The sequence below is a fragment of the Zophobas morio genome, unplaced genomic scaffold, assembly GCF_036711695.1.
Source record: "Zophobas morio isolate AGI-343-1 ecotype UQ-CSIRO unplaced genomic scaffold, CSIRO_AGI_Zmor_V1 ptg000021l, whole genome shotgun sequence".
NCBI classification, from domain to species: Eukaryota; Metazoa; Arthropoda; class Insecta; order Coleoptera; family Tenebrionidae; genus Zophobas; species Zophobas morio.
The window spans coordinates 14,176,777-14,465,134 of NW_026972126.1; the positions used below are offsets into that span (position 1 = coordinate 14,176,777).

Consider the following 288,358-nt stretch of genomic DNA (forward strand, 5'->3'; position numbering starts at 1 on the left):
ACACGGATTTTCCTTTTACCTTTTTTTTAATTGCTATTTCATTTAGTTCTTCCTATGATATAACACTGTAATTGAAGCAGACATCCAATACCGCCCATTGCATTACATAAACTGCATAGGGCCAATTAATGTGGTTGCAGAGCCGGCCCAGGGGCATCTAAACTTGTAGCTGTCATGCAGAAACTGCCTTTTTTTCAATAATTATTACTTCTGCTGGTTGTAATTTGAAATTATGGATACTCACCAAGCCTACCAGGCTCAAGTTTATTACCTCTTTATGAGGAAGAATCAGGCAGAAGCAATAACAACACATATTCAAGATTATATACTCTTACTGTATTTGAAAAAATAGAATTACAAAATTATCGTTAAATTTATCAACGTTTTTATGTAAACCTACAACTACGTCGTCTACAAAAACGCGAACAGGCTATACCATGGCAAAATTACAAATTTCCCTAACTTACAATAATATGGCTTCAAAAATACGGAAGTACATCCCTATGTTACACTATGTTACAAATGTACAAAACTCTCTTCCAGAAAATCGGAAACATCTATAATACAACTTCAATGCAACATTGAATTTACTGTACATACCGTCAATCGAAACAACAAACCCTCGTTTCAATTGAGCAAAAAAATAAAAAAGGCACTACACGTAACTCTCGCTCTCGGCATCCGTAACTAGCAGCAACTTGGCGGTGGCGTAGATCGGGGGCGGCGGCGGCGGCGGTCGGTACATGGGCGGCAAGTGCACCGGCGGCAGGTGGCGTAGGGGCGGCGGTCGCCGCGGTGGGATAGGCGGCCCGCACAGGCTTTCATTGGAGGCGCAAAAAGCCTCGTCTTCTTCTATCCAGGTGTTGTCCAGGGACCGGATCCTGGCGGCCTGCCGCGCCCAGTCGGAGCGGTGGAAGGAAGGGTTGTGGTAGTTCAGTCCGGGACTGTCGCGGTCGTCCTCGGAGAGGGTGAGCCCCGAGTCGCGACTGAGGGATTTCTGGTCCTTGCTCAACTCGACACTGTCTAACGAAAGACCCAGTGCTGGAAAAAAGTACCACATTATGTTGGGGGTCGCTCAAAGCTCAGTCGTAGGTTTTCGTTTTTAGTATTTAGAGGTACCTCATCTTTCAGAGACCTCTACAATACCTAAATCTTCTAAAATGACGGTCCTAGGCGTCCGAAATTTTAGTTGAACGTGGAATATCTACATTATGTGGAATATTATGATAAATTCACCGGATATTTCTCCTGAACAGCAACCAAATCCAAGCGTTCGAAATGGATAGAAAAAGAGTGAACAGGAAGGAGCCATTAAGTAGGCGTAATTTTGCCTTTTGTTATTCATATTATTCAGAAGAGGCGGTTCTGGTACGCTATTAATTACAAATCAGCCTCTGTTAATTAATCTATATCTTTTAAATCCATTTAAATATTTCCTACACTTTAACCGGTAAATGCGATATAATCAAGAATTTTGCAACACGTGACGCAAATTTTTTCCCAAACCTTGAATTGATATGCAAATAATTATACGATCCGAAAAAAAAAACTCCGCGTGTTTTTTATCAACGACAAGCAATTAAAAAAGGTGACTCACAGTGCAAGCTGTCAGACTCCTCGGCACCGCTATCGTTGGCAACCTCGCCCAACAGCGAAACGACTTGAGGTCCGAACAAAACCTGGCAATTGTTGATTAACATCTCAACCAGTGTGGGCAACGTCCGCAAGGGGGCGTTCTGGACGGACTCCCAAAGCAAACTCGGGCCAACGCACACACCTTAATTTAAAAAAATTAGTAAGAGGAAGTGACGATGTGAGAAACGACATACCCAAGTTGGCCGCCGACATCAGGTTGAATCTGGCACGTTTGGCGATATTGTACAGGACGCAGATCACGTTGGCTAAGAGTAAGTGGTTTTCGCGGGGTAGGAGATTGAGCAATCGTCGTAGATGGTCGGTGCGGCCGCTGCTGGCCACGTTCAACCATTCCTGAGCGTTGCCGGTCAGCAACGGTTCCGGAAGACTTCGCAGGAAGTCCTTGAGCAGAGCGGCGAGGAGCAGCGCCGGAGTGTTGGCGATTTCCTCGCAAACGGCCGCACCTTGAGTGTCTACCTTCTCGCGGAGCTCGCGAAGAGCCCGGGCTGAGGCACACCGTCGGAAGATACCCTGGGTGTGGGGGCCTCTCTGGAAGAGGGCTCGGAGGCACGCTGTAATGGCTGGGGGCAAGGCGTTGTTTGTACAAAGGCGAGATAAAGGCAGTCCGAAGAGCCGGCCGGTGGTCTTTCGGAACAGTTTCAACGGGGTTCTAAAAATACACATTAAGTACCTAATCATTAACTCACTTTGTGAAAAACTTACTTTCTGGGTGAGGGTTTGATGTTGGGTTTGAGCTCGAAGACTATGTCACTCGGTATCCGATTGTTGTTACAGTGTGTTAGATCGAAGCCTTCTTCGGCACACAGCGACTGCCTCAGCCTCGCTAACTGGATGGAATGAGGTCTTTCGCACCCGATTAAGGGACAAGGAGCGTTGTCTCTGTCTCTGGCATACAGGGTGTAGGCCCATTCTCCTATTCTGGATTCGTCCAAGGCTAGTCGAGCTACATCTCCAGAACTCATCTCAGGGCCGATACCCAGCGTTTTGGAACACTCGGTTCCACTTAAAGGGTCTCTGTACACGACTTTGATGTTGGTGGTGGGTGGTTCTAAGCGTAGTTGTGCTTCGAGGGCTTGCTGGAGTTCTCGCCACCAGGAGTCTCTGGCTGCTTGGGTGCAGAATGTCACTAGGTAGGTTCTGGCGGGGGAGGGCCAGCCGAGGAGGAACCCGGTTTCGGATTCAGGGCAAGGGGCTATCCACAGTTCGGATACTCGAACGCTTTCCTGGTGACAAAGAGTAGACGTTTATTTATTGTTTGTTATACAGCAATCAGTACGTTATTTTACGCGAAAATTCATGTTCGGGCGCAGGAAACCTTGTCGTGTGAAAGCAGAAATATACGCCGGACGTCCGAATACCCCAATAATGAAATACATTCTTTTAATATGCGACGTATAATTATTTTTTTTTAATTTATTCTTGACATAGATCACACTCCAGGCAAATTGAAGCGTGGGTTTGGTCACGTGGAAATTGTCGTGAGGTAACGGTTGTTTGAAGAAAACTTGTAAGGTAGTGTGTGGGCTGAAGCTTTCACTTTTTGGTTTTCATTTTTGTGTTTTTTATAAAATTGTTGTATTGAAAGTTATGCGAGAAAATTAGAAATTTAATTATTGCCGATTGATAATAATCAGGTAAAGTAAAACTTGTTAATGTTTAATGAATTACTGTTGTAATTTATAAGACAGGACGGGATATCAATATTTTTATCTAACATCAAACATGAAGCGATTATTTCGAACAGGAAATAACTTAGAAGAGGAAGAGCTTCAACACAAATCTTTGGAGCAAATTTTGATATTTAATAACGTGACGGTTCAATTTTTTGCTAAACAGTCAGATATGTGGAAAAGAACTAATGTGTAATAAATTATTTAAAAAGAAACAACTAAGTGGGAACATATTTCCTCATTTAAACAGAAACAAAAGTTGCATTAATTTTTATATATAAAAAACAAAAACAATTGGAGCCCCCGAGAAGGTTTCATCTAAAAAAAAAAAGACCCCCGAGAAGGTTTCATCTAAAAAAAAAAAGAGACCCCCGAGAAGGTTGCATCTTAAAAAAAAACACAGGTAGGACCTCCGAGAAGGTTTCAGTCTTAAAAAAAAACGGTTGCCCCCCCCCTCTGAAGGTTTCACATTCTTCCTTCTTAAAAAAAAAGAAAGTTGGGAGCCCCGAGAAGGTTTCAGATTCTTAAAAAAAAGGCACTTAACCGAGAAGGTTTCATTTTCTTAAAAAAAAGACTTGGGGCCCTTGAGAAGGTTTGGCATTCTCCAAAAAACATATTTAGGGCCCCCGAGAAGGTTTCATCTTAAAAAAAAACAGCCAGGACCTATGAGAAGGTTTCAGTCTTAAAAAAAACGGTTGCCCCTCTCTGAAGGTTTCCCATTCTTCCTTCTTAAAAAAAAAAATTGGGAGCCCCGAGGTTTTAGATTCTTAAAAAAAGACGCTTACCCAAGAAGGTTTCATTTTCTTAAAAAAAGACTTTTGGGGCCTTTGAGAAGGTTTGGCATTCTCCAAAAACACATATTTAGAGCCCCCGAGAAGGTTTCATCTTAAAAAAAACACAGTTGGGACCCAAGAGGTTTCATCTTAAAAAAAAAAACACAGTTGGGACCCTCGAGAAGGTTTCATCTTAAAAAAAACACAGGTAGGACCTCCGAGAAGGTTTCAGTCTTAAAAAAAAAACGGTTGCCCCCCCCCCCCCCTCTGAAGGTTTCACATTCTTCCTTCTTAAAAAAAAAAGAAAGTTGGGAGCCCCGAGGTTTCAGATTCTTAAAAAAAAAGGCACTTAACCGAGAAGGTTTCATTTTCTTAAAAAAAAGACTTGGGGCCCTTGAGAAGTTTTGGCATTCTCCAAAAAACATATTTAGGGCCCCCGAGAAGGTTTCGTCTTAAAAAAAAACAGCCAGGACCTATGAGAAGGTTTCAGTCTTAAAAACGGTTGCCCCTCTCTGAAGGTTTGCTATTCTTCCTTCTTAAAAAAAAAAAAAAATTGGGAGCCCCGAGAAGGTTTTAGATTCTTAAAAAAAGACGCTTACCCAAAAAGGTTTGTTTTTCTTAAAAAAAAGACTTTTGGGGCCTTTGAGAAGGTTTGGTATTCTCCAAAAACACATATTTAGAGCCCCCGAGAAGGTTTCATCTTAAAAAAAACACAGTTGGGACCCAAGAGAAGGTTTCATCTTAAAAAAAAAAAACAGCCAGGACCTCTGAGAAGGTTTCAGTCTTAAAAAAAAGACTTGGGGTCCTTGAGAAGGTTTGGTATTCTCCAAAAACACATATTTAGAGCCCCCGAGAAGGTTTCATCTTAAAAAACACACAGTTGGGACCCGAGAGAAGGTTTCATCTTAAAAAAAAAACAGCCAGGACCCCTGAGAAGGTTTCAGTCTTGAAACAAAAACGGTTGCCCCCCTCTGAAGGTTTCACATTCTTCCTTCTTAAAAAAAAGAAAGTTGTGAGCCCCGAGGTTTCAGATTCTTAAAAAAAGGCACTTAACCGAGAAGGTTTCATTTTCTAAAAAAAAAGACTTTTGGGGCCCTTGAGAAGGTTTGGCATTCTCCAAAAAAAACATATTTAGAGCCCCCGAGAACGTTTCATCTTAAAAAAAAAAACATCTAGGACCTCTAAGAAGGTTTCAGTCTTAAAACAAAAATGGTTGCCCCCCTCTGAAGGTTTCACATTCTTCCTTCTTAAAAAAAAGAAAGTTGGGAGCCCCGAGGTTTCAGATTCTTAAAAAAAGGCACTTAACCGAGAAGGTTTCATTTTCTAAAAAAAAGACTTTTGGGGCCCTTGAGAAGGTTTGGCATTCTCCAAAAAAAAAACATATTTAGACCCCCAGAGAAGGTTTCGTCTTAAAAAAAAACATCTAGGACCTCTAAGAAGGTTTCAGTCTTAAAAAAAACGGTTGCCCCCCCCTCTGAAGGTTTCACATTCTTCCTTCTTAAAAAAAAAAAGAAAGTTGGGAGTCCCGAGAAGGTCTCAGATTCTTAAAAAAGACACTTACCCAAGAAGGTTTCATCTTCTTAAAAAAAAAAAGACTTTTGGGGCCCTTGAGAAGGTTTGGGATTCTCCAAAAACACATATTTAGAGCCCCCGAGAAGGTTTTATCTTAAAAAACACACAGTTGGGACCCGAGAGAAGGTTTCAGTCTTAAAACAAAAACGGTTGCCCCCCTCTGAAGGTTTCACATTCTTCCTTCTTAAAAAAAAGAAAGTTGGGAGCCCCGAGAAGGTTTCAGATTCTTAAAAAAAGGCACTAAACCAAGAAGGTTTCATTTACTTAAAAAAAAGGCATTTGGGGCCCTTGAGAAGGTTTGGCATTCTCCAAAAAAACATATTTAGAGCCCCCAAGAAGGTTTTATATTAAAAAAAAAGCCCCCCGAGAAAGTCTCACATTCTCCAAAAAAGACATCTGGGATCCCCGAGAAGGTTTCAGTCTTAAAAAAAATGCGCCCCCCCCCAAAGGATTCATTCTTCTTTCTTAAAAAACAGTTAGAGCCACCCCCGAAGGTTTTATATAAAAAAAAAACAATTAGAGTCCCCCCCCGCCCAGAAAGTTTCATATTTAAAAAAAGGCACTTGCCCGAGAAGGTTTCATTTTATTAAAAAAAAAAAAGACAGTTGGGACTCCCGAGAAGATTTCAGTGTTAAAAAAAAAACAGTTGGGCCCCCAGAAGGTTTCAAATTCTCCAAAAGAAGACAGTTGGGGCCCCCGAGAAAGTAGCATATTTAAAAAAAAGACACTTAGAACCCCCGAGGAGGTTTCAGTCTTAACCCCCCCCCCTCCAAGGTTTCACATTTTTCCTTCTTAAAAGACAGTTAGAGTCCCCCCCAAGGATTTATATATAAAAAAAAAACATTAGAGCCTCCCCAGAAGATTTCAGTTAAAAAAAACGGTTGGGTCCCCCCCCAGAAGGTTTCACATTATCTCTTTTTAAAAAAAGACAGAGTACCCGAGGTTTCATTTTCTTAAAAAAAAAAAGACTTTAGGCCCCTCCAAGAAGGTTTAACATTCTTGAAAAAAAGACAGTTAGAGCCCCCGACAAGGTTTACCATTAAAAAGAAAACAATTGCAGCCCCGCGAGAAATTTTCACATTCTCAAAAAAAAAAAAACAGTTGGGACCCCCCGAGAAGCTTTCAGTCTTAAGCCCCCCCCCCAGAAGGTTTCACATTCTTCCTTCTTAAAAAAGATCGAGCCCCCGAGAAGGTTTCACATTCTCTAAAAGAATATAGTTGGGACCCCCGAGAAGATTTCAGTCTTAACACAACGGTTGCCCCCCCCCCCCCCCAGAAAGTTTCATACAGAGTCCCCGAGAAGGTTTCACATTCTCTAAAAGAAGATAGTTGGGGTCCCCGAGAAGGCTTCAGCCTTAAAAAAAACGCCTCCCCAAGGTTTCACATTCTTCCTTCTTAAAACAAAGACAGAGCACCCGAGAAGGTTCTATTAAAAAAAAGACTTTTGGGGCCTTCGAGAAGGTTTCATATTCTTACAAAAAAGACACTTGCCCGATAAGGTTTCTTCTTCTTTAAAAAAAGACAGTTGGGGCTTCCGAGAAGATTTCAGTGATAAAAAGAACGGTTGGACCCTCCAGAAGGTTAAAAAAAGACAGAGTATCCGAGAAGGTTTCATTTTCTTAAAAAAAAGGTACTTTTGGGGTCCTCGACGTTGTATATTAAAAAAAGAAAAAACGTTGGGACCCCCGAGAAAGTTTGACTCTTAAAACAATTTTTGGTTAAAAAATTTAACTCACTAGATTAGTAAAAATTTAGAATTTCAACATACTTTACAATTTCGAAAGTGTAGCCTTTAAGAGATTTATTAGAATATTTTATAAAATTCTTAGAGATTCTCAAAGCATATCAAAAATTTTCGACTTTTCCTTCAAAATTTTGTTCTAATTATTACTGTCGGGAGTTCACTGTTTCGTATCCACGTACTTGGAAGCTTTAGCAGACACCGTCCCAGCGCTAGCACAAACATTACCTGCAACGCATAGAGAAAGCGAATTTTTTATTAACAATTTTAGTGCCCATCCCGAATCACATACAAACGATTGAAATCTCTTCTACAATCCTCAGTACTTAAGTAATTTTACAAAGAGAGTCGCTTTCTCCACCACAATCTAAACAAACACTAATTCTCCCATCTATCAGCTGAAGGAAATTGGTGTTTATCATCTCATGTTCCACAGAATAAACTCATCAATGCTATTCTGTTGATAGGCAATAATTATTACACCACGTACAAAGCAAACAAATTATTTCCGACTACGTACTTTCACCGGAAATTACTTCATCTTATGTGTTTGTTACAAATTAGTCCCGCACGAATCAATATCTTTATGCGCGGATAAGGTCAGGAGCTTCACCTAAATTAAAAAGTAAAAAGTCTGTGATTACTCGCTTTCCAAATCGGTCAACACAACATGAAAGAAATTTAAATGTCGGAATTGAAGAGTTGGAGGCTGGTGGGCAACAGCTCGCTGCGCTCGCGTCAAAAACAGTATTGTCTTCACGCTCTGTATTTCCATATTTATAGACCCGCATTTAAGATTATTGCTTTGTACTAATACAATACACAGAAAACATCCGAAATGTTTATAGTGACTTGCGATACGTAATGCGGGTGCATTGACTACCTACATCAATGTATTTACAAAAAAAGGCAAAACGTTTACCTTGAGCTTAAAGCTGCTTGTGGACCGCGGTTTGGCGACCAGCAACAAATCCGAGAAGAGGAAAAGATGTCTTGGTTTGGCGTTCAGTGGCAGATGTGGCGGAGACATCGCACATGGCGCCTCCACCAAAAATATCCTGTTGCATGCCTCCCTGTGGCTGTCGATCTGGTTGAGATCGCCCAGCGACTTCTTCCGGAACGACTTCTTCTGCAAAAAAAGAAACAAAACGCTTACTTTCACTTGTCAAGTACCCACATGCGAGTGCGTCGGAAATTGCCGGTATAAATCTGTCCCAATGATACCTCGATCGTTTTATTGCACATACGTGCACCGCGTAGTACCGACGCTAACGATATTTAAATGAAAATATTGCGCTTGAAAAAGAACAACTTCCGTGTTAATCCCGCGACAAAAAAGCGACAAGCGCACAACCGTTAGTCCCCGACACGATCTCTGAAAGATTTCTGCATGTTTGTACATTGTATTGCAGCATTTATGCAGTTTTAACGGTCTGTTAATGTGCATTAAAGTACACGAGGTGCATCGAGCGATTTAAATAAACAACTCGGTCTCGATGCACTCGGAATGTTGTGCTTCTTAGTTAAATCCACCATTACGACATCGTAGATTTTATTATGCAAAGCGAAGACGCCGCTCTGTGCACATAATCGATGAAAAATGTCAACCCGGCCGTCGTTTGTTGCCGCCAATTGGGCAATCGATTCAAATCGACCAATTAATTTCGCTCGTTAAACCTCAAGGAAACGGAAAGTTAGACCATCTTGAGGAAAAAAACGTGAAAGGCATCGTAAAAATGGAAACGATGCCTACTGTTTCGTAACGACGTTTTTCTACGGCGAGTGCAAGCTGTCGCTGCGCTGGACGGAGCAGACCATAAATCGGCGATTTTTGCGCCTGGAGAGCTACTTACCACGTGGTACGTTGAATTGGGTTCTGGATCATGCAGACCAAGGTAGTCGTGCGGAAATAAGTCTTGTATGCGATCCAAATCGCGCCTGCGACCGTCCAAGGAGGGCTGCGAACCACCCAGCAAGCGCCCGTAGTCCGCCAAACGTTCGGCCTGCAACAACGAGAAACGGTCAAATTGCGCCCACAACCAGATGTTCTGGTCGAGAAAAAATAGACAAAACGCGCAAGATCAATATTGGTCCTTCGAGCCGGATATCTACGCGGTACTACTTTTATCATTGGCAGAAGCTAGTCCGATAGAGTTGTTCCGGCTGACGCACGCTGTCTTCGCCGGCGGTAAAGTGGGCGCATTAGATCAATGGGCTGTCACTCCGGGTTAGCAGTGCTCACGAACCTAAGACGAAATCGTGAAGATCTAAATAGATCTAAATACGCAAATGGTGTCTAATTGTCGGTTAACAGCTTCGTTCGGAGCTTTTCGCCAGTCCCATAATCACTATTAATTAGACTGTTGAAGTGAAAAATGGACCAGCGCGATTTTTTGCGGATGGTGAATGTAGCGGAGATCGGGTATCGGCGATTTATAACTGCAATTATGGTCAAAAGTTCCTTTTACCTTAATGAATAATAAAACTGGGGTGATGGCTAATGCGTTTCAGTCTATTAAGACGTAAGTGGGATCAAAATAATAAATTATGTTTTTACTGTTTAACACCTACTCGTCTCTTGTACGCGTACAACATATATGTGCAAGACCGTGTCAGATTGGCCATCAAAAATACATTAAAGTCAATATATTGCACCTATTATTTGAGATACACGGACTGGTTCTTATTTGTTTCAGATCGAGGCGGCTGCTTAAATTTTACGAGGTTTATGACTGACAGAAGGGGAAAAATAGTGTCGGGGACCAGGGTCACTCCGGATTTTTGCAATTTAAAGAGAACCTTGGCGAGACAATTGAATCATGGTTTTTATTTTAACTGATGCTCTTAATGTCACATTCCGAATCTGTTGGATGTAGTTATGACGTCACGTGCAGCTCTCACGCTACTTAAAGCTACACTAACTTCAAAATTAGCTGTATTTTTCGTCCTGAGATCTTTTCTTTAGGTTTTTTAATCAAAAATTCAAACTTGTGTTCATTTAAGTTCTATATTTTTCCAACTTAAAAACAATCTTGGAGGGACAACGAAATATTATGATTTCTTACTTTAATTGATGCCCCCCCATGTCTGTGTAGAACATAACTGTGATATAAAATCAACGTCTTGTAACTGATGAGTGGATTTTTTTTTAAATTGGTTCGAAGTGTCACATCCTGAATTTGTTGAATGTTGTTATGACGTCACACGCAATTCCCACTTCATTGTTCTAACTTGAAAACTAGCTCTGATTTTCGCGACCAAGGGATCTTTTTTTTTTAATCAAAACTTGAAACTTCGATGTGAAACCTTCTCGGGGGCCGTTTCTATCTTTTTTTTCTTTAATAATGTGAAGCTTCTCAGGGACGCCTACCGTTTTTTTTTTAATAATGTGAAAGAATCTCAGGAGACCTTTAGCTCTTTTTAATATGAAACCTTCTCGGAGACCCCTTCTGTATTTTTTCTAAAGAATGTAAAACCTTTTCGGGGTCGTCTTTTTAATATGAAACCTTCTGGGAGACCCCTTCTGTATTTTTTCTAAAGAATGTAAAACCTTTTCGGGGTCCCCTACTACCTTTTTTTATGTGAAACCTTCTCGGAGGCCCTTTCTGGTTTTTTTAATGTGAAACCTTCTCGGAGGCCCTTTCTGGTTTTTTTAATGTGAAACGATCTCAGGGGACCTTTCTGTTATTTTTTAATGTAAAACCTTCTCGAGACGCCCTACTGTCTATTTTTTGTGTGAAATCTTTTCGGTGGCCCCTTCTGTATTTTTTTTTTAATAACCTGAAGCTTCTTAGGGACCCCTACTGTCTTTTTTTAATAATGTGAAACAATCCCAGAAGCCCTTCTGCATTTTTTATAAAGAATGTAAAACCTTCTCGGGGTCCCCCGCCCTTTTTATGTGAACCCTTCTCGGAGCCCACTTCTGCCGTTTTTTTATAATGTGAAGCTTTTCAAGGAGTCCTATTATCTTTTTTAAATAATGTGAAAGGATTTCGGGAGTCCCTTATGTCCTTTTTAAAGTGAAACAATCTCAGAAGCACTTTCTGCCCTTTTTTAATATAAAACATTCTCGCAAAGCCCATCTTTATTTTTTCTAAAGAATGTAAAATCTTTTCGGGGTCCCCTACTGCATTTTTTTATGAGAAACCTTCTCGGGGCCCAATTTTGTACTTTTTTTTTATAATGTGAAGCTTCTCAGGGACTCCTATTTTCTTTTTTTAATTAATGTGAAGCGATCTTAGGCGTCTCTTATGTCTTTTTTAATGTGAAACGATCTCAGGAGCCCTTTCTGTCATTTTTTAATGTAAAACCTTCTCGGGGCCCCCTATTGTCTATTTTTTATGTGAAACCTTCTCAGAGGTCCTTTCTATCTTTTTTTTTTAATAATCTGAAGCTTCTTAGGGACTCCTACTGCCTTCCTTTAATAATGTGAAACAATCTTATAAGCCCTTTCTGTCCTTTTTTAAGATGAAACCTTCTCGGAAACCCCTTCTGTATTTTCTCTAAAGAATGTGAAACCTTTTCGGGGTCCCCTACTGCCTTTTTTTATGTGAACCCTTCTCGGAGCCCACTTCTGCCTTTTTTTTTATAACGTGAAGCTTCTCAAGGAGCCCTATTGTCCTTTTTAAATAATGTGAAACGATCTTAGGAGTCTCTTAGGTCTTTTTTAATGTAAAACGATCTCAGGAGCCCTTTATGTTCATTTTTTTTATGTAAAACCTTGTCGAGGTCTCCTACTGTGTTTTTTTTAAATAATGTTAAATAATCCCAGGAGCCCTTTCTGTCATTTTTTAATGTAAAATCTTCTCGGGGCCACCTATTGTCTATTTTTATGTGAAACCTTCTCGGGGGACCCTTCAATCTTTTTTTTTTAATAATCTGAAGCTTCTTAGGGACCCCTACTGTCTTTTTTTATTAAAGTGAAACCATCTCAGAAGCCCTTTCTGCCCCTTTTTAATATGAAACCTTCTCGAAACCTCTTCTGCATTTTTTCTAAAGAATATAAAACCTTTTCGGGGTCCCCTACTGTCGTTTTTTATGTGAAACTTTCTCGGAGCCCAATTTTGTCTTTTTTTAATTAATGTGAAACGATCTCAGGAGCCCTTTCTGTCATTTTTTAAGGTAAAACCTTCTCGGGGCCCCGGATTGTCTATTTTTTTTGTGAAACCTTTTCAGGGACCCTTTCTGTCTTTTTTTTTAATAATCTGAAGCTTCTTAGGGACCCTTACTGGCTTTTTTTTAATAATGTGAAACAATCCCAGAAACCCTTTCTACCCTTTTTAATAGAAACCTTCTCGGAGACCCCTTCTGCATTTTTTCCAAAGAATGTAAAACCTTTTCGGGGTCCGCTACTGCTTTTTATGTGAAACCTTTTCGGAGCCCAATTTTGTCTTTTTTTTATAATGTGAATCTTCTCAGGGACCCCTATTGTCTTTTTTTAATTAATGTGAAACGATCTTAGGAGTCATTTATGTCTTTTTTAATGTGAAACAATCCCAAGAGCTCTTTCTACCCTTTTTAATATGAAACCTTCTCGGGGACCCCTTCTGTATTTTTTATGTGAACCCTTCCCAAGGAGCCCTATTGTCTTTTTTAAATAATGAGAAAAATGATCTCAGGAGTCTCTTATGTCTTTTTTAATGTAAAACGATCTCAAGAGTCCTTTATGTTCATTTTTTTATGTAAAACCTTGTCGAGGTCCCCTACTGTGTATTTTTTTAAATAATGTTAAATAATCCCAGGAGCCCTTTCTGTCATTTTTTAATGTAAAATCTTCTCGGGGCCACCTATTGTCTATTTTCATTCACTGGGGCCCCAAATGTCTTACGGGACAAATGAAATATTATGAGTTTTTACTTTAATTTGATGTCCCATCTCTGTATAGAACACTGTGATATACAATCAACGTCTTTTAAATGATACGAGTGGAAATTTTTTGAAATTCTTCCAAAAATTCTTTGGTATCCAGAAGACCAAAGTTAGGGATTTTGATTCAGAAACTTGTATCAGTTACAACAAACACTTTCAGAAAGAGAGACATCATCATGTCAAAACTAGTCACAAAGATGTTGAATTGAAATCGTGAGGATCCACCGAAAACCCTACAGCGAAATTTTTCCCAACCGACTTGATTCTTTCACACGAGAAAGCACTCTTCGCTATCTTTTCATGTACCGCACTTCAATCTCCTCCCAACTGACAATAATTCCGCGAAATAAAACCCCTCATCGTGTAGACCCTGCCCCAGGTGAGAACTCGCTCTGATTTTTGCTTTCCTCGGATTGTTCGTGTGCACCGTCACGTGACTTTTCCACGTACTCCCCCCGGGCACGCCACTGTTTATGCAAAAATCCAGGAAACTGCAATTATAAATTTGCGCTCAGTTGGCAGTTGCTCCGCTTCCTTTCGGCTCGTTATTCATGGGAGACTAAGCAAAGAGAAAGAGCAAAACGAGGCAAAAGGAGGAAAAAGGAGTGAAACACGACAAATCATCGCCGCAATAAATAACTTTCATTGCAAGTTTTTATGAAGGCTTGCGTCGAGATCGCGCACACACGTCCAGTGATACGGTTATGGGTTTTTACTTTTTCTAAGTAGGTTGGGTGTAAGGCACCGGCTGAATGGAAAGGGGCGAGGCTGAGGTGAAAGCGAGACCTAAGGGCACGGCTGCATCGACAGACGTTTGGTCCTAAGGCCCCATCGTAAACTACACATGGACCGCGGTCACGATATGCTTTTATTTGTATGCAAATTATCGACTTTCATGTTGTGCATCTTCGTAATTAAGCGGCCGGTTGGAAGTTTCTCTTTCGATTTTTATCTAACACTGTTTGTGATTTATTTGGATAGTCTAGACGATTTCGATTACCATATGTGTCAATCGAGATGGGCCGATAAATCTTGAGGATCACGACTCGGAGATGAAGTGGGCAATTGGCAAATTGAGGAGCCGTCTTTCACTGGGTTGGACTTTCTTTGGGCTGGAAAGTTAAGTGCGCGTGGTGGCCGTGAAAATTCGAGGTTTTGGTGGGAAGCGGCGTTGCACAACGAGGAAAAGTGTGGATTAGTTTTTGACACAGATCCGGGCGTTTAGTAGTGGAAAATAACACTGTCAGAGGGAGATCCCCAAACTTGCCTTTAACTTTTTGGCATTAGAAATTGCCACATCATTTTGACAATGATATTTAGATTTTTTTTTTGTATTCTTCTCAAGCGCCGTAAATTATAACGTATAATTTTATAAGCAAACATAAGACACCTGATACTTTAGATATATCTATTTATAATGATATTCACATTTGAAACAGGTCTTTAATTATTTTATAATTACAATCCGTGTCCACGTTCTCTTGGATATTGACTTTTAATTGTGGTATTACATTACAATGAATATTTTTGAATTTTAACAAGCATTGCCAACGTTTGCGCTTTCTTTAAAAATGCTGTTAAAACTTTTATTTTGACATTTATAGTGTTAGAAATCATGGGAAACGCACTGGAACTAAAATTTTACACGACCTCCCATGCTAAAACAGACCATCGCATGACATAAATCATCTAGTTTTCGGAACCTGAGATGAGAGTAGCTAAATTGTGGCAATTCAGACAAATCTGACGAAAAAATTGATCTCCAGCTCAAATTTGAGTGAAAGCAAGGCAAAAATCGTTGATTTTCTAGCCTAACTTAGAGCATTTTTTCGGGATTTCATGCCCACTGACAAAAAATTGTCTTCTTTTGTGATTCTGAGGCAATTTGGGTAAACCTAGAATGCCCAAATCTACGGTTCGATATCTCCTTTACGTTTTCTAAGACGCCAGAAAAAACGTTATTATGAATATAATTTTGGATAAGTAGCTGTTACTATGATAATTTTTATTTTATTATTATTGTATATAGGCGGGCGTAACGTTACTGTACTCTCAAATGTTCGGGAATATGGCGTAAATCGTGTCTGATTTAATCAATAAAAAAATTGTGACCACTGCGTTTACCAGATCTCAGTGCTCTTAGCGGGTATAAAACGCGGTGATGCGATTTTTGCGAAAATTTTGATTCCTACGGTAAAAAATCAAGGTGATTTCCAATTTTTGGTTAGTTAGTGTTTTAGCATTTATTCGATATTCGTATAACATAAATATAAAATTCGACAACAATCGGTTCGGTAGTTTCGAAGATTAGCTGTCTAATACAAATCGACACAGACAGACGGACGAAAACAGTTTTTTCGGCATTTTTATTTCAACAAGGTAGTTGAAAAAGGATGAAAAATATTAGAATTAACATTATCTGACTCTCTAAGCAAATGCTCTTAGAAACTCAGAATGCTCACAATTCGCTGATAAACAGTGAAAAAAGAACTAGAGTTGTTTGGATAGAACTTTCCTTGCCTCTATCTACATATAATCGATAGAGGCAAGATATATATTGGTAGCGACCAAGATAAGACTGATTTTGGCAAATCACATACCCTCTAAGAAAAAAGGGGGTGGGTGGGCGGGGCCAGTACCTTCTAGGATAAAACTGATTTTGGCAAATGATATCCTCTAAGAAAAGAGATGGTGGGTGGGCGGGGCTAGTATCTGCTAAGATAAGACTGATATTGGCAAATGACCTACACTCTAATAAAATGAAGGGCGAGTGGACGGGGCTGGTACTTACTAAGATAAGATTAATTTTGCCAAATGACATACCCTGTAAGAAAATGGTAGCTATATAACAGAGGGTATATCATTTGGCAAAATCAATGTTATTTTGGCAAGTTTTGGCCCCACCCACCCACCCTCAATTTTCTTTCCAATATTACTCCGATAAATACATAGCTTTTAATGATATTCTCGGTTTATTATCATTAAATATAGGTCGGCATAGCGTAACAGCACTATATTCTCTAATTTTTAGGAAAATGTACGATTCAATTTTTTTTTGCAAAATCTGGATTCCCATGGTAAAAAATTAAGGTAGAGATATAACCCACAAGTATAGGAGTAAGTATGTTATTTTATAAAATTTTAAGACTATTACTAAAAAAAAAATTGAGGAGGCGTTGTAAAATTGTTGAGGGGGATGGTTAGCCAACTTTTGGTTAGTGTTTTAGCATTTATTCGGTGTTCCTATAACATAAATATAAAATTTGACGACAATCGGTCAGGTGGTTTCGAAGATCTATCTATTACAAATAGGCACAGACAGACAGACAGACAGACAGACAGACAGACAGTTGGAAACGACACGAGACCTATTTTTTCGTATTCTAGGGATCATGAAAAGTTGAGAAAACTTATTCTTAAGTCGAACTATGACATTTTTATGTCCAGAAGGTAACTAAAATCAACAAATGGACGTAAAATTATGGAACTAACATCGTGTGAGGTTATCATCTAGACCTAAATTAGAGCAAGCCGACTATAGTAACTGTCAGTCCACAATCGGCTGATTTTCGGAATTTTGAGGTCACTGAAGGATACTTAAGTGTATTTGGAAAACGTGTAGTGCTTAGAACTCGCGTCTAGAAAAACCTACAAGAAAATAGAGGGCGGGTGGGCGGGGTTAGTAGCTCTCAAGATAAGACTGATTTTGGCAAATAACATATACTCTAAGAAAAGAGAGGGTGGGTGGGTGGGGCTAGTACCTCTAAGATAAAACTGATTTTCGCAAATCACATCCTCTAAGAAACGAGAGGGTGGGTGGAGGTATTAGCTACCACGGTAAGACTGACTTTGGCAGATGACATGTACTCTAACAAAAAGGGAGGGTGGGTGGGCGGGGCTAGCGCCTTATAAGATAAAACTGATTTTCGCAAATCACATCCTCTAAGAAACGAGAGGGTGGGTGGGCGGGGCTAGTACCTGCTAAGATAAGACTGATTTTGGCAAATATTGGCCCCGCCCACCCACCCTTTATTTTCTTCGCGGGTATGCTTTTTGGAAATATTAACCTTATCTTAGCTTCAACGATTAAGCACGTAGCAATCTGCCTGATTTGAATGAATTTGTCTCTTTAAAACAGAGGAGGCCAATAATATTATTAATACGAACCTATTATAGAGTAAAACGTTTTTAATATTATTTCAGATAAGTAGTTGTTGACGATATTCTTGTTTTATTATCATTAAATATACATGGACGTAACATTACTGTATTCTCAAATTTTTAAGAGAATGGTGTGAATCATAATATAAAATGTAGTATTCAATTTTTTTTGCAAAAATCTAGATTCCTATGGTAGCAAATTAAGGTGGATATAGAACCCACACGTGTAAGAGTATGTTATTTTATAAAATTTAAATGACTACTACTAAAAAAATCGAGGAGACGTCATCAAATTTTTGGTGGGGATGATTAGCCAACTTTTGGTTAGTTTTTAGCATTTATTCGGGAGATAAATATAAAATTTGACAACAATCATATCGGTGGATTCGAAGATCTATCTAATACAAACAAACACAGGCAGACAGACAGACAGACAGATGGAAACGAAGGGAGACCTATTTTTTCGAATTATGACGTTTTTTTCGGCATTTCTATCTCCGGAAGGTAACTAAAGTCGGCAAATGGACGAAAAATTATGGAATTAACATTGTAAGAGGTTATATTGATCTAGACCTAAATTACAGCAAACCCACTATAGTACAGTAACTTCATTTGACATACACTTGTTAAAACTTTTATGACTTAAGCGCCTTAAGCCAAACCACCCTTATAAGTGAAACTGGCTATTGTATTACTTAACTCGGTTCACAGCTACATTATGCCAACAATGGACAGTAATAATCTTGCGGTTCGGGTCCACAAAGTTTACAGCAGCCAGTTTGACTTATAAGGGTGCTTTGGCTTAAGCCGCTTAAGTCATAAAGGTTTTAACAGGTGTATGTCAAATGAAGTTACAGTATAGTTTTGGAAATTTCAAAATAAAATCTTGTTGACAATAACGAGACGGGCAGTAGTACAATGGTAAGAAATATTTATGGCTCACACCAGTTTACCCGAATTAGTCGGAGAGCAGGTAGTTGTACTCATAAAATAATGCTCATTTACGTATGTGAGTAACAATGGGCCCTGTCCGGACCTGGATTAACCTATTTTCTAACATCTGGCGATTACCGGCACGCGACAACTGTAAGTTGTAAATATCTCTTACTCTTGTAAAGTAGCCCAAGAGCTATAAGGTTATATGGTCATTATAAAATTATCCCATTGTGTTAAAAGTTAAATTGTTTATTATAATAGAAAAGGTCTGAGGGTGGTAAATAACGTGTCCACTCCAGCTCGACCGGCTTTTGTTTCGTTCAGGGGCAACTTTCACTAAATATCTAAATCTAGGCAAGAAATGTTTAGAAGACGATTTATTGCCAGCCGGTAAGCTTAGTGCGAACCACACAAAAGGGGTATTTATTTGCGGTCAACTACTTTTATGATGGTCATATGACCTTATAACTCTTGGGCTACTTTACTACTGTCCGTTTCGTTATTGACAATAAAATTTTATAGGGTAGAATGAAATTTCCAAAACTGTAACTAAGTATCAGTCCACAATCGGCTCATTTTCGGGATTTTGAGGTCATAGAAGGATACTTAAGTGTATTTGGAAGACCTGTAGTGCTTAGAACTCGCGTCTAAAAAACACTTCGAAGAAAAAAATTATCTCCAGCTTTAAGTCCAGCGTTTTTGACAATTTAGTGCTTGAAAAATACTAAAACGTTAAACTGTTTAAAATTCTGACCGTTTACACCATTGAATATTGTCGTTGGTACATGGAAACGGATACAAATTGTTTTCTTTTCCGCCTCTGAGAAAATTAGGCAAACCAAGAATGCTTAAAACTTTGCAGTGAAACTCAAAAAAATCTACGAAAAAATTGGTTTCTAGTTCAAATTTGTAAATCGTGTCCTTTGAACCCAAAATCGTTACAAAACGTGTGATAATAATTATATTTTGCCTTTGTTTTCTTAATATTCGTAGCCATCTTTTCACAACAAGAAACTTAGAACATGGTTAAAATGGTACACTTTGGAAGGAAACATGGATTTTGCAATGAAGGAGCGGAGCCTAATTGCAAAATTGATATTTTCTTGTACAAATTTTCCATTTTAAACGTGTTTTAAGTTTCATGCTGTGAAAAGAAGTCTACACATATTAAAACAAAAAGGCAAAATGTAAGCCCGCCCGCCCGCCCACCCGCCCTATCTCATTTGTGATCAAATTTTTTTTATTCGCCGTGAACCAATGCAGAGCTTAACTGCAAAATACTTATTTACTTTATGGTAATTTCTTGTAGAGAAATAATAAGGATTTTGCAGTTAAATTTTTGGCTCTCAGCGATAAAAAAAAATCATCACAGTTGAGATAAAGCGGGTGGGCGGGGCTAATATTTTGCCTTTTTTGTTAATATACGTAACGTAGTCGCCTTTTCAGAACAAGAAACTTAAAATGTGTTTAAAATGGTAAATTCTTATAGACAAATTAAGTCGTCAGATCGAGGGGAGGGACTTAATATGTGGCTTTATTTTTTTCTTAATATACATAGTATTCTTTGAACAACACAATACTCAAAAATATGCTTTTAATTTCTCGTAGAAAAATAAGGATTTTGCAGTTAAGCTCCGTCCCCTTGGTTCACGACGAATAAAAAAAATCATCACAAACGAGATAGGGTGGGTGGGTGGGGTTACATTTTGCCTTTTTTTCTTAATATGTGTAGACTTATTTCGATAACAAGAAACTTAAAACATGTATAATTGGCACAAATTGTCTTCTTTTTAAATTTCGAGGTAATTTGGGTAATCTTCGGCGCTCAAAACTGGATTCTGCATACTTTGTTAACTCAATAAACCCAAAAAGGAAGCTGCAGTAGCTAGAACCTGGAAACTGATCAAAATCAGAGACCATACACAAATGGAAACGGAAGACCTATTTTTTCGTACTCTAGGGGTCATGAGCATCTTTTAGAGGTCGTATCACACTCTCTTTTCGCCTCTTTTTACCTCCATGCTTAAATCACTCTCAAAATCGACTTTAACCAAGAATGGTATAGGAAATGATATAAAAGACCATAGCAAGAAAAATTCACTTGATAAATTTCACATAACTGACGCCAAAAACAGCTCGTTTCGCTCGCTAAAGGTAGCATAATGCCACAGCAATTTTGACACCGATAATCGGCTTATATTTTTCTAATGGTGAAATCGCGCTCAATTAAACCAATTTCACGGTACTCAACCTAACAAACAGCGGAAGGTAACCGTCAATGGCAAATCCTATGAGCAGTGACGCAATTTCCTTCAGAAAACAAAAACTTGCACTGAGTGATCTTCACGGTAACTTACATTGTTGCTCCTCGCTCAATGCAAATTGCATCAATTACATCACACTCGCACCCAGGACCCGGTTTCTTCCTCACAATCCCCGACGTCGAAATTTAACATCGGCGTCCCGCAAGGTTCCGCTCCGCGCCCGATCTTATTCGCGCACCGCCCCCGGCCGTCGACGTACGGTATTCCGGCTACCTTTAATTAAATAATCGCGAGTGTCCGATGCGCCTTGTTAAATTAACAACAAACAAAACAGTTACGGCGATGTGAAAATACTGTTACCGATTTGTATTCGGCGATCGGTCCGCCCGAGCGACAACACAATAATAATTGTAACGTATTACCGCGCCCACAACGCGGCAATTAACATTAGCATAAATATATTGTGTTGTTCTGATTGTTGTGACAACAATGCGAGAGCCCCGCGTGATTAAAAGTCGCCATAAATGGCGAGTTATCATTTGTTTAATTAATTTCCTCTCCATTAAGAGCGTTTACTGTTAGATAACTGGATGGAAGAGGAAAGTCTTTTCGATTTCGAACATCCACGGGGAAAAAAGAGAAGCAATTATGGGAAGCAATAAGCAATTAAGCAGTCCGCATAGCAATTTCAAGTGAGAAATTTAATTAGAATTTCAAAGACAGCCACCCGAGGATCGCGTGACTTTAACAAGTACGGCGTTTGGGCTGTTTCCTGCGTCTTTGTTTTAGTGGTCGGACGCGGCGAGCCTCGGGGGGAGTCGCTAACCTCACAGCGAAAGTCTTTCTTCGTGTTTCTATCCATAAAGTAAGGTAAACGTAATAAACCCGTCGTAAAAGTTGCCCCGGCAGGGGCGGACTGCCTCCGAACTTGTAATCAAACGAGTGTGCGTTGAACTGGCCCCGATCCTGCGAAGGCTACAAGTCCCAATATTTAAATCCAGAGAGAAAAACATTTCCAAATTTTTGAGGTTAGGTCCCCGTCAATATAGTAAATAAAAAACGGCGGGGACGGCGAAGGGTCCGTGTTTATTATGCAAATGCCAACCTCGTCGGATGTTTATAAATGCGAGCCTGGCATTACAGACCTCTTCTGCATCGCTAATTAACATTTAAATGTACGAGAAGATGGATCGATAAAAAGAAAGAAAAAACATTATCTATTGTGTTAGAATATGATATGCGTAAGAATGGAATGCGTCGTGTTCCATGAATTGTAATAACGGTGAAGAGGAGAATATTAAAGTGAATATGACTAAAAATAGAAATATGGAAGATATAATAAAGTTGGTCAGGAACAGGTGAATTTTATGAGGCCATCTAACAGAAACGAGGAGGTCACGTTACCTGCACCTGACGAAAAGGTGAAGGTATTAGAACTTGGGAGTTATAACTACCTGAGTTTTAATGCTTATTAACGTCCACAATAATAATAAAGATTAAATGGAAAGCTGGAGCCAATGACTGCATTGTCCGAGACGAGACGAAAGTGGAGGATATTTAGTATGAGGAATGCGTTCGAATATAACACAAGGTGAATTTCTGTGAAACATAATCATTAGGAAAAACCGATTTCGATTTCACATTAATGGAAAGAAATGTCAATACGGTGTTCGTTATGAAATATGCACAACGTAGGCGCACCCGTTATGATTTGTAAGTGAAACAAAGCGCTTTACTCACTACTAATTACAAACTAATTCTGTAACAAGAAACGATTGATTTTCCGGTGTAAAATTTCTAATTTTAAGTCGTAATGGGCGTTTTCAAGAGTCCAATCATACAATAAAGTGGACAATTACTTCTATTCATAATTAACAACGGTCTGACGACAATTCGATCGACTAAAGTGAAAATGAGTTCTCGGCATGAATTTTTTTTGATTTGGTGAAATTTTCAATTTTTTAATATGGCATTAAATGAGAGATTGTCTTCTACTACTACGGAAATTAGGGAATTACGAAAATAAATCTAATCCGTTGTTAAGTAGAGACAATAGTTTGACAAACGATTTATGATGTTCATGATATTGTTAATTTATTTTTTGTAGGGTAATCAATTTTAGATTTTCGATACTTATGGTTTTAATTTGAAGTGTAGAAAAAACATAGTATGTAACACGTTTGTAAATTTCTCTAGAAATTCGTTTTTTAAACACTCGCTCCACTCGTGATTAACTAAACTCGTGACTAAATACGTGTTTATAAAACTTGATGCATAATATACTTTTTTTTTTCTACAAGGTCAAGATGAAACACTCTGTATAATATTAATAGCCCTACATGATAATGATAAATTACAATTTCTAATGTGATTAACCAATTTTTTTTTAGCTTTTTTAATGTACAATGCCATTTGTTTTTTACAAGAGTTCAGTTATTTTTTGTCATTTATATAATATTAATTTTTTGTGTCCACAATTTTAGTGCTTTTTATTCTTGAAAATACTGTGATCCTAGCCCATTTTTCTGTGCTTTTTTGAATATTTCTTCTTTATTTAATACTATTGAAGCGGTCAAAAACGTCTAAGAATTAAGGATAAAATTATTTCATCCCCCCCCCCCCCCATTAAAGTTTTCGAAATTTTCTTTAATCACCTCGTCGAGATTCAGACATTTCGCAGGATTTTAAAACCGAATTTTTCGAAAACTTTGGTCAAATACCATTAACACTCGAATCAGATTGTCGAGATAACTCTCTCTTAGAAATTTTTGACGATTTTTGGGCACCTTTTGAAAAATCTCAATTTTTCAATAGCCCCATATAAATTTTCTTATTGTTTTTCGGGTTTTGGAGATATTCAAACAATTTCATTTTCAAACACAATTTTTCCAAAATCGTGTTCGGGGATCATTGACACTCTTTTTCGAATCACCTATCTAACTCCCAGAATTTTTTGACGGTTTTTCAAAATTTCCAGATATGTAAACAATGCCATTTTCAAACCGATTTTTTCGAAAATTTTGGGCAAATACCACTCGAATCAGCTTGTCGAGATCATTGTATTAGAAATTTTTGAAGATTTTTTGGCAAATTTTGAAAAATCTCGATTGTTGAATACCATAAATATAAATAATTTAAAATAAACATTTTCTTATCATTTTTCGGGTTTTCGAGCTTACAGAAAATTTCATTTTCAAACCAAATTTTTCCAAAATCGTGTTCGGAAACGATTGACACCGTTTTTCGAATCATATATCCAACTCTCAGAAATTTATGACTGTTTTTTGAAATTGTGATATGTTAACAATGTCATTTTCAAATCGAATTTTTGGAAAATCTTGGTCAAATACCATTAACACTCCAATTAGCTCGAGATCATTGTCTCCGAAATTTTTCAGGATTTTTAGGCAACTTTTGAAAAATCTCAATTTTTCAATACCCCTTTATAAATTTTCGTAACGTTTTTCGGGCTTTCCAGCTAGTAAAAAAATTCATTTTCAAACCAAAATTTTCCAAAATAGTGTTCGCGGATCATTGAATTATTTTTCGAATGGCCTATCAAACTCCCAGAATTTTTTGACTGTTTTCGAAATTTCGAGATATGTAAACAATGTCATTTTAAAACCCAATTTTTTGAAAATCTGAATCAAATACCATTAACACTCAAATCAGCTGTCGAGACCATTATCTTGGAACTTTTTTTGGAATTCAAGGCAACTTTTGAAAAATTTCAATTTTTCTATACCCCCCTATAAATTTTCTTATCGTTTTTAGGGCTTTCGGGTTGTACAAAAATTTTATTTTCAAACCGAATTTTTCGAAAATCTTTGTCAAATACCTTTAACATTGGAATCAGCCTGTCGAGATCATATTTGAAAAATCTAACTTTTTCAATACCCCCATATAAATTTTCTTCTCGTTTTTCAAGCTTTCAAGTTATTTAAACAATTTTATTTTCAAACCGGATTTTTTCCGAATCGTGTTCGGGGACCATCGACACTGTTTTTCGAATCACATGTCTTACTCCAGAATTTTTTGACAGCTTTTCGAAATTTCCAGATATGTAAACATTAAACAACGTCATTTTCAAACCGAATTTTTCGAAAATTTTTGTCAAATACCTGCAACACTGGAATCAGCCTGTCGAGATCATTGTCTACGAAATTTTTGGGGTTTTTTAGTCAACTTTTGAAAAATCTAACTTTTTCCATACCCCCATATAAATTTTCTTGTCCTTTTTCAAGGTTTCAAGCTATTTAAACAATTTTATTTTCAAAACCGGATTTTTTCCGAATCGTGTTCGGGGACCATTGACACTGTTTTTCGAATCACATGTCTTACTCCAGAATTTTTTGACAGTTTTTCGAAATTTCCAGATATGTAAACATTAAACAACGTCATTTTCAAACCGAATTTTTCGAAAATTATGTCAAATACCTTCTACACTGGAATCAGCCTGTCGAGATAATTGTCTTAGAAATTTTTGAGGATTTTTAGTCAACTTTTGAAAAATCTAACTTTTTCAATACCCCCATATAAATTTTCTTATCGTTTTTCAAGCTTTCAAGCTATTTAAACAATTTTATTTTCAAACCGGATTTTTACAGAATCGTGTTCGGGGATCATTGACACTGTTTTTCGAATCACCCATATAACTCTCAGAATTTTTTCACTGTTTTTCGAAATTTCGAGATATGTAAACAACGTCATTTTCAAACCGAATTTTTCGAAAATTTTTGTCAAATACCTTCAAGACTGGAATCAGCTTGTGGAGATCATTGTCTCAGAAATTTTTGAAGATTTTTAGTCAACTTTTGTAAAATCTAACTTTTTCAATACCCCCATATAAATTTTCTTATCGTTTTTCAAGCTTTCAAGCTATTTAAACAATTTTATTTTCAAAATGGATTTTTACAGAATCGTGTTCGGGGATCATTGACAGTGTTTTTCGAATCGTTCACCTAACTCTCAGAATTTTTTGACAGTTTTTCGAAATTTCCAGACATGTAAACATTAAACAACGTCATTTTCAAACCGAATTTTTCGAAAATTTTTGTCAAATACCTGCAACACTGGAATCAGCCTGTCGAGATCATTGTCTTCGAAATTTTTGGGGTTTTTTTAGTCAACTTTTGAAAAATCTAAATTTTTCAATACCTCCATATAAATTTTCTTATCGTTTTTCACGTTTTCAAGCTATTAAAACAATTTTATGTTCAAACCCGATTTTTCCAGAATCGTGTTCGGGGATCATTGACACTGTTTTTCGAATCGCCTATCGAATTTCAAGAATTGTTTGACTGTTTTTCGAAATTTTGAAATATGTAAACAACGTAATTTTCAAATTGAATTTTTTGAAAATCTTGGAATGCCATGAACTCTCGAATCAGTTTTGCCTTAGAAATGTTTGAGGATTTTTGGACAATTTTTGATAAGATCTCAGTTTTCCAATACCCCCATATAAATTTTTGTATCGTTTTTCAAACCGATTTTTTCCAAAATTGTGTTCCTGGACTATTGACACTATTTTTTCGAATCACCTATCTCTCCCAGAATTTTTGGAGTATTTTTAGGCAAGTTTTCAAAAGTTGTAATTAAAGTTAAAAATAACTTCATTTTTGAACAAAATTTTCTGTAAATATTTGCAAAAAAATAGGACTCGATGCGTTTAAATTAACTTCAATATTTTCAAAATCTTTTTTTCACTGTAATTTTTTTTTTTATAATTTTAGATATCAAATTAAGAGTCTTGCAGTGTTTAGATCTAAATTATTTTGTACACAAATTCATAAGAATCTGATTAAATAAAATAAAAGAAATTAATTGAATTTTCAGACTTTCGAAATCGGCAAAATTCGTCAAAAATTGAAAAATAGGTAAAAATTAAGTAAAACCATTAATCATATATTCCGAACCTCCCAATTTTGTTGGAATCATGACGTCATCGATTGATTGATTTTTTGAATAGCATTTATATTAACGGATCTACTTAAATAAATCAAAAAAAGTATAGTAGTGATTTCGTAAAAAATTGATTACTTTTCTATTAAAGAACATTCATAAAAATGTTTTGAGATGTCGAAAGAGAAAAGATGAAACAAAGTTTATAACATACAAGATTTTTTTTGTGATCTATAATAATTTTGGAATTTAGTGTGAAATTTTAGACAAATATTTTGACCAAAAAAACACTATGGCAATATAATCTGACCGTAGAAAAAGCATAGTAAGATTTTATTTTTGTGTTTATATAATAAAATTTTAATTTTTCGTATACACAATTTTTGTGCTTTTTGATAATTTAAGTTGTTGTGATTCCGTTTCCTGCGCTTCTTGAAATACTTCTTTATTTAAGCCTATTGTTACAATGAAGTGGTGAGTCTACAAGGGTAAAATGGTACCTTGCAGTGACGACGTAAAAAATTAATTGCTTCTCTATTCAACAATATTCCACAAATTTGTTTTGCAATGTCAAAAAGGAAAAAATCAAAGATAGTTTATATAATTTTTTTTATTCACAGGATCCCTCATAAAATTCAATACATACAGCAACGGCACGTGCAGCATTGAAATAATTTTTGTAACACTTACAATAGCAGTCTTGCTTACAAAGGTCTTCCCAGGATTTATCTCCACCGTAACGAATTCGTAAAAGTAAAAATTGACGCACGTTGAGTAGCAGTTAACCATAACCGCACCATATATCGCACTAAAACACATCGGCGATATTATTTCGTTAAATTACTCAGACGACATAAAAGGTACAGGTTACAAGACCCTAAATAGAAAAATATCCCAAAATATATTATACACGGCTCACTCTTTTAGCCGTTTTTCGGCTCAGTATTCACACGAATTAAAAATTAAAATAAAGTTTTTCTGATGATACCTGATAACGTAACCCTGTTTTTTATTTTCACGCGCCAACTTTCTTTAACGGAAGTATGGTTCATCTCTAGTGAATCCGCGGAAATGAAGCAGGTTTGTTAAAACATGTAATCGGTTAGTCACTATTTTATCACCTTGATAAAAAGCGCGGAAAATAGATAGTTCAGTCTGAACATTTTACTACAGCTGCGGCTGTTTTCCTAAACACTTTAAACAGTCCAACTGAAAGCAGGAAGTAAAACACAATCTATAGCCACTCCGATATATCGATAGAACGAAATTAGCATGACAAAAAGACGTTCTAAAACAATAGAGAAAACACTACCTTGGGGCAACACCACACGAGACAATTCTGTCCATTAAATTCCCAGAATATAATAATTCCAGCCGACTTTCCTTCACCCACGCACTATAATTTTAGACTTTATCAAACCGTGATGCACACAAATTTTTGTTTACGATTAGAAAACCCAAAAATATAAATTACGTGCAAACGGCACCGTCACATTTGGAGGCATGCCATAGACGTCACAGTGACGAAATATAAGAAGCGTGAACATTTTTCACATCAGCTAAATAATTATAATTCAAAGGAAAATGGCTTGAGCAACGAGTAAGTACACACTTAATAATGAGTTGTAAAAAATAATTACATGTGAGCGCCTCGTTATTTGCAAATGTTTTATGTAATGTAATAAGAGTCGAGTGTCGACTTTCTAGTCCAACACGAAAAAAAAAAAATTAATTACCTTGTGTATTAATTTTTCATAAATGTGCATTTTGCACATTCTTGCTACACTAACACTCAGCGCGCCACAGCACCGATCACTAGCCGCATCAAGGTAAACACTAAACACTAGTCCGAAAGATGTCTCAACACCAACTGACAACGTTTCCTCTACCTGAGGTCTCGGTACGTTTCGTAATAGGCGTAGAGCTTGGAGGTGTTTTCTAGGGAAAAATTTCAGCCGAATTATTGTCGCTGGCACGAATCGGTCATTATGCTAGGCCAGACATAATTACTGAGACGTCTGGACTAGGGCTAGAAAAAGGGTTCGACAGACAAGAAGAAATTGACAAGCAGACAGAATTCATGCACAACTCTGCATACCTACAATTTTTACCTATTTGAATAATTCTTATTTCGGTTTTCAGACAGATGTGCCAGCTGATTTAAATTATTGTGAATGAAGCAGGCTAATCAGAACAAATAACTGTAATCAAGAGTTCTCTCATATTTTGACTTGATATTTTATTATTACCATTAAAGACATAATATGAAAGGTTTCGCAAAACCGGGACTAAATTCCAAGTGTGTTCAGAATATTTGGTGTATTTTTTAATAAAGGGCCGTAATGACATTGGCTGGCCTTTCTTCAATACCACTCGGACCATCGATAATCTGATAGCGATACGAACAAAACGATTATCACATTCCTGAAGTTAACTGTAATTTTAGTACACTTAATGCGTCACTCTGGAGCTATAAAAATGTCACTAATTCGTTGTAGCCCTCAAAATAATTCAAATTATTCATTAAAAAAAAGGGGTTTTGGGATATCTTCTTGACATACCACTTAGGAATTTTTTTCTAATAATTTTAAATTCAGTGGCCAAAATTATTTAAAACTTTGTGTTTTTGAATCATGCCAATTAATTATTATAATTAATACAGTCACTAACGGAGAAGCTATAGAATACTGTGTTTAAATAAATAATTGAGTATTTAAATAAACATAATTTGTTGCATTTTTAACCCAAGCTGACCGTCTGCAGTGAAAAAGACCATTTATATGAAAATGTACCGTAACACTGATAGAATGAAAAAAGACAAAGTAGATTTCTTTATTTAAAACGAGTCTTTGAAATTAGTGATGGAGCATATGTTAAATAAAAAATTTAAATAGTGGATTGTGGTAATGGAGTCTGACAGGAAATTCGTGTCTTCATAACTACTAAATAAAATGGATTTTTTCAAGGACGCACATTAGAACCGATTAACTTCGCAATTTATAACAAAGATGATCGTAAAATTTGCCATTTAACTTGAAAACAAAATCTCAAAAAACTATCCCAGGTCTGCAATAATTATTATTATTTTGTACATTAATTTGGTCTGTTCTAAGAAAATTATTTTTCGATTGTTGGATTTTTTGCTGTCTTAGGAAGTATTTTATCGAAGACAAAATTTTGTTAGTTTTGGTTTGTCTATCTGTGATCTGTTGGCAACTTTATTAGACAGAAAATATTCGAAACTACTGGGCTGATTGTTGTAAAATTTTACATGTATTTTAGAAACATCATGCATGATTTTTACCATCATTCGCACTAAAAATTTGACGACATTACTTCAACATTTTTCGTAATAAATGTTATTTATATTTCATAAAATTACACACTTCTGTACTCATGGTTCATGAATCCGACTTGATTTTTCCTTTGGACTTATAGACCTTTTAAGTTTTACATTAGTACTGTGGACTGTGCCAAAACTACATCAAAACTACTACCCACAAATTCAATAAAAACTATAAAGTGAAATTTGTTTTTCTTGGCAATGAATACACATATAACTCTGAACACAGTTGTAGATACTTATAAATAAATTCTGAACGCTGTACTTTATAAATTACGCACGTCAATCCGACATAAAATAGTTATTTTTGTGTATCAAGGCCATAACGAGGCGTAGTGGAGGCCTAGAAATCAGATGAGCCCGAAAGAGTTCTCTTAGCCGAGGTACACACCAAGTTTTTTAGGCAACCATATTGATTGAGTGGTTTCGAGGTTGAAACATTTTTTTCGTTGAGATTTGATTAAAACGAAAATGCTACTTTGCTTTTCTGCCAAGAAAAAATTGGTCCAGATATTCAGTATAAAAAAATTTTAGGCCAAAACACAAAACGAAGCTACAAGTGAGTCCAAAATGGTACTTTTGACATTTCAGTACAAAAAAGTGAGACTTTATGGACGCGACTGAGGACTAAAACGACCACACTGGATTTATTTAACTGATTGCGCTTCAAGGACTAAGGAAGTTCTATGTAAATAGGTTTGGTACAATTTTTACTTCCTGAGCGTAAGCGAAAAAAATATAAAACAATATTGTAATAGGAACCATCAGGCGATTGGCTACTTCCATGTTTTCTCGACATTTCATGCCCCCTATAGTACGAAAAAATGTATTCTGTGTCGATTGTTACAAAACAATCGGTGTGGTAGTTTTGGAGATTATAAAATCTTGAAATCCACCAAACCGATCTTTTGGAACATCGTTTAGATGGTAAAAACGCTGACTAAAATTTGTCTAATCATCCCCAGAAACAATTTGATGAAGTCACACTACCTGTGATTTATGAATCCGCCTTGATTTTTATCATAATTACTTAGCTCTGTTCGCGAAGATTCGAGTCCCATCCTCGTCCATTTTTTTTTTCTAAAACGCTGAATTTGTTTGAATGCTAGATTTTTAGTTTTGTAGAAGTGTTTTGTTATTAGTATGTTTGCATTTTGTTGTTGGTTTCTTTTTTTGTTTAGCAAATATGGCATTTTTTGAATTTCTTAGCATATAATGTAATTAATATAACACATTAAAATAATCGGAGGCGGCAGAGAGACGGACGGACAGACAGACAGACGGACAGACAGACGGACAGACAGACAACAAAATAGTATTCAAGACATCGAAACTTCCTATCGTGTGAAGAATTTTGTTCATTATTTGGAAAACTTCAATAGAATAAAACGAAAATTGTACTTTAAAATATGTTAGTCGTTATATGATGGGGGTTCTGTCACATTTTGGCAGAAAAATTTGAATCCGCCCACATGTCCGGCAAGTTCGGCTATGTTCGTCCCACTTCGGACAAAGCTGGTCCACTTCGGCCACGATCAGCGTCCGAAGTTAGTCGACCTTGACCGAAGTGAACCGATCGTAGCAAAATCTCAACTAGAACCCCCATCATATAGCTACTTACCTTTAAGTAACATATCAATGTTGATTGGAAGTCTTCCAAAATTTAAGACTGTTTCATTAGCGCACCCAAAATCTTCACAATTTTTGTATCAGGGCATTTTTTTACTTTTAAATTAGTTAAATATTCCTTAGTAGTTAAAAAAGAATTTTGAGTCCGATCTTGTCGTTAATGTTTGAACGATCGCTTTGAATTGTCATTTACATAATTCCGTTGCCAAGTTGCCATTGATAATAACTTTGATGTTCAACTTTTGCCATATTTAAATTGTAGAAAAAAAATGGAGGATTTAAGTTGATTACTACAAAAAATTACCACTTTAGACATGTTTTAAGTTTCTTGTTGTCGAAATATGTGTACACATATTAAGAAAAAAAAGCCAAAATGAAGCCCCGCCCACCCACCCCATCTCAATTGTGAGGGCGGAGCTTAACTGCAAAATCCTTATTTCCCTACGAGAAATCAAAAACATATTTTTGAGTATCGTTTTGTTCAAAGAATACTATGTACATTACGAAAAAAATAAAACAAAGTTTACCCCGCCCCATACCCGCCCCAGTTCCCAATTCTCAATTGTGATGAATTTTTCATTCGTTGTCAGATCAAGGGGCGGGGCTTAATTGCAAGATCCATATTTGTCTACAAGAATTTATCATTCTAAATATATTTTAAGTTTCTTGTTCTCAAAAGACGACTACGTATATTAAGAAAAAAGGCAAAATATAAGCCCCGCCCACCCGCCCTGTCTCAATAGTGATATATATTTTTTTAATCGTCGAGAGCCAAAATAACGGAATTGAAGTGCAAAATTCTTAATATTTTTCTAAAAGAAATTACCATGTAAGAGATTTTTTGAGTTTCGTGTTATACAAAGAATAATATGTAAATTAAGAAAAAATTAAAGCCAAAATTAGGTCGCACACATACCGGCCCTGATCTAAATAGTAATGAAGTTTTCATTGGTTGGCAGACCTAGGGGCTGAGCCTATCATTTTAAACGTATTTTAAGCTTCTAAGAATAAAAAAATCATCAGAATTGAGATGGGGTGGGTGGGCGGGGCTAACATTTTGCCTTTGTTTTTCTTAACATACATAGTATTTTTGAACAACTCAAAAACATGTTATTAATTTCTTGTAAAGAAATAAGTATTTTGCAGTTAAGCTTAGTATTTGATAAGATAAGACTGGCTTTGGCAAATTAAATAGGTACCTTCAAAGAAAATAAAAGGTAGGTGGACGGGGCTAGTATTTGCTTGCTTGCTGTAAGTGGAAATAATGTGTACCACGTGACATATACAATGCGAGTCACTAAACACGCGTTCCTCGATATCTCATAAATATGGGGAATAAAAAAAAAAGTCAAAGACCAAAGTTGTGCGGTTCTTTAAGAACTATGTTCTACAATAATTTTAAACTATACGGAGTGTTTTGTTTCGAAGCGTAACACACAGCTTAGTTTTTTTTTAACGAAACGCTCTACATATTTTTACGTATTTTTATTGTCCTCATCGTAAGCTTTACAATCACAGTTTATTTTTGAAATTACGATGCTACCTTGTCACGTTATTCCAATTTTCAAAATAAAGGGCTGGTGGGCGGAGTTAGAACTTGTTAAGAAAGACTGACTTTGGCGAATGATATATCCTCTAAGAAAACAGAGGGTGGGGGGGCTAGGCTAATACTTGCTAAGATAGGACTGATATTTCAAATTAAATACTGTCCAAGACAACAGAGGGTGGGTGGGCGGGTCCAATACTTTGCTAAGATTGGACTGATTTTTCCAAATTACATGCCTTCCAAGGAAATAAAGGGCGGGTGGGCGGGGCTAGTAGTTGTTAAGATAAGACTGATTTTAGCAAATGATATACTCTCTTAAGAAAATAGAGGGGGGGTGTTCCATTTGAAAATTATTAAGTTTTAGATTTTTTTTATAAACACTTCGTATATGAAATTTGATTTGGTTGATACCACAACAAAGCGCGTACCAAGACAGACTTTAAAAATAATCCTAAAAGTGATTTTTGTGGACCCTTCCATTGTTAAAAAAATTTCAAGAAAATTGGAATAGCCGGACGTAGCACGCAACTTCGTTTTTTGTTTTTTTTCTAGAACACCCTATACCTAAATTGTTACATATTCTGACTTTCTAGGCTTTTTAACCATAGTTATATAATTTTCATTTTTTGTTCTTTCTTTTTATTTAGTATGTTCTATATTCAAAGTTGATAGTTGCTGCGACTTTTTACTTTTTAAGAGACACATCGATATAAAAAAAATATGAGAAACTTGAGAACAAAAATTAAACCAAGATACATTACTTATTATTTGCTAAGATAAGAGTGATTTTGGCAAATGAAATATCCTCTAAGAAAATAAAGGGCGGGTGGGCGGGGCTAGTAATTGATAAGATAAAACTGGCTTTGGCGAATGACCTATCCTCTAAGAAAACAGAGGGTGGTTCACGGCGAATAAAAAAATTCATCACAATCGAGATAGGGCGGGTGGGCGGGCTTACATTTTGCCTTTTTGTTTTAATATGTGTAGACTTCTTTCGTTTAAAATGTAAAATTTGTGTAAGGAAATATCGATTTAGCAATTAGGTTCCGCCCCATAATTGCAAAATTCATATTTCCTTGCAAAAATGTACCATTTTAACCATGTTAAGCAATTTAGTAGCGGCGAGTTTATAGATCGACCTTTCTGTTCACACTGCCAACTTGACCTACACATATTTCAATTTCTGTTAAAAATAGAAAGTGCACTGATTTTTTGTCCGCTTGTCGTTTTGTGGAGGAACATTTCAAAATCAGAACGATAGAGACGAAAAAGCAATTTTACAACCAAAAAGATAACCAGCCCCTAGACCATAAAACCATAAATTACAAGTATAAACCCTTGGCCGAAGTCTGGTGGTCGCCAAACCACAAACACAACCGTTACACCTTTCTGCGAATTTAAGTGAGGTATTTGCATGGTATGCAGTGCACGTGTTTGTCTATTATACACACGATTTAAAAAAATACAATCTGAGTTTTTATAAATTTCAAACTTAGTGGGAACCATTACCAGGGAGGTTGTTCGAGCATACAACTACGAACGCTTTAATTATAATAACGCATGTGCTGGCAGCTCACTTCTTCGTGAAGATTTGATCATCTGCAATGAATTACTTTTCCAGCAAGCCCACAGTTCTTCACCGTTAAGCAAAAACTAACACAATTTGCGCTCATGATTATCCTGGAATAAATGATGTTGTAAAGTGTCGCCGCTTTTTCAAACGAATGAATTAAGTGTATGACGTTTGAAAATGAAAAATCCTTGCAATGAAGTGGCCATTATGCGAGACGAGACGTCTGCACTGGGACCAGGAAGGGGTAAAGTCAGACATTATAGACAGATTTACAACGACGACAACTAAAGGCTTACCAGTACTTTACTGCCAACGATAATACCACCACATTTAAATGTTTTATCCGTGGTCGTTTGCTTGCGATGTCGAGCTCTATGACGGCTGGGAGTGCTAGGAAAAGTTGTTAAAGTTGTAGTTTAAATTTCATGCCAGGTTTATGGCTCGGCGAATATTGCGTTTTGCTTTTTGATTTAATTGTTGGCGACAAATAGGGTGTCGTGTAGCAGGAAGAGATAACACTTGAATCGCGACATTTTTTTGCATTAGGGATTTTGTGACTAGGTGCAGGTGCTACAGCAAAGGGTTTTCCCCATCCCTACAGGTGAAAGGAAAGTTTCGCAGAATTATCCTAACTTTTACCGCAGCAATAGTTATAAACCCACTTCCGCACCTTAGAAATGGCGAACAAAGTAAACGGGTTGATTTTTTGTTCGTTCGGGGAAGTTACTGGGTCGAGTGACCGCTCATGCATCTCGACGAAATTAAAAATGGTTATCGTTTACATTTCTTAATTCATACAGCATGTATCGACTAATTTACCATTTAATTCGAATGTTCGTTCATTTAACGCTTGTAAATACGTTATAAATTAATTTCTGCTATGCTCGTTAATGGCCATTCGTATCGACACGCTTCATGGTCAATGCCGTGGCGGCTGATAAACTGCAGCAACCATTTTTCCGAAAGAAATCTATTTGCTTCTTTACGATTTTTGCGTCACGGGTTATGGATGGCATAATTCTCGAAGTTTTTGCACCGTTTCCGACGATGTTTTCAGTTCCTACTGAGATCAAGTTTTTGTTCGGACGACCCATTTGTAAGGGCATGTTTTTTGAAAATTTGCAATTAGCAGTGACGGCATTACCGTGTTTCTTCCACACAAACATGGAGTGAATTCATAGACACACGATAAAAAGTTGCCATTTGAGCAGGCTTTCTCAATATTTGCAATTACAACTAGCGAATCAACTTTCCTTTTCCAAACGCTTGCACTTTTATTTTGGTTTAATATATTTTCAATTTCTCTAAATTTATTACGACTGACAAAGGCCACTGCAATCAAATTATGTAAACTTAGAAGGATACCCGAAGGTATCGCAACTAGTTTTTCAGCTTCTAGTAGGAGAAATTCGAATTTCAAAAATCCAGGGACAATTCAGCGCGAAAAAATAAAGAGCGAATCATGCTGTGATAAGAAATCCATGCCAATGCCACAGGTGTAAATCATCCAGCGTTAAATAAATTACATAAGTGTAGTTTTTTCGTGAACAAATAACTCTTAAATGACAATTTCCGGCACGAAAAATTAAACAAACAAGGTGTTCACGGTTTCATGAATGGAATAGTAAGAGGCGTCCCGGCAAGAATTTATCCTCCATCTAATAAATAGTAAATAATTCACGCCACAAATAAATATTTACTTACTTTCAACCTGAACAAGGTCGACACGCTTTGCTGCGAATTTGACATGACTAACAACAATCGCGCAGATCGAGCTGCATTATTTATAAACTCTCTAATTTACCACAAACCTGCATTTAATCGCATTAAATAAAATGTGTGACAGGGCCGGACTGACCCGTAGTCGGAGCCGCCAGCCGACGAGAGCGGCAAAGAAAAGTTATTAATTGCAATTATCGAAAAGTCCTGATGGTAAAATAAATTGCGTGTTAAGCCTATCTTTCGCTGTCGTCACGTATTTGTTGCCAGTGTTGGATTCTATAATTGCGGATATTATTTCTTTTCATGCTCGACAAGTAATAACTGACGACAAACATGGTTTTATAAAGGGCCGTTCAGCTATGACAAATCTTTCTGTGTTTGCTACTTATGTGTTAAATAGCCTGGAAAGTGGCTGTGAAGTGGATTGCGTTTGTACCGATTTGTTAAGGCGTTTGACCGGGTGAACATAAACTCACGTTTTACTGTGAGGTGTGCCTCAAAGCTCCCATAGCGGCCCAATTTTGTTAATTTCATACAGTGGTTTATAAAGAATTGGAAAATGTTATTACTTACTCACGATCTGGAATTCAATATTTCTAGATTTAGGCATAAAAATCTTTTTGACCACTCGGTGCGCGATAATAAATGCTTATTCTCCAAAACACCGAAAACACACAAAAAAAAATTTGGCGGGGCTTTCGCCAACCACGTTGGCGTTATCTGGACAAAAGTAAACTCAATTTTGTCTAAATAATGCCAAAATTTTTGTCAATGCGTTTCGCCAATCACAAAGACATTATCTAGACGAAACTAAGCTGTAGTATTGTCTAAAAAATGTCCACGTGGTTGATGATAGTTTTTGTGGTTTTGGTGTTTTGTGAAATGAACGTTATAGTAACCATACGATGTTAGCTGTTTTGATCATTTTTCTGCATAATATACCAACAAAATTTTCTCCAAGGTAAGGCAAAACCTTCTTGGTTATAACTTATGATCAGGCTTTGAGTTTAATAATATTGAAATGTTGGTAATTCTGAATTCTGGCTCTATCCCACTGAAATTTCCCAAAGTATATCTTCTGAAACCTTCTAGAATCTTTCCCACAGGTCTTCTGTGGACGCTTCTTCATGGCTTCAATTTTTGCCGTCAATCTATAGTTCGTCGTTAGTTGGACTTCTGTTAGAATGTCACCTTCAGCTTCTCGAAATGTCTTTCTTAGAATTCTTTTGGCTGATCTCTCTTTACAAAGAATTTTTTTCTTCTATTCGGATACTGCAGCGCCGTTCAAATGTTATGTCTTTCATTTTCTTAAAATAGAATCTAGAATCTATTCTTTCCTAAATTTTTCTTTAATCCCTCTAATGCAAAATCTATAGTTTTCTTAATTCGCTTGATGATGATTTTGGCATGAGTTTTGTTTAATTAATGCTAAATGTCCTTAGAGTTAAAAACTTACTTTTCAAATGTAAGTCATCTGTTCTATAACAGATCACTAGAATTATCGTTTTAGTATATTCTAGATTTTTCACAACTTTCGATTTTTCGTATTTGAACTTTAACTGCATTCTGTAGTCGAAATTTCTTTCTTAGAATTCTTTTGTTTGATCTATCCTTACACAGAATTTTTCTCTTCAATCCGATACTGCAGTGACGTACAAATGCTTATGTTTCTCATTTTCTTAAAATAGAATCTATAATCTATTCTTTTCTAGATTTCTCTTTAATCATAATGCAAAATCTACAGTTTTCTTAATTCGCTTAATGCCAGTCTTGGTATGACTGGCGGCGTTTCTATTGCCAAAAGTTCACAGAATTAAAAACTTATATTTTTTGCGCAAGACCTAGAATACATATATGTTCCTAGAGTATTTTAGAAATCTAGAACCTTCACAACTTTGTGCATACTGTGGTCAAAATTTCTTTTTTCTCTTCGTTGCCAAATTCAACTTCTACAGAATTTTCTACAAATGCCGATTTCTTTTTTTTTTTAATTTCAGTATTCTATTGGAATTGAAATTTTTCTAGATTTTTTTCCCAAAAGAAACTTCTTCTGCTTGATCCCTCGTTACACAGAATTTTTTATTCAATGTCAATACCGCACGTCGTCCAAATGCTTATGTTTTAGATCTTCTTGAAATAGAATCTAGAATCTATAATTTCCTAGATTTCTCTTTGATATTTCTAATGCAAAATCTAAAGTATCCTTAAATCGCCTGACGCCAATGTTGGTTTGCTTGACGGGGTTTTGGCATGAGTTCTGTTTTAATTATTGTCAAAACTCCACAAAATTAAAAATATACTTGTAGCACAAGACCTAGAATACATGTTCCTAGAATATTCTACAACATTCACAACGTTTCGTTATTTTCGTGATACTATGGTCAAAATTTCTTTCTTCTCCTCGTTGCCACATTGAACTTCTACAGAATTTTCTACAAATTCCGATTTTTTTCTTTTTTAAATTTCAGTATTTTATTGGAATTGAAATTCTTTTAGATTTTTTTCCCAAAAGAAAATTCTTCAGCTTGATCCCTCGTTCTACAGAATTTTTCTCTTCAATGTCAATACCGCACCGACGCGACGTCCAAATGCTTGTGTTTTAGCTCTTCTTAAAATAGAATCTAGCATCTATACTTTCCTAGATTTCTCTTTAATATTTCTAATGCAAAATCTAAAGTATCCTTAAATCCCCTGACGGCATTTTGGCATTAATTCTATTTAATAATTGCCAAAAATCCACAGAATTAAAAACTTATATTTTTAACACAAGGTCTAAAATACATGTTCCTAGAACATTCTAGAACCTTTACAATTTTTCGTTATTTTTGTGCATACTGTGATCAAAATTTCTTCTTTTCGTTACCAAATTGAACCCTTACAGAATTTTGTACAAATGCCGATTTCTTTTTTTTTGTAATTGCAGTGTTCTTCTATTGGAAATGGAATTCTTCTATATTTTTTTCCCAAAAGAAAATTGTTCAGCTGGAATTTCTGTTACACAGAATTTTTCTTTCCAATCTGGCACCGCACCGACATCCAAATGCCTATGGTTTTGATCTTCTTAAAACAGAATCTAGAATCTATACTTTCCTAGATTTCTCTTTAATTCTTCCGATACAAAATCTAAAGCAAATTAATTCGCATTGTACCAGTGACTGAAGGGGTTTTGGCATGAATTCTGTTTAATTACTATCAAAAGTCCACAGAATTTAAAAACATATTTCTCTAAGATAAGTCTTACGTCGACCATCTGAAAAATTTTCACTCCAACTTTTTTCAGTATTACAATTATTTTCTTCTAAACTTATGTACTACCCATTTTCGAACTGCTTCTGTTGGTCGTACAATCGTTACCAAAACCTTCTCGAGCGCACAGCTTCTATGTAATAGTTCTAGTTCTAATAGTAAAATAATAAACATAATTAATAAAGTTTAAAATGGGAGAGTATCAATTATGAACTTTATTGCTTCTATTCATAAATTCTTTAACAATGTAGAAGATGCTAATGAAAAATTCGCCAGTTATACGTAGGTATGTATAATTTAAGCACTTTATAAAAATTCAAAATTTTTGATAATCGAAGTTAAGTTGAGTCGATATTTAAGTTCTTAAATTTAACATTTTTATTCTAGTTCTGTTTTTTTATTATTTCTGATGTAGTGCTTTACTGTCGTGTTTTTGGAAAACCAACTCACCATTATGTGGTCCCCTGTGACTCACTTGCAGCAACTTTTTGCCTGTAAATGAGTGCTGAATTCGTACCGTTCAGGTCCTGGCTTACCTGGCAATTTTCAGTACGTGCCCCCCGTCACGTGTTCGCTTTGAAGGCCCTGACAATTGTTAAAATCCAGGCCACATTGTCGTCTCTAGTTCCGGAAATATTAGCCTGTGCTCACCGGGTGGTTCGAAAAATCTCCAGTCGGCTGACAGGTAAGAGATAAAGGTACTTAAAATACGAAATGGTTATGGTACTTTTTACCGTACTACTATGTATACTGATAAGACGGTTTTGGGTCAGGTCGTTACGTCACGGATGCGCCTAATTTCTCCAATGAAAAATTAGACCTGTCAGGCGCACACGTGACCCATTTTCGTCGAAAAATAGCTGCGCGTTTCAAATTTTAATAGCTCACGGTTTACGTAATAGTGATGAAAGTGAATAATAAAGGTTTGGGAACGGACTCGGGGCCTTTCACTGATAGGCGCTATTATTTTGAAGATTGACAAGAAAAAGCACTCTACTTGTCGGGTTTTAAAGTGCAAGCTCACGGTGTTAAGCACGGAATTGGTGTTTGTATCTTAATTAAGTTTTCTCGCTGATGATGGTACTAATAATCGGCTTGGATTTACTTTCTCTAATATTTGACATTTGGAATTATCGACACAATGGAAGCGCTCTCTAATGGTTTTTCGATTTAATTGAAGTTTCTGGTCTACTTAGAGATACGCTTAGTAGTAGTAGCGAGTGGATTATTCACTGAGAAAATAAAAGTTAAAATAGGTGTGATTGATTGAAGCGATGACAGGACGGACGGTGACTAACTTTTAGTGTGTCATTTCGTGGGTGCTTTCCGCTGTGATTTATTGTTTCATAATCGCTCGGACAGGTACCATTTGATGCGCCAAAACCCATTCAACGTGCAAATTTTAAACACAAATATTTAATTTAAAATTTTTACTAATATTACATAGTTGCACTCTTTCAAGATGCGCAAAATGAATCACACTGGTAATTTCTTCCACACTCTAATAAACTTTTGATGGAGAACATTAACATGGTTTTCTTTATGTGTTATACAGACCTCACTATTTTTGAACAACTTGGTATAAACAGACTGTTCGCAGCAGGATTTTCGATGCAGACAATTTCCTGGAAACACCTACATTTGAAGTCTTTAACCGATTTCGTAAAAATTGGGTCAGTGTATTAAAGAAACATTTACTGTATACAGTTGATCATTATGTCAAGAATCGGTCATAAATAACAGTAGTAAATTTTCGAATGAATATGAACTTAGTGCAGATATATTTTAAGGTTCAGCTTTAAATGTGACTTATTATTATTATTATTTTTCAATGGAAAGTTTTTATTTTGATCTATAATTGTTTTATAACATTTGGTGCCCCTTATATGAGGTCGACCTCAATCTTAGGTCGTGCAATTTTCTTGTGTTTCAAAAATGATCTAAATGCATGTAACGAAGTACAAAAAATTGATCGAAAGTTATTTCCCTCGCTTCTGAAGTACAGTTCAACAAATACTGCTGCTCTGAAAAATGATAAAATTTGATTTTTCGGAATTTTATTTTTCGTGATAAGCTCTATGGAGTGAAAACAATGTAGAAAGCACTAATCACACTAATTCATTCTTAAAAAAAGGACATTTGGGGCCCCCGAGAAGGTTTTACATTTTTAAAAAACAAAATTGGGACCCCCGAGAAGGTTTCACATTAAAAAAAAAATACATTTGGGGCCCCCGAGAAAGTTTTACATTTTTAAAAAAGACAGTGGGAACCCCCGAGAAGGTTTCACAAAAAAAAAACACATTTGGCGCTCCCGAGAAGGTTTTACATTTTTAGAAAAGACAGTTGAGACTCCCGAGAAGGTTTCACATTCTTAAAAAAAATGATATTTGGTGTCCTCGAGAAGGTTTTACATTTTGAAAAAAAAAAAAAAAAAAAAAAAAAAAAAAAAAAAAACAGTTGGAACCCCGAGAAGGTTTCACATAAAAACCACATTTGGCGCTCCCGAGAAGGTTTTACAATTTTAAAAAAGACAATTAGAATCCCTGAGAAGGTTTCACAAAAAAAAAAACACATTTAGCGCCCCCGAGAAGGTATTACATTTAAAAAAAAATACATTTGAGGCGCCAGAGAAGGTTTTACATTCTTAGAAAAAAGACATTTGGGACCCCCGAGAAGATTTTACATTTAAAAAAAATACACTTGGGGCCCCCGAGAAGGTTTTACATTTTTAAAAAAGACAGTTGGAATCCCCGAGAACGTTTCACAAAAAAAAAACACATTTGGCGCCCCCGAGAAGGTTTTACATTTTTACAAAAATACACTTGGGGCCCCCGAGAAGGTTTTACATTTTTAAAAAAGACAGTTGGAATCCCCGAGAAGGTTTCACAAAAAAAAAACACATTTGGCGCCCCCGAGAAGGTTTTACATTTTTAAAAAAGACAGTTGGGATCCCTGAGAAGGTTTCACATTCTTAAAAAAAAGGCATTTGGGACCCCCGAGAAGGTTTTACATGTTTAAAAAAGACAATTGGGACCCCCGAGAAGGTTTCACATTTAAAAAAAAAATACACTTGGGGCCCCCGAGAAGGTTTTACATTAAAACAAAAATACATTTGGCGTCCCCAAGAAGGTTTTAGATTTTGAAAAACGACAGTTGGAATCCCCGAGAAGGTCTCACATAAAAAAGGCATTTGGTGCCCCCCAGAAGGTTTTACATTTTTAAAAAAGACAATTGGGACCCCCGAGAAAGTTTCGCATTTAAAAAAAAAATACATTTGGGGCCCCCGAGAAGGTTTTACATTTTGAGAAAAGACAGTTGGAACCCCCGAGAAGGTTTCACAAAAAAAGACATTTGGCGCCCCCGAAAAGGTTTCACATTCTTAAAAAAAGACATTTGGTGCCCTCGAGAAGGAGTTACATTTTGAAAAAAGAGAATTGGGACCCCCGAGAAGGTTTCACACTTTTAAAAAAATTACATTTGGGGCCCCCGAGAAGGTTTTACATTTTGAAAAAAGACAGTTGGAACTCCCGACAAGGTTTCACATAAAAAAGACATTTGGCGCCCCCGAGAAGGTTTCACATTCTTAGAAAAAAGACATTTGGGACCCCCGAGAATGTTTTACATTAAAAAAAAATACACTTGGGGCCCCCGAGAAGGTTTCACATTTTTAAAAAAGACAGCTGGGACCCCCGAGAAGTTTTAACATTCTTAAAAAAAACACATTTGGGCCCTCAAGAAGGTTTTACATTTTGAAAAAAGACAGTTGGAATCCCCGAGAAGGTTTCACATAAAAAAGACATTTGGTGCCCCCGAGAAGGTTTTATATTTTTAAAAAAGACAGTTGGGACCCCCGAGTCGATTTCATATTCTTAAAAAAAAAAGATATTTGGCGCCCCCGAGAAGGTTTTACAGTTGTAATAAAGGCAATTAGGAGCCCCGATAAGGTTTCACATTCTTAAAAAAAAAAGACATTTGGGCCCTCAAGAAGGTTTTACATTTTGAAAACAGACAGTTGGAATCCCCGAGAAGGTTTCACATAAAAAAGACATTTGGTGCCCCCGAGAAGGTTTTATATTTTGAAAAAAGACAGTTGGGACCCCCGAGAAGTTTTCACATTCTTAAAAAAAAGACATTTGGCCCCACCGAGAAGGTTTTACATTTTTAATAAAGACAATTGGGAGCCGCGAGAAGGTTTCACATTCTTAAAAAAAATACATTTGGCCCCCCCGAGAAGGTTTTACATTTTTTAAAAAGACATTGGGCGCCTCGAGAAGTTTTACAATTTTAAATAAAGAGAGGCGTAATCTCACCTTTTCGAGAAAGTGAGGTAATTTTAACAACAAAAATTTGCAATTACGTCATAAACCTAGATAATACACCATGCGAGAGAAAAGAGGAAAAAAAAAAACGAAAAGCCAAATTTGGAATCGAACGCGCGACGTCCGGTCCGCATTCCTGACTCGTAACCACTAGATCACGACGGGATGCTTTGGTCTAATGGAAAACTGTTATTATACCGTGCAATATGTTTTTGCAAAAATGTGGACGGTTCGGGAAAAAGTCAAAGCAGATTTGTACACCACACTTATATGGTTAGCATTTAATCATCTACCTCATATTTTTAATATACCTACAAAATTTGACAGTAATCCGTCCAGAACTTTCGGAGATTACATGTCTAATAAAAATTGATACAGACACCAGACAGACAGACGCACGAACAGACCGACAGACGGGAAGTAAAAATGAAATGTTTATGGAATATTTAATCATTTCCAGCCTTATTTAAAATGTTATTATATCTTTTAACTTTCCAAATATGTAAAAAAAAATGTGCGTTGTTTGTTAATGAAGAATAAAATATTTATATTGCAGATACACTGTCACAAATCTGTAGACATGTAAAATCTTGAAAAGTTGCCTAAGGAAAGCTTATTCAGAACATACATTCTTAATCCTAAATGTAAGTTAAAAAGGTATTATAATCGGGCCCAACCGGCGAACGACTATTTTCATGTTTACTCGATGTTTCATGATCCTTAGAGTATTAAAAAAAACGTCCCTATGTTCTTTTTCTCCGTTGCTTGTCTATGATCTGTTAGCGATTTTATTACACAGATAATCCAAGAAAAATTTTTCATGTATACATAATTTTTACGCTAACCAGGATTTGTCTAGTCATTCCCACCGACAATTTAATGACCTTTGTACATAGTAAATTCCGAACGCCGTACTTTATAAATTTTGAACACCACACCTTAAAAATTCAACACCTCAAAATTTTGCAACGTAAATGCTATTTAAATTTCAGAAAATTACATACTTCTAACTATTTTATAATAGAGTAAAGTAAAGTAAAGTTTATTTGTGGAGAAGCATAAAAACTAACAACTAATATAAATTACTATAATTCACATGAAGAATAAAATTTTTACATAGTAAATGCTTAAAATTAATTACTTAAATTTTGAAAGACAACATACTGCTGTACTTGTGGTTTATACATTCGCCTTAACTTTCATCACAATTATAAAAGTTAACAATAATGTTTGTATAATTTTTGCCATGGGTGGGTTCGAATCCATCATCGTCGGCATTTTTAATACATTTTCAGAATGTAATATCTTCATTATTAACACACTGATTACTATGAAATTTTAAATATAACCTGTTCACATCTTTCTCTATAGAATGCAAATGCAGTTTTGTTAAAAAAAGTGTATCATTTTTTTTAATTTAATTAAAATGTTTACATCACACATTTTTAAAAATGAATATCTCAATATTTTATGGAAATTTCTAACCGCTGTTTTCACCACCGTTTTGGTTAGTAAAACTCTAGAAATCGTACCAGACACACTGTCGTTTATTTTTTTGTTAAAAATGAGATACAATAACGATTTTTAGAGTTATATAACCTGAAAACAGTGATGGAAACTGGATTCCAAAATTTCCATAAGTATTTGAGATATTGATTTTTAAAAATACATGATACAAAAATTTCATTAAAATTAAATAAATATGTATGTTAATAATGGACCGTTTAAAAAAGAACTGCCCTGTTCTGCCTTTGAAAATGTTTTAAGAACGAGATAAGAGCCAAACTCGAGGATCCTCTTAAGATTATAAAGTTGTATTGACGTTTTCAAAGCAAATAAACTACAATTTTGATTAAGATGAATTTAATTTCATAATTTCAAAATATTAGTCACCATTTTTATTATAATATTAAATATGTTGTGTATTGTTTAAAAACACAGTGAAGTGTTACCTTATGGTACATTACAAACTTGCGTCGATTAACCTGACTTATCCCACTTGCAATTTGAGTAGTAACAAGAAAATATTTTACTTCCAATTATTTAAAATTTACTACTCTTGCAAAAATTTTGTCTCTGAAATTTTAATTAGGATCGCGTGACAATAACGATCATATAATGAAGGAACACAAGGACAAATAGCTGGCAGTCTTGTAATTTAAAAATTCTCAAAATAATTGTTCGAGTGATTTAACAATGCTAGCCACAAATTTTCAAATTTCTTACTAAAAAAAAGTTTTAATCGGCGCAATTGAAATATACCCAAAAAAGAAATATCAAATTTCTTTATTTTTTTTTTAAGTAATCAAGAAACTGCAAAAAATGTACAATAAATCTACTTTATGAACGAAGCTTCGTGATATCTGATCACACGGTTTATTACATCAATCACCACTCTATAAATACGAAGCCCAAAAATGTTTTAAACTCACTGTTTTACCCACGCGGCTTTAGCGAAGAGAAAACGTATAAAAATACCCTGGAAAAAAACTCTTACTAACCTCATCTCGATTTAACTCAATATTAGTAACATTAACAAACGATAAATTTTAATAATTTATATTGAGATAAAAATGTGTCGCTTCAAGATGTAGCTGTGGAGACACATTTTTTGTCCATGACATAATAGTTTTTTCTTTAACAATCTTAATTGTATATTTTACTTTCCATTAGTCTTCTGAACTGAGCAATTTCTATTTATAAGTCTTACAACAACGGTTAAGCCACTGAATACTGTTATATTTTCCGCAACTAGACACATTTTAGGGGAGTGTTTAAATACCTTGACATTAACGACTCGTGGCACCAAAGTCCACTACAGAAACAAGTGGGATTCTTGCTTTTGGCACCTTCCAAAGAATTTTAGGCCCTTTGTGATTTTTTTTTCAATTACAATTATTAAGCAAATCGTCCGTTTAGTCTTAACGTGACCTTTCAAAAGCTACAGGAAGAAATCAGGTGCAAAAAAATCTGCAAATCAGTTATTTAAATCGACTTTTTTGTTGTAACACAACATATAACATAAGCTTTGCATAATCAACGGTGATAATAAAAAAACCTCTATAATTAAGTGAAAAAACCAATCCCGATCAAAGTTGTGATTTCTTCTGGAAGCGCATCTTGTTTTTCATTTTCTTTTTTTTTGAACGAGCTTAAAGACCACTCGTAAACTTACTCCGCAACTGTCATGTCAAAGTGACGGCCAAAACATACTACTTAGTTTATTAAAGTTATTTCATTATAAATGTAATCCCCATCGGCTCTCCGACAAAAAGCAAATTACAAAATTTGTGAAGAGCATCTCCCGGTTCTACGCCAACATAATGATTAAAATATCTCGTCTCACGTGTAATTAACCGCGGTCTGTACAGTGTTATTTTTTAAGAAGCTAAGTAGTCGTCTCAAGGCCTAGCTCTGTTTCATATAACAACTTCAACATCGGATCAGCTTTTTTGCTTTTCTTGCGTTTTCTCATAAAAAGTCGGTTAACTATACTGGTAGTCGGCGCAGCCAAGCTCGGCGTAAGCTCCGGTAATCCTACTCCGGAGCGGAAATTATTAGTCAACTGTTATGATCCAAAAATTAATACAACCGTTAAACGGGTTTCATTCAATGAAACGTTTATAGAATTTGTCATTGAACGGGCAAAAAAGCCAAAGCCGATTATGTACAATTATAGTCACCGCGGCATTAAAATCGTTAACGATACAATGATAATACCGGGCAATTAAAAGTATTTACATCGGCGGCATGTGCCGTAAAAAATTGTATACGTAACTACATAAAACCTTTTAGTGTCGTCCGTTATTGATAGTTGTTGGTTGACTCGATGTAGTAACAAATGCATAAAGATGAGAAGAACGGAATGTGGATTGTGGAAAGATGGAATAGTTTTAGTTTCATTATGGCAAATTAGTTATAAACAAGACTGCGTCTGTCCCAGTTTCAGCATTTTTCAGAATCTTGCATTTCCAGTCGATCCCGCAAAAACAAAGTCCTGCCAAGGTCGGCATTATTTTTGTGGAACGCACACATCAATCTCCGTTACATTTTTTGCCTTTGACATTTAATTATTTATAGTTTTTTCAGTGTCATCAAAATTCCTTTTCGCATTTCTTTCGAAGAATCTTGTCTCAGCATTAGCACTGCTGAGTTTTGCTTTTGCACAACGTGCAAAAGTGGCCCACAAATCGGAAACACATTATGCAAATTCGTTTAAAGGCTTCGTGTCAACTGGATAGATGATGAGTGCAAAACGAGATTTTTAAGTGGTAAATATGATGAGCGGAGATCAAAATGGATACGAGGTTGCAAAAAGTCGACGGAATTTGACAATCGGCGAGCTCGAAAATCATAGACACGTGTGTTAAGTTTTGAAGAGTTGTTGAAGCACGATTTTGAGATGATTTATGGAAACACCTACATGGGTTTACTGAAATCTTGATAAACAAATTAATGAAATTGGGTCACTGCTTCTTAATCTATTACACATATTTAATGTGGTTTCGTGTCACTTTATCAGATCGAAAACCGACAGTAAACAACCATTAACAGAAAATTTTCTAGTAAAGCAAAATTCGGCGCAGCGGTAGATCAAAACTCACTTTCAGGTTGGGCAATTTTCTTTTCTCGTTAATGGTGTTTTCAAAACACATTTCTAATATTGTTATTAAAACAAAATATGTTTACTATTAATCAGATGTCAAAAATTTTCCGCGATCTTATTTTCTTTTTAGTTAAAACACTTTAAAATTTCGTCTCAGGATTTTTAAAACAGTTACAAAATTGCATCATGACTTACTTTTGAATAAGTACATATTTAGATTTGGTAGACAATTTTTTGCGATGACGTCATAAATGTTTAAGAAGAGATGAATAAATCAATTTTAATTACCGTTTTACAATAGTTAAAATCAATATTGCAAAGATTTCTAAAAACCACAAACATAAACACACACAGAAAACTTGTATTTTTGTATTCTACAAGTTGTGAAACGCCAGTAAGACACAGTTTGAAAGGCATCATTCTGTTATAAATCAGGTTATTATAACACTTCCCTCAATTATCACTTGGGTAATATATTTAATTACAAAATTGCTCTTTTTTGGAATATTTCTGCTTCCAAAGTTGACCATCACCAGAACTCTCTCGATTTTGCCGTCTCTTGGCTCCTCGCCATATTACTCCCCCTTTATCTCTCAAGTAATATGGTTATCTTCCAAGTTGGACCATACATAATCAGATCACGAAATTCTCCTGCTTCTTTTTCTTCTCGTTTTTCATGCGCGTTCTATTTCCACTTTCAATATTCCTTTTTGGGTCATTTCGCCTACTTCGGTAAAAGTGTCTTATCGCGTTCCGTTCGTTGGCCATTTCAAACTTCCAAATGGTCTGCTTTTGGTCTTCACTTGTCAAGTCCTTTTCATTCTCTCCCTACAACAGCTGCTCAAATGGAATGAATTGTTCTTTCAAAAGCCAAATCTTGTCTTTTTTCATTTTGCAATCCATCAATTTCCTTTCGCCATTACCTGGACTTCTTCTAGGCGTTTCGCCAGCTTTGGCATTATCTAGAGAATACTAAACTCTAGTTTTTTCTAGATAATACAGAAATTTTTGTCAATGTGTTGTAATTTTGTCTAGATAATGCCAACGTGATTGACGAAACACATTGGCAAACATTTTTTTGTGTTTTGGGTGCTGTGGGTAGTAATAATAAGACTGAACATTGATTATTTTATTTTCAATAATAAATTAGAAAAAGGTCAAAGAATTCAGAGATTTCTTGATTATCAAATGTTTTAAAGTTCGTACTACTGAACACTGGCACTATACTGCTGAAATTTCACAAAATTTATCTTCTAGAATATTCTAGAACCTTTCCGATAGGTCTTCTGTAGACTCTACTTTATAGTTTCAATTTTTGAGGCCAATCTATTTCCGCTCATCATTAGCTTGAAAGGTCTTTGTTTCCAATATTTTCACGATTATTTGCTTGATCCATATTATAGCACATCACCAGAATAATATTCCTAGAATATTCTAGAATCTGCAAAATTTACATTACTTACGTTGATTCCTTGTTTTCTTAAATTTGAATACCTTGCTCAAGTTAAAATACCGCACCTACGTACAAATGCTTATTTTTTTCCTTCTGAAAATAAAATCTAGAATCTCTTCTTTCCTAGATTTATCTTTAGCCCCTATAATTGCGTGATGTCAATGTAAGCAGACAGACGAGGTTTTGTCATGAATTCTGTTTAATTATTGCTAAAATTCCATAGAATTGAAAAATTATATTTCCAAAACAAGCCATCTGCAAATCACCGAAATAACGTATCTAGAATATTCTAGAATCTTCACAATTTTAGTTATTTTCGTGTTTAAAAACCAACTCCATGTTATGGTCAAAATTTTTGTCTACCTTCTGTTACGAAATTGAAATCTTACAAAATTTTCTACAAATATTCACTCTTTTCAATTTTAAATTTTTACATCTTATTGGAGTTAAAATTCGCTTACATTCTTTTTCTCAAAGGAAAATTCTTCTGCTTGCTTTTTTGTTCCATAGAATGTTTCTCTTCAATCTCAACACTGCACCTACATCCAAATGTTTGCGTTTTATACCTTCTGAAAATAAAATCTAGAATCTCTTCTTTCCTAGATTTCTCTTTAGCCCCTATACTTAATGCAAAATCTAAAGTTTCTTTAATTGCGTGATGTCAATGTAAGCAGACAGACGAGGTTTTGTCATGAGTTCTGTTTAATTTTTGCCAAAATTCCATAGAATTGAGAAATTATATTTCCAAAACAAGCCATCTGCAAATCACCGGAATAACGTATCTAGAATGTTCTAGAATCTTCACAATTTTAGTTATTTTCGTGTTTAAAAACCAACTCCATGTTATGGTCAAAATTTTTGTGTACCCTCCGTTACGAAATTGAAATCTTACAAAATTTTCTACAAATATCCACTCTTTTCAATTTTAAATTTTTACATCTTGGTGTTAAAGTTCGGTTACATTCTTTTTCTCAAAGGAAAATTCTTCTGCTTGCTTTTTTGTTCGATAGAATTTTTCTCTTCAATCTCAATACCGCACCTACATCCAAATGTTTGCGTTTTATACCTTCTGAAAATAAAATTTAGAATCTCTTCTTCCCTAGATTTCTGTTTAGCCCCTCTGACGCAAACATTTTTGGCATGAGTTCTGTTTAATTATTATCGCCAAAAGTCCATGGAATTAAAAACTTACATTTCTACAACACGCCATCTGTATTACAGTTGATCACTATAATTTTTCTAGATTATTCTAGAATATTATTGTGGTCAAAATTTCTGTCTACCCTTCGTTAAGACATTGACATCGTTGTTGAAAATCGTTTGCTTTCTCTTTCTCAAAAGAAAATTTTTCTGTTTGATTTCTTGTTCCATAGAATTTTTCTCTTCAATTTCAATATCACAACTACATCCAAATGCTTGCATTTTTTAACTTCAGAAAACAAAATCCAGAATTTCTTCTTTCCTAGATTTTTCTTTAGCCCTCTATTGCAAAATCTAACGTTCCCTTAATTAACGTAATGTCAATGTTAGTTACACGTGTTACACATGAATTCTGTTTAATTATTACAAAAGTTCATAGAAATAAAAATTTACATTTCTACAACACGTCATCTGTATTACAGCAGATCACAGGAATAATTTTTCTAGACTATTCTAGAACTTTCATAATTTTCGTTATTTTCGTGTTAAAATCGAACTCCATGCTGTCGTCAAAATTTCTGTCTTCCCTTCGTTACGAAATTGAATTCTAACTGAATTTTCTACAAATGTCGACTCTTTTCTATATTAAAATTCAGTATCTTACTGAAGTTGATATTCAATTAATTTTTTTTTTCAAGAAGAAATTCTGCCTGTACTCTCTACATAGAATTTTTCTTTGACAATAGAATCTAGAATATAATCTTTCGTAGATTTCTCTTTAACCCTTCTAATGCAAAATATCAATGTTAGTAAGTATAACTGACGTAGTTTTGGTATTAATTCTGTTTAATTATTGCCAACAGTCCACAGGTTCATAAATTATCTTTACAATATAAGACTCTAAAAAATTTAGCCTACAAGTTTTTTTCAATTTTGCTTTTATTTTTCTTTTAAACGAGTCTCTACCAGAGTAATTTTCTTGAAAAACCATACTTAAAGCAGCACTTCTTTTTCTCGTACGATCGTCATCGCCAAAACCTTCTCGACAATGTATCTATTTTTGGAAAATTCTGACCTGACCTGTTTTTGAGTTAATTTTGGCACCCCGTTTTTTTTTTAAAACTCCAAACAATCTTGAGGTTCTAGGTATTCCTGCTTGGAAAGAGTTTGAAAATGCTTTGGAGCCTCTTGTCCCTTTTCTTATAATTCTCAGTCTTATCGTATCAGGTATTAGGCCCGCCCACCCGCCCTCTGTTTTCTTAGCGGATATGTCATTTGCCAAAATCGATCTTATTTTAGCAGGTACTAGCCCCTAAGAAAATAAAGGGCTGGTGGGTGGGGCTAGTACTTGCTAAGATAAAACTGATATTGCCAAACGGCATACCCTAGAAGAAAACAAAGGGTGGGTGGGCGGGGCAATACTTGCCAAGATAAGACTGATTTTGCCAAATGATATACCTTCCACCCTTCATTTTCTTAGAGGGTATGTCATTTGGCAAAATCAGTCTTATCGCAGTCGGTATTAGCCCTCTAAGAAAATAAAGGGCGGGTGGGCGGGGCTAGTACTTGCCAAAATAAGATTGATTTTGGCAAATGACCTACTCTCTAAAAAAATAAAGAGTGGTGGGGAGGGGCTAGTATTTACTAAAATAAAACTGATACTGCCAAATGGCATACCTTCGAAAAAAATAAAGGGTGGGTGGTTGGGGCCAAGACTTGCCAAGATAAGACTGATTTTACCAAATGATATAACTTCTACCTTCCATTTTATTAGAGGGTATATCATTTGGCAAAATCAGTCTTGTCTTTGTAGGTACTAGCCCTCTAAAAAAATAGAGGGTGGGTGGGCGGGGCTAGTGCTTGCCAAGATAAGGCTGATATTTCCAAATAACATACCCTCTAAGAAAATAAACGGCGGGCGGGTGGGGCTAGTACTTATCAAAGTAAGACTAATTTTGGCAAATGACGTATTCTCTAAGAAAATAAAGAGCGGGTGGGCGGGGCTAGTACTTGCTAAGATAAAATTGATATTGCCAAATTATATACCCTCTATTCTTCATTTTCTTAAAAGGTATGTCATTTGGCAAAATCAGTTTTATCTTAGTAAGTATTAGCCCCGCCCACCCACCCTCTCTTTTCTTGTAGGACATGTCATCTGCGAAAATCAGTTTTATCATATCAGGTATTAGCCCCACCCACCCGCCCTCCGTTTTCGTAGCGGATATGTCATTTGTCAAAATCGATCTTATTTTAGCAGGTACTAGCCGCTAAGAAAATAAAGGGCGGGTGGGTGGGGCTAGTACTTGCTAAGATAAAACTGATATTGCCAAACGGCATACCCTCGAAGAAAACAAAGGGTGGGTGGGAGGGGCAATACTTGCCAAGATAAGACTGATTTTGCCAAATGAAGGGTGGTAGGTATACCCTTCATTTTCTTAGAGGGTATGTCATTTGGCAAAATCAGTCTTATAGCAGTCGGTATTAGCTCTCTAAAAAATACAGGGTGGGTGGGCGGGGCTAGTGCTTGTCAAGATAAGGCTGATATTGCCAAATAACATACCCTCTAAGAAAATAAAAGGCGCACGGGTGGGGCTAGTATTTGTTATTTATTTAAAATAAGATTGATTTTGGCAAATGACCTACTCTCTAAAAAAATAAAGAGTGGTAGGGAGGGGGTAGTTTTTGCTAAGATGAAAATGATACTGGCAAATGGCATACCTTCGAAAAAATAAAGGGTGGGTGGGTGGGGCCAATACTTGCCAAGATAAGACTGATTTTACCAAATGATATAACTTCTACCTTTCATTTTCTTAGAGGGTATATCATTTGACAAAATCAGTCTTGTCTTTGTAGGTACTAGCACTCTAAAAAAATAGAGGGTGGGTGGGCGTGGCTAGTGCTTGCCAAGATAAGGCTGATATTTCCAATGATGATATATGATTTAACATATCATCTAAGAAAATAAAGGGCGGCGGGTGGGGCTAGTACTTGTCAAAGTAAGACTAATTTTGACAAATGACGTACTCTCTAAGAAATTAAAGAACGGGTGGGTGGGGCTAGTACTTGCTAAGATAAAACTGATATTGGCAAATGATATACCCTCTATTCTTCATTTTTTTAAAAGGCATGTCATTTGGCAAAATCAGTCTTACCTTAGTAAGTACTAAGCCCCGCCCACCCACCCTCTCTTTTCTTATAGGATATGTCATCTGCGAAAAACCAGTTTTATCTTATCAGGTACTAGCCCCACCCGCCCGCCCTCTCTCTTCTTAGAGGGTATGTCATTTGCGAAAATCTGTCCTATCTTGGCAGCTAATAGCTCCGCCCACCCACCCACCCTGTCTTTTCTTCGAGGGTTTGTTACTGCCAAAATCAGATTTATCTCAGCAAGTACCGATGACTAACTTTTACAAAAAATGATAAAAATTTGGAAACATTACGAGCTTACTTATATGCACAACTGCACAAGGCAGGAATTTTGAACATCCCTAGTGTTTAGTTGGTTATGCTTTATAATGGATTTTTCTTTTGTTGATTTTGTTTTTATTATAATTTATTATTATTTTTTCCGGTTTATTTATTAATGAAAAATAAGAGCTTGTTTTATTAATAATAAAAATTCACAACGATTAATGACTACTGGTTGTTATGGTTATTGTACTAAAAAAAAATAAAAGGGGGATTTCAGCAACCATCGTTACTAAAAAATCAGAAAGTAAGCCGCAGGTATTCATGCATTAGGTGCGTGCAGTGTTGCCTATTTTACTTTTATAAAATATTATAATAAAATCATAAACAATGTTTTTAGTATTTTTTTGGGCCTCCCGAAATACATAACGTACTGAAGAGTTAATTCGCCATTTTCCAGACACCCGGTATAACAAAGGTACTACTTGTAACGTTAAACAGTGTTTCAGTTTTTACAAAATTATTATTAATTTTAATAAAAAATAGCAAGTCAGTATGTACAAAGTTTCAAAACACAAATATTTCAACCGACTTAAAATTGTAGCATTATATTTGCAATTTTTTGACAGCTGTTAATATTTTCCATACTTAACGTAGAGACAAATACACTAAATAAGCAATGGAATAAAAATCAGTACGACATAATAATACAACACAAGATGTTCTATCTGACTGAGTGCGATATTTAGCAGAATTGGACTTAGTGTCAACATTTTTCCTCGAAGACTGTCTCTACTCGTTGCATCGCCACAAACGGCTGAAAATTTTCTACTTTTCCCTGACTTCCACAACACGTTCATCAACATCCGCTCGCGTAAATCAGAAGTAACAAGTTGACAAATAAGGAGATAGTTTAGCGATCGCTACACGCAAAAAGCCTTCAAATGAAGAACTCCGCGTACCAGTAGTACCACTAGAAACCACCTTTACTCTTATGTCTAGAAACGATTGAACTTTTTAGTAGCGTTTAATCCATGAAAACGACCGGTACAGTCTGTATACCTGTTGAAACCCCGGGGTAAGGATGCTTGTAATCAGTGGTTACGAAGTTCCAAGAAGAAGCTGGCGGTACCGCCCAGACGAATACTTCAGCTGTGACACATCTCGGCACGAGTTCAACCCGAGGAATGTTTCATAATTTTGATTTTGGGGCAATGAAAGGCCCATTCTTCTGCGTATGATTCAACCACAACGCGCCTTTGTGCATTATGATTCAGCTTCTGTTTCGTCGGGATTAAAAACCCGAGAGCTCTGCACGAGTGTTAATTTTTCATTAGCGAGACCTAATTGAACCGTTTAATTACGACGTGTTTCTAAAGAGTAAGCTCGTGACGTGTATTTGTCAAATACGTGAAAGTTTTCAGGAACATAAATAGAAAATGTAGCTTCGGGCTGACTGTTCAGCGTAAACACGTTAATTTGTACCACACGGGTACTCTGTGCCGCAAAGTAATTAACTCGATACGATGTTGCAGCACTAATATACTTTTTTTCAAAGATAACAGAATTACGTCTTCCATTAATTAATTTTACTTAATAGCGAGTGCAATGGGTTTCATGGTACGCCTACGCGTTTAATCTACTCACGTGTTTGTTTGGAGCTGGCACATCATTTACATACCTGAAAAGAAATCACATTATGAGAAATTTGTACAAATGACATATAAGTCGGGTCCTCATTAACTAAGGCTCCGACGGGTAATTATTAGTTCATTAGGAGAGTTTTATAGTTCGTAGGGTACCGAATTTGATGACATAATTATACATGGTGGATGACATTATGTCAGAACGATGGCGTTTTTTGGTGATGGTTTTTATATCGTCGTTAATGCCATAATGACTAACCTAGGTCTAAATGTTTACTTCCCCAGGAAATGTAAAGCTCGTAAAACGAAATGGAATTTTTAAGAGGTAGTTTAGGATCCTGTCAAAATATACTCCGTCCGAACGGGGTGATTAAATTCCACGAATAAACACTAATCAAAGTTTTAGTACCTTTTGAAATAATCATGGTGTACAGCGGTCAGTGATTCAGTGTAAAGCTGTGTGAAAATATGTGTAAGGTTTTAACGCTGAACTTCCTTGGCCTCTCAAGCACAATCTATAATTGGCGTGCGAGAATTTGGTGCTTCGTTAGTCTAGGAATAAGGCGTAAATTTTAATTTTGCATAAATGACGTCGCAGATTTTTTTTAAGGAACGAACAAACGTATCTTAGTTGATCTTTTAATTAAATTTTTATCTTGAAAATAACTGCTGTGTTATTAGTAAAAGTGATAGAGGGATTGAACAATGTGCATTTGAAGTAGGAGTTATTAAATAATTTCTTGAAATGAAGTGTCATTCTGTTTGGTACAATTAAGCATGAGCTGTCAATTCCGAAAACTAGGGCTCATTAATAAACTACAAGAAATATCAACATTTCAGGTGACCAATAAAATTTTAAAGTAATCCGTTGTGTTGTTTTTAAATAAATTGTAACATTTGTTTATAAAAAATTACTCTTCTAAGGATAACAAAACTTTTGAAGTTATATAAGGTGAACAAATTACTACAAGGCTATCGAGTCAGGTCGGGTCAGGTCAGGTCAGGTCAGGTCAGGTCAGGTCAGGTCAGGTCAGGTCAAGTCAGGTTAGGATATAATATTTTGGGATAAATATTCTAAATGTATGAATAAATTTTGGTTAATATTCTATTGGCGTACCCAAACTGCGCCGATGTAAACAAGTGCTAGAAAAATCAAGACACTTAATATAAATCACGCAATTTACTAATTTTTTGGACATTCTGTATAATCACCTCAAAAAGTGATGTCAAGTTCTGAAGCAAAAACTATATACTATTTCAATCGAACAATCAAGCAATTAATTTAGTAATTATAATTCTCGGGCGTAAACTACAAAAGAACAAATTTGTATTACGGTCCATCTGGCAAACGACTACTTTCATGTTTTCTCGATGTTTTGTGACTCGTATGGTATGAAAAAATAGGTCTGTCCGTCTATCGTCTGTGGTCTGTTGGCGATTTTATTAGAGGAGATAATTGATTTTATTAGACAAGATAATTTCCGAAACTACTGGACTGATTGTTCTAACATTTTACACGTATTTTAGGAATTTCAAAAATGGTGCAACAGAAAATCGATTTTTGTAGATACATCAAAAAAGTGAAATATTAGTCAGTTAGTCAGATTCATCCTGCTCAAGGTTTAAATTTTAAACCTTAATACCGGATGTCTGGAAAATGACAGATTAACTCTTCACCATTATTATTAATAAAACAAGCTGTTATTTTTCATTAATAAATAAACCAAGATAAAAACATTTAATAAGACATTTATAAAAATTATAAACAACAACAAAACTAATAAAAGAAAAATCCATTAAAGCATAGCAACTAAACACTAGAGAAGAAGAGAAGAAAAATTCCTGCCTATTGCATATAAGCAAACTCGTAATGTTTCCAAATTTTGATCATTTTTTGTAAAAGTTAGGCGTCACCACTTGCTAAGATAAAACTGATTTTGGCAAATGAGATACTCTCTAAAAGAAGAGAGGGCGGGTGGGCGGGGCTAGTATTTACTAAGATGGGACTGACTTTTTCAAACTATAAACCCTTTAAAAAAGGGGAAGATGGGTGGGCAGGGCTAGTAGCTGCTAAAATAAGACCGATTTTGGCAAATGAGATACCCTCTAAGAATAGAGAAGGTGGGTGGGCGGGGCTAATACCTGCTAAGATAAAACTAATTTTAGCAAATGTGATATTCTCTAAGAAAAGTGAGGGCGGGGCTAGTACCTGCTACGATAAAACTGATTTTGGCAAATGACATACTCTCTAAGAAAAGAGAGGGTGGGTGGGCGGGGCTAGTAACTGCTACGATAAGACTGATTTTGGCTAATGAGATACCCTCTAAGAAAAGAGAGGGTGGGTGTGCGGGGGTAGTGCCTGCTAAAATTAGGATGATTTTGGCAAATGGTATACCTCGATTTTTGCTGATTTGTACCCTGGCTTTATATCAGGCAAACAATGTGGTCAAATGGAATTTTATTAAATTATTACAAGTACAACACAACCATATCTTTGTACATTCTAACTGAAATAGTAACTAAACATGGTCATGAGCCAAAGAAATATTAACTAAAAGTTTTATTACTAGTTAGTAAAAGAACCAATTATAAAATCATCAACATCACCAAAATATAAAAAGGATTTTTTTTACTATTTTTCCCAGACTCACCAGTTGATTGTCAAGAATGTAGCGGAGAGTTAATTCGCTATTTTCCAGACACCCGGTATAATAAAATGAAGAAAACTATGGACAAAGATAATACTTTCAAAATTATTTTGAACAATGAACGTCCGATCGATTTCATATATGTAATATACCCAGAACTAAGTAGTGAATTAAAATATATGTAGTTAATAGTTATATAAATATCTACAAGAAAAATTAAATTTTGAAGACCCATTTCTCCTAAAAAATTTAAATTTTTTCTTTACTCAATTAACAATCTTTAACAACTTGTCATAGGAGAGGGCGGGTGGGTGGGTTTAGTATTTAGTAAGATAAGACTGACTTTTTCAAATGATATAACCTACAAGAAAACAGAGGGCGGGTGGGCGGGCCTAGTACTTGCTAAGATAAGCATGACTTTGGTTGATGACATATCCGGTAAGAAAATAAAGGGCAAATGGGGGGCGCTAGTACTTGGTAAGGTAATACTGATTTTGGCGCATAACATACCTTCGAAGAAAAGAGAGGGTGGGTGGGCGGGGCTAGTACTTTCTAAGATAAGACTGATTTTGGCAAATAATACACCTTCCTACGTTCTTAGAATATGTATGATTTGTCAAAATGACTCTTATCTTAGCAAGAACTAGCCCCGCCCACCCGCCCTCTATTTTCTTAGAGGGTATTTCATTGACCAAAATCAGTTGTATCTTAGCAAGTACTAGCCCTGCTCACCTGTCCTCAATTTACCAAGATAAAACTGACTTTTTCAAATGTGATATAACCTATAAAAAAGTAGAGAGCGGGTGGACAGGGGCAGTACTTTCTAAGATAAGCCTGACTTTGGATGATAAGATACCTTCTAAGGAAATAAAGGACGGGTGGGTGGGGATAGTACTTATTAAGGTAGTATTGATTTTGGCGAATAATATACTCTTGAAGGAAAGAAAGGGTGGGTGGGCGTGGCTAATACTTACTAAGATAAGACTGATTTTGGCAAATTATACATCCTTCTATTTTCTTAGAAGGTGTCATTCGCCACAATCAGTCTTATCTTAGCAAGTAGTAGCCCCGCCCACCCGCCCGTTATTTTCTTAGAGGGTATGTGATTTGCCAAAATCATTGGAGCATGTAATCAACAAACTTGCGACATAACGTCCACATGAATCGGTTGTTTCATCACCTCTAAATTGTAAAGTGCTAACCAGAATTTGTCTAGTCATCCCCACTAACACTACTGACGTAATCTCAAAATTCTGCATAGCAAATATTATTTAAACTTAATAAAATAACATATTTTCATACTTATGATTTATAAATCCGCCTTTATTTATTACCTTGAACACCTAGATTTTATATTAGCAGACTGAACGAACGTCGTACTTTACAGACAACCTAGTTTATAATCGACGGAGGCCGTATTTGGCAAATTTTGAACACTGCACTTTTAATTCAATTTTAGCGAAGTGTGCTTTTGAAGAAAAGAATAGATCTTTTGTCTTGGCCGATTTTCTGTCATCTTAAACCAAAGTTAAAGATTAAAAAAAAATGAATGTCTGAAATAAACCGGAAAATTTGATAGTCCAGCCTTATTATTTTTATTAAACACCTCGGTGTAAATTTAAAAATAGTCAATTTTTTGGTAAAGATAAATACAAACTCTTCATCTTCGTATTATTTTTAATATAACATCAGAAATCTACGCTTCCGTATTCTATGAGCTGTGGAATGTAAAGAAAATATAAAATTAAAAAAAAAAAAATAAAAAGGAAAGAAAAGAGAGACAAAAAATACAGATACAAAGTTCAAGTTATTGCAAAAATTCGTTTAAAATATTTAGACAAAACTTCCCTCGCCTTTGATATACAGACCAACAAATACAAATTTTTCAAAAAATTATATAATTTAACTTTGCGACCATATTTTTTTCTATGGAAACACTTAGAAGTTAAAATAAAGATATGTGTGGAGTGTTGAAGTATAGGTAAAGGAGCATGCTATGGATATCTTTCAAGTGAGTTTTTCCACAACAAAATTTTGTAGTCAACACTTCATCAAAGACCATATCACTTTGAATAGAGCATAACACCCAAAAATAACAGCAGTGTATACACAAATTTTCGAGAAAACTGGTTGAACAATTCTTGATTTGATCAATAAAATCATTAATTTTTTGAGTCACCCTGTATAAGTAACTAAAAAAAATACTAATGCACTTATAAATTTGGATAAATTTTGATTAACGATTTGCAATGCTTACAACGCTTGCAAGATTTCAGAGCATTCGATTTAATAGTTTCAAAGTTAGATAGCAAAATGTTGTTACAAAATTTTGATTGTTTTCCCAAAAATCTGGATGTTTAGGATAAAAACTCAACACGGATTCATCAACCACAGATACAGGAGATGTTATTGCATGCAATTTTAATAACATTTACGATTTACAGTGCTTATCTTACGCTTAAGAAGTAAAAATGAAATTGAATTGCAAAATTATTAAAATTTTCAAAAAATTTTTGAAATAATAATTATTGTAAACACTTTTTTAAATTAATTCAACAATTACTTGAACTTAAAACTTGAAAATTCTTTATCGCAAAGTTTCAGTTATACATTATTATTATTTTATCCTTCTCAGACAGCAGCTAACATGAGCTTTGTTGCTTGATTTAACCGTGAATACCATTTAATTATGCCAACTGTGCAATTTTTTCAATGGACTCCACTATCCTCAAACAGATCCTAGTCATTAAGGAACTATCAATTAATTTCGCGTTAAGCTAATTACAAGCATCCTTGCATCCACAAATGATCTTTAAAGGGCAAAAAGAAGAATAGACTTTACTACATTAAACATACAGAAAATGAAGAGTACAAGACCTATCACGAAGTGTCAAGACCATCTTTTGTCTTTTAAGTAATCTAGAAGTGAACTCTGTCACGATTTCGAAGAAATAATTTCTGTGAACAACGACACTCCAACATGACAACATAATCAGCTTTCTGCTGATACCAAAATGCATTCGTCAAACAAAAAGCAAAATAAATAATCACCGTAATCCCGACTGTCAAAAATGTAACATCATTTACTTATCAAACATTGCAAACATTAGCAAGACGTCAGCGTTAATTAAGCGTCGGGTTGGCATATGGGTCTGAAACAACACGAACTTTGACTTGACATATTTTGATTCGTAGTAATCGGCTACTTTGCCAATTTATTCAGCAACCCAGTAAGCGTCGAGAATAATTACAAGGTGTTTTCACTAGGTCAAACGGCGTTCTGCTCACTTTCTACCTGTTTTTCAATTACACGGAAATTATTGTCGCATTAGTGTCACGTGAACCCAATTCCCAAAAATATAACAAATCGCCAGTCTTTCTAAAAACGATGATTAAAAGAGCCACACCTCCGAGGTCGGAATTTTAAATTGGAGGGTGCACAAAAAAAGGCGCTTAAAGTGGCCATAATTGGTCCAATAGTGTTGCTTTAGAAATGAATGTATGTGGTGTCAATCGTCGTTTTTCTCGTGCTCGCTCTGCTGTGGGTACTAAAACATGAGCGTCTGAAACGAGTGAAATACGGCATTTTTCCATGTAGCGAGCTGTTTTGCGTGCACCTTTATAATGGCAGTTATTTATCTCCTTAATCCCATAATCACGCTTATAACAAACATGAATACAAAACGCTAACATTAGCCATATTTCATTCGCAAATAATTTAATCTAACGTGCCGTAAGTTTCTGTGACAGAGATACGCAGCGTTTAGTTCCATTTATGTGACAATGGCGGCATAAATATCGAAATGAAATGAGAGAAAATCGCCGAGGTTATGCCGGTTAATAACTGCCACACAGCCGAATCGGAATGGCAAAATTTTCCGGAATCTCGAAACTATACAGCGGGTTGAGATTAATGAGCTATTTTGCGTCCAGGAACGTACTTAAACACTCAGGAGGGAAATTCTCACCGAATTAGCAAAAAAGTTTCACGGTGAACTTCCAAATACTTACGATAGGTTGCCAGTCCGTCCCTGCATCCGCGGCATGCCTAGGCCAATCTGTCCGCAGGATAGCGAACCTGGATGTTATGCAACGGAATTTTGCATAACATGCAAGGTGGATTGCGAGGAATTCTCGATTTTTTATCTCGTCGCAGCAATCTAAACCACAATTGATTACTTACAGCTCGTTTAGTTACGTAATTACACATTTTTGCGAGATACAATGGTAAGGCTCTGTACGGACATTGCAAATTAATTACCACAAGAAGGATTCATGCTAAATCGAACGTTTTATTGAACAGGCTTGCGCTTTTTCTCCCCGAACAAACCAATTTAGTTTCGTTATGCACAGCTAATTACGATTATGCACAACGTTATTACTGCATTAACGGCATATGTGCAGATGTGTTCCGCCTTCGAGTATACAGCGCGAAAACCCAATCAATTTAGCCGCAATTAAAAACGCGCTTCCCCTTGTCAAAACGATGACGTCACAGTGCATTTTGTGTTGTACAGTTTCGTGGACACGCTGTATTCTTTCTCGTCTTAATTGGACGGCTTTTTGCAGTGTTCCGGTGTGCGGTTCAGGAAAGCTGCTAATGAATGTCTGCAATGTGGTGGACGAATTTCAGGACGAAGTTCACGGTTAAATGGTCCCGTTGCTGGACGTAATAACGCACCATTAAATTAATATCGGCGATTTTTCTTTTGTGTTTTAATAGAGAAACTTGGAAAACGTTTCTGTGGGATAATAGCGGGTATTGTTTCTGAGTAGTTGATAATTTGCGCCGTTTCCGGGATGGAGGCATGTTCCGGGCTTTCTTTGTCTTGTTTACTTTCTGTTTCAGGTATTTGTTGTCGAGGCTAAGTGACATTTTCCTCTTCAATTTTGTCTAATCAGCTGGTGTAACTTGCGTGTTGTTTTATGGAAAACGAATACCAGAGTTTGATTTAAAAATGATGTTTAACGATGATAGGGCTGATTGGTGGTGTTTTTGTACCCTGGTCACGGCACCAAAATTTGGTCGTTTTGTCCAGTTTTCCAGTAAACATCAAATACCTACTCGACTTGTGGCTCTATATTGTGTAAGAAATGAAGGACGTATAGTGTATTTGTGTCGTTCTAAAAACAATATGGCGGAATGTGTTCTTTTTGAATCCTGGTCACGGCACCAAAATCTGGTCATTCTGCTAAGTTATAAGGTATTTAATCATTTGATTTTTAGAATTTAATTTTTATGATGACACCTACAATTTAAAACAAAAACAGGTGTGGATTGTTCAGCTATAGGTGAAGAAGTATGCTGAGGGTGTGTTTCAAATGAGATTTTCATAATAAATTTTTTTAAAAGAACAAGAAAATCGACAAAAAATTGCGAAAATATGGTGATAAAGAAAGACAAAAACCACGATAAAACAATTCCACAAAAAATGCGAAAAGAAAGTAACTACGAAAAGTGATAAAAAAATCGGTAAAAGTAGTCAAGGACAGGTTTCCGTAAATAAATCATTATTATTATTATTATTATTATTAAAAAAGAGAACTACAAAAGTGAGAAAAACAAAAAGCAGAAAAAGGTCACAAACAATACGACCACTAGAAAACAGTAAACAAAGTTACAAAATATTGGTCTAAAGAGTTTAGACAGTACTTCCCTCGCTGTCGGAAACGTGACGACTGCATGCCTATTATGTTTTTTTTCGCATTAGATTTCAAAGCACTCGGTTTTGTAGTTCCTGATTAAATCAATCAAACAAATTTCTACGCATTCATTAATTTTTTTAGGTCACCCTGTATATGCCAATCCAAAAAATATGAATGGAATGATAAATTACAATTTTAGATAGGATTTATTCCGCAAAATTTAGGGTGACGTCATCAATTTTTTAGAGGGGATAAGTAAATATATTGTGATTAAAATTTTATCATGCTTATCATAACTGTAAACCATCTACAACATTTCAAAGCATTCGCTTTTGTAGATTCGAAATTAAATGTCAAAATGTTGTTTCCTAATTTTGATTTTTTTTCCAAAAATCTGGACGTTTCGGGTAAAATCTCAATTCGGAATCATAAACTATATGTGTAAGACTAAGATATTTGATAGAATTTAAAACCCAATTACTATGTGCAATTTTGAAGTGACGTCATCACATTTTGGTTAGCGTTTTACCATCTACTCCTACATGGTATACCTAATATAAATAAAAAATTTGACAACAATCGGCGCAGTACTTTCGGAGATTATCTGTCTAATAAAAATCCGGAACGGCAGACAGACGGACGGACAGACGGACAGATAGATGGAAACGGGAGACCTATTTCTTCGTCTTCTAGAGATTATTAAAGATCGAGAAAATGTAAAAGTAGAGAGTCGGTTGACGGACTCGATTACAATACTTCCATTGCTTACGCTCGGGAAGTAAAAATCTAACAAAAAAAAGACAAATGATAAAAGGTCCACAAAAAAGAAGAAAAATAATGCGAAAACAACAAAAAATCATTAAAAATGAGAAAAAAGCCACTATAAAAAGTAACTGAAAAAGGGGGCCAAAAAATTACATCAAAAATACGACTAAAAGGGAATAAAAAAAATGCGACAAAAAAGGTGACAAACATAGAACGAAGAAACGCTATAAATAAAGCCATAAAAGTCCACAAAAAAGAGCTACAATAACAGAACACAAAAAAAAGAATACAAAAAAGGGCGACGACAAAATCACAAATAGAAGATAAAAAGTCACCAAAAAGAGAATAATAAAAGGAGAAGAGATCTCAAAACACACAATAATTAAATGGACAAAAGCAAAATAAGTGCACAAAAAAGCCATAAAAGAGCAACAAAAATAATCCCAAAAAAAAACATAATACAAGAACAAAAACCTTCAAAAAATGCGAAAACGGGGAAAAAAATGGGGAAAAAAGAGAAAAAGTGACAAAAGCAAGCAAAATAAGTCCACAAAAAAAGTGCAAACATAAAAAAGGCGACGATAAAAAAATGACCATTTGGCAAAATTAGTTTTATCTTAGCAGGTACTAACCCCGCCCACCCGCCCTTTATTTTCTTAGAGGGTATGTCATCTGCCAAGATCACTCTTATCTTGGCAGCTACTATCTCCGCCCACCCATCCTCTCTTCTCTTAGGGGTATCTTATTTGCGAAAATCAGTCTTATTTTAGCAGCTACTAACCCCGCCCACCCACCCTCTCTTTTTTTGTTGGTTTTGTTTTGTTTATAATTTATAACTAATAAAAGCACAAAAGTCTATAAAAAATGCGAAATCAGAACAAAAAAAAAAGTGGAAAAAAAGATCACGACAAAAAATGACAAAAACCGCAAACAAAAAAGTCCATAAAAAGGTGACTACAGAAAAGTGACAAAAAAGCTACAAAAGCAACAAAAGTGTCACAAAAAAGAAAATAATGAAAGGATATTAAAAAATGTTTGTATATAATTATCTTATATTACTATTATATATAATTTATAATATATATTTAATATTCAATAAATGACCTGTGGTGTTTCTGCTTTTTTAATAACACAAGGGCGAAATGAGTTCTTTTTGGATCCTGGTCACGGCACCAAAATCTGGTCGTACTGCTCAATTTTAAGGAAAACATCAAATAATCGACTTATGGCCGTTGATTATATAAGAAAGGAAGGATTTGCTGTGTTGTGCCTTTTAAAACAACATGGCGGAAGGAATTCTCTTTTTGAATCCTGGTCATGGCACCAAAATCAGGTCACTCTGCTCGGTTTTAGAGTAAATATCGATTATGGATGAAAGAAATAAAGAACTGTGTTTGTGCCTTTTAAGACAGTTTGGAGGAAACAATTCACTTCTTATGTCCTGGTCACGGCACCAAAATCTGGTCATTCTGTCCTGTTTTAAAGTAAACATGGAATAACCGACTCGTGGCTTTAGATTGTGTAAGAGATGGAAGACTTGAAATTCAAATTGATTTTATTGATGTATAATACATACATTTTTGCACAGGTCAACGAATACAAAATAACCAAAAGTGAAAACTACATTTCACCAAAGTCAAAGTGACTTGTTGTCACTGCTCAATTTTAAAGTAAAGATGAAATAATCGACTTCTGGCCTTGGATTATATAAGAAATGAGGGACCTGCAATATATCTGACGGAATGAATTCTCTTTTTGGATCCTGGTCATAGCACCAAAATCTGGTCGTCTTGCTCAGTTTTAAGGGAAATATCCAATAATCGACTTGTGCACGTAAGATTGCGTAAGAAATAAAGGATTTGCTGTGTTTGTGTCTTTTAGAACAATATGGCCAAATTAATTCTTTTTTTTTTTAATAGTGGTCACGGCACCAAAATCTGGTCGTTCTCCTCCGTTTTAGAGTAAATATGGATGGCCCTAGATTGCGAAAAAAATGAAGGACTTGCTATGATTGTGCCTTTTAAGACAATCTGGAGGAAATAATCCCTTGTCCTGGTCACGGCAACAAAATCTGGTTAATCTGCTTAGTGTTAAAGTGAACTTCAAATAATCGATTTGCGCCTATAGATTTTGTAATAAATGAAGGACTTGCAGTGTGTTTGTGTCTTTCTAAAGACAATATGGCAGATTAGGTTCTTTTTGTATCTTGGTGACGGCACCAAAATCTGGTCGTACTGCTCAGTTTAAAGGGAGGTAAATATCAAATAATCGATTTGTAGATTTTATGTATAAGAAACGAAGGATCTGCTGTGTTATGGCTTTGAAAACAATATGGCAACATGAATTCTAATTTTGTGTCCCGGTAACCACACCTAAATCTGATCATTCTGCTGCCTTTTAGAACAATATGGCGAAATGAATTCTGTTTTTAAATCTTGTCACGGCACCAAAATCTGGTCAGGTCAGGTCAGAAGCTGGATTTATTGAGCTGCATTTCAGGGGCGAGGGAAGTACTGTCAAAATAACCTTCGACCAATCTTTTTCTGTTTCTCATAATAATAATAATAATTAATGAGGTATTTATGTATATATTTGAAAATACTGAAATGGTATTGTCATAAATGAGATAAAAAAAGTTTTGAAGATAGTTTCAGGGGGAAAAAAATAGAAGATTTTCAATTTCGAAATAGGGATTTTGAAGACATTAAGGAAGTCCTAAAAATATTCAAATAGAACAGAAAAGAACAAAAAACAACGAATATCGCACCGAAATGCGTATTTATGATTAAACAAAACAATAAATTAAACTCTGACTCGAAACAGAAAACGATCCCAAAAGATTTGGAATCAATGTTTGAAATCCATTGACGATGTAACAATCTCAGTGATGATGTGATCTGGAACCATAAACATAAAAAGCCCGAATAAACAAACTTCAATTATGTAACGCTCAAAGAATGTAACAAAATTTTGCAATAGCAGCGGTAAAACAAAAACATGAAAAAACACGGAAATTTAAGAAATATAGAAAGATAAAGCGTTATTTTTATTATCTCCGAGCATTTTATAAATGTTACCTCATTTTTCGTATAAGTGAAGCAACAAATCCATTGTTGTATCATGTGTAAACAATGCGTAAATACATTGTGTAATTAAATGTTTGTACTCAACTATGAATGGATAAAAAACTTATCTTTCTCTGTTACAAAACACACTCACTTCTAACAACCTTTTTACTAATCCGATGCAATCTCGCCTAAATTGTCCATAAACACATCTCCTTTCCTCCACATCGACCCATAAACACCGCAGGTAATACACAGACCACCCTCTGAAATTACTGCCATTTCCACGAACCGCCGACAATGGTACCGTTTAACCCGCGATGCCCCGATTTAATCCCTCGGTAAATACCACGGTGTGTTTTTAAACAAGCGAATGAGTATCACACCCATAACAATAAATCCAAGTCCACGGTGATTTCCTATCTCGAAGGAATGCGTTCCTCAATCTTCGGGCCCGTTACGCTATAATCTTATCTCTCTTCTTCCCTATGCATCGTCGATATGGAAAAAACAACCTTCGTCAGGGGGATTAAGGTAATATGACATGCATGGATGGGCTTTATTTAGAAACGGGGTCAACGTGACCCGCAGCACGCCATCAAAAATACGGAGCGCAGGAATTCGGCTTCTGGCCCGTTCGAACCGTAGTTTGGGGAATGACAGATTTATCGCTTTTTAATTGGACCGCTCTAATGCGTCTAGAGCCACCTGGACCCCGCGCGGTCGTCCGCGCGAAAGCAAATAGAATCGGTCCTAGAGGCGACCCTTGTGTGACTCCACATTGGCGGAAAAAGTGCACTGGTTGATTAGCCGTGGCGAACGCAATAGAATTGAGTGTTTATTAGAGCACTCGCAACAAAATAAGTCGTAATGGTCACTTGAGCTAATAAAACGAGTACGTTAATGGTTTTAGAGATGTGTCTTTTGTGGCGCATAAAATCGCCCACGCGACTTCTTTCGCCGAGTCCTGCTGGCATTTCTATGAATTTTGTAAACAAGTGGCCTGCAAGCACCCGCTGGGAAATGGACGTGGTTGGGACTTTTACATGGAGCGACCTGCGGGGTTGGCCTTAATGAGTTATTTGGAACCGATGACAAAGTAAACGGTAGGATATGTTGTAATGGATCGGCTTTATGGTAATTTCCAGGATACGCTAAAAAATAACTTGTGATTTGACATTTTAGGTGGGTTTTATTTATTTGGATGTACTCAATACAAGGAAAAGCGGTGTTCTATCGGGCTTGTAAGTTATTGGTGGTCGACTACGGCGATACTAATGTCGATGTTTGTATCAATAACTGCTGATTATGCATAATTAATTGACATACGAAGTGGAAAATATTGCGGATGTTGGTTCCTATTTTTTCCGATACATTGTCTGGTGGAATTTTTAACATGGACATTTTTTACTTTCGGATTGTAGATCTTGTGATAAACCCAAACAAGAGGTGGGCTTGACACAACTCTGCTTTAGTTCTCGTTTTAAATTCCTTTAGAAAATTTTAAATAGAAATACGTTTCAAACTGAGCGCTAAGTACAGCAAAATTATTTCCTGTTTGATTGCCAGTTATTTTACGATTTCCTTCACTGGATGCTTGCGATTATCATAATTGACTGCACTTATAGTCTTTATTCATAGTTGAGTTGTTAACAGAAGTACATTCCATAAATCAAATTTGATGAAAGCTTCGATTTCTCAAGTTTTTGATGATCAAATCATCAACTTTCCCGAAAATGTAAGAATACAATAATGTTGCGCCCGCCTATATTTAATGTCAATAAAATAATAATAATAATGATAGCCAGTCACCCAAAATAATATTCGGACCATTTTACTTCCTCCAATTAATTAATTAGTCCTCTTCTCAATCAATCTAAATTCTTTTTCTTATTTTCTTTTAACACAAACGCATACGATTAAAAAAATATTTTAATTTTGTTTCCTTAAAATTAAAACATATATTACAAAAGCAATAACCACCAGTTGTTGAGCATTTAGTGATATCGAGCGACATTTTCAAAACACATAAATCTCATGTGTAACCCCTGTGGAATGCCCTGACAAATAAGATTTTCGTGAAATATTTTATCGCATTTAAATGAAGGCCAAGAACTGTCAAGGTTTGTTGACTCATCCATATACACCATTATCTGTTCCACTATTATCATTAATGTACATATAATGTGACACGCAACGTAATAAAAAATAATTCAATAATTCTCTGGTGTAAACAAACGCGACTTCCTGGAATCACCTTTCTCGGCCAAAAACCGCCCCCGAACTATTTACGCTTCAAAAACAAAATTAAAAACGACCATTTCACACTCCGGCAAAAACACCACACAACTTAGTGTGAGTCACGTAGCGCAAAGAAAAGGTCTCTGGCCGGACTCTTGGGGCGCTCCCACAACCTTCACGTCTTGACAAGATCACGTTTCCCGAAAACGACAATTTGCGAAGAATCGCGCCCGTCTGCACAATACATGGAAGAGAAGAGGCCCCCAGATGGATTCTTGGGGCGCTCCGAGGCGAGATAAATAAACAAAATCCGCGAGGGTTCACGCATTCTCCGTGTACCCGAAACCGGCAATTTGGCAAGACGTTAAAGACGTCGTGTAAAAAGGTCAAAGTACCCAATAATGACCAGTTGGAGCGCAATAATTCCAAAGTGCATAACTTTGAGCCCTAAAACAGTTATTAAGCCGAAAACGCGCGGTCGAGTAACGGCCTTTTGGCATTGTTCTTCTGCATGTAAGCGTGTAATCAAGCGCGCCCGTGCCAAATTCGCCCGGAATGACGCGCTTGTGTACAAAGTGTTCGACTGATCAATATCATTAGTAGATCGTGGAGTGGAAGCGTAATCCATCAAAGGTGAAGCGCTTCCGGCAGGATCGTCTGTGGGACTGGGGCTAATGGAAACCTATTAGTTGTTTTATTATTTGGGTTTAGTTATTTCGCGAGGAAGTATTGTAGTCGGGTCCAACGACCGACTCTTGTGTTTTCTCGACCTTTCGTGACCCCTTGAGTACGAGGAAATAGATGTTTCCATCTGTTTGTCTGTCTACCGTCTGTCCGGGTTTTTATTAGACAGACAATCTTCGAAACTACTTGGCCGATTGTTGTCAAATTTTGGGTTACCCAACCAAACACTGGATAATCTTCCTCGATATCTCATTCATTTTTATTAGAAATAAAAAAATCAAATACCAAAATTGTGCGTTTCTTTGAGGACTATACACTAAAATTATTTTTAATTATACAGAGCGTTCTATTTTTAAGATCTTAGAAATAATCCTAGTGCGTTTTCTTGTGAACCCTTCCATTGCTTAGGAAGAAGCTAGCGAAAATATGCAAAAATATGAGGATTTGAACAATAAAGAAATGGAAATGTCCTGGGATCGAGTTTGATCCAAAGTATAGGAAGAATTAAATACTAAAAATTATACTCCTAATATATATCTAAAAAAATCGACATAGAGGACAAATAGACAAACAGAAACGGGAGACCTATTTTTCGTACTGTGGGGGCCATGAAACGTCGAGAAAACATAAAAGTAGCTAGTCGCTGAAAGTAAAAAATATAGACACAACAGTAAGAAAAATACTGAAACATGAAAAATTATTTAAAACCGAAAAAATGAAAAGCTGAAAAATCTAAAAGCGAGAACTCAAAGATCGAGAAATGTAAACATTAGAAAAGTGGAAAATCTAAAATATAATGATATGAAAAATTGAAAAATAGGAAAATCGAAGAACTGAAAAATTGAAAAATCGGGAAACCAAAATATCTAAATCTAAATATTGAAAAATCCCAAAACTGAAAATCGAATTATTGAGAAATTTAAAAATAAAAAAATCGATAAATCGGAAAGTCGAAAAATCGATTGATTGATTGAAAAACTGCAAATTTAGAAACGTCAAAAAATTTAACTTGAACATCAAAAAAACGGAAGAATTAAAAATTGAAAACCCCAAAAAATCAAATGGAAAAATTGAAAAATCGAGAAATCAAAACATTAAAAAATCGAAAAAGTAAAAGATCAAACAATCGAAAAGTCGAAAAATTGAAAAACTAAATATTGAAAAATCACAAAACTGAAAATCGAAGAATTGAGAAATCAAAAAATTGAAAAGGCGCGAAAACGAAAGGTTGAAAAATAAAAAAAAGTGGATTAACTGAGAAATTGAAAATCAAGAAGTTCTAATCGAAAAACTGAAAATTTAGAAGCGCAACAAAAATTGAAAAAATTGAAAACTCGAAAAAATCAAATCGAAAAATTGAAAAATAAAAAAAATGGAAGAAGTGAAGAATTGAAAAATTTAGAAATATCTGAAACTTAAAAAATCTATAAATCAAAACAGCATAAAATCTAAACTTTAAAAATCGAAAACTTGAGAAATCGGAAAGTCGAAAAAACGAGAAAACGAGAGATTGAAAAGTAAAAAAATCGATAAACTGGGAAATTGAAAAACTGGAAATTTAGACAAGCCAAAAAATTGAAAAAATTAAAAATCGAAAAAATGAAGAATTAAAAATTGAAAACTCCAAAGAATCAAATCGAAAAATTGAAAAAATAAAGCATTGAAAAATCTAGAAATCGAAATATCTGAAACTTAAAAATCGAAAAATTAAAATGTTGAAAAACTGGAGAATCAAAAAATCAAAAAATCTAAACATTAATACATTGAAAAATTTGGAAAAATTGAAAAAGTAAAAAATCAAAAAGTTGAAAAATTGAAACAACTAAATACTGAAAAACCCCAAAAGTGAAAAATCCAGAAATCGGAAAGTTGAAAAGCGGGAAAAAGAGAGGTTGAAAAATCAACACTGGGAAATCGAAAAGCTGGAAATTTACGAGTAGAAACGCCAAAAAATTGAAAAAATTTAAAATCGAAAAACGAAGAATTAAAAATTAAAAATCCGAAAACATCAATCGAAAAATTGTAAAATCGAGAAATCAAAATATCTAAGACTTGAAAATCGAATAATTAAAATATTGAAAAACTGGAGGATCGAAAGATTGAAAAATCAAGAAATCAAAGCATCAAAAAAACCAAACTTTAAATTCGAAAATTTTCGAAAAATCGAAAAGTAAAAAAATTGAAAAGGCGAGAAAACGAAAGATCGAAAAATCTAAAATTAAAAAAATCGAAAAATTTGAGACATCGAAACCGGAAGCCCGAAAAGACGAGAAAATGAAAGGTTAAAAAACCAAAAAATCGGTTAATTGGGAAAACGGAAAACTTAGGAAATCCAAAAAATTCAAAAATTTAAAAATCAAAAGAATGAATTAAAAATTGAAAACAGGAGAAAATCAAATCGAAAAATTGGTAATTCAATAAATTGAAAAATTCAAAAGTTGGAAAGTTGGAAAACTGAAAAAACCAAATATTGAAAAACCCCAAAACTGAAAATCCCAAACTTGAAAAATCGAAGAATTGAGAACTCAAAAAAAATAAAAATCGAGAAAACGAAATGTTGAAAAATCGAAGATTCAATTAATTGGGAAATCGAAAATCTGAAAATTAAGAAAAGCCATAAAATTGAAAAGTCGAAAAAACAAATCGCAATATTGAAAAATCGAGAAATCAAAACATCAAAAAATCTAAAATGTAAAATTTTAAAAATCGGAAAAGTAAAAAATCACAAAATCGGAAAATTGAAAAATTGGAAAGTTGAAAAAGCGAGGCAGCGAAAGGTTGAAAAACAAAAAAAAAAAAAAACGATGAATCGGGAAATCCAAAAATCTGAAAATTTAGAAACGTCAAAAAATTGAAAAATTTAAAAATCGAAAAAATGAAGAATTAAAAATTGAAAATTCGAGAAAATCAAATCGCAAAATTGTAAATTCTATAAATTAAAAAATTCAAAATTTGGAAAGTTGAAAAACTGAAAGATCGGACTGTTGAAAAAGGGAGAAAATGAAAGGTTGGAAAATAAAAAAAATGATTAATTGGGATTGGGAAATACAGCAACAAAAAATTTAGAAACGCCAAAATATTTAAAAATTGGAAACTCGAAAAAATCAAATCGAAAAATTGAAAAATCGAGAAATCAAAACATCAAAAAAACGAAAAATAAGAAATTAAAAATTGCAAAAATTTTGAAAAATCGCAAAAGTGAAAAAACTAAACATTAAAAAAAAACCAAAACTGAAAATCGAAAACTTGAGAAATCGAAGAATTGAGAAATCAAAAATTTGAAAAATCGAAACCGGAAACCCGAAATGGCGAGAAAATGAAAGGTTAAAAAAACAAAAAATCGGTTAATTGGGAAATCGAAAACCGGAAAATTTAGTAAAGCCAGAAAATTGAAAAATTTAAAAATCGAGAAATCTAAACATCAAAAAATCGAAAAATGTAAAATTTCAAAAATCGGTAAAGTAAAAAATCACAAAATCGAAAAGTTGAAAAATTGGAACGCTGAAAAAGCGAGGCAGCGAAAGGTTGAAAAACAAAAAAAAAAAACAATGAATTGGGAAATCCAAAAATCTGAAAATTTAGAAACGTCAAAAATTTGAAAAATTTTAAAATCGAAAAAATGAAGAATTAAAAATTGAAAACTCGAGAAAATCAAATCGCAAAATTGTAGATTCTACAAATTAAAAATTTCAAAATTTGGAAAGTTGAAAAATCGAGAAATCGAACTGTTGAAAAAGGGAGAAAACGAAAGGTTGGAAAATCAAATAATTGATTAATTGGAATTGGGAAATAAAAAAACAAAATATTTAGACACGTCAAAATATTTAAAAATTGTAAACTCGAAAAAATCTAATCGAAAAATTGAAAAATCGAGAAATCAAAACATCAAAAAAACGAAAAATAAGAAATTTAAAAATTCCAAAAATTTCGAAAAACCGCAAAAGTAAAAAAACTGAACATAAAAAAAATCCAAAACTGAAAATCGAAAATTTGAGAAATCGAAGAATTGAGAAATCAAAAAATTGAAAAATTTAAAAATCGAAAAAATGGAGAATTAAAGATTGAAAATCCGAAAAAATCAAACAGAAAAATTGAAAAATCGAGAAATCTAAACATAAAAAATTCGAAAAGTCTAAATTTAAAAATCGGAAAAGAGAAAAATCAAAAAATCTAATAGTGGAAAAACTGGAAAAACTAAATATGTATTGAAAAATTCCAAAACTGAAAATTGAAATTCGAGATCGAACAGTCGAAAACGCGCGAAAACGAAACTTTGAAAAATCAAAAAATTGATTAATTGGGAAATCGAAAAGCTGAAAATTCAGAAACGCCAAAACATTGAAGAATTTAAAAAGAAAATGAAGAGTTAAAAATTGGAAACTCGAAAAAAAATCGAAAAATTGAAAAATCCCAAAACTAAAAATCGAAAACTTGAGAAATTCAAAAATCCATTAATTGAGAAATTGAAAAATGGAAATTTAGAAACGTGAAAGAATTGAAAAATTTAAAAATCGAAAAAACATTGAAAACTCGAAACAATCAAATCGAAAAATAGAAAAATTGAAGAAATGACGAATAGAAAAATCTAGAAATCGAAATATCTGAAATTTAAAAAACCGAAAAATTAAAATATTGAAACACTGGAGAATCGAAAAATTGAAAAATCAAGAAATCAAAATATCAAAAAATCAAAAACCAAACTTTGAAAAATCGAAAAATTTTGAAAAACTGAAAAACTAAAAAAATAAAAACATCGAAAAGTTATAAAATGTATAAATTGAAAAATTCAAAAGTTGTAAAAAAAAACTAAAAAAAGAAAAGAATAAAAAATCGAAGATTTGAAACATTTAAGTCAAAAAAGATGCGAGAGTGTTACACAGTGACATTGAAAATTCGAGAAACTCAAATCGAAAAATTGCAAAATCTATAAATTGGAAAACTCAAAAATTGGAAAGTTGAAAAACTGAAAAATTTAAACTTTAGATTAAAAAATTCAAGTCAAAAAAGCTGCGGAAGTGTTAATTCGCCAGTGGTTTTTACTTTAAAGATGTCATCGAAAAACAAAAATTGCAAACAATTTTTATAATTTGAGAAGTTCGGTGGAAATAACCTGAGCAATTTTTTCCAATGCTGTATGACTTCTGATCTTTGTACGTTATTCCGGAGTTAGTAATCTCTGCAATAAAATTAAATTTGCGAATGCAAAAAGGCCACGTTCTCACCGGATTTTCCCCGGCTTCTAGACGGGCATTGTGTTCGAGTACCCCGTGACCTTAGACTTTAAGGCGCGATTACGCACATCCGGAACGGAACAGTCAATCTCGGAGACATCTTTGGGAAAGTTTCAGTTTTCATGGTTATGAATGGAGGTAACACAAAAAATGCTTTTTAATATAACTCACTGTACAAATTTTACTTTACCTCATTAAATAACTAATCAATTATCTCCGGCTTATCATAAATTACGCGGATTTGTCCAACCGCGGCAAAAACGCAGCTTAGTGCATTCCCTTTTGCAGAAGAACAAATCGAGCAAAAATCGAAATAATTACATCATATATCTAGTAAATGCTCCAATTATTTATTTTCCATTAGCAAGAACTAGTCATGAGGTAATATACATCCGCGGCCATGTTTCTCAGAATTTGCATCAACCTTCGGCGCGTTTTTCTTAATTTGTTATTTTTCCTATGAATATTAATGAAGCGTTATTACTAAATTGAATTTGTTCTCATCAAGTGTACGCGAGCCTCTAAAAATAAACTCCATTCATTAGGCCTCCTCCCCTATCATTTCTTCGAGGAGTTATTATCCAACAAAACCGGCAAGAAAACAGTGTGAATAGTTTCAATTAGTTCGAAAATTAGACGCGCGATTCGTTATCTTCTTTGTGGAACAGAACAAGCGCTTGTAATTTTGAAGAATTCAAACGATGGGAATAACGAATCGGCTTGAATAGATGGCTATACATCAATTTGTCATATTCTGTTCCTGGACTAGTACTACAATGTATTACATAACGTCATTCATCTTAATAAGCTGTCCACACCAGAGGAAACAAAACATGATATGGGTGGTTTTTTAATTAAAAGCCGATGGCGGATTTTGCAAAAAAAGAGGAAGGTGATTAATAGTTGCAACAAAAAGGTAGCACAAAAAGATAACACCAAAATAAACTAAACGGGCAAAAAGCAATCTGGAATTTAAATAATTTTAGGAGATAATTTAGATTATTCAGATCGTTGACCACGGGAAATTTATGTCGTCGTCAACCGGTGGCAAAAAATTTAATTTAAAAATGGCTACATAAAATGACGAATAAAGAGAATCTGCGACTGTGGAGCTAGAAACCCACCTACGAAGAATCTGAATACTAATGAAAAGTAAAATGATAACATCTTCTGAAAGAGATGTTCACAGGAAAAAACTTTGAATCGACAACCATAAAATTTTAAGAACAAATTAAGACTAGAAAATGGTGTTGAAATAAATGCGAGTTGAGAGGAAGAATAAATCAACGCGTACGGATATTAAATAAAAGACTAATAGAGGAAAAGAAAAAATTCTAGATGATGAAGCTGATCCGAGACTAGAAAGTGTATACTGTATGGTGTCACTGCGAAACTTTCAACATAATTTTTTTTAGTAAACAAAATGATTTGTTGTAAGCTTGCATCGACAAATCACCACCATTATCGTATTCAGGTATATTTATGGTATCTTTGCCTTAACCTTCACAACATTGCTGATAAAATTCCAACGTAAATGTACGACTCGAATTTCAAGTAAAATTTTAAAAATAAAATTTCTAGTTTCTGTATCTTCTCACACAAATCTCATTCATTAGTTTTAGGAGGAAGTACGATTTATAAAATTGTCGTTTCAGACGACATGGAAGCATGACAATATTGATGATCTATTTGGTCTGTTGGACTAATTAATTGCTTTATAACAGGATTAATATGAAAATACATGACGTGTCAATTTGCTTGGCATAGCGTGAAGAATATCGATGTAGAAAATCGACATGAACAGGAAGCGATGATTGTTAGCTAGAGCGGTTGTTATCTACACGTATCCTGTTTAGATCAAGTGATCGTACAAAACATATTTTTGAAAAAAAAAAAAAAAAAAGAGTGATTAAGTCAAAAGAAGTTATTTATTTTCTTTATTTCTACTTTTTATTTTATTATGTATGAAGGACATGTTAGTATCTAACTTTCCATCTTTTTACTTTGTGGAAACATCATCAAATCGTTTCAACACAAATACTGCTAATGAAAGAAAAGAGTGCTGTGTTTTTTAAGTTAAAAATGGTGTAAAATTGATTTCAATTTTTTTCGTAGTGAAGTGATATCAAATTTGATGAATCATAAACACCAAATTCTGAAGGTGAGTTAAAAACAGAAACCAAGTTTGTTTTGAAATGTGTATCAAAATCTCAAAACACTTAAATTATGACATAAATTTTACCGAATTTCCATTTATCTAAGATGAGCTTTTATTCAGCTTTTATTCTATATTTTGTTAGTGTTGAAATTTTACAGATTTTTTTCTTCTTGAAGAACATACGAATTTCTGGTCAGGTCAGGTTAGCTCAGCTCAGCACAGGTCAGATCAGGTAAAACTTGTCAAAAAAAATTGTCCTTATATTATTGAACAGAATTTCCCTTGAAGTACAATCAAACAAATTCGGTTTTTAAAAAAATATATTGATAATACCAGTCACAGTGTAAGAAAAAAAAGTGGTCCATGACTACGTTTTAACCATCTGATTTAATAATCGAAAAGTCGAAAAATTGAAAAAACTAAATAGGGAAAAATCTCAAAACTGAAGATCAACAACTTGAGAAATCAAAAAAATTGAAAAATCGAAAAATCGGAAAGTCGAAAAAGCGAGAAAACGAAAGGTTGAAAGATAAAAAAAACGATAAACGTCAAAAAAATTGAAAAAATTAAAAATCAAAAAAATCAAGAATTAAAAATTGAAAATTGGAAAAAATCAAATCGAAAAATTGAAAAATCTAGAAATCGAAATACCTGAAACTTAGAAATCGAAAAATTAAAATATTGAAAAATTGGAGAATGGAAAAATTGAAAAATCGAGAAACCAAAACATCAAAAATTCAAAATATCTAAACTTCAAAAATCGAAAAATTTTGAGAAATCTAAAAAGTAAAAAATCGAAAAGTTGAAAAATTGAAAAAAGGAAGTACTTATTGAAAAACCCCAAAATTGAAAAATCGAAAAACCGGAAACTCGAAAAAGTGAGAAAACGGAAGGTTGAAAAATCAAAACATCGATAAACTGGGAAATTGAAAACCTGAAAATTTAGGAACGTCAAAAAATTGAAAACTCGAAACAATAAAAAATAGAAAAACTAAAATATTGAAAAATTGGAGAATGGAAAAATTGAAAAATCGAGAAACCAAAACATCAAAAACTAAAATATCTAAACTTCAAAAATCGAAAAATTTTGAGAAATCTAAAAAGTAAAAAATCGAAAAGTTGAAAAATTGAAAAAAGGAAGTCCTTACTGAAAAACCCCAAAATTGAAAAATCGAAAAACCGGAAACTCGAAAAAGTGAGAAAACGGAAGGTTGAAAAATTAAAACATCGATAAACTGGGAAATTGAAAACCTGAAAATTTAGGAACGTCAAGAAATTGAAAACTCGAAACAATAAAAAAATAGAAAAACTAAAATATTGACAAACTGGAGAATCGGAAAATTGAAAAATCGAAAAATTTGAAAAATTGAAAAAGTAAAAAATCAAAAATCGAAAGGTTGAAAAATTGAAACAACTGAATACTGAAAAACCCAAAAACAGAAAAATCGAGAAAACAGAAAGTTGAGAAATCGAGAAAACAAAAGGTTGAAAAATTAAAAAAACGATAAACTGAAAATTTAGAAACGCCAAAAAATTGAAAAAATTACAAATCGAAAAAATGAAGAATTAAAAATTTGAAAAATCGAGAATTTAGATAGTCGAATGAGCAAGTAAACGAGAGGTTGAAAAATAAAACAATCGATAAACTGGGAAATCGCAAAATTGAAAAATTTAAAAACCGAAAAATTGAAATATAGGAAAACTGAACAACTGAAAAAGTGAAAAATTAAGAAATCGGAATATCTAAGGCTTAAAACAATCGAGAAATAAAATATTGAAAAACTGGGGTATCGAAAAATTGAAAAACCCAGAAATCAAAACATCAAAAAACGAAAAATCCAAACTTTAAAAATAAAAAAATTAAAGAATTAAAAAATCGAAAAGTTGAAAAATTGAAAAAACTGAATATTGAAAAACCCCAAAACTGAAAATCGAAAACTTGAGAAATCGAAGAAACTGAGAAATCGGAAAGTTGAAAACGCGAGAAAACCAAAGATTGAAAAATCAAAAAATCGATAAACTGGGAAATCGAAAAACTGAAAATTTAGAAACGCAAAAAAATTGAAAAATTAAAAAATAGAACCATTGAACTAGTAAAAAACTGAAAAATCGAGAAATCGAAATATCCAAGACTTCAAAAAACGAAAAATTAAAATAATGAAAAACTGAAGCAAGAAAAAATTGAAAAATCCAGAAATCAAAACATCAAAAAACGAAAAGTTGCAAAATGTTTTTTCTGGAAGTTTGATATGTATTTTTACTTATACTAAAGATAAAAATCTTTAAAAATCGAAAAAAAAAAACGAAAAGTTGCAAAATTGATAAAACTAAATATTGAAAAACCCCCAAAACTGAAATTGAAGACTTGAGAAATCGAAAAATTGAAAAAACAAAAAATCGATAAACTGGGAAAACGAAAAACTGTTAAATAGAAGAATTAAACAATTGAGATATTGAAAAATCGAGAAATCAAAATATCTAAGACTTAAAAAATCGAAATATTGAAGAATTGGAGAATCGAAAATTTGAAAAACACTTAAAAAATCAAAACATCAAAATATCAAAAAATCGAAGACTTGAAAAACTGAAAAATACTGAATTTGAAAAATCCCCAAACAGAAAATCGAAAACTTGAGAAATCGAAGAAATTGAGAAATCAAAAAATTGAAAAATCGGGAAAACGCAAAGTCGAAAACGCGAGAAAACGAAAGGTTCAAAGATAAAAAAATCGATAAACTGGGAAATCGAAAAACTAAAAATTTAGAAATGCCAAAAAAATTGAAAAAATCAAAAGTCCAAAAAAATGAAGAATTAAGAATTGAAAACTCGAAAAAATCAAATCGAAAAATTGAAAAGAAAAACTGAACAACTGAAAAATTGAAAAATCGAAATATCGAAGACTTTAAAATCGAAAAATTTTGAAAAATCGAAAAAGTAAAAACCAAAAAATCGAAAGTTGCACAATTGACAAAACCAAATATTGAAAAATCCCAAAACTGAAAGTCGAAAACTTGAGAAATCCTAGAAATTGAGAAATCAAAAAATTGAAAAAACAAAAAATCGATAAACTGGGAAATCGAAAAACTGAAAATTTAGAAACGCCAAAAAATTAAAAAATTTAAAAATGGAAAAAATGAAGAATTAAAAATTGAAAACTAGAGAAAATCAAATCTATAAACTGAAAATTTCAAAAGTTGGCAAGTTGAAACATTGAAAAGACGAAATATTGAAACATCCCAAAATTGAAAATGGAAAACTTGAGAAATCGAAGAATTGAGAAATTGGAAAATCAGGAAATTGCTTGCTCAATGTTCCTTTTACCTTGGTAAAAAAGGGTGATACTTTTTTTGCGAGAATCTGAGTCCCAAAGGTGAAAAATCAAAGCAGATTCATAAACCACACGTCAAGAGTATGTAATTCTATGGAATCATCAGTAATTTCGTACATTTTCTGTCTGATAACTATCGACACAGACTTGTTATACTACAGGGGTCATGAAACGTCGGGAAAACAAGAAACTGGACAGTATCTTTAGTATAAGTAAAAATACATATCAAACTTCCAGAAAAAACAGTTTTTTAACTGAGGTTAACCAACAACATAAGTAAAAGTAAATCTTTAGGAAAAGAAAGTAAAGAAAAAATTCTAAATGACATTGAACGCGGACTACAACGGATGGATGAATTTGGAATTGGAATTAGCAATTCTTCGGATGGCTCCTATTACAATACTTCCTTAACTTACCCTCGTGAAGTAAAAAATACAAAGTCCAAATAAATTGGTGCCTAAGGTTAAAAAAGCACACTATAAGATTACGTTATTTCCAACAAGATGGAGCAACAGCTCACAATGTTTTTGAAACTGTTTGAATAATTTTTTTGACCATCGCGTCATAAACGTTTGTTTATTTACTATTTTATATATGAAAGAAGCCACCCTTGAGGCTACACCGTGTTCAAGAACAAGTTCGACGTGTTATAATTATTTTCTGCTCATTTGATATATTCTATTATATAATTACTTAATTATACCAATAATATATTATGTTCATTATTATTTGCACACGACTACATACGCTTCGGCTTTGGTGGTGTTTCTTTTGTATTAATTTAATAATATTATCATCATAATATGATTGAAGTGACTTAATGTGTGAAAATACAAACTGGTGTAACAGCACTAACAAAAAAAAGGTCGAAGCTGCATTTGAAAAATTAAAAATACGAAAATAATTCAATAACGTAGGTAACCGTGCACAGACGTATTTTGTTTATTTGGTAAAGTATTATTTGCCTTGAATTTGAACATTTATTCCTGAATTTTATTTTCATTTTGACCGTATTTAACATGTGACTTGTTGTGCTTATTGCATAAGTGTTTTGTTTAATGTGATGTAGAATTCTTTGGGTCCTTGATGAACCCCTTTTGAGATAAACATTAACATGAATTAGGGCATAATTTAACCTCATGTAATTCTTATTGTTCAAAACTGTTGGCAAAGTGTTACATAATTGTAGTACTAACAAAAAAAGGTGTAACGTTATTCAGACAGAACTTTCCTCGCCCACACATCTCCACAGTCCGAAAAACTATAAAATTTCATTATTTTGTGATAATGTCTAACAATATACTACACAATTTGGATTTTTTTTGTGAAAATTTGGATGCCTATGGTAAAAAATTAAGCTGGATTCATAAACCACAAATGCTGGATTATGTTAGTTTATAACCTAATCTGATTTGACCTCACCTGACATGTCTAATAAAAGTCGACCCAGACGACAGACAGGCAGACAGACGCAAACAAGAGATCTATTCTTCAAACTCTAGGGGCCATGAAAATTACAATATAGATTTGGTAATTCGTGACGAGAAAATCAATTTTGACAATAATTGTTTTTTGGCGATCAACATAAAATGGTAATTAGTGACTTCGAACGACCACTTAAAAACTTCAACCTCCATTGAACTTGTGATAAAATGTCTACTTAACATAGCACACTTCCTGGAAGCTGGCGCAAAAACTTGTTACAAACAACGTACGCACAATTACCTACCTCAAGTAAAATAACCAACCGATTCTACCAACAAGTCCAAATTAATTACCCTGCCAACAAGGAATTACTCATTCTGTCTAAACTAAAAACCCAGCGCTATTATAAAAGCGTAAGCATATGTTGCTGCGTTACTCAATAACCGCAAGCAAATAAAAAACATCTTCAGTCTTCAAAAATCCATGGGGCGCTCATTGTTGTTATCTGCGGCGATTACTGAGCCCAGATTCGGACTCAGCCGCAATTTAAATACCACGACCGGCAGACATTTTCTGTTATCAATCCCGACAGGCGATTATTCACATCGACGATGCGCAATTTGTAATTTTTATCGCCAATTAGCTGAGAATTCCTCGTAACTAATTGCATAAATTTAGTGACAGTTGACGCGTTTCGATTAACCCATTTACTAAGCGATGCACATAACGCTCAAAACTCAAAACTCAAATACAGTTAGCGCTTATGTCGACGTAATCCTCCTTTTTGCATACTTAACGTTATTCGGATTCATTCGCACGACGTTTCGTAACTCTCACGCGGGTTCAATTAATTGGCTTCGACCTCAAATTTCGGGCGTGCACACAATTAATTAGGCGACCTTTACCTAATTAGAAAAAATTGAAAGATTACGCAAATTCGGTTTTTAATGACATCATCAGCAGCACGCTGCGATTGATAATGGGATTCAATTAAGCACTTTGTCGGGGAAAAGCCGGCCATTGTTGTGCTAATCTGGCTTAAACGCTCCGGATGGCTCGGACGGCATATGCGTACTTTCTAATTCGATTTTTTCGCAGAAATGAAATTGTATAGGCACTGGATGTTTATAGCGAATTCCGCGCATTGCTTTCCTAGTACAGTTATTAACTAGTCTTGGCAAAAATGTCAAATTACCTTTCTCTTCGCTTAATCACTGTTTGACTTTACATAGCACGTCCACCAAACCGGACACTACAACCAAACTCCCAAAACACACCCTTTCTCGAAATTCGGCGATGTTCGAACTGAAATTGGACGTTTCGCTCTTTAAAAAAGTCACGTAAAGGTCGTTAACTTTGTTGCTTTATGACGGAAAGGTGACTATTTGGTAATTTTATGGGGTTTTGAAAGGGATTTAAAAAAGATCCGTTTCAGGCACGCACCAACAAAGCCAGGTGCGAGAATTATGGAGATTTTGGGAGGTCGCGTCATAAACGCCACCTGTGAAACAAAATTATATAACGAAGAATGGGGCTATTAATATGGGCAATTTTCCCACGATTTCTTCGAATTTTGTTCTATCATGTGGAATGCCGGGATCATTTCACTTTTTGCGGGAAATAAAGGATATGCAAATGTTGGCTGACGAAATTTTAAACATTGTCGCTTGTAATTAAGCGCAATTAACAAATTATTTCGAAACTGAAATTGTGTTGACGAGTGTAAAACGATCGGTGTGGTGTCGTTTAACAGTAACGACTAAGTGATGGCTATTCGAGAAATTTCGTGTTTACAGTTAGCTGTGCATCCGTTTAACATTTATTTTTATCTTACATTGGTAAACGGTGGCAGGACATGATGTACAGCGAATTCTAAATGTAAAACGTGAGGAATACTTGTTACTGTTCACTAGAAATTAAATTAAACAATACTAGAAAACTAAATTACAAAATCACGATATAGTGGGTTAAAATCATTAACACTTGGATGTTACAGACTAATATTTAATGGGCGATTTGAATGTACCGTGAGCTGAGGGGTCAAGTTCGATGAACACGGAAATCGAAAATTCAAATAAGGTAAATTATGCAACACATAATATATCAATATAAGAACACCCGAGGAGTCTAGAGTTGTGGTTCTGAAAAAGATCACAGACACTTTCACTGTAATGACTAACATTTAAACGGAATATAACTAAGAGAATTTTTTCCAGTATTACTACTATTTGATATGACCTTATACAGTGACTGGTTTTTCACTGTCTAAACTGGAACTATATTTTTTTAATTGAAATTACTAGCAAAGTAAATTTTATTTGGAGTTCAATTATTTTTTTTTAAATTGGGGGATTGAAATATAAAATCAAGTTTAATTCTTGTTGAAATCAAGGTTTTACTAGCAAATAATGGAAGTTTTGATGTGTTAATACAAGTTAATAACAAACTGATCGAAGATTAGTGCGACAGAACTTCCTTCGCCTTCTACGCGAGCTACGGCAAGCACTCAAGGCGGGTTCATAAACCACAAGTACAAGGCTATGGAATTTTAAAAGACTTAAATGGCGTTTCCTGAAGAAAAATTGAGACTTGAGGGGACAAATCCAAAAAAAAAAAAAATTGGTTGATGTTATTTTTCAATTCAGCGTAACAATGCCTTTAATATTGTGAAAGACAAACAAAAACTACACACAAATACGCGTCCAAAATATACGACACAAAATCTGAATTTTTATGTAATCTTTCAGACCTATAAAACAATACTGTTTTTTTTTTAGAACTAGATTTATTTCATTGTACTTCAGGGGCGGGGAAGGTTCTGTCTAATAACATAAGAGCAATTTTTTAAACACACATGCTTTGAATAATCGGAAATATTTTCTAACTTAACTTTTATTTTAATCTGTAAAAAAAGTTGTCCAGAACTAAAACATTTTTTGAAAATCACTATTAATTTTTCTTTATATCGATTTCTCGGTGAGGAAAGAATTTTTTCTTTTAAATTCGCGATTACCTGAACCAATCGTCCTCGAAACCTCTCTTTTTTTGGGAATTTCGTTCTTGGAGTCGCTATTTCAGAATCGTCTGTTTGCCGGAAACATCTTTTTTTCGGAATCGCCAATTTTTCGGATTCTCGTACGCAGTTTGCTTCGAACCTTTTTTTTGGAGTATCTTTTTTCGGAGTCATCTCTTTCTCAGCTTCAGGTTCTCATTTCCAGTCTCTTGTTCGAACCCGTTTTTTCATAGTATTATCTTCGAGTTTTTTTTCACATCTTTTTTTACAGAGTATCTGTTTCAAAGTCGTCATCTTCGCAGTATCTTTTTTGAAAAATGTTTTCGTAGTCGTATCTTTCTCGGAGTCGTCTCTTTTTCAGATTATCTTGGCGAGTCTCTTTGAAAGCCATCTTTTTTCGGAGTATCTTTTTTGAAACCGTTTTTCGTAGTCGGTTTTTTCTCAGATTCTCTGTTTAGTCTCTTTGGGGGTCGTCTTTTTTGTGAAACCTTTCTTCGTAGTCATCTCTCTCTCAGATTTTCTTGTCGAGTATCTTTTTAGGCTTTTTTCGGAGTCGCTTCCTTCTCAGGTTCTCTTTTCGAATCTGTTTTCCGAATCTATTATTATAGAGTATCTTTGTTGAAATCGTCTCTCTCGGAATCTTATTTTTTAGGAGCATTTATTTGAAGGTTTTTTTTATACGGAGTTTCCTTTTCGGACACTTGTTTCGGAGTATCTTTTTTAAAGTCTCTTCGTTGAAGAATTTTTTTTTGAAATTTCATTTTTCGGAGTCGTCTATTTTCGAAGTCCTTTCTCTTTTGGAGTCATCGCTCTTCCGGGGCAATCTTTTTACGGAATATCTTTTCTGAAACCTCTCTTTTGGAGGGTCGTTTTTAGGTATCGCTTTTTCGGAGGCGTCTATTTTTAGGAATTGTTTCTTTCTGAGTGTTTTTTCGAAACCTCTTTCTGATCCATTTTTCGGAGTATTGTCTTGAAGTCTCTTTTTCGGAGTTGTCTCTTTCGCAGGTTCTTCTTCCGAGTTCCTTGTTTTGACCTTTTTTTTTCAAAGTGTCATTTTCGAAGTCGTCTCTTTCTCACATTTCATTTCCGAGTCTTTTTTACAGGCTCTTCTTTGGACTTCTTTGTCGAAATATCTTTTTCAAACGCGTTTCTTTTTAGTCGTATCTTTTTCAGAATCGTCTCTTTCACAGGTTCTCTTTTCGAGTTTTTTCGAATCTTTTTTTCCGAAGTATTTTTACGCAGTCTCTTTTTCGGAGTTGTCTTTTCTTCAGAATGCTTTATTCGGACCCTTTTTTTGGGAATCTCTTTTCCGAAGTCTTTTTTTCGGAATCGTCGACTTCTCAGGTTATTTTTTAGAGTTTCTTTTTTGGACTTCTTTCAGAGCACCTTTTTCCAAGTTTCTTTTTCGGAGTAGTCTCCTTCTCAGGTTTTCTCTTCGAATCCCTTTTTCGGATCTTTTATTACATTATCTTTGTCAAAATCGTCTCTCTCGGAGTCTTATTTTTGCGGAGGTTCTATTTCGAAGCTTTTTTTATCCCAAGTTTCTTTTTCGGACTCTTTTTTCGAAGTATTTTTCTCGAAATTTCGTATTTCGGAGTCGTCTATTTCCGAAGACTGTTTCTTTTAGTGCCTTCACTCTTTGGGGTCGTCTTTTTTTGAAGCTTCGTTATTCAGGTCTCTTTTTCCAACACTTTTCGGAACATTTTTTCTGAAACTTCTTTTTAGGAATAGTCTCTTTCTCAGTTTCTTTTTTGATGTCTCTCTTTCGCAGTCGTCTTTTCCGAAGTCTCTTTTCGGAATCGTCGTCTTCTCAGTTTTCTTTTCAAATTCTCTTTTTCGGACCTTTTTGTTCAAAGTATCTATTTCGACGTCTCTTTTTCCGACCTGTCTCTTCTTCGAAGTTGTCACTCTAAGAATCATATTGTTTTGGATTATTCTGACCCACCTTTTGGAGTATCTTTTTCGAAGTCTTTTTTAGGAGTCGTCTCTTTCGCAGGTTCTCTTCCCAAGTCTCTTGTTTTGACCTTTTTTTCAAAGTATCTTTTTCGGAGTCGTCTCTTTCTCACATTTCATTTCCAAGTCTTTTTTACGGGCTCTTCTTCGGACTTATTTTTCGAAGTATTTTTTCAGAGCCGTTTCTTTTTAGTCGTCTCTTTTTCGAAATCGTCTCTTTCAGAGCTTTCAGAGCTTCTCTTTTTCGGAGTCGTCTTTTCTTCGGAGTGCTTTGTTTGGACCCCTTCTTCGAAATCTCTTTTCCGAAGTCTCTTTTTTCGGAATCGGCTACTTCTCAAGGTCCTTTTTAGAGTCTCTCTTTGGACTTTTTTCAGAGCATCTTTTTCAAGGTTCCTTTTTCGGAGTCGTCTCCTTAGTTTCTTTTTTCGAATCTCTTTTTCGGATCTTTTTTTGCAGAGTATCTTTGTCAAAATCGTCTTTCTCGGAGTTTTATTTTTTCAAACCATCTATTTCGAAGCTTTTTTAACCCGAACTTTATTTCGGACTCTTGTCGGAGTATCTATCTATTCGAAGTAGTTTTCTCAAACTTTCGTTTTTCGGAGTCGTTTATCTGCGAAGTCATCTTTCTTTTGGAGTCGTCACTCTTTAGGGTCGTCTTTTTCAAAGCCTAGTTTTTGGAGTCTCGTTTTTATGCGTCGTTTCTTCGGAGTCACTTCTTTTTAGTAATAGTCTCTTTCTCAGTTTCTCTTTCAGAGTCTCTTGATTTGACTTTTGTTTTAAGTATCTTTTTCACAGCCGTTTCTTTTTAGTCGTCTCTTTTGCGGAATTGTGTCTTTTGCAGGTTCTATTTTCAAGTTTTTGCGGACCCTTTTTTTTCCAAAGAATTTTTTTTGCAGTCTCTTTTTCCGAGTCTTCTCTTTTATGGAATCACTTTCCGAAGTCTCTTTTCGAAATCGTCTACTTCTCAGGTTCTCTTTTAGAATCACTTTTTTAGATTTGTTTCAGAGCATCTTTTTCCAAGTTTCTTTTTCGGAGTAGTCTCCTCCCTAAGTTCTCTTTTCGAATGGCCTTTTCGTATCTTTTATTACATAGTATCTTTCTCAAAAATCGTCTCTCTCGGAGTTTATTTTTTCGGAGCATCTATTTCGAAGCTTTTTTTCCGGAGTTTCTTTTTTGGACTCTTTATTCGGAGTGGCCACCCTTTGGGGTCGTCTTTTTTCGAAGCCTCGTTTTTCAGGTCTCTTTTTCGAACTCTTGTCGGAATATCTTTTCTGAAACCTCTTTGTTGGAGTCCCGTTTTTAGGCGTCGCTTGTTTGAAGCTGCCTGTTTGTAGGAATAGTCTCTTTCTCAGTTTCTTTCGGACCCATTTTTCGGAGTCTCTTTTCGGAATCGTCTTCTTCTCAGGTTCTTTTCTCAAACTCTCCTTTTCGGACCTTTTAGTTCAGAGTATCTATTTCGAGATCTTTTTCGGAGTTGTCACTCTAGAATCGTATTTTTTTGAAGTATCGGAGTTTCTTTTTTGGTGGCATTTCTTTTTCGGAGACGTCTTTTTAGGAATCGCCTCTTTAGGAGTTGCATCTTTAGGAATCGTCTATTTCAGAGTTGTCTCTTTCGGAGTCGTCACTTTAGGAATCGTCTCTTTTTCGAACTCCTCTAGTCCCTTTTTCGGAGTCGTTCTTGAGTTTAAATCTGGGAAGTTTATTTTGTCTTTATGTGAAACCATATTCGTACTATGTACTCGTACACAATATGGAAATAATATAAGAAAGAAAAAGATGGTACTTGAGCAGAATTTTTGAGGACAAACCGCATTTTATGACAAATTCAATTAAAATCCACATTTTCCGGCAAATTATCAAAGTTAAAAAGGAAGATTAATTATTCTCGTCTGTATACTGATTGAACAAAAATAACTCACAAATGACTAATTTGCCAAAATTACCTCACAACTGCTACCCACAAATTAATAAAAACTACAAAATAAACACTGTTTTTGTTGGCAATAAATACACGCTCTGTTTTCTCAAAACGACTATTACTGTTTTTTCAAGTATTTTTAGAAAATTTTATTTTCTAAACGCCACAACAAAAATTTACGTTGAATTATATAACACAATTTTCGAGTGAACACAATTTGAAAATGCAACCGATTTGTTTATATTTATGATTTTCATCAGAGTGAAAACAATTTGAGAAAAACACACCAATAAAATGTCGCAGTAGACGCAAAGCGTCCGGACTAGTCCACTTGCGAATTAAGGGGGTGCCGTCAGTGGCGTCGGTGGTTCTGCTTTATGGTCTAACTCGAGAGTTTCGTCTTTTAAATCATTTTAGAATGCAAATGTCACGCAAACCTAACCTGAGATATTTCTCCTGAAGTAAATGGAATAAAGAAAAATTTATTTAAAAATTGACTCCACTGGTAGTACACATTCAACCATCAAACGGTACGACGCTGTTAAAACAACAAATCATAATTATGTAAATATCAGTTATTATATTTAAGTTTTTTAAATTATTAATTGAGAGGGCACCTGGTAACTAGTTATCATAAAACATATATTAACCGCCTGGGGAGGGTCCAGTCATAAACGAACCCACAACCGGGAAGTCATCACAAGCATAGTGTGCTTTCTAGTAGATTTACAAACGTCGAACAAAAATTAATTTTTGCAAGAGGTTATTTAAATAACTATAAAATTGTCAAATTCTAATTAACAAAATTATGGCCGGCAGTATTTTTCGACCGAACAAAGGTTAATATTTTTTTCGTCGCATGTGAAACCACATAATGAGTCCACCAATCAAACTAAAATATCAATAAAATAAGTAATAAAGATAAAAGCACGTTATTAAGTGTCATAAAAGTACTAAGTACTGCAAACAGCAATAATTTCCGTTCGCACGCGGTTCAAACTGGGGTTCTGCATTAACTAACAAAAACAACAGACAAAATTGAAGCGTTGGGAATAATAGTCAATAAAATAATTTCGCTCGATTACATAAACGCATATAACTTTAAATGTTAACGTTTCTTCCTACAAGAGTTACAACACTCGTTCTTCTTCTGGCCTCCGGCGAGCGCATATTTTCTGGAGGTAGCATTGTTTTAGGCTTTCCCTACAAGGGGTCTCGGCATTCCGCAGCCGCGTACGTCTTTGACTGGTCGCTCTCCTTCCCGGACAAATTGCTCAAAATCTTATCGATCGATTTCGAGAGTGTCGACAGTTTTCTCGTGGGTTTTTACAACACAATCAAACTTAACATATAATTGCCATTCATCCGGGCGCTGCAATAAGGTGTTAACAAGCAGCCAGTGCGTATAATACGTGCTAACAATAACTAACGACTGTAACACACTTAAAAGGTTTTATTCCTCTTTTTGAATAGGCACTTACTCTAAATGGTGAAATTTCCATGGAACTTTTCTTTTCGATGCGGTGAAATTCGGGACAATGGAACAATGACTTTTCTCATGCCACCTGTTGGCCGTAAACGTGCCGCTGACCAGACGGAAAGTGAGCGTTCGACTTTTGAAATCCGAAAAAGTGGATTTAATTAGCGAAATAGTGCAATCACGATTTGGTCGAAATTGAGAATGAGAGTAAGCAATGAGTTAATGAGCGTTCCAGTCGATAAAAATCTCACGTTGTTCCGAAACCCACTACATGCCAATTAGATTTCGTGCACAATCACAAATGTGGGTTAAACTCGAATTAAAGGCCAAAAAATGAATAATTCCGACGGTAGTACCGCGAAAGTGTAACGTTCGTTTGAGCTAAACAGAGTGTTAAACAATGCGTTAAACTCCATTAAGATATCGAAAGTAAAAATGTGTTAGTAGCTCGCCAATTGCACGCTTATCACCGCATCGGAAGTGATTACTCGGTCTGCCACAGCACAAAGACGCTGTTGTGGTCGATGCGGGTACGTTAAAAACTGGATTATACCACGAGGGCTAATTAGATTCAAGTATTCGATTGTGTTATACCAAAGCATCACTAAAGTTTTATCGCGGAAATAGAGGCCAATTTTGTGGTAATATGAAGCAGTACCTCAGTACTTTTTGCACACTATTGTCGTATACTAATAAAATTTTACATCCTGTTGCTACAAACAATGCTTAAACAACCTCCTCTTCAATCAGTACGACTGACGACTTCGCTGTTGCACATTGCATCTGATAGTACCTTCTCCCCATAACCCCAAATTACGTCGTGCATCACGCTTCTGTTTTTGTCGACCAATTCCCCGATTTCGACCCACAATAATTACAGTCGACGCTGCTTCCTCAGAAGCCTCCATTAGGTACTTCCAAGGCTACTACCACCCGAAATTCCAACCAGGACCCATTTTTCCCAAACGAAAGTACAGACTTCCGTCGACCCATCAAAGGTCGCCGCTAAGGTCGGGTTATCGTCCCAGCGACCATGTAGAGCGGAAGTTCATTACGGAGTTAACTTTGACACAATGCGTGCACACACTGTGACGATTTTACCATGGTACTGTCAGGAAGCGCTCGGATTGGCAGTGGCGAAAAGGACGGCGATATGGGCAATCCGTGAGGTAAAGAGCGAAGCGACTATTGACTTTCCCATGTGTTGCTGTTATTTGAAATTAGTGGGTATGCTTCGGTGGTCGTATCCGCTGGCAGGGATATTTGGACCGAAATCGAAATTTTTTCGTATCTGGAATGGTAAAATGGAGAGCGTAGGTCATGGGTGGGTATTGGTGCCAAAAAGGAAAGTGGGAATGGGTTTGGGTGACATAGGAGTTGTACTAGTTAAGTAGGTACGTGGATTTGTAACGCGATTTGTTCAACAAGATAGATGGATGTTTTGGGTCTTGTTAACAGGTAATAGTGTTGTTTTAGTAGAGTTATCGACCGAGTTTAATGACAAGTTGAGCAGCATGCGAACAATACGTGTTATCGCACCTTAAACTTTGTATTTTTACGTATTTTCTATAGATTATCGTGCCATTTTTTCCATTGGGTGAATTGTCGTATGATAGAATTGTTACTACACAACAAAACATTTTTGCAATTTGTCTACACAACTTGAAAGTTTTGTTCTCATTATCTCTGAAACTATGAACTCTATACAAGCTTCTGAACACAACATTTTAAAACCAAAGAGAAAATACGAACAAATGCTGTTTGACCAAATTTGACCAAAATCACCCAGTGGTTGAAAACACATTCAATAAAAATTATTTCCAGTAGAAAGTACTGTTTTTCAAAATCGTATTTCTACCTAAATGATTTTCCGACTTTTCCCAGACGTGTACAGTACATGATTTACGTGTTGTTTGACTGGTACTAAATAAATATTTAACACTGAAAATAGCTAGGATTCTAAGAGACAACGGAAATATTTATGATAACGGAAATTCCGAAGTACTTTTACACAATTTGCTTTATAAAAGTGGAAACAAATTTCAATGTTTATGGAACCTCTTGTTTACTGTGTGAAATTGTTTAATGGTACAAGTGAAATTATTATCAAAATGTCTGGAAATCTGTGGTATTTAAAAACAATTATTACCAAAAATATATTACATCTTTTCAGAATTATCTGAGGCGTTAACTAAGAACAATGTTTAACAACTTGAAAAAACTACTCTTCCGTCTGTTTGATTGAAATTTTGGCTGTTTATTAAAATTAGCATTGCGGTAAAATCCTGATCAAAATTTTCCTACCTATTTCCTCCAAAAAACAAAAAAAAACTGATGACGTCATTCAAATTTTTTTAAGTGAAATATTCTTCATTGTGCACTTTTACGTTTGTCAAATTCCAAAAAAAACTATAGTTTCGGGGATTTTATCTGTTTAATAAAAATCGAGACAGACTAAAATTCTATGCTCACCAAAAATTTGATGACATGTCGAAAAAAAATTCTTTTTTTAGTTTTCTGCTTTTTTAGGCCAAGCCTATCAACCCATTAAAATTAATAAGAAACGAAATCTATGTAAAAATATAAACGTCTTAAAAACAGATACAAAAATTATAATAAAATCGAAAAAACGAGACCAAAAACGTGCCTCTATGTGTATATGAAGATGTCAGATTTTGTTTTATAGTAGGTAATACCGTGTGATTTTTTAAATTTCTGCTCTAGTTGGCCATGACGTGTACGTCAGCAGTGCAATTGAAACGGCTGACGAAGCGTCATAGCCAACTAGAGCAAAAATTTCAAAAATCACTCGATAAATTGTAGTCAGATAAAATCTAAGTTTAATGACATTAAAGCTTTTTTTTAACGAAGAGTAGCTGTCATTTCAATTAGAAAATTTTCACACTCAAACAAAACTACCGATATAGTAAATTTCACTTCCTGAAATTTCTTTTCTTTTTTTGACAGTTTGACGTCAACTATACCTAGAAAAATGGTCCAAAGTTATTTAGACCGAACTTCCCTTGCTCCTGAAGTACGATCAAACAAATACAGATTCTTAAATAAATTATAAAATTTGATTTTTCGAACTTAATTTTTTTAGAAAGACCCCTAAAAGTTAAAACAATTGATAAACCATAGATTGAGAAGTATGATATGGGTGTGTTTTAAGTGAGTTTTTCATGCGAAAATTTGTGATCAATTTTTAAAAAAAATAAGAAAAATGACAAAAAAGGGACAAAGAGCAAAAAAAAATGTGAAAAAAAAGAAAAACAAGAGACAGTAAAATTGCATAAAAATGTGAAAAAATTCGACTACAAAAAGTGAGAAAAATAAAAAGGCCAAAAAACGCCACAAACAAGGGGACTGACAGAGTAAGTCAGAAAAAGACAAAAATAGAACAAAAATATAATAAATGAGAAAAAGTTATCATAAGAAGTGACGAAAAAGGGGCAAAAAATGCGATTAAAAGAAGGGAGTCAAGAAAAAACCAGACAGAAAAAAAAGAATAAAAATACGCTACAAAAAAGCGATAAAAAGTCCACAAAAAAAAATGTAACAAAAAAAGCGAGAAACACACTCAAAAATAAAATACAAAAAAATGACATCAGTGCAATTGAAATAGCTGACAAAGCGTCATGGCCAACTGGAGCAAAAATTTAAAAGTAGTCAGAAAAGTTTAATGACATTTATGCTTTTTTTTTTAACGCCATTTCAAATAGCGAATTTTCACACTTGAACAAAACTATTGATAGAGTTAATTTCACTTCGCCCAGTTTTTATTTATAGTCGATATTTGAATCCAGTTTCTTATCTTCTTTTTGACAGTTTGGCGTCAACTAGACCTAAAAAATGGTCCAAAGTTATTTAGACGGAACTTCCCTTGCTCCTGAAGTACGATCAAATAAATACAGATTCTTAAATAAATTATAAAATTTGATTTTTCGAACTTAATTTTTTTAGAAAGACCCCTAAAAGTTAAAACAATTGATAAACCATAGGTTGAGAAGTATGATATGGGTGTGTTTTAAGTGAGTTTTTCATGCGAAAATTTGTGAACAATTTAAAAAAAAAAATAAGAAAAATGACAAAAAAGGGACAAAGAGCAACAAAAAATGTGAAAAAAGAGACAGTAAAATTACATAAAAGTGTGAAAAAATTCGACTACAAAAAGTGAGAAAAATAAAAAGGCCAAAAACGGCCACAAACAAGGGGACTAACAGAAAAGAGTAAGTCAGAAAAAGACAAAAATAGAACAAAAATATAAAAAATGAGAAAAAGTTACTATAAGATGTGACGAAAAAGGGGCCAAAAAATGAGATTAAAAGAAGGGAGTCAAGAAAAAACGCGACAGAAAAAAAGAGAATAAAAATACGCTACAAAAAAGCGATAAAAAGTCCACAAAAAAAATGTAACAAAAAAAAGCGAGAAACACTCAAAAATAAAATACAAAAAAATGACATCAGTGCAATTAAAACAGCTGACAAAGCGTCATGGCCAACTGGAGCAAAAATTTAAAAAAAAAAGTAGTTAGAAAAGTTTAATGACATTTAAGCTTTTTTTTAACGCCATGTCAAATAGCGAATTTTCACACTCAAACAAAACTATTGATAGAGTTAATTTCACTTCGCCCAGTTTTTATTTATAGTCGATATTTGAATCAAATTTCTTTTCTTCTTTTTGACAGTTTGGCGTCAACTAGACCTAAAAAATGGTCCAAAGTTATTTAAACGGAACTTCCCTTGCCCCTGAAGTACGATCAAACAAATCCAGTTTTTTAGATAAATTATAAAATTTGATTTTTTGTATTTAATATTTTATAAAGACCCCTAAAAGTTAAAACAATTGTTAAACTATAGGTTAAGACGTATGCCATGGGTGTGTTTCACGTGAGTTTTTCATAATAAAATTTTGAGATCATCAATCTTTCAAAAGATTAAAAAAAAAACGACAAAAAAGGGGACAAAATGGAAAAAAAGCGAAAATGGCAATTAAAAAAAAAACAAAAAAATCGAGACGATACAATTCCACAGAAATGTGAAAAAATGCGACTACAAAATAAGGCCAAACAAGTTGACAAAAAAGGTGATTTCAAAAAAGTGGGAAAAATAAAAAAGCGAAAAAACGACCACAAACAATACGACCAACAGATAATTGTCAAAAAATACAAAAAATACAAAAAAAAAAAAAACATAAAGTCCACAAAAAGGCAAAGACAGAACAAAAATATAAAAAATGAGAAAAAGCTACTCTAAAGTGACAAAAAAAGGCTAAAAAATGTCACAAAAAATGCGACTAAAAGAAGAGAGAAAAAAGAGACTAAAAATACGCTCCAGAAATGCCATAAAAAGTCCACAAAAAAGTGCAACAAAAAGAGCGAGAAAAAGACTGAAAAATAAAATACAAAAAATGACGTCCGCAGAACAATTTAAACGGCTAACGAAGCGTCATGGCCAACTAGAGCAAAAATTTAAAAAATCACCCCATAAATTGTAGTGTGGTAAAGTCTAAGTTTAATGACATTTAAGCTTTAGTAGCTGTCATTTCAATAATTAGAGAATTTTCACACTCAAACAAAACTATTGATAGAGTTAATTTCACTTCGTCCAGTTCCTATTTATATCGATATTTGATAAAAAAATTTCTCTTTTTTTAGACAGTTTGACGTCAACTACACTTAAAAAGTAGTCCAAAGTTATTTAGAAGAAATTTCTCTTGCCCCTAAAGTACAATCAATCAAATTCAGTTTCTGAGATGAATTATAAAATTTGATTTTTAGAATTCAATTGTTTATCATGGCACCTAAAAATTATAGCAAAAACAGGCGTGGATTGTTAAACTATAGGTCAAGAAGTATGCTACGGTGTTTCAAGTGAGTTTTTCATAATAAAATTTTGTGATCATCAACTTTTTAAAAGAACAAGAAAAAGGACAAAAAGGCGACAAAACTGAGAATAACAAAAAACGAAAAAAGATCATAAACAATGGGACCAACAGAAAAGAGTCAAAAAGTTACAACAATCCAACAAAAAAAAAAAAAGACAAAAAAAGTCCACAAAAGAGGCGAACAAAATGTGGAAACACAAGAAAAATATATTAAAAATAAGAAAACAAGCCCCTATCAAAATTAACTGAAAAGTAGGCTAAAAAATGGCACCAAAAATACGACTAAAAGAAAGAAGTCAAAAAATGCAACAAAAAAACACAAAACGAGGACAAAGAAACCCTATAAAAAAGACTTAAATAACAAAGGACAAAAAAATTGGCAAAAAAGACGACCACAAAGTCAGAAAACAGACAAAAAAACGCAGCAAAAAGTCCACAAAAAAAGTGCAACAAAAAACGAAACAAAAAGGCTTCAAAAAGCGACAAAAAATTCAAAAAATGAAATGAAGAAAAAGGATAAAAATCCACAAAAAATGCGAAACGGCATTTAATTCTTCATTTTTCACTCAAAATAAGCAGCTTTAATGCAGGCCATCAAAGTTTGTTATTAAATCGAGAGAACAATAAAAAAAAAACACGATCAAAGGCAGACATGGATTCTTGCAGAGTTGTCTTTGAATGTTGTTTTTTTAACTCAAACTTTTAACCTAACAAAACGAAAATTCCATCAAAGACATATCTTCAAAAATCCATGACGGTCTTTGACTGTTTTTTTATTGATGAAATATTTCAAAAACTTAATTTTTACCTTTTATAAACCATTTTAGAGAGATTACTTGAACAATAATAATTAATATTTTAATTTCTCTTATTCAAGTTGTGGTTAGAATAAGTAAAGAAGTGATTTCACACAGAACAATTTGTACAGAGCATGAGCGAAAAGTTTATTTACATGTTATACCGAGTGAACAATAAAAAACACAATCAAAGCCAAATCTTCAAAAATCCATGGCTTTTTTTGATTGTTTTAATTATTGCCCTCTCGGTATAAGAATTAATTCAATTTTATCCTTTCAAGCTTTCGCAATTGTCATCTTTTTATAAGATTTTGAAGAAAAAAATCACCAAATAGAAAGAAACACTTAATATTTTAACTTCGATTTTTTGTAATTTCAGAGTCGCAGAAACCAATTTGTATCTAGCACAAGTGAAAAGTGTATTAGATGCTCGAATTTGGAATTCGCATCAATTTTTCACTCCAACTACATAAATATCCATTTCAAAAATTTACCTAGTTACATAACAAATATACAAATCGTAAGTTTATTAACAAGCTGTCATCGACTTATGCAAAACCGTAATATTTTAGCTTTCCAAGCTTTCCCATTCATCATCCATTTACAAGCTTTCGCAGAAAAAACCCGTGCGAAACATTTTCATAAAAATATAAATCTTAACGGTCGCCTCATTTTTGCAATTTCCAGCACTCGCCGTTTTCATAAATGTCAAATGAAGATGTTAAACTGTAAATTCCTCCACTTTTCAGCACGCACACCTGTACTCGGCACTCCCCTCGCAATCAAATATTTGATCTCGGTAACACACATTTAACGAGCAATAAAAATATGTCGAAATGTAGGAGCATCTTACATCACTTACGAATTAACTAACGACTCTAATTAGTAACAATTTCGCCTCCGAGCAGCTTTAGAATCTCGATTAACCCTTCAAGTGCACTTGTAACAGTGTAACAATACACCGCTTTGAAACCCACACTCGATTTCAAGTGGCTCCACATAATTAACATGTTCAGACATATTAGTCAGAGAATTGACAGCCATACGAACAATGTCAGTTTTCAGCTTCGCCTGAAATGGAATGTTTATGAGCTTTCAAAAATAAATGTGTACTGGCCTAGACTACGGCCTGAAAAATAATTGCGGCATGCGTCAGATATTTCAGATATTTTCCATTAACCTTGCAGAACCAGTGCGGTTACGCAATAATGATTATTCCAGTGAAAAAATCGTACACGATATTGCAATCTAGAATTTAGTAAAAATGCGTTATGACCATTTAAAATAATAACAATAAATAAAACACACCTCTGGTGTTGTTCTCGGTATAAAAGCGCGAGCCCAGTTTATTAATAATAATTTTAATATGTGTCACGATTTGCCAATAAACCGATTCGGATTGGAATGCTAATAATATTTACCATATTAGAACCCGATAATTATTATTGGCGAGTTGTGATGCGGAAAATTCTTAATTGCACGTGGACGGTTTAGGGGGCGTCGGTGGTAGGCGACCTGTTGAAGATAATTTAATTTGGAATTACTGTAGTTGTGCTGGGCTGTTATTTGCGAGATCGTTCTTTGTTAAATTAAATTAATTGCGAGCGGTGATTTGTTGCCGCTTCGGTGTACCGTTTTGACATTTAGCGGCAGAAGTGATTTCGGTTTTTATGGCTGTGATGTTTCGTAATTTTTTCGGCGGTTTGGTCGTATCTTAGAGAGGCGTATTAATCATACGCGAAATGTCATATTTATTCATTAGTTGTGACTATCAAAAGTGCTGCAGAATGATTTGTTTATTATTGTGATGCAAATTTTCAAAATCGACGATTAACGGGAGAAAGTATATTTTGCTTTAATAGATTTTCGCTGTTTGATTTCGGGTTATTAAATTCGGGGAATGATTGATGACATTTTGCACTTTGCACTTTGATCTCGTATTTCGTTGCTGGTTTTGGGAAATTGCAGGAAGTTTCTAATTTGGCGTGAGTTAAATGACACGACAAGGTAAAAAAATATGTTTTAGCAGTGAATATGAAATTATTTACGACTTTTGTAGTATTTTCATAGCACGTTTATTTCTTAAAACATTTTTTTTTGAGAAACTCCACAAATAAAATTATTAGGTAAGCTAAGAAAGTATTGTAATAGGATCCATCGGGTGAATGATTACTTTAATATTTTATCGACGCTTCATGACCTTCAAAGAATGATGCAAACATGGGTCTCCGTTTCCGTCTGCCTGTTATCTGTCTGTAGGATTTTTATTAGATAAATACATCATCTCCGAAACTACCGGGCTGTTTGTTGTCAAATTTTATACGTATGTAGTAATATCATCTAGATGCTGAAACGTCAACCAAAATTATCCCCACCAACAATTTGAAGGCGCAACATAAAAATTTTCCAAAAGAAATATTATTATTTTAATTTCCTAAAATGACACTTTTATACTCGTTTTAATTTATTTTTTGTGGCATTTCTGTCACTGTTTGTTGCCATTTTTCTCACTCTTTGTCGTTACCTTTTTTTGCACTTTTTGTGGACTTTTGTTCCATTTGTTTTGCTCCCTTTTATATTACTTTTAATCGTGACCTTTTTTTAACGCACTCTTTAAATATTTTTTGTCCTCTGTTTTCGCTTTTTTTCCTTTTTTGTCCCTTCTTTTTTTTGTGAACCTTTTTTTGTTGCGTATTTTTTTTTTAAATCCATTTTTTGTCCCCTTGTAGCTTTTTATGGAATTTTGTAACTTTTTTTTGGCGTTTTTTTTGGAACCGTTTTTAGTCACTTCTTTTAGTAGCATTTTTTGTAGACTTTTGTCCTTTTATTATGTTCTTTTTTGTGTTTTTTGTCGTTTTTATACCATTTTTTGGTCAATTTTTTGTTGTCGAGTTTTTTATGTTGCAATTGTTGTGGACTTTTTAGACGGTTATTGATATTGCTTATCTGTATTTGTTTTCATAATTTTTTAATTTTTCAAAAAAGCGGGATTTGTTGGATTGCTCTTCAAGGGCGAGGGAAGTCGCCAATTTTTTTGTCCTGTTTTGCATTTTTGATCGATTTTTGTCCTTTTGTTTTCTTTTTTTCTTGACTTTTGTGGTTACCATTTTTATGTTGCACTTTTGTTGTTGATGTTTTTGTCCTCTGCTTTTTCCTTCTTGGTAGGTTTTTGTGAAATGTTGTCACTTTTTGTAGCTTTTTTTGTTGAATATTTGTCGTATGTTTTGTGACCGTTTTTAGTCAGTTTTTATTTTCTTTTTTGTGACATTTTTGTCGCTTTTTTGTAGTCGCTTTTTTTCTGTTGCATATATTTTTTTTTTGGTGAAATTACTTGGTTACGTTTCTTTTGCCTTTTTTGTCTTTTTTTGTGATTTTTTTCCACACTTGGTTTACCTTGTTTTCGCATTTTTGTAAACTTTTGTCCATTTATTATTTTATTTTTTGTGATTTTGTCGCTTTTGTGTAGCCCTTCTTGGTCAATTTTTAATAGTCGCTTTTTTATATTGCACCTTTTTTGTCACATTTTGTCGTGCTTTTTTTCGCATTTTTGATCTCTTTTCGCATTTTTTGCAAAATTTTGTTCTCTTATTATTTTCTTATTGGTGATTTTTTGCCATTTTTTTAGCCGTTTTTTGCCACTTTTTTGTAGTCCTTTTTTATGTTGGACTTTTTTGTGGACTTTTGGTAGAGGTTTTTTTGTCCTTTTTTTTTACACCTTTTTGCCACTCTTTCTCCGGGTCTTTCTTCTGCATTTTGTCCTGTTTTCGCATTTTATGAAAACTTTTGTCTTTTATTTTCTTTTTTGTGATTTTTTTTGTCGCTTTTTTCTGGCCTTTTGTGGTAACTTTGGTACTCGCCTTTTTTATGTTGCACTTTTTTTTTGGACTTATATATTTTGGTTGTGTTTTTGTCAATTTTGTTATTGCCTTTTTTACCCTTTTTTTCTGTCAATTTAGTCACATTTTTTGTGCTGTTTTCCCTTTTTTTGTAGACTTAGTCGTTTCATTATTTTCTATTTTGCGTTTTTTTGTCGCTTTTGTGACATTTCTCGGTCACTATTTTGTAGTCGCCTTTTTTGTCCTGTTTGTAGTCTTTTTTGTCACTGTTTGTCTTGGTAACTTTTCTGCATTTTTGGTCCTGTTTTCTCATTTCTTTCCAAACTTTTGCCCTTTTATTATTTTCTTTTTGGTGACTTTTTGTCGCTTTTGTATCCACTTTTGTTTGAAACATTTTTGTAGAAGCTTTTTTATGTGTCTTTTTTTTGTGGACTTTTTTCAACATTTTTGTCCTGTTTTTGCATTTTTTGTTTGGAGGCTATTGTCCTTTTATTTTTTTGTTTTTTTTTGTAGCGCTTGTATGTGACTTTTTGTCTTCCTGTACTCTTTTCTGGACTTCTTTGGCTGTGTTTTTCTGTCCTTCTTCTTATTGTCTTTATGTGTCCCTTTTTTGTCACTTTTGTTAAACATTGTTTTCTTTGCCGCACTTTTTGTCTTATTTTCTCATATTTTGCAAATTTTGTCCTTTTGTTATCTTCTTTTTTGTGACCTCTTTGCCGCTGTTGTAGCCTTTTTTGCTCCATTCTTGTTACTTTTTATAGTCGCCTTTTTTGTAGTTTTTTTTGTCCACTATTTTGGACCATTTTTTGTAGATTTTGTAGATTTTTGTCACTATTTTATACCTTTTTTTGTCTTCTTTTTTTTCCATTGTTTTTGTGACCGTTTTTAGTCAATTTTGGACTTTTTCTCGTAGCCTTTTTTTCCATATTGTTTATCCTGTTTTCGTATTTTTTGTAGACTTTTGTCCTTTTATTATTTCTTTTTGTCCCTTTTTGTCACTTTTGGAGCCTTATAAAAAAAGGGAGTATAAAAAGTGACATTTGTACTCGTTTTTTTCTATATAGCACTTTTTGTGGATTTTTTTATTGCGTTTTTTTTTTTAACACTTTTTATTGTCTTTTTTTCCTATACTTCTGTCACTTTTTGTCGTGGTTTTTTTTACACATTTTTTTTGTTTTTGCATTTTTTGTTTTAAACTTTGGTCCTTTTATTATTTTTTCTTACCTTTCTGTCACTCTTTGTGGCTCTCTTTTATCACTTTTTGCAGTCGTCTTTTTTATGTTGCACTTCTCTTTTGGACATACTTCGGTTTTGTTTTTTGTCCATTTTCTTATTGTCTTTTTTGCTCCTTTTTGTCACTTTGTAGTGGTCTTCTTTCCGAATTTTTTTCTAGACATTTGTCCTTTTTAGTAACTTTTTGGTCATTTTTTTTGTTGCCGTTTTCTTATGTTGCACTTTTTTGTCGACTTTTTCATTGCGGTTTTTCTATTTTTTAGTCACCTTTTTTTGTTGATTTTTCGTCTCTGTTTTTGTCTTCTTTTTTGTCGCATATTCTTTATGATCATTTTTTTCCCTTTTTAGCTACTTTTTGTCGTGGCCTTTTTTCAGGATTTTTTTTGTCCTATTTTCGCATTTTTGTCGACTTTTGTCATTTTATTATCTAATTTCTGCTGACTTTTTTGTCGCTCTTTGTGACTTTTTTGTCACTTCTTTGTAGTCGCATTTTTTATGTTGCACTTTTTTTGTAGATTTACTCTGGTTGCGCTTTTTGCCCATTTTCTTATTGTCTGTTTTGCATCATTTTTTTGTTACTTTTCTTTGTAGTCTTTTTTCCGCATTTTTTTTTGTCCTGTTTTCGCATTTTTTGTAGACTTTCGTTCTTTCATTATTCTCTTTTTGGTGACTTTTTTGTCGCTTTTATAGTCTTTTGTTGTAATTTTAATGATGAACTTTTTTGTGTATTTTTTTGGTTGGGTTTCTTATCCTTTGTTGATTGTCTTTTTTTGTCACTTTCTGTAGTGACCTTTTTTTTTATCCTGTATTTCAGTCCCCTTTTTGTAGTATTTTGTTGGAATTTTCATCACTATTTGTAGCATTTTTTGGCTTCTTTTTTTGTCACATTATTTGTAACCGCTTTTTGTCACTTTTTAGTCTCCGTATTTTGTCCTCCTTGTCGTGGCTTTTTTCGGCATTGTCATGTTTTTTTTTATCTTCTAAATTAGAAACTCAAAACGGCGTTGAATACATTTTTCTCTCGTACTACATACAAATTTTTCCTTTCTCAAAAAATCTGAACTCTAGACACAATTTTGTACGACACTACTTTACGTTTTGTTAAAACAAATTATCCTTCGATTGTGTCCTTCGATTCAATTTCACACAACGCTACAACGATCTTAGAGAACCCCAGAACCCTGACTATTTTCGCCTCAACCCTCGACCCGCAGTTCGCCCACACGCTCGGTCACCTATCTCTCGGGTCAGTGCCGTCCTCGCGAAACAATTAAAGCGCCCATTTTTTCCGCCCCATCTCGTCACAGCTGGCCTCGTTTCGGCCGTCCGTCCACCGAGCGTTTCATTTTCAATTTCTCAGCCATCGCCAATCAACTTTTTTCCCCCTCGCGGCGTCCACGCCGTCGACGACTTTCTTTTGTTTACTGTCACGTGCCGCTTTTTCCGCCGAATGGGCTTCACTCTTAGCTTCTGCGGTCGCAACAATGAGCGTCCATCTCGATTTTCTATGTGGCCATCTGGCGGGTTTCTGTGTCTGTGGTATAAGTCATCTGTGGGGTTTCGTTCTTGTTGCGTTTTTTACGTAATCACGTTTTTCAGCGTGGAATTGAAAATTGGCCGGGCAAAAATGACGAATCCCGTTCGGTTCGATCGAATGTGAGCCGACCTCTCTATTTAATGTAACTATCACTTCAATTAATGGCCGGTCATGTATAAAAACAAAACGATAAGGAAGCACTACAAAGGCATTTTATATCTGAGCGGGACGGAACCGTTATGTAACATTCCGAAGGCACGAGTAAACTAATCGTTAAGTGTATCAACAATAAACAGATGACAAACGAGGTCGGATGTCGTGCGGCCTTTCACACTTGGGTAGGTCCCGAAACACGGGACGGATTATTGACAGCGGACAGTTGGACGGAAGTAGTTTTCCGAAATGTAGACAGTTTGAGTGATTGGAATCAAAGGCGGCATAACTGCTGCGTCTTGATTAGGTTTAAGGAGCAAGTCGCATCTCAAGCGGACGATCTATCGGAATTTCAATTTTATAGTAAGGATATCAGTTTTTGACGTTTAATATTTGTTTTTAATGATTAAGTCATTTTACTACCGTTATTTTAGTGAACGACGACCCACCAAAGAAATGATGAAACAATTTTCTAAGTTCGGCTTAAAAAATGTTGAGGACGTACCTAATAGTTTCGGAAAATATTTGCCTGTTTTTTACAACAGTAATGTCACTATTAACTATTCAAAAATTGAAAAGCCGCCACCTGTTGAATGAGGTTGGTACCAAATACAACTAACTCCTCTAGGGCTTTTCTTTGATAGTAAAAAAAAAATCAAATTTGAAATTTCATGACAAATCTATTTTCATAGACCTGATCAAATGTCATGACCAATTAAAAGGTTTGGCGCCAGATCAAAGGATTTATGAAAACCTTTGAAAACATTTTTTTTTGTAAAAAACTGATAATTATAGAACTGGGTAACCCGGAACTGCACACAAAGTGTAGATGTCACATGATTTAAAAAAATTCTGATGAATTTCGAGTAATATGGAGGATACTGCTACGTTTTTTAAAAAATACAAGACTCTTTCTTAAAGATTTTTATGTCATGAGCACGCACATGTATCGCCCTGCTCTTCAACTGTTAAAATAAAGGCGCAAAATGGGTTGGCGTTTTGCCTTATTTTGGCATCTTTTAATGACTGTGTGGCGGAGCCTTAACCTCAATTTTTTTGACTTCTCGAACGTAGTATATTCTGCTTATACTAGGTAAAGACTTTTGTGAAGTTATTTATACCAAATTTCCTTTTCGTTGTATTCGAAACAAGCCTCACACTGGCTCATCTCGTGTCCAGTTTTCAGTGGAGATAAAATGACGTCATTACCTTTTTGGGGCGGATGAACAAACAAAATTTAGTAATGTTTTGCAACTATATAAAGGTTAACTAAATTTTAGATTTACGTGAGTAATTATTATTATTAGAAATAAAAAAATCACAGACCAAAGTTATACAGTTCTTTGTGGACCACATTCCAAAATTAGTTTTAACTATTCAGAGTGTTCTGTTTTTAAGGTGTAATACACAACTTAGGGCCGGTTTACAGAACAGCGAGTTAAATATTTAATCCTCGATTAGTTTAACAGAGAATTAAAATGTGGAATATGAGCCCGTGATTGGTTGAAATATGCGCGTTGCCTCGCAACGGACCTCAGTTAAAAGTTAATCGCGAATTAACTTTAACTTCGCTTTCTATAAATCGGGTCTTAGTTTTTTAAACGAAACACCCTATATATGTCTACATATTTTGATTGATCTTTTTTAGTCTTTACAACCACAGTTTATTTTTTAAATTCCGATGCGATGTAGTCATGATTTCAATTTTCTTGAATTTTTTTAGCAACGAAAGGTTCACAAAAGAAATCGCCGTAGAGTTGACTTTAAAATCTGTGTTGCAATATTTTGTTGAGAGATAAACAAAAGTACGCGCTTTGTTGTGGTATAAATAAAATTGAATCTTCATATTGTAATAATAATAATAATAGAAAACCCTGTATTTTATTACTGCATCTTATTCTATTTTATTGTTCACTTTCTTTTTTGCAAAATATCTTCTATATTGAAAGTTGTAGTTACTGCGATTTGTAGTTTTTTAAGAGACACATCGACATACAGGAACAAAAAAAATTGAGTAAGATGCAGTAATAAAATACAGGGTGTTCTATTTGAAACAACTGAAATATCGAAATTTTAACATTGTATAGTTTTATAATTTTTTATAAACACTATGGACATTAATTTTTTTTTAATTGGTACCACAACAAAGCGCGTACCTTTATTTATCGCTCTACAAAATATTGTAAGACAAACTTTTTGTAAACCTTTCCATTGTCAAAAAAAATTAAAAAACTTGGAATCACGTGGCAACATCCCACCGTAATGTCAAAAATAAACTGTGTTTAGGTAGAGGCTAAACAGAATATGTAAAAATATACGGGGTGTTCTATAAACAAAAACAAGTTGAAAAAAATTGCTTGAAGGATTTTTTTTGGTTTCAGTAATTAATTCATCGATATTTACTTAGTATTCTGGAATAAAGTCAGCAATGTGACGTAAAACATGACCCAGACATGTAAAGTGTGTTACGTTTGGAACACACTTCTTAACGTGTGAACAACTTCAAACGCATAAATAAGTAGTAAATTAAAGTAAAATTGGATTTGACAAGATGTTGGTAGCCGCTTTCGGTTTGTTAATTGTATCTAGAATTTTCGATCGTCGTTCTCTAATTTATTTAAAATTTTTTATGCAGAAATAAAGGTCACAGGATCAGTACAGAATTCAGGATCAATTACTTTTATGAAGATTCGATGAAGAAATCATGAACAAACTTATTATGTCATTTGCCAAAATCGGTCTTATTTTAGCAGGTACCAGCCCCGCCCACCCACCCTCTCTTTTTTTTAGAGGGTATTTCATCTGCCAAAATCAGTCTTATCTTAGCAGCTACTAGCCCCGCCCACCCACCCTCTCTTTATTAAAGCGTATGTCATTTGCCAAAATTTGTTTTATCTTACCAAGTACTGATCTTCTCTAGTGTTTAGTTGGTTAGGCTTTAATGGATTTTTCTTTTGTTGGTTTTGTTTTTGTTTATAATTTATAAATGTCTTATTACATGTTTTTTTTTTATTTATGAATGAAAAATAACAGCTTGATTTACTGATGATAATGTACTACAATTCAAAAAAATAAAAGGTGGATTTCAGTCAACATCGTTATAAAGAAATCAGAAAGTAAGTTGGAAGTATTCACGCATTAGGTGCGTACAATGTTGCCAATTTTACTTTTATAAAATTACGTTTTTTTCGTAATCTAGGTCATAAAGAATTGTTTTATTATTTTTTTAGGAATCCCAAAACTCCCGTACATATCGTACTGAAGAGTTAATCCGCCATCTTCCAGACACCCGGTATAACGCAAGGCCAATTTTTTTTTTATCACACATATTTCAAGATTAACGTCTCAACTCTTTATTGAAATTTTCGTAAGCGATTTTTAGCACTGTTTTCAGCTTACAAAACTGTAGAAATTACCCAGCAAACACTGTGGACTTATTTTTGTCAGAAATGAGATACAGTGGCAGCTTGTGTCTAAGAAACTTCTTTCCAGCAAAAAAGTTGATAATGTTTTTCCTGGAATTTCTAGACTTTTATAAGCCGAAAACAGTCAGTAGTGAAAACCGCGTTTCGAATTTTTCACAAATAATTGAGATATTGATTTTAAAAGATACACGATTAAATAATATCACCAAAAGAATGGAGATGATAAGCAGCTTTTAAAAAAGCTCTCTTATGTTATACAGGGTTTTTATAAATGATGCTAGTTGGCCATGGATTTCAAAAATCCCCCTGCGCTGAAATTTTGCCTCATTATGACAGTTCTCACTTGTCAATTGTCATTAATGTCATTTTTGTTTTTGTGCTAGGTGGCGAAGACCGTGAAAATGGTTTATTCTGTTCAATTCAATTCAAGAAATATCGTTAGAGGCTCAACAGATTTATTTGAACTGGCAGTGTTAACAAAGGGAAATCTCCTAGAAGACCTTTAATATCTGAACAAGTTGTTGATGATTTGACACGACTCGAGCGGAATCTGCAATTAGCTTTGACAAGATTATCCCAACAGTCAGGAGTTCCTGTTAGAACATGAAATCGAACAATGAGTTCAAAACATTGATGAAAGTATGTTACAGAACATTTTCAACATTTATTGTAACGTTTAACCACAACAAATCTGTTCCTTTTTATTGTAACGAATTAGTGAGTCCTTGGGCATTTAGTAAAGCCCATATAAAGTGATACGCGGCACGCCTCCATGACCTATATCGACCCTACAATCATTTATAGAAACCAATATCTTCTTATTCTTCTCACACATGGCAAGTACGTTTTGTTTGGAAAAGATTCCTCAAGATTTTAGACGCTAGACAAGTGTCACTCTCTCTCCATACAAGTATGAATACCCTTTTTTTTTTGAAAATTTAATGCAGCAAGGTGGCTTCACTGAAACATTTGATATTGATACAAAAAGAATTCACGAACTTTGTAAAATGTCTCTCTTACAACTCTGAGGGTGTAGATTTTTGAAAAAAAAAAAATCAAAAACATACAATAAAATCTTTGAAACTACTAAAATAGTTGCACTGAAATTTGAAGTTATCTTCAGCCTGATGGATAGATCGCCAGCTAAAATTTGTCTATCCGTCCCCACCAAAATACTGATGACGTCACTTCACAAGTTTGCTAAGTAAATTCCATTTAAAATGTGTACAGCAATAACTACCCGTATGGAGCTTTTTACAAAAAATTCTTGTTAGGAAATCTGTATGGGAAAAAATTCGGTCAGTCAGAGGCAGATCCGTCCTACGAAGACACCTTCAAATATTTGGAAATGCCGCATCCTTTTCGTTTAAAATCGCATTGTAATAAGACAAACGCAGCCTCAACTATTACTTATTACCCGTGTCATCACTCTCAAAGGATGATCATTATCAGCAACCTTTGAACAAACAACACTATCAATTACCCTCGCCCAAGTCATCTCGCTCGACGATCGTGACCGTCGAACAAAGAAAGCATATGTAAAACTCCGCAATGTTGCAATTCTAATTAATTCCTTCATTTGTAATAACCGCATTGCATTTCTCCGGCCTCCGGTTTCGACATTTCAGCAATCACTTAATAGCACGCCGCTCCAACATTTATTTATTAATTTCTGTCGATTACGTGAGTTTATTGAACGAAATTCGATTCGGTGTCGATCGATTGGCCTGATTTACGGCTTTCAATCGTAAAATTCGTTTTGCTCCCGTTGTGTGGAAGGCGTTAATCGTAAAAATGGACATAACGAGATGCCTGGGGCCATCTCAAAGCGCAATCCTACGTAATCTTATTAGTGCACTCTTCTGTACCGACACGATCGATCGCGAAAGATTTAGTAGGAGTGTATAACTGCTGGGGCTTATAGTCGAACGCATCAAAGGCTTGTTTGCGTTCCACCTCATTTATCCGCTTCATTACACGACAGCTTACATTGAAACATGGTTTAAGTTGCATATGGAGGTACTAGAACTAGATTTAGAATAGCTGGGTGGAATTGCCGAGCGAATTGTGCAAACTGGCTGCTTCGAGCGGAGTTCGTACGATTTTCAAAAAGGGAACCTACTTCCTATTTTTACTTGACGGGCGTAAGCTAGGGAAGTAGTGTAATCCATCGGGCGACTGTTACTTTCAGAATTTCTCGACGGGTCATGACCTATTTGAGTACGAAAAAATAGGTCTCCGGTTTCCATCTGTCTGTTTGGCTGTCCGCCGTACCTGGGTATTTTTGTTAGCGCAAATTATCAACAAATATTCATTATCAATGACGGTCAAACGGCTACCCCCAATTGCAAACTACAATTTCACTCACCTGATGACGTCATCTACAAAATTTTGTAATGGAAAAACTCACTAGAAACAAACGCGTAGCACGTGTCTTTACATTTACTTTAACATTTAACATTACATACATTTTTTATTTTAACTTTTAAGAGTTATCATAATAAAATAAAATTCACAGTCAAATCTTATAATTTTTCGAAAAATCTGGACTTATTTACTCTAGGCCAATTTTTTGATATCACAATTTTTCGTTATTTCGTTTTCATTAATTTTCAATTTTTTGTATTTTCAATGTTTCGGTGTCATAATTTTCCGTTTTCGTAAATTTAATATTTTCAGTTTTCCAATTTCCCGACTTCCAAATTGTTCAGCTTTTCGTTTCTGATATTTTACAATTTTGGAATTTTTCGATATTACAATTTTTCAGTTTCTTAGTTTTTATTTTTTCGAATTTTCAATTTTTCATTTCCCCAATTTTTCAAGTTTTTGATTTTTATTTTTCATTTTCCAGATTTTTAATTTTCTTTTTTTCGTTTTTATATCGCAATTTTTCGTATTTTTCGTTTATTTGATTCTGCAAATTTTTAATGTTTGAATTGTTAATCCCTCGATTTTCCAATCGTTAAATTTTCAATTTTGCAATTTTTGGATTTCTCAGTTATCCGATTTTCCGATTACTTTAATTTTCAATATTTTGTAACAAAGTTCGGTTCAACTGCTCCTTTTGGCACGCCCACACATCTGGCACCCCAGCCAGCTGTCTGTTTTCACCCGACAACACGAATGATAACCCCTGCGCCCTCTCGCGCATCCCTGCATTGCGCACCCAGCTAGTTGCCTGTTTTCATCCCGGCGACACGAACAATACTCATAACGCCCTCTAGCGCACCCACGCATCAGGCATCCCCCCAGGCAGTACCATTTACCCTCAGGCACTACCTGAATTCACCCCAAGGCAGCGCTATCGGCTAACACCCTCGCACCACTTCCGCCCGTCTACCCTATAAAGAAGCTCTTGAAATCATCAACAAGAAGTACATGCTAGAGTATTCTAAAGCTCGATAGCATTTTGTTCATCTCAGCATCGCCTTGCATCCTAGGGGTCTTGGTGGTCGGGAGTGAACAGCTTCTTGGACGGGTTAAGCATCCAGTGGCGCATCCAGAGGGGTCCCACCGGGTCTACGAATCGCGTTAGTCAAACATCCAGTGGCGCATCCAGAGGGGTCCCACCGGGTCGACGAGTCGCGTTTGTTTAGTCGTTTAGTGTCGGTGTGCAAAGACTTTTGTGTTCAAAGACTACTTTCGTGTTTTCGTGCTCAAGGACTATTTTCGCGTTTAAGGACTTTTCTTGTGTTTAAGGACTATTTTTCCTGTGTAACGACTTTTGTGTTTACGGATTATTTTGTGTGCAATAACTTGTTAATAACCCCTGAGATATTATATGTATATATTGTTATAAATAAAAGAGTTTCGGCTCACTGAACCAGCTACAATTTTGATTTTTCGATTGTGCAGTTTTTCGATTTTTAAGCTTCTCAACTTTTAATCTTTCGATTTTACAATTTTTAGGTTCTTTAATTTTTGATTTTTCAATTTTAGAATGTTGCAATTTTTCCATTTTTTTGATTCGACGAACCGAAAAATCGAAAAACTAAGAAATAGGAAAGAATTAAAAAAATTGAAAAACGCAAAAAGCGAGAAATCGAAAAATTGAAAAACTAAAAATCCAGAAACTTAAAAATGGAAAAAAATTAATGAATCGAACCAGAAGAAAGAAGAAAAAACAAATCGAATCAATACATTGGAAAACCCAAAAAATGTACAATCTAAAAATTATAGAATGTCAAAATTGTAAAGTGGAAAAACTGTGATATTTAAAGATAGCAAAACTCAAAAATAAATATCGAGAAATTTAAAAATTAAAAATCCAGGAAATGATAAATCGAATAAATGAAAACGTTTTAAAATCCAATAAATAAAAAATGGAACAATTCTAAAATCGTATAATTGAAAAAATGACAAATTTTAAAAATTATAATAATAATTATTAGATAGAAAAATAGCAAATCGAAAATTAGGGAAACGAAAAATTTTAAAATATCGAGAAACTGAAAAAACGTAAAATTGAAAAATCTAAAAGCAGAAAAATCGAAAAATTGAAAATCGGAAAACTGCAAATCGAAAAAAAATGAAAATTTGAAACTGAAAAAAATTAAAATTATAAACAAAAATAAATTATATAATCAGAACGTTAAAAATCCGCAAAATTGAAAAAAAAATAAGAAAATAAAAAACCGAGAAATGGCAAAGATAAAAATTGCAAAATCTAAAAATTGAAACTTCCAAAAGCTGGAAAAATTTTTAAAATTAAAACTGAAAGAGATGAATACCATAAAATTGAAGAAAAAAAGGAAAATTTGAAAACTGAAAATCGAAAAATTGAAACATTTGAAATTGAAAAAACAAAAAATTATAAAATCGGACTTTAAAAAATCGAAAAATTGTAAAAATAAAGGGAATAAAAAACCAAAACGAAAAATTACGAGTAATTGAAAAATGAAAAATTTAGAACTCGAGAAATTTTAAATCAAAAAATTATAAACTGTAAAAATTGAAGAAACAAAAACAAATGAAAAATAGAAAAATAGCAAATCAAAAAAATTGATAGAACAAAAAATTGTTAAATCGAACCTTTGAAAAATCGAAAAATTGAAAAAATAAAGAAAACAAAAAACTTCATTTCGGTTTTTTGTTTTCATTATTTTCTCAATTTTTCGATTTTTTAAAGTCCGATTTTATAATTTTTTTCGATGTCACAATATTTTGATTTTTCGATTTTTAAGCTTCTCAACTTTTAATTTTTCGATTTTACAATTTTTAGATTCTTTAATTTTTCAATTTTACAATTTTACAATTTTTCCATTTTTTTTATTCGAAAACCTAAGAAATAGGAAAAAATTTAAAAAATTGAAAAACTCAAGAAACGAGAAATCGAAAAATTGAAAAACTAAAAATTAATGAATCGAAACAGAAGAAAGAAGAAAAAACAAATCGAATCAATACATTGGAAAACCCAAAAAATGTACAATCTACAAATTATAGAATGTCAAAATTGTAAAGTGGAAAAACTGTGATATTTAAAGATAGCAAAACTCAAAAATAAATATCGAGAAATTTAAAAATTAAAAATCCAGGAAATGATAAATCGAACAAATGAAAACGTTTTAAAATCCAATAAATAAAAAATGGAACAATTCTAAAATCGTATAATTGAAAAAGTGACAAATTTTAAAAATTATAATCATTATCATTAGATAGAAAAATAGCAAATCGAAAATTAGGGAAACGAAGAATTTTAAAATATCGAGAAACTGAAAAAACGTAAATTAAAAAATCTAAAAGCAGAAAAATCGAAAAATTGAAAATCGGAAAACTGCAAATCGAAAAAAGTGAAAATTTGAAAATGAAAAAAATTTAAATTATAAAAAAAAATAAATTTTAAAATCAGAACGTTAAAAATCCGCAAAATTGAAAAAAATGAAGAAAACAAAAAACCGAGAAATGGCAAAGACAAAAATTGCTAAATCTAAAAATTGAAACACCCAAAAGCTGGAAAAATTTTTTAAATTAAAACTGAAAGAGATGAATACCATAAAATTGAAGAAAAAAAAGGAAAAATTGAAAAACTGAAAATCGAAAAATTCAAGAATCGAAAAATTGAAAAATTTGAAATTGAAAAAACAAAAAATTATAAAATCGGATCTTAAAAAATCGAAAAATTGTAAAAATAAAGGAAATAAAAAAGCAAAACGAAAAATTACGAGTAATTGAAAAATAAAAAATTTAGAACTCGAGAAATTTTAAATAAAAAAATTATAAACTGTAAAAATTGAAGAAACAAAAACAAATGAAAAATAGCAAATCAAAAAATTGATAGAACAAAAAATTGTTAAATCGAAGCTTTGAAAAATCGAAAAATTGAAAAAATAAAGAAACAAAAAACTGAAATGAATAATTGGAAATCGAAAAATGAAAAAATGAGAAATTGAAAAATTAAAAATTGAGAACTCGTGAAACTCAAACCGAAAAATTGCAAATCGAAAAAAAAGTGAAAAATTCACATTGAAAAAAATTAAAATCATAAAATCAGAACGTTGAAAATCCACAAAATTGAAAAAGTTAAGAAAATACAATACCGAAATGAAAAATTGGAAATCGAAAACTGAAGAAGTGAGAAATTTAAAAATTGAGAACTCGTGAAGTGGCAAATCCAAAAATTGCAATATATAAAACTTGAATAAAACTTGGAAACATCCAAAAGCTAGAAAAATGAAAATTTTTTATCATAAAATTGAAGAATAAAAAATGAAAAATTTAAAAACTGCAAATCGAAAAATTGAAGAAACGAAAAATCGAATAATTGAAAAAGTAAAGAAAATAAAAAACCAAAACAGAAAATTGCAAATCGAAAAATTGAAAACTGGAGAAACTCAAATCGAAAAATTGCAAAATCTAAAAGCAGAAAAATTCAAAAGCTAAAAAATTGAAAAACCGAAAAATTTAAACTTTAAAACTCGAAAAACTGAACAACCAAAAAACAATAACAAAAATTGAAAAATTCAAGTCTATAAATCTGCGGGAGTGTTATTTTTAATTTTTGAAAGAAGCGCTGGGTTCCTTCGAAGTAACCTTCGACCAATTTTTAATTACAGTAGAATTCCACATACATGACAACTCCGATCTTGACACGTTCCGAGTGAAACTAAAATTTTAGCCGCCCTCCAACCCAACTACTTAAACTTGCGTGCTGCAAATCATGCTAAACTATGCAGTTTTCCTTTCGATCAAACGCAAAAACTGCACCAACCGAAACAGGAAGCACCTTCTTCCCACCTCATGCATATTAAACGCACTGTCGCACGATAGCACAACAAAAATGTTCTCGTCGAGTTCGCACCAAAACCAGGCCACATACACTGTAGCATGTAAATTACAGAGATCATAACGCGGAGAGGCTTCTTCTTTCTAAAAACTCGTCAAGTCTCTACTTACAAGATCATTACACAGAAGGAAAGAAGTGCTCCGTAATTGACGCCACAAATGCGAGACCGCAAGGTATACATCATTCTTTTTCTTCTTTCCTCCACACAAATTAAGTTTGATCGAAGTAATCGCCGTAATTTGAATTGAACCATAACGAAACGCTAGTAGGTCATTACTACTCTTCGGTCGGCTTACTGTTACTTGCCTTTGATGAATCCTACAATGGAATCGGACGAGAAACCGTCACTCTTCGTCACTTCAATTATTTTAAATATCTCGGTTTCCATGAAATTGCAATTTTCCTATCAAAATCGTGACTAAATTGTTACCGAATTGATTTCTTACGGTTGTTGTCTTTGTAGCATTGTACCCACTGACCTAGGAGAGCTTATTTGGAGCGGTGATTGACAATCTCGTCATTAGGAGTTTAATTGGGCGCCTTTCTCGGTTACGAGCTATTAAAACGGTAGGACAATTCGTACAGACAAGTAGATTTAATTTTTCGTAATTTTCGTCGAAAACCCGACCTGAGGACCACCGAACAAAGAAGAAACGTTATCGTTCTACGCAACAAAAATTTTGTAAATAAAGCAACAATTCTGATTTGATTCATTTAGTAGAAATCGTAACGTAATACAGGAATTTTCTAGATGAGAGATATTTAATCATGAGTGATAATGTGACAGATATTAATTGTGACCTGATTTGAACTGGAAATTCCTTTTCTCTTTTTCCCTCCGTTTAGCAATGTTGATTTTATTTTGCAACGCATTTATTAAACCCCTGGATTCCCAGCCGCTTCTAACTAGGGCTACCGCTTTCGACACGCTCAGTCGCTGAACTTCTGCGATACTTATGACCGGTGTATTTTTCTTTTTTTACAAAGCTGACACATATGTTATCGTCACAATTCCGCGAAACTTGGGTTATTGATTATATATTATTGCTTTGTCAGCGTAATTGCTTTCGCCAATTATTCCTTCAGACGGTAATTGCCACTTTCCGCAATTAGAGGAAATTTTCGCTGAAGTGTATTACTTGCATTTAATACAATACCTCAAGGTCTAAGCTGCACCGCGTTTAAAAACAATTATTTTAGAAATAAGAGACCGCATTTCCTGCTAATTCATCATTCGTAAGACCTACACAAAAGAAATATTTGTGGTTCAGAAAAAATAATCTCGAGAACATCCTACAGGTTTCTTTACAGGTATCAACCTATTTTTCAAAGGACCAGACGAACCCCTACGTAATCGGATAAAGAAATATGCATTACGATACATTAATAAAGTTTTTATTCACACCAACACTATGACAGGTAGCTTGTATGAGTAAGCGACCAGAATGATAGTTAATGGCAATGAGTGTTGCTCGTCATTAAATTAAATGCTATGGGTAAATGAGGTTATGTTGTTGATTTACAATCATGAAAAACGTTAATTATGTGACAACAAGGATGAAAAATGTAAACAGAATGAACTGTTATTAAGAATCATGAAAAAAAATCCAGAGTTTAAACTCTACCTTCCAGAGGAATTTTATTTTGTGAGCAATCTACAGGTTAACTGTGCATGTAACAGTTGTGAAATGTGTATACCTCGAGAGATCCTGGAGGAATTGGACACCTCCAACGTTTCCCACCCCTTTGAGGCCTGTTGGCCTCTTTATTCGTAGTTTGTTGAAGAAATGGGTGAACTAATTTCGACAAAGTTTTGGTCACTAATATAAAAATAACTTTATAAATTTAGGTGGCGTCTAATTATATTAGATAACCAACCGGAAAAAATGTAATCTCAGTAAATACATGTTTAACTTTCACTGTTTATGTTTATATTTTGAAAGAACAGACTACTAAGTCTGTACAGATAACCAGCATCATGATCTGCCGCAAGAACTATAAAAAGAATGAGGATCAATCTAAATATTTGGGTTTAGGTTAATAAAAAAATTATCTGATATGGGAAAAAAATGTACCACATGAAAGGGAAGAAGAACTGAAGACTTTCGAAGGTGAATTCAGGAGGAAGAAATATAGAACAAAAAGATGTACACAAAGAAAAAAAATTATATATAACGAAATATTCCGAAAAAAATATAAATAAGACAAATCTTTCTAGAACAGTAAAGGGATAATGAGAATAGACTAGAGAAATTCATAGAAATGCGTTTGTTGTAGTAATTCTTCAATCTTGTTGTATTGACAATGGTTTGGGGTAATCTAAGAACTTCATGACCACCTATATCAGTTTATAAAATGTAAATAGTATTTACTTAGCAAATTTTTGAAGTAACGTCTTTAAATAGTTGGTGGGGATGATTAGATATTATGTCAATTTGTAAATATTCATTGTATCAAAACTGGAACTATATTTACATAGGGGGATAATTTGGCCTGTTTCACAATCATAATTTCAATATTTATTTGATTTAAGAATGGGGATAATAACAGTGTTTCATATTTTTAAAATCATAACATCACCAAGAGATTTAAAGTAAGATAGAATATGTTTCTGGTCATTTTATTTATTGATTATGTACCACAAAAATTTACCATTTTAGACAAATTTTAAGTTTCTTGTTGTTGAAATAAACAAATAAGTCTACACACATTACGAAAAAAAAAGGCAAAATTTAACCCCGCCCACCCGCCCTATCTCAATTGTGATGATTTTTTTTTATTCGTCGTGGGTCAAGAAGGCGGAGCTTAATTGCAAAATCCTTATTTCTCTACGAGAAAATAAAAACATGCAATGTTTTCTTTTTTAATTCGGGGGATTCTTGGATACCCATGGTGTATTATTTTGGGGGCCAACGGAGATTTTTTTTGTAAATTATTTAGAACAATTATTTTGAGGGACTTTGGTGTTCTATTTTTGGAGCCTCTAGTGTGTTTTCTTATAATAATTTAATTAAATTTCCTAGAGGATACGTGATTTGCTAAAATCAGTCTTATCTTAGCAGGTACTAGCCCCACCCACCCGCCCTCTCTTTTCTTAGAGGGTAGGTTAAAACAGAAACATAAATAGTTTAAGTTGATTAGGTATCACAAAAATTTACCATTTTAGACATGTTTTAAGTTTCTTGTTGTCGAAATAAGTAAATAAGTCTACACATATTACGAAAAAAAAAGGCAAAATTTATATTTCGACAACAACAAACTTAATACATGTCTGGATGGATTATATTCTACATATAATTAAGAGTCATTTTCGTTTAAATATCTGTCATTTCTCTGATATTCTCTGGTTTGATTGGTTTAAACAACAACTGTAAGTACCCAGTGATTATTGTTTGTGCTTTTCTTGTCAGGTTGGCAACATATTTAAAATTTTATAATGCCATACGGTCATGTCAATTGACAACTGTGACTTGACATGTTAACATTGCTGTCAATAATCCAGAACTGCCAACCCAAAAATTTGTTGTATTTATGTATTATATATTAACAATAATTTTTATATTAATACTTTTTTTTCTTATTCCCTAGCTGTAATTATACAGGGTGAGTCACTAAACACGAGGTCCTCCATATTTCATTATTAGAGATAGAAAAAGAATTAAACACAAAAATGAGCGGTTCTTTGATGACTATACCCTAAAAGTTATTTTTAACTATACAGAGTATTCAGCTTATATAATTTTATATATTTTTATTTTTATAGAAAAAAATGGTCACATTTAAACCTTTAGATCTAAAAATATATAGAATGAGTCATTAAGCGCACGGTCCTCGATATCGCGCTTTGTTGTGGTATCAATTAAATTGAATTTTAATATACAGAGTGTTTACAAACAAGTGTAAAATTTTACAACTTCCAAATATCGATATTTGAGTTTTTCAAATGGAACACCTGTATTTTATTGCTCGATTTTTTTCCTCACTCTTCTAATATGTCGATGTGTGAATATAAAAAATACGCAGCAAAAAAAAAAGGACAAAAAGTATAAGAAGCAGTAATAAAATATAGGGTGTTCTATTTAAAAACACTGAAATATCCATATGTGAAAATTGTAATAATTAAAATATTTTTGATAAACACCCTGTATATGAAAATTTAATTTTAATTTTTAAAGTAACCCTACTGACATTTTTTTTGTGAACCTTTCTTATCTTACGAAGATTGGAATAACGGGGCAACGTCGCATCGCACTTTCAAAAATAAACTGTGGCTGTAAAACGTAAGAAGAAGTCAATTAAAATACGTAAAGATATACGGGGTGTTTCATTAAAAAAAAAAAAACAAGTTGTGTGGTGCACCTTAAAGATAGAACACCCTGTATATTGTCGTTATTATATTTTCAAAATGTAAAATTTCTATTTCTAGAACCATTTATTTGTTTTTCAGTATCAACGCCATCAACCCATTTTAAACAAAAATTTTGATATTTTAATTCTAATAAGATTTTTTTAGGACGAAAAATCATATTTATGTTGGAACAAACTTTATTATAATCGAAATGTTTTAATCACTTTAATAGGGGGGGACACACAATTTAGAATTACTATCAATTATACAAATATTTTAAATGGGACACCCTACATACTTCCACAGTTAGATTTTTTTTGAAAAAAAAACAAAATGTCAGATATACAGGTTCTTGGATCAACATTGTCGATAAATTTGTATTTTTATGGAAAAAAAATGGTCATATATAAAAATTCGCAACTCCACCTTCTTTAAACATGGCGAAGTTGACAATTTTGAAATATAACCATTTTTTACATTGTTTTTTAATAAGCAAAATAAATTGCGAAAAATATATAGTGTGTTACTTTTAAAAACGGCATTACGAGTATAACGTGTCAGTTTCAAAACGAAACAGCCTGTATATTAATTAAATTATTTTTAAGTGCAGCCCTAAATGAATTCCGTTAAGCTGTCAGAAGACAGTTTTTTTAACGGTTCGAAGAACGCGCGCTTAGTGACTCACCCTGTATAATTACAGCTAGGGAATAAGAAAAAAAGTATTAATATAAAAATTATTGTTAATATATAATACATAAATACAACATAAACTTTTGGGTTGGCAGTTCTGGATTATTATACTATACAGGGAATTTGAGTTCTTAACAATTAACGAAAATTAACGATCTGTCAAACAAACTGAGCTAAGTTCTATCGTTTCCGAGTTAAGAAAAAAATCAAAGGCCACAGTGTACAATTCCTTGAGTAATATAGTTCCAAATTATTTTTAGCCATACAGAATGTTCCGTTTTTAAGGTGTAATACACAACTTGTTTTTTTTTTTAATGAAACACGACATTTTGGTTGACCTCTCCCCAGATTTTCTTTAAACTTTTAGGAATAGAAGGGTTCACAAAAAAAATCGCAGTAGGGTTAGGAAATTAGATTTTCATGTACAGGATGTTCGTAAACAACATAATTATTACAATTTTTAAATATCAATATTTTATTGCCACATCTTGTTGTATTTTTTGTTCTTTTAATTTTGTAAAGTATTTTCTACATTTGTAGTTTATAGACCCATGGACATATTAAAAGATGGAGAACAAAAAAATAGAACGAAATATCGACATTTGAAAATTGTGAAGTTTAAATTTTTTTATAGACACCCAGTATATTAAAATTTGATTTAATTGGCACCATAACAAAGCGCGTACCTCTGTTTATCCTTCCACAAAAACTTATAACACAGACTTTGAAAATAACCCTATTCCATTTTTTTGTGAACCCTACCATTGCCAAAAAATGAAGAAAATTGGAATATCATGGCAACACCGCATCCGAATTTCAAAAGTTGTTAAAAAGACTAGGAAGAGGTTAATGAGAATATATAAAAATACTAGCTGACCCGGCAAACGTTGTTTTGCCATATAAATTATTTCTAGTGAATATTTTGGTAGTTAAATAAAAAATTAAATTAAAATAAATAAATAAATTATAAATTATACATAAAAATTTATCGTACGACAATGATCATATTCAAACCTATTGCGCATCTGTGGATGAAAGTAAAGATACTAATATCATTATTAAAAAATGGGGGTTGGTGATAGAAGAGTGAAAATTTAGGATTATATGTATTTTTTTATGCCAAATCTTAAAAAAATAAAAATAAAAAATTTTGTCCAAAAAATAAAAAAAAATTGGGTGGGCCACCCTTTCACTTAGGGGTATAAAAAATAGTGTACGACCTATTCTCAGACTTACCGAATATACACAAAAAATTTCATAAAAATCGGTCAAGCCGTTTCGGAGGAGTTTGGTTACAAACACTGTGGCACGAGAATTTTATATATTAGAGATATAGGATGTTTCATTTAAAAAGTTTTGACTATTTTTTGTGCACTTACTAACTCACCCTGTATAGTTTTTTTTGGAAAAATGAAAAAACTTAATTTTACCAATTTTAATTTTTTTGCAAGAACACGTAGGTAGGTACATCAATTTGAATAGGTGCAATGTAAAACAGCTTTACTTATAGACGTATTAGACAAAAAAAAAAATAAAGTGGATTCATAAACCGTAAGTCTAGAAGTATATTCTTTTATAAAATTTAAATAACATTTACTATGCAAAATTTTAAGTTGACGTCATCAATTTTTGGTAGGGATAATAAGACAATTTTTGGTCAGCGTTTTACCAGCTATAAGATATTTCTAATATACAAAAAATTTCCGCTAGTTTTGAAGTTTATAGGGAAAAAAAATGAAGTTCGTCAATTTTAAAGCAGCGAAATAACTTATTTAAATTTTTGAATTCTCAATATTTGCAGTTTGACACTTCTACAGCACAAATTAAACAAAATTTCAAAATTGTATGAACATTACTGTCTACACTATAGTAGGTATAAATGTTATATCTTTTTGTTAAGTACTTTGTCTTAATGGGGTTGGTAGTTTTTGTTAGGAGATTAAGAATCTTGACCTGTTTTCTATTGTGGTTGGAATGTCTAGAATCACATTTAACGTTTGCCTTCACAATACAGTTTTTTGTTCATTAAAATGTTACGCCAATTTTATCGTAAGTGTAGAAAACATCGAAATTATGATCTACGCCTTCATCAGAAAAAAATTAACATTAAATGTAACGGGTCTTCAAATGAAAAAGTGTGTTTTATTAATCCGTACACAGTTGTTGAAAAAGGTTAATTTTAATATGCGAAAAAGTGAGGTTAGGTTGTATTTCACAAATTTTAGCGCCGACTTGATGGCTTTTTCAGTTGAACACGCGATATACGTGCGTTCAATAAATGTGAAGATGTTTAACTGTAACGTAATGTATCTTTTTTCGGAGAAAAACCACGGAAGTACTATGTTTTACAAATGGTACAGTAAACATAATAACCGTTTTAAAATTAACTATAATTACCAGTCCTGTCTTAAATTTCCTCTTAAAAAGTATGTGACTCAAGTTCCCATTAAAACAAGCCATTCATACTCCCGTTAACATTGATGACGTCAACATCAGCTCACAATGCACGCTATGACGCTCATAAGAAATCATTTAAATGCGACATTATTGTTAAGGATTGAACAATTGAAGTGTTATTCAAGGAAAAGTATGAGAAATGGTAAACCTTGATAAATGTGGCTGCTCAAAATATAAATAAAACCAAAACATTAGAGCTGCTAGTTTTTTCTTGAAATCAGTTAATTATATACCATCAGAGTAACAGATCTTTCCAAACGGTAATTTTCATGTTTATTATACAATTTTTGCCAAACAAATTTAAACCTTGCACCAAAATCAACACCCAGCAGCTGTCATTTTTTGAAACCAGAAACATGCATCACACCGATCAGATAAATTCCGGAAACCTTGAAGGGCCAATTAATTTTAACTTAAGGACATTCTCCTGCTATTAGTCTCGTTCCGATGAATTCCTGCCACGATAACATCCCGATTTCCTGCTGCAGCAGCCGAGATGGGAAAACAATACCATATCAAGTAAAGCCAGGCATTCGAACTATTTAGTACACAACCTCCTTTACAACTTTGAATGCAACGCTGGTAATTAGAGTCGCGTTAGTATTTATAAGATTTTAACATTACCATTACAAATTTCGCACCGAGAGACAAACTAGTTTCTTTAGAAATATGAAGAAAATAAATAAAACATGATGCGAGTTGTAACGTGGGATCTCTCGGATTTTATTTAGCAGAATGCCGCGAAATTTTTTTCGAATCATTTGAATTTATCACATTTTACCGAGACACTTTAATTGCGACAAAAAATACTACGTCATACGACCGGCTCGCAAGAAGAGAAAAAGAAACCGTAATTTAAAACAGTTACGCGTTTTTGAGAAGATCTCGGTAATAAGTGGAGTGGGATGGCGCATTAAGTGGAGGATCGCTTTGATTTACGGCCATTTTGTTGGCGCAGCGCTAATTAATTCAAATGGCGGACAAAATCCTATTTTTATTGGTTTCGGTTAATGTCCCATGTTATGGTAAAAGACAGTAATTTATTGCAGCCGACCGGTGGTTTGGCAACCATATGGGTGCCGTTTATACATGTTTTTATTGTGTCACTTTGCCTGGACTTCAAGACGTGCGCTACCTTTCCTTTAGGATCGAATTAGAATTAGAACGGCGATTATTTCGGACACACTCTCCCATTAAATTCAACAATTCCTATTCCTATCGATTTTAAAAGTTTCGCCAAGCCCGTTCACGCTTTTTCCTCAAATGGACATGAGCTTTCACGATAATTAATAATTTCGTTATTGAGCAATTGCGATTTTTATCGGATCGAAGAAACGTGCGTTACAACACGCCCGAAAAAATTTGCATCCCAATGGCACTCGTTTAGCGTAGTTGAACGACCAAGACTACTGAAAAATCGTTAACGATATACAGAGCGATGATGCTTCCTAGTTAGATATGCAAAACTGTCGAGATGTATCACTTGGAATCGATCGGATTGATGAAGAAGCAGATAAATATGGCTGCAGGCTAACGAAATGCTGTCACTGGCGGAAAAGTGCGGTTTTTTCAGGCGATGAAAGGGGTTCAGTGAACTTGAGGGAAAATTACTTTGTGGAGGTTGAAATGATGTGAAGGAAGAAATTGGTAAAAGCTGGAAAAAATTGTTGGTGTGTGAAGGAGGATGATTTATTGATTAGGATTAAGTTGTTAGGCGCACTATGAGTGACTTAAAATATGCTTGGGTTGGTATTGGGATTTTAAAACCCGCAATCTACATGTTGTTGATTCTCTTTTTACTTTTGAAATTCCAAAATCACACAAAATAGCTGAAATTAGCAAAAACTGAGTTTACTTTTGCCGATTAATTATCCACACAAACAAGGAGAAATGGAATCATGTTGTTATTACAGGAATTATACTTCGTGTTTGAACTCCGAATTGCAAATTAGAAAATAATTTTAGAAAAATTCTGGGCCAACTGTATTGGAAGGTATAAATGTGAATTTTTTAACGAGTTGAGCGAATCACAAATAAGTGTCAATTTTGTCCAAAAAGCTTTCCCAACAGGCCTCAAAGGGGTGGGAAACGTTGTAGGTGTCCAATTCCTCCAGGAGCTCTCCACATATACAGATTTCACAAAGCAGCAACAATATAAATCTTCTGGTACTTCTTTAAAAGCATTTTTACATAATCATAAGTTCTCTATTAGATGTACAGTTAAGCAATCTGCTCTATAAAATAAAATTTCTCTGGTAGGTAGAGTTTAACTTTGGATTTTTTTTTCATGGTCCATAATAACAGTTCATTCTGTTTACACTCTTCATCCTTGTAGTCACATAATTAACTTTTTTCCTGATTACACACCAACAACGTAACCTCATTTACCCATAGCAATTAATTCAATGACGAGCAGCAGTCATTGCCATAACTAAATATTATTCTGGTCTCTTTTACCCCATACAAGCTACCTTGTAAAGCATTGGTGTGAACTGAAAAATCACAGACACTATCAACAAAAAGATAATTTTATTGACTTTATATCGAGTGATTTTTTAAATTTGTACTCTAGTTACTCATGCCAGAGAACATAGAGAAGCGTCATAGTTTAAATTAAATGACGGTTGAGGACTCCTCGACTTATGTTGCCAACAGTGTTTGTGTCTAACTAGGAATAAAATTAAGTAGAAAAAATGTTGAAAAATTGACACTAGATTTACCAGAATATTACAAGCTGCTTACTGTTTCCTTCACTTTAATTCAGGTCACACGAATTACAGTTCGTCGTCTGAGAACTTGTTTGATCTACAGACCAGAGCGCACTCAAGCCAATGTCGACTCTAAGCGTTCGGAAACGATTTGATTTATAAGCCATGATCCGTGATCTGATACACATCCCAATCGGTTTCGACCATAATTTCTGCTGTTTCAGCTTTCGAATTCTCAGTTTTTCTAAATTTTAGTTTGGAGACTTTTCAGTTTACTCATGTTTATTTTTCAATTTTTGGATTTTACAATTTTTCAATTTCTCGGTTTTCAGTTTTTCTCTTCAATTTTGCGATTTTTAAATATTTCGACTTCACTTTTTTGATTCGATTTCTCAATTTTTCCATTCATTAAATTCTCAGTTTTTGGGTATTTCAGTTTTGGGATTTTTCAGTTTTTCGATTCGTCAGTTTTTCTTTCATTTTTCAGTTTTTCGATATTTCAGTTTTGGGGTTTTTCAGTATTTCTGTTCTTCGACTTTTCCATTTTTGACTTCTGGATTTTTCGATTTTTTTACTTTTTCGATTTTTAAATTTCAGATTTCTCAATTTTTTTGGTATGTTGATTATGATTTTTCATTTGAGCTCTTCCATATTTCAATTTTTCAAATGTTTCGATTTCTTAATTTTTCGATTTTTCGATTTTTAAATTTTAGATTTTTCAGTTTTTTGATATTTTAATTTTTCAGGGGGAGATTCTCGAAACTCGATAAGGCCTTACAAGGATCTGCAAATTCAAAACCATAGCAACATGTATTGTTGTTGCATTGTATTTGCAGTTTCGATAGCGATTTGCAAATTATCGGAGTTTCCAGAATCTCCCCCTTAGTATTTAAAGTTTTCGATTTTTCGATTTCTCGATTTTTCATTTCAGTTCTTCGATAGTTCAGTTTTTCAAGTTTTCGAATTTTTCAAATGTTTTGATTTCTTAATCAATCGATTTGTCGACTTCCCGGCTTTCGATTTTCTGTTTTTCAATTTTTCAAATTTGACATTTATAAACTCTCAACTTTTCGATTTTTCATTTAATCGATGCTTTGATTTTCCCATTTCTTGACTTTCGAGGGTTTCCATATTCCTGTTCTTCAATTCTTTAATTTTTCGATTTTTCAGGTTTTTAATTTTTCATTTTTTAGTTTTTTTAAGGTTTTGATTTTTCGACTTCACTTTTTGGATTTTTCTATTGCACAATTTCTCGACTTTTTTGGTTCTCAGTTTTTGGATATTTCAGTTTTCGGATTTTTCAGGATTTCCATTTTTCAGTTTTTCAATATTTCAGTTTTGGGATTTTTCAATATTTCGATTCATCGACTTTTCGATTTTTGACTCCTGGATTTTTCGATGTGTCGTTTTTTTACTTTTTCGATTTTTCGATTTTTTAATTTTAGATTTTTTAATTTTTAAAATTTTAGATTTTTCGATTTCTCGATTTTTCATTTCAGTTCTTCGATATTTCAATTTTTCAATTTTTCGAATTTTTCACATGTTTCGATTTCTTAATCTTTTGATTTTTCGACTTCTCGGTTTTAGATTTTCTGTTTTTCAATTGTCATTTTGTAAAATTTTCGATTTTTTAATTTTTCAAATTTGACTTATAAACTCTCAATTTTTCGATTTTTCAATTAATCGATGTTTTGATTTTCCCATTTCTTGACCTTCGAGTGTTTCGATTTTCCTGTTCAATTCTTTAATTCTTTGATTTTTCAGGTTTTTGATTTTTCAATTTTTCGATTTTTTAAGGTTTCTATTTTTCGGCTTCACTTTTTTGATTTTTCGATTTTTCAATTTTTGGATTTTTAAATTTTAGATTTTACAATCTTTTGATATTTTAATTTTTGCAATATTTCTTAATCGTTCTGTTTTTCGAATTCCTTGTTTTAGATGTTCTGTTTTTCAATTTTTCGATTTGTTAATATTTCGGTTTCTCAGTTTTTCCAGTTTTCCATTTTTTCGTTTTTTGATTTTTCCGCTTTCCCAATTTTTCAACTTTTAACTTTTTATTTGTCGATTTCTCTATTTTTCGATTTTTCGACTTCACACTTTTCGATTTCTCGTTCTTTGGATCTTTCAATCTCTCAATTTTTCGAATTTTTAAGTTTTTTGATTTCTCAATTTATCGAGATTTGGATTTTTCGATATTTTGATTATCAATTTCTCAATTTACAAATTGTTCAATTTTTAACTTTTCGATTTGGACCTATTTCGATTTCTCAATTGTTCGACTTTTCGACTCCACGATTGCTTGATCTTTTGATTTTTCGATTTTCCTTTTTTTCGATGTTTCGATTTTTCAGTGTATCCGATTTTTTAAATTTGGGAGTTTCGATTTTTCGTTATTCGATTTTTAAATTTAACATTTTTTCGATTTTCAGTTCTTCGATATTTCGATTTTTCAATGTTTCGGTTTTACGATTTTTCTATTATTAGATTTCTCGATTTTTCGAATTTTCGATTATTTTGATTGTTTATTTTTTTCTCACTGTTAATATGATACAGTGTATCGAAAACAACCACAAAAATTGTCACTAATTAAATTATTAAAAAAAAAAATAAATTATTAAAAAAAAATCAACAATATTCTTAGTTTAAGACGTTTTGCTAGTATAAAACACAAATAAAGAATTCATTATTAAACTAAATATGTACTAAAAATATTCGCTTAGTGGTTATAAAACCGACCAAACAACTATTTCCCGCAGAAATTATAGTCTAAACCAACCAAATCGCTTCTGAACGCTTAGAGTCGACATTGGCCTGAGCGCGCTCTGGTCTGTAAATCAAACAAGTTTTCAGGCGACGAGTTGTAGCGAATCAAGTTTTTTTATTGACATCGACTATTTAAATTTTGAGCTTGCCTTTGGCGGTTGAGGACTCCAATGTCAATAAAGGTGGTTTTGCAAAATCAGCTGATGTAAGCGTCACAGGTAACTGAAGTAACCTTAAAGGTTAATTAAAATGATCATATTGCGTTTGTTTTAACTACATTGTTTAAAAAGTTTAAACTATATTTTTTCATTATTCTTTTATTAACTTTGTTAGTTGTTTTTATAGATTGGTTCAAAGTTATTTCTACAAAATTTTACTTACCCCTGAAGTTCAGTACAGTTTTTCAAATTTTGTTTGTGACAATTTAAACAATATAAAATTAATATAGATAATATCAGTCACAGTGTAAGAAAAAAAACACTCAAAAATTTATTAAACATTGAATTTTTTTGCGAAAATTTAGATCCTTAGAGCAAAAACTCAAGGCGGATTCATGAACCACAAGTCCAGGAGTACATTACGGTATAATATTTAACATTATTAATGCACAAACTTTTGAGATGAAGTCATCAAATTCTTTCCATCTACACATTCATAACATACATCTAAATTTTGACGACAATCGGTCCAGTAGTTTCGAAGATTATCGGTCTAACAAAAATCATGACAGATCTATTGTTTCGTACTTCAGGGGTCATTAAATGTTTGAAAAAACCGCAATGTTTAAAATAAATTGTATTTGTACAGGCTCTGGAGAGATTAGCCAAACCATGTAAAAATATACGGGGTGTGCTATTTAAAGAGTTGTATGTTGCGTCTCCACTGACTACACTGTAGAGCCGGAAATACTGTTAATATGTGGTTATATGCTGCTCAACGAACCGTACGATTTTGGTTTTTGACTTTTTTTTATTTCTTATAATAAGATATCAAGGAGGTTGTGCTTATTGACTCACCCTGTATATGTACATAAATGCGTTTTTACCAACTTTTGAATCAAGTTTAATTAGATAGATCAAGGATTAGAACACATAGTAAAAATCACAAGTTCCTATCTCCTCCAACGTTTATATAGAAGAATTCAAATATTTATTTTAGTTTTATTAGTGGCTGGAACGTGATAAGCTGTTGCTTTTACTTTTCGAGCACCCTACGAATGGCTAATTTCATGTTTACTGGATGTTCCATGACTCGTATGTTAGCAATATCGTGTAGTTATTAAAATTCCAACTAAATTTGTCTAATCATCCCTACCAACAATTTGCTGACGTCACGTCACCATTTTGCTAGTAATACTATTTAAATTTTATAAAATAACTTATTTCTATACTTGTGGTTTATGAATCTGCTTAGAAAAGTACCACCGAAATACGGTAGTAAAAAAGTAAATAATGGTCAATGTATGCATACGGAACAAGTAAAATTTCAAACATAAATTTTGGTAGTAATGTTCGGAGTAATTCCGTAACGTGTTAAATAGCTCCTGCAAAAATGTTTGTGTGATATTTCCCACGTATTTCATGCAACCGATACCTCGCGCACGTACAAGATAAGTAGGCCGTGACTAGATGACATAAGACGTTAAATTTGAGCTCTGCTCGCGTGAGTTCGAATCCCACCCCCGTCGTTTTTTTTTTTAAGACATTGAATTTGTTTGAATGTTTTACTTCAGGTGCGAAGGACGTTCTTTAAACACTTTTTGGTAAGATACTGCTTGGAATAGCCACTAGAAATAGAAGCCTTTATTAATTTAAAAAAATCTCTTTATCCAATGCTAGTTAATATTTTTTCCATGAAATATACACTTAAAAAACCCATAATTAACAAGTTGGTTTTTATCCCTTGGTAATTAATTATTGTTCATTTTTTTTACTTGGACCTTTAATTTGGAAGCCAAAAAAATAAAAGGAAATTTTTGGAATTTTTTTTTTGGAATCCTAACCAAATGACTTCATGGTAGTTGTAATTTGCACAACTGTTTACAGTGGTTTTGACAAAATGTTAATAATAAAAATAAATAATAAATAACCCAAAAACAAAACAAAAAAATCAAAGAAAGATACAGAGATAAATGCCAAAATTTGAAAAAGTGGAAGAGGTTTGTGTCAAATTTGGGTAAGCAAAAATTTTGCCTTAGAAGAGAAAATAGAGAAAAAAATGGAAAAATACAATAAAAAGACGGAGCGAAGAACAAACTATTACACGATTATGAAAACACTAGCTGAACCCGTGAACTTCGTTTCACCTACAATTTAATTTTGAATCTGCAAAATCGAATGCCTTGAAATCTTGCAGATGTTTTAAACATATGATAAGCATAATAAATTTTTATTCAAAATATATTTACTTATCCCCTCCAAAAAATTGATGACGTAAGCCCAAAATTTTGCCAAATGAATCCTATCTAAAATATCCAAAATAGGATGAGACTATACTTGTGAATTATCATTCCATTCATATTTTTTAGTTTTGTTTATAGGGGGTGTCTCAAAAAAATTAATCACTGAGTCAATTTATTTTATTGATTGAACCAAGAATTGCAAAACTGAATTTTGAAATATTGCAGAGGTTTTGAAGTTACTGTTTGACATGGTAGGTTTTCAATCAAAATATATCTGTTTATCAAGCCCAAAAACTTGAAGATTTTGCCGAATAAATCCTATCTAAAATGTGGAAAATATCATCAGTATATTTTCGTAATTTATCATTGCATTCATATTTTTTAGATTTGCTTTTACAGTGACTCAAAAAAATATATGGATCTGTCAATTTATTTTAGTGAATAACTCAAGAGTTGCAAAAATGAATACTTTGAGATCTTGCAGACGTTTTAAAGTTATTGTAAGCATGGTAAATTGTTAAGAATATTTATTTATTGCCCCAAAAAATTGATAGAATGGCTCACTCGATTTTCGCAGATAATTTTGGGAATACAATACAGTTATTTAGTATTATACTGCACCAATCCAAGGTGGTATACGTGTTGATCGTAAATGTTGATTAGGTCATCACAAAATTGTGTGAAGAAAAGACTCAACTCGAAAATGCTGAATATGTTTCATTATACTTTTGGTGCGAAGGAAGTTCTGTCGAAATGACGTTCGATCAATTTTTTGACAATGGTTGATATAAATAAAACTCAGTAGATGCTCATACTCGAAATACGAAGTATCTACTCGAATATCAAATCAAAATATTTCTAGTTTTTCTAGATGATGCTAATACTTCAGTAGGTAACAGTTGTTGCTCAAGTAGCATCTCGATACAACAAAAAAGGACAACAGTGACAGTGTTCAACCATCAAGGCAAAAATCGAGTCACCAAAATATAAGTTAGTATGGGGTAGACACCTTGAGATGGGAATCTCTATGGCTAGTGTTAGAAAAAACGCACTGCACAATTTATGCATAAATAAAAGTTAATTACCTGCAAAGTTTTCGATATTCCTGCTCCTAATGTGTTTTTCAAACTGAATGCACCTTTTGACGACGTTCCACGTTCATGAAAGTCGCCATGTTTAGTTAAAATTCACTCTTACAACGATCTACTCGTTTTCTAAGCTGCTTTACAGACAGCTCAGTTATTTGCCACGCCGATCCTCATTTTGAGATTAAATGCTCACAAAACGCGTAGATGTTCAATTTGTGTCCGGGGAGATACAATGTTTCCAAGCAGGTACTCAGTACATAGAGTACTTCGTACTTCGAATATGAGTATCTACTCAGTTTTATTCATACCACCCAATGTCTCGCTTCAATGTTTGATTATGTTGATTTTGAGCACAACGCTGATCAACTTCCATATCCGAATTACCCATGAAATAAATCATTGCGGTTTGCACCTGAGGTAGTTCGTCGCACATTTGATTGACTTCGTGGACCTATGTGAGGTGCTCGTCTTCTCGGCATTTTAATGAACTTCATAAAACGACACAGAATTATTTTCACAGTCAATCAAATCTGTAAATTTTGTCTTGAGAATTTTAAAATATTGAAAACTTCAAATTAAATCCTCGAATAACGGTAAAGTTTGAGGTTTTGCCGAAACCAACAAAGTGAATATAGGTAAATAGAATGCCAGATCAAAATTAATAAGAAACTTTCGCAATGTGTAATTAAATTCACTTTAACCAAGACTTTTCTTAAAATAAACGACGTTTTTTTTTAGGAATAAACAAAGAACGATTTGAAATGCAATATACTTTTCACAATTGCACGGAAGAATTAGTTTTGTATGACACGTCACGTGATATAAATACACGTCAGTTAGACGACAGGTTCGTCAGAAAAACCAACTATTAAAATTAATTCGAAGTGGCGATTCCCATACAAAATTTTTAGAATTTTTTTATTTTTTAACTGTTCTTTTAAGTTTTCCTTATTTTTTTTATTTATAAACCATCCCCGTAATATAAAAAATTCTTCAAGTCGGTCAAGCCGTTTTTGAGTCTTAGCGAGACTAACAGGAACAGGAATTGATTTTTATTATATAGACGATTAAAAAATGGGGGTTGGTGGTAGAAAGGTGAAAATTTAGGGTTATGTGTATTTTTTGATGCCAATTCTTAAAAAAATAAAAATAAAAAATGTTGTCCAAAAAATAGACAAAAATTTTTTAGGGTGGGCCACCCTTATCACTTAGGGGTTTAAAAAATAGTTCACAACCTATTCTCAGACCTACCGAATATACATAAAAATTTTTTTACAAATCGGTCAACCCATTTCGGAGAAGTTCGGTTACAAACACTGTGACGCGAGAATTTTATACATAATGCATTACTATTTTAGAACAAATTTCATTACCATAAAAAAGGTTATACTGACTCGACTTTAAAAGATAGACATATGCTGTCGCGGACTTTTCTTTAGAACTTTTAGAGGGGAACAATTTCGTCATACATGATTTTTACGTAACTTTAACCGTTTAAGCAGCGTAAGCAACGGAAGCTGTCAAAGGAGGAATAATTTTCCCGTTTTTCCGAATTTTTCATTGCTACTTCGCTCCTAATGATCGCAGCGTGATGTTATATAGCATATATGTAGATATGACACATAGACTATCCAACACAAAAAGATTTTGTGAATTTGAACCAGTAGTTTCTGAGATTAACGTGTTCAAATAAACAAAAGCTTCAGCTTTATTATATAAGTATAGATGAGGCAGCCAAATATGGGAGAAAAGAAATATATATACACAGCGAGTCCCAAAACTATCAAGAATGCGCTTTTGTAATAATTTAATGTTATAATATACTGAAAAATGACACAACCGTACATTTACTTACTGTACATACGGCGAGCATAGTTATAAAAAAATATACGTATTTAATGATACTTTTGAGTTGAATAAAAATTTTGGAAAAATTGTTAAATCGTAATCATGAAACTACGAAAAAAATCCAAATAACAACAGAGACCATTCATCCAACAACACCACCTTTGTATCGACCAACCTGACTCACATTTCTTGCTCAAACTCAATTAAGCACCTTGACGTCAGCCACCTAACTAATGTTTATACACCTCAACCCACATCAACAATGGTGTTAATAACAAAGTTCCAGTTTCGGCCAAACGCACTCTACCACGACAAATCACAAAGCCAAATTCTCCTTACTTGACCTCTCCTTGAAAATTCCGTTCACGCAAAAATTGATTACCAAGCACTCAGCTTACAATACATACAGTTAAAAAATTTAACACTTGTACTAATCATTACTGTAAACAGCGCCATAAAAAGAACGTCCACGAATGAAGACGTTAAGGTCGTCTCTGTGAATATCGAATCCTACCTCTTTCAGTCCGTCCAGCCGCCCCAAACTCCTCGCTTGCCTCAGCCCGGATTCCGCGCCTCTGCGACCTTTTTTCCTCCGCTCCAGCAGTCTGGGCTTTCTGGGCGTTACTGGTTCATTATCTTCGGGATCGGAGTGGACTTCGGGGCAGTGATAAGTATGTCTCCTCCGCGACGAAGGACTCGTGATTCGCGTGATTAAATTGTCGAACATCTTCCTTCTTAGAAGCGTCCAGGCATGTTGACCGAAACGGTTTACCGAAACGTTTAGCGATGGATTGGTGTTTGTTCACGGCACGTGGAGGGTTCGAGCCGATCCAAGCTGAGATGACCTGGAAGAAAGATTCTGGTTTAGACAAATGCATTAGTACATCATTAACATCATTTTTAATAAAATAAAAAAATAAAATTTTTGAGTTGAAATTCAGACAGATAAAATTAGCGATAGAAATAGCTAATATTTCATACAAAGTAGTAAAATTTTGTAAACAAGTGAAACAATGCGGTCGCATAATGGATATGTGTATCACCGTAAACGTCAATAATTTACTCGAAACGACTCTTGAGGGAAAACAGGTGGTTGTAGTTCCTTTGTGCGGATTTATAAACCTCTTAATTCCACACCGCAAGGCTTATACTTAAATCGTGTTAATATTTCCTAAGTTAATAGTTTTTTTATCCTAGAGATTATTATTATTATTATTCTTAACTGATGTCGTTTAATATGTGGGCTGTCCGTAATGCACCCATAACCGGTTATATGTTGAAAAAGGATAAAACTGTAACATAACTCGTTCGAATCATAGACAGTGGCGGAATATGGGCGTTAATGAGCTCAGAAAAACAAGCTCTACCAGAATTCTAAAAAATATATAGTGTCAAAACACCTTTATAGGATATCATGAAGCTTCTCACACTGTTACTGTCCGCAAAATATAATGTTTTAATTTTTCAAAGAAGCGTGATTTGTTGAGATTTACTTAACGGGTGAGGAAAGTCCTGTCGAAATAACCTTCGACCAATTTTTACCGCCCAAGAGTAAGCTAAAACAGTATTGTAATCGAATCCATCGGGCGACTGGTCACTTTAATGTTTTATCGGCGTTTCATGAGTCCTAGAATATGAAAAGATAAGTCTCCCGTTTCCGTCTGTGTTTGGCGTCTGCCGAATTTTTATTAGACAGAGAATTTCCGACCGATTGTTGTCAAATTTTCTACGTATGTTAGGAATATCCTGTAGATGGTAAAACGTTAGGAAAATTTGTCTGCTCATCCCCACCAACAATGAAATGATGTCATTTCCAAATTTTACAATAGTAAATGTTATTTAAAATTTATAAAATAACGTACTCCTTCATTTGTGGTTTATGAATCCGTGTTGAGTTTTTATTTTTGGCATCCAGATTTTTGTAAAAAAAATTAAAATTGTAGTTACAATTTTGGAATTTTCGATTTTTCGGCTTTTCGACATTCCAATTTTTCCATATTTCAGTTTGGGATTTGTCACTTTTTTTATTCTTCAATTTTTCGATTTATTCATTTTTCGATTTTTCAGTTTTCCAATGTGTCAGTTTTACGATCTTTCAATTATTCGACTCTTCAATTTTTCGATTTCCCAATCTCCCGATTTAAGAATTTTTTTATTTTCCCATTTCTCAACTTTTCAATGTATCGATTTTTTAGTTTTTTAATTCTCTAGTTTTTGGATTTTTAGGCTTTTCTATTTCCCGATTTTTTTGTTTTTCGATTTCTCAATTTTTCGATGTTTCAATTTCGGGATTTTTCAATTTTTCGATTCTTCAATTTCTCGATTCTTCAAATTGTCGCCTTCTCGATTTTTACATTTTTCGAATTTTCAATATTCCGATGTTTTACGATTTTTCAATGTTTCGACTTTTCAATTTTTCTATTTTTGACGTCTGAAAAGTTTCAATTTTACGATTCCTCGATTTCTTGATTTCTCAATTTATCGATTTTTTCATTTCTCGACTTTTCCATGTCCCGATTTTTGAATTTTTCGATTTTTTCGATTTCCGATTTTTCAAGTTTTCAATTTTTGAATTTTCCAATTTTTCGATTTCTCAATTTTTCGATGTTTCAAATTTAGAGTTGTCAATTTTTCTTCTATTATTCAATTTTTGGATGTTTCAATTTTGAAATTTTTCGACTTTTTTCCATTTTTCGATTTTTCCATATTTAACTTTTGCATTTTTCAACATTTCGATTCTTCAATTTTCGATGTTCCAATTTTTCAATTTTTTTATTTTTCAACTGTTCAATTTTTGACGTCTCAAAAGTTTCAATTTTTCGAATTCTCAATTTCTTGATTTATTTTCCCAATTTTCGATTTTTTCGACTTTTCGATGTTCAATTTCTCAATTTTTCGATTTTTTAATTTTCGATTTGTAGATTTTTCAATTTTTTGATTTCTCAATTTTTCGATATTTCAGTTATGGGATTTTCCAACATTTCGATTCTTTAATTTTGGATGTTTAAATTTTTTTAATTTTCGATTTTAAGATTTCACGATTTTTTAATTTTTCGACTCAAATTTTTTTATTTTAAAATTTTTCAACTTTTCAATTTTTGACGTCTCAAATGATTCGATTTTTCGATATCTCATTTCTCAATTTTTCGATTTTTTTAATTTTCGATTTTTTAATTTTTCAATTTTCTTCGATTTCTCAATTTTCCGATGTTTCAAGTTAGAAAGTTTTCGATTTTTGCATTTTTCGATATTTTTGGGATTTTCAAACATTTTGATTCTTTAATTCTCGATGTTTCAGTTTTTTTATTTTCGATTTTTAGATTTCTCAATATTTTAATTTTTCGATGTTTCAATTTTGGGATTTTTCAATTTTCCGATTTCCTGATTTTTCAACTATCGAGTTCTCCGGTTTTTCGATATTTGGAATTTTTCAGTTTTATATTCAATTTTTTGATTCTTCAAATTGTCGCCTTCTCGATTTTTTAATTTTTCGATTTTTTAATGTTTCGACTCTTCAATTGTTCAATTTTTGACGTCTGAAAAGTTTCAATTTTTCGATTTCTCAATTTCTTGATTTCTCATTTTCTCGATTTTTTATTTCTCGACTTTTCGATGTTCTGATTTTTCAAGTTTTCAATTTTTCGACTTTCCAATTCTTCGATTTTTCAGTTTTCCGATGCTTCAAGTTTGAGAGCTGTTAATTTTTCGATTCAACGATTTTTCTTCAATTATCCAATTTTTGCATTTATTAAATTTTAGATTTCTCGAGTTTTCTATTTTTGGATTTCTCAATTGGTCAATTTTTCTATCGATTGAATGATTTTTTGATTTTCCCATTTCTCCACTTTTCAATGTTTCGATTTTTAAATTTTAGATTTTCCAATTTTTCAAATTAATTTTTTTTATTACTCGATTTCTCGATTTTTTTGTATTTGAGTTTATCGGATTTTCAAATTTTAAATTTTCCAGTTTTTTGTTTCCATTTCTCTATAATTTTTTGGATTTCTCGATTTTTCTATTTTTCGATTTCTCAATTTTTCGATGTTTCAATTTTGAGATTTTCGGATTTTTCTTCCATTTTCCAATTTTTCCATATTTCAATTATGGGACTTTTCAATATTTCAATTCTTCAATTTTTAAATTCCTCGATTTTTTCATTTTTCGGTGTTTCAGTTTTAGGATTTTTCAATTTTTCGATTCTCCAATTTTTCTTCAATTTTTTCATTCCTCAATTTTTCTTCCATTTTTCGATTCTTGAATTTTCTTCCATTTTTCATTTTTTGACTTTTCGATTTCTGAATTTTTAATTTCTAGATTTTCCAATTTTTCTGCATTTTAATTTTTCAATTATTTTTTTTTAATTTCTCGATTTCTCGATTTTTAGTTCTTCGATTCTTCTATATTATAGTTTTTCGCATTTTCAACTTTAAAATTTTTCATATTTTTCGATTCTTCAATTTTGGGATATTTTAATTTTTCAACTTTCTAAATTTCAGATTTTTCGGTTCTTCCATAGAATTGCAAATGTTCAATTTTTTTGTTTCGATTTCTTGACATACGGTTTTCGATTTTTAAAAATTTTCCATTTCTTAATTTTTCAACATTTCAATTTTGGGATTTTTTCAAACTCCGCATTTTTCAATTTTTCGATTTTTCAATTTTTGACGTCTCAAAAGTATCAATTTTTCAATTCTTTGATCTACTCATTTTTCGATTTCTCGACTTTTCGATGTTCCGATTTTTAAATTTTTCCATTTTCTCATTTTTCTATTTTTCAATTTTTCGATTTCTCAATTTTCCTACGTTTCAAGTTTGAGGGTTTTCAATTTTTCGATTCCATGATTTTTCTTCGATTTTTCAATTTTTCGTAATCCCAATCCATCGATTAAATGATTTTGTGATTTTCCCATTTCATCACTTTTCAATGTCCAACTTTTTAGTTTTGTTATTCTCCAATTTTTAGGCTTTTCGATTTCTCAATTTTTCGATATTTCACTTTTGGGATTTTTCAATATTTCGATTCTACAATTTTTCGAGTTTTCGACTTTTCGATTTCCCGATTTTTTACTTTTTCCATTTTTCAATTTTTCGATTTTTAAATTTTAGATTTTCCAATTTTTCGATACTTTTAATTTTTCAAATTAATTTCTTTTAATTACCCGATTTCTCGATTTTTCGGTTTTCAGTTCTTCGATTTTTTTGTATTTGAGTTTATCGGATTTTCAAATTTCAAATTTTCAAGTTTTTTTGTTTCTTCATCTTTTTTCGCATTTTTCTGATTTTTCTATTTTTCGATTTCTCAATTTTTCGATGTTTCAATTTTGGGACTTTTCAACATTTCAATTCTTCAATTTTTAAATTCCTCGATTTTTTCATTTTTCGGTGTTTCAGTTTTAGGATTTTTCAATTTTTCGATTCTCTAATTTTTCTTCAATTTTTTGATTCCTCAATTTTTCTTCCATTTTTCGATTCTTGAATTTTTCTTCCATTTTTCAATTTTTCCATTTTTTGACTTTTCGATTTCTCCATCTTCAGGGTTCTGGATTTTCCAATTTTTCAATTATTTTTTTTTAATTTCCTGATTTGTCGATTTTTAGTTCCTCGATTCTTCTATATTTCAATTTTTCGCATTTTCCAATTTTAAATTTTTCATATTTTTCGATTCTTCAATTTTGGGATATTTTAATTTTTCAACTTTGTAACTTCAATTTTTCATTGTAACGTTTTTTTTGTTTCGATTTCTTGACATATCGATTTTTTAAAATTTTCAATTTTTTAATTTTGGGATTTTTTTCAATTTCTGTATTTTTCAATTTTTCTGGTAGTAGTTTTGAAATACATAGTTACTTGATTGATCAATTAAGAGAAATCTAGTTCACATTTCAGAACAAAAACTTAAAACATGAACAATAAACATAAAATAGTAATTTTTTGTAGCCACGCCCCTCGATCTGACAACGAATGAAAAATTTATTACAATTGAGACTTGAGATCTGGGCGGGTGTGGGTGGGGCATTACAGGTGTATCTTTAAGAATAAAAAAGTTACAGGGGTTGTATCAAATAAAAGAAACACCCTGTATATTTTTACACATTTTAATTAGTCTCTTCTCTTATTTACAAACAAAGTTCATTTTTGAAATTACGATGCGACGTTATCCCAATTTTCTTGGAATTTTTTAACACTGGAGGGTTTTATAAAAAAAAAACATCACTGTAGGGTTATTTTGAAAATCTGTCTTACGACATTTTGTAGAGAGCTCAAGAAAAGTACGCTCTTTATTGTCGTATAAATGAAATTAAATTTTCTTGTACAGAGTGTTTATAAAAAATGTTTTAATTACTTTCAAACAGAAAACCAAATATTTTATGACTGCATCTTGATATTCACTGCGATTTTTAATGAGGACAAAACATAGAGTAACGATACAGCAGTAAAATACAGGGTATTCCATGAAAAAACTGAAACATCGATATTTGAAAACTGTGACGGTTTAGAATTTTTTATAAACACTCTGTATATTAAAATTTGAATTAGTTGATACCACAACAAAGCGCGTACTTTTATTTATCCTTGCACGAATTATTGTAAGACATACTTTAAAAATAACCCGGTGGCGATTTTTTTTTGCAAACCCTTCCATTGCCAAAAAATTTTGAGGAAGTTGGAACAACGTGGCAACGTCGCATCGGAATTTTGAAAGTAAACTGTGGTTGCAAAGCTTATGAGGAGATGCCGTAGTAATTTAGCTGCCACAATCTTTGCTTTTTGAAAATACCAAAAAATATTAACCAGCGCCCTCTGGTAGACAGTTGCCAGACTAGATGATCACCCGAAATCGCCCCAACTGGTGGTCGGCAACATCCGCACATCACAAAGAAGACGATTCCGAAATTTAGTTTTAAACAAGTTTTCCGGAGTTGTTTACCGCAGTTGCGGATTTTTTAGTTCTTGGAACGCCAACAATTTTAAATGTCTAAAAATTGGCCAAGTTTGTAATAGTACATAATATATATAATAATAAGAACCAACCCATTTATTTGGCGAATTGTCCAACCTTGTCGTACCATTCTGGCCGCCAATGCGTGCGCGTTTATGATTCAAAGCGCCTTTCTTCTGGCCGGAAGCATCGCGGATCGTCTTGTGGAATGCGCGAAGTCCAACGACACCGGAATAAAAATGACTCTGGACGTTGGTCGAATTGAAGATTGAAGATGGTTTACGAGTGCGAGATGTAAAAGGACTGTACAAGAACGGATGGCCGTCATATACCACGAAGCGTCTGATAAAACGCTTGTAAATTTTATCCCGTTATGGAGAATACACGGGTTTTTGGTTACATATTTCCACAAAGTTTATTACGTGCCTTGATAACGCGCACTTCATGCTCCTGAGAACGAAGAGTGTTTGGCTTTAACGGGACCCGCTATTGTTATTTGCGCAAATACTTTTCAAGTGGGTACAGGGTTGGGCTTCCGCGTGGACTGAGATCGGTTTTTGAGCCACTCAACAATGGAGCAAAACTGATTTATCTTCGTTTCGTCAGACTTGTACCGATTTGTAATTTCTGGTTTGTGGAATAGAGTTTTCTAGATTGTCCTCCGATAATTTAGGCAAGATTGCATCGACCTCACTGTGAGATATTAATTACGCGCTATCGCCATCTAGCCTACTTTTGCCGGCGTTGCGCATTATCATCCTATTAATGGTAAATAATAATAGGATAATTGAACGCGTCGACATTTCACATGCTTTGGCGCATTCCTCAATTATGACCACGCGTTATGGCAATGTCGAAATTGCGCCCGGAGGAGTATCGAACTTGGAGTTGAGCAACGGTCCCTGTGGAGGGCCCTGCGGCGCGCCAACCACCGGCAAGCGCTGTGTGGCAATGGAAAACGCGCGTTTCGACAGTGCTAAATAAGACGTTGCTCCAGCCACCAAAGAATCAATTATGATCGTGTTTTTTGTGCGCGAAATAAAATCATCACGATAATAATCGAGAGAATAGCAGTCGGATTTCGCGGCGTACAATTATCGGTAAAAATCGCTTTTTAATAAGCATAGTGAATAGATTACATGGCGATTATAGGAAAGCTCGTTGCGTAAAATAGATCGATAGGTCTTCATTTCGTCATGTTCGGTATTGTTCTTTCGAACAAACGGATCGATTCCTCCCACTTGTCAAATATTGGTGTTGACGGACGTCTTGCGCAATTCCGTATAAAGCGACATGATTAAATGTTTGTTTCAATTGTCGGACAAGAGAGAACTTTCTCTAAAAGGTGCACTGATAAAAAAAATTCGAGTCATTGAGGTTGTTCAACTTGGCTTGGTCGGAGTAATGTTTATGCAATGTGTTGGTTTAGGTAGGACGCACTATTGACATGGATCGTGGAAGAGTAATTAGCAGGAAGAAAAAAGTGCGGGATTTTCGTTCGAGATCGGAAAATTGAGCGGCGCAAATCCGACACTGCGGAACCGTCGCGAACTTTTTTGATTCTGGAATTTCATGAATATTCAAGGATTTCGATGTTTATCAACAAATGCGAACTAGATTTCTCTTAATTGATCAATCAAGTAACTATGTATTTCAAAACTACTACCAGGGTCGAAAACTAATTACATAGTTGTGGTTATGAAATTATGAACACTGACAAAGACTTGAGACGAGTTTGTTTGGAGATTACCATGAACCTCCTTGCGATGCAGCAAGAAAAAGTTGTGGATCTACAAAAATAACAAACAATAAGATAAAAATAACAAACGAGAAAAAAGTGCCTTTCGAAAAACCGAAATATCGAGGAATCGAAGAATCGAAAAACTGACATATTGAAAAATTTTAAAAATCCAAACATCAAAAAATCGAAAAATTAACATATCGAAAAACTGAAAAATCCAGAAATTGAAAAAATCCCAAAATTAGAAAATAGAAAATTTTAAAAAATCGAGATGTCAAGAAATCGAAACAAAAAAATCGTTACAATGAAAAATTGAAATTAGAGAGTGGAAAAATTAAAATATCCCAAAATTGATGATTCGAAAAATTGGAAAATGCGAAAAATATAGAAGAATCGAAAAACTAAAAATCGAGAAATCGAGAAATTAAAAAAAAATGAAGAATTAAAATGCAGAAAAATTGGAAAATCTAGAAATTAAAGATCGAGAAATCGAAAAGTCAAAAAATCGAAAAATTGAAAATTGTAAGAAAAATTCAAGAATCGAAAAATGGAAGAAAAATTGAACAATCAAAAAATTGAAGAAACATTGAAGAATCGAAAAATCCTAAAACTGAAACATCGAGAAATTAAAAAATCGAGAAATCTGAAATCGAAAATTTAAAAAACTGAAACATCGAAAAACTGAGAAATCGAAAAACAGAAAAATTTAAAATTTGAAAAATCGAAGAACTGAAAATCGAGAAATCGAGTAATTAAAAAAAAATATATTGAAAAATTGAAAAATCGTAAAACTGAAACATCGGAAAATTGAAAAATCCCAAAAGTGAAATATCGAAAAATTGAGAAATCGAAAGGCCTGAAAATTGGAGAATAACAAAACTATACAATCAAAACATTGGAAAGTAGAGAAATGGGAAAATCAAAAAATCAATCAATTAATCGATAGATTGAGATTACGAAACATTGAAAAATCGAAGAAAAATCATAGAATCGAAAAATAGAAACAGCAAAAAAAGGAGAAAAAAATTTAAAAATCCACAAATTGAAAAATCGAAAAGTCGAAAAAACGAAAAATCTAGAAATCGAAAATTCACAATGTAAAAAATTGAAAAATCGGGAAAACGAGGAAGCGAAAAGTGGAAAAGTCGAAAAATCGATAAATCGAAAAACTGAAAAATTGAATAATTGAAAATCAAAAATTTTAAAAATTGAAAAATTGAAAAATGGAAGAAAAACTCAAAAATCGAAAAATGGAAGAAAAATTGAACAACCAAAAAATTGAAGAAAAATTGAAGAATCGAAAAATTGAAAATTTCTAAATGTGAAAGACCGAAAAATGAAAAAATCGAGGAATCTAAAAATTGAAGAATTGAAATGTTGAAAAGTCCCAAAATTGAAACATCGAAAAATCGAGAAATCGAAAAATAGAAAAATCGAAAAAATGGAAAAGAAGATGGAGAAATGGAAACAAAAAAACTGGAAAATTTGAAATTTGAAAATCCGATAAACTCAAACACAAAAAAATTGAAGAACTGAAAACTCGAAAAATTGAGAAATCGAAAAGCCTGAAAATTGGAGAATAGCAAAACTATACAATCAAAACATTGAAAAGTAGAGAAATGGGAAAATCAAAAAATCATTTAATCGATAGATTGAGATTACGAAAAATTGAAAAATCGAAGAAAAATCATAGAATCGAAAAATAGAAAAAGCAAAAAATAGGAGGAAAAAATTTAAAAATCCACAAATTGAAAAATCGAAAAGTCGAAAAAACGAAAAATCGAGAAATCGAAAATTCACAATGTAACAAATTGAAAAATTGAAAAATCGGGAAATTGAGGAAGGGAAAAGTGGAAAAGTCGAAAAATCGATAAATCGAAAAATATGAAAAATTTAAAATTGGAAAATGCGAAAAATTGAAATATAGAAGAATCGAAGAACTAAAAATCGCAAAATCGAGAAATTAAAAAAAAATTGAAGAATTAAAATGCAGAAAAATTGGAAAATCTAGAAATGAAAGATCGAGAAAGCGAAAAGTCAAAAAATCGAAAAATTGAAAAATGGAAGAAAAATTCAAGAATCGAAAAATGGAAGAAAAATTGAAGAATCAAAAAACTGAAAAATCCTAAAACTGAAACACCGAAAAATGAACAAATCGAGGAATCTGAAAATTGAAGAATTGAAATGTTGAAAACTCCCAAAATTGAAACATCGAAAAAATTGAGAAATCGAAAAATAGAAAAATCGAAAAAATAGATAAAAAGATGGAGAAATGGAAACAAAAAAACTGGAAAATTTGAAATTTGAAAATCCGATAAACTTAAATACATGATAACCGAAAAATCCAGAAATCGGGAAATTAAAAAAAATAATTTGAAAAATTAAAAGTATCGAAAAATTGGAAAATCTACAATTTAAAAATCGAAAAATTGCAAAATGGAAAAAGTAAAAAACGAGAAACCGAAAAGTCGAAAACTCGAAAAATTGTAGAATCGAAATAATGAAAAATCCCAAAAGTGAAATATCGAAAAATTGAGAAATCGAAAAGCCTAAAAATTGGAGAATAACAAAACTAAAAAGTTGGAACATTGAAAAGTGGAGAAATGGGAGAATTAAAAATCATTTAATCGATGGATTGGGATTACGAAAAATTGAAAAATCGAAGAAAATTCATGGAATCGAAAAATTGAAAACCCTCAAACTTGAAACGTAGGAAAATTGAGAAATCGGAAAATTGAAAAATCGAAAACTGAGAAAATGGAAAAATTTAAAAATCGGAACATCGAAAAGTCGAGAAATCGAAAAACGAGTAGATCAAAAAATTGAAAAATTGAAACTTGAGACGCCAAAAATTGAAAAATCGAAATATTGAAAAATCCCAAAAGTGACATCGAAAAATTGAAAAATCCAGAGATTGAAAAAATCCCAAAATTGAAATGTTGAAAAATTAAGAAATGGAAAACTTTTAAAAATCGAAAATCGAGATGTCAAGAAATCGAAACAAAAAAATTGAACATTTGCAATTCTATGGAAGAATCGAAAAATCGAAAATTTAGAAAATTGAAAAATTAAAATATCCCAAAATTGAAGAATCGAAAAATATGACAAATTTAAAAGTGGAAAATGCGAAAAACTGAAATATAGAAGAATCGAAGAACTAAAAATCGAGAAATCGAGAAATTAAAAAAAAATAATTGAAAAATTAAAATGCAGAAAAATTGGAAAATCTAGATATTAAAAATCGAGAAAACGAAAAGACGAAAAATGAAAAATGGAAGAAAAATTCAAGAATCGAAAAATGGAAGAAAAATTGAGGAATCAAAAAATTGAAGAAAAATTGGAGAATCGAAAAATTGACAAATCCTAAAAAGGAAACACCAAAAAATGAAAAAATCGAGGAATTTAAAAATTGAAGAATTGAAATGTTGAAAAGTCCCAAAATTGAAATATGGAAAAATTGGAAAATGGAAGAAAAATCCGAAAATCTCAAAATTGAAACATCGAAAAATAGAAAAATCGAGAGAGAAATCAAAAAAAAGATGGAGAAATGGAAACAAAAAAAACGGAAAATTTAAAATTTGAAAATCCGATAAACTCAAATACAAAAAAATCGAGAAATCGAGTGATAAAAAAAAATTAATTTGAAAAATTGGAAAATCTAAAATTTAAAAATCGAAACATTGAAAAGTAGAGAAATGGGAAAATCAAAAAATCATTTAATCGATAGATTGAGATTACGAAAAATTCATAGAATCGAAAAATAGAAAAATGGAAACAGCAAAAAATAGGAGAATAAAATTTAAAAATCGAAAAGTCGAAAAAACGAAAAATCGAAAATCCAAAATTTAACAGATTCAAATGGAAATCGAGAAAGCGAAAAGTGGAAAAGTCGAAAAATCGATAAATCAAAAAACTGAAAAATTGAAAAAACCAAAAGAAAACGAAAAATTGAATAATTGAAAAATCAAAAATTTTAAAAACTGAAAAATTGAAAATCTAAAATTGACAAAGTCGAAAAAAGATTGAGATATCGAAATAAGAAAAATTTAAAATTTGAAAATCCGAAAAATTTTAATTCAGAAGAATCGAAGAACTAAAAACCGAGAATTCAAGAAATTAAAGAAAAATACATGAAAAATTAAAATATAGAAAAATAGGAAATTCTAGAATTCAAAGACCGAGAAGTCGAAAAGTCAAAAAATCGAAAAATTTCAAAATTGAAACACCGAAAAATTGAGAAATGGGAACATAAAAGATGAAAAATTTAAAATTTGAAAATCAGAAAACCTGAAATACATATTCGAAGAACTGAAAATCGAAAAATTGAGAAATTAAAAAAATATTAAATTGAAAAATTAAAATATCGAAAAAGTAGAAAATCAAGAAATCGAAAAATCGAAAAATTGAAAAATGGAAAAAGTAAAAAATCGGGAAATCGAAAAGTCGAAAACTCGAAAAATTGTAGAATCGAAATATTGAAAAATCCCAAAAGTGAAATATCGAAAAAATTGAGAAATCGAAAAACTGAAAAATCGAAAAATTGAAAAGCTGAAAAATTGGAGAATTACAAAATAAAAAAATTGAAAAGTAGAGAAATGGGAAAATCAAAAAATCATTGAATCGATGGATTGGGATTACGAAAAATTGAAAAATCGAAGAAAAATCATAGAATCGAAAAATTGAAAACCCTCAAACTTGAAACGTCGGAAAATTGAGAAATCGAATAATTGAAAAATCGAGAAATCGAAAAATGGGTAAATCAAAAAATTTAAAAATTGAAAAATCGAAATATTGAAAAATCCCAAAAGTAAAATATCGACATATTAAAAAATCTCGAAAGTGAAATATCGAAAAACTGAAAATGGAAGAAAAATTGAAGAATCGAAAAACTGAAAAATTCCAAAACTGAAACATCGAGAAATTAAAAAATCGAGAAATCAGAAATCGAAAATTTGAAAAATTGAAACGTCGAAAAATTGAGATATCGAAAACGAAAAATTTTAAATTGGAAAATCCGAAAAACTGAAATATAAAAAAAATCGGAGAACTGAAAATCGAAAAATCCAGAAATCGAGTAATTTCAAAAAATAAATAGAAAAATTGGAAAAACGTAAAACTGAAACATCGGAAAATTGAAAAATCGAAAAATGAAAAATCGACAACTCGACAATTTGAAGAATGAATAAATTGAAGAATCGAAAAACTGAAAACTTCCGAAACTGAAATACCGAAACACTGAGAATCTGACAGTTGAAAAATCAAGAAATCGAAAATCCAAAAAATTGTACATTCGGAAAATGGAAGAATCGAAATTTTGAAAAATTCCAAAACTGAAATGTCGAAAAACTGAAAAATGGAATAAAAATTGAAGAATCGAAAAATTAAAATATCCCCAAATTGAAAAATCGAGAAATCTAAAAATGTTAATGAGGATTTTCGACACGCATATATATATATTCAGAACGGAATATCTCGTCATTAACAGACCTATTGTTTCTTACGAAATTTTAAACATGACCTGAGCACACCTTTCGCTATATAACGCAAGAGCAGTTGTTTTTTACACTTTTTGGTCAATTTCTTTTTAGCATTTTGGTGAAATTTTTCATTACGTATCTTTAAAAACCAATATCTCTATTATTTATAGAAATTGCGTAGCGCAGTTTTCACCACTGTTTTCAGAAATCAAATACACCAAATAGAATCTTGTGTCGAAGAAGCGGTTTTTGACGTATCTCCTTTTCAACAAATGAAATCGACAATATTTTCCACGTAGCGTCCAGAGCTTTGAAGATGAAAACAGTGGTGCAAACCGCGTTCCGGAATTTCCATATATTGAGATACTAAATTAAAAAAATACGCGATTAAATTTCACCAAAAGTTTAAATCGTTCGAGTAAGTTGTGGATTATGTACATTTAAAAGTAATTAGGTGAAAAATGTGTCCATCATCATTACACAGACGTGGTTAAGACCCAAGTTCTAAGTAGTGAATATTTTAGTTCTGATTACATCCTGTGTACAACTAATGGTAATGGCAGAGGAAGATGAGCATTGTTAACTATAAAATCAGTCCATATTTCAAAACAACTACCATTTTCTGAAGTTGACCTAATTGGTGTTCAATTATCTCTTGGTGAAAATTATAAGCTGAACATAATTAATTTATACCGCGGGCGTTATCATGTGATTACTATGACGACATACTTGATTATCTTGACCAACTGTTCGTTAACTTATATGTGCTTTTATTTTAGGCAATTTTAACGCCCCACTCTTCTACACTTGACTCAAATCAATCCTCGTTATGAAGAATGATTTGAACATAAGCAAATCCGACAAGTCGATAGCTTATTTACAAGATGGTCACTTGATTACCAACCAACGAACTCGAAAACCTTTACAAGACAGAAAAAAGAAGCGGTTCCAATTCAATAAGCCCTCCCTCAGTGAGCGGATTTATAAGCACAAAAAAATTAAGAATAAGCGCTTAAATAAGCACAACATTTTCAATAAAAAAGTTTTATTTTAAGCAAAAAAGCATTAAAAACATAATCATATTACAAATCAAAGAACACTTCTTAGAACTTTGGATAAAATATTATTACAATAATCCTAGACTTTATATTTTACACACGTATTTCAATTTTCTTTAAAACAATGTATGATTGTAATATGTCCCAAGTTGTCCACTGTAAAATTTTTTCGCCGATCATTTAAAATGTGTTTAAAATTGGAGAATGTGCGTTCAACATCCACACTCCTTGTTGGCGCAAATTTGAATTTTGCAACTAATGTTGTATCTAACTCCAAATTTTCCAACTTCTAGCCTTGTAAAACACGAGCAACATCGGAAAGAACACCGAAACCTGCATTTTTATTTAACACTTCGTCAAGTTTTTGAGATACTCTAGTACCAATATCACCCCTTACTGCGTTTGCTTGTTGTTTAAATTCTTTCACTAAGTTTATGGGATCTGCCAACAACATGTTGGGTTTTTCTAACTTTTCTATTACCTCACATACGAATTGATAATTGCTTCTTAGAAACGCTAGATCTTGTCGCAAATCTTTGTTTTCCAAAATATTTATGCAATCTTTAATCGATTGAGAAGAATCTTCGCTAAACTCCGTAACTACTTCCTCAAATTTTTTGATATATTTGTCATAATAAAATGTGGCCTGTAACCATGTTTCCCACCTCGTTATAATCGGCTCTGGGGGCAATGGTATATTTGGAAATTTTTGCTTAAAATGTTGCACTCTTAGTGGGGCTTTAACAAAAATCTTTTTACCATTTGCCACTAATTTATTAACAGTAGGAAACTGCAAACGTATTAACTTCAGCCACTCTGTTTAAACCGTGGGCAATGCAAGTAGAGTGAATTAAATTGGGGTACAATATTTTTAGATTATTCCCTTTCAACCGAGATCATCAATAAAATTTTATTCGCCGGTACGGCATTTGGCAAAAATAGTGACGTAAGACTGTCATTTACAAATCTGGTAATCGTATTGCCATTTGTTTTATCTAACATTTTCAAACTTACTACATACCCTCGACTAGGGAAATTTTCATTTAAGATTCCAACAATTAAACTTGCCACGTATCTTCCACAACTATCGGTTGTTTCATCGACAGCGAACCATAAATAATAATTATCTCCAATGCGATGTTTAATTTCGTTGTATACTTGCTGAAACATTGGGCCTACATAATTTTTTCGGAGAGTACTTTCAACCGGAATATGTCGATTGCAGTGTTTTTCAAGGAATTCCTGAAGAGGGCCTTTCTCCAATTTTTTTAAAGGTATATTGGACTGGATCATCATTTCATTCAAATAGACAAAAAAAAATAGTGGGCTTACGGCTTTCACACAAGCTTTGCAGAATATTTTGTTGTTTTCTAATTTTAATTCTGGAAAATCCCTTATCCACTCATCCGTCGTCGATTTTACTTTCGGCATTCTTTTAAAATATTAGTAATATTACCAAAAAGAACTCAACATGTAAGAAGGGAGAACCACGTATAACACTGTACTACGACAAATGCGATAGACTGATGGTTGTGAAATAAACGGTTCATTTACTTAAAAGTTTCCATTAGAAAAATTTTAAGGTAGGTAGTTGGGTACAATAATCCTTTTTTCTAGAAAATCTTCAACGGTTTTGCCGCAAAATGCCGAAAAAGAACATCTGGTTAAAAGCTTTAATTCATTATCAACGGAAGTAAGGATTTAAAGTCATAAATTCTATGGAGTATTTTTCCAATCCTATAATAAAATTTTATTACCCAAACGACCGGAACCTATTCACAGAAAGGGTCTTGAGTAAGTGTACTTCAATGGTCAAGTCCAGGTAAAATGCATACGCCACGATACGGCTAACTAACAAGTATTTGTCATCCCGACAAGGCCGGCATTGAACAAAATACGCATTAAAACTCATATTCGTCGAAAAAAGCATTAAATAAGCATATAAGTTTTAATATGCATAAAATTGAAAAAAAAGCAAATAAGCATAAAAAAAAATGATGTGTCAAATGACTCCAAATTGTATCATAGTTACAGATATAAAAAAGTTTTTAACTGCTTACATTTTTCACAAAAAGCATTAAACGTAGAAATCCGCTCTCTAGTGATGAGTCTCCGTCCTTCGTATGCCCTATTCTTGATTTTTAAGACCGTACACCGTACCACCCATGTTCTCACCTAGACAATTACCCATTGAATAAAACGTTAAATCCCTGATCACGCTTCCCTCGAAAAAACCGTCGACGAAAACCATGCCATCATGGAACTGGCAGTACAGGCGTTATAATTACCATGTTCCTGTTATTGTTTTTTCTCTCCTCCTGCTTTATCCGCGTAACGTGAGATTATCGTGTCGCTGGAACAACACGCCAACGGTTTTTTGCAAAACGCGGAATATAAATATGTTATGCGCTACCTCGAATTATCATAATTTCACGTAAGAATCTCGAGATAATGACAAGGTGAAAATTAGGAGATCGCAATCTGGAGTAATTGCAAGCCGCCGTAATTAACACTTTTCTGTTGGTCGTTTTGAAAGCATTGCACGAAAGCGGATTTACTTGTCAAATTTTGAAACATTGAATCGTCCGATTGCGGCCCCGAAAAGCCCTTATCGGGCTTTTGGATCAGCTGCGCCTCCAGTGTCATGTCGAAACGTTTATTTTTCGTGTTTTCATACGCAGCAAGTTTGTAAATTTATTAATCGTAAATCTTGACGCGGATGGCGTGACAAGTTCGGCGAAAAGCGATGGCCCCAGTGCTGGGCCCCGTGGCACTAGCTTAATCTGATTGCCGCTCTTCTTTTTGGAGAGTTGTGGAAGCCGGACGCATACAATGTAACGATGCCTCCGGGGGTGTTTCTGTTTTGACTTATCGGGTTATTTTGACGAATGTGTGACTTCCGTTTGCTCGTCTCCGAATCTCCGAATTAATGGGTTGTATAATTGTGAAAATTAAGCGGTACTTTGATGTTCTCGTGGTAATGGAAAAGTGCTAACCAAATTTCGTATCTATCTACACAATTTGTTCCGTCGAAAAAAATATAAATATAATACCAAAACATAACAAAAAATATTATCAAATTTGATTAAGAAAAACTACTCTGCTATAAAAAATTAAATTAACAGATCTTAAATTTACAGTTAGGACGCCAGAAACTAAGCGATGTTTTTAGTAAAACATTAATTAAAGCTTATTTGGTGATTACAAAAACAAAATATTGAGAAATTTGTATTTATTCTTCTCCTGCAATTGACGTCACTTCAAAATTTTGCTGAGTACATTTCCACCAATTCTATTAGGATATAAATGAATAAAACACAGGTAAAGGACATCAATTTCAAGTGAAATGTACTCAGCATAATTTTGAAGTGACGTCATCAATTTTTTGTAGGTGAAGTCAGTTTCTTGGCGAAACCCTAAATTTTAAATGTTAATTTAATTTTTTTTAGAGTAGAATTTTTCTTAATATAATTGCTTTCGGAAAATCGAAATATTGATAAATCAATCAAAATCGAAAAGTCAAAAATTTTAAAAGTAGGAAAACCGAGAAATCGAAAATCCGAAATTGAAAAATCGAGAAAATGAAAAATTCCAAAACTGAAATGAATACTGGGGAAATCCAGAAATTGGAGAATCGAAGGAACGAAATATTGAAAAATAGAGAAATCGAAATGGGTGAAAATTGAAGAATCAAAATATCGAGAAATTGATCAATCAAAAAATTGAAATATCGAAAAATAGAATACCAAAGATCTGAAAAATCTTAAAATAGAGAAACCGAAAAATTTAATATCCTAATTGAAAAATTAAAATAAGTATGTATAGAAAAATTGAAAAATCGACAAATCAAAACAAAAATTCGAAAAACTGAAAAAACGAAAAGTGAAAAAATGAAAATCGAATAGAAAATTTGAAAAATCGGAAAATAGAAAACGATAAGACGAAAATTTAAAAAATTTAATTGAAAAACTGAAAAATCGAAACACTGAAAGGTCAAAAAATTGAGAAATGGGATAATAAAAAAATCGATTAATCGAGAAATTAGGAACTCGTAAAAATGAACATTTAAAAATGTCATAAACTGAAAAATTGAAAAATCCAGAAATGCAAAGTTGTCAAAATTGAAATATTGAAAAATCGAGAAATCTAAAAATCGAAATGCTGAAAAATTTTAAAAGTCGAAAATCGGAATGTCAAGAAATCGAAACATTAAAAAATTGTAAAAACGAAAAATTGAAACATTAAAAAACTAAAAAATCAAAAATTTAAAAATTCGAAACTTTGAAAAATAGAAATACCGAAGAACTGAAAAAAAAATCGACAAATCGAAGAATCTAAATATCAAAATTTAACAAAATTGAAACAGTAAAACAGCGAAACATAGAATAATGGAAAAAGTGAAAAATCAAGAAATCGAAAGATCAAAAACTCTAAAAATGGAAAACCGAGAAATCCGAGATTGAAAAATCGAGAAAATGAAGAATTCCAAAACTGAAATAAATACCTACTGGGGAAATCCAGAAATTCGAAAATCGAAACAGAAAAATTGGAAAATCGTATAATCGACTCAAAATATCGAAAAATTCATCAATCAAAAAATTGAAATATCGAAAAATCAAAAATTTTAAAAATCGAAAAATTGCAAAAACCGAAAGATCAAGAAATCGAAAGAAAATCTAAAATTTAAAGTTCAAAAAATTTAAAAATAGAATATCAAAGGACTCAAAAATCTTAACATTGAGAAACCCAAAAATTTAACATCTTAATAATTGAAAAATCAAAATATGTATAGAAAAATTGAAAAATCGACAAATCAAAACAAAAAATAGAAAAACTGGAATAACGAAAAAGTAAAAAACCGAGAAATCGAAAAATTGAAAAACTGAAAAATTGAAATATTTAAAAATTTCTAAACTGAAAACATCGACAAATTGAGAAATCGGAAAATAGGAAAATGGAAGTCGAATAATAGAAAATTTGAAAAATCGAGAAATAGAAAAACGATAACACGAAAATTCAAAAAATTTTATTGAAAAATTGAAAAAGCGAAACAATGAAGGGTTAAAAAATTGAGAAATGGGATAATAAAAAAATCGATTAATCGAGAAATTAAGAAATCGTAAAAATGAACATTTAAAAACGTCATAAAACTGAAAAATTGAAAAATCCAGAATTGCAAAAGTTTCAAAATTGAAAAATTGAAAAACTGAGAAATCGAAAACTTGAAAAATCGACAAATCTAATAACCGAAAAGTCGAAAAATTGAAACATCAAAAAACTGAAAAATCAAAAATTTAAAAATTCAAAACATTGATAAGTCTATCGGAGAACTGAAGAATCGACAAACTGCTAAATCGAAATGTCTAAAATTAAAAAAATTGAGAAATTAAAATGGCAAAATATTGAATAATGGAAACATTGAAAAATCGAGAAATCGAAACTTCAAAAAATCGAAAAATGGAAAATTCAAAAACCTAAAATTTGTAAAATTGAAAAATGGAAAACCGAGAAATCGAAAATCCGAAATTTAAACAATTGAAAAATTGAAAAATCGAAAAATGTAAAATCGAGAACTTGAAAAATTTCAATACTGAAATGAATATGTATTTGGAAAATCCAAAAATTGAAAAATTGAAACATCGAAAAATTGGAAAATCGCATAATCGAATAGCCGAAAAGTCGAAAAATCTAAAATTTGAGAAATCGAAATAGGTCAAAATTGAAAAAATAGAAAAATTGAAGAATCGAAAAATCGAGAAATTGATCAATTAGAACATTGAAACAACGAAAAATTTCAAATTTTAAAAATCGAAAAATTGAAACAAAATCTAAAATTTAAATTTCAAAGAACTGAAAAACGAAAAATATGTAGAGAAACCGAAAAATATAACGTCTTCATAACTGAAAAATTAAAATATGGAAAAATTGAAAAATCGACAATTCAAAACAATAAATCGAAAAATTGAAAAACTGAAGAATCACAATATTGAAAAATGCCAAAACTAAAACATCGAAAAATTGAGAAACCTAAAAGTCGAAGAATAGAAGTCAAGTAGGTAATAATAGAAAATTTGAAAAATCGAAAATAGAAAAACGAAAACCCGGAAATTTGAAAACTTGAATTGAAAAACTGAAAAATCGAAACTTCACAAAATCGAAAAATGGAATACTCAAAAATCTAAAATTTGTAAAATTGAAAAATGGAAAACCGAGAAATCGAAAATTCGAAATTTAAACAATCGAAAAATTGAAAAATCGAATAAACGAATAGCCGAAAAATCGAAAATTTCAGAAATCCAAATGGGTCAAAATTTTAAAAATCGAAAAAGTGAAAAATCTAGAACCGAAAAATTGAAATATCAAAAAATCAAGAAATTGAAACAAAATCTAAAATTTAATGTTCGAAAAATTGAAAAACAGCAATATCAAAGAACTGAAAAATCGAAAAATACAGAAACCGAAAAATGTAATGTCTTCATAATTGAAAAATTAAAATTTGAAAAAATTGGAAATTGAAAAATAGACAAATCAAAACAAAAAATCCAAAAACTGAAAAAACGAAAAAATAAAAAACCGAGAAATCGAAAAGTCGAAAATTTGAAAAACTAAGAACCGAAATATTGAAAAATGCCGAAACTAAAACATCGAAAAATTAAGAAATCGAAAAGTCTAAAAATGGAAGTCGAATAATAATAGAAAATTTGAAAAATCGAAAATGGAACAACGAAAACCAGGAAATTAGAAAACTTGAATTGAAAAACCAAAAAATCGAAACACTGAAAAGATAAAAAATTGAGAAATGGGAAAATCACAAAATCGAGAAATTGAAAAATCATAAAATTGGAAATTTAGAAACGTCATAAACTGAAATACTGAAAAATTGAAAAATAGGGAAATCAAACAATAAAAAAAAAACGAAATATCGATTTCTCCATCTATCGAGGAGTCGAAAATAAAACTGAAAAATTGAAAGTTGAAACACCGAAATATCGTAAAAATAAACGATGGAAATATGGAAAAATGAAAAAATTTCAAATCTGAAACACTGAAAAACAGAAAACGAAAAATTGAAAAATCTAAAAGTCGAAAAAAGGAAAAATTAAAAAATCGAAAAATTGAAAATAATCAAAACCTGGAAAATCGAAAAATTGAAGAATTTGCATTGAAAATAATCAAAAACTGAAAAATCGAGACATTAAAAAGTCGCGAAACCGAGAAATGGGAAGATCGAAAAACCGAATACTCGAGAAATTTAGAAACGTCAAAAATTGAAAAATTGAAAATTCGGAAACTTAAAATCCCGAGAAATTCAAGAGTCGACAAACTGAAAAATCGTAAAACTGAGAAATCGAAAATTGAAAAAGTCGGAAAACCGAAGATTTGAAAAATCTAGAAAATTTCAAAAACCCCAACACAGAAATATTAAAAAATTGAGTAATCGAAAAATTGAGAAATCGAAAGTGAAAAAATCGAGAAATCGAAAAGCCCAAAAAATCGAAAATTGGGAAAATTATTATATCTACTGTTATGTTTGCAAGATTTCAAAGCACTCGATTTTGCAATTTTAAATAATGTAAAATATTGTACAATTTTGATTTTTTTATCCAATGCTTAAGGTAAAATCTCAGAAGTTATAAACCACAAAATGAGGACCACGTTAGTTTATAAAATTCAAATAACGTTTACTAAGTAGTATACAATTTGTAGATGACGTCATTCCATTGTTGGTAGGGATGAGGAAATTTTGGCTAGCGTTTTACCGTCTACAGGATATTCCTAACATACAGACAAATTAAAATTTGGTTATTGTCCGTCTAGTAAAAATCCGGACAAATGGCAGACAGATAAGCAGACGGAAACGGGAGACCTACTTTTTCGTACTCTAGGGGTCATGAAACATCGAGAAAACGTGAAAAAGGTAGCCAGTGGCCCAACAGACTCGACTACTATACTTCCTTAGCTTAGCTCGAGAAGTTAAAATAAAATTTCGTTTTACAATTTGCCTTAGAATCTACACAATACACTTCTTTATGTTTGGTGATTATAGAAGGTAAACCAAAGGCATAAAATTGGTCAACTACTTCGAAATCAAATTTTGCATTGATTCAGCCAACAGACGCAAGGGTTTCATTGCTCATTACACGCCCTTCTATACTACATCTGTTTGGGCATTCTACTATAGTTCTTTTAACGTCAACATCGTTTTCTTAAATGATGGAAATAAGTTACAAAAAAATGTTTTTTTTTCTTCTGGATCTTACACGAAATCTTAGTGAAACACCCTGACACTTACTAGGTATTGGTTAACAACCTCAACTCTCTAAACCGACTGTTAACCTTTCGATTATATCAAAAATCACCATTCCACCTGACAATCTGACTTAATTGGCGCCGAAAACTCACACCAAGCTCGATTTGAATGTATCACTGTCACCATTTATGCGAACACGTTTCGGACAAGATTTACCGTCCACAACACCAACAAGGTGTGACAAATAGCACAGACAACAAAGAAGAGCGAGCAACATGGTCAAACGTCAAAAAGAAGCAAAAGACGCGGGTATCGGTTCACTTAAAATTTTGTTTTGGAATACTAACAAACCTGATCGGTTCCAAAAAAAGACGAACAAGAATAACGATCTCTTGAATGGGCCGGATAGCGCATTATGGACCTCCAGACGTACGTATGGGAATCTTAACACAATATTGACAAAGGCGTAATCTTAATAGAATCTGGTCGATGGGAAGGACACAGCAGCGGTACCAAATAAGTTGGTAGCCGATCAAACACGACTCCCACAAGGAAGATTATTAAAAAAGTTCCTTGAACCTGGTGGCAGCCAGGTTTGCAAAAGTGTTTGCTGATGGTAATTTCTGGCTTGGTCAAAATTTCAGTCGAAAGCGGTCAGAGTTGTTTACACATACTTTATTAATGGTTGATATGGTTTCAGTAGAGCAAACAAACCCATTATAGAATTCCGTTTAGCGTTTATTAGCAATGATGGTAGCACAAACATAGAATTGGCATTACTAATGGTTATAATTAGGTCACCCATGGATACATATAATGGGATAATCGCTCCAAGTATGAACCAGATTTGTCGAGTTGTCGGTGACCTCTAATTAATGATAGGAAGAACCACAATAGCGTAAAAATCGAATACTTTTTAGCTGCATTTCTTCCGTGAAGACCATCAAGGTTAGCTCCATGACAAAGAAAAGACATAATCAAGGTCGTTATGGTAATTTGGCGAGAAAAAATAGCGTCGTCCCTAATCTGGCTCGTGTTGAGTAAAACCAAAAGTAAAGTCAGTCTTGCGGTGAAAGCATTTGTTAAATTATGCGAAAAGCGGAAAAATGCTGATGACCTTTGGCCACTTTAGAGTGGTGTCATTCTTCTTAACCCGTCGATTAAAATCTCGAATGCTAATAAAGCTCGTTAGTTATGTCCTTGTCTAGCCCCGATTAATCAGCCACTGTTAAAACCGTCCCGATAAAAGAAAAGCATCCATCATCCAGATGTGAGATTGGTGGTCGATCACAAATCCAGATAAAGTAAATATCGTTGCATATTCCAAAAGCGCCGAAGCATAACGCAGACCGCAGTTGCACTTTTTTCCAGCCTCGTTATCCAGAAGCGCATTTATTTTCATTTATTTTCATTTATTTTGATAGGAACTAATAAAAGACACATACCAAGACGATGTCGTAAGAGTTTATCCCAAACGCGGCTTAGATGGTGTCCGAGATACCGAACGCTATCGTTGCGTTACAATGGATTGAGAAATTTTACATGAATTACACATAAAAAATGTCGCGGGATTTGAAATTCTAATCGTCCAAGGTCACCGTGTCATCCATCATCCTCCGGATTACTCCGGGCTCGCGGCGCTGGGAAAATATGAATGTTGCAGGTGGGTGCAACTGTTAGATAAAGTGTTCTTTATGTGACGTTCACGAGATGGTCTCGTCCTTTTCCTCGGTAACCTTGAACATCTCGCGGACAACGTGCAGGATTTCAACGCTGTAAATTGCCGATGGTAATCGGCGTCCATGGCTGTGACGTAGCGTTGTCGAAAACGCATTGGTGAATTATTTCCAGGAGGAGATTGCAGAGGATTGAATGGCGGAGATGTGGGAAAATGGGTTTCGCAAGGAAAGTGGTTATTATTGGCACGATTTATATCATAGACGCTTGTTGGGTGTTGGAGAGATGTGTGGTTAGGTGACGAAAGTTCAATTTTCGCTTCTGGAAATGATGGTTGCAAAAGTTCCAGGGAAAAATTTTTGTTGGTAAATAAATAGAAGTTGTGAAACATGTAGATGATTGTTGATTATGGAAGATTCCAATGTAAACAAATATCACATCCCACTTCAACGTTAATGATTACCAAATACATATTTAGGAAACTTCAGTGAAAAACTTATGAAACGAGCCAAAATGTTCCAAGTATGAGAACCTGCGGACAACAAAATTTTCATTTACATCTACTTTACAATTTCAGAATACTCAGTTTCCCAGTTTTCTACAATTTAAAATAAATGTTTTTCGAGATTCTTCAACTTTCCGAGTTTAAATAAATGAAAAACTTCTTATCATTTAAAATTCCTACTTTAAGATCAGGATTTTTTCAGTGCTGGACATATTTGTAGTTTTTTTACTGTTTATAATAAATTGAACTAAACTTGACTAAAAAAAAACGACCTCGGATTTTCCGTATTTACAGCCTGAATTTTTAGTTAAGAGGCATTATTTATAATATCGAATTAAATAATCACTTTACATGGTAACAGAGTTGCAAACAAACATTGCTGACAACGTGTTTTCGGGTCACCTTCAAATAAATGAGTAACAAATTTGGTATAATTTCTGAAAGGAGAGTCTTAATGGACATGGTAGAAAACATTTTTTGAAAAACTGTCATGTGTGCTTGTTAGACTTTCATGTTTAGTCAAAAAAAAAAAAAAAACATTTTAACATATTACATTCCGAATAAATGAACATCAGAATCAAGCTTCATTATTCAAAAGCGCTATACAGAGGTTTACAGTTTTAACACTTTAGGTTTTTTCTTGGTTATTGTAAGAGGTAGAGCAAAAAGTACTTCAGATTCGTAACTTACAAAAAAAATTATCCGTAAGCACGTTTTAACGTTTTTGGAAAATTATTTGAAATTATTTTTTAATTTTTGTTCAATTTTTCGAGGATGCATAACAAAAATAATTTCAGATTCATGATCTGCCATAAATCTTTTTTTACAGTGAAAAAACCCATTTTCAGAGTTTTTTGGAAAATTCCTTAGAAACATTTTCCCATTTTTCTCGGTTTTTTGAAGAGGTAAAGTCGAAATTACTCCAAATTCATAAACGATGGAAGTTCCTCTAAAAATTGTTCTTACTTTTTCCGTTCCAGGAAAGTCCGTTTTAACATTTTTTTGTGGAAAATTTTGGCATTTATTTTCGATTTTTCTCGGTTATTTGAACAGGTAAAGTTAAAATTACTTCAAATTCATGATCTATGGAAGATTATCCGTAAGCTGATTTTTGAGTTTCTTTCAAATAAAGCTCTTTTTAACATTTCTTGAACATTTTTCGAAATTATTTCCGTTTTTTTTTTGTTTTATACAGAATGTGTAGGGATAAAAATAACTTTCACATACATAATCTTTGATAAATTCTGTTTAAACGGATTCTTTTTTCCAACGAATAAAGACCAGTTTAACAAATTTTTGGAAAATTTTAGAGATTATTCGAATAGATAAGACAAAAATGTCTTCAGATTCGTAATCTTTGTGGAAAATTTTTCAAAATTCTTTTACAATTACTTGAATATGTAGGACTGTCAGGTTCATTGTCTATGATAAATTGTGTTTGAACCGATTTTTTTTTCTCAACAAATAGAGCCCATTTTGATATTTTTTTTTTGGAAATTTTTTTAAACAAATTTTCCCATTTTTCTTGATTATTTGAAGAGAAGTAAAGCTGCAATGAATTGACATTCATAAGCGACAAAATCTCCTCTGTAAAATTACTTGTCCTTTTCCGTTCCCATAAAGCCTGCTTTAACTTCTATTTTGGAAATTATTTTCCATTTCTCGCGGTTATTTGAAGAGGTAAGGTAAAAATGACTTCAGATTCCTAGTGCATGGAAAATTATTTGTCCGCCAATTCATTGTTTTATTAAAATTTTAACATTTCTAGAAAATTTTCCGAAATTATTTTCATTATTTTTTTAAATTAAGATGTAAAAAAACCAAAACAAGTTCAGAATCAAAATCTATGATAAGCTTCTTTTAACCAGTGTTTTTTCCTCACTGTGTAAAGCCAATTTTTAAAATTTTTCGAATTTTTTAACTATTTTCCTATATTTTTGTCAATTATTACTTGAACAAATAGAGGTGAATTGAATCCAAATTTATAAGCGACGAAAGTTCTCTGTAAAATTGTTCTTTTTCTTTTCCAACAAAGTCGTTTTTTTTTTAATTTCGAAGATTTTTCCACTTTTCTCTGTTATTTTGAGAAATAAATCAAAAATAACTTCAGGTCCGTAATCTACGACAAATTTGAGGAACATTAGACCTGAGCTGGTCCATTGTTTCCCACAAAACTCGTTTTAACATTTCTAGAAAATTTTTCGAAATTATTTTAATATTTCTGGAAAATTTTTCGAAATTATTTGAATTTTTTTTTCAATTTTTTGAGGATGCAGAACAAAAATAATTTCACATTCATTATCATCTACGATAAATTTCTTTTGAGCCGTCTCGTCTGTTTTATAGTGAAAAAAGCCTATTTAATATTTTTTTGGATTTTTTTTAAATGTGTTCCCACTTTTCTCGATTATTCGGAATTGAAATAACCCCAAATTTATTATAAGTGATCAAAGTTCCTCTATAAGTCTGTTCTTACTTTTCCGCCTGTTCGAAAAAAATCCGTTTTAACATATTTTGGAAAATATTTTCCCACTTCTTTCGATTATTTGAAGATATGTTCTCACTTATTCCGTTCCAAAAAGGTCCGTGTAACAGTTTTTGGAAAATATTGGAATTATTTTTAATTTTTTCCGTTATTGAAAGGAGTAAAGCAAAAAAAACTTCAGATTCGTAATCCAGGAAACATTTTGCGTGGATATACAAAACAAAACCCTTTTAACATTTCCGGAAATTTTTTCGAGTTTTTTTCAATTTTTTGCGTTTTTTTTTGAGGATGCACAACAAAAATAATTTCAAATTCCTAATCTACAAAAACATTTTCTGTGACTTAATTTTTTTCCAGTGAGCAGAACCCATATTAAGATTTTTTTGGAAAATTCTTTAAAAATATTTTCCCACTCTTCTCGATTATTGGAAGAGAAAAAGTTGAAATGACCTCACATTCGTAGGTGACGAAAATTCCTCTGTAAGATTTTCCGCACTTTTTCTGTCTCCAGTGAGTAGAACCCATATTAAGATATTTTTGGAAAAAATTTGGAAATTATCTTCCACCTTTCTAAGTTATTGATTATATTATTTCATTCAAAAAAGAAGCGTTTTTAATATTTTTGGAAAATTTTTCGATTTTTTTTTTCGGTTTTTTGAGGACGTACTACAAAAATAATTTCAGATTTATAATCTAGAATAAATTATTATCTGTCAGTCGATTCCTTCTACAGTGAGTAGAAGCCATATTAAGATTTTTTTTGAAAATTCTTTGAAAACATTTTCCCGCTTTTCTCGGAAGAGGAAAGGTTGAAATGATCTCAAATTCGCAGGCAAGTTTCTCTGAAAAATTGTTCGAACTTTTGCTGTTCGAATAAAGTCCCTTTTGAGATATTTTTGGAAAAAATTTCGAAACTATTTTCCAACTTTCTTGCTTATTTGAAGGGCTAAAGCACAAATGACTCTCAATTCATAACCTAAGAAAAAATGTCAGTGAGCTATTTGTTTTGTTCTTTTTGAACCCCTTTTAATATTTTTCGAAAATTTTTCCAAATTGTATTAATTTTTTTCGGTTTTTTGAGGGCCCACAACAACAATAATTTCAGGTTTATAATCTAGAATAAATTTTCCCTGAGTCGATTCTTTCTCCAGTGAGTAGAACCCATATTAATTTTATTTTGGAAAATTATTTGAATTATTTTTCCACTTTCCTCGATTATTGGAAGAGGAAAAGTTGAAATGACCTCAAATTCATCGGCGACGAAAGTTCTCCTAAAACATCGTTCGCACTTTTTCTGTTCAAATAAAGTCCGTTTTAACATTTTTTTTTTTTTTGAAAAGTTTGGAAATTATTTTCCATTTTCCTCGGTTATTTGAAGAGGCAAAGCACAAATGATAGACTCGTAATCTACGAAAATTTATCAGTAAGCTGATTATATTGTTTAATTCAAAAAGAACCGGTTTCAATATTTTTGGATCTTTTTTGATTATATTTTCCTTCCCTTTTTTTGAGGGCGCATAACAAAAATAATTCCAGATTCTTTACATGAAAAAAATTTCTATCCGTTTCGATCTTTTTTTCCACTAAGTAAAACCCTTATTAAGAATTTTTTTAGAAGATTCTCTGAAAATATTATCCCACTTTGTAGAATGTTGGTAGAGGAAAAGCTGAAATGACGGCAAATTTGTATAGTTTTGGAAATTTCATTGTACCGTATAAAATTTTATAAAGTTGTCGCGTGTCGGTAATCCCCAGATGTTAGAAAGCAGAATAATCCAGGTCCGGACAAGGACCATCGTTACTCACGAACGAAAATACGTATTATTTTATGAGTATAACTACCTATTAAATGTTCTCCGACAAATTCGGGTGAACTGGTGTGAGCCATAAATATTTCTTATCATTGTACGACTGTCCGTCTCATCATTGTCAATAAAATTTTATAGGGTAGAACGAAATTTCCAAAACTATACGCGACAAAATTTCCTCTGAAAGATTGTCCGCACTTTTTCTGTTGGAATAAAATCCGTTTTGACGGTTATTTGAAGATGTAAAGCACACACTTTGGATTCGTAATATACGAAAAATTACCAGTAAGCTAATTATATTGTTTTATTCAAAAAGAGCTCACTTTAACATTTTTGAAAAATTTTTGAAATTATTTTCATTGTTTTTTGGTTTTTTGAGGGTGCACAACAAAATAATTTCAGATTCTTAATCTAGAATACATTTCTCTCTGATTCATCTTTTTTTCTCCGTTGAGTATAACCCATATTAAGATTTTTTTTTGGAAAATTTTCTGAAAATATTTTCCCACTTTTCTCGACTATTGGAAGAGGAAAAGCTGAAATGACCTCAAATTCGCAGGCGACGAAAGTTCCTCTGAAAGATTGTTCACACTTTTTCTGTTCGAATAGTCCGTTTTAATATTTTTTTTGTGTTGGAAAAGTTTAGAAATTATTTTCCACTTTTCTCGGTTATTTGATGAGGCAAAACACAAATGCCCTTAGGTTATCCGTTAGCTTATTATACAGTTTTATTCAAAAGGTGTCTGCTTTAATAGTTTTGGAAAAATTTTCGAAATATTACAAATTTTTCGGTTTTTTGAAAGTGTACAACAAAAATAATTTGATATTCTTAATCTAGAATAAATTTTTTGTGAGTCGATTCTTTCTCCAGTGAATAGAACCCATTTTAAGATTTATTATTGGAAGAGGGAAAGTTGAAATAACCTCCGATTCGTACGCGACGAAAATTCCTCTGTAACATTTTTTCTGTTCAAATAAAGTCCATTTTGACATATTTTTGGAAAAAATTTGAAAATTATTTTTTACTTTCTCTGGCTTATTTGAAGAGGAAAGCACAAATGACTTTAGGTTCATAATCTACGAAAAATTAGTAAATTATTAGTCAGCTGATTACATTGTTTTATTCAAAAAAAGGTCTCTTTTCAAAATTTTTGGGAACATTTTTGGAAATTAGGTTAATTTTTCTTCAGTTTTTTGCGGGTGCACAACAAAAATAATTTCGGATTCTTAATCTAGAATAAATTCTCTGCAATTAATTAAATCTTTTCGCCAGTCAGTACCTAGTAGAACCTTCATTAAGATTTTGGAGAATTCTTTGAAAATGTTTTCCTACTTTTCACGATTATTGGAAGAAGAAAATTTGAAATTACCTCAAATTCGTTCGTACTTTTTTTTTAAACCTGGATATTATTTTCCACTTTTCTGGGTTATTTGAAGAGATAAAACATAAATGACTTTAGATTTGCAATCTACGAAAAATTATCAGTAAGCTGATTGATTGTATTGTTTTATTCAAAAGGAGTCCCTTTTAAGAGTTTTGGAAAAATTCTTGTAATTATATTAATTTTTTTCGTTGTTTTGCGGATGCACACCAAAAATGATTTCAGATTCATAATCTAGAATAAATTCTCTGTGAGTCGATCTTTTTTGCCCACGTCCGGTGTTCTGCAGCGCCCTGCATTTGAACCTAATTTGTTAAATTATTTATGAGTGATGTGTAATGCATAAGTTGTTAATTGCGAAAATATAACTCTATTTAAAGTCTCTATATCACAATAAAAAGCGCCATAATGACCCCGACCACAATTATGACATCCTGTATAAGTTAATCTACAAGATTAAAAAAATATATGAATGAATAAATTTTAGTTAATGTTTGTTGGCGCATTCTAACTGCGCCGATAAAACTCTTTTACCTGAAAATGAACGCCAAATAACCTGGCAACTACTTATAACTATTTTATAAAATACTACATATATGTATATTCAAAAGTCCTGTGCCGTCTCATCAGTTTCGGAAGTGACAAATAACCAAATTTTCTTGCATCTTTTACGCAAAATTTCGAAGCTGTCGGTTCGGCAGTTCCATGGGGGTTAAAACCCCGCCGCCACCCCATCAAGCCCCCCCAGCCCGCACCGCCCAAACAATGGAATGTAGTGAGGAGTTGCGTGTCATATCTTCGGTGTTTGGATCAAGCCAGCCGTGGAACTCCGGTCATCCTGATTCAGAGGCAGCTCCGCCGGCGGCTGAACAGGTCTCGAGGAGGAGAACCAACATGTGTGTGCTCATAAAATTTATTCAAAATAGAATGTGATGGCTCGACTTTGCTCCAACGACGTGATATGGACATCGGCGGGTTCGGTACGTCGCGGGGTGGGGGCATAATTCGCGGTTTGTCCTTGATTCGTTGTCCTTGGGCCACTTCGACATAGGTGTTGTTGAGCAAACATCGAGTGTTTGGTGGGTAAACGGTTTTTTGGCGCAGTGCTCGCGTGTTTGGAGTGGTAATATTTACCTTGCGCTGTTTTTGGACGTTCGGGCTAAAGTGGATGATGGCCAAGATGGAGGCTGCGAAAACATCTCTTTACACTGGTTTTCGGGCGTTGAGTGATTTGTCAATTTTGGACCGTGTTTGGCTCGGAGGCGTGCAAATATTTTCGTTGTGTCGGTTAAGTGGCGGCGGGGTTTCGCAATTTTTCCACGTTATTGGGTACAAGTTTTGGAGAGGTGTTATATTAACTCCTGGTTTTTTCTTTGAGGGCAAGACTCTTCGTAGTTTTGTGAATCGACCAGTCCAGGTATCAACACAATTTCAACAGTGTCAATAAACACTTCAAAAATAAAAGTGACTTTGAAATTTTACAACCTGAAAGTCGTAAGATGGTTTTTGTTATATCTTCGATTTTTTCAAAAAAAAAAAAAACACACAAGAAGTCCTGAAGATTAAAACGTCCTAAGATTCTTTCAAACTCAAAACATCGAAAATTCCCCAGGTTTTTGAAATTCTTTGAAAAATAAAACACAAGTTACCTCCAAGATTCTTTGATATTCTTCAAAGAGACGACACTTCTTTCAGGCACTTTAAAAAATAAAACACCAGGCGTTTCTCAGATTTTTTCAAAATCTTTCAACAAAACTCACGGAATTCCTAGGAATTTTTCAAATATTTAAAAAAGACACTTCGTGGACCAAAGATTCTTTCAGAAGTCTTTTAAAAACACTACAATAGGATTCTCAAGATTTTTCCTTGTTTTTCCAAAAGTAAAACACAAGGCGTCTTCAAGATCTTTTCGTATTCTTTAAAAAAACACTAAAAAAGCCTCAAGATTCTTTCAAATTCAAAAGACTGCAATTTCCCAAGGTTTTTGAAATTCTTTCAAAAATAAAACACAAAATGTCTGAAAGACTATTTGACATTCTTTAAAAACGTGACAGTTCTTTCAAACACTTTTAAAAACAGAACATCTCTGAGATTTTTTCAAAGTTTTTCAACTAAACTCAAAGAACTCCTAAGAATTTTTCACGTATTTAAAACAGACACTTCCGGGTCCAAAGATTCTTTCAAAAGTCTTTAAAACACAAAACAATAGGGTCCTCGAAATTTTTCCCATTTTTTTTTCAAAAGTAAATCAAATCCATCCTCAACATCTTTCCATATTCTTTAAGAAAGTTCCCAAGGCTTTTGAAATTCTTTCAAACAAAAAATACAAAATGCTTCCAAGATTATTGGACATTCTTTAAAAAGGAGACAGTTCTTTCAGACACCTTTAAAAACAGAATAGTGGTCTCAGATTTTTTCAAAATCTTTCAACTAAACTCAAGGAACTCATATAATCACCTTTCACATATTTAAAATATAGCACTTAGGGACCCAAAGATTCTTTCAAAATTCTTTTAAAACAGAACACTGGAATGATCGGGATTTTTTCCATTGGTTTCAAAAATAAAATACAAGGGGTCTTCAAGATTTTTTCATAAACTTAGAAAACACTAAAAGTACCAAAATTTTTTCAAACTCAAAAACACCGAAATTCTTTCAAAAATAAAACAAAAGTCCTTCGAAGATTCTTTGAAATTCTTTAAAAAAAACACTTCTTTCAGACACTTTTAAAAACAAAACACTATGAGTTTCACAGATTTTTTTCAACAAAACTCAAGGAACTCCTAAGAATTTTTCGCATATTTAAACAAATATTCTTTCAAAACAATAGGATCCTCAACATTTCTTCCTTTTTTTTTCAAAAAAGCACGGGGGTCATAACGATTTTTTCATTTAGTTAAAAAAATCAATTCAAGATTCTTTCAAAGTTAAAACACCAAAAGTTCTCGAGGTTTTTGAAATTCTTTCAAAAATAAAACACAAGGTGCCTCCAAGATTTTTTGGCACTCTTTAAAAAAAAACACTTCATTCGGACCCTTTAAAAAAAACACCCGGATTGTCTCAGTTTTTCAAAATATTTCAACATAACTCAAAAACTACAAAGGATCTTCCACATATTTAAAAAAAGACATTTAGGGGCCCATAGATTTTTTCAAAACTCTGCATGGGGTCGTGAAGATTTTTTCAAATTCATAAAAAAAACACTAAAAGACCTCAAGATGTCTTCAAACACGAAACACCGAAAGTTCTCGAAATTTTTGACTAAAAAATTGAAACATCGAATTCTCGAAAAATAGAAAAATACAAAATTTAACTATTCGAAAAATTGTGAAATAGAAATATCGAAGAATTGAAAAATCTAAAAACTGAAACATCAAAAAATAGAAAAATTGAAAAATGTAAAATTTAAAAATGCAAAAATCGAAAAATTGAGAAATCGAAACATCAAAAGGTCAAGAAATCGAGAAGTCAAAAAATTGAAAAATCGAAAAATGCCAAAATCGATTAAATTTTAAAACTAAAAAATTCCGTAGATCGAAAAATTGAAACATCGAATTCTCGAGAAATCGAAAATTCAAAAAATTAATAATTCGAAAAATTGGAAAATAGAAATATCGAAGAATTAAAAAATCTAAAAATCGACAAATTTAAAAAATTGAATTAAAATATTGAAAAATTGAAATATCAAAAAATAGAAAAATAGAAAAATCTAAAATTTAAAAGTCCAAAAATCGAAAAACTGAGAAATATATAAATTCCAAAATTGAAACGACGAAAAATTGGGAAATCGAAAAATTAGAAAATTCAAAAGCCGAAAAACCGAGAAATTGAAATATGCCAAATTCTTAATTCTGCCAGTCAATCTTAAAAACAAAACACCAGCGGTCCCTCAGATTTTTTCAAAATCTCTTAACGAACTCAAGAAACTTCTAAGAATCTCTCACATCATATTTAAAAAAGACACTTAGAGGTCTCAAGATTCTTTCAAAATTCTTTCAAAAATAAAACAATAGCGGCCTTAAGAATTGTTCCCTTTTTTTAATAGATTTTTTCATATTCTAAAAAAAAAACACTAAAAGGCCTCAAGATTATTTCAAACGTAAAACACCAAAAGCTGCCGAAGTTTTGAAATTCTTTCAAAAATAAAGACATTTAGGAGCGCAAAGATTCTTTCCAAATTCTGCATGGGGTCGTGAAGATTTTTTCATATTCTTAAAACAACACTAAAAGACCTCAAGATGCTTTCAAGCTCAAAACACCGAATGTTCTTGAAATTTTTGACTAAAAAATTGAAACATCGAATTCTCGAAAAATTGAAAAATCAAAAATTTAACTATTCGAAAAATTGCAAAACAGAAATATCGAAGAATTGAAAAATCTAAAAACTGAAACATCAAAAAATAGAAAAATTGAAAAATCTAAAATTTAAAAATCCAAAAATCGAAAAACTGAGAAATCGAAAATCCAAAATTTGAAAAATTGAAGAATCGAAGAACTGAAAAATTGAAAAATTGGCAAATTTCAAAATTGAAACGACGAAAAATTAGGAAATGAAAACATAGAAAATTGGAAAATCGAAAAACCGAGAAATCAAAACATCAAAAGGTCAAGAAATCGAGAAGTCAAAAAATTGAAAAATCGAAATAAGCCAAAATCGAATAAATTTTAAAATTAAAAAATTCCGTAGATTGAAAGATTGAAACATCGAACTCTCGAGAAGTCGAAAAATCAAAAATTTTAAAATTCGAAAAATTGCAAAATAGAGATATCGAAAAATTGAAAAATCGAAGATTTAAAAATCCAAAAATCGAAAAACTGAGAAATTTGTAAATTCCAAAATTGAAAAGTCGAAAAACCGAGAAATTGAAATATGCCAAATTCTTTAAAAAAACACACTTCTGCCAATCAATCTTAAAAACAAAACACCAGCGGTCCCTCAGATTTTTTGCGCCAAAGTGTCTGTCCCTGAGCCAAGTTGGCTTTGCGCCAAAATGTCTCGCGCCAAGTCGGCCGCGCCGAATTGTCCTAGACCGGAAAAAACTGGTCTCCCGTTTCCGTCTGTCTTCTAATTTTATTTTAACTTATAAGGGCTACCATAAAAAAAAATAAATTTCACAAACCCAAATTCTGTAAGTTTTCGGAAAACCTGGATATGTGTGCTGTACTTCAGAGGCGAAGAAGTTTTGTCCAACACCTTAGAGCAATTTTGTTCAAACTATACACGCGAATTCCAAATCTTAAATAATACCTACATTAAAAACCATGATAATTCAGTAATCATTGTTAGTTCCACACCTGTTTTCAAATTAAGACATTATAAATGCAGGAGTCATTTAGTTCCGGATGTGTTTGAATAGAAAGAAATGTTAATCCCTCATTAACGCCCCCTTAAGTGATGAAAGTTAATTGAAAGTAAAATTATGGTCCAAACAATGACAGAATTGATTTTTCGCCTCTGTGTTTATAATTCGTTTGAATTATATGTCAATTATAAACTGAACTGTGAAGAATTTATGAGGTCATATGCTACACCAAACGCCTTATCAGTCGTTTTCTTAACAATAACTCTTCGTATTTACATTCGTTATTTTTTGTTATATGACCACTAACACTAATAACATGTCGCTGATTTAATAAGTCAAGCTCGACTTGGCACACCTACAACTGTGTAAGTGTGCCTTTAGGGACTTGAACACGTTAATACACTCAACGCGTTTAAACAATTATTTATTGTACTGCAAGAGTAAAGTAAAGGCGACAGTAATTCTATTATAGTAATTCTGCAAGGTGTAGTGACACCATAGTAATGGGTGCAATACCACAGAAATGTGAGATAATCCAAGTAAAGTCTGGAATATAAGTACCATTAAAGTGCAAACAACACTCATAATAACGGTAAAATTTTGATAAAACTCTCACTACAACTTCTATTTTTATAAAAAAGTTTGGTTAAAATTTGTCTACACAATTTCGAATTAATCACTTATCAAAATATAGACAGATTACGATAAATATTTATACCCACAGGTCATCCCACATAAAATTTGTTTCATAAATAAATAACTTACACGTCCATGAAATACAATTATGCAATAAATAATTTTAACTTGATTAATATTTAAAATCGGTGAAAGGTCGTATTAATCAATGAAAAACTCAATATACAAATTAGTTTCTTTAATATTTTATTTTTGAAGTCCCGATGCAACGTTGCCAAATTATCTCTATTTCAAAATTTCCAAACAAAAAATTACCAGTGGTCAAATTCATCAAATAAATAAGCATTATCGATCATAATCTCCTTAAGGATTTGGCTACTAAAGAACCCAAGTCAGAACCCAATTTTAAGTTGATTATTTATCGTGGAGTCGAGACGAAGACCTCCCTCCTTTCGGTCTCGATGTTATTAAGTGTTTTTCTTCAGACTTTTTGTCTATGGATTAACCTTCTCCGAAAGATACGGTCAGTGGGTTCCATCGACGATATTAAAAATTAGATTTGCTCCGCAAGCGTCCGTAACGTAATAAAGCAATTCCGAAACGTATTCATCTCGTCGGTGACGTTTTTGTCATCCGTCTCCCGTTACCTTTTTGAATGGGAGAACAGGACCGGTTTCACAAAAATCCTCCTTCGACTTTTCAAAATCATCGCCTGCTCTCTTTTTCGCGCAGATCTCAGCCAGTAGTAAATGACACTGTTACCTAATATTGTTGCACGCAAGCCACGACAAAGAACCACATTTGAAATACACCTCGTCTTTTTTGCCGCGGTCTTCCGCAGTGACGCAGCAGAATCTTCTAGACCCATTATAAGAAGTTACTTTCAATTTGAGTGCAAATCAGTTAATAATCACGTTGGACGTGTCGAACGTACGGTTCTAGTTAGCTCCACACTTCAATTAGCTTGTATCCAAGTTATTTGTGATGGATCTATAGAGAATTTCCGAAGACGTGGGTCGCATTTCTCCATAAGAGCAGGTTTAGCTTGTCGGCATCCGCTCCACATTATGACCACAAGAAGTCTGTGGCCAGCCGATTGCTGATTCCATAACACCGAGTACCTCGCTTCATCCATCGTCGCGGTCTCCAGTGAATTTAGTCCAGGCACTCCAGTCTTCGAAAATTTTATAGGATTTGTGTAGATAATACAAATATCTATAACTTTTCTTAATAACGTTTTAGAGTAACATTAAAAACAAATAAGTTATGAGCAGAAAAATAAAAAACTAATTTTTCAAAATTTTCGCTTATCACTTTTTTATTATTAATGTTACCCCAAAAACTTGTTAATAGAAGTTGTAGATAATTAAATTATCTACAGAAATGCCTATTACGAGTTTTTTGTCAGACTCACGGTTACTGAGATAAATAAAAAAATAACGAAACCCGAAAAATGCGCGACCTCATGTCGGACCGACTAATTTCCACACGCGAACTTAGCAAAAGGGCCCAGATCGCCCCAAGCCTCACAACCAGAACAGACAGCTAAATGACATAATTGTAAGCAGAAGTGTTCCGAGAATCTGTCTCTAGGATCGAAATTGCCTTATTTGTCAATATTCAAGAACGGGTTCGAACAAGGCGTTTAGTCGAGGATGTTGAAAAACTGACGCGAAAATGGATGAGATTCGTCTTCAAATGACCACTGCGCTTCAAACTGCAACAAAGTAGATGGAGTGCGGGAAATTTATGTCCCTGCGTTTTTTCCAGCGTCTGTACACAATCTGACAAGCTGAATTAGACTTTCTGGGTTGCCGTACACAAAATGCACCCAGGCCTGGGGTCAGGCCGGATCATAATTATTTGAAAAACAGCGCACAAACATCGCCAGCTTACAGGTTTCCTGGCAACTAAATACCTAATTAGTTAGTTAACTGCAGAACTTGTTTTTCTTGGAAGAAAGTGTGTGTTCGAAACGGAAACGTCACTTTAGAAAAATTGACACGGTTGAAATCGAAGTGGCCGTGTGTAATAAATAATGTCTTATTATCCTTCCGCTCCATTTTTATGAAGCGGATCGTTTACAGGTTGTAAATTATGTTCAAGAATTTGATATGAATAATATTGATAAATGTTATTGTTAAGGCGGAATGAAGCGATTCATTGGAATATATACGCTCCCTCATGCCTAGAGAGCGGATTTAGTGCCAAAATGCATGCATATTTCGTACTACAAGCTTGTTCGGTTTTTTTTATATTAGCAATTTTGGTTGGCGCCTACAATACTTTCACAAGGTTTTTAGGTTTTATCTGTGATCAAGTTTCCGGTGCTAGAGTCCGCCGCAACGGATGTTTCTGTGCTAATTTAGTATACACGTTTTTGACTTCTGGAACTAATAATTGCCACTTAAAATAAATTTAAAACTTATTAAGAAGCCAAAAAATTGAATCGAAAACCTAAATGTTAGTGGTAAAAACTCAAGGCGGGTACATAAACCACAAGTACAGGAGTATATTATTTAGAAAGGCAACAATGAAACTGATTTAACGACTATAGAGACCGCATGGAATGTGAAAAAATTGAGAGACAAAAAAGAAGATCTATTCGAGGGACTAAAAAAAGAAGTTGGGATAACATTGATAACAGAAACAAAAAGGGGATGTAAAGTGTGTAGGGAAACATAATTGCGAGTTAGAGAAGAATATATGGGCATCGAAGGACAGATGAGCAAAAGGGAAATGGCAAAATAATTGTAGAGTTATATAGGAAGCAAAAGCAAAAAAAGAAGTCATAAACTAAAGAAGAATATAGAAGCAAGTTAGAATTAAATACCACACGGAAGTAGGAAATGCACACCATAGAAATGAAAGGTGGAGGAAAGATAATAATTAAAAGCATCGTATAAGATAAAAACAGAGAAGAAGAAGAAATATTTGGCCCCAAGCCGCGAAGTCAACTGCGTAGAATATAAGAAAACAAGAACAGTTTCTGTAGAACAGTTCTTTAGCATTATGTCCAAGAAATGAAGAATGCAGAAAATAGAACCTTAAAAAGCAAAACAGTTACTTTGAAAATCTGGGAACTCTGTATCTAAGAACTATTCACAAACGACGAATCTACACACAGAGAGGAACAGAAAACATCAACAACACCAATAGGCGAATTAGAAGAAAGAAAAATGAAGATGCGAAAAACTGAGGAACTGGTTTAATAATAAGCGGTTGAAAGTTTATATAAGAATAGTAATTCACACATGAAACTTTGAAAAAATTCAGATCCCGGAAAGAAGTACCCACAAGGCTGCAACTTAGGCCCTCTACTGCTTTCCTAGGCAGCAGATTACGTTACGAAATGCAGCAAGGCAAAAGCAGGAGGTTATCAAGTATAACATGATGTTAACTACAAAATCAGAAGAGACTCGAGCAAACAACCTAAGTACCTATAGACACCCAGGAAATGGGAATAAAACTGAACGTGAACAAGACAAAACAGTCATTAAATCAAAGGAAAATACTAAAAACATACAAAAGGAACAAAACTGGGGACAAATAGAAAAATACAAATAATATATAAGAGCCATATCATGAAAACAGAATTGAAGAGGAACTAAAGAAATGAACTGAGGCATCAGCAAGATTTTTCAAAGTAATAAGAGCAACACGTACAACAAAAAAAGCGCCTAAAGGTTTTTGGACAGAACTTCCCTCGCCCCTAAAGTACAGTCGAATACATACGCTTCCTTCAAAAAATCATAAAATTTAATTTTGCGAATTTTATTTTTTATGATAACCCCTAAAAGTTAAAATAAAGGTATCTCTGGACTGTTAAAGTACGAGTAAAGTAACGTAAATAACACCCTACAAAATGTGCAATCTGTACAAATGAGGAAAATATAAAAGATCCAAAGCGGATAACTAACAAGAAAAATGTATTCTCAGTACATACTTAACTTCAACTGTTTATGTTTATAATTCGAAAGAATTCGAATATTAATCACGTACATATCACCAGTATCAGCGACGGCAGCTTAAAGTATCCATAAAGGAGCAAAACCCGAGCAAAACGTTCCATTATTATTATATTATGGTAATTATTATTTTATTATTACTAAATAAAGGCTGACCCCACGTTACTGTATTCTTATATTTTCGAAAAAATGGAGTGTATCGTTTAAGTTCAAATTTCTTGCGCAAATTTTTGTAAAAAATCAAGATGGATTAATAAACCATAAGTACAGGAGTATATTACTCTATAAAATTTCAATAACACATAGTTACTATAAGCTATAAATGAAAAATAAATAAATTAAATACCGAAAGGAAGTAAATATATCAAAGAAACAATAAAAGCTGGCCAAAACAAACAGATTGGCTGGGAAATGTTTAAAATATGAACACAAACAACAAAACAACAAAAGACTGAATGGTAGAACCAGAATAATAAAAGCAGTATAAAAGAAAAGAACAGAAAAATAGAAGAAATACTTTGTCAAAATAAGTCACATGAATTACGAAGAATACAAGAATACAAGAAAAGCAAAAAATGTCGCATCTGAAAAAAATTGTAAATTCTGAAAAATTGAGTATTCGGAAAGGAGTACCACAGGGCTGCAACTTTAGTCCTCTACTGTTCACATTGGCAATACATAACGTTATGAAAGACGGCGAGCAGGGGCGGATGGGACCTCGTGAATATAAAATCGATGAATATAAATATATAAAATTTGGATTTCGACATCAAATTACTGACTTTCAGATGATCCCATTTGTTCCTGCCCGTGATGTCTTCTCTTTGAAATAATTTAAAATATTCTCGAGAATCTTTCTGTAAATGGTTTTTGAAGCAATTTGGAAGAATCGCGAAGACTACTAGTGTTTGGTTTTTGAAGTAGTTGAAAAAATCCCGGAGATCTCTTCTTGTTTTTAAAGTAATTTGAAAGAATCTCGGGAACCCCATGAGTTTTGTTTTTGAAGCAGTTTCAAACAACCTCGAAGTCTGATAATCCGTGATATCTTATCTTTGAAGTTTGGAATCTGAAGAATATTTCTCTGTAATATTTTTGAAGCAATTTATTAGAATCTCAGACATCCCTTGTGTCTTATTTTTAAAGTAATTTGAAAGAATCTCGAGGATCCCTTGCTTTATTTTTGAAGTAGTTTGAAAGAATCTTCAAGTCTCCTAATCCGTGATGTCTTGTCTTGTCTCTGAAGTAAAAAACATTAACATTATTTTTTGATCAACTTAATACAATCTCTTATGTATTATTTTCGAAATAATTTGCAAGAATCTCGAGGACTGCTTATGTTTTGTTTTTGAAATAGTTGAAAGAATCCCGGGGATCCCTTGTGCTGTTTTTAAAGTAATTTGAAAAAATTTTGGCCACCATGTACTGGTTTTTGAAATGTAGATTGAAAGAATCTCGGCGACCTCTTTTGTGTCTGGTTTTTGAAGTAGTTTGAAAGAATCTCGGGGGCCCCTTTTGTTTTGTTTTTGAAGCAGTTTGAAAGAATCTTAGGGACCTCTTGGACTGGTTTTTGAAATATAGTTTGAAAGAATCTCGGGGACTTCTTATGTCTGGTTTTTGAATAGTTTGAAAGAATCTCGCGGACCTGTTGTGTGTGGTTTTTGAAGTATAGATTGAAAGAATCTCGGGGACTTCTTGTGTCTGGTCTCTGAAGTTGTTTGAAAGAATCTGGGGGACCTCTTTTGTGTTTAGTTTTTGCAGTAAGTAGTTTGAAAAACTCTCGGCGCCCCTTGTGTTTTCTTTTTGAAGTAGTTTAAAAGAATATTGGAGATCACTTGTCTTGTTTTTAAAGCTAATTTGAAAGAATATCGGAGACCCCATGTTTTTTTGTTTTTGAAGCACTCTGAAACAACTTTGAAGTTCGATGATCCGTGATGTCTTATCTTTAAGGTTTAGAATCTCGAGGATCTTTCTGTGTAATATTTTTGAAGCAATTTATTAGAATCTTAGGGACCCCTTGTATCTTGTTTTTAAAGTAATTTGAAAGAATCTAGAGGACCCGTGATTCGTTATGTCTTCTGTTTGAAGTAAAGAATCTCGGGGATCTTTTTCTGTTTATTACTTTTTGAAGTAATTTATTAGAATCTCGGGGACCCCTTGTGTCTTATTTTTGAAGTAATTTGAAAGAATCTCGAGGATCCCTTGTCTTGTTTTTGAAGTAGTTTGAAAGAATTTTGAATTCCCATGATTCGTGTTATCTTGTCTTTGAAGTAAAAAACCTTGGCAGTCTTTCTGTATAACATTTTTAAATCAACTCAATAAAATCTCTTGTGTCTTGTTTTTGAAGTAATTTGAAAGAATCTCGAGGATCCTTTGTGTCTTGTTTTTCAAGTGATTTGAAACTTGAGTATCCCTTGCTTTGTTTTTGAAGTAGTTTGAAAAAATCTCGAGGACCGCTTGTGTTTTGTTTTTGAAGTAGTTGGAAAGAATACCGGGGAGTACTTGTCTTGTTTTTAAAGTTAATTTGAAAGAATATCTGGGACCCCAGGTGCTTTATTTTTGAAGCAGTTTGAAACAACCTCGAAGTTCCATGATCCGTGATGTCTTATCTTTGAAGTTTCAAATCTCGACGGTCCTTCTGTGTAATATTTTTGAAGCAATTTATTAGAATCTCGGTGACCCCTTGTGTCTTGTTTTTGAAATAATTTGAAAGTATCTCGAGTATCCCTTGTGTTTTGTTTTTGAAGTAATTTGAAAGAATCTTGAGAATCCCTTGAGTTTTGTTTTTGAAATATGTAGTTTAAAAGAAAGTCGAATTCCCGTGATCCGCGGTGTCTTGTCTTTAAGTAAAGAATTTCGTGGATTTTTCTGTGTATAATTTTTGAAACAATTTATTAGAAACTCGGGACCACATGGGTTTTGATTTTGAAGTTGTTTAAAAGAATTTCTGGGAGCTCTGGTCTTGTTTTTTAAGTAATTTGAACGAATCTCGGGGGCTCCTTTGTCTCGTTTGTGAAGTAATTTGACAGAAACTGGAGGACCGACCGTTTATTTTTTGTTTTTGAAGTGCTTTGAAAGAATTTCAGGGATTCCTCCTGTTTTTTTAAGCAGGAAAAATTTAGACCAGTGCCGGAAAGGCGTAAATTTTATTTGATTTAAAAGTATATAAAACTTGGAATCGACTACCAGCGCTCTGGTGACCACGGCTACTGGCGTCCTTGACGGAAAGCCAGAACTAGTAGATTATCAAATAAGATACTTAACGTTAAAAGTAATACAAGTTAACGACACTAAGGCAACGGAAAAAGAAAGAATGGGTCTGAATGTGAACAAAAAAATGGAACAACACAAATAGATATTTGGAAACAATAAATAAACCGTGAAAACAGAATTCAACTAAATCAAAAACGGCAAAATATTGTTATAAATTGTTACAAAAATGTATATTTTTAATGAAATTCTCAGTATCACATAAACATGACCTATGCCACCAAGGTAAGTAACTAATGCATCACGAACTCTAAACTTTCGAGTGCATATTTATGCGCATATTTTACCAAAATTTGTACATCCGTTTACGACCACTCGAACAAGGATTTTGTTCTGCGTTTGTATTGTGTTTTTGGAGCACTTGTCTCAATAACCAGCACATTCGGCCCGTTACGGCTTCAATTAAAAATTACGAATTGCTTACGGAGCAACTTTCCAAAATATTACATCGGAAACAGTAAACATATTACTCGCGAAAAATGATTATGGACACATAATTCGAAAATAAAACACCTGTGAAACGTGACCTCAACCTCGTTAAAAACTGAAGACCTGTTACATTATTGTGGATTATTACCCGTCATAAACAAACCGCGACATTGACATTAACACCTTAAAACGAAGCACTCGTCAAACATACTTTCAACTTAACAAGTCCATATTTTCATCGAAAACAAGTAGACGCAAAAACGACGATATTTCAGTGTCAAGAGGTAACACGTGTATGCATTCAACACCAAGATTAATTCTAATAATGGCCGGTTTTTTGCAACAATAACGCACACACGCCATTATCGAAAAACATAACTACCTACGAGGTTATTGTTCATTTTAGAGGTGTTAAAAATGAAACAATCAAACGCGATCATTTTAAGGCACCATTTACCCTGGAATTTTCGTCAAAAACGAGCCGCCCGTTTTAACACCAATTCGCAGATGGCAGGTGCGGTAACAAAAGCTCTAAAAAGCTGGTGCTAATACCTGGATCGTAAAATTTTAAGGTTTCTATGACCAAGTGGTTTGGTATTCCTACGCATAAATCTTGGCATCTCCTCCAAGAAATCAAGAATGTTATCAGCATGAGTAAACTTTAAAGCGTCGGGAGATTTTTAACAAGTCAGTATGAAGTAGACGAAATTCCGAGAAATTAAACTACGGCTTATCCTAAACTCGTAAAATCTTCAAGTCTTATCAGGGGCGGTCGTGGCGTTTGCTGTCATAAAATTCCTTCGTAGGATGTCATTGTGTAATTATCTTCACGTGACACGATATTTGATACAGTTGTAAAGAATAATACTGACACGACAAACGGTCAGTAGGCGGTCTAACATTCTCCATATATATTAATACAATTTTTATTAATCTTGTTGGTTTTTTGTCCTATATTCAGTGTTTGTAGTTTCTTATTGCATTATTGTGGACTAGAATCACCTACAAAAATTACCTAAATGATTTCATGGCTATTTCGGCTCCCCCGTCTTTTTCCTCGTGTTTTGCCGCCTCCGTCCGATTTACCTGCGATCCGGCGTACCTTTTTAATTAATAGCCAATTGGGTTTTTAATAACGAATCGTCGAAAACAGGTTGAGTGTGACCTTTCGAGTCCTCTCCGGAGCGCCTCCGAAGAATGCCAAGTGGTGATTCTTGCATGAAATCCGCGAATCGGTGACTCAGTTGACTTGGCACAGCCCGACTTTTCTCGATAATAAAATTATTTACCGCAGAAGTGGCGGCAACACCCACCGCATGTGTGGAATTTTTGCGGATGAAAAAATTGGCTGAATTTTATTCCCAGAGAACTTCCCTCGCCCCTGAAGTGCAGCCAACAAATCCTGTTACTTTGAAAAATTATTTAAATTTTTTACGATTTTTGTTTTCTGATGATCTATAAAGTAAAAGCCGGTGGCATTTATAACACTCCCGCAACTCTTTTTTCTTCATTTTTTCGATTTCCAATTTTTCGAGTTTTCAAATTTACATTTTTCAGTTTTTCAATTTTCTAACTTTTGTGTCTTTCAATTTTTAGATTTTGCAAATTTTCCAATTCAGTTTTTTCTTTTCCTTTTCATTCCTTCAATTTTTCGATTTGTAATTTTTATTGTCGGTTATTTATTTTCTTTATTGTTACAATTTTTCGATTTTTCAATGTCCCGATTTTACGATTTTTTTTTTTATTATTTTCAATTTGTCTTTCCTTCAATTCAATTTTTCGATTTGCAATTTTTCATTTTTCTGGTTTGAATTTTACGATAAGCAACTCTTCGTTTTTTCAATTTTAGATTTTTCAGTTTCGTAATTTTTCAATTTTCCGTTTCTTTAATTTTTAATTTGCAGTTTTTCCAGTTTTCACTTTAAATATGTAATAAGAATATTTTGTAAAATATTTCACTTTTTCCAATTTTACCATTTTAGAATTTTTCCACTTTTCAATTCCCGGATTTTAAAACTTTTTTATTTATTCGACTTTTCAATTTTTCCATTAATAATTTGTCAATTTATTGATTCTTCAATTTTTCGGCTTCAATTTTTCGATTGATTACTTTCCAATTTTTCATTTTTTTGTTTCTTCAATTTTAGGACATGCAACTCTTTGAGTTTTTATTTCAAATCTTTCAGTTTTTGTATTTTCCAAATTTTGGACGTTTTAATTTTTCAACTGTGCAATTTTTCGATTTCAAATTTTAGGACCTGCAACTCTTCGAGCTTTCATTCCAAATGTTTCAGTTTTCGTATTTTCCAAATTTTGGACGTTTCAATTCTTCAACTGTGCAATTTTTCGTTTTCAAATTTCACGAGTTTTCAATTTTTAATTTTTAAATTTTTCGATTTGCAATTTTCGTTTCGGTTTTTTATTTTCTTTATTTTTTCCGGTTTCTTAGATTCTTCAATTTTTCGATTTGAGTTTCTCGAGTTTTCAGTTTTTAATTTTTCAGTTTTTCGAAACGAAACGGTATTTTATTTTGTTAATTTTCTCAATTATTCCATTTTTCAATGGTTCCATTTTATACCTTTTTGTTTTATCAATTTAAACTTCTTCAATTTTTTAATTTGCGGTGTTTCAATCTTTCATTTTTCTGCATTTCCAACTTCTGAATGTTTCAATTGTTAAATCTGCAGTCTCCCGAGTTTACAATTTCTAAGTTTCCAATTTTTAAATTTTAATTTTTCAGTCTTTAATTTTTTGATTCGGAATTTTTCATTTCGGGTTCTTATTTTCTCTATTTTTTCATTTTTTCGGTTTCTCAATGTTCTGAATTTATATTTTTTCTTTTTAGCAATGCGAATTTTTCAATTTTCGGAATTTGCAATTTTTCGAATTGCAATTTCTCGGTTTTCAATTTTTCGATTTTTCAACTTTTGGATTTCATAATGTTTGGTTTTTCAATTTTAGATTTTCCAGCTTCAATACTTCGTTTAATCAATTTTTGATTTGAAATGAAAACTAGTAAAATTAGTTTTCATTTTAAATATGTAAGAACAATAATATGTAATTTTGAAAACTTTTCACTTTCAATTTTACAATTTTAGAATTTTTCCACTTTTCAGTTAATGGATTTCAAAAAATTTTCATTGATTCAACTTTCAAATTTTTCGATTTTTAAATTTTGAAATTTCTGATTTTTAAATTTTGAAATTTTTGATTTTTCAATTTTTATTGCCTCAACTTTTCGATTTCCAATTTCTCGTTTCGGTTTTTATTTTCTTTATATATTTTTTTTTCATTTCTTCAATTTTTTCAATTTTTCATTTTTTCTTATTTCTTCACTTTTCTCCTGGAGTTTTGATTTTTAAATTTTTCAGTTTTTCCATTTTCCAACTTCGGATGTTTCAATTTCTGAATTTTGCAATTTTCGGTTTGTAATTTCAGTTTTCAATTTTTAATTCGTCTCGGTTTTTAATTTTCTTAATTTTTTGAATTTTTCGATTGTTCCAAGATTTCATCATTTTTTTTTTCAATGTGAAATTTTTCAAATTTTGGATTTTTTAATTTTTCGATTTGCAATTTTTCGATTGTTCAAATTTTTGATTTTTTAATTGGTCTTTTTTCAGCTCTAGATTTTTCAGTTCCCTGATTTTTCAATTTTTCGATTTTCGTTTCTTCTTAAATATGTAATGTATAATAATTAGGTAGTATCATTTTAAAAATCTTTCACTTTTTCAATTTTACGATTTTAGAATTTTTCCATTTTTCAATTTTTTAATTTATCAATTTCTCGATATTAAATTTTTCGACTCTTGAATTTTTCCGATTTTACAAATTTTGGGTTTTGCAATTGTTCGATTCGATTAATATTTTCTTGATTTTTAGTATTTCAATGTTTCGATTTACCGTTTCTTCATTTTCTCGATGTTTCCATATTTTCCGATTTTTCAAAATTGAAAAACCAAAAATCGAAACATTCAAAATTGAGAAACTTAAAAATCGAAAAAGTGCCAGTTTTTTCGAAAAACAAAATATGGATTGTAAAATCGAAATATTGAAAATTAAAAAAAACTGAAAATTGGATAACTGGAAATCCAAATAATGCAAAATTTAAAAATTTGAAAAAAATCAAAGATTGAAAATTTGAAGAATTTTATTGTCTATGTCTAGGGTGAAAACTCTACATGATTTTATAAAACTGAAGAAACATAAGTCTTATTGTAAATTTTGGAAATGACAGACAAGACAGACGGAAACGGGACTCTTGCGGTCATGAAACGTCGAGAAAACATGAAAAGGGCAAGTGAGGCTTACGCTTAGGAAATAATACCACGTTCTCACTGGATTTTTTCCCAAGCTTCTAGACGGGCATTGTGTTCGAGTACCCCGGCGACCTTACACCTTAAGGCGCGATTACAGGCATCCGGAACAGCCAATCCTGCACCCAACTTCGGCCGGTCTGCCCGGTCGAGTCGTGTAATCCGCGCTTTAGCCGCGACGGCCCATTCAACGAAGCTGCGACCTTTCGAGCGTCTCTCTCCCGACAGGTGAGACCCACGACGAATCCGCTGGGACCGTTAAAACCACGGGATGCCACGGATTTCACGAATTTTTCCGGCGTTTACGCGTACTTTCGAACTAACTGTGCATCATATACCTAGATATAATTGTGTCGCTATAAATCTGCGTTGCCGTTACTCCATCCGAAGTCGAGAAGAAATTTCGCCGCCCACCTACCGTGCCGCAACAAAGTGTTCGCCGCGGAATTTCATACATTTGGGATATTACGATAATTAATACGGCGCAACGTAGCCTGTTTCGCCATATTTAGCAGCGCGTGCATACTTCATCAGGCATTTTTCCAATCAGCATGGGAAATATTCGCGCCGTCAGTTTAAATATAACTACAAACACGGTCGTAGTCGACGTAATTCTGATTTATAACGTGGTTTGCGAAAAAATCACGTAACATGAAACCTGTTTTTATTTTCAAAGCGTCTTTTGCGTGCGATTCGGACGGTTTCGTTATTTTTTCAGCGTTCGGTTGCGGTTTTTATTGCAATTTTCTCGGCGCTGGATTCCTGGGGAACGGACGTTTATGGGAGAGCAGTGCACCAAGCGAGGACCGAACTTACAACTGAGGTGGGTGTGGGCTAATTTGCCGCGGAAATGTTGTTTATGCCCCCTATGCATAAGAAGGTAATAAATATCGCGACATGCAAAACGGGTTTGGGCTGGAACATTAAATTCTGACCATTTTTACGTCTGGGGAGTGAGCTGATCGCGAATTTCAGGGTTTCTGCTGGTTCGGAATCTCTAGCGTAGGAAAAAGTCGGGTCCTCGTTTCCGTCTGCCTGGTGTCTGCTGCTTATGTACTTGTGGTTTATTAATCCGCCCTGATTTTTTACCTTCAACGTCTAGATTAAAAAAAAGGAATTGCAATATAAAATTTAACAGTTTAACTTAACTAAGAAACTAGAAAATCCACTGCTCTGAAATCTTACAAACGTTTTAAGGTGATCGTAAACATGGTAAATCGATAATCACAAATACAGATTTTTGGAAAAAATAAAAATCCATCTAAATACAAGATGGACAAAATTGTACCACAAAATGTTTCAACTTTTCTAGCACTAGTACTAATATGTAAGTGTTCAAAACTATACCGAGTCGACTTTATCTTGTCCAAATTTTATAATAAGAGGGGAATCATTCAAGTTTAGTTTTGGAAATTGCATATTAAGAAAATCCATTTTTGTCTGTCTTACGTTCCCTGTGTCTTATTTTTCTTTTAACAATTTCAAAAAATTTGAAGGTCCTTGTTGTCTCCCAGGTCATTGCGATTAGCTCAGAAACAATTTGAAAGAACCTTTGGGCCTTTAGCGTTCTTGTTTGAAAGAATTTGAAAGACTCTAGGGGAACGACTGTTTTCGTTCAGAAAATATTTGAAAGAACCTTGGAGTCTCTGGAATTTTTTTTTTTCTGTAAGAATTTGAGAAAATATTATTGAGGCTCTTCGTTTTTTGTTGTAGAACGAATTTGAAAGAACCTTAAAGGCTATTGGTGTTTCGTTTTTGAAAGAAGTCAAAATAATCTTACGGAATCCTGGTATTTTGATTCAGAACATATCTGAAAAAATTTTGGGGCCCCTCATGTTTTTTTTTAAGAACCTAAAAGAATTTTTGGGGCTGAGATATATCGTTTCTAAAGGCTTTGAAAGAAACCTGGGACTCTCTGGTGTTTTATTTTTGTGAATTTAAAATCTTGGAGGCTCCCGCTGTTCCGTTTTCGAAAAAATTTCAAAGGTTCTTGTTTTGTTTTTAAAGAGAGAATATTGGGGTTCTACTGTTTTTTTTTACTAATTTTAAAATATCTGGGGGGATGGTGTTCTTTTTTTTTTAATTTGCTGGTGTTTTTCTTTTGAAAGAATTTAAATAAGTGATGGGGTTCCTGGTTAGAAAAAAATTAAAGGAACTTTGGGGACCTCTGGTGCCTTGGTTTCGGACGAATTTAAGAGTACATATTTTGAGGTGCCAACTGCATTTTTTTTTTTTAATTATGGGTTTTTGCTGTTTTTAGAACGAATTTGAAAAAATCTTAGGAGGTCGTTGGTGCTCTATTTTTAATGAATGTAAAAGAACGTTGGAGACACTTCTGGTATTTCCTTTTCGAAAGAATCTTGAAAGTTCTGGTGTTTTAATTCAGAATTAATCTGAAAAATTCTTACAAACCCTCGTGTTTTTTATGTAGAATTTAAAAGAATCTTGGGGACGAGTATATTTTGTTTTTAAAGACTTTGAAAGAATCCTGGAGATCGCTGGTGTTTAATTTCTAAAGAATTTAAAAGATCTTGGGGCTCCTTATGCTCTGTTTTCGAAAAAAAATGTAGGGATCTTGGGAGCTTCTGGTGTTTTGTTTTTGAAGATTTTGTTTGAAAGAATCGTGGGAGCTCCTGATATTTTGTTTTAAAAGGCTTTCATAGAATTTTGAGGATTCTTAGTGTTTCATTTCACAACGAACTTGAAAGAATCTTGGCTTGGGGGACCTATTGTTTTTCTAAGAATTTAAGAGAATCTTGGTGTTCCTGTGTCAAAAAACCTTGAGTCTCTAATGCTTTGTTTTTGAAAAATTTTAAAGAATTTTAGGGATGTCTTTTTTTTGAAAGAAATTGAAAGAATCTTGAAGCCCCTAAAAATCTTTTTTGGAAGAATTAAAAGAATAATTATTGAGGTTCCTCGCGTTTAATTTTAGAACGAATTTGAAATAATCTTGGAGGTTCCTAGTGTTTCGTTTTTGAAATAATTCTAAATAATCTTACGGGCTCCTGGTGTTTTCTTTCAGAATCTTGAGGACTACATTGTTTCTTTTTTAGAATTTAAAAGATTAAAGGTATCTTGTGTTTTGTTTTCGAAGGAATTTAAAAGAATCTCAAGTTTTTTATATTATTTTAAAAGAATCTTGTAGGTTTCTCGTGTTTGGTTTCAGAACGAGCCTGAAAGAATCTTAAGAGTCCTAGTGTTTTCTTAGTTTGAAAGAATCTTGATGTTCTTAGAACGAATTTGAAAAACTCTTGGGGGTCACTAGCATTTTATTTCTTACGAATTTCAAACAATATTGAAGACTCCAAATATTTTCGTTTCGAAAGAATCTTGACAGCTCTAATGTTTTCTTTTCAAAATCTTGGGAGCTCCAGGTGTTTTAAGAATTTAAAAAAATCTTGGAGGTTAATGGTGTTGTGTTCGAAAAAATTTGAAAGTATTTTGGTGTTTTGTTTTTGAAGACTTTGTTTGAAATAATCTTGGGGGCTCCTATTGGTTTGTTTTAAAAGACTTGATAGAATCTTGAAGATTCCTAGTGTTTTTTTCGGAACGAATTTGAAAGAATCTTAGGGGGCCTATTGTTTTTCTAACAATTTAAAAGAATCTTGGGGTTCCTGGTTAAAAGAATCTTGAGAGCTTCTGGTGTCTTGTTTTTGAAAAATTTGAAAGAATTGTTGAGTCCCGGCTTTTTCATTTTGAAAAAAGTTGAAAAATCTATTGGTCGCTGGTATTTTTCCTTTGAAAGAATTTTAAAAAGCGTTGAGGCTCTTGATTGGAAAGATATTACAACAACATTGGAGAAGCTTTCGCAGTAATTCAAGAGTATCTTGAGGTACCAAGTATTTAAAAAAAAAATCTTGGGGAGTCCATGGTTATTTTAATTTATAAGAATCTTGGCAGCTCCTGATGTTTCGCCTTCCAAAGAATTTGAAATAATCTTGGAGATTTTTAGTGTTTTGTTTCAAAACGAATCTGAAATAATTTTGAGAGCTTTGGTGGTTTTTTAAGATCTTCAAAAAATCTTGGTGGCTCCGGGTGTTTTGTTTTAAAAGGATCTGGTAGAATCTTGGGACTTCCTAGTGTTTTATTTCACAACGAACTTGAAAAAATCTTTGGAGCCCTATTGCTTTTCTATGAATTTAAGAAAATCTTAGGGTTCCTGGTTAAAAGAATCTTGAAAGTCTCTAGTAATTTGTTTTTCAAAAATTTGAAAGAATCCTAGGGATCCTTGCTTTTTCATTTTCAAAAATGTTGAATGAATCTTAAGGTCGTTGGTTTTTCTTTTAAAAGAATTTAAAAATGTGTTGGGGCTCCTGGCTGAAAAGAGAATAAAGGAACCTTGAAGGCCTCTGGTGTCTTTTTTATCAACGAATTTAAAAATATCTTGAGATCCCCAATGTATTTTTTAATTCAAACAATCTTATGGTGTTTTACTTTTTATAAATTTAAAAGAATATTGGTGCTTTCAAAGAATCTTGGGGTTCCTGTTGTTCTGCTGAATCTTGTTTTTTAAAATGTTGGAGCTCCTGGTATTTGGTTTTCAAAAGAATTTAAAAGGATCTTGAAGTCCCTGGTGACTTTTATTATTAATTTGAAAGAATCTTGTAGGCTCATAGAGTTTTTTTAGAATAATTTAAAAAAAATCTTTGGGGGTCTTTGGCGTTTTATTTTATGAATTTAAAAGAATCTTGGAGGCTCCTGGGTTTCGTTTCAGAACAAATCTGAAAGAATCTAGAGGTCTTAGTGTTCTTTTAAGAACTTGAAAGAATCTTGGGGTCTCTGGTGTTTTGTTTTAAAAAACTTTCGAAAGAATTTAAAAGAATCTATTATTTTGATCATTCACGAAATCTTAAGATTATATTTAAAAAAACTGGCTATGCTCTCATTAGCATTATTTACTTATTATAACTCGTCATTAAAATTACGCCGTAATGCTCTGAATCACCCTGTATAAACTTTCCCATGCAAAATAGGTAACGTATAATTTTAAACCTCTCCAAATTGAGTTAATCGGGATACCTTTCAGATTACGCATAGATAGCATCTTAATAAAATGTCAAGCCGATTTACAATCCATTTAATCAATTACTTCCGGACTACAAACGATTTTTTATGAATCAATAAACTGCGTGAAACAATGGAGAAAGTTCACCTAATAAACAATTCTTCCGTCTAACTTATGCGTTCGGTTTATATTGACCATAACAACTGTCACAGCACCATTATCATTATTTTCACCAGATTTCACCTAACCCAAATCAAGCCAACACGAATCTTAAACACTCGATCGCCACACTGGTGCTGCGCCGGGCCCAACCCCACACCCGCACTATTCCAACAATTTCCTCTTGATGTCCGAGCACGATGAAGGCTGGCGCGCAAGAAAATCCAATCCAATCAGTCTCAACGTGTCTTAGGCGTCTTAGAGGTGCGCTCTACCGTAAAACTCCGGTTATGTAATCCAGGTAAAATTCTGATCTCCAGCACAGTAACAACAAAAACAGTTGTTCGTCTAGACTTGCGGTGTTCAGACTCGGCTACTTTTGTTGTAGAAAATATACAATGGATCGAGGAAGTTATTATCTTCGAGTCGAGCTGTTTTATTATGATATAACTAGCCGTGGCAGGACTGATTTGCATCTCATAAAAATGAACGCGGAATGCGCAGGTGAATCCTCCGGAGGAATTTTTCAACACGGGGAGGGATTCCAAAAGGGGACACGAACGTCAAACAAGCTCAGAACTCAGTTTTTTTGGAAATGGTCACAAAAGTAACGACTAAACTGATTTCAATGCGGCACTTGGTGTATCCAACCCTTGGTTATTATTATTTTTACAAAAGGCGCTTTCACTCTTCGTTCCCTCTAGGGTTTCGACAAAACATGTCTTGTAATCTCCTCAACCATCTCGATGTGGGGATTTGCCACTCGACTGAACAACCCTCGATCTGGTTTAGTGAAAGAAGCTCTGGGCCACTGCATCGGTGCTAATGAGGTCCTGCAGACCCATCGTCGTCCATGTCTGGCGACCATCGCGAACTTGACCTTTGCGGTTGTCGTCTCATATCATAAACTCGCAAATGGACATGACGCCTGCGGTCAGTCCCTCCAAAAAATTCTTGTCACGTGCGTCGTTTTCACGCACAACAAACTTGAACTCTAAACGGCCACAATGAATCATAACTCAGTGGTTGCACAAGAGACAACACGAAAAGAGATTACGTTAATCCCTGCGCAAGAATTATTATCTAACGTTTCCTCGAGAATTCCAAACACACGCGAGATAAGCAGCATCCGTACAAATGATTGCATCTCATTTAACTATCGGCATATTATTAAAGCAGATGCGGAGATTAATGAAATCGTGACCAGGAGAGTTACACATCGGATGGTGTCGTTTGGAGTTCTTTGAACTTAATCTGGAAAAATTGGTCGGAGGTTGTTTTGACAGAACTTCGATTGTACATGAAGTGGAGTCCAACAAATCACGTTTCTTTGGAAATTATCATTTTTTGCGATTTTTGTTTTCTGATAAACTCTATAAAGTAAAAACCAGTGGCGTAAGTAACACTTGACTTAAATTTTTCAATTGTTCAATTATTCATTTTTTTGGTTTCTGGAATTTTTCGATTTGCGTTTTTGCGAGTTTTTAAGTTTCATTTCGCTTTTTTATTTTGGTTAATTTTTCAATTATTCGATTTTCCAATGCTCTCATTTTATAATTTTCCTTTTTTCAATATGGAATTATTCAATTTTTGGATTTGCAATTTTTCGGTTTTCAGAATTTTTCGATTTTTCAACTTTTGGATTCTTAATTTTTCTCATTTTAATTATAAACTTTTCGGTTTTTTGTTTCTTCAATTTTTGATTTGCAATTTTTTTAGTTTTCATTTTAGATAAGTATGTAATGATTATAATTTTAAAAATTTTTCACTTTTTCAACTTTACCATTTTAGAATGGTAATTTTTCCATTTTTCACATGTTGAATTTTTTAAAAGTTTTTCATTTACTGGATTTTTAATTTTTCGATTTCTTATTTTTCAATTTTTCGGTTGCAATATTACAGTTTTCCGAGTTTACAATTTTGACGATTCTATAATAATTTTCCGGTTTTGCAATTTTTAGGTTTTCCAATTTCTCGATTCGGTTCGTTTTTTCGTGTTTTCAATGTTTCAATTTTTCGTTTCTTCAATTCCTCGACTTTTGATTTTCCGATTTTTCGACTGTTCGAATGAAAAAATGGAAAATTTTAAAATTATACAACTAAAAAATCATAAATAAAAAAAAACAAAAAAGTAGAAAATGAAAACAAAAATCTAAAAATTGGAAATCGAATCGTTTTTATTTTTTTCCCGATTTTTTAGTTTTTCCATTTTTCAGTTTTTCGAATAAAAAAAAATGGAAAAATTGCAATATTGTAAAACTAAGAAATCAGAAATGAAAAACGAGAAAGCATAAAGTGAAAACTTTGTAAAATCTAAAAATTGGAAATCAAGAACTTGAAAAATCGAAGAAACAAAAAATTCAAAAATACATAAAATCGCAAAATCGAGAAATCGAATAATTGAAAAATCTAAAATTTCAAAAGTTGTAAAAATAAAATATCGAAAAATAGGAAGATCGAAGAAGTATAAAAGTGAGAAATCGAAAAATTGAAGAATCGAAATCATTGAAAAATTCCAAATCTGAAATAACGACAAATTGCAAAATGAAAGAAGAATTGAAAAATCAAAAAATAAAAAAATCAAAAAATTGGAAATCCCAAAAACAAATATCTAAAAATTGAGAAATCGAAAAATTAAAAAATCCATCAATTGGAAAGTAGAAAAATCAAAGATCAAAGATAAAAAAATCGAAAAATTGAAAAATCGAAGAAATAAAAATTGAGAAAACGAAAATTTGAAAAGACGAAAAATTTTAAAATCTCAAAAATTGGGACATTGAAAAATTGAGAAATTGAAAAATTAAAAAATCGGTAAATCTCGGAAAATCGAGAAATCGGAAAATTGAGTAACTGAAAAACATAATACATATTTAAAAACTGGGAAAAATAAATCGAAAAATTGAAATTCGAGAAATCAAAAAATCAAAAACTCGAAGAATTGAAAAATGTAAAATTGAAATATAGAAGAAAAAATTGAGAAATGGAAAAATCGAAAAAACAAAAAATTGATAATCGGAATATGTAATTAAAAAAATCCAAAACCGAAATATCGAAAAATTGAAAAAATCCCAAAAACTGAGACATCCAAAATTGAGAAATCAAAATTAAAAAATTTAGAAATCGAAAAGTAGAAAAATCAAAGTAGAAAAATGAAAAAATCAAAATACAAAAATCGAAAAACTGAAAAATGAAAAACCTGAAAAACCTAAAATTGAAAAATCGAAGAAGTAAAAAACCGAGAAATCGAAAAATCGAAAAGAGGAAATTAAATAGAAAAATCCCAAAAAGAAATATCTAAAAATCGACAAATTGAAAAATCAAAAGCCTCAAAAATATAAACTTGAAAAATCGAAGAAATAAAAAATTGAGAAAACGAAAATTTGAAAAGACGAAAAATCGAAAAAGTGAAGAATCGAAATACTGAAAAATCCAAAACTCTAAAAAACCAACCATTGAGAAATAGAAAAATTGAGAATCGGAATATGTAATTAAAAAATTGAAAAAATCCCAATAACTGAGACATCGAAAAATAGAGAAATCAAAATTAAAAAATTTAGAAATCAAAATAGAAAAATGAAAAAACCAAAATACAAAAATCGAGAAACTGAAAGATGAAAAGCCTGAAAAATCTAAAATTGAAAAATCGAAGAAGTTAAAAACTGAGAAATTGAAAAATCGAAAAGTCGAAAAATAGAAAAATTTAACGAAATATTGAAGAAATTGAAGTAACAAAAAATTGAAAAATGGAAGAAAAATTAAAGATTCGAAAAACTGAAAAACTTAGACGTTGAAAAGCTGAGAAATCGAAAAGTCCCAAAATTGTGAAACAAGAAATCTGAAGAATCGAAAAATTGAAGAAATAAAAGTCTGAAAAATCGAAAAATAGAAAAATCGAAAAAGTATATAACGAGAAAACGATAAATCGAAAAATTGAAGAATCGAAATCATTGAAAAATTCCAAAACTGAAACAACGACAAATTGCAAAATGGAAAAAACTTGCAGTCAATAACTTTAAAAATTAAAAAATTTTAAAATTCCAAAAAGAGATATCACAAAATTGACAATCAAAGAATTAAAAAATCGAGAAATCGAAAAGTCGAAAAAACAAAATTCAAAAAATCGAAAAAATTAAAAATCAAAAACCTTAAAAATCCCAAAACTGAAATAACGAAAAATTGAAAAATGGAGGAAAATTCTAGGAATCGAAAAATGTAAAAATTTCAAAAACTGAGGCATTGAAAAATTGAGGAATCGAAAAATAGAAAAATCTAAAATTTAAAAAATCGAAGAAGAAAAAACAGAAATCAAAAAATCGAAATAACAAAAAATCGAGAAATCGAAAAATTGAATCGAAATATGTAATTAAAATATTTCAAAACTGGAATATCAAAAAATTGCAAAATATAAGAAAAACTGAATAAAAAAAAAGCAAAATCCCAAAAAACTGAAAGAGCGAAAAATCGAAAAACTGAAAAATGAAAAACCTGTAAAGTCTAAAATTGAAAAATCAAAGCAGTAAAAAACTGAGGAATCGAAAAATCGAAAAGACGAAAAATAGACAAATTGAAAAATCGAAATACTGAAAAATCCCAAAACTGAAATAACAAAAAATTGTAAAATGAAATAAAAATTAAAGAATAGAAAAATTTAAAAATTGTGAATTGAAAAACCTGAAATATCGAAAAATTGAAGAGATGAAAAAGCGAAGCATTACAAAATCGAGAAATTCAGAAATGGGAAAATAAAAAATCGATTAATCGAGAAATTTAAATATTGAAAAATTGAAGTGCAAAAAATTGAAAAATTGTAAAACTGAAACATCGGAAAATAGAGAAATCAAGAAATGAAGAAATCTAGAGATAAAAAATTTGAAGTATTGACAAATCTCAGCAGTGAAATATCGAAAAATGAGTAATTGAAAAACTGAAAATTAAAAAACCGGAAAATTTAAAAATAGAAAACTTTAAAAAATCCAAAAAGTGCTAAATCGAAAACAGAAAATATGTATTGTAAAATAGAAATAATGAAAATTAAAGAAATCGAAAAATTGGATATGGATAATTGAAAATCCAAAAATTGCATGATTGAAAAATTAATAAAACTGGAAAATTGAAGAATTAAAAAATCAAAGATTGAACATTTGAAAAATTAAATAAACAAAACATTACATAAAATCCAAAGAAACATTGAAAAAAATAAACGAAATGAAATGAAAAAGCGCAAAATTGTGATATAAAATCGAGAATATGAAAATTAAAAATCGGCAAAATGAAAAATAAAATTCAAGAACTTGAAAAATTGAGGAAATGCAAAATTGACAAATCGAAAATTGGAGAATTGAAAATGAAAGAAAAAATCTGAATAATAACATTAATGTAGTTTCACATTTTCAGGAAAATGGAGTCAATCGTTCTTGATTTAATTAATAAAATAAATTACCTCATCCATTAATTTTTGGGGTCACCCTGCATAGGTAATTATAAAAACTATGAGTGCATTGATAAATCACAAGTATAGAGTCGTTATATTTTGCATATTTCGAAGATGATTTATTATGATGACGATAACCTTAAAACATCTGCAAGATTTCAGAGCATTCAGTTTTGCAACGGAAAATGTCATAGAATTTTGATTGTTTTTCCAAAAATCTTGATGTCTACGGTGAAAACTCGTCACAAGTGCGAGACTACCTAGCTTATAAAATTATAATATGTATATATATTATTGTAAATTTTGAAAATGACATCATCGCATTATCCAAATTTAGCCTTTTGCCATCTCTAACATAAATTCAAAATTTGACAACAATCGGTCCAGTAGTATCGGAGATTACGTGTCTAACAAAAATTGATACAGACAACAGACAAAAAACAGACGGAAATGGAAGACCACTTTTTTCGTACTCTAGGGCTCATGAAGTAAAAATAAACGCGACGCTAATGGAGTAGTTGCGGTATGATGAACTCTGCACTTTGTTTATTCGCAAGATGACAATGTTGCAACAAAGCTTTTTCAGCGTGACTTAAGTAGGATTATTTGTCGACTTAAGCGAAATTAGCGTGCTAATTCCGTGACTGGGTCAATCGCAAATCTGCTTGCTTGAGTCCAAAGCGGTTTAACTGTTCAGAGTCTTAAGACCTGAGTGCTTTGGACCGCTGATAATTCATGTGAGAACGGTAATGTCACACGACTTCATTATGAGCGATAATGCAGAAGACTACTGGCTCAGGTTGTGCTTAATTACCCATTATGAACAGCAGCGAGGAATCTTTAATACCTCCGCAGCAATTTCTTCGGTTTCATCGAACCTTCCTGACATTCTTGCAGATCTCATAATCTTACCCCAGTCATCTCTTGTCAGCACTTAGCATACATTCCTGCCGCCCATCCCACAAACCACATAATAACCATCTCAAAAAGACCTCAAAAATACAAACAACCATTAAGTCTGCCTAGAACAATGGTTTGGAATTAAATTTGCAGATTACTCCGAACGCTGTTGAATAATTTATTGTCATTTGAAAAGATACTTGTTAATAGCAAAGAATGTTCTTCCCACTGAACCACGTTTTTAGGTGCCTCCTGCGGAGAAGACCGTTATGAACATCACGAAGAACCACCCAACTTTCCGTTTCCTCATTTCCGAATTTTTACCCGCTAATGGACAACACGCCCACGTACGGATGAAGAAATCTCCTAATCCCGATAATTATGACCGTTTTGGTCGAATGCGTCGGCTTCCGGCTGGCCGATGGAACGCTGTCATTAGTCCACGGGTCAACACCACATCCTACAGGAACCACGAACATTATTTCAATGAAGCGCCCCAAGGCAATCGCTTGAGCCCGATTTTTCCCTCAATGTTGTCAATTTTAGTACTGATAATGATAAACACATTTTTTCTAAGGCCGCTCCAGCGGGTCATGCCGGCTGCCCACATGCAGTGGATGGAAATTAACGGTCGCTCCCAATTTTTTTCGTATTTGCCAGGCAATTAATAAATGATTAACAGGTGGTACATTATTTTGAGTAGGTGTACTTGCGAGCGAGCAGACTAGATTTGATCATCCGTAAAAATTACAATGGGGAGATTTTTTTCGGCGTCATGAATTCTTTTGCTCGGACAATGGATGTTTTGTGCCGGCGAAGTTGTGAAATAAATTAATTGTTGGTATTTGCTGGGTGAAGTGAGACAGCAGGTTCTTTCGAAGGTAACGTATTGGAAGAAGTTTGGGTCGTTGTTAATGGGTAAAGAGCGGATTCTAGGGCGAATACCTTTTAATTTTGGTTGGAGACAAATACACGAAAGTTTTCTCTGCCTATTTTATTTTTTCCTGCCTATTTTTCTTTTTCCTGCCTATTTTACTTTTTCCTGCCTATTTTGTTGTAAAATCTGAATTTTCTAGATTCCTAAGCACATGTTTCTTCCGAAGGTCACATTGACTATCTCCAGTAGGTACTATAAAGAAAGATAGTCCAACCCGAGTTTTGGGTAAAGGGTTGGGGAATTCCGTTGGCAAAATTTTTATTTGACTATTTTTTTTTTTGTTTTTGATTTGTCAAACTGTCGTTTTTCAATTTTTCGATTTGCAGTTTTTGGTATTTTCAAATTTTGGCTTTTTAAATTTTTTGATTTTTGAACTCTTGAATTTTTCAGTTTTACGATTTAGTCGTTCTTAGTTTTGCAATTTTTATATTTATTTTTTTTTAACTTTATGATTTTTAATTGAGGGTATGTATTAATTTCGACAATGAAAGCACATCGATGTCGTTCGAATGTTTTAGAAATTATACAGTTTCTTAGCTTTACGATTTCCAGTTTTTTGATTTTTATTTTGCAATTTTTTAATTGTACAATGTTTCGATTTGCAAGTTTTTGAGTTTTCAATTTTGAGTTTTTCAAAATTTTGATTCATCGTCATTTGATTTTTTCAATTTTTTAACTGGATTTGTCAATTTCTAGATCGTTTATTCAGTTTTTGGATTTTCCAATTTCCCGATTTTTCATATTTCGATTTTTAAATTTTCCATTTGTGAATTTTTGTTTCTTCTATCTTTCGACTTTACAATTTTCCGACTTAATTAATTTAAGTTTTCGGTCTCCCAGATTTTTGATTTGCAATTTTTCGATATTGCAGTTTTGCACTTCCTCAATTTTTCAATTTGTAGATATTTTTGAATTTTTCCTTATTTCAATTAATCAAGATTTCAATTTTTAGCTTTTAAATTCTTCAACTTCTCATTTTTTTTAATGTTTCATTTTCCCAAATTCTAAATTTTAATTTAACTAATTAAATAACTTAATTGAACTAATTTAAATTAAATAACTCAAAAAAAAAGTTTAAGTTTTTCAAAGCTTCTTTTTATCAGTACTCGAATTTTTCAATTTTGCGATTTTATAGTTACTTAGATTTTTACTTTTTCGATTTAAAATTATTTTACAGTTTTTCGATATTACCATTTTTCGCTTTCAAGTTTTGTAGTTTTCAATTTTTGTTCCTTCGATTTTTCGATTTTTCAATATGTAGATATTTTTGTTTTCCTTTATTTGAATTAAACGATAATTCAAATTTTCATGTCTTCATTGTTTGATTTGCAGTTTTTTTAGTTTTCAATTTTTACTGTTTTCAAATTTTAGATTTTAAATAATCAAGTTCTCATTTTTGCATTTTTAAATTTTGGACAAAATGAACTGAAATTTTGAAAAATTGTAAAGCCGGATTTTTTTTCATGTTACTCTTGTATTTTGGAAGTGTTTCTTCGAACAATGGAAACAACCAAAATAAAAAATCAAAAAATGGGAAATCTAACAACCTAAAAGACAAAAAAATAAAATATCGAAAAATAAAAAAAAAATTAAATGGAAACTCAAAAAATTGTGAAAAACTGAAAATTCGAAAAATTCAAAAAGCAAAATTTTAAATTTGAAATATCGAAAAAGTAAAAAATCCAAAAATTAAACTGGAGACTCAAAAAATTGCAAATCAAAATATTGGAGTAAGGAAAAATTAAAAATCGAGAAACGGAAAATTCTGAACAATGAAAAAACGAAAAAAATAAAAACCCAAAAGTTGAAAACTCAAAGAGATGCTAATCGAAAAATGGATTTATTAAAAAAATCGAAAAGTTGCATTACGGACACCCTACATATTAAACGACATCAGTTTTGCGTACACTACAGATGCAAGATTCGAGTCCGTCCCTGTGTGACGTAATTATAGGGACAGCGAATACCCAACTTCTAAGATGAGAGTAACAATAATTTTTCACATTGATTTTTAAAATGTTAGAAAAAAAAAATGTGCAGCAATACATCTGAAACATTGTGTGATGTTGAGAGATCCGTCTCAAGTTTCTAGGTATAAAAATGTTCTAACAGATAAATAAAAGGAAATTTTTTTTGCCGAAAATTTTAAAAAATATCTAATTTGTTGTGCAAATTTTAACGAATATTAGGATCACTGAGGTTATTTTAGGTCCTATTTTTACTTTTTTAGCCGAAAATCCTCTCTTTATAGGTACAGGGGATTAACGATATGATAATACGGAGCTGGAGAAAGCTGTTACACAAGTAATATATTCTTTCATTTTTAATGATGTGTTCCTTATTTAAATGGTAAGAGGTACGAAACTTGGATTAGATTGAGCTTATTGTGGGGCTCAATGTCACTGTAATGCTCACCTTGGAATATTAGGTGAACAGCAAATTTTGGTACTTCGTTATCCAAACACTGATTCAACAATGACGCCTATAGGTTAAACTTCCTTAAATGTCACTTCCTTAATTACATATTGTAATAGACACGATTGTTATTTAATACTAAATTTAGCCACACATTTCAACTCTCGAATTCTTTGAAGAACAAATGTTTCCACACCATAAAATCAATGAAAATAAAACCACTCACAAGGAAGCAAACACAAACACTTTATATTACTTCCATACATGACCATCTTCCACCGCTTATCACAACTTCACACATACTGCGACATTGCGACAAAATACTAAAACATAATAGTTCTCGTAATTGCACTCACCTTCCTTTTCAGTCCTTCATTAACTGCCAGCCGAGTCGGGAATGTACAGTATGTTTCAAATTAAAATGTCAACGCGAACGTTCAAAATTTTAACGCGAGCGTTACCCAACGCGACTTTGGCAATTAAGCCTACTCGAAAAATAGGCGCAGATATTGAGATAAATGCGATAGTTGACCCGTGCTGGAATGCGTCACACCCTACAAGAGCATAAATACGGAGCAAAGCGTCGTACCGTATCATTTTAAGCATCGTACGGTGCCCCATTTTTGAACGTACGGAATGTTCGCAGCGTTCACGATCTCGACGTTTTTTCTCGTTTTGTTCTTGAGCTGTTTGGTGGCAAACGCGTTATTGTCCCCGCAACACCGTGGACGCGCTTCAAGAGATAGGTGGTCACCACCTTTATTTTATTGTTACATATTCTGAATTCTGAATTAAAACTTTAAAGGGTTTTTATTATTGTTATTATTATTAATATTAATATTATATGTGTACTAAATTTGTATTTACTCTAGTCTTTTTACGAAAATTTTTTCGACTGTACCGAGATGTCTTCAAAAAACTTAAAATTTTGATAATTTTTGAAAAATAAATATTGATAGTTATTTATTCCAAGGATCTTTTTAACAGAGGGTTAATAGACACAATTCTAAAAATGTCAAAATTATACATATACGAGAACATTATTTTCCATTTTGTAATTTACTTGGCAAAATTTAGCATGAACATTTTGGAATCTTTGGTGGTGATAATTGCACACATTTTTATTAGCGTGAGCTACACAATCAGCAGATGGACAGAAACGGAGGACCTATTGTCTCTTATTATAAGAACTACGAAACGCCAAGAAATACAAATTGATATATAAAGGACAGGGAAGATCATAAAAATTAAGCAACAAAGACGACCCTAATCGGATTACAACGTACCAAAATTTATAACACTACCTCTTTTAGCCGGTCGCCAGCTGGTTTACGTAGAAAATTCTAGAAACTATATTCAGGGCAGGACACTATTCTATTTGTTCTATTGTCTTGGTACATGTCGCCTTTCTTAACACCTAATTGACGTTTTCATTGTTCCTTAATTTTTATGATCTTCCCTGTCAGGTGCTAGTTTGCAAGAATTGTAAGGTGCAATAGTTCTATGCAGTGGCGCAGATGTTTTCAAAATTAGTCAAAAATTGTCCAAACAGTACTTCTCTCTCCTCTGAAGCACAACCAATTCATACTATAGAATATTTTAGTTAACAATTGTCCTTCTTTAGCGATTTTAATATGTATAATACACCATGAATTATGTCTTCAGAATTTTGGGAAAATTAAATAAACGGGCTCTAATTTTGTTTTTAATGCGACAACGTCATTAATTTTCTAGAAGGGTTGTCAAAATAGATTTCATTTGTTGTTCTGTGATCTTTAAATCAATGTTAGTGACTTGTCAAAATTTCAAAAAATTCGTTTAATAAATTCTAAAATAAATTAAGATTTGAGATGACATCGTTAAATGTTTGGAGGGGACGAACAAGGGAATTATGATCAACAATTTATCATATTTACGTTAATCATGTGCAAAATTTTGGACGAATCGGTTTGCACTTTCTATATCAAACTATAAAATTTTGACGAACAATTGTGATTTTTTTTCCAGAAATCTGCATGTTCAAAATTGAACATAGAGAAGGATTAATAAATCTCAGACCATTTATTTTCATAAAACTAGTTTCGACTATATAAACTAGTTATCATCAATAGGAAACAAAATAGTCCAAAACAATAAATTCTTTACATTTTATTTGTAAAACTTCGTCGCCATCACATATACATATAGAAGCACATCATTTTGCACATTTTGAGTAGAATTTACTTGTCAAAATTTTTAGATGACATTGTAAAATTTTTGGTGGGAATAATCACACAAATTTTTATTAGCGTTAGCTACAGGATCAGCAGAGACGGAAACGGAGGACCTACTGTCTCTTATTATACGAACTACGAAACGTCAAGAAATACAAATCGATATATAAAGTATGGTGCAATATTCCAGCAAAATTCCGAATAAAACTACGATAGTTTCTTTCTTTAAACAAAACTTGTCAATTGGAAATTTTAAATCAACATACTTAGATCAAGGAGATCATTGTAAAAAATAAGACAGTAGTTCCATTCAGTGGCGCAATATTTTCAAAATTAGTCAAAAATTGTCCAAACCGTACTACTCTCTCCTCTGAAGCACAACCAATTCATATTATAGAGTATTTTAATTAACAATTGTCCTTCTTCAGTGATTTTAATATGTATAATACACCATGAATTGTCTTTAGAATTTTGGGAAAATTAAACAAACGGACTCTAAAAATTTTTTTTAAATGCGATAACGTCATTCATTTTCTAGAAGCGTTGTCAAAATAGATTTCATTTGTTGTTCCGTGATCCTTAAATTAATGTTAGTGACTTGAAAAAAATTTCAAAAAATTCGTTTCATAAATTCTAAAATAAATTAAATTTTGAGATGGCATCGTTAAATGTTTGAAGGGAACGAACAAGGGAATTATGATCAACAATTTATCATATTTACGCTAATCATGTGCAAAATTTTGGACGAATCGGTTTGCACTTTCTATATCAAACTATAAAATTTTGACGAACAATTGTAATTTTTTTTTCAAAAATCTGCACGTTTAAAATTAAAAATAGAGAAGGATTAATAAATATCAGACTATTTATTTTCATAAAACTAGTTTCGACTATATAAACTAGTTATCATCAATAGGAAACAGAATAGTACAAAACAATGAATTCTTTACATTTTGTTTGTAAAACTTTGTCGCCATCACATATACATATAGAAGCACATCATTTTGCACATTTTAAGTAGAATTTACTTGTCAAAATTTTTAGATGACATTGTAAAATTTTTGGTGGAAATAATCACACAAATTTTTATTAGCGTTAGCTACAGGATCAGCAGATAGACGGAAACGGAGGACCTACTGTCTCTTATTATACGAACTACGAAACGTCAAGAAATACAAATCGATATATAAAGTAAGGTGCAATATTCCAGCAAAATTCTGAATAAAACTATGATAGTTTCTTTCTTTAAACAAAAATTGACTATTGGAAATTTTAAATCAACATACTTAGATCAAGGAGATCTTTGTAAAAAATAAGGCAATAGTTCCATTCAGTTGCGCAGATGTTTTCAAAATTAGTCAAAAATTGTCAAAAGAATAATTCTCTATCCTCTGAAGCACAACCAATTCATATTATAGAGTATTTTAATTAACAATTGTCCTTCTTTAGTGATTTTAATATGTATAATACACCAAGAATTATGTCTTTAGAATTTTGGGAAAATTAAATCAACGGACTATAATTTTTTTTTTAATGCGATAACGTCATTAATTTTCTAGACGGGTTGTCAAAATATATTTCATTTGTTGTTCTGTGATCTTTAAATCAATGTTAGTGTCTTGCAAAAATTTCAGAAAATTCGTTTCATAAATTCTAAAATAAATTAAGTTTTGAGATGATATCGTTAAATGTTTGGAGGGAACGAACAGGGGAATTATGATCAACAATTTATCATATTTACGCTTATCATGTGCAAAAATTTGGACGGCTCGGTTTGCACTTTCTATATCAAACTATAAAATTTTGACGATTAATTGTGATTTTTTTTCCAAAAATCTGCACGTTTAAAATTAAAAATAGAGAAGGATTAATAAATCTCAGACCATTTATTTTCATAAAACTAGTTTCGACTATATAAACTAGTTATCATCAATAGGAAACAAAATAGTACAAAACAATAAATTCTTTAGATTTTATTTGTAAAACTTCCTCGTCATCACATATACATATAGAAGTACATCATTTTGCACATTTTAAGTAGAATTTTACTTGTAAAAATTTTTAGATGACATTGTAAAATTTTTGGTGGGAATAATCACAGAAATTTTTATTAGCGTTAGCTACAGGATCAGCAGATAGACGGAAACGGAGGACCTACTGTCTCTTATTATACGAACTACGAAACGTCAAGAAACACAAATCGATATATAAAGTAAGGTGCAATATTCCAGCAAAATTCTGAATGAAACTATGCTAGTTTCTTTCTTTAAACAAAAATTAGTCAAAAATTGTCCAAAATTAATTAACAAATAAAATAGAAGTATATTATTTTACAAACTTTAAATAGAATTTACTGGCCAAAATTTTACAACCACGGAATCGAAGTTTTGTGGGGATAATCAGATAAATTTTGGTTGGCGTTCTACCATCTACATGATCAACAGACGGAAACGTGAGACCTACTTTTTCTTATTATAGAACATCGAGACATGAAACTGGGATTTACATAGACAATAATTTTGAGTGTCAGCCGTTACTAAACCTTAACCTCGACCATAATTGCACAATTACGCAAATAATAGAAAAGCACTGCCTCAAGATAATAACGAAACGCCATTTAATACCACTTATTCCGGTCACTGATTAATTGTTAATATTAAACCAAGCAACCGACTTTCATTGACGCATTACAATTACTATTTAGTTACCCACACTGTGAATCACGTACCCATTACTTATTACATCATTAATAAAACATAATTCCGCGAAAGCTAACCCAGAACAATGCAACTATTTGCACGAAACTTGTTTAAAAAAAACCTTCATATCATAATTGCAATCCACACACACCTCGCCAGCCAGCATTGTACAAATCCGTCAATATCGTCAACAAACCCACCAGACCCATGCTCTGTATTAGCAAATAGTTAAAGTGCACATTTCTCTGATAAACAAAGCAAAGTGCTGATAATAAATCAATTCTCGAAATATTTACAAATCGTTTAGCCATTCGACATTCAAGTGCAATGCCACTTGCCCGCAAATGTCAAAAGTCGCTTTTACAACTATACAATCATGAATCACTCGCTAAAGAAAAAAGCAAATCCGGTACCCACGTATCGACATTCGTTTAATTATAAATCATCGCCGATTCAATAATGTGTATTCAAATTTGAGTCCGTTGACCGCTGCTGTGTTTGATTAACGTTACGCCACGGTGGGGCTATTTCGGACCCCCTGTATTTGCACAGCAATCGACGGGTCTTGTTTACGAGAACAAATCAAGCATGCGATTGTTTAGTAATTGCGGGTTTGTTGGCAGAAAATTGGCGCTTGTTTTAATTGTGGTAATTGGAGGAATTTATCATTTATCGGGTGCTAACGAGGCGAGACGGAGAACGGATTTCGGGTTTTTGGGTTTGATATTTTGGTTTAAGGGTGTGACGCTGCCACTAGGAATTTCTTCATTCGTCGGGAATTTCAGACGTTATTAACCTGGCAACAATCAAGGCCGAATGTGTTTTCACGGGTCGCAGAATAAAGAAATGCGGGTTTCCGGTTTCCGTCTGTTTGTCTGTGTAATTTTATTAGATCAGTGATTTTCGAAACTACCAGACAGCATTATCTTGACAATTAACCCATAAACATCAAGACGCTTACCAGAATTTCTTTTTTTTTTTATAGATGCCTTGGGTAAAAAATCAGGGTGGATTCATAAACCACACGTATAGGAGTATGCTATTTTATAAAATTTACACAAAATTTTGAGGGGACGATTAAATGATTTTTATCGACATTTTCGTAGGATACTTAAACAGTACATACACTCCACGATGAAGTAACAGTTGTTCTTTAGTAACATATTAGAATACAGAATGTTTCAAAAAAAAGAATACATGTACATATTTTACTGATTATCTCAGAAATTACTCGTCTAAGCTTCTCATCTAATTAGTGACAGTGTTTAAAACCGGTCGGAAGCAAACTTAACACAATAGACAAAATGACTTTTTTCCAAATTTCAGCACAAAAATCATTGAGTTAAGTAATTAGAAAAAAGTAACAAATTGGATTGCAATAAGAGTTTGTGGATAAATATAAACGAAATTGAATTTGCTCGCATTTCAAAACTGTAAAATTTCGCACTATATTTCAAAACTGCTAAAAATATAGTTCCGGTTTTTCAATACGGAATATTGAATTTCGGGCGTTATTAACGAACTGGCAACACACAAGGATGAGTGTTTAAATTTGAATATCATTTTAGGTAAATGGCTGTTATTATAATTCTCATTTTATTATTATTAAATGTAGGCGGGCGGCACATTACTGTATTCCTCATATTTCAAAACTGTTAACAGTATACATAGGGCAATACAGAGTATTGTCCAAATGACAAGCTTGATTAAGGGTGAAATTTTGTAAATAACTTACAAGCTTTAGACCATATATTTTATAGGTAAACAAAAATTCGTGATCAGTTTCTTAGTTTCTGGATTTTTACCAATAAAACAAGTCTACGCCAACTGAGCTGCACTCCGTGTCATTTGGTCAATGTTCACTATTTCAAAACCGGAACTATAAAACTTCTGTAAAGCAATTTCAAAAAGAAACGTGAAATTGTGACTCAGTATTATTGGATATATAGACTGGGCAAATTGCTAAGTATTATATCTATTGTAAATATAATAATGTTTAAAACACTGTCAAAGTAATTCACAAATATTTATAGTTGAAAATACATATTATGAATGAAGGAGAAGGGTTTTTAAAGCATTTATGCCAACAAAGCCAATGTGTTGTGACCTCGTTGGATGATTTATTGACACTAGAAATATTTTCATTCATGGTAAATTTCGGGCGGATTCATAACCCACAAGTATTGGAGTATGTTTTCATTTTATCGAATTGAAATGGCGTTTGCTAACACAAAGATTCTTTCCTATTTAAATGATTTTTATCGAAATTGTTTTAAGAACGACAAAATTTTAATCAAAATTAATTCATCCTGTAGAGAGGGACCTTATTAATTAATACACCCTACGATCAGATAACAGTTGCTCTTTAGTAACATATTACGATACAGAATGTCTCAAAAAAAAAGAATACATGTACATATTTTACTGATTATCTCAGAAATTACTCGTCTAAGCTTCTAATCTAATTAGTGACAGTGTGTAAAACTGGTCGGAAGTAAAGACAAAATGACTTTTTTCCAAATTTCAGCACAAAAATCATTGAGTTAAGTAATTAGAAAAAAGTAACAAATTGGATTGCAATAAGGGTTTGTGGATAAATATAAACGTAAGTGAATTTGCTCGCATTTCAAAACTGTAAAATTTCGCACTATATTTCAAAACTGCTAAAAATATAGTTCCGGTTTTTCAATACGTAATATTGAACTTCGGGCGTTATTAACAACCTGGCAACAAACAAGGATGAATGTTTAAATTTGAATATTATTTTAGGTAAATGGCTGTTATTATAATTCTCATTTTATTATTATTTTAAATGAATGTGGGTGGGCGCCACATTACTGCATTGTCAAATTTCCGAGAAAATGGGGTGAATCGATTTTTATTTCATCAAAAAAAAAGGTTTAACATTTTTAAAGCACGCCACTGAGTTTATCACATATAGGTGCTCTTATACTGGTATAAAATGTGACATGGCAGTTTGTTTTCTTTTTTTTTTGGAAAATCTGGCTGAAAAATCACGCCGGATTCATAACCTACAAGTATTGGAATATGTTTCTTATTTGATAAAATTTAAATAGCGTTTAATAACACAAATTTTAGGAGGACGTCACCATATTTAAATGATTCTTATCGCAATTTTAGTAGAATGCTATCATTGATTTAAGAATTATCATCCTCTAGAGACAGACCTTATTAATTAATACACTATTCGAAGAGATAGCAGTTGTTCTTTAGTAACATATTACGATACAGAATGTCTCAAAAAAAAAAGAATACATGTACATATTTTACTGATTATCTCAGAAATTACTCGTCTAAGCTTCTAATCTAATTAGTGACAGTGTGTAAAACTGGTCGGAAGTAAAGACAAAATGACTTTTTTCCAAATTTCAGCACAAAAATCATTGAGTTAAGTAATTAGAAAAAAGTAACAAATTGGATTGCAATAAAGGTTTGTGGATAAATATAAACGTAATTGAATTTGCTCGCATTTCAAAACTGTAAAATTTCGCACTATATTTCAAAACTGCTAAAAATATAGTTCCGGTTTTTCAATACGTAATATTGAACTTCGGGCGTTATTAACAACCTGGCAACAAACAAGGATGAATGTTTAAATTTGAATATTATTTTAGGTAAATGGCTGTTATTATAATTCTCATTTTATTATTATTTTAAATGAATGTGGGTGGGCGCCACATTACTGCATTGTCAAATTTCCGAGAAAATGGGGTGAATCGATTTTTATTTCATCAAAAAAAAAGGTTTAACATTTTTAAAGCACGCCACTGAGTTTATCACATATAGGTGCTCTTATACTGGTATAAAATGTGACATGGCAGTTTGTTTTCTTTTTTTTTGGAAAATCTGGCTGAAAAATCACGCCGGATTCATAACCTACAAGTATTGGAATATGTTTCTTATTTGATAAAATTTAAATAGCGTTTAATAACACAAATTTTAGGAGGACGTCACCATATTTAAATGATTCTTATCGCAATTTTAGTAGAATGCTATCATTGATTTAAGAATTATCATCCTCTAGAGACAGACCTTATTAATTAATACACTATTCGAAGAGATAGCAGTTGTTCTTTAGTGACATATTACGATACAGAATGTCTCAAAAAAAAAGAATACATGCACATATTTTACTAATTATCTCAGAAAGTACTCATCTAAGCTTCTCACCTAATCAGTAACAGTGTTTTAAACCGATCGGAGCCAAGGTCAGCATCAAATCATTAAGTTAACTGATTAAAAAAAGTGACAAATTGGATCGCAATACGAGTTTTTGGGCAAATATAAAATAAATTGAATTTGCTCGTTTTTTGAAACCTACAAAATAAAAATTCGTGATCACAGTTTCTTAGTGTCTGAATTTTTACCAATAAAACAAGTCTACGCCAACCAGGCTGCACTCCGTGTCATTTGGTCAATGTTCACTATTTCAGAACCGGAACTATAAAACTTCTGTAAAGCAGTTTCAAAAAGAAACGTGAAATAGTGACTCGGTCATAGCGCTTTTAACAGTGGTATTACTGGTATAGAACTGGGCAAATTGCTTTTATATCTACTATAAATATAACAATGTTTAAACGTTGTCTAAAGTTCACATGTATTTATAGTTAAAAATATTATGAATGAATGACCAACAAACCCAATGTGTTGTGATCCTTTTGCCCGATTTAAAGCGCTGTTCTCAAACTTCGAAAATCCAATACAAACAAAGTCAAAATTTGGAATTTTGGCCCAAAAATAAATCTGTTCTTTGGCCACATGAACTTTTACAGAGAGATGTGTTGTAAATTGTACCATTTCAATATATTTGTGGTATTTATCTTCCTAGGTATAGTGTGTCATAAGTCAAAAAGGCAAATTTTGAAATTCTCGAAAAAGTGGAAAATGGTACAATTCCGAAGACCATGAACCCCAACAGTCTTCCTTATTGTTTCGGGTAACATTTTCACGGGTACCCCAAAAACCAGTACTAGGACCTCTGCTACCAAGTTATAAGCAGCGTTTCTAGATTTTGATTGCTTAATCCCATTTCAAATCTTTATTAACCGCTTAGTTTGAGTAAAATTCAGTCCTCACTTTCAATCAACTGACTCCAATTACCACACTCATTATTCCGCTACTGGGTGTTCGTCGAAATTAAGCCTTATCCGACCGTTGAACACCAAAGTCGTGTATAAACAAGCAATTATTATAATAAGATAAAAGTAGGTTTACCTTCCGAGTGGTCGCCAAATCCAGGCAACGGCTTAAAAATCCAATTTATCGAAATGACCGGCAGCGGTATGACCGAGCGTGCACTAAACGTCAAGAAATGTCACCAATCTGTCACAACAAGCCACAAATCCGCCAACTACGACGTCGCACAAACAAATACGACCCGATTATGCATGAGAGTCAACAAAACGGTTATGGTTTATGCGAAACATCGGCACCACGTCCACAAGCCACTCGATCTACAACTACTTTGAAATCTTTTCCGTCCGTTCAACAGGTAGTCGGCGCAGGCGAAACAAAAACATTACGATACACTCGTGTGGTTTCGTTAACGGTCGATCTTAATTTATGCCTATTCGGATTGTGGCCGTGTGGTTTTTACCGAGCGCGGTTTTGTAATAATTCGACGGAGGGGGGTTATGCTTCGGAAAAAATTTGAAGAGCGTTTTTTGAAATGGACCGAGGCGAAGTGGAGGGGCGATATCAAAAGAAGTGTGGGTTTGCATTTTTTTATTTAAAGTGAGTTGTTCGACACAAATATAAGGAGTTTTAATTGTGTTCTACTATACACCATAGGTGTTTAAAAGCACTAAAAATTTTATAATAGTAGTTGTTGGCTCCAATTTTGCTATTGTTACCATGAGGAATATAAAAAGTTTATAGTTTAATAAAAGATTCTTAAGCGTTTTCAATTTGTATTGACGACGTCAGTGATAATTAACATTATTTGGTGTGTTATGAGATTTTAATCAATTTCAGTGTGTTTTTACGATTTTCAATAAGTATGTCAATGACAAAAGCTAATTATAAATAAAACGCTTTCTGAGAGAAACAAACATACTTTGTGGTTGAGGTTCACGTATGATTTTTTCCAAGATAATCCAATTATGGAATGCTTTGGTTTCTTCAGTTTGTTTATATTGTATGGTAAAAATTGCAAGAAAAATCTGGACAGTAGATGTCAAATTTAAAAAAAATCTTCTTCTAAGATCTCAAAAATGAATAAAAATTGTTTTTTTTTTGAATTTAGGCACTTTTGATTCAAATTTTCTACAATCTTGATCATTTTGAAAATGAGTAGAAACGTTTTCCCAAAACAATTCGCTCCTCGAAGTTTTCTGTAGAATTAGTTAACCAAAAGCCACAATTTCTTGGCTGTTTTTTGAAACTTCAGTGTAGGTCACACAATTTTCTGTTGATTTTGTATGCAGTTGTTTGGGTTTTTTTTTTCTCACCAGAAAGTTCTTCGGTAAATACCGATTTTTTCACAGTGATGTATCTTGTTGGATGCTTCCACAGCAACATCCTTGAAAACCTTCAGATCGTGACGGTTAGATGATGAGGAAATGCAGATGAGATAAATGGTAATGCAAATTCAGGCTCATTTGAGCTTGTTGATTCACATGAAGTTGAGTCATCGATGAGTTCTTCGGAGTTTTCCGTTTTCAAAATAGGTGCGAAAAAATTCTGTTAATTATCTCTTTTTCTTCTTTTTTCAATTTTAAACAAAGATTTTCACCAAAATAAAAGTTGAAGTATCTAATTATGACAGATATCATTTCTGCAGTTTATTGAAAATTGAAAAATCGAAAAATCGAAATTCGAAAAGGCGAAAAATCTAAAGATCGAGCAATCGAAATATCAAAAAATTGAGAAATTGAGAAATCGGGAAATCGCAAAATCAAAAAGACGATAAATTTTAAAAATCGAAAAACCGAGATGACAAGAAATCAAAACGTCAAGAAACCGTAAAATCGAAAATTTGATGAATCCAAACATGTACAATTTAAAAAATCAAAAAATAAAACAACAAATTTAAAAATTCGAAAATCTAAAGTTAAAAATCGAAAAATTGACAAACGCAAAAGTGGACAAATTGAAAAACCAACAAATCGAAAATCCAAAATTTAAAAAATCGAAAACTTGAAAAATCGTAATATTGAAAAAAATTGAAAAATTCCAAAACTGTAATCACAAAAAATTAGAAAAACGAAAAATTGAAAAACTGAAACATCTAAAAATTGGAAAATCGAAAAGGTGAAAAGTTGAAAAATCGAAAAACCGAGAAATCGAAAAATCGAAAAGTACCAAAAAATTCAAAAAAACTGAAAAAAAAGATCTCGAGAAATTAAAAGGTCGACAAGTTGAAAAATGGAAAAATTAAGGCTAAAATCGAACTATCAAAAGTTGAAAATCGAAAAATTGAAACATTTTAAATTTTAAAAAAATCGAAAATCGTACAATCAAAAAATCGAAATATGAACACAATATCATCAATCGAGAAATCGACAAATTGAAAAATCGGAATATAAAAATTGAAAAATGTAAAAACCGAAAAATCGAAAATCAAAAATTTTAAAAGTCGAAAAACTGAAAAACCGAAAAATCGAAACCCGAGAAGTCGAAATATCGAAAGATCGAGAAATCAAAACATCAAAAAACTGAAAAATCTAAAATTTAAAAATTCGAAAAATTGAAAAATAGCGATATCGAAGAACTCAAAAATCGAAAAATCGAAACATTCAAAAATTCAAACACTGAAACATCGAGAAATCGAAACATCCCAAGACCGAGAAATCGAGAAATCGAAAAGTCGAGAAGTTAAGAAATGAAAAATTGAGAAATCAAAGTTGGCCAAAATCGAAAAGTTAAAATTTGGCAAATTTTAAGTTAAAAAAATCGATAAATCGAAAAATCGAAACATTTAAGCATTAAAAAATTGAAAAATCTAAAATTTAAAAATTGAGAAATGTAAAAATTGTATAATCGAAATATCAGAACTGAAACATCGAAACACTGAAAAATGGAAGAAAAATTAGACTCGAAAAACTAAAAAATCCTAAAACTGAAAAATTGAAAAACTGAATCATCGAGAAATTCGAACTTCGAAAGATCGAGATCTCGAGAAATTAAAAAATCGAGAAGTTGAAAAACGGAAAAACAGACTAAAAAAATCGAAAATCGTACAATCAAAACATCGAAATTTGAATAATATCACGACAAATAGAGAAATCGCAAAATTGAAAAACGAAAAATTTAAAAACCGTAAAATGGAAAATCAAAATTTTTGGAAATCGAAAAAATGAAAAATCGAAAAATCTAAAATCGAGAATTCGAAAGACCGAGAAATCAAAACATCAAAAACCTGAAAACCATAAAATCTAAAATTTTCAAAAATTGAAAAATTGGGAAATTTAAAATTTAAAAATCGAAAAACTGAAGAATCGAAGAACTGAAAAATAGAGAAATTGAAAAATTCCGAAACTCAAAAAACGAAACACTGGGAAATCGACAAACCAAAAGCCGAAAAGTAGAAAAATGGGAAAATTGACATAATCGAAAAATCGAACATACAAAAAAGATCGAAACATGGAAATCTCAATAAATCGTAAAACTTAAAATCTGGAAAATTGAACACAAAACTCGAAAAATGGAAAACCGCAAAGTCGAAAGATGAGGAATTTGAAAAATGTAAACTTTAAAATCGAAACAAAGCCGAAAAATCGAAAAACTGAGAAATCCAAAAATATAAAATCCAAATTTTAAAAAATCGAAAATTTGAAAACTCCTAATATTGAAGAATCGAAAAGCCGGATAATTCCAAAACTCAAACTACAAAAAATTGAGAAATTGATAAATTGCAACATCTAAAAATTCGAAAACTATAGAAAGTCATCAAGAAATTGGAATTTCAAAAGATCCAGAAATCGAGAAATTGAAAACTGGAAAAACGGAAAAATCGAAATAGACCAAAATCGAACTATCAAAAGTTAAAAATTGAAAAATTTTAAATTAATAATCAATAAAGCGAAAACTTGAAAATCGTACAATCAAAAAATCGAAATATGAACACAATATCATGACAAATCGAGAAATCGACAAATTGAAAAGTCGGAATATAAAAATTGAAAAATGTAAAAACCGAAAAATCGAAAATCAAAACTTTTAAAAGTCGAAAAACTGAAAAGCCGAAAAATCTAAAACCGAGAAGTCGAAATATCGGAAGATCGAGAAATCAAAACATCAAAAAACTAAAAACTCTAAAATTTAAAAATTCGAAAAATTGAAAAACAGCTATATCGAAGAACTCAAAAATCGAAAAATCGAAACATTCAAAAATTCAAACAATGAAACATCGAGAAATCGAAACATCCCAAGATCGAGAAATCGAAAAGTCGAGAAGTTAAGAAATGAAAAATTGAGAAATCGAAATAGGCCAAAATCGAAAAGTTAAAATTGGGCAAATTTTAAGTTAAAGAAATCGATAAATCGAAAAATCGAAACATTAAAGCATTGAAAAAATTAAAAATCTAAAATTTAAAAATCGAGAAATCTAAAAATTGAAGAATCGAAATCTCAGAACTGAAACATCGAAGCACTGAAGAATGGAAGAAAAGTTAAAGACTCGAAAAACTAAAAAATCCTAAAACTGAAAAATCGAAAAACTGAAAAATCGAGTAATTTAAAAATTAAAAAGACGAAAAATTTTAAAAATCACCGACATGACAAGAAATCGAAACATCAAGAAATCGCAAAATCGAAAATTTGATGAATCGAAAAATCTAAAATTTAAAAAATCAAAAAATTGGAAAATGGAGAAGTAGAATACTCAAAAAACCGAGAAATTGAAAATCCAAAACTTTAAAATCGTAATATTAAATTCCAAAACGGTAATGATAAAAAATTAGGAAATTGAAAAATTGAAACACCTAAAAATTCGAAAATCGAAAAATCGAAAATTTAAAAATTGGAGAAATCGAAAAACCGAATCATCAAAAGATTCAAAAGTTGAAGCATCAAGAAATTGGAACTTCAAAAGATAGACAAATCGCGAAATTGAAGTCGAGAAGTTGAAAAATGGAAAAACTGAAAAATCGAACTATAATTGAAAAATTTTAAATTAAAAAAAAATCGTAAAATCAAAAAATCAAAACCTGAATATAACGACAAATCGAGAAATCGACCAACTGAAAAATCGAAACGTAAAACATTGAAAAATTTAAACACCGAAAAATTGAAAATCAAAAATTTTAAAAGTCGAAAAACTGCAAAACCGAAAAATCTAAAACCGAGAAGTCAAAATATCGGAAGATCGAGAAATCAAAACATCAAAAAACTGAAAACTCTAAAATTTAAAAATAGCGATATCGAAAAACTCAGAAATCGAAAAATCGAAACATTCAAAAATTCAAACACTGAAACATCGAGAAATTGAGAAATCGAAAAATCGAGAAGTTAAGAAATGAAAAATTGAGAAATGGAAAAAAGCCAAGATCGGAAAGTTAAAAAAATTTATAAATAGAAAAATCGAAACATTAAACCATTGAAAAATTGAAAAATCTATAATTTAAAAATCGAGAAATCTAAAAATTGAAGAATCGAAATCTCAGAACTGAAACATCGAAACACCAAAAAATGGAAGAAAAAGTAAAGACTCGAAAAACTAAAAAATCCTAAATTGATACATCGAAAAACTGAAAAATCGAGAGATCGAAGTCGAAAAATGAAAATTTAAAAAAACTGAAAAAAGTAAAAATTGAAGAAATGAAAAACTGAAAAATCGAAACATTGAAAAGTAGAAAAATTGAAAAATCAAAAACTGAAACATCGAGAAATCGAAAAGTCGAGAGATTAAGAAATGAAAAATTGAGAAACCGAATTAGACCAAAATTGAAAAGTTAAAATTTCACAAATTTTAAGATAAAACATCTATAAACCAAGTTAAGAATCGAAAAATAGAAACAATGAAAATTCAAAAAATTGAACATTAAAAAAAATCGAAACATTTAAATATCGGTCGAAAAATCGGAAAATTTAAAAAGCTAAATTGAAAATCAGAAATTTTAAAAATCGAAAAATCGAAAATGGCCAAGTCGAAAAAACTAAGATAAAAATTGAAAAATCCAAATATCTATCGAGAAATCGAAAATTTGAAAAATTGAAAAATCGAAACATTGAAGAATCGAGATCCCACAAGTGAAACATCAAAACAGTGAAAAATGGAAGAAAAATTAAAAACTGGAAAAATTGAAAAATTCCAAAACTGAAACATCGAAAAATTGTGAAATCGAAAAACTGAAAAATCGAAATATTGAAATGTAGAAAATTGAAAAGTCAAAAACGGGAACGTCAAGAAATCGAAACATACAAATTTTGAGATATCGAGAAATCGAAAAGTCGAGAAGTTAAGAAATGAAAAATTGAGAAATTGAATTAGGCCAACATTGAAAAGTTAAAATTTGATAAATTTTAAGTTAAAATAACCATAAACCAAGTTAAGAAAAATCGATAAATCGAAAAACAGAAACAATGAAAATTCAAAAAATTGAACATTAAAAAAAATCGAAACATTTAAATCTCGATAAGTCGAAAAATGAAGATAGAAAAAATCGGAAAATTTAAAAAGCGAAATTGAAAATCAGAAATTTTAAAAATCGAAAAATCGAAAATCGCCGAGTCGAAAAATCGACAGATCACAATACTGAAAATCCAAATATCGAGAAATCGAAAAATCGAAAATTTGAAAAATTGAAAAATTATAATATGGAAAAATTTTAAAATAGGCAAATCGGAACATTTAGAAATCAAAAAATTGAAAAATTGAAAAAATTAAAATTTAAATATCGAAACATTGAAGAATCGAAATCCCACAAGTGAAACATCAAAACAGTGAAAAAATGGAAGAAAAATTAAAAACTGGAAAAATTGAAAAATTTCAAAACTGAAACATCGAAAAATTGAGAGATCGCAAAACTGGAAAATCGAAATATTGAAAAGTAGAAAATTATAAAATCAAAAAGGGCACCATCGGGAAATCGAACATACAAATTTTGAGAAATCGAGAAGTCGAGAAGTTAAGAAATGAAAAATTGAGAAATCGAATTAGGCCAAAATTGAAAAGTTAAAATTTGACAAATTTTAAGTTAAAAAATCCATAAATCGGAAAATAAAAACATTGGAAAATCAAAAAATAGAAGATTACAAAAATCGAAACATTGAAATATTCATAAGTCGAGAAATGAAAAAATTGAAAATCGAAAAACTAAAAAATTTAAAAATTTAAAAACCGAAAAATCGAAAATCCGAAGTAGAAATTTCAATTCAAAATACTGAAAAATCTCAACAATTCTAAAAATTGAATAATAAAAATATCGATAAATTGGAAAATCGAGAAATCGAAAAATGAAAAATCGAGAAATCGAAAAAATGAAAAATCAAAAATTTAAAAATCGAGAAATCTAAAAATCGAAAAATTGAAGAAAAATTGAAGACTCAAAAAATTGAAAAATCCCAAAACTAAAGCATCGAAAAATTGTGAAATGAAAAATCTAATAATTGAAGAAATGAATAACTCTGAAAAATCGAAACATTGAAAAGCAGAAAAATTGAATCGTAAAACTAAAAAAACATCGGAAAATAAAGAAACCCAAAATCTGAAAATATTGAGAAATCGAAAATTTGAAAATCGAGAAATTGAAAAATTGAAAGTTGAAAAATCCAGAAATGGAAAGCTCGAAAATTCGAAAAAAGTTTACAAGATTTCAAAGCACTCGATTTTGGAAATTATATGTCCAATAAAAATCCGGGTAGACGGCAGACAGACAGACCTATTTTTTCATGAAATGTCTAGAAAACACGAAAGTGACCAATCGCCCGATGAACTTGATTACAAAAAGATACGCTCGGAAAGTAAAATAGAAAAACTAACCAATTATGACCAAAAAATAAAAAATAGGATAGTAATTATTTGAGATTTATTTATAAAAAAAAACACAAAAGGCTGTCTGAAGCTTCGGAAACCTTATTAAAATTATCGTCCATTATATTAAGTGGAGATTTACATAATAAGTTAATCCTACACGTATGATCATAAAATGTGATGAGTTGCCATGGCTTTAATCTGGTTACAATATAATTAACCCTGTTTAAAAGCGTGTACAGTCTACATTGTTGTGAAGTAAACTGAATTAAAAAGAAACACACAACATACAAGAGATTTTGGTCATACTCTCTATCAGAATAATCACTATCTCCTGTATGACACAAAAATCTAAAACGATATAATTAACAAATGAATCACGAATAATTCTTAGGACCTTAATGCTGTAATAAAATAATATTATAATCCTGTGTATTTTAACCATAAAATATAATCATAAAACTTTATCTGATGTAGTTCAAAAGTGTTCACACCCACATATTTTTAATTACTTACTTACCAAACACATATATTAAAAAAAAAACAAAAGGTGCAAACGTGTCATATCAATTCTAATCATTCGGACTAACACCTGATTGACAGTTTGATTAATATATATTTGTTTCCTTTCTCCATTGCATAATTTGCATTTTTTCACTACGACTTCCATTTCGAAATAGCTTTTAGTTGAGTGCAAAAAATGACGTCCCTTGTCGCAATCAATGTTAAAGATAACTTAAAATTGATGCAAAAATTGGCATACTTGTGGATTTTGCAACCTCTCAGAAGCACAAGGTGAATTTTCACTGTCATTAATTGTATAAAATTATAGAGTGGTTTATATAATCCAATCAAAGATAAACGATTGAATTGAACTTCACGTCAAGGTACAACTTTTCTTAACAACTTATGTGTTTAAGGTAAACCATATGGACTATATGCGATGTCCTTCCAACCATTTATCTATAAGAAAGTGATTTTTATATATTTTTTGCAACCTTGGCATAAAAAGTTTCACTGTAAACGCTCAGTTTACAAATTTATTTTGACTCTAGCATCTATGCAAAAATCAAAATCTAGCTCTGATAAGCAGGTTTGATAATTTTCACGGTCACCACAATATTGTAATGCGAATGACTCGACCCCACCAAGTGTAATCGTATCAAAAACGATACTTAAAAATGATAAGACTGGTTTTAGGTCGAATTAGTAAATTTATTTTACTCATATTAGTAATTCTGCCTTGGCATGTTTTTCGCTTTAAGCGATTGCGACAGTTATGTTCTTTTGTTGTCGTCATATTTTGTCAATGTCAGGTTATCTTTTTCCATACTGTATTATCACTAAATGAGTCAATATTGTAACATTTATAACTGGATTTGAGATTTGTCATAATCATACAAATTTTTCCGTGTTCTTTGACAGAGCACTGCAGCCAAGAAGCTAGGCAACTAGGACAAGTGTTGCTCCAAATTGACTTCGTTTTTTTTTTTCAACAACCAATTAGTTATATTTGCTACCTGCACCCAGAAAAATGAAAACACAGGCGCCAGTCCCACACCCATCACCCAATTCGCCCATGACACTTCGAAAAACTTATAATCTGCACTTTAAAAACCCAGAAACCAAGAATGTCGGCGACACAGCAGTTTTTCGCCTCGAAGAAGAGTGCCTTTGTCTGGTTCCTTTTTATTGTTTGAGATGATTCAGCAAAGCTCTCGATGTTAAATGACTCATATCTAATCAAAGCGCTGCGAATGTATATTTTAAGAGACCTTTTAATAAATCGCATTACTTAATCGAGCGTATCCGTAATAATCTTTTTATATAAGTACTGTTGATAGCGCGGCGTAGACGATTCCAATTGAGGATTGTTTATTTACAGTTAGTGTAGATCACAATTGTATCTTTGTTTACACATCGGACTGATATAAAAGAACAAAATAATCGGAGATAATTTATGACTCGCTGTGGATGAAAAATTCGTGATATCGCAGATGGATTAATTCCGTGATTCATGTAAAATTCACATGAAACGGAAAGTCGGATCTGGCTGGGTTAATGGCTAGATGTGCGACAAAATAAACATAAATCAGTCGATGGGGCAATTAATCTGTATTCGACGTGTGTGGAGTGCGGCTGGACACAGTGGCGGCGCGAGTTCTTGTTGTTCATAATGCACGACAATTTAGCATCACTCAGATTAGATCAGAGTAGTTTCTGTAAAAAAATCACTTATCGCGTAACTTGATGATTTTCTTAATAAATTAACGTGGAACTATAGTTATGCAGCAAATCTGGGATTCATTCTAGGAAGACAATTATAATAGAATAACATTAACATATTATTAATGAAACCAGGTTTTTAAGGGGGCGTTAAAAGGAAATGCTTCGAATTATGCAGTACAGCGAATTACTAGAATTGACTGTCTTAAATGTTAAACCGTGTATTCAAGTTTACGTTTGAGCTAAGCAGATTTAAAAAAATATAATCGCGTGTTAAGAAATTGTTAACGACATCTTTATGCGACAGGCTTGATATAAAAAAATGAAATATATGTTTATATTTATTATTTAATGTTTTAACTGCTTTGATTTTTATTTTTGAAAATATAGAAATCCTGTTTTTGTCTTACACACCATTCTGGTTTTTTATGCCAGTCCAATTTTATAATTTATTGGATCCTTAAAGTAGCCTGCATAGATATTGTAGCCGTCCATAGAGTCGAAATTTGCGAATAAAAATAAAATAAAACCGGTTCAAACGGAGCCGACAGTGGCTTTCAAAGTCTGACGTCACTCTGGCACACGTTGCACAGAGACGTATTTAATATTAAATGTCATTTTTTCCGTTATGATATAATCTGTTTAATTTCTGAGCTGAATCTCGTCAATAAAATCGAAGCTTTGTTCACTGTACACAAGTTGTGGTATGGTATATTCATCGTTGCGGAGGCAGGTGGAGCGAAAAACCTAGTCATCTTAGCAGCAAACACGCCTATAAACTAGTCCACGTGGACTGTTTGTTTCCTGTCATATTTTACTTTGCTTGAACCAATTGTGTTGCACCAAACGGTTATTACACTTGTTGAAATAAATTTTCAAACTTCCATCTTTCTCTAGATCATCGGTTTCGTAGCTGTGTGACAAATGGTTTGTCGTAGATAGAAAATAGTAAGATTACAGTGACCCTAAGATTTTGTGCAAACAGCCTTAAATACACCCCTGTGTGATATGACGCGTGCCGTAGTGACAGAACTTACAAGCCGTCGTCGGCTCCGTTTGAGCCGGTTTTATTTTATTTTTATTCGCAAATCTCGACTCTATGGACGGCTACAATATCTATGCAGGCTACTATACAAACGTCTTAATTATGGTGTGAAAACATTGAGATATGAATAATTTAAACTACAATATTCTAGATTTTTTGTACACTCTGTACAGAGTTTACCTCTTCTTAGACTTTATAACAATTTAATTTTGAAATACTATTGCGACATTGCCATGTTATTCCATTTTCTTGAAACATTTTGCCAATGAAAAACAGTAAGTTATTTTTAAAACCTTGATACAATATTTTGTGGACAAATAAAGTTGTTATTTTAGTTTTTTAAAATAGGACACTCTGTATTTTATTAGTTTTTTATTCCGTAAAATCGAAAAATCGAAAACTTAAAAACCAAAAAATTGGAAAATTTAAAATTAAAGATAAATCGGAAAGTCAAAAAATTGAAAAATCGAAAAATCGGGAAAATGAACAATCGAAAAATTGACACGTCGAAATGTTGACAAATCCAGAAATCGAAAAGTTGAAAATTTGAAAAATCGAAAAATTGGAACATCGAAATATGGATAAATCGAGAAACCAAACATTTAAAATTCGAAAATTTGAAAAACTAAAAAATCTCAAAGTCAAAGATCTATAAACTCGAAAAATTGAAAAACTCAATTGTCGAAATCGGAAAAGCCGAAAAATCGAATGATCGAGAATTCGAAACATCAAAAATATCAAAAAATTTAACTGAAAATTTAAAAAATCCAGACATTGAAAAATTCCCAAAACTGAAATGTTAAATTGAGAACTCGAAAACTTGAAAAATCTCAAAACTGAAATCTCAGAAAATTGGGAAATCGGAAAATTGCAAGATCGATAAATCGAAGAGCCGAGAAGTCAAAAAATCGAAAAACCGAGGAATCGAAATATAAAAAGATCGAGAAATCGATTTCATAAAATCGAAAAATTAAAAAATGAAAAATTGGAAAATTCAAAATTAAAAGAAAGATAAATCCGAAAATCAAAAAATTAAAAATCGCAAAATCGGGAAATTGAACAAGCGAAAAATCGAATGAAATCTCCACAAATCCAGAAATGGAGACGTTGAAAAATTCAGAAACCGAAAAATTGAAAAACTGAAAAATCGTAGATTCTAAAAATTGAAAAATTGCAAAACCGAAATATCAAAATCCGAAAAGTTCAACAATCGAATGATCAACAAATCAAAACACCAAAAATTTCAAAAATCGAAAAATCAAACTACTGAAAATTTGAAAAATCCAGAAATTATAAAATCCCCAACATTGAAATGTCGAAAAAATAAGAAATCGGAAAATTGAAAAGTCCCATAACTCATATCTTGGAAAATTGGGCTATCGAAAAATTGGAATATCGATAAATCGAAAAACCGAAAGGTCAAAAAATCGAAAAACCGAGGTTTCGAAACATCAAAAGATCGAGAAATCGAAAAACGGAAAAATTGAAAAATTAAAAATTGGGAAAATTTACAATTAAAAGATAAAGATTAATCTGGAAATCGAGAAGTTGAAAAAATTGAAAAATCGAGAAACCAAAAGGAAAAAAAAATGAAAAATTGAAAAACCGAAATACAGGAATTGCAAAAGTCGAAAAATCGAATGATCGAGAAATCGAAACATCACAAATATCAAAAAATGTAAATTTTAAAAAATCGAAAAATGCTAATATCGAAAATTTGAAAAATTCCCAAAATTGAAATGTTGAAAGATTGAGAAATCGAAAACTTGGGAAATCGAAAACTTGAAAAATCACAAATCTGAAATCTCAGCAAATTGGGAAATCGAAAAATCGGAAGATCGATAAATCGAAAAGTCCAGAAGTCGAAAAACGGAAAAATCGAGAAATCTAAAAATTAAAAATTGAGAAATAGGAAAATTTAAGATTAAAAAAAATAAAAAAATTGAAAAATCAAAAAATCGGGAAAATAAACAATCGAAAATTTGAAAAACTGAAAAATCGAAAAATCACAGATCTTAAAAATCGAAAAAGTGAAAAACCGAAAATTTTAAAAATCCAGAAACTGAAAAATTTCCAAAATTGTAATGTTGAAAAATTGAGGAATCGAAAACTTGAAAAATCTCAAAACTGAAATCTCAGAAAATTGTAAAATCGAAAAATTGTAAGATCGATAAATCGAAGAGCCGAAAAGTAAAAAAATTGAAAAACCGAGGAATTGAAACATAAAAAGATCGAGAATTCGAAAAGTTCAAAAGTCGAAAAGCGAAAAAATCGAGAAATCGATATCATAAAATCTAAAAAATAAAAAAGAAAAACTGGGAAATTCAAAATTAAAAAAAAATAAATCAGAAAATCAAAAAAATGAAAAATCGAAAAATTGGGAAATTGAACAAGCGAAAAATCGAATGAAATCTCCACAAATCCAAAAATGGAGAAGTTGAAAAATTCAGAAATTGAAAAACTGGAACATCGTAATATCGATAAATCAAAAAACAAAAAACTTTCAAAACCGAAAAATTGAAAAACTGAAAAACCGAAATATCGAAATACGAAAAGTTCAACAATCGAATGATCAACAAATCAAAACACCAAAAATATCAAAAAATCTAAAATTTCAAAAATCGAAAAATCAAACTACTGAAAATTTGAAAAATACAGAAATTATAAAATTCCCAACATTGAAATGTTGAAAAATTAAGAAATCGGAAAATTGAAAAGTCCCAAAACTCATATCATGGAAAATTGGGGAATCGAAAATTGGAATATCGATAAATCGAAAAGCCGAAAAGTCAAAAAATCGAAAAACCGAGGTTTCGAGACATCATAAGATCGAGAAATCGAAAAGTCCAGAAATCGAAAAACAGAAAAATCGAGAAATCGATATCATAAAATAGAAAAATCGAAAAATTAAAAATTGAGAAAATTTAAATTAAAAAAAAGAAATTGGAAAATCGAAAAGTTGAAAAATTGAAAAATCGATAAATCGAGAAACGAAAAAAATTTAAAAATCGAAAATTTGAAAAACTGAAAAATCGAAAAATCAAAGATTTTAAAAATCGAAATGTGTATTGAAAAACAGAAATTTCAAATTTCGTCGAAAAATCGAATGATCGAGAAATCGAAACATGAAAAATATCAAAAAATTTAAAATTTAATAAATCGAAATCAAAATATTGAAAATTTGAAAAAATCCAGAAATTGAAAAATTCCCAAAATTGAAATGTTAAAGAATTGAGAAATCGAAAACTTGAAAAATGTCAAAACTGAAATCTCAGAAAATTGGGAAAGCGAAAAATTGGAAGATCCATAAACTGAAGAACCAAAAAGTCAAAAAATCGAAAAATCAAACTACTGAAAATTTGAAAAATCCAGAAATTATAAAATTCCCAACATTGAAATGTTGAAAAATTAAGAAATCGGAAAATTGAAAAGTCCCAAAATTCATATCTTGGAAAATTGGGGAATCGAAAAATTGGAATATCGATAAATCGAAAAGCCGAAAAAAAAAATCGAAATACCGAGGTTTGGAGACATCAAAAGATCGAGAAATCGAAAAGTCCAGAAATCGAAAAACGGAAAAATAGAGAAATCGGTATCATAAAATCGAAAATCGAAAAATTAAAAACTGAGAAAATTTACAATTAAAAAATAAAGATTAATCCAGAAATGGAAAAGTTGAAAAAATTGAAAAATCGAGAAATCAAAAGAAAAAAAAATGAATAATTGGAAAACCGAAATATAGGAATCCCAAAAGTCGAAAAATCGAATGATCGAGAAATCGAAACATCAAAAATATCAAAAAATCCAAAATTTAAAAAATCGAAAAATCCAAATATCGAAAATTTGAAAAATCCAGAAATTGAAAAATTCCCAAAATCGAAATATTGAAAAATTGAGAAATCGAAAACTTGAAAAATTCCAAAATTAAAATCTCGGAAAGTTGGGAAATCCAAAAATTGGAAGATCGATAATTCGAAAAATTAGAAGTGAAAAATTGAAAAATCCGGAAATTAAACAATCCAGAAATCGAAAAGTCGAAAAATTGTAAAATCGAAATATTGGAACATCGAAAAATCGTTAAATCCAGAAATCAAAAAAATAAAACATCGAAAAATTGAATAAATGGAAAATTGAAAAACCGAAATATGGAAATCCGAAAAGTGGAAAAATCGAATGATTGAGAGTTCGAAACATCAAAAATATCAAAAAATGTAAATTTAAAAAAAATGAAAAATGCGAATATCGAGAATTTGAAAAATTTCCAAAATTAAAATATTTAAAAATTGAGAAATCGAAAACTTGAGAATTCAAAAACTTGAAAAATCATACAAATCTGAAATCTCAGCAAATTGGGAAATCGAAAAATTGGAAGATCGATAAATCGAAAAGTTCAGAGGCCGAAAAACGGAAAAATCGAGAAATCGATATCATAAAATCAAAAGATCTAAAAATTAAAAATTGGGAAATAGGAAAATTTAAGATTAAAAAAAATAAATCGGAAAATCAAAAAATTTTAAAATCGGCAAACTGAACATTTTCGACAAATCCAGAAATCGAAAAGTTGAAAAATTGAAAAATCGAAAAATTGGAACATCGAAATATCGATAAATTCAGAAACCAAAAATATCGAAAAATTGAAAAACTGGAATATCGTAATCCAAAAAATCGAATGACCCAGAAATTGAAACCTCAAAAATATCAAAAAATTTAAAATTTAATAAAACGAAAAATCAAAATATCGAAAATTTGAAAAATTCAGAAATTGAAAATTCCCAAAATTAAAATTTTGAAAACTGAGAAATCGGAAAATCGAAAAAATTGAAAAATCGGGAAATTGAGCAATCGAAAAATCGACAAAATAAATGTCGAAATCTCGACAAATCCAGAAATCGAAAAGTTGAGAAATTGAAATATCAAAATCCGAAAAATCGAATGATCGAAAATTTGAAAATCCCAAAACTAATTGGGAATAAGTTAAGGAAGTATAGTAATCGAGTAAGTCAGACTAATCGTAACTTTTATCTTAACGGTTTTATTAAAAAAATGTATAATAATCTGACCTGAGTTGTACTGACCCAATTTGAACGATTTGACTTGACTTCATCTGACTTGACTTGACCTGACCTGATTTGACTAGACTAGACCTCACGTGACTTGACCAAACCTGACCTGACCAGACCTAACATGACCAGACCTCACCTGACCTGACCAGATCTAGCATAACTTGATTTCTTTTGACTCGACCAGGGTCAACTGACCTGATTGACCCTTTCTTTTATTCGCTATGTTCTGGCGAAGGGGAAAATATTCACAGGCATCTTGGTAAATAGAAACAAAACACAAACTAAAAACCCCTCTTCTGCCTCTTCTTCGTAGCTTCCGAGATCGTTTGCGCATTACTTCAAGATGACATGAGTTACCTAGTTTAACCTGACCTGGCATGACCTGACTTGACTTGACCTAACCTGACTTGACTTGTCATCCAAAAATTGGCAGTTAAATTTAAATTTTAGTAAGTTATTTTTGTAGTTTTACTTCTGAAATCACAACCACATAATACGTGTCATTGGCGATTTATCTCTTTGTGATGACCCAAGTGTTCTATGATAACATTGATAACATACAACCTCGTCAAAAATTTACCAGCTGCCAGAACCATCCTTAACCTTTTAATGACACTTAAAAAAATATCATCACGTCTAATCCCAGCACTAAAACTTAGAGACAATGATCAATTTATTGTTTGTGATTAAAACAAGGTTGTACCCTCCACTTGTCAAAACAATTTCCCTTCGACCCGAAAGCACACGAAAAATTAATTTCACCTTTGATAAGAATTCCTTGTAAGATTAGACCCAATGCGTCCCGTCTAACGAGTCGCCCTTGTTAAAAACCTCATTCGTTATGGGTGGTTGCTTTTTGTCGCTTTATCGCTATGCTTCACTACTTGCTTTTTACTCTTCCCCTGCAGCATTGTCGATAAAAACCCGTTGAAACCAACTCGTCAATCATTTTATATGGAAAAAACTATAAAAGTATGTTATCCTAAATAATAAATCAGTCGCAGAGAATTGAAAAGCCGTCATAAAAATTTTAAGCACCACGTATTTTAATTTTCGAGTTATTTTTCATGATTTTATGAATCGTTCATCATCCTTAAGATGACTAGCGTTACACTTGTGTTAAATAAATCCCGTAAAGGAACTCACGGGGGATTAATTATTCTAGTAACGGACGTGGAAGGGTGTGGTATGAAGTATTGTTCCATAGAAATACTTCATTTACAATAAATATTATGCATTATGAAACAAATCGATGGCGTTCGCACTTCCACGAACTCGAGTATGATATGGATGTGTGGTTTAATAAATTTCTTTGGAGAAAATCGAAGCCTTGTGATATGAGTTATTATAACTGTTTTTAGTTCGATCGTTTGATGTTTTTTTATCACTACTTGCCCTGATTGTTCCAGTTGTTGCCACTTATTGTGTTATAGATAGCAACCACGGTTATAAAAGCCTGCTGTGTGTGTACTTTCGAACCTTTCATATTTTATTAATTTATAATTTATGGTATTATATTCTGTAATGGGGTTTTCGGTGAATTTCAACACCATAAAAGAATCATCCTCTGAACAAGATTGACCTCGTCAGGACAACTAAATTGTTAAACAAGTATTTTTTCTCACACAAGGCACTGACAATCAATTCCACTTTCTTCCGGCATTGGTTAAACTTCATCATGAATCTATTTCCACTCAATTAGAAAAACCGTGAGCTTACCTGAATCATAGCAGCTAATTAAAATCTTAATTTTATACATGATCACTTTTGTGAAACAAATAAAAACTAAAATAAAACAAGAAATGGACTATTAATTAACAGTAGTAGTTTTTATAATCACTTGACATTTAGAACCAGTTTGACAAATCTCAGACCACCATCGATACATGATCGATGGGGAAAGTCACTTCAGGCTGAAACTGAAGGCATCTGCTGTGTTAGAAATTCATTTTTTTATTTTTGAAATAATTAAAATAGTTACTCTTCAGAACCACATTAATGAAGTAAAATTTATTTCACCAAGTTCCTGTTAAACAAATTTTATGAAATTTTTATTTAATTTATTCCAAAATCAAAAATCTACCACCTGTTGAACTATTAAAAACTTCTTGTCAGTTTGAAGTTTAAAAATAGAAAGAAACTATCATCAAGTAAAACATAACCTTAAGCTATGTCACACTAGAATGAATCACTAACACTGACACTGGCAACCTCCAGTTGTATTTTCGAAGAAATTGCGGTGTTGATGAATTTTTGATTTTTGAAATGACATATATGTAGACCTTAAAATCAAAATTAATAAAGATATATACAGCGTGATCTACAAATATTGTTATGTTGCTATCAACCATGTCAATTTCGACTAGAAGAAGTAAAGTGGGTTAACAGTTCTACCAAAATTTGTTGATACCAACTGACAGAGTAATTGTTGGTCATGCTATATTATAATAAAGATTACAAATTATGCACTTATATGGATTAATATTTTTAACAAAAGAGATTACTAGAGAATGTTACATCAAGATCAGAGAAACTGTATACAGAGTGTTTGTTTTTGAGACATAACATAGAATTTCCCTCGCCCCCGAAGTGTAGTGTATCCTCTATAAAGTAAATAACATTCCCACAGGACTATTGTCCAACGGGCCGCGGTCCGTACAAGTGCGGACAATATGAAGTATATTTGAAAAACTGAAAAATCGAAATATCCAGCAATCGAAATAAATATTGAAAATTTGCAAAATCCAGAAATCGATAAATTCGCAAAATTGAAATGATAATTGATATTGAAATCGAAAAATTGGAATCGATAAGTTGAAAAGCCGAAAAATCAAAAAATCGAAAAACCGAAGATTTGAAACATCAAAAGATCGAGAAATTGGAAAGTCCAGAAATCGAAAAACGGAAAAATCGAGAAATCGATGTTATGAAATCGAAAAATTAAAAATTGAAAATTTGGAAAATTTAAAATAAAAAAAAAAAAACGATTAATAGGAAAATCGAAAAGTTGAAAAATTGAAAAATTGAAAAATCGAAATATCGAAATCCGAAAAGTCGAAAAGTCGAAAAATCGAATAATCGAGAAATCGAAAGATCAAAAATACAAAAACTCGAAAAATCTTATTATCGAAAATTTGAAAAATCCAGAAATTGAAAAATACCCAAAACTGAAATACTGAAAAATTCAAAAATGGAAAATTTGAAAAATCCCAAAATTGAAATCTCGGAAACTTGGCAAATCGAAAAATTGGAAGATCGATAAATCGAAAAGCTGAAAAGTCAAAAAATCGAAAAGTTGAGGAATCGAAACAACAAAAAATCGAGAAATTGAAAAATCCAGAAGTCGAAAAGCAGAACATTCTAGAAATTAAAAATTTAAAAATTGGAAAATTTAAAATTAAAAAATTGATAAATCGGGAAATCAAAAAAATAAACAATTGAAAAATCGAAACGTCGAAAAGTCGATAAATCCAGAAATCGAAAAATTCAAACATTGAAAAACTGAAAAATTGAAAAACCCAAATATGAAAATCCGAAAAGTAGAAAAATCGAATGATCGAGAAATCAAAAATATCAAAAAATCAAAAATTTTAAACATCGAAAAATCCGAATATCGGAAATTTGAAAAATACAGAAATTGATAAATTCCGAAAATTGAAATGAATGTTGAAAAATTGAGAAATCGAAAACTTGAAAAATCAGAAAACTGAAATCTCGGAAAATTGACAAATCGAAAAATTGGAAGATCGATAAATCGAAAAGCCGAATAGTCAAAAAATCAAAAAGTCGAGAAATCGAAATAACAAAAAATCGGGAAATTGAGAAGTCCAAAAGTTGAAAAACAGAACATTCTAGAAATTGAAAATTTAAAAATTGGAAAATTTAAAATAAAAAAATAGATAAATCGGGAAATTAAAAAAATAAACAATTGAAAAATCGAAACGGCCAAAAACTCGATAAATCCAGAAATCGAAAAGTTGAAACATTGAAAAATCGAAAAATTGGAACATCGAAATATCGTTAAATCGAGAAATTAAAAAAATTAAAAAATCGAAAAATTGAAAAATTGAAAAATTGAAAAACCCAAATATCGAAATCCGAAAAGTAGAAAAATCGAATGATCGAGAAATCGAAATATCAAAAATACAAAACTCGAAAAATCAAATTATCGAAAATTTGAAAAATGCAGAAATTAAAAAATTCCCAAAACTGAAATATTGAAAAATTGAAAAATCGAAAACTTGAAAAATCCCAAAATTGAAATCTCGGAAACTTGGCAAATCGAAAAATTGGAAGATAGATAAATCGAAAACCTGACAAGTCAAAAAATCGAAAAGTCGAGGAATCGAAACAACAAAAAATCATGAAATTGGAAAGTATAGAAGTCGAAAAACAGAACATTCTAGAAGTTAAAAACTTAAAAATTGGAAAATTTAAAATTAAAATATAGATAAATCGGAAAATCAAAAAAGTAAACAATTGAAAAATCGAAACGTCGAAAACCCGATAAATCCAGAAATCGAAAAGTTGAAACATTGAAAAATCGAAATATTGGAACATCGAAATATCGTTAAATCGGGAAATTAAAAAAATTTAAAAATCGAAAAATTGAAAAAGTGAAAAATCGAAAAATTGAAAAACCCAAATATCGAAATCCGAAAAGTAGAAAAATCGAATGATTGAGAAATCGTAACATCAAAAATATCAAAAAATCAAAAATTTTAAAAATCGAAAAATCCGAATATCGAAAATTTGAAAAATACAGAAATTGATAAATTTCGAAAATTGAAATGAATGTTGAAAAATTGAGAAATCGAAAACTTGAAATATCAGAAAACTGAAATCTCGGAAAATTGTGAAATCGAAAAGCCGAATAGTCAAAAAATCGAAAGACCGTGTCGAAACATCAAAATATCGAGAAGTCGAAAGGTTCAGAAGTCGAAAAATGGAAAAATCGAGAAATCGATATCATAAAATCGAAAAATCGAAAAATAAAAAATCGAAAAATCGGGAAATCGAACAATCGAAAAATCGAAACGTCGAAATTTCGACAAATCCAGAAATCGAAAAGTGGAAAAATTGAAAAATCGAAAAATTGGAACATCGAAATATCGATAAATCCAGAAGTCAAAGAAATTTAAAAGACGAGAAAATGAAAAACTGAAAAATCGAAAAATCAAAGATTTTAAAAATCGAACAATTGAAAAACCGAATTATCGAAATCCGAAAAGTAAAAAATCGACTCGAGAAATCGAAACATAAAAAATTTCGAAAAATCTAACATTTAAAAATCGCAAAATGAAAAATCGAAAACTTGAAGAGTCCCAAAACTGAAAACTGGGAAAATTAGGAAATCAAAAACTTGGTAGATTGATAAATTGAAAAGTCCGATAATGGAAGAATCGGGAAATGGAAACAGCATAAAATTTAAAAAATCGAAAAATCAAAATATCCAAAAACGGAAAAATCGAGAAATCGATAACATACTCGTAAAATCGAAAAATAAAAATTCAAAAAATCGGGAAATTGAACAATCGAAAAATCGAAACGTCGAAATTTCGACAAATCCAGAAATCGAAAAGTGGAAAAATTGAAAAATCGAAAAATTGGAACATCGAAATATCGATAAATCCAGAAATCAAAGAAATTTAAAAGACGAAAAATTGAAAAACTGAAAAATCGAAAAATCAAAGATTTTAAAAATCGAACAATTGAAAAACCGAATTATCGAAATCCGAAAAGAAAAAAAATCGAATGATCGAGAAATCGAAACATGAAAAATTTCAAAAAATCTAAAATTTAAAAAATCGAAAAATCAAAATATCGAGAATTTCAAAAATCCAGAAATTGAAAAATTCCAAAACTTGGAATATTGAAAAATCGAGAAATCGAAAACTTGAAGAATCCCAAAACTGAAAACTGGGAAGGAAGTAAAAAAATTGGTAGATCGATAAATTGAAAAGTCCAAGAATGGAAGAATCGGGAAATTGAAACAGCATAAAATTTAAATTATTCGAAAAATGAAAAATAGAAAACTCGAAAAATTGAAAATTTAAAAATCGAGAAATCGAAACATCAAAAAATTGAGAAATCGAAAAGTCCAGAAGTGCAAAAACGGAAAAATCGAGATATTGAAATAGCATAAAACCGAAAAATCGAAAAATGATAAAATTGAAAAATCAAACAATCGAGAAATTTAAAAATCGAAAATGCGAAACATCGATACTTCGATAAATCCAGAAATCGAAAAGGTGAAAAATTGAGAAATTGAAAATTTAAAAAATCAAAAGTTTTAAAAACCGAAAAATTGAAAAATCGAAAAATCCAAAATTTTAAAAATCGAAAAATTGAAAAACCGAAATATCTAACACCGAGAAAACGAAAGATTGAGAAATCGAAACACCAAAAAATTGAAAAATTTAAGCTTAAAAAATTCGAAAAATAAAAAATAGACAACTAGAAAAACTGAAAAATCGAAAAATCTAAAATTTAAAAAACCGAATAGATAGTTAAAATGTAAAAAAAATGAAAAATGAAAAATCGGGAAATGGAAACATTAAAAAAGCGAAAAATTGAAACGAAAAATCGAAAAATTGAAGAATCCTAAAACTGAGACCTCTAAAAATTGAGAAATCGGAAAATTAGAAGATCAATAAATCGAAAATCTGAAAAATCGAAAAATTGAAAAGCTGAGAAATCGAAACATCAAAATATCGAAGGATCGAAAAGTCCAGAAGTCGAAAAACGGAAAAATCGGGAAATCGAAATAGCATCAAGTTGACAAATCGAAAAATTATAAATTGAGAAACTGGGAAAGTTAAAATTGAAAAAAAAACGATAAACCGAAAAATGAAAAAAATTAAAAACCGAAACATCTAAAATTGAAAATTGAGAAATCGAAACATCAAAAAATCGAAAAATTTAAACTTTAAAAATTCGAAAAATGGACATTAGAAAACTGGAAGAACTGAAAAATCGAAAAATTTAAAATTTAAAAACTTGAATTAAAAAAATATCGAAAAACTGAAAATTAAAAAATCGGTTAGTCGAGACATTAAAAGAGCGAAAACTTTTGAAAAATCGTAATGTTGAAATATTCCTAAAACTGAAATATAGAGAAATTAGTAAATCAATAAATCTTAAAATCGAAAAACTGAAAAATCATGAAACTGAAATATAGAAAAATTGAGAAATCGGAAGTTGAATAATTGAGAAATATAATCGGAAAATCGAAATCGGTAAATTAGATTTTTTTTCCAAAACTCTCGATATTTAGGATAAAAATTCAAGTTCAGGACTATGTTACTTTTAACTTTTAAATAACATTTGTTCTACAAAATTGTGTCAATTCCTGTGGAGGGAGGACATCAAGGGATAAATTTAAATTAACGATTTACAATATTTTCGATAACCCTAAAATGATTCCAAGATTTTAAAGCATTCGACTTTGCAATTTTAAAGTTAAAATGTAAAATATTGTTATAAAATCCTATTTTTTCCCAAAAATATGTGTACCTATGATGTTAAACACTCAACACGGATTCATAAACCACAAATGGAGGAGTTCGTCATTACATTGTTGCTGGGGTTTGGTATTCCTAACATACATACAAAATTTGACAACAATCGGTCCAGTAATTTCGGAGATTACGTGTCTAATAAAAATCAACCGACGGCAGACAGACAGACAGATAGACGGAAATGGCAGACCTATTTTTGAGTACTGTATGGGTCATGAAACGTCGTGAAACATGAAAGTAGCCAGTTGCCGGATGGACTCGATTACAATAATTCGTTAGCTTACGTTCAGGAAGTAAAAATTCAAAAATACTACAATTTTCAAACATCGAAATTTTTTACGTTTCAAGTAATAGTGTCTGCAATTTTTCACTTTTTTAAAGACACACCAACATATTGAAAGAGAACAAGAAAATACTCGCACTAATAAAATAGAGGATGTTTCATTTAAAAAAAGTTGAAATATCGGCATTTGAAGATTGTAATTTTAAAATTTTTTATAGACACTTGCTACATTAAAATTTAATTTAATTGATACCGCAACAAAATACGTACCTACTTCTCTTTACATCTCCATAATAATTTGCAACACAGATTTTAAAATTAATTGAAATAACATGGCTACACTGCATTACAATTTCAAAAATAAAAGACGGTTATAAACCTTACGACGAAGATAATCAAAGTATGTATATAAAAAGATATAGTACATATGTTCCATTAAAAAAAAAAGTAAGTTCTGTGTTACGCCTCAAAAACAGAGTCACTCTGTATAATCATTTGCATCTTAAATTGTCAAAAATAATTTTAAATCTCCAACGAATTATAAGTAATTACAAGTAACATATTGGTTTAAATCGTTTATATAAAGAAGAAACAAGATTGCTCTTAAATGGCTTCCTTGACACACTCCTGATACTAGTATTCGCAGTTTGATTGTGTCCCTAAGTGTGATTTTAACCATGGAAACATTTTACCATTTCTACCATAACTGAAAAAGTTATTATTATTTTCAGTGAATCATTTATGTATTGCTACAAAATTTTGACGTTTTTTCGAAAATTTAATAGACAAAGGGCAGTCATTCTCGCTGAGTATAAGTCAAAATAGTATTATACAAGGATTATTATTCCTGTTTTTCGACGTTTCAGTTTCTAGAACAGTAAAATGTCGGTCTTCTTTTTCCATTTATTAACACTCCCCAGTAAACGCATCACTACAATCCAAGATTGGTTGTTTCACCGTGTTTCTTTTTCCTTTATACTCGAACTCAGTGATCAGTTTTCAAATTTAATTAGTTTCTCGATCTTGGCCTGATAAATACGACCCATTAGCCTCCACACCAAGGGTCCCTCACACTTCCTAGCCGGCCACGCTCCTTCAGGTAGCAAGCGTCTGCCGAAACAGGTGTAGGAAGCCCAAATATTTTTTAAATATGATGAACGGCATGTTTTTCATTTCTCCTCGCTGCATCGCCCGATGTTCCAAAGAACCCTAATACGTTATGATAAATAAACCTCTCAGCGTGAGATCCGACCCTTTCGTTAACGAATCTCATTTCGAGCTTTTGTAGTAATTTTACGATGGCCATAAAGAATTTTGTCGAGGTTGCGGGTATCGATAATTTACGACAAATCAATGTCGAATATTTTAGTTATTGAATCTGATAAGCCAACGAATAAAAGAACCATTTAAATGAGCCGCAGTGATTAATAGATAAAATTGTCGAATTAAATACACCTGTTACATTGTAATACGAGCTAATGCGGATTATTTCCTTTCACATTTGTTGTGTCCCGTTCCAACCTTGCCGGAGCGCTATTACCATCTTTGTTCGAAGAGATGCTAGTGTCAAGACCAGCCTTCGCACATTATAAGCGAAATATTAAGCATGCATTTCGTAATAAATACACCTGTCCCTGGCAAGCTAAAAATTATCGATAGGCATTTCATAGCGTTTTCTGCTTCTTTATCGTGAGCTAATATCTCGGAATCGTTTCATGAAACTGATCCAATTTGCAAACTAGTTTTTAATTGGCGAGTAAAGCTCGCACTTAATCGTAATGAAGCTTTTGTCGTTGCTAAATTGTTTGTTGCGAACGTGACGAATGTCTCGGAGGGTGACGTAATTGCGTGCTAGTGCGCATTTTTTAATAATCACCGATGCATTATTTACCCATTTATCATTTCTATTGTCTGAAAATAACATTGTTCTTCGGATTTTTATGGTGCTTTTATGCTCTGTTATAATCTACCATTACGTTATCACGTAAGTAGTTCTCCCAGGCATTTTAAATGACAGGTAATAATGGTATAATTTAACGGAAACATGAAATGTTGAAGTATCTTGCCGTAAAACTGTAAAATATCAAGTTTCTCAAATATACGTTTTGGATAAAAACTTACAACCGGCTCGGAGTCTTCTCATCATATTGTTAAATAATTACCATAAAACAAAAACTATAAAACGCTCGGGTAATCAAGCAATTGGTAAGTGCACCTTATTATGGCTGCAAGTTCTCAAACGAAATAAACAGTTCGAATATGTTTGCACAGTGAAGATTTCTGAACTTAAATCGTTAATTTTGACGATTTAAACAAAAAAAATATATTTATTTTGGCGAATTTCTTGTCAGAGATTTTAACCGAAGGTTTTGGACTTCTTCGAATTTTCCACCAGGTGTAACGTCAATTTAAGGATATCGCCAGAGAAATTTATTGGTTGCCCTCCCCCAAATTTAGTAACCTCATTTAAAAAAAAAAAAGAAATAAATCTTTAATAAAATATCGCGTGAGATGTGTATTTTCTAAGAAACAGTTCATCAAATTTTCTTAAAATGATGGGAACTTGGCGACATTATAACTAGTCGTACGTTATACACGTTGAAATTAATATATTTATCTCCACTTCGTGTCACCTCGAAGAAATATGAAACTGTTTTTTCATTTTTTAGACTGCTTATCCAGACATTAAAAAATAATACTTGAACCCATCTCCCGCTGGTCACCTCGACAACAGTTCCTCATGTTTTTCTAGAAAATCTGGGAATACAGTTACAACTGGGGTCACATTGTACATATCAATTAATTTTTTTTTCTATTATTTAGATGATGTCAAAATGGGCGTAAAATATATTGCTTCATATATATTTTTTTGAGTCACTCTGTATGAACAATTCTCAAACTAGGGTATATAAAAGAATAACATGCTCTACGCATTTAAATGAAATTTACTTAACAGCAGCGAAACCCTAAACAAAATTTGTCTAATCATCCCCACCACGAATTTGATGACGTCATTTCAACTATTACATGGTTAATGCTATTAAAAATTTATAAAATAACATACTCCAGTTCTTGTGATGTATGAATCCCATGTGGGTTTTTACCTTAGGCAGTTGGCACCCAGGTTCTCACAAAAAAAAAAAAACAAAATTGTATAACCATTTTATACTATATATAACATAATTTCGATGACTCGCTTATAGGCGGTGACGAGATTGATCTACTCATGGTCCATCTATTATTTTTTTATTTTTTGTAAAAAAACTTGATTTGTTTTATTGTATATATTTCAGGGTTCAGGAAATTTTCGATGAATTTTTTTCAGTTGCTTATAAGAATTTCTGTTCCGAATTTTTAATTTACGACACACGTTTTTTGAGTACTTGTACACCAGACCTATTTTAATTTTGTCTGAGTTTTCATATTTTTGTTGCCCGACTGCATTTAAGATAGTAATGGTGAAGTCATACTCCAAAATTCGATTGCCCACTTAGTCTCCGAAAATAATTACCCTGTTATAAGGTAATCATTAATAATAATTCAAAGGCCTGCTCCAAATATATTTTTTTGTTCACCCGTTATATCAGAGTTTAAAAACGTTTTTACGACAATTTTTTAATGATTTAATGACTCATTTTATTTACTGTAAAATAGTGATTGAATCCGATTTTGGCAAGCTATAGAATCTAAGAGTTAAAACCAAGTGATTTTAAGACATTCTCAATTTTTTGAATTTTTCATTTCAACCATTTTTGAAATTTTTAGGAGTTATAGGTTATGAGCTGTTTACGCCCGTTTAAAATTTTCGAATTCCTAATTATAAAACATATTTTGAAAATTTCAAGTTAGAATTTTTTACATTTTTGGAAATTCTTAATTTCCTAGGATTTTTTACAAAATTTCATACATTTTTGGAATCTTTGAAATCAATGGAGTTTTCAGACTGTCACTTTTTAAATAATAGATTTTTACTGTTTTAAATTTTTATGATCTTTGAATCATACGAAGGCTCAATTTTTTAAATTTTTGTAATTTGTGAATTACTTAAATCTCTGGAATTTCTAAAAATATTAACATTTTTCTAGTTTTTGGCATTAAGAAGTATCTAGAATTGGCAGAATCTTGAAAGGTTTTTGAATTTTCTAATTTACTGAATTTTCGGGATTGTCGAAATCATCACATCTTGGAGATGTTAAAACTCTATTTTTAAAGAATATTTTGAAAATTTAAAATTGCTAGAATTTTTGACACTTTTGGAATTTTAAAGACTTTCAGAAGTTTTGAGTTTTCTAGAATTTGCAGAAATTTTCAAAATTTCAAGCATATGATTTACAATTGTTGGAGTTTCTGAATTTAATTTCCTTTCTTCGATAGATTTTTGAAAATTATCGGAATATTTGAAATTTTAAAATTCTAGAATATTTGACACATTTTGGAACTTTAATACATTTCTAAATTTTTTATTCATTTATAAGTTCTGCATTTCTTAAGTTTTTCAGAAATTTTCAATTTTTTTTTATTTTTATTATTTTTTGGAATCCATGGACCTTTCAAACTACCATTCTTTATTGTTATTAAAATTTTATAATTTCTAAATTATTACAACTTTTGTAATTGACACTTTTGTAATTGTTTAAATCTCTGGAATTATTGAATTAACCTTTATATAATTTTTGATTTTATGAAGTATCTGGAAACTGTAGAATCTTTATAGTTTTCAATATTTTCTAGTTTGTAAAGTTTTTGAAAATGTCGGAGTTTGACTGGCAAATATTTTACAATTTACTCGCGTTTTATTGTTTGAAATTTTAAAACTGCTACAAATGTTGACACTTTTGGGACTTCTGGATTCTTAGAATTGTAAAGTTTCTAGATTTTTGACACTTTAACATCAGCGTAATTTCTAAATATTTTGTTAAATAATTTATCTATTTTTTCACCAACGGTTTAGCAAATTAGCAGAAGTTTCTATAAGATAATAACATTATCAATAGTCAATAGTATTTTAACAGTATTAAGAGTAAATACTAGAATGAAGAGGGGGTGGGTGGGCGGGGCCACTGCTTTCGTATAAGACTGTAGAAAAAAGTTACACTTAGTCCCGCCCACCTCTTATTCTCTCTTTCACTGACTTATTTTATTCACTATAAAATAAGAACTGAATTTTATTTTGACAAGCGGTAGAATCTAAGCTAAGGTCAAAAATTATAAATCTAGTTTAAGTAATTTAATTGAAAGAATATTTTTTATGGATGTTTTTAATTGTTGTAATTGTATTAAGTATATATAATTAATGGAATTTCTCAAAATTTGAGAGAATTCCTTTGAAAATCGACATCCAATTCGGCAGTGATCTGTTCCGCCTGTTTCGACGTGTGTAACCAGAACCACCGAGAGAGCAATAAAAAACAAGATCAAAGACAACCATGGATTTTTGAATGTTTGTCTTTGATATAATTTTCGTCTTGTCAGATTACCATCGACTTGAAAGTTTGAGTCGTTTGAGTTGAAAATGCAACGATCAAAGAAAATCTCCAAAAATTCATAGCTATCTTTGTTCGTCGGTATAATGACAACGAAAATTCAAATGTCATATTTAAAAATATCTACAGTTACTAAGAAGTGGCAAATTTGCAGCATTTGTAAATTTCGTAGGTCAGTAGATGTAGAAAATAATAACGAAAGCCCTATGTATTGTTTGAAAGAGTTATTTTATTTATTGAAGTGAAATTTTCGAAATTCTTGAAACAGTTTTGCATACACTGGAATTCCAGAAAAATAGTGGGAATTTTTGTTTTTAATTCAATATATTTTTGAATTTAATTGTATTTTTCGAAAATGATTAATTATCCCTTTAGTGACTTTTTGGGAATTTCAAGAATTACTGTGGAACTTAAAGAATTTGCTACTAGGAAGTAGATTATCACGAATTTACCGGAATTATTTTGGCATTAATCGGAATTGGAATTATATTGAACGAAATTTTGGTAGTTCTTCAGCTTTTTAAGGTCACTTGGTAGGTGATTCTGTTCCATTTCTTCGAATTATTCTATTTCACGAAATGTAATTTTCAAAATTTTGAAAATTGTTTTGCCTACACTGGAATTTCAAGAATTTAGTTGTAATCATTGGATTTTTTGCAGTTTGCGAATATTTTTGGGAAATTTTGTGGATTTTTATATAAATTTTTTAATGTCATAAAAAATTTTGACAATGCTAAAACTAAAATTAATTATGTATTTAATGATTTTTTGGAAGAATTTCGAAAATTGCCCTGGAATTTCAAGAATTTATTACGGGGACTGGAATTATCTCGAATCTAGCGGAATTATGTTTGGATTAGTAAGAGTTATTTCATTTAACTGTACGGAATTTTAGAAATTCTTGAAACTGTTTTGCATACACTGGAATTCCAAAAATTTACTTTTAATTGGTGGAATTTTTTGAAATTACGGAAGTTGTGTTTTTAATTTCATGTTTTTCGAAAATGATAAAACTATTTAGTGATTGATTTAGTGATTTTTGGGAATTTCAAGAATTACTGTGGAGTTTGAACAATTTGTTACGAGGAAGTGGAATTATCCCGAATTTACCGGAATTATTATGTCATTAATGGGAACTGGAATTATATTCTATAAAATTTTGGTAGCTCTTCAAGGTCACTTGGGAGGTACTTCTGTTCCATTTCTTCAACCGAATTATGTTATATAATTAGATGTAATTTTATAAATTCTAAAAAAATGTTTTGTGCACACTGGAATTTTAAGAATGTAGTTGTAATTAGTGGAATTTCTTGCAGATTGCGGATATTTTTGTGAAATTTGGTGGAATTTTTTATATATTTTTTAATGTCGTAAAAAAATTTTACAATGATAAAACTAAAACTAATTATGAATTTAATGATTATTTGGAAGAATTTCGAAAATTGCTCAGGGATTTCAAGAATTTATTACGGGGACTGGAATTATCTCGAATTTAGCGGAATTATGTTTGGATTAGTAAGAGTTATTTTATTTAACTGTACGGAATTTTCGAAATTCTTGAAACTGTTTTGCACACACTGGAATTCCAAAAATTTAATTTTAATTGGTGGAATTTTTTGAAATTACGGAAGTTGTGTTTTTAATTTCATGTTTTTCGAAAATGATAAAACGAATTAGTGATGGATTTAGTGATTTTTTGGGAATTTCAAGAATCACTGTGGAGTTTGAAGAATTTGTTACGAGGAAGTGGAATTATGCCGAATTTACCGGAATTAGTATGTCATTAATGGGAAAAATTTTGATAATGATAAAACTAAATTTATTTATCTATTTAATGATTTTTTTGGAAAAATTTCGAAAATTGCTCTGCTATTTCAAGAGTTTATTTTGGAAGTTTTTCATATATTCAACGTCACTTACTGTGTAACTTCGTTAAATGCTTCGACAGAATTATTTTATTTAACGGTATGGAATTTTTGGAATTCTTAAGATTGGGTAGACAAGCAGCCACTTTCAGGGGCATGAAGTACACAGGGGAAGTCCTAAGGATAACCTGTGAAGACGAGTTGTCCCTGAAATGGCTACAACAAACAGTGCGCTCCCTAACACCCTTGTGGGAGGGCGCACAACTTAACGTGGTCCCCTTGGCTGAGCTACCAAGGCTGGTGAAGGCGACCCTGTGGATACCGGGACCACCGGTGGATGCAGGAGTCGTACTTCGCCGCCTGGAGGGTCAGAACCAATGGGCCCACGTCAAAAAATGGCTTCTTTTCCATCGCGAGGCCAAACCCGAGGCTGCCTCTCCAGGCAACCTCTTTGTGTTTGGTCTTGGGATGGAAGAGGCCAAGATAATCAGGGAGAGAGAGGGCAGAATCAATTATATGCTGTCCTCTTTCAACCTGAAACTTAAGGAGAGCGAGGCGTCGGCTCAGGAAGGGCAGACCCCTATGGAAGAGGTAGAAACCCCAGGGGAGGAAGCCTCTACCAGTGGGGGCAGGCCCGCCTGAGACATGTGCCTCGTGTCTCCTAGGACAATTATGGGATTTTTGGTTGCAGAGATGGCGCTGCAGCAGATAAATTTCATTCAGATTAACCTGCAGCATTGTCGCATGGCGACGACTGTTTTGTGTCGTCGTCTAGACAAGATGCAGAACACTATAGCAATAATCCAAGAACCATGGATTGTAAAATCCAGGATCGCAGGGTTGAGCAATTTAAATGGCACTGTTGTTTCAGGTACCACAATAGAATCTCCAAGGACATGCGTCTACATTCCGAGGAAAATTAAAGCCGTCCTCCTACCTCAGGTCAGCTCCAGGGATGTGACTGCGGTAAATGTTAAGTGTAACATAGGTAGAGGCGAAGAGCAACTGGTAATAGCATCCGTGTACTTACCACAGGGAGCACAGGAACCATGTCCGACATGGGAAATGGCGAACTTGGTGGAACACTGTGATACCGGAAATATAAACCTCATCATCGGTGCCGATGCGAATGCCCACTGTCTGTTGTGGGGGAGCAAAGACACTAATGACAGAGGAAGAACACTAGCTGAATATCTTTTATCAACAAATCTAGAGATTCTCAACCGAGGCTGCGAACCAACTTTCGTAACATCACGTAGTCAGTCAGTAATAGATATTACACTGGCTACATGGGATATCTCACAATATATAATGGGATGGCACGTCTCTAAAGAGGCGTCAGTGTCAGACCATAGATGGATCATGTATACATCAAAATGTATAGACATGGAGATAAAGACGTACAGGAACCCTAGGCTGACGAACTGGGCTTTATACAACGAAGAACTGGACGACAGACTGGGGACCTCCGTGCAGTCTATACCAACAGAATACAGTTCGACAGAAGACATAGAGAAAACCTTGACCATTATCAACGACTCTCTAATGTCAGCGTATGAGAAAAGTAGCCCCCTAAAGAAGGAAGGTCTGGGCAAAGGTACACCATGGTGGAACCGAAGGCTCAGCCTACTTCAATCGGGGCTAAGAAAACTTTTCAATAGAGCAAAAAACACTAAGAAAACTGAAGACTGGGAAGCCTATAAAGAGCACCGGAAAGAGTTTAAGAAAGAATTAAGAAAGAGGAAACGGGAAACGTGGAGATCCTTCTGCAGCGACATAACGTCGACTGCTTCGGCCGCAAGGCTGAAGAGAGTTCTCTCGAAGGACCACACACATCAACTAGGTTTCCTAAAGAAAGAAGATGGCACCTTTACAGCCACCTTAGAAGAGTCCGCAGAACTTTTGCTGCAGACCATGTTTCCAGGCAGCACACGGACTACCTCCCATTCCAAAAGGGATGTAGTCGGTACTCAACCTTCCCCGAAGGACTGGGCGCTGGCTGCAAAGGTAGTCACGGAGGCAAGACTGGAGTGGGCAGTGGACAGCTTTTCCCCATACAAATCTCCAGGAGTTGACGGTATTTATCCCGCCCTCCTGCAGAGGGGAATGAGCAGACTACGCCCTATTTTGTTGCCAATGCTTCGGGCGTGTCTGGCTTTCAGCTACATACCGAATGCATGGCGAAAAGTAAAGGTTATCTTTATACCTAAGCCAGGACGACAAGATTACACCTTGGCTAAATCCTACAGACCAATTAGCTTAACATCATTCTTGCTGAAAACGCTAGAAAGACTAAGCGAAAAAGAGATTCGGGAGACTGCTTTGAGCAAGCAACCTCTACATCCGAACCAACATGCCTACATCCAAGGAAGATCCACCGATACGGCCTTACACACAGTTGTAAACCGTATAGAGTGGGCGATGGAGAACAAACTCTTCACCTTAGGAATGTTTTTGGATATTGAAGGAGCGTTTGATAAAACGACCTTCAAAAGCATAGAACTAGCCCTACGAAAGCACGACGTGGACCCCACCCTAAGTAGGTGGGTGGCCAGTATGCTGAGGAATAGGGAAGTAATGATTAATGTAGGTGGCACTGAGATCGAGGCTGTTGTAGACAGGGGATGTCCTCAGGGAGGAGTTCTCTCTCCTGTACTGTGGGATACTGTCGTTGACAGCCTGATACGACGCCTCAATGATCTTGGCTACCACACAATTGGATACGCGGACGATCTGGTCATTCTGCTAACAGGAAAAAACGCAGATACATTATGTGAGATAATGCAAGCTGCAGTAAAAATAGTCGAGGAATGGTGCAACAGACATACCCTCTCCGTTAACGGAGAAAAGACGAAACTAATCCTGTTCACCAGGAAAAGGAAAATTGGCACACTACAGATGCCAAAAATATTTAACACAACGCTTCAACTTTCGGACGAAGTCAAATACCTGGGAGTTGTATTGGACTGGCGACTGAATTGGAAGAAGCATGTAGATGATAAAGTAGAAAAGGCACGCTCGGCTCTTTGGCAATGTCGTAGGGTGGTGGGAAGATCGTGGGGTTTAAATCCCAAGATCGCCCTCTGGATCTACACGGCAATAGTCAGACCGATGCTGTGCTATGGAGCTTTAGTTTGGTGGCCCAGAGCCAGACAAAAAACAACAGCCCTGCAACTTGAACACGTTCAGAGAATGGCGTGTCTCAGTGTTACAGGAGCAATGAGGACCACTCCCACAGCGGCTCTGGAGACTCTCCTTTGCTTAGCACCTCTTAACCTTTACATAGAGGAAGCGGCAATGACGACGTCTCTAAGACTTCACTCTCTGGGAGTATGGAACAAGCAAGGCCGCACAACGAAGCACACTCGGATCTTAACGGACGCGTTCAACAGAATACCCTTGTTGAGGATGGGTTGTGACCGAATGGGCACAAAATTAATATATGAGAAGACATATAGAATATCAATGAATGATAATTCAGAAGGACGAGCCGACATAGATATCTATGTCGATGGTGCCAAAACAGATAGTGGTTCAGGAGCCGGCATCTACTCCGAACAACTGAACGCACAAATCAGTGTACCTCTCGGCACCCACACGTCTGTCTTACAAACAGAACTGATGGGAATAATGCTGGGAGCTAGAATCATTGCTGAACGTGAAATCGGCAACAAATCAATACGCATACTTACTGACAGCAAGTCTGCACTACTAGCCCTGGACAGCTGTATGGTTCGATCCGGGCTGGTTTGGGAGTGCAGGCAAACGCTAAAGTATGTAACGCAGAGGAATAGTGTGGAACTTTGTTGGATCAAAGGACACAGTGGCAACGAAGGAAACGAGAGGGCAGATGAGATGGCGAAGCGAGCCGCGCGCATGCCCTTCTGGGGACCCGAACCGGCAATCACGCCTTCGGTCGCCCTCTCGAACGAACTCGTAAAGCAATATACCCATAGACGCCATGAGCAGATATGGGCGACGTTGAGCAGCTGTCGGCATAGTAGAGCTTGTATGGCGACACCAGACCGTAAGTTGACAAAATTTTATCTCTCACTTTCAAGGGAAAAACTGCGTAAACTGGTAGGATTCCTTACGGGACATTACCAGTTTAACAAACATCTACATACGATAGGGGTAGTAACAGACCCAATCTGTCGTGGATGCAATGAAGAAGAGGAAACAGGTGAGCACATTCTTCGTGAGTGTCCAGCCCTAGCCTCCTACAGGGAATCCATACTAGGGGACATCTGGCCTAGTATGGCAAATATCAGGGAGTTTCCACCCTCTGCATTACTCAAGTACATTCAAGCAGTTGGATGGCTTGACGAGTAGAGGAGCGGGAAAACACCCTGATATGGACTTGGGGAAGGTACAATGGGCCCAAAGGCGAGGCCTAAGTGCCGGCTGGCTACGGTCAGCCCCCATAAATTAAGAATCCAGAATCCAGAATCCAGATTGTTTTGAAATTTCAAGAATTTAATTTTTTGCGGTTTGAGGATATTTTTGTGAAATTTACTGAAATTCGGTTGCCGCTTAATCTCCGAAAATAATTACCTTGATCTAAATAGACCGCAAATAATAATTCCAGGGCCTGTTCTAAATCTACTTTTAATTGTTCACCGGTTATATCAGACTTTAAAAACTTAACAAACATTCTTTGTTTCTACAACTCTTTTTTAATGATTCTTTTGTAATAAATTTCACATTTAAAGAAAAATAACTATAAAATAAATTACATCCTAGAATAAAAAACATAGTCTAGGATTATATAGACAGAACTTCCCTCGCCATAAGACAGTCGAAAAACTATGGTTATTTCGAAAGTTTTCGTTTATTTTATGATAACTCCAATAAGAGAAAAAATAAATAATCTGATCACATTGTAAATAGAAACAGTAGGTAAGGATGGGATTTGAACCCACACGGGTCTGAACACAAGAAATTGGCTACATGAATCACGTAATTGTGATAAAAAACAAGGCGAATTCATAAACCACGAGTACAGAAGTATATTATTTAATAAAATTTAGAAAACCTTAACTACCCAAAATGGTGAGAGGACAATTAGACACATTTTGTTAGCGTTGAGAACAATCAGTCCTGTAGCCTCGGAGATTAATTGTCTACTAAAGATAGAAACAGATGACAGACAGAAACGGCAGACCTACTTTTTCGTAGTCTAAGCATCATGAAACGTCGAGAAAACATTAAAGTAGCCATTTGCCGCATGGACCCTGTTACAATACTTCCTTAGCTTACGCTCGAATTCACAATGAAATATCCTAGCTAACTCTTTTAGTAAATACACATTAAATTCCAGGTGATTACTAATTTTTTTTTTGTATTTTTAATTGGAATTAAAATTAGTAATCACCTCTAATTTTGAGATTTGTTTTTAACAATGAAATAGAATTTCAGTACTATACTACTACTTTAGCAAGTTTGACAGTTTTTGGAACTTTTGTTTACGTGTAACGAAAATAATCAAAAAAATTTAGTTAATTACTAGAAAATATGCATTTCGTATAAATTAAACACAAAATAAAATGCATACATATAAAAAAACATTTTATAAAATGAGATCGATAAAACTTTCCAATTTTTCGAAAAAAAAATTGTTTTTAAAACTTTCATTTTGAAAAAACTTGCCGTATCTTCTTTCTCAACGCACAGAATTTCACTTCTATGCACTGAAAACAAGCCAATGGACAACAAAAAACTATTAATTTAAGCAAATGTGTTATTTCGGTGAAAACAAAGTTAAAAATATCACGAAAAAGTAAAAATCAGAAGGGCGAAACTCTCCTATTCATGAAAAAGTTGACCTTAATTTATAACTGCAGTGTAAAACACCGGTTTGGTAAAACTCAACCAAAAAACTCACCACCAGAGTTTATCAAAGCTATCAATTTGTCTAACAAGAATATCAGTTTTTGTAAATCCGTTAACCGTATTATTGGCAATTTTAATTAATTGTTTTTCTCGGCTTATCGGATTAAAGTAACATTATCACGTACTGTGGTGGATTTTGAGTACCGTGTTACAGATGACGTCAACCCAAATTAATTTTAGAAAAGTTTCCAGGGTTTGTGGCACGTCATCTCTTATTTAACAGCATACCTAACATTTGAATTTAAATGACATCATCACGGTAAAAGCATTGTTTATGCACACTATTATTAATATCCTGGAACAACGGTCCGAGCTTTCAAATTAGAATTTTTAAAAATAAAGCACTCGCCACACATAAATTAGCGTTTATTGATAAAGTCGCATAAATTTCCATGTTTAACGTAACGTAAAAATGACTCTCGAAGTCCCGCCTACACCCAGTTTTGTACAAAAAACTGAAAGTTTGATAATTACGTGTCCGGTCGTATCGGAGTCAATCACTGCCGATTTAACAGTAACACGACCATAATTTTAATTCGTGCTCAACAAGCGATTAACAAAAATAATTCACGTTTCCGATACGCCTGTCACTATTCACCGTTTTACATAACACTCTCCAAGTAATAAACTAACATTAGTCAAATTTCTGCAAATTCTACGTTACGTTTGGAATAATTTACGGCCTCTTTAAAAAGCCCATCGGTAACGGTACGATCGGTGATTTATAAAGAGATGACCCTTCGAGAACTCTCCTATTGGAAAGTCTCTTTACGACAAACTCAATCGAATTTGAACGGTTAATTAAACAATTCAAAGAAAGGCAGTAAATCAGTGTAATTGCACTAATACGTTTCCAGAGAATAAACCTGCGTAAAAGGTGACACCGCGGTTTCTTTTTCATAATTGGAATATCTTAGTACTGCTTTTCTAATTCGCTCCCAATTCCAGTAATGTCGAATCTGCACATAAATTTATTTAATAATGGGTTCCTGCCAGACCAACACACAAAAAAGTGAAAGTTTTTGATTATAGACCCAAACAAAAAATCACATGGTATGCAAACAATTACAATTCCGTCGAAGTTGTGAAAGTACCATCGATTTGCCGAAACAACTGTCGGAACAGATCTTCGTTAATAAGGAGAAATTCGTCAATTTTGAGTCGCCTCTAAGAACTTTTCTAGTTTCTTTTTTGTTTCTTTTTCTCGGATTTCGTGCCTTATCTTCTCGAGGTCTAGGATATTCAAAGCCACCAAATCCAAAGAGCTCGTTTCAGGGGATACCCGCTTTTTCGCCGGATTCGAGGTAGTACTAGCATTCGAGAATCGCTTGTCGTACGAATTCAACTTGAACTGTTCTTGTTCTATCATGTTCTGGATTCTCCTTCTGCTATCCGTTTTACATAATCGAGCACTAGCGATTCGTTCTATCGAATCCTGCGACGATTCTGCACTTTTCGGAGTAAACGCAGGTACTTTGGGCTCCGGCAGAGGTATTTTCCACTTTTCCATACACGCCGGACACTTTGTTTGCTTCAAATGAACCTTGATTTCCTCATCCTCAAATGTAACGCTTGTTCTTTCTCTGAAACCGAATCATTATTCATCAGTCGCTCCTACGATCGATGTAAAACCAACAACTCAGCCTTGCATACCGAATTGTACGTGTTTGTTCAGGTAAGTGAGACAAGAATTTTAATCAGACTCACTTATCGCTCATTCTTCTGCTCCTGTCACTTCCCTTGCTGAGGATGGACGATCTGTGCTCCGCTGTCCTGTTAAGACTCGGTTTTCTCCCGCCAAGATCAGACGGAGGCTTGGTTTTTTCCGAGTCCAGGCTGGTGCTCCGTTTTCGGGTTTTGACTGGCGGTTCGGGGGTTTTTTTGTAGCTAGGGGCCAGGTCTATGTTTTTTTGGACGAAGTTGGTGCTCTTTCGTCTGAATTTTGACGGGTCGACGAGTGGGGGTTTTTCTGGTTGTTTTTTGGTTGTTGGGGTTGCGCGTTTTGGGGAGACTATGCTGGCTCGTGACATGGTGGCTTCCTCGATTATTACTAGTTCGCGGGATTCTGCTTCCAGCATGGTCCAGCTTTCGCGTTTGGGGAATTGTAGGACGTTGGTTCGGATGTAGCGGATGAGGTCTTCTAAAGCGCCGCTGGGGGTTCGGATTTCGATGTGGTTGGGCTCGATTTTGTGTGGTTGGGTTAAAATGAAAGAGCTGCAACTAATAAGGGCTGAAGGGTTAAGTGTGGTTCAAAGATTAAAAAAAAATGAACGAAAAGTTAAACTAAAGTAAATAAACTAAACAACTTTTACGAATCCAGGTTAACTATTTATTATTAAAAAAAAAAAAAACAAATAACACAAAAAATATTGATTGAAAAATAGATAACATAAGCAGGACCAAAACAGAGTGATTTTTATGAAGAGAGAAAATATAAATAAAAAAACTAAGAAAACGCCTTCAAGAACGTTCAATTTTTGATAGTTAATTTATTATTATTATTATTATTATTGTACTATTGTTTGAGCAGTATACATAAAAAATATTTTCGGCTGTACAAAGTGTGCTTTTTGAGGCAAAGTACAAAATTCACTTTTTTTTATAAGTATAGAACACCTATAGGTATATTCTTACATATTTTTTGTTGAATTTTTTTAGCAATGCAAGGCTTCACAAAAAATTTTCCAGTAATGTTATTTTTAAGATTTCTGTGGCAACATTTTTTGGAAAGATCAACACACGTTTTGTTGTGATATCCATAAATCAAAATTTGCTTTTCCACCACCTTCGAAAATTATCCAGAAATATTTTTTTTAGATTTCGACCTCCAGAACTTATTTCATTTCTTCAAAAATTTGTACCATTTTTCTACAATCGCCCATTTGGATTATGGCAATTTTTAGGATAAAAAAAAAATTCAAATCTAATATTTCGGAAATCTTTGTTTTTCAAAAGCTCGATTTTTCAATATTCCCCCTAGATTTTTTTGTAGATTTCCACCTCCAGAAGTTACTTTCGGCTTCATTTCTGCGAAAATTCGTACCATTTTTTCCGAATCGCCAATTTGAATTTAGGATTTAGAAAAAATTTAGTTTCAAATCGAATATGCATGCATTTGGAAAATTTTGCTCCGGGACCATAAACATGTTATATATTTTTTTAATATCAGTACGTTGAGATCTATATTCCAGATTTTTTTGGCAACCTTTTCAAAAGCTCTATTTTTCAAAAAAATTTTGACCTTTTTTCGACCCCTTTCTCAAATTACCCAAAGAGATTTTTTGTGCACTACCACATCCAAAAGTCATTTTCAGCTTCAGTTCTTTGAAAATATCTACAAATTTTTCCAGAATTGCCCATTTGAATTATGACAATGTTTAGAATTAAAAAGAAAGTGATTATCACACGGAATATTTCGAAAACCTTGCTCCTGGATCAGATATACACTATATTTTTTGAATCAGCATGTCGAGATTTATTTATATCTCAGAATTCTTATTTGTTGATTTTTAGGCAACTTTTCCAGAATTTTTTGACACTCTCCCTTACGATATTTTCGGCTTTTTTGGGATCACCTTCAAAAATTATGTATAGAAATTTTTTTGTAGATTTAGGCCTCCAGAAATTATTTTCGTCTTAATTTCTTAGAAAATTCGTACCGTTTTCCCGAAACGACTATTTGAATTACTGCAGTTTTTAATAAAAAAAAAAAAAATTTCAAATCGGATATTTCGAAAATATTATATTTTTTTATTAAAAACTGCAGTAATTCAAATAGTGGATTTTGTGTTGGATTTTCAAACGTTTTCGGAAGCTCAATTTGTCAAGGTTTTGGACCTTTTTTCTATTAGTTTCAAAAATTACACAAAGATTTTTTGTAGATTTTGATCTCTACAAGTTATTTTCACATTCATTTCTTTGAAAATTCCTCTAATTTTGTCAGAATCACCCATGTGAATTGTGACAATTTTTTTTAATAACAAAAAACGACTTTTGCACCTAATATTTTGAAAATCTTGTTCCGGGACAATAAATAGGCTATATTTTTTCGAATCAGCACGTTGAGATCTCTATCCCAGAATTTTTAGTTAATTTTTAGGCAACCTTATGAAATTTTCCAGAATCGCCCATTTGAATTATGGTAATTTTTAGAATGTGGAAAAAAAAATGACTTTCAAATCGAATATATGTTTCGAAAATGTTTTTCCGGGACCATAAACACGATATATCACAGGACATTTTGTTGACTTTTACGTAACTTTTCCAAAAATGTTCAGTCCTACTCTTTTTCATGAAATTTTCAAATTTTTGCGATCACCTTTGAAAATAGTTTATAGAGATTTTTTGTAAATTCCGACCTCCAGAAGTTAAATTTGGTAATTTTTAGGATTTAGAAAAAATTGAATTTCAAATCGAATATGTATTTCGAAAATTTTGTTCGAGGACCATAAACACGGTTTAGTTGTTATTATCAGCATATTGAGATTGATATACCAGATTTTTTTGTGGACTTTTAGACGTTTTCAAAATCTCAGCTTTTTAAAAAATATGTTAAACTTTTTTTCGACTAATTTCTAATATTACCTAGACATTTTTTTATGTAGATTTCGACCTCTAAAAGTTACGTTCAACTTCCTATAATTTTTCCAGAATCGCCCATTTGAATTATGATAATTTTTAGAATAAAAAAAAAATGAATTTTACACCGAATATTTCGAAAATCTTGCTTCGGGACCATAAATAAGCTATATTTTTCCGAATCAGCACGTCGACATCTACATATATCCCAGAATTTTTAGTTGATTTTTGGGCAGTTTTTAAAAAATGTTTCAACACTCTCCCTTACGATATTTTCGGGCCTTTTTCGATCATCTTGGAAAATTATTATCTATAGAGATTTTTTGGTAGATTTCAACCTCCAGAAATTATTTTCACCCTTATTTCTTCGAAAATTCCTACAATTTTTCCCGAAATTGGCAAGTTTTAGGATTAAAAAAAAATTACTATCAAATAGAACACTTCGAAAATCTTGTTCTGGAATCATAAATACGCAATAATTTTTATCCTAGAATTTTTTGTGGGTTTTTAGACGTTTCCAAAAGCTCATTTTTTCTATGCTTTTCCTCCCTTATAAATTGTGAACTTTTTTGGGCTACTTTTTAGAGATTTTTTTGTAAATTTCGACCTCGAGAAGTTGCTTTCGACTTCATTTCTTCGAAAATTTTTACCATTTTTCCCGAATCGCCCATTTGAATTTGCCAATTTCATAATTAAAAAGAAAACTGATTTTCACACCGAATATTTCTAAAACGTTGAGAACTATATTCCGGATTTTTTTTGGATTTTTAGACAAAGATTTTTTTTGTAGACTTTAACTTCCAAAACTTATGTTCTGCTTGAGTTCTTTGAAAATTCCTACAATTTTTCCAGAATCGCGGTTCGAATTATGACAAATTTCTAGGATTAAAAAATTTGATTTTCACCCTGAATAATTCGAAAATCTTGCTCCGCAACCATAAGTACGCTATATTTGTCGAATCAGCAACTGGTCAACTTTTCCAAAATTTTTGGGTACTCCCCTTTACAATATTTTCGGCTTTTTTCGATCGAAAATTATCTGTAGAGTATTTTTTGTAGATTTCAACCTCCAGAAATTATTTTCGGCCTCATTTCATCGAATTCGGCATTTTTTAAGATTAAAAAATATTGACTATCTAATCGAATATTTCGAAAATTTTATTGTGGCATCATGAACAAGCCATATTTTTTATCTCAGAATTTTTTTGAAGATTTTTAGACGTTTTCAAAAAGTTTTGGATCCCATTTTATCGATTTCTAAAATTATCCAGAGATTTTTTTGCAGATTTCGATCTCCAGAAGTTATTTTCGACTTCATTTCTTCGAAAATTCTTACCATTTGTCCCGAATCGTTCGTTTGAATTGTGACAATTTTTAGGATATAGAAAAAAAAAACTTTCAAATCGAAATTTGGAAAATCTTGTTCCGGGACCATAAACACGCTATATTTTTTTAATATCAACACGTTGAGAACTATATTCCGGAATTTTTTTGGATTTTTAGACAAACATTTTTTTGTAGACTTTGACTTCCAAAACTTATGTTCTGCTTCAGTTCTTTGATTCCTACAATTTTTCCAGAATCGCCGTTTGAATTATGACAATTTTTAGGATAAAAAAATTTGATTTTCACCCTGAATACTTCGAAAATCTTGCTCCGCAACCATAAGTACGCTATATTTGTCGAATCAGTAACTGGTCAACTTTTCCAAAATTTTTGGGCACTTCCCTTTACGATATTTTCGGCTTTTTTCGATCACTTTTGAAAATTATCTGTAGAGGTTTTTTTGTAGATTTCAACCTCAGAAATTATATTTTCGGCCTCATTTCATCGAAAAGTCCCAGAATTTTTCCCGAATTCGGCATTTTTTAAGATTAAAAAAAATTGACTATCTAATCGAACATTTCGAAAATTTTATTTTGGGATCATAAACATGCTATATTTTTTATCTCAGATTTTTTTTTGCAGATTTTTAGACGTTTTCAAAAACTCAACTTTTCAAAAAGTTTTAAAGCTTATTTTTTCGACTTCTAAAATTATCCAGAGATTTTTTTGTAGATTTGGACCTCCATAAGTTATTTTCGGCTTTATTTTTTCGAAAATTTCTACCGTTTTTCCATACTTACCCATTTGAATTGTGACAATTTTTAGAATTAAAAAAAAGAAAGAAAGATTTTCACTCCAAATATTTCGAAAATCTTGCTCCGGAACCATAAAACTGTTGTGTTTTTCGAATCAACAGGTTAAGGATTTATATTTCACTATTTTTCGTTGACTTGTAGCCAAATTTTCCAAAATTTTTCGTCACTTCCACTTACGAAATTTTCGGATTTTCTCGACTACCTTCAAAAAATATGTTTAGAGGTGTTTTGTAGATTTCAACTCCCAGAAATTATTTTCAGCCTCATTTCTTCTAAAATTCCTACCATTTTTGCCGAAATTGGCAGTTTATCAGATCGAACATTTCGAAAATCTTGTTTTCAAAAGCTCAGTTTTTCAATAATCCTCCTCCCCCTATCAATTTTGAACGTTTTTCGACCACATTCTAGAGATTTTTTTGTAGATTTCGAAAACCAGAATTTACTTCCGGCTTCATTTCTTCGAAAATTTTCACCAATTTTCCCAAAATGCCCATTTGAATTTGGTAATTTTTGGAATTTAGAAAAAATTGATTTTCGATTCCAATATTTGAAAAATTTTGTTCAGGGACCGTACACACGTTATTTTTTTTTATCATCAGCATATTGAGATTGATTTCCCAGAATTTTTTGTGGATTTTTAGACGTTTTCTAAAACTCGATTTTCCAAAAGTTTTTGGATCTTTTTTCGACTAACTTCTAAAATTATCTATAGATCTTTTTGTAGATTTCGACCTCCAGAAGCTATTTTCGCCTTCATTTTTTCGAAAATTCCTGCCGTTTTTCCATATTCACCCATTTGAATTATAACAATTTCACTCCAAATATTTAGAAAATCTTGTACCAGACCGATAAATGCGTTATGTTTTTCGAATTAGCAGGTGAAGGATCTAAATTCCATAAATTTTCATTGATTTGTAGGCAACTTTTCCAAAATTTTTCATACGAAATTTTCAGCGTTATCTCGACTACCTTTGAAAATATTTATAGAGATTTTTTGTAGATTTCGACCTCCGGAAATTATTTTTGTTTTCATTTTTTCGAAAATTCCTCCGATTTCTCCAAAATCGTTCATCTGAATGACAATTTTTAGGATTTAGAAAAAAATTTACTTTCAAATCGAATATTTGGAAAATCTTGTCCCGGGATCATAAACACGTTAAATGTTTTTTAATATCATCACGTTGAGATTTATGTTCCAGAATTTTTGTGGATTTTTAGACAACGTTTTCAAAAGTTCAATTTTTCATAAGAATTTGGACCTTTTTACGACTGCCTTCTAAAATTACCCAAAGGGATTTTTTTTGTAGACTTCGATCTCCAGAAGTCATTTTTAGCTTTATTTCTTTGAAAATTCCTGGAATTTTTCCAGAATCGTCCATTTGAATTATGACAAATTTTGGAATTAAAAAAAAAAAATATTTTCACACCGAATATTTCGAAAATCTTGTTTGGGACCATATATGCGCTCTGTTTTTCGAATCAGCACGTCGAGATTTATATCTCAGAAATTTTTCTTTATTTTTAGGCAACTTTTCCAAAATTATTCTCCCTTATGACATTTTCGATTTTTTTTTCGATCACCTTCGAAAATTATTTATAGAGATTATTTTATAGATTTCAATTTTCTGAAATTATTTTCAGCTTCATTTTTTCGGAAATTTTAAACATTTTTCCCGAAATAGGCAATTCTTGGGATTAAAAAAAAATTGGCTATCAAATCGAACATTTCGAAAATCTTGTTCTGGGAACCTAAACACGCCATTTTTTCCAGAGTTTTTTGTTGATTTTTAGATAACGTTTTCAACAGCTCAATTTTTCAAAACTCCTCCCCTTCCCTTATGAATTTTGAACGTTTTTCGACTACATTCTAGAGATTTTTTTGTAGATTTCGACCTTCAAAAGTTATTTCAGCTTGATTTCTTGGAAAATTTTTATCATTTTTCCTGAACTGCCCTTTTGAATTTGGCAATTTTTGGAATTTAGAAAACATTGACTTTCAAATCGAAAGAATTAAAAAAGAAGTAAAATTTTCACTCCACATATTTCAAAAACCTTGTTCTGGGACGATAAATGCGTTATGTTTTTCAAATCAGAAGGTCAAGGATCTAAAATTCACAATTTTTCGTTGACTTGTAGGCAACTTTTCCAAAATTTTTCATCATTCCCACTTATGAACTTTTCGGGTTTTTCTCGACTACTTTCGAAAAATATTTGTAGAGATTTTTGTAAATTTCGACCTCCAGAAATTATTGTCTGGTTCATTTCTTCGAAAATTCCTACGAATGTTCCAGAGTCGCCCATCTAAATTATAACAATTTTTATGATTTAGAAAAAAATTGACTTTCAAAACGAATATTTCGAATATCTTGTTCTAGGACCATAAACATTATATTTTTTTAATATCACCACGTCGAGGAATTTTTGTTGACTTTTAGACAACTTTTCCAAAAATTTCCAGGACTTCGCATTATGAAATTTTCGGCTTTTCTTCGACTACCTTCAAATATTATTTATAGAGGTTTTTTGGAGATTTCGACTTCCAAAAATTATTTTTGGCTTCATTTTTGAATTAATAACAATTTTTAGAATAAAAAAATGATTTTTGTACCGAAAATTTAGAAAATCATTCGATAAACTATCTATAGAGATTTTTTTTGTAGATTCGAGCTCCAGAGATTATTTTCGGCTTCATTTCTTCGAAAATTCCTATCAATGTTCCAGAATTGCCCACCTAAATTATAGCAATTTTTATGATTTAGAAAAAAATTGACTTTGAAATCGAATATTTCGAAAATCTTGTTCTGGGACCATAAACATTATATTTTTTTTAATATCACCACGTCGAGGAATTTTTGTTGACTTTTAGACAACTTTTCCAAAAATTTCCAGTACTTCGCATTATGAAATTTTCGGCTTTTTTTTGACTACCTTCAAATATTATTTATAAAGATTTTTTGGAGATGTCGACTTCCAAAAATTATTTTCGGCTTCATTTTTGAATTAATAACAATTTTTAGAATAAAAGAAATGATTTTCATACCGAAAATTTAGAAAATCGTTCGATAAATTATCTATAGAGATTTTTTTTTGTAGATTTTGATCTCCAGATAATATTTTCGGCTTCATTTCTTCGAAAATTCCTACCAATGTTCCAGAATCGCCCATCTAAATTATAACAATTTTTATGATTTAGAAAAAAATTTACTTTCAAAACGAATATTTCGAATATCTTGTTGTGGGACCATAGACATTATTTTTTTTTTTAATATCACCACGTCGAGGAATTTTTTGTTGACTTTTAAACAACTTTTCCAAAAATTTCCAGTACTTCGCATTATAAAATTTTCGGATTTTTTTCGACTACCTTTAAACATTATTTATAGAGATTTTTTGGAGATTTCGACTTCCAAATACTATTTTCGGCTTCATTTTTGAATTAATAACAATTTTTAGAATAAAAAAAAAGATTTTTGTACCGAAAATTTAGAAAATCATTCGATAAATTATCTTTACTTATCTCTCCATAAAATGTTATAGCAAAAATTTGGAAAATAACCGTAATGTTAATTTTTTCTGAACCCTTCTATTGCTAAAAAAAATGAAGAAAATAAGAATAACGTGGCAGTGTCCCATGGGAATTTCAAAAATAAGTTGTAGCTAAATTTTGACGCTTGGTGTCGTCAGTTGATAAAAAACACCATATAACAAGTATAGCGCAGAATTATTTTTATTACATTATTATTATTTTTGAAAACAAAAGTTGAGATCATTTCCTAATAAACTAAAAGCGATATAATGCTAATACATACTATATTCATTTGATAGATTTATTAATATTAATTAACAGGTTCTAAATTTTAATCTTCTGGAATTTCAAATAACAAAATATTGAAGTGGGACATTTAAACGATTTTTTAATAAAAATTCAGAAAAAATTTGCAGACCTTGAAAACTTACAATATAGTTTAAAGACAACTGTTGTGGTAAAATTTGACAGGTCTTCAGAAATAAAAGTATCAAACTTTGGAACTAACGTCCAAAATTCAAAATTTTCAAAACCAAAATTTGTAAATGGGGGTCAGAAAGGAAGGAACTGAAGTCAGAAATTCACGTGTATAAGGCTTGAAAAAGCAATCAAAACTTCTATTGTATGAAACAAAAAACGAAATAGGTTATCAAATAGGTAGTTCAATCACAGTTCATATTCAATTGTTATACATATTTTATAGTCAAAAATAAAAACTGCACTCATTGGCAAAAATGCGTTTAGCGGTTCTGTTGAGAGGTCATGCTGGAGAACCTGTCGGAAATAAAATGAAGTTAGCCAATAAAATGTGTTGCTTTAAAAAATTCGAACTAGTCTCTGAACCATAGTAGATCTACATTTGCACTCAAGAATTCAAATGAAACAAATTTATTTCAAAATCGATACTATCAAGTAACATTGAAATTGCCGTAACTGTTAACAGATCCATTGCGATGAAAGAAGAAATAGAAAAGACTCCCATTACCATAAATAATTGTAATAGTTGTATCTATTACACACCTATTTCATTCTAGAGGCATTTTACTTACCGCCTTAGGGCTGTCGGTGCGATTTACTGACCTTAACGACTAATCTGAATTAGCTGGAAACATCAGTTAGAAACAAAGTCGATAAATCTGATCAAAAAATGTGGTCGAACAAAGGGCAGTTTTTTTGAACAAGGCAAAACAGCAAGAAGACAACTTGGAACTATACCTATTAACAATCGAGTGATTCTTCAGCGTCATCACGAAATCCTGTATATGCTGCTTCCTGAAGATTTTCTTCAAACTGCTCGGATCCTCCGCTACACTGATCAAGTGTCTGACTTTTTCCGGGTTTGAGTGCTCCAAAGCCGACAACACGGTCGTTATGAGTTCAAGAATTTTCTCGTTGACCAAAAGTCTCGCAGATAGTCGCTCATCCATTAAAGTCCGCTTGGGATGTCCTTTGTTAACGTCTGAAATTAATGTCTGGGTTATTGCTCCTTTGGATAAAAAAGTCGTTAGCGTTGTACCGAGAACATATGTCGGTAAGACAGAATCTAACATCTTTTCGTTCGACGTGTTGTTTTTTGATCTTTCAATTAACTGTTCTAATGGAGACTCTCTGCTGCTGGTCCGGGGACGCCTCGGAGGTGTCAAGTGATCGGTCTCGTGCGAAGAGAGGAGGTGCAAGCAGAGGATTTTTTCGATGTCGACTTCGCCGTCAGTGAAGAGCAAAAAATGGAGATCCTTTAATCAGTCACAAATGTTACAGGTGGCCCGATTGAGATAAATAATCTAAGAAAAATTTTGCTTTAACTAAGTGGATCGTGTGGAACATACGGATTATACTCGTACATGTAGATAATAACAGAAATTTGAAAAAAATTGGTTGACCAACAAATCCCATTTCTTTGAAAAATTTAAAAAAAAATCTGATAACCTCTATAAAGTAACGTACATAATACTCCAGTACTTTTAAAGTTTAAATTTTCATATTTTCTATTTTCCAACTTTTGAATGAAAATTCTTAAATTTTGCAATTTTTCGATTTGAGTTCCTCAGTTTCCAGTTTTTCGATTTTATAATTTTTTGTTTCTCAATTTTAATTTTTTCAATTTTTCGTTTCTTCAGTTTTAGATTATTCAGTTTCATGATTTTCAATTTTTCGTTTCTTTAATTTCTGACCTGCAATTTTTCTAGTTTTCGTTTTAAATATGTAATAATAGTAATCATAATTCTTAAAATTTGTGAATTTCATTTTACGATTTTAGAATTTTTCCATTCTTCAATTTTTCGATTTTTCAATTTTTTATTTCTTCAAATTTTCGATTTTTTTTAGTTTCAGTTTTTTATTTTGTTTATATTTTCAATTTTTCATTCTTTTTACGACGTGCAACTCTTCGAATTTTCATTTTTAATTCATCAGTTTTTCTATTTTCCAACTTTTGGAAGTTTCAGTTTTTAGATTTTGCAACTTTTCCTTTTGTATTTTTAGTAGTTTTCAATTTTTAATTTTTCAGGTTTTCGATTTATTAATTTTTCAGTTTTTCGATTCATTAATTTTTCAATCTTTCAATTTGCATTTTTCCGTTTCGATTTTTATTTTCTTTCGTTTTGCAATTTTTCAGTTTTCCAATTGTTCTGGCTTTATATTTTTTTTCAGTGTGAAAATTTTCAATTTCTCGATTTTTCAATTTTTGACTTGCAATTTTTCTAGTTTTCATATTAAATATGTAATGATAATCATAATTTAAAAAAAAATCACTTTTTCAATTTCACGATTTTAGAACTTTTCCATTTTTGGATTTATTATTAGATTTTAAAAGGTTTTCATTTACTCGATTTTTCAATTTTTCGATTTTTAATTTTTCAATCTGTCCATATTTAATTTTTCAATTCCTCAATGTTTAATTTTTATTGTTTCGATCTTTCAGTGTTGCAGTTTTTGAATTTACAATTTTGACGCTTCTTCTACATATAATTTTCCGATTCTACAATTTTTGGGTTTTCAATTTTTCGATTCAATTCGTTTTTTCTTCTTTCCAATATTACGATTCATTAAGCTTCCGGGTTTTTAGATTTTTAATGTTTCAATTTTTCGTTTCTTCAATTGTTCGATTTGCAATTTTTCGATTTTCCACGTTTTTGAGATTGCCATTTTTCATTTTTTCAGTTTTTCGATTTTTTAATTTGTTCTGATAATTTTAGTTTTACGATTTTTTATTTTTCAATTTTTCAACTTTTCGAATAAAATTGTAAAACTAAAAAATCGAAAGTGAAAAATCGAAAAAGTATAAAATGAAAACTTGAAAAATCCAAAAACTGGCAATCAGGAACTTGAAAAATTGAAAAAGCGAAAGATTAAAAATGAGAAACTTCATATAATTAAGAAAGTGCAAAATCTAAAAAAGAAAATATGTATTGTAAAATTGATATATTGAATATAAAGAAATAGAGAAATCGAGAAATCAGAAATCGACTAATTGAAAAATCTAAAATTTTAAACATTGAAAAATAAAATGTCGAAAAATTGAAAAATCGAAGAAGTAAAAAACTGAGAAATCGAAAAATCGAAAAGACGAAAAATCAATAATTGAAGAATCGGAAGAAATGAAAAATCCCAAAACAGAAATAATGACAAATTGAAAAATGGAAGAAAAATTGAAGAATCGAAAAATTCAAAAATCAAAGAATTGAAAAATTCTAAAAACTGGGACATCAAAAATTTTAAAATGTATAAATCGAAAAGCAGAGAAATCAAAGTCGAAAAATTGAAAAATTTAAACCTTGAAAAACCTGAAAAATTTAAAATTTTAAAATCGAAGCAATAAAAAATTGAGAAATCGAAAGATCGGAAAATCGAGGAATCGAAATATTGAAAAATCCCAAAACTGAAGTAAAAAAAAAATAAAAATGAAAGAGAAATCGAAGAATCGAAAATTTTAAAAATCTCAAAAACTGAGACTTCAAAAATTCAAAAAATTGAAAAATATAAAATTAAAAATTCGAACTAAATAAAGAACTGAGAAATTGAAAAATCGAAAAGATAAAAAATCGAAAAATTGAAGAATCGAAATTGAAAAACCCAAAACTGCAATAACGACACATTGAAAAATGGAAACAAAATTGAAGAGTCAAAAAATTCAAAAATCAAAAAATTGAAAAATTCCAGAAACTGCAATATCTAAAAACTAAGAAATCGAAAAATTTAAAATTTGAAAAACCTGAAAAATTTAAAATTTAAAAATCGAAGAAATAAAAAATTGAGAATCGAAAGATCGGAAAATCGAGGAAACGAAATATTGAAAAATCCGAAAACTGAAGTAAAAAAAAAATTAAAAACGAAAGAGAAATCGAAGAATCGAAAATTTTAAAAATCTCAAAAACTCAGATATCAAAAAATCAAAAAATTGAAAAATATAAAATTCAAAATTCGAAGTAAATAAGAACTGAGAAATTGAAAAATCGAAAAGATAAAGAATCGAAAATTTGAAGAATCGAAATTGAAAAACCCAAAACTGCAATAACGACACATTGAAAAATGGAAAAAAAAATCGAAGGGTCAAAAAATTCAAAAATCAAAAAATTGAAAAATTCTAGAACCTGCAGGATCTAATAACTGAGAAATCGAAAAATTAAAAAATTTAGAAATCGAAAAGTCGAAAAATCAAAATCGAAAAATTGAAAAATCAAAAACCTGAAAAATCTAAAATTGAAAAATCAAAAAAATAAAAAATTGAAAAATGAAAACTTGAAAAAACGAAAACACGAAAAATTAAAGAATCGAATATGTAATTGAAAAATCGATATCTCGGAAATTTAAGAAATCCAGAAATTGAGTAATCGAAAAAATCTTTAAAAAAATGGGAAAAATAAAATATCGGAAAATTGAAAAATCGAGAAATCGAAACATCAAAAACTTGAAAAATTGAAAAATGTAAAATTAGAAAATCGAAGAAGAAAAAACTGAGTAACAGAAACATTGTAAAAACAAAAAAATCGAGAAATCGAGAAATTGAAGAATCGAAATAATAAAAAAATGTAGAAATCGAAAAGTTGAAAAATCAAAATCGAAAAATCGAAAAATCGAAAAAATAACGAAAAACAGAGTAATTGAAAAATTGAAAATTTTTAAAATTAGAAAAATAAAATATCAAAACATGGATAAATCACAACATCAAAAAATTGAAAATAATAAAATTGAAAAATCGAAGAAGTAAAAAACTGAGAAATCGCAAAAGCGAAAAATTGAAGAATCGAAATATGTATATTGAAAAATTCCAAAACTGAAATGACGACAAATTGAAAAATGAAAGAAAAATTGAAAAATAAAAAATTTCAAGAATCAATAAATTTAAAAATTCCAAAAGCTGGGACATGAAAAAATGAGAAATTGAAAAATTTAAAAATCTAGAAATCGAAAACTGGAAAAATCAAAGTCGAAAAATCGAAAACTGAAACAGGAAAAACCTGAAAATCTAAAATTGAAAAATAGAAGGCGTAAAAACTGAGAAATAGAAAAATCGAAAAGTTGAAGAATCGGAAAATTAAAAAATCCCAAAACTCAAATAACGAAAAATTGGAAAATGGAAGAAAAAGTGAAGAATCGAAAAATTTATGAATCTCACAAACTAAGACATTGAAAAATTGAGAAATGGAAAAACTGAAAAATCGAGAAATTGAGTAATTGAAAAATCCAAATTTTAAAAATCGGAAAAATAAAATATCGTAAAATTGAAAAATCGAGAAAGCAAAACATCAAAAAATAAAAAAGTGAAATTGTAAAATTAAAAAATCAAAGAAGTAAAAAACTGAGAAATCGAGAATATCAATCAATCAATACTTTATTGGTGTTCAAAACTACAAATAGAGTTTTACACAAGTCAAACACATTAAATTAAATCAATAAACTATTAAAATTTTTACACCGAAGATAATCCTCAAAACTATAAAAACAATTCATAATAAGAAAAGTTTTGAGTTTTTTTTTAAATATATTAATAGGCTTATTACGAAATTCTTCGGGTAACACATTAAAAAATTTCACAGCGAAGTATCTTGTGCCAGTTTGTACCCTCTTCAAACGATTTGAATTGGGAACTAAATTTTCTTTGAAATTTGAAGTTGAAAAATTCCAAAACTGCACAAACGACAAAGTGAAAAATGGAAGAAAAATTGAAATAGTCATAAAAAAAATGAAAAATTTAGAACTCGAAAAGTAGAAAAATCGAAGTTGAAAAACCGAAAAATTTTAAAATGAAAAACCTGAAAAGTCTAAAACTAAAAAATCGAAGAAATAAAAAACAGATCTCGAAAAATGGAAAAGACGAAAAATCGAAAAATTGCAGAGTCGAAAACTGGGACATTAAAAAATTGAGAAATCGAAAAGTCGAAAAATTAAAGAAATGGGAAATGAAAAACCTGAAAAATTGAAAAATTGAAAAAATAATAGACTAAAAAATCGAATTACAAGGGGCTTGGGCTATCGAGAAGACTGTAGGTGGGTTTATAATGAATTAAATATATTAACTGTGCCAAGTTTATTTATTTATCAGTCTTTACTCTACGTTAAACAAAATATTAATTTATATAAAGTACATGGTGATATCCATTATTATAGTACTAGATATGAGAAAAATATTTGTCAAAAGAAATTGAGATTAACTTGCTCTAGAACCGGTATTGCGTATCATGGTATCAAATTTTATAATATTCTAACGTTGGAGTTGAAAGAGATGCCGCTTATTCGCTTTAAACCTAGATTGAAAGCATATTTGAAATTCAAGACATATTATAACTACAATGATTTTTTAACTGATGACAGTAGTTCGTCTCTTTCAATTCCATAGTTATTCTTGATTTATATTATGTATTAATGTATGTGTATTTTATCTTATGATGTTTAATGTGAACTATAATGTAGTGTATCTAAGTTTATAATGGTATTTTGTGACTTGTGTAAAACATGTTTTATGTCCTATACACCAATAAAGTTAATTCTAATTCTAATTCTAATTCTAAAAAAGAAGCATTGAGAAGTCGAGAAATTTAGAAATTTGAAAATAAAAAAATTATTAATTGAGAAATGTTAAAAATCGAAAAATTAAAAAATGTTCAAACTTAAACATCGAAAAATTGAGAAATCAAAAAATGAAGAAATCGAAGGATCGAAAATTTGAAGAATCGAAAAATTGAGTAATCGAAAAATCGAGAAATCGAGAAATAGGTAAATCGGGAAATCAGGAAGCAAAGTACATAATTGAAAAATCTAAAATTTTTAAAATTAGGAAAATAAAATGTCGAAAAATTTAAAAATCGAAAAATTAAAAAGTGTAAAACTAAACAATCGAAGAAGAAAAAACTTTGAGATCGAAAAATTGAAAAGACGAAAAAACATTGAAAAATCGAAATATGTGATTGAAAAATCCCAAAAGTGAAATAACGAAAAATTGAAAAATGGAAAAAAATTGATGAATCAAAAAATTCAAGAATCAAAAAACTGAATAATTCCAAAAACTGAAACATCGAAAAATTGAAAAACGAGGAAATTATTGAGAAACTTAGTAATCGAAAAAGTGCAAAATCACACATGCACTGTAACATTGAAATATTAAAAATTTAAGAAATCGAAAAATCAGTTAATTGGAAATCCAAAAATTACAAAATTTAAAAATTGGAAAGTCGAGGAATCAAAGATTGAAAATTGAAAAAACGAAAAATTGCGATATATAATCAGGAAAATGATAACTAAAAATCGGAAAAATGAAAAATAAAAATCAAGAACTTACAAACTCGAGAAATAGAGAAAATTAAAGTTGATAAAGCGAAACATTGAAAAATAAAAAAATAACAAAATTATGATATCAAATAAATTTTAAAATTGAGGAAAAAAAAACGAAAAATTATGATATCAAATAATTGCATGAGTTTCAAAATTTTGAGATTACGTCATCAATTTTTTGGGAGGGGATAAACGAATAAATTTTGATTAGAAATTACTATGATTACGATAAACTTCAAAGTTAAATTGCAAAATGTCATACAATTTCGATTTTTTTTTTTTTTTCAAAAATCTAGATGTCTATAGTGAAAACTCAACACGGATTCAGACATCACAAGTGCAGGAGTATCTTACTTTATAAAATTCAAAACAATTTATGTATTATTGTAAATTTTGCAGATGACAGACAAGACAGACGGAAATGGGAGGCCACTTTTTTCATACTCTAGAGATCATGAAACGTCGAAAAAACAGAAAAGTGCCAAAAAGACGATTCTACACCCGGTCCGGAATACCACAATCAGAACATGTATGTATGTACCCTTGTTTGAAAACCCCAACCAACCCACCTCAAAATTGACCTGCGGCGCCGTCCCCAGAATCTGCTGCACCCTGTGCTCCCCATTCCTCTTGAAACAAAACCCCGGATTATGCGTTTCGTACATCTTGACACTGGCTGCCTGCAAGAACACCAGAATTCGATCAGTCCCTCCGGATCGTCTTCCCTTTCAGCCTGTCAGTCCCCGCCGCGATAACGTCCATCAACACAAAAACGTCCAGCAAACCGGCGACGACCTCTGGGATCTATCTCCTCATTGTGGTGAAGGTAATTTGTGCTTTGGAAGCCCAGCTGCGCATTCGGGGCGAAATGACCGCAGGCATGGGTGTGTATGTGGTGTATAAATACCTCGGTGGAATCCGTGCCGAAGTCCGACTTGGAATACTTCGATTTGAATCTCTGTATTTCGGTGTTAATCATTCTGAGCTCGTTTTGTTTTTCCTTCTCTAGCCTGTTCAGCGCCATGGACAAGTTGGAATATTCAGCGCGGTTTTTTATGTTTGCGGTTGCGAGCTTTTCGAGGGACATGCTGGCGAATTTTGATCTTGACAGTTGTAAATTTTAGGATGTGTCTACTTGACGGGTGGAATTCGGGGAAATTTCGTGATGCGAGGATTATACAAATTTGCTTGATAGTCGATGTATGGGTTTAAAAAGAATATAAGGTGTACGAGAATTTAAATCGTTGAATGTCTTGCTTTTAAGCCTAGGTTACGAATTTTTTTTATGTATTTCCCAAAAACTGTCTATTCAAAAATTAAAAAAAAACACCACTTGTTGAATTAGGTTGATACCAAATAAAATTCCTCTACGGTTTATTTTTACACTGCTAAGTTGGTATTAAAAAAAACTTTAGATTTGGTTGTATTCGCAAGACAAAATTTAAAGTATATCGGCTGTCGCACCATATGACACAGTATTTTGAAAATCGTGGGTTATACATATAAGATTAAAAATAACTGTCATACATGCTGGATGTTCTAATGGGTTTCCGGATGGGTGTTCAAAATTGCTAACTTCAAAAATCAAAAACCCATTTTACCCAAAGGCCATGAACGGTACAATTTTCAAAATATGGGTAAAAGAGCAGTTAATTTCGGCGTTACCATTTGATGAGAGAAAAACAGTAGTAATAATGGATAATGCGCCTTACCATTTTGTAAAAATTGACAAGCCGCCGGCGCCGACAAAATCTTCAAAAAAAGTCATTTTACAGAATTATCTTGCCGAAAAAATGTCTAAATTAACCTTGCTTGCTATAAAAGAACAATTGTGAAAAATAATCAAAGCTCAGTTACAAAACAAAAAATCGCAAAAATTGTAACATCGAAAAATTGAAGAATCCAAAAACTGAAAAATCTTGCAACTGAAAAATTCCAAAACTAAAATGACGAAAAAATGGAAATTCGAAAAATTGAATAATCGAAACATCAAAAAAATTGGAAAATCGATAAGTCGAAAACTCAAAAAATCGAAAAATTCAAAAACTGACACATTGAGAAATTCAAACATCAAAAAATCGAGAAATCGAAAGTCGAAAAATCGAAAACATCAAAATTGAAAAATCGAAAAATTTAAAATTAGAAAAATAAATCGAAAAATCGAGAAATTGAACAACCAAAAAATCGAAAATCGAAACATATAAAATTTAGATAAGTCGAGAAACTGAAAAATTGAAAAACCGAAAAATCTAAAATCGAGAAGTGAAAAAATCGAAAGATGGAGAAATCGAAACAAAAAAATTGAAACATCTAAAATTTAAACACCGAAAAGGGGAAAAGTCGAAAAAGTAGAAAATTGAGAAATCGAAAAATTCAAAAACTGAAACATCGAAAAATCGAAAAGTCGAAAAGTCGAAAAATCGAAAAATTGAGAAACCGGAATGGGCCAAAATATGAAAGTTAAAAATTGAAAAATGTAAACATCTACAATTAAAAAAAAATTATAAGTCGAAAAATTGAAGAATCGAAAAAAAGCGAAAATGAACAACCAAAAAATCAAGAAAATGGACAACCAAAAAATCGAAACAGCGAAATCTCCATAAACCCAGAAACTGAAAAATTGAAAAACTGAAAATTCTAAAACCGAGAAATGGAAAAATTAAAAACCAAAGTCAAAAATTCCAAAATTCCATAAATTGAAAAAGAAAAAACCTGAAAAATCGAAAAATTGAAGCATTATAAAACTGAAAAATGGAAACAATAATAATATATAAAAAGTCGAAAAATCCGGAAATGAGCAAATCTATAATTTTAAAAATTGAAAAATCAGAAACCAAAGTCGAAAAATTCTGAAAATTGGAAAAGCAAAATCCTGAAAAATCAAAAAATTGGAGAATTGAAAAACTGAAAAATATAAATATTGAAAAGTCTAAAAATCGGGAAATGGGAAAATAAAAAAATCGAATTAATCGAAAGATCGAGAAATCGAAATATCGAAAAATTGAAAAATCTAAAATTTAAAAACTGAAAATTGGAAAAGTCAAAAAAGTAGAAAGTTGAGAAATCGAAAAATCAACCAAGGAATCGAGAAATCGATAAGTGGAAAAATCGATAAATTGAGAAATTGAAATAGGTCAAAATACAAAAGTTAATTAAGAAAATGTACAACCAAAAAATCGAAACATCGAAATATCCATAAACCCTGAAACTGAAAAATTGAAAAACCGAAAATTCTAAAATCGAGAAATGGAAAAATTAAAAACCAAAGTCAAAAATTCCAAAATTCCATAAATTGAAAAAGGAAAAACTTGAAAAATAGAAAAATTGAAGAATTAAAAACTGAAAAATCGAAACATGTTGAGTAACCGAAAAATTTAAAAAGTGAAACTTCGAGAAATCGAAACATCAAAAAAAGAATCGAGAAATCTAAAAGTGGAAAAATCCAAAAATGAGAAATCGAAATAGGCCAAGATCGAAAAGTTAAAAACAGAACAATTTAAAAATTTACAATTAAAAAAAAAATCGAAAAAATGAGAAACGAACAAACAAAAAATCCAAACATCGAAATCTCGATAAATTCGTAAATTGAAAAACTGAAAAATCTAAACTTTGAAAAATTGAGATATGGAGGAAATGAAAAATCGAAAAATCGAGACATCGAAAAGTCGAGAAGTCGAAAAATCGAAAAATTGAGAAATCCAAATAGGGCAAAATAGAAAAGTTAAAAACTAAAAAATGTAAACATTTACCATTAAACAAAAATTGATAAATCGAAAAATTTAAGAATCGAAAAATCGAGAAAATGAACAATCAAAAAATCCAAACATCAAAATCTCGATAAACCCAGAAACTGAAAAACTGAAAAACCGACAATTCTAAAACCGAGAAATGGAAAAATTAAAAACCAAAGTCAAAAATTTCAAAATTCCATAAATTGAAAAAGGAAAAACTTGAAAGATAGAAAAATTGAAGAATCAAAACTGAAAAATCGAAACATGTAAAATAGTCGAAAAATCCGGAAATGAGCAAATCTAAAATTTTAAAATTTAAAAGCCGAAAAATAGAAAAGTCGAAGTAGTAGAAATTTGAGTAATAATCGAAAAATTTAAAAAGTGAAACTTCGAGAAATCGAAACATCAAACAAAAGATCGAGAAATCGAGAAATCGAAAAGACGAGAAATGGAAAAGCAAAAACCTGAAAATAAAAAAAATTGGAGAATTGAAAAATTGGAAAATCGAAATATTGAAAAATCTAAAAATCGAGAAATGGGAAAATAAAAAAATCGAATTAATCGAAAGATCGAGAAATCGAAACATCTAAAAACTGAATAATCTAAAATTTGAAAAATTGTAGTATGAAGAAACCGAGAAATCAAAAATGGAGAAATCAAACATATGTATAAAATTTTAAAAATTGAAAATTGAAAATATCGAAAAATTGAAAAATCTAAAATTTAAAAACTGAAAAATGGAAAAGTCAAAGAAGTAGGAAGTTGAGAAATCGAAAAATTCAAAAACTTAAACATCGAGAAATCGAAAAGTCGAAAAATCGAAAAATTGAAACATCGAAATAGGCCAAAATACAAAAGTTAATTGAAAAAATGTACAACCAAAAAATCAAGAAAATGAACAACCAAAAAATCGAAACATAATAATAGGTATGTAAAAAGTCGAAAAATCCGGAAATGAGCAAATCTAAAATTGAAAAATCAGAAACTAAAGTAGAAAATTCTGAAAATTGGAAAAGCAAAATCCTGAAAAATCAAAAAATTGGAGAATTGAATAACTGAAAAATCTAAAAATTGAAAAGTCGAAAAATCGGGAAATGGGAAAATAAAAAAATCGAATTAATCCAAAGATCGAGAAATCGAAACATCAAAAAACTGAATAAACTAAAATTTGAAAAACTGTAATATGAAGAAACCGAAAAATCAAAAATGGAGAAATCGAAAAATATAAAATTTTAAAAATTGAAAAATGAAAATATCAAAAAATTGAGAAAAATCCAAAATGTTTTCAATTCAAAAAGTCAAAGAAGTAGAAAGTTGAGAAATCGAAAAATTCAAAAACTGAAACATCGAGAAATCGAAACACAAAGAAAAAATCGAGAAAACGAGAAATCGAAAAGTCGAAAAATCGAGAAGTCGAAATCGAAAAATGAGAAATCGAAACAGGCCAAGATCGAAAAGTTAAAAACTAAACAATTTAAAAATTATAAATTAAAAAAAATCGATAAATCGAAAAATTGAGAAATGAACAACAAAAAAATCGAAAAACATCGAAATCTCGATAAATTCAGAAATTGAAAAATTGAAAAACCGAAAAATCTATAACCGAGCAGTCGAAAAATCGAAAGATCGAGAAATCCAAACATGGAAAAATTGAAAAATCTAAAATTGAAAATTTGAAAAATTGAAATATGGAGGAACTGCAAAATCTATACATAGAGAAATCGAAAAATGTGAAATTTTAAAAACTGGAAAATGAAAATATGGAAAAATTGAAAAATCTAAAATTTAAAAACCGAAAAATGGAAAAGTCGAACAAGTAGAAAACTAAGAAATCGAAAAATCGAAAAATAGAAAAATCGGAAAGTCAAAAAATTAAAAAATTGAAAAAAAAACTGAAAAGTCGAGAAAATCAGAAATGGGAAAATAAAAAAATTGATTAATCGAGAAATTTAAAAATCGAGAAATTTAAAAATCGAAAATTTGAAATGTGACAAATTGAAAAATCGTAAAACTGAAACATTGGAAAATCGAGAAATCAAAAAATGGAGAAATCGATAGATCAAATTTGAAGAATCGAGAAATTGAAACATCTCAACAATGAAATATCGAAAAATCGATAACGAAAAATTGAAAATCGAGAAATTCAAAAATTTAAATATCCGAAATCAAGAAAATTGAAAAATTTAATCGAAAAAGTGCAAAATCGAACAAACACAATATATACATATTGCAAAATTGAAATACATATTAAAAATTAAATAATTCGGAAAATCGCATAATTGAAAACCCAAACTTTTCAAAATTGAAAAATTTAAAAATTGGAAAATCGAAGAATTGGGAAATCAAAGACTGAAAATTGAAAATACGAAAAATTGTGATACAAAATCGGAAAAATGAAAATAAAATCTGAAAAATTCAAAATAAAAATCAAGAACTTGGCAAATCAACGAAACGAAAAATTAAAACCTGAGAAACTTAAAATTCGAAAAGTGAGAATTTGTAATATCGAAAAATTGAAAAACCGAAAAATTATGAAACCGAAACTTTCAAATGTGAAAAAATTTTAAAATAAAAGAAAATGAAAAAACAAAAACTTGTAAAATCCAAGAAGGAAAAAAGAAAAATTGTGATATTAAAAAAATTGCAAAATAGTCATAATGTTTTGCGTATTTCAAAGGGGAAGCATCGAAAACTTAAAAACTGAAAAATTTAAAAATTTAAAATTAAAAAAAATAAAAAAATCGAGAAATTGAACAACCAAAAAATCTAAACATCGAAATCTCGATAAAACCAGAAATTAAAAAATTGAAAACCCGAAAAATCTAAACTCGATAAGTCGAAAAATCGAAAAATCGAGAAATCGAAAAATCTAAAATTTTAAAAATTGAAGACTGAAAACATCCAAAAACTGGAAGTCGAAAACGTAGAAAATTGAAAAATCGAAATATTGAAAAATCCCAAAACTTAAATATCAAAAATTTGAAAAATGGAAGAAAAATTGAAAAATCGAAAAATTGAGACATCGAAAAGTTGAGAAATCGAAAACCTGAAAAATCGAAAAATTGAAGAATTGAAAAACTGAAAAATTTAAACATTGAAAAGTCGAAAAATCGGGAAATAGGAAAATCAAGAAATCGATTAATCGAGAAATTTAAAAATCGAAAAATTCAAGAGTCGCATAACTGAAACATCGGAAAATTGGGAAATCGAAAAGTGAATAAATCGAGAAATCGAAAATTTAAAGAATTGGGAAATATCGAAAAATTGAAAATCGAGAAATGAAACTGAAAATCCTAAAACTGAATCGAAAAAATTGAAAAATCAAAAAATTGTTATACACAATACATATACAGTATTATTTCGAAAAATCTCGATGTGTACGATAACAATTCAACGGAGAATCAGCAATTTCTGAAGCATGAACCTTAAAACGTTCACGAAATTTCAAAGCATCCGATTTTACAATTTTAAAGTTAAATTGTAAATGTTGTGACACAATTTTGAGTTTTTTTCCCAAAAATCTAGATGCCCAAGGTAAAAAGTCAACACGGATTCATAAACCACAAATGGAGCATTACGTTATTTTGTAACATTTAAATAACATTTACTATTGTAACATGTGGAAAAGAGGTTATTCTATTGTTGGTGGAGACGGGTGGACCAGTTTTGATTCATTTACCATCTATACGATATTTATAACATTAATGTAAAATTTGACAATAATCGGCCCGATAGTTTTGGAAATGAAAGTACCCAGTTGCCCGATGGACTCGATTACAATACCGAAAAACATTTTCACTTAAAATGCAGACATTTTATCATTAATGCAAAAATTTCAGTGTTATAAATTTTCTTATTTTCACAAGTTTAACAAAAATAGTGAACTGATTTCTTTTCAGTTGTTTCAACAACTTTTTTGAAATTTTGAAAATGCATTGTTTTGCAAAAATCTAAATGAATTTTTTACTTTAAATGTCAACATTTCGCCTAGTCCCTGATTTCGAAACACTATGTTGAAATTTTAAACACAACACATGGTATTAAAGAAAAATTTCAATGCATCGTTATCTTTTAAAAGTTTGAATGAGCGTCGTACTTTTAAAATTTTAGAATATTACTCTCACAGCAAACGATTGTTTTCATTTTAAGAATAAATTGAGAAAGTAATTTGTTAAACGGCACCACACTGTTGTCTTTGAAAAGTTCACTCTATCTCTAATACTGAAATTTTGATATTTTGAAAGTTTCAAATGTAGAGTATTTTACAAATTTGTGAAAGTGTTTCATTTATAACGAAGTAATTCATTTCGGACACCAAATTAGCAATCGAATATACTTTGGAGCATATAATAATTAACATGGTAATGTCTTATTATCGAAACGGTGTAAAAGTAGGCGGAACTTGGCAATGTTCAATTGGATTATATATATTATATTCTCAATTTTGACTAAATCTATGTACTATAGAAATATTTGTGTCACAATAAACTTAAACTTAAACTTATGGAAGAGTTTCGAGAAGAATTCCCTGACTGCCACAAAACCTCAATTTCCCCAGAAAGTCGGAATTATCGTTTTTTTTTATGGTAAAGAGTTTTTTAGTGTTTTAACAATAAAATAAATTATGTTTTCAGGAAACATAAATGCTGCAAGATACCGAGACGAAATTGTAACCCCATTTTTAAATCGGTTGGATGATGATGAGTTAATTTATGTTTACTTTCAGCAGGATGGTGCTACAATACATATTTGAGCTGAATTTTTGACAATAGGATAATTAGTCGCAATAAACCAAACACTTGGCCGCCTAGATCATGTGATCTCACTATTTACGATTTCGCCTTGTGGCCACATATGTACTTACAAAGAAATTTAGTTATACACAATACCCTTAAGTAACTTGGGAGAACTGCGAAATAGAATAACACAGAAAATCAATGAAATTAATAACAATGCAGATGTTTTAGCAAATGTGGCTAATGTAGTAAGGCGAAGGGCTAGGTTATGTTTATTTCCAGCATTTGTGCTGCTCCAAATACATTTTTTATTGTGCACTCGCTACAATATTATTCTAGTCCACGTTCAAAAGTTAATAAATCAAAAATTTGAAACAAATATTCCGAACATGGTGAAATCCACAGAATTTTCTCTTTTTAAATATATATAATTTTAGAAATCATAATAAAACACAGGCAATACAAACTTACCACTACCAGAACCTTCATTAAATCGTCTTACTCTCTTCTACCACTAAATCCACACTTTATCCACCAAAAACCAAAAGAATTTTTCTCAAAAATCATTCAATATTCATCTAATTAATTAACAGTCGGAGACATACATACTTCCTGCTCCGCGAACTTGTTAAAACTGGTTTCGGTAAATTACACCCCCTCCCGACTCCCTCAGCGACCCATGTTCAATTTCTAAGAATCGAGTCGTTCGATATTTCCAAGAAATTCGCCAGGCGATTTTTTATAGATTAACAATAAACAACTGGTCGCACATTTTATTCCCTGTAAATGTAAAAAGTAACTGTAAAAATCAAATTTAAATTTTTTTTAATAGTTCCTCGCCTCAGAAGCACCACAATCCCTAGTGGTTTATTATTAAAGCAAGTTAAATGAGCGTTGAGGCCCTTGAAGTATTTTGACAGAGATTAAAAGTACCTCAGAGGCGAAAAACCAAGAGAGAAACTGGGTAATAATAATTCATTAATAATAATAACAAATAATCAGTATTATCTTAGCAAAAACTAGCTCCACCCACCCGCCCTTTATTTTTTTTTTAGAGGATATGTCATTTGTCAAAATCAGTCTTATCTTAGCAAATACTAGCTAGTCCCACCCACCCACCCACCCTCTACTTTCTTAGAAGATACGTCATTTGTCAAAATAAGTCTTATCTTAGCAAACACTAGCACCACCCACCCGCTCTTAATTTATTATAAGATACGTCATTTGCCAATTACGTTGATCGGTGAATAAAATCGGCGTGGGTAAAACTCAACAATTTATTTCTCAATAACTCAAATTTACACGCTGATTACACAGCGTTTGTGTACAAAATAATTCCGGCCCAACTTGTCTCTATTTAAACGTATACGTTCCTCTTGATAAATCTAGAACCCGGCTTCGAGGTTTTTCTGGGTCGCCCATCTCGACTTCCGCTTCCAGGCTTTTCATTAACGAATGCCCGCCGCTGTCATCGACGATGAGTCATCATCTCTGCATATACTAGCGAGTACTGGCTAGGATAAGACTGATTTTGGCAAATCAGATATCTTCTAAGAAAAGAGAGGGCGGGTGGGCGGGGCTAGTATTTGCTACGACAAGACTGATTTTGTCTCTATTAATCTTGGAAAAACTTGTTAAATTTAAAATAGAATCTCTTTATAGATGGCGCAGTTAATAAAGCACGAGTTGCTGTTTTAACATGAAGTTAAATACGACAGGTAAATTAGACAGCACGCGATCTGTCACCATTTAACGTTAACGCGGTAAACCACAATCTGTCGTCAATTACACCTCTAATTACAATTACACAAAGAAATTTTGCGGAATCGTCTTCAATTAGCATAAATTTAACCGCCACTAACCGCCTGCGCCTCGAACAAAATCTAAATTGTGTGACTGTGTGTTTTCAATTAAGATCTGACAAAGGATAAATTTACAATATTGCGAGATGAAGAACACGCGGATTTAATTATCGCCTGACTGTTTTTCCAATTGCAGTACTGAAATTAGATAATAAATAGTTGGTAGAGATTTATCGTGCTGGTAGTCGCTCGAACAATGCCATAATTAAGCTCAGGTGTGATCCAAGGACGGCGATTTTCCTTTCATGCCGGAGGAATCTGCAAAACTGCGGGGAAAAATCCCCGTGGGAATGTTAAAGTGAGGCGTTTTTGAGATGGAAATTGCTGCGGCCGTATCAAATCAGATTAAAACGGTCGACATTTTTCAGGAAATAATTGTATTTAAATTTTTTCGTGCAAACCAGTCGACACCCAGCAATTAACGGCGGTTTTGTTTTTCGCATTCTTGCGTGTGGTAAGGATCGATTATATTTTTTACAAAAGTTATTACAAAATCTATCAAAGATTACCATCTAGTTGGGTCCGTGTTATTTATGCTGCACGTCAGCGCAATCGTGAAGATAATAATAAATTATAATAGTACAGACCCACGTAAAAGATGCTATAATTTTAAATGAACTTTAAAACTAATTGCTTTCCTCCTCATCTTAAAGCCACATAAATTTTGTTACTCCATTTAGATGCGCTGACCAACATGGTTTAAGATCTTTTAAGTTTTTTTTTTTTTTTGTATATGTTATATTTATGAGATTCATAAAGTTAACACAGTGGACGATGTACTAATTCTGAAGTGGTGGAATAGTTGTTGGATCAACACCCAGGATACACAAAAATGCTGTTTTTATGTGACTGGAGTGGCAGAACCGGAAATGCGTTATAAATTCATTCATTACCACCATGCTATTTAAATTTTATAAAATAGCTTAGTCTTCTATTTGTGGTTTACGTATCCGCCTTAAATGTTTAAATTCATATTTTGGCAAAAAAAAACAAAGTGGATAGTAACACTGTTTACCAGTGCCATGTTTTTTCTTACATTCTGACTAGTATTATGTATATTTTTTAATTTATAACGGCTATCACAAGACAAATAAAATTTAAAATCAAATTTTACGATTTTTTGTGTTGTGGATGTTGGATTGTATAGTTTAGGAAATATCGTTGTACACTATAAAATTTTATTGAGAATAACGAGACGTACAGTAGTACAATAGCTAGAGATATTTACAACTTAAAGTTGTCGCGTGGCGATATTCCCCAGATGTTAGAAAGCAGAATAGTCCCGGTCCGGACAGGGACCATTGTTACTCACGAACAAAAATGACCATTATTTTATGAGTACAACTACCTGCTAAATGTTCTCCGACAAATTCGGGTGGACTGGTGTGAGCCATAAATATTTCTTACCATAAAATTTTATAGGGTACAAGGATATTTCTTAAACTATACTTTAGGTCTACGGGGGCGGGGAAAGTTCTATGTAAATAACCTTGGACCAATTTTTATTTGTTTCATTTTCGTTTTGTTAACACATTAGAGTACCTACATTTGTTTAGTAACACAATTTTACAATATGTAGTAACTAATTCTGAGAAAAATTCACTCAAAACTATTCTGTTATGTAATATACATCGTGCATATTTTATACATTTTACAAAAAAGTGCGTCAGCTGTCTAAGATGGTAGACTATTTTCCTCTCAGTGAAGTACCTGAAAACTTTCTGGACATAATGGATGCCTACAACATTTTCTTTCCTAATAAATGTTGGTTTCCTGGAGGAATTATCACCTGCAACATTTAATCTACGTGCGATAACTGAGAAATTACGTATTTGCTGTATTGTCTAAATGAAATTGTAAGTTTACATTCGATTTTTTTCTGAAGCCATAAATTAAATATTATTAATAAAAAAAGGTCCAACAAATCTTGCTTCTTTGGAAAATTCCAAAATTTGATTTCGCGATTTTGCTTAACTTCGATTGCTTATGTTCATAAATTAAAAGAATCCAACAATTAAGCATGTAGAAAGCTGCCTGATTTGTACGATTTTGTTTCTGTATTTTTTGGGTAGGTAGGTGTTATTATGGTATTTTTACTTTATTCTTAATATATTATTTCCATATTTTCGAGAAAACGGCCCGAATCGTTTTTCATTTGATCAATCCATGAGTCAATCGACCTAGCAACTTTCGCGTTAGTAATAACATTTCTACCGAGTTTATCACAAGTGAGTGCTCGTATACTGGTATTAAATTGTATGCAATTTAGATTTTTTTGAGAAAATCTAGATGCCTATGGTAGAAAATCAAAGCGGATTCATAAACCACAAGTATAGTAGTAATTTTGAGGGAACATCATCAAATTGTTTGTGGGGATGATTAGCTAAATTTTGGTCAGGGTTGTATCATCTACATGATATTCCTGATATACGTACTAAATTTGACAACAATCGGTTCAGTAGTTTTAGAGATTTTATCTTTTTATAAAACATCGACATAGACGTCAGACGACAGACAGACGAAACGGGGGAGTACTCTAAAGATCATGAAACGTCGAGAAAATATGAAAATTACAAGTCACCCGCTCGGGAAGTAAAAAATATGTCATAACAAGGAATATTTTACAGATATCATCTTGATACCTAAAAAACAAAACGCATTTTCAAATCATAGGTAAAATGCAGTAACTGCACAAAAAAAGTAGAAACAAATATTTAAGAGAATTATTAGTGGTTTTTTTCTTAAAATGTGAATTAAAAAAAATCAGTTTGTTTGTCATGCTTTTCATTTCTCTTAAAAAAATTGGTCTAAAGAGTTTAGACAGTACTTCCCTCGCTGTCGGAAACTTGACGACAGCATGCCTATTGTGTTTTTTTTCTCATTACATTTTTGTAGTGGGAATTTAAAAAAAATTGCGATGACGTCATCAACATTTTTGCAAGGACACGTATATCAGTTGGGATAGATGTAGCGTAATACTAAGAATAAAATTATTGTATTCCCAAATTTTCAGAAAAATGAATTGGGTCGTTTTGAATATTGATTTGTTATAATCAATAAAATAACGAAACAATTTACCCACGTATACGGCGCCGGCGTGTAATATGAGAGGGAACTGAAAATCGTGTATGTATAAGCATTCTTAATTTAAGATGACAATCGTAACAGCATACGTGAGAGTCAAACAGAGAAACTGTAAACAAAACGACCATCGGTTTTATTGCTTCGACTTCCGCTTATTATATAAAACATTGGGTTTTATTTTAATTTTTGACGGTGGAATTCACAATTGGTTGATTATAAACATGTCTATACTACATTCGCGGAACCTAGTCAGCGCACAAAATAAATGCACGTCTGTAATGTTAAAGTAGATGTAAATAAGCGTGTTACCCTTATGTTTCAACCGAGTTTTTACTTTAAAAAATTTTGTGTCTACCAAATTGGGTTGTCCAATGTAATACTAATAATAAGGTGTTGCCTTTAATTTAATCAATAAAATAAATTGACTTCATTAATTTTTTTGAGCCACCTCTTAAGAAAATCTAAAAAATATGAATGGAATGATAAATCACAAGTACAAACTCATCATATTTTTTGCATTTTAGATAGGATTTATTCAGCAAAATTTAAGGGTGACGTCATCAATTTTTTTAGGAGGGATGAACAAACACATTTTGAACAAAAGTTTACCATGCTTATAATAACTTTAAAATATCTCCAAGATTTCAAAGCATTCGGTTTTGTAATTCCTGATTAAATCGATAAAATAAATTCACACATTCATTAATTTTTTTGAGTCAGCCTGTATATGCAAATCCAAAAATATGAATAGAATGATAAATCACAAGTACAGACTCATCATATTTTGTACATTTTAGATAGGATTTATTCAGCAAAATTTTGGGGTGACGTCATCAATTTTTTAGGAGGGATGAGCAAATAGATTTTGATAAAAAAATTACCATGCTTATAATAACTTTAAAACATCTCCAAGATTTCAAAGCATTCGGTTCTGTAAATCCTGATTAAACCAATAAAATAAATTCATGCATTCATTCATTTTTTTGAGTCACCCTGTATATGCAAATCCAAAAAATATGATTGGAATGATAAATCACAAGTACAGACTCATCATATTTTGTACATTTTAGATAAGATTTATTCAGCAAAATTTTGGAGTGACGTCATCAATTTTTTAGGGGGGAAGAGCAAATACATTTTGATAAAAAATTTACCATGCTTATGGTAACTTTAAAATATCTCCAAGATTTCAAAGCATTCGATTCTGTAATTCCTGATTAAATCAATAAAATAAATTGACGCATTCATTAATTTTTTTCACTCACCCTGTATATGCACATCGAAAAAATTTGAATGGAATGATAAATCACAAGAAGAGACTCACCATATTTTGTACATTTTAGATGGGATTTATTCAGCAAAATTTTGTGGTGACGTCATAAATTTTTTAGGAGAGACGACCAAATACATTTTGATCAAAAATTTACCATGCTTATGATAATTTTAAAACATCTTCAAGATTTCAAAGCATTCGGTTTTGTAGTTCCTGAGTAAATCAGTAAAATAAATTTTGCGCATTCATTAATTTTTTTGAGTCACCCTGTATATGCAAATCCAAAAAATATATGGAGTGATATATCACAAGTACAGACGCATCATATTTTGTACATTTTAGATAGGATTTATTCGGCAAACTTTTGAGCTGACGTCATCAAGTTTTTGGAGGGGATAACCAAATATATTTTGACTAAAGATTTATGATGTTCTTTAGAGCCTTAAAACATCTGCAACATTTCAAAACATTCGGGTTAGCAGATTCAAAATTAAATTGCAAAATGTTGTTTTATAATTTTGATTTTTTTTTCAAAAATCTGGACGTGTCGGGTAAAAACTCAATTCGGGGTCGTAAACTACATGTATAGGACTATGTTATTTTATACAATTTAAGACCCATTTACTATGTACAATTTTGAAGCGACGTCATCACATTAGTGGTGGGGGTGATTAGACAAATTTTGGTTAGCGTTTTACCATCTACATGACATTCCTAATATAAATACAAAATTTCACAACAATCGGTTCGGTACTTTCGGAGATTATCTGTCTAATAAAAATCCGGGACGGCAGACAGACGGACAGACAGAAGGAAACGGGAGATCTTCTTCTTTCTTCGTCTTCTAGGGGTCATGAAAGATCGAGAAAATATAAAAGTAAAGAGTCGGCCGACGGACTCGATTACAATACTTCCTTTGCTTACGCTCGGGAAGTAAAAATTGGTCCGAAAGTTGTTTCAACAGAACTTCCCTCGCTCCTGAAGTAGAATGAAACAAAAAATAAACACACGATCAGATTTAGGAATTTAACTCGTTACTATGGAAATTTGTAATTTAACACCTTTCAGATTTAACAAGATTAATACAGGCAAAATCAATCTTATCTTAGCAAGTACTAGCCCCGCCCACCCGCCGCGTATTTTTCAGAGGGTATGTTATTTGCCAAAATAAGTCTTATCTTAGCACCTCTCCGCCCTATTTTTTACTTCCCGAGCGTAAGCAAAGGAAGTATTGTAATCGAGTCCGTCGGCCGACTCTCTACTTTTACGTTTTCTCGATCTTTCATGACCCCTAGAAGACGAAGAAATAGGTCTCCCATTTCCGTCTGTCTGTCCGTCTGTCCGTCTGTCCGTCCGTCTGTCCGTCTGTCCGTCTGTCTGCCGTCCCGGATTTTTATTAGACAGATAATCTCCGAAAGTACTGGACCGATTGTTCTGAAATTTTACACTTATTTTAGGAATATCATGTAGATGGTAAAACAGTAACCAAAATTTGTCTAATCATCCCCACCACTAATGCGATGATGTCACTTCAAAATTGTACATAGTAAATGGGTTTTAAATTATATAAAATAACATAGTCCTACACATGTAGTTTACGACCCCGAATTGAGTTTTTACCCAAAACGTCCAGATTTTTGGAAAAAAAAATCAAAATTATAAAACAACATTTTGCAATTTAATTTTGAATCTGCTAACCCGAATGTTTTGAAATGTTGCAGATGTTTTAAGGCTATAAAGAGCATAATAAATCTTTAGTGAAAATATATTTGGTTATCTTCTACAAAAAACTGATGACGTCAGCTCAAAAGTTTGCCGAATAAATCCTATCTAGAATATACAAAATATGATGAGTCTGTACTTGTAATTTATCATTCCATTCATATTTTTTGGATTTGCATATACCCGGTGACTCAAAAAAAATAGTGAAATCTACTGCGAAAAAAAAAAACATAATAGACATGCAGCCGTCACGTTTCCGACAGCGAGGGAAGTACTGTCTAAACTTTTTAGACCAATTTTTTTATAGGTATGTCATTGGACATACATTTGCTAAGATTAGACTGATTTTGGCAAATGACATAATCCTCTGAGAAAATAGGGGCCAAATCTAAAAAATATGAATGCAATGACAATCACAAGTAAAAACTCATCATATTTTGCACATTTTGGGTAGAATTTATTCGGCAAAATTTTGAGATGACGTCATCATTTTCTTGGGGGGAATAAACAGATATATTTTGGTTACATGCTTACAATAACTTTAAAACATCTGCAAGATTTCAAAGTATTCTTTTTTACAATTCTTGATTTAATCAATACAGGTGGCTCCAGAAAAAACGGGAATGAAATTTTTGTACAATGCAAAATGCGACTGCCCCTTACTTGTCAATTTGAAAAATTTGTTAAATATTTTGTCACTATTTTGACACAAAATTTTTGTAATGTCATTATTGTTCTAACCTATTTCAAAATAGTCCTGTTTGAACTAAAAAAATTTACACAGTACTCTGTCATAATAGCAACTTTGACCGTTCCCGTTTTGTCTGGAGCCAACTGTACGTATATTAATATAAGTATATTAGGGAGGATGAGCAAATACATTTTGATCAAAAATTTACCATGCTTATAATAACTTTAAAACAGTTCCAAGATTTCAAAGCATTCGGTTTTACAGGAGCTATTCGGCGCAATTTTGAGCTGACGTCATCTATTTTTTGGATAGGATAAGTAAATATATTTTGATTAAATATTTGTTATGGTTATCATAACTTTAAAATATTTCCAAGATTTCAAAGCATTTGGTTTTGCATATTCAAAATTAAATTGCAAAATGTTGTTTTATATTTCTGATTTTTTTGTTTCAAAAATCTTGACGTTTCGGGTAAAAACTCAAGACGGAGTCATAAACTACATGTGTAGGACTAGGTTATTTTATACAATTTAAAACCCATTTATTATGTACGATTTTGAAGTGACATCATCACATTATTGGTGGGGATGATTAGACAAATTTTGGTGAGCGTTTTACCAGAGAACATAAAGAAACGTCACAGTTTAAATCAAATGACGGTTGAGGACTTCTCAATTTATGTTGGCAGCAGTGTTTGTTTCCAACTTGGAATAAAATTAACTAGAAGAAATGTCATAATATTTTTAACGACGCGTTTTACTTTCGACAAATTGACACTAGATTTACTAGAATATTACAAGCTGATTACTGTTTCCTTCACTTTCTTCATTCGGGTCACACGAATTACAATTTATAGTGAAGCAAGGTTTTTATTGGCATCGACTATTTAAATTTGGCGCTTGCCTTTGGCGGTTGAGGACTCCAATGTCAAAAAGAGTGGTTTTGCAAAATCAGCCTGTATGACGCATCTATATTAATCTATGCTTTTACCATCTACATGATATTCCTAATATGGATACAAAATTTGACAACAATCGACCCAGTCCTTTCGGAGATTATCTGTCTAATAGAAATCCGAGAAGGCCGACAGACGGACAGACAGACGAAAAATGTAAAAGTAGAGAGTCGATCGACGGACTCGATCACAATACTTTTTTCGTTTACGCTCGGGAAATAAAAAACACATTTCTCATTAATGTCAGCAGCTTCGTTTTTTATACTTTTTTTTTAAATTCAGTTTCATCTCTTGAAATGTCACTTCCCGAGCTTAATTAAGTAATTTTATGTCTTCTCGACGTTTCATAATCCCTAGAATATGGAAAACGGGATCTCCCGTTTCCGTCGTCTATCGTCTGTGTCCATATTTACAGAGAGATATCTTCGAAACTACTGAGCCGATTGTTGTAAAATTTTATATATTTACATATGCATTTAGTAATACTTTGTAGATGGTTAAACGCTAATCAAAATTTGTCGAATCGTCCCCACCGACTCACCTCAAAATGTTGCTTTGTAAATGTTATTTAAATTCCATAAAATAGCATACGTTTACATTTATCGTTTATCAACCGGTCTTTATAAACGACGTATGCCCTAATATACCTTTTGCAGTACTAAGATGCCCGCCGATTCAGTGCAATTTATTTTATTGATCAAATCAAGAACGATTACCCCAAAATTCCCGAAAAATTTAAGGATACACCTACTCAAATTGATACACGTGTTCTTGGTAAAATGTTGATAACGTCATCACTCATCACCATATTTTTTATAAAAAAAACTTACATACTTGAAACGTACTCATACCATGATTATTTGCCCATGCTTTCACAGCCCACACATATATTTTATTTTAACTTAAAAAAGATTATCATAAAAAAATCACATAATTTAAATTTTAGGAGTAAAATTTTTCGAAGAAGCTAGATCTATTGAACTGTAATATTCCAGGGGTGAGGGAAGTTCTGTCGAATAAGTACTAACTTAGACCAATCTTTTAAACACAGCTTTCCTGATTTTGACTTGCTTAAAAACTCATCAATTTAGCATTTCTAGACTTTTTCTTGTTATGACCTTGGGAAATTTATTTCATTAAGAATACACTGACTTCATGAGTGAAGGATTTTCAGAAAACTAACTTTAGCGACATGATTCTATCTTGTTGTTTTATCATCAATTCTCGTACAAAATTAATGTTCCTAATTTCTCAAAACATTTTGATTTACATTTGACTGCTACTTTATAGTGGCCAAAATTAAATTATGTACAGTATCCCTCGTTGCTTATTTTACTTTTTATTATACATAATCAAACACTGCTGTTAAATGGGACACAAGAATCAAAGCTTACTCTGAATCCAAACATTTTCAGGAAGGTAGGTACTTATATTTTTTGGTGGTGGTCGTACTTGTCGTTTTCTTTGTTTTTGTTGTTAATGACTTACAATTATTTAATCACTGTTACAATCCCAGGAAGAAGAATACTGATTTTTGCTTAAACATTGAGTCAAATCATTGTAGGAAAAGTTTTTTTTATAAAAATAAATTTTAATTTCTTTATTTCTTCCTCCTACCATAGTTGTATCGAATTAAACTATAGTTTTTAAATGTATTTTATTGTCTACAGTCGGTAGAACTGATATTTAAATATTATAACATTAAAAGTAGTCCAAAATTATTAGTAAGTTCTTATGTAGCTTCTGCATATTTCTGCTACTTGAAATATCTTTTAATAATGTTTGCAAAAGATGTATTAAGGAGGGATTTGATAAATGATTCTAACATCCAAGTGGGCACTGATATGTTCCGCCTCTTTCAAATTGTGTAACTGACAAATTACTCAGAACTTGTCTGTCATTACTATAATGCGGCACCTGCAACACTCTTAAATTTCACAGGTTAGTTTTGTGTGAATAAAACATAACTTATTTTCTTGATTATTTATTTATTTATTAAAAAAAACAACGCAATTGTATTATTTTGTCTTAGAAATGAAGTAAGGTAATAAAGCGAAATATTTGATCCCCAGCGATACACTATGATGTATTGTTAGTTGCATATCTTTTCAATAAATTAAATTTTCCCCCCAATCAATACATCATTTTTCCATATATATAATAACCCCATTTCATACAAAACAACTATTTTATTAACAATTTTCACCTTAACACAACTTACAAACTACAAACAAGAAAAATCCACTTAAATTAACTAAACTCGAGAATGTACTTCTTCCCAATCATCCCTTTAATCGTCATCGTATTCATCAACGCCTCCTTATACTGCTCAAAATTAACCATCTTAAACGCCGGCCCCTGCAGCTCATTACTCGTCATCATCGAAATCAGCTCCTCCAGCATCTCAAACCTATCGATACTATCCGCATTCTGCTTCGACCACTCCGTCATCCAAAACCCCCTGATCCTCACATCCTTGAAAATGAGCGCCGACGTGGGCGCCGTCACCGGCTCCCGCGACATGCCCCCATACGTTACCATCGTGCCCCCCTTCTGCAAGTGCCGCATCACCTCCAACGCGTTCTGCCCCCCGACGCAATTCAAAGCCAACTTTGGCTTATCCAGTTCCCCGTTCTTAAAAATCTGCGTTTTCCGCAACTCTTCCTCAGTGAGAACATGCGTCGCCCCCAGGTCCTTCAAAAAGCAGCGCAACTCGTTCACTCCAGCCCGGTCCCGGATTACGTTGACGCTCCGCAGCCCCCACGCTCTGCAGATTTGGATCACGTTTTGGCCACACGCTGAATTGGCGCCGTTTTGGATGACGGTGTCTCCGGGTTTGAGGTCGACGAAGTCCCGGAGCATGCGGTAGGCGGTGCAGGGGTTCACGCTCAGGGTGGCGGCTTCAACGAGACCTAGTTTTTTGGGGACTTTTAAGAGGTTGTTTTTGGGGAGGATGCAGTGGGTTCGCCAGGTTCCTAAGGCGCTGACGAGGGGGACGACGCGGTCGCCTTGTTGGAAGTCGGTGACTCCGGAGCCTACACTGACTACTTCGCCGACGCCTTCGTTGCCGGCCACTGCGGGTAACGGGGGGCGCACTGGGTACTTCCCTTGGATGGTATTGATATCGGCGGGGTTCACAGGGGCTGCCAACATTTTGATTAAAACTTCATCTTTTGCTGGGTCTGGAATGGTTTCTGTTTCTTTGCGGATTACCTTCACGGGGTCTCCATGTTCACAGTATATTAGTTTACAACCGGTGCTGTTAAAACGCTGCAGTTTGAGGTTAAGTTGCCCTCTGAGCAACCTTGTTAGTTTTTGGGACAAGTTCGCCATTTTTGGTGGTCGTAACGATATGGGGCGCTCTTAATTACTAAATCACGACGAATGGCGAAAAATAAACTTTGAACTGTTAAACTGGAGCATTTCTTGTTCCTAAAACGTCAAGTTAAATGCGTGGGAGCAGGTGACTGATTTACCGACTTTGAGGGACAAGGTGGGGACTACTGACTTAGTTAAACTGAACTATAACTACAACTCGACACAGAAAACACTAGAATACTAGAAAACTGGTGTATGATTAACAAACCGTCAGATTAATACTTATTACTAGCTTTAAATAATAAACAAATAAGTATTAATCCGACGAAATACGATTTCAGTTGGCAATAAAACCAACTAAGGGTGCCACCCTGCCTGTCACAACATTTCGTTTATCACATACACTTGACCCCATTTTGACACTTTTAGGTTATGTCACGTTTCAGCACAATGGACCGAAAAATTAAAATAAAAACTCTAAATCCTTACATAACGTGCAATATCTGTAAAGGCTATTTGATCGACGCCACTGCCATAACGGAATGCCTTCATACTTTTTGTAAGAGTTGCCTTATTAAGCACCTGGAAGCCAACACAACTTGCCCCACTTGTGATATAGTGATCCACCACTCGTACCCCCGTCAGTACATTAATTTTGACCGAACTATGCAAGACATTGTGTATAAGTTGGTTCCGGGGCTGCAGGAGCGCGAAATCGAGCGAGAGCAGGAGTTCTATCGACTCAGAGGGATACCGTGTCCGAAGGAGATGCTGATTTGTGACGACACTGCCGACAAGTCCCCCGAACCAGAGGACGAAGAGAAGGAGGAACTGATTAATTTATGCCTAGAGTGTACTATGATTAATCCCGTGCAACTGAAAAATATTTTTGTTAGAGTTCCTACGAAGACCACCGTTTTGTATTTGAAGCGATTTATAGCGAGGAAGATTTTCAAAGATACACAGTCGTTGGAGAATATTGATATACTGTGTAATTGTGATGTTTTAGATATGGGTGATACTATGAAGTATATTTATTTGACCAAGTGGAACATTGATGAGGTGCCTTTAGTGTTGAAATGTCAGCCAAAGTTTACAGTTTGATTTTTTCGTTTTTTGTTTTGTTTGTTAATGTTAACTCAGGGATTTATATTTATCTTTGAAGAGTATTTTATTTGATACTGGTTACTATGTACCTTATTATTGAAGTATTTGTGATGGCAACTGACACCCTAAGTATTACGAAATTGTGTGTTTTAAGTGCTAAGAAGAGTAATAAATCTAGTCAAACGATTGTCTTTTATTTTCAGTAATATTTATTTTGTAAAAAATGGAGTGGCTAAGATTTGAAATTTCGGTGTCACTTACGTCACACTGAGAACAGTCCTGCCACCCAAAGTTTGACGGGCAACGCCAACTCTAAATCATTTTATTTTGGATTGAACAGCAATGAGTCTGATTTTATTAATAGTTTTTTCGTAATTTTAACTCTGTTTTTATTTAAAAAGGGAATTTTGCTCACTTAAATTAGATAGAGAGCTACTTAGTAAAGAACACAAGGACAGGTTTTATATAAAACATAGGTAGAAGGGACGATTTCAGAAAATACTTTGAGTAGAAAGCAAAATCATCAACATCCGTTCACAGATTGTTTTCATGTCGTCCAGTTGTGTGTATAACTGGTTGCATACACATATTTTTTTACTTTTCACATATTATATTTAAAACCATTTGCTCAAATACAACACCACAACTACAGTGTTGTTATTGTACTAAAGTCGTGAAGTCAAACTTAAATAATAATAAAAAATGTCTGTCTCTGTAAACTAACTAAGAAAATTTAGCAAAAACGGGGACGGTGTGACCCCATGTTTTTTTTTTTTCTAGTATTCTGTGAACTTTATGATAAAAAATTCTAATTCTCTCTACGTGTTAAAATATTGTAAAACGAAACACACATTTAAAGAAAATTACCATAACACGAAGCTACAGTTTTAATACATAAATTATAGCCAAATGTAATGTTTTCAGGAGTTTTTCTGAACAAATAAAGGTGTAATTATATAAATAATAAAAAAAAAATGTAACAATTAATTACTGCTACCAATAAAATAAAAACATTACTAATATCTATAACCACCTGTTAACACAGTATACGTATAACGCTAATTAGCTTACACATATTTAATGGTATGTAGAAATTCCTTTCCGCACCCTGATAAGGGTTATTTATCGCTCACTTAAATGCAAATATGTCCCTGAGATTTTTGTTTAACCCCTAACATTAAAAAATGTGGAAAATATTTATAATCAATAAGAAAAAAATGTGTTTACTGTTCATGGAACTTCAGTGAGGTAAAACCTAGTACTTGCTACGAAAAGATTAATTTTGGCAATTGGTATACCCTCGAAGAAAACAGAGGGCTAGCATTTGCGAAGATAAGACTGATTTTGGCAGTTGATATACTCTTTAAGAAAAAACTTTAAAAATCGAAAAAATTAATGAATCGAAAAAATCGAAAGAAGAAAAAGCGAATCGAATCGAAAAATTGGAAAAGTCAAAAATTGTATCTTCGAAAAATTGTAAAGTTGAAAAACTATAGCTTTGAAAAATCGCCCACCCACCCATCTTTTCATCTGATGTCTACAACAACAAGAAAAGCTCCATTCCATGAAATTTTTCTAAACAAAAGCCCTTCATTTAGAAAAAAAAGTAACATAATCATTGATTTCTTGTATAGGTAATGGAATTTTTGAGTTCATTAGACGTTAAAAAAATTTTTGATACAGGGAAAAATTAATCTCATTACAAAAAAAGTGATGTATTTTCTTGTATGTTGAGATTTTGTTAGGCGACATTTTTATTTAATGTTTCAAAAATTTGTCAAAATTTTGTAAATCTTGAAAACTGTTATTTAGGAAAAAAAGTAACATAATCATCGATTTCTTGTACAGGTAATCGAATTTTTGAGTTAATTAGACATTACAAACATTTTTAATAAAAGAAAAAACTAATTTTCTCATTACAAAAAAAAAAAAAAAGAAATGATGTATTTTTCTTGTATGTTGAGATTTTGAGGTTGCCAAATCTAATAAATAACACTTTTGGACTTTCTAAATAAGATCAGTGTGAAAAAATGTGCCACAGTTAGGCGACATTTTTATTTAATGTTTCAAAAATTCGTCAAAATTTTGTAAATCTTGAAAATTTTTTTTGTTGCGGACCGTAAATACCATAATGTATTTACCTAAACACTGTTGACACTAAAGAATGAAAGACCTATTTTGAAATTTGATATTGATTATCTCAAACATCGTCAAACTTTTCGGTTAGAGATCAAGTACTAGAAAACAATTTTACATCTTCTCTATCTTCGGTGTAAGCAAACTATTTCCAGATCAGTCATCTATAAAACCCAACTTTCATAAAGATATCTCACTATACTAAACATAAAAGTTCCCCGCCCACCCACCCATCTTTTAA

At 32.4% G+C, this 288,358-nt stretch overlaps 4 protein-coding genes across 5 annotated transcripts; 1 reads left to right on the top strand and 3 right to left on the bottom strand.

Moving 5' to 3' along the window:
• Positions 1 to 314: 314 nt before the first annotated feature.
• Positions 315 to 208,687, bottom strand: LOC135132286 (rho GTPase-activating protein 20-like). 2 transcript variants are annotated; one of them, XM_064060319.1, is made up of 8 exons: positions 208,415 to 208,687; positions 134,695 to 135,025; positions 9,266 to 9,415; positions 8,335 to 8,541; positions 2,359 to 2,879; positions 1,830 to 2,305; positions 1,598 to 1,777; positions 315 to 1,041 (listed from the first exon to the last, which is right to left on the bottom strand). In XM_064060319.1, exons 2-8 carry the CDS (start codon positions 134,905 to 134,907, stop codon positions 656 to 658), a joined length of 2,133 nt encoding a protein of 710 aa, XP_063916389.1. In that variant the 5' UTR covers positions 134,908 to 135,025; positions 208,415 to 208,687; the 3' UTR covers positions 315 to 655. The 2 variants fall into 2 exon arrangements, with proteins under 2 accessions (XP_063916389.1, XP_063916390.1); XM_064060320.1 differs by lacking the exon at positions 9,266 to 9,415.
• A 37,394-nt stretch (positions 208,688 to 246,081) lies between these two features.
• Positions 246,082 to 264,614, bottom strand: LOC135132906 (uncharacterized). The gene is made up of 6 exons (XM_064061122.1): positions 264,410 to 264,614; positions 264,072 to 264,182; positions 257,252 to 257,468; positions 256,951 to 257,194; positions 247,198 to 247,710; positions 246,082 to 247,073 (listed from the first exon to the last, which is right to left on the bottom strand). The coding sequence occupies exons 1-6, from the start codon at positions 264,587 to 264,589 to the stop codon at positions 246,641 to 246,643; spliced, it is 1,698 nt and encodes a 565-aa protein (XP_063917192.1). The 5' UTR covers positions 264,590 to 264,614; the 3' UTR covers positions 246,082 to 246,640.
• Positions 264,615 to 283,725: 19,111 nt separating this feature from the next.
• LOC135132445 (enoyl-[acyl-carrier-protein] reductase, mitochondrial) lies at positions 283,726 to 285,017 on the bottom strand. The gene has a single exon (XM_064060537.1). It carries the CDS (start codon positions 284,887 to 284,889, stop codon positions 283,807 to 283,809), a length of 1,083 nt encoding a protein of 360 aa, XP_063916607.1. The 5' UTR covers positions 284,890 to 285,017; the 3' UTR covers positions 283,726 to 283,806.
• A 197-nt stretch (positions 285,018 to 285,214) lies between these two features.
• Positions 285,215 to 286,168, top strand: LOC135132446 (polycomb group RING finger protein 3-like). The gene has a single exon (XM_064060538.1). It carries the CDS (start codon positions 285,307 to 285,309, stop codon positions 285,976 to 285,978), a length of 672 nt encoding a protein of 223 aa, XP_063916608.1. The 5' UTR covers positions 285,215 to 285,306; the 3' UTR covers positions 285,979 to 286,168.
• The last annotated feature ends 2,190 nt before the right edge of the window (positions 286,169 to 288,358 follow it).

Excerpts from the sequence above, each read along its gene's own strand:
- LOC135132286 (XM_064060319.1), bottom strand. The coding sequence starts at position 134,907 with ATGTTCGACAATTTAATCACGCGAATCACGAGTCCTTCGTCGCGGAGG. Across the intron at positions 9,416-134,694 it reads GGCTGGACGGACTGAAAGAG|GCCGAACGTTTGGCGGACTA; the intron begins GTAGGATTCGAT and ends TCGTTGTTGCAG. Across the intron at positions 8,542-9,265 it reads CCAATTCAACGTACCACGTG|AAGAAGTCGTTCCGGAAGAA; the intron begins GTAAGTAGCTCT and ends CTTTTTTTGCAG.
- LOC135132906 (XM_064061122.1), bottom strand. The coding sequence starts at position 264,589 with ATGTCCCTCGAAAAGCTCGCAACCGCAAACATAAAAAACCGCGCTGAA. Across the intron at positions 264,183-264,409 it reads TCGGCACGGATTCCACCGAG|GCAGCCAGTGTCAAGATGTA; the intron begins GTATTTATACAC and ends GTGTTCTTGCAG. Across the intron at positions 247,074-247,197 it reads AGCAGAAGAATGAGCGATAA|AGAAAGAACAAGCGTTACAT; the intron begins GTGAGTCTGATT and ends ATTCGGTTTCAG.
- LOC135132445 (XM_064060537.1), bottom strand. The coding sequence starts at position 284,889 with ATGGCGAACTTGTCCCAAAAACTAACAAGGTTGCTCAGAGGGCAACTT.
- LOC135132446 (XM_064060538.1), top strand. The coding sequence starts at position 285,307 with ATGTCACGTTTCAGCACAATGGACCGAAAAATTAAAATAAAAACTCTA.